Here is a 237,288-nt window from a genome sequence, read left to right on the forward strand (position 1 = left end):
GGATCGCCTTTAGATGTTGACTCGCCTGGTTCACAGGAGGTCGTGGGTTCGATCCCGACCCTGCTGCTGTATATTTGTAGTTTGCATGAAAATGTCGCCGGGTTCCCCGGTGTTTCCCTCCACATTTAAAATTCACCTGCGTTCGGTTTCTACAGGGTGACCCAAAAAAAACGGGCCCCGTGCCTATTAGAATTATTAGAGTTGGGGCCCGTTTTTTTTGGGTCACCCTGTATAAATGTCCACGTGATGATGATAAGCCACTTCGTTGAGCTATCATTAGTGATAGCCAGGTCGCTTCTGAATAAGAGCTACATAGCTGAGTTGACCTTATCTGGTAAAAAATGTTTCATAAACGCTTTCAACCGTAGCAGAGCATGGTGCTGGACAGCACTCAGCTTGACTTGCACTCACCCGGCCTTACACGTGAACGTGTACAGCCCTTTTGGCAGTCGACTGCTGGATGAGGTCCTGCCTTCACGTACCGTGCCGGTCGTACGGGTTGTTTAGCCATACTTCACCACGCCGGTCATTGCAGGTTGGTGAAGGTGGGAGGAGGCAAAGGAGTAAGGGCATAAAAGCACGAAACAACACTTCACTCCCCTCTGCTCCCCACTACGTGTAGCCCCGCAGCAGCCTATAACAACCTGTTATGCATGGTGGTTGCTCATCCGAGTACTTTCTATGCTCAGCCCTGCGTAGTTCCACGAAATTTACATCGGGTATTCATGAACTCTTGGAAGTGCTTGCACAAAGGATAGTAACATCTCATCCTGTGTTCTTGGAATCTGGGTGGTTTGGTCGTAGGCTTAACACAGATTCATATTTTTTCCTTTTTTTCTCCCCCCCCCCCCCCCCCCCCGTCTTTGATGGCCTCACAGTCTAAACTATAAAGTGTGATCACTGCTCCCTCTCGCTCTCTGATCTGAAGAAGGGCCATTTCCTGAAACGTCAGGCTACTATAGCAGTTCTCAATCGGTGTAATTGCCACTTAGAGCGCAGTCTGAGGCATGGATACCGCGCAGGATAAATTTCGAATGTCACCACAACGTGGCATCGACGTCGCGGTGACAGACCCACACTGATACGCGACACGGACACGTGATCTCTCTGTGTCTGGTGGCCTTAGCAACACTGAGGTGGGGGGGGGGGTGAAGGGCGGGGGGGGGACGCGCGAGGACGAGTCAGTCTTGATTTGGCGGCTGCCGTACGATGAAAGGTTGAGAACCACTGGGCTTTTATATTGATCCGTCATCCTCATCCTCTTATTTTTCTTCTTTCTGGAATTACCGTCCATGCACCTCACGTGAATCTGCCTTCCCGGTCCTCAGTCCATATCCACTCATTCGCGCCTTGGACTACAATCATCATCACCATCATCATCAATCTCCACATCCACAGCCCAGAGTCTGTCTCTCTCCAGTATTACCCCGCTCCGAACAACGCTGTCTAACGGTGATCTGCGCTCCCGGTGCCTCTCTACGTTTGTGACATTTCTTGGATTTCCTCTCCTCTGACGAACCAAGTGCTCGCTGTCCTGTCGACTGTTTTAAGGCAGCGTAAGTGATGCTAGTCTTGGAGTGCTATTGTTTTTTTTGTTGGTGGGGGTGTTTAATGTAAAAAAAACTGTAAAGATGCAGCCCCTGCAATCGCTTGCTCACGCCACTGCCGATGGTAGCGCCTCCACTATGAACAAATATCTCGGAGAAGGTGGGAGAGTTACCCACACTTCACCCCACCACACACGACCTCTGGTTCTTGCTCACGTATATCTGTGCTCAAACCATTACGCAGCGGCAGCATACTGTGCCTGGCGAATGTAACGTTGAAGCGTTTACTAGAGGAGTGTATCAACATTTCTCCACACCTCATGAATCACTTTGACAAGTCCTTGAACGCCTGGGAAAAAACCTCTACAATTTCAAACTTTGGAATTTAAAAGCTGTTGTTGTTAATGGTGTTGGTCTTGGTGGTGGTGTTGTTTTTTGCTTGTAGAGGGCACAGCCAATCATCTCAATCAATCAATTCATAGCACCTGGGTCTGTCCCTTGACCTCCTCCTTCGACACTTCACGTAGCCTCAAACGTGCACCTGGCCTGGCACAGACGCCGTGGTGATGTCACCGCCACTTAGTGGCGAATGGCGGCTGTTGTTGTTTGTTGCTCTTAAAAAAAAAAATCCCGTTATCGATGAAATATAAAGAAGCCTTGCCATAATTCAGTCTACGCAGTCACCTCCTCCCAACGAGGCTCACTTCCCGCCCGGCTTGTGCAGCTTGTAGAGTCTCGGAGCCCTGCAGGAAGAAGCCACAGCAGCGCTCACCATGTTGTGATGAGAACGGCTGTCACACGAGTGACCTGAGGTCATGCTCCTCTCTGTGGTTGTGCTGCTGGTTTTTTTGCTGCAATGGATGCTGGTGATCTACTGTAGCTGGTTAATAACGAAGCCGGTGCATCTTGCTGATGCTAATGCTGGTGGTGGTGATTATGACGACGATGATCTTGAGGCCGAGGCTGCTTCTGCTGCTGGTACTGATAAGTCTCTCGCTGCTTCTGCTACTGCTTCCGCTGATGATAACTGATGCCGCTGCTGCTGCTTCCCCTGCTGCTGCTGCCACCGTCACTGTCACTACTGCTGCGTTTGCTGACGTTACCACTGATGCTTCCTGTGCTTCTGCTGATGCTGCTTCTGTATGTTGAACTTCTTTCGCACCGTACGTAGCCAACCGTGCTAATCGGAGGTGCGGGTGCTTCAATTGATGCTCCCAGTGTTTCTGCTGCTGCTGCTGGTGATGTTTCCACCTCCACCGTAGCTGCCGCTAGCCCTGTGCTCCTCACACCTGGTAGTAGACGGAGGCGGCGTGCTGTCTCGCCAGGTCGGGCACGATGTACAGGGGCAGTCCGTAGTCTCCAGACACCTTCCCGTAGTGCGGGCACGGGGCTCCCGCCCCTCCACACGGGGAACCGCCGGGCGCCACCGCTCCTCCGCCACCTCCACCCCCACCGCCGCCACGCACACCCCCATCCTCCTCCGTCTCCTCCTCAGCCTCATTCTCGTCGTCCCCCCCTCCTCCTGCTCGTGCCCCAGACCTGGCCCTTCTTCTGCTGCTGCCGCTGCTGTCCTGACGGCATCCTGGCAGAGAGGAGGGAGGGCTTTTAGGGCCGGGCTGATTAATTTTTTTAAAGTATGTTTTTATTTCACCAGGAAGGCCCACTGAGCTATGTAGCTTCTTTTTGAGAAGCGACCTGAACATCACAAATAGGAGCTCAACGAGGTGGACTCATCACGTGGAAATGTACAGCAGCCATATACTCTAAACGCGTGATGTTGATTCTAAATGTGGCGGGAAAAACCGGAGGACCCGGAGAAAAATCCACATAACCGCAGGGCGAACACACAAACTCCAAATATACAGCAGGCGTCAGGGTTGGGATAAAGCCCACGACATTCTGTATACCGGGCGAGGTAGTTCAGATATCTCCACTGCTGCAGGACATTTGTACTGCCTTGGATGTGTCCTACATTGTATTTGGAGGCAGCGGTATCCTAGTGGTTTGTGCCCTTGGCTACAACCTCGGTAGCCTCGATTCGACTCATGGCCACGGTGCTATTTTTATCTGAACCCACAATGGTCTTCCTCTTGGTCGACTCAGACACAAGTTCGATCGAGTTTGTTGTTGTTTTGTATTAAACCGGGTCCAGCCATCATCAGCCATGCTCTATCCACGGTTCGATGAAGCTCTCACCAAGCCATCGCCATCTCTCGCGGTACACAGGAACGTGGAATGTCCCCTACCGCAGGTAACAGCCAGTAGTTGTGTGCGTGGGGTGACTGCGCCTCGTCTTGGGAACGTGGAATGTCCACCTCTGTGTACCTGTGCTCTGGGGCGCCCGGTGCCGGCGGAGGCGGGGCCACGTGATCGAGAGTCCAACGAATGAGATTAGCAGGACGAGGGCGGAGCCTGCAGCCAGCCAGCCAATCAGCAGCGGGCCGGGGTAGGCTGGGTGCGGGACTTGAGCCGTGCTGGTGACGTCACGCAAGTCTGTGACGACGTCACAACGGTGAGTGATGCATGCGGTGACGCTGCACGTGGGGGGGTTAATCGGCCATACTTCACCACGCTGGGCAGTGAGAGCAGATGGAGAGCATAAACATTGGAGCGTGTTACGGTACAACAATGTTTTGTGATTGCACTGCCCCCCTCGGAACAACGTAGCTCCACAGCAGCCTATAGCACCTGCTGTACGCGTGGCGGTACCGCCCATCCAAGCACAGAGCAGGCTCAAACCCGCTTAGCTTTCGAGAGCCCAGTGATTTGATTATTCTCCAATCAGGTTCATTCAGATCACAATCCTCGTCACCATCATCATCGTCATCATGTACACCCGGCCACCTCGTTTATACTGCGTGTTAATAAAATACCCGGTGATTATTTTACTCAGTCTGGGTCAGTCAGACTCTATCCACTGCTGGCCTGGTGAGAGCAGGCGACGTTGGCCACCAACCTGAAGCGTTCCAGTCACGTGACTTCCCCTGTGTCGGATCAGAAGTCATCGCCCTCCCGTGATGCCGTGTGGTTTTCCCATCTTGCCACGCTGCTCCTCCCATAATGCCTCGGGCTCGTTCCTCGTCACGTGGGTCTGACGAGGAGAAGGAAGAGGAGGAAGATAGGGAGAGAGGGTGGTGATGGCGAAGAAAATGATGGCTGATGGTGGCAATCATGATGGTAATTGATGGACCATGGTGACGATAATGGGGTGAAGATATGATGAAGATGTGATGATGATGGGGATGTGGGTGACGCGATGTTGGGTTGATATCACGAAAATAGTGTAAATGATGGTGGTGTTGCTTATGTGTTTAGTATGTTGTCCTTCCCCCGCACATCCGATTAACACAGTTGGCTACGTACGGTGCAAAAGAAGTGCAATATACAAACCTATTTTTTATTTGAGCAGGTAACGCCCACTAAACTATATGGCTTTTTTTCAGAAGCGACCTGGCCACAAATGATAGCTCAGCGAAGCGGCGTATCACGTGGAAATTTAGAGCAGCCAAATACTCTAAACGCGTGTTTCTAAATGTGGAGAGGAAAATCGGGGTACCTGGAGAAAAATCCACGCGACCACGGGAAGAGAGAACATGCAAACTCAGTACATACATGGTGTTGGTTAAGATGATGGTTGTCATGTGATGATGATGATGTGGGTGACGCAATGCTGGGTTGATGTGATGATGATAATGATGATAGTGACGATGTTGATGATGATGACGGTGGTGATGATGTTGGGTACCTAGCCCCACCCTCAGCACGAGCCTCATGCCGTGCGTGGCGCAGGCGCCTCCCACGCGCCCGGACAGTCCCTCCCATGTGCCGTCCGATGTGGCTACACACAGCAACATCAACATTATCATCATCAGCATCATCATCGGCATCATCATCGGCGTCATTAGCAGCAGCATCAACAGCAACATAGGCAGCAATATCACCATCAACAGCAGAAGCATCATCAGCATCATCATCTGCAGTATCATAAATAGTAACGTCACAAGCAGCATCATCAACATCGGTAATATCAGCAGTATCATAACTAGCTTCAGCAGCGGTAACATTAGCAATATCGTCAGCAGCAGCACCATCACCATTTATCACCAGCATCATTATCATAATCAACAGACACAACAGTAGCAGCATGACCATCAGTAACTTCATCATCAGCATCTGCACACATCATCATCACTGCGGTGTACACTCACATATGATGTGGTACTCCCTCTTCGGCGCAAACTCGAGTCCGCGGTAGTTGGGACTCACGCGCTGCACCTGGGTGGACGACACGCAGAGGCACACCTAGCACCGTATCTCATGCAGACGAGGGGGGACGCCATCCCTCCTCCCATCCAGCAGTGGAGTGATTCCGCGCCCACCCCCCGGTGCCACCGTTGCCCACCTTGAGCGTGTACTTGAGTGCGCGCGCCGGGCGGTCGCACGCGAGCACGAGGCGAGAGTTGCGAGCGCCGGGGGGCGCCTCGCAGCGCACGCTCGAGTCTCGCGAGACCAGGTAGAGGCGGTGGAACTCGGCGGGACCCGGGCCGAGACCCTGACCCGAATCGGGACCCGGGCCAGTGCCGTGACCGAGAATGGGTCGAGAACCTGGTCCAAAACCACCACCAGCAGCAGCAACAGCAGCACCCAGATCCAAGGACAGATCCAGACCCAAATCGGAACCAGGCACGTGACCCCAGTTTGGACCGGGACCAGAAGCCAGGGCTGGAATGGCACCGGGACTTGGTCCGGATCTCTGAGCAGGGCCGGTGCTCAGATCCAGATCCAGGTTTACACCCAGACCAGGACTGGGACCGAACCCCAGACCTGGACCCGTACCCAGGCCAGGACCCGAACCCACTCCCAGACCCGGTCCCGAGCCTGGACCAGGTCCCGAAGCCACGGCTGGATCCATGCCAAGGAATGGACCAGGTCCCATACCGAGATCTGGACCTGGACCTGTGCCAAAATCCGGACTCGGACCAAAACCCAGACCCAGTCCCAAACCGGACCCAGAATCCGCTACGGCCGAGTCGCTCCACTGCGGCCACTGCCTCCGTGGCAGCGATGCGGATGACTGAGAAGATGACGACGATGATGACGATGATGAGAACGGTGATGATGACATCACGGGGCAGATGAGGTCGATGCGGTCTCCCATCTGCGGGTAGAGGATCACCCCGTGGCTGCCCGGGTAGAACCTGCATGGGGTTTGGGCAGGGGTGGGGGGTAGGAGAGCGATTAACTGTGATTGTAGTTGTATGTTGAACTTATTTTGCACCGTACGTAGCCAACCGTGCTAATCGGAGGTGCAACAAACTAATCACAAAAAGCAAGTCTAAACCATTTAGTTTCAATCTATATTTGAAAGCGCATAGCGTTCCAAATGGCCGCAGAAGCGCATCTGAAAGCGCCGCGCGACGACGCGGTGGCCGTCTTTGTTCGATGGTTTAGCAAAAAGCCGCTGCTGCTGCTTGCGAGGATGAGCGGAGTTCGCGTGATGATGGTTTATGCTCCTTGACGAGATCAGCGCCGTGTTGTGGCTCATTTGTGGTCAGCACTTTGTGTGTAATTGGTGCCACCTTGTAATGCAGAAAATATCGTCACGTGTCTGGTCACGTGTGGTTGACTGTGGTTGCATGAGGTTGTGTGAAGCTTCTTCTTGGTTCTTTCGGTAAAGTCACGTAGAAGGGAAATAATAAAATAATAAGAATCAAACATAATAAAATTAAATTCTCACGACGTTTCGGCCACAACGCAAGCAGCCGTCCTCAGGTGAAGAACAGGTCTGTCGGAAAGACAGCGTCTGTGAAGCTTATCAAAGTTCAATATGTTTTGCATGCGACTGATTATGATTGTGTCGTTGTAGTTGGCCGATTGTGTGGTTGTGCGGTTGTAGTTTATTAAGGTTCCGTATTACGTAGGTAAATGCGTGCGGTTGACTGGTTGCTTGTAGTTGCGCCTGATTGCGTGCAGTTGCGTCTGGTTGCGCGTGGTTGACGATAGTTGTGTGGAGTTGCGTGCGGCTGACTAGCTCCGCAAGGTTGCGTGTGGATCACAGGTTGCCTGTAATGAAGCGTGGTTGCGTGCAGCCGCCTAGTTGCGTGCGGTTGACCGGTTGCCCGCAGTTGCGCGTGATTGCGTGCGGTTGATTGGTTGTGTGTGGTTGTTGCGCGTGGTTGTGTGTGGTAGTGGTTGCACGTGGTTGTTGCATGTGGTTGCGCGTAGTTGTTGCACGTGGTTGCGCGTAGTTGTTGCACGTGGTTGCGCGTAGTTGTTGCGCGTGGTTGTGTGTGGTTGTTGCGCGTGGTTGTGTGTGGTTGTTGCGCGTGGTTGTGTGGTTGTTGCGCGTGGTTGTGTGTGGTTGTTGCGCGTGGTTGTGTGTGGTTGTTGCGCGTGGTTGTGTGTGGTTGTTGCGCGTGGTTGTGTGTGGTTGTTGCGCGTGGTTGTGTGTGGTTGTTGCGCGTGGTTGTGTGTGGTTGTTGCGCGTGGTTGTGTGGTAGTGGTTGCGCGTAGTTGTTGCACGTGGTTGTGTGGTTGTTGCGCGTGGTTGTGTGTAGTTGTTGCACGTGGTTGTGTGTAGTTGTTGCACGTGGTTGTTGTGTATGGTAGTGGTTGTTGCGTATGGTAGTGGTAGTTGTGTATGGTAGTGGTAGTTGTGTATGGTAGTGGTAGTTGTGTATGGTAGTGGTAGTTGTGTGTGGTAGTGGTAGTTGTGTGTGGTAGTTGTGTGTGGTAGTGGTTGTTGCACGTGGTGGTTGTTGTTGTGGTGGTTGCTCACCGCGGGTCCCGCGTGCTCCAGTGAACGCGCTCGACGAGGGAGGCGCCCGCCGCCGCCGCCGCGAGGCACGTGGCGACCACCACGAGCCACAACATCCCGCAACAACCACAACAACAACCACCACTACCACAACACCACTACCACAACACTACCACCACCACAACACCACCACAAAACCACCACAACCCTACCACCACCACAACACTACCACCACAACTACAACCACCACAACTACAACCACCACAACACTACCACCACAACACCATCACCACGACAACCACAACTACCACCACACTACCACCACAACACTACCACCACAACAACCACTACAACTACACCACGACAACCACCACAACAACACCACCACAACAACCACCACCACTACAACACGAGACGAACCCGAACCGCCATCCCGCGATCACGACACAACCACCAGCAGAGGAGAGAGAACCAACAACAACAAATCTCCACGCTCAAACAACAACAACAACAACCATCTACAACCACCACCTCCGATTAACGCGGTTGGCTACGTACGGTGCGAAAGAAGTTCAAAGTACATGGGCACACACGCGTGCGACGACGAATGTTTACATGGTACAAGGCAGGAAAGCGTGTAATAGTAAACACAAAGTTACACACAGGCATAGAGTGATTGAGAAGGAGCGATCAGAGTCTTGCGACAGACGAGAGGAAGCTGCGACTCCACTTTCTCCTCAGAATTTCACATTTAAAATCAAATAAACAAAAAAATCCCGCCGACAAAGTAATAACTAACGAGAAGTGGTAGGACTGATAATAACAGATTTCTTTACGCGTGTAAAAAATAATAATACAATTTTCGTACGGTTGCTAAAAAAAGAAAAACTAGAAAATATATTTGTTAATTTTGGTGAGTTTTACAATTAGATGAAGAAAAACAAGGTAATATACAGTAGAGGATAATGAGATGCGTTGGTATTTCCTACATTTTTTACGTATTATACACATATATATTAAAATCGTTATGAATATGTTTAAGTGGAGGTGAAGCGCTCTTTTGTTTTGGCGGGAAGAAGAAGAAGAAGAAACGACCCCCGAGGCGGAGCGCGCGGAGCCGCAAGGCGCGAGACGGCGACTGAGCGCGCGCTCGCGGCTCCCGCCAACTTATCCCCCCCTCACCCCTCCCCTCATCCCCCACCCCTCCCCTCATCCCCCCCTCACACCCCCCCTCATCCCCCCCTCACCCCTCCCCTCATCCCCCACCCCTCCCCTCATCCCCCCCCTCACCCCCCCTCACCCCTCCCCTCATCCCTCCCCTCACCCGCCACCCCTCCCCTCAACCCCCCCTCAACCCCCCTCCCCCCCCTCACACCCCCCCCTCAACCCCCCTCCCCTCCCCTCATCCCCACCCCTCCCCTCATCCCCCCCCACCCCTCATTCACACCCCCCCTCATCCCCCCCCCACTATCACCACCCTCCTACCAGCAGCACCACCACCAACCACAATACCCACCCACCCACCCCACCCTTATCATCGCCCTATCACCACTCTCCTACCACCACCATCCACAACGTCCCCCACCCCAACCGTATCATTATCCTATCCCCACCTTCCTACCACAACCACCCCTAATCACCACCCTCCTACCAGCACCACCACCACCAACCACCAACCACAATACCCACCCACTCACCCCACCCTTATCATCGCCCTATCACCACTCTCCTACCACCACCCAACCACCATCCACCACGTCCCCCACCCCAACCGTATCATTATCCTATCACCACCTTCCTACCACAACCACCCCTAATCACCACCCTCCTACTAGCACCACCAACCACAACCACCAACCACAATACCCACCCACTCACCCCACCCTTATCATCGCCCTATCACCACTCTCCTACCACCACCCAACCACCATCCACAACGTCCCCCACCCCAACCGTATCATTATCCTATCACCACCTTCCTACCACAACAGCCACCAACCACAACTAGAATACCCCCCCCCCCACCTTATCAACTTAGCACCACCCTCTTCCTACCACCACCACCATCACCCCGACCATTATACCACAATCACTCTCCTTGTCATTACCACATCCACCAAACACTCCACCACCAACCCCCTCCATAATTATTTGACCACCATCTCTATCAGCCACAATCAATCACACACTCACCCCCCGATCAGTATCACATCCAGCACCACCACTGAAACCACCACCTACCACACACCACAACGACCTGACACCACGACCACGTCACACAACCACCTCTGTTACCTCACATAGTCAGTCCTCACTTGAGGAGGATTATTTTGACACGGCTCAGAAGATACATCGTTATTTTCTCATACATTCTGATGTTTCTCCCTTCTAACATATTCAGAATTTAAATTTTCCCTTCACTCCCTCTCACCCCCATCGAACCCTCCATCCACTCCACTCCCTTACCTCTTCCCTCACCTCTCTTCCCTCTCACCTGCTGCCCCATCCTCCCCCCCTCGTCATCTCCTCTCCCTCACGCCCCTCTCACCCTCATTCATCTCCGTCTCCCTCTTGTTTTACGGTCAGAGGAAACAAGAAGATGATCGGTGTAGTCGGCACTTTGCTTCGTTCATCATTTCGTTTTTTTTAATGCTCTGCTTTATGTTAACCCCCAAATCCCCCTTTTTTAAATGAAAGATTTCACAAAAGATTTCACGCTCTGCTCTCCTTACCCCCTTCCCTCTCTCTACCCCCTCTCTCTTTACCCCCTCTCTCTCTATACCCCCCTCTCTCTACCCCCTCTCTCGCTACCCCCTCTCTCTACCCCCTGTCTCTCTATACTCTCTCTCTATCCCCTCTCTCTCTACCCCCTCTTTCTACCCCCTCTCTCTCTACCCCCTCTCTCTACCCCCCTCTCTCTCTACCCACTCTCTCTACCCCCTCTTACTACCCCCTCTCTCTCTACCCCCTCTCTCTACCCCCTCTCTCTACCCCCTCTCTCTCTACCCCCTCTCTCTATCCCCCTCTCTCTCTACCCCCTGTGTCTCTCTACCCCCCTCTCTCTCTACCCCCCTCTCTCTACCCCCTCTCTCTCTACCCCCCTCTCTCCCTACTCCATGTCTTCAACCCCACGTCCCCCCACCCCCCACAGCTTCTCATTCTCCCGTCCATCTCTCGCCTCGTCTCCCGCCCCCCCACCCACCACCGTCTCCCCTCCCTCTCTCCTCCTCTCCCCCACGCTCTCTGTGAGTCTCCAGAGAGCTGTACCCCCGAGTCCCTTTGTCTCTTTGAAGAGAGAAACCGCGAGTGGCGCGTGGCGTTAGAGAGGAGGGAGAGGGGGGGAGAGCACTGTGTGTGTGAGAATACAGGGGGAACATAGACATAGCGTAGGGAGAGAGGGGGTAGAGAGAGAGAGGGGGTAGAGAGAGAGAGAGAAGGAGGAGAGCAGAGCGTGAAGTCTTTTGTGAAATCTTTCATTTTAAAAGGGGGGGCACATAAGGCAAAGCATTAAAAAAACTAAATGATGAACGAAGCAAGTGCCGACTTCACCGAGCATCTTCTTGTTTCCTCTGATCGTAGAAAAGAGAGAGATAAAGTTTGAGAGAGGCTTATATAGTAAGATGCAGAGTGAGAGGAGACAAAGCGAGGAAACAGAGAGTAAGAGAGAGGGTGTACATCAAGAGAGAGTGCTTAGAATGAGTGACCGTCAGGGGAAAGGGAGAGAAACGGGAGAGTGCTGCGTGAGAGAGGTATGGGTGAGCGCGAGAGAAAGGGAGAGATACAATATTAGAGGGAGCAGAGAGATGCAGGAGAGAGAGGAGTGAGTGAGTGTGAGAGAGGCAGGTGAGATGCATGTGAGAGCGTGACGCAGAGAGAGTGAGAGAGAGAGAGGCATGGCTGAGTGCGAGAGAAAGGGAGAGATAACGAGAGAGAGTTAGATGGAGAAGGGAGATGCAGGAGAGAGAGGAGTGAGAGGAGTGAGTGTGAGACAGCACGAAGAGATGCAGGTGAGAGCGTGACGCAGGGAGAGTGCGTGTGTGACGACGTGGACAGATTACCGTTATACAACAGTGGACATTGTTGTTACCACGGCTGTTGTTGTTGTTGTTTAGGTTTGGGGTTTTATTTGACCTCGGTTATAGGTGGAAGGTCACACACAGCTTTGATCCAATGCGATGGGTCGCTGTTTTATTCCGGTCACAGCGAGGCGGCGGATTCAACTCGATTTAGTCCTGGAACTCACTCCTCTGACATGTCAAAAACACTCATTACGTTCGCTAATAAAACTAAACAACTATTTTTTTAATGTTATTTTACCAGGCAAGGCCTCCCTGAGCTATATAGTAGCGTTCTTCAGAAGCGACCTGCCCATCACAAATGATAGCTCAACAAAGCGGCTTATCATCACGTAGAAATGTATAGCAGCCAAATACCCTGAACGCGTGATGTTCATTACTAATGTGGACCCGGAGAAAAATCCACGCGACCACAGGGGAAAAGACACCGCAAACTCCACATATACAGGCGTCAGGGTCGGGATCGAACCCACTGTGCGTGGCCGTAAAATGAAAAATAAATAACAGACAACGTTTCGGCCAATGTTCCTTCTTCATAACACAAACATATCGAGGGCCAGAGAGATCCAGGGTCTCTCTCGTTACACAATTGGTAGCTATTGAGTCACAGACAACCCCTTCGATTATAATCAGACAAAGGACCACGGTTAGATAATACACTAATTTACATGATTATAAAACAACTAATGTTGACGGCGCATTGATTTGTGGGAAGAGGTGCGTCCTGGTGAGGGAAAGGCGCAAAGCCACCTGGCAGTGCGTGCGTGCCTGGGCCCAAGTGACGTCTCACAGACGGACCAAGGACGTTCATAAGAACGTCTCCAAGCATCATGGGTGGAAAAACCCCGATTTTTCCAACGGCAGGCATCGGGTTTTTTCTTTAATACAATTAAACCCGATTTCGGTGAATTAAAACCTGGTTTAATGAATACGAAACTCTGAGCCAAGGCTTAGGCTGCTTCCTCGTCGGTGCTGCTATCGTACTCGGGGGGGGGGGGGCGTCGGGCACGGGGTCGTCGTAGAATGCGACGGGCAGGTTGGTCTTGATGAACACGAGCTTCTCCTCCACAGTCGTGGGCGCCAGTAAGTTCCTTCGCTTGGAATGGATGAAGCCCATCGCTGAGAAGTGCGGTTCTGCAACTAGAACCAATTAAACCGGATTTCTCCCAATCTCAGATGATCGGGTTTAATATAAAAAGACAATTAAACCCGATTGTAGAAAACCCGCCTGTGCCACCCTTGCCAGGCATCACCTCTGTCATGTTGACCGTGTCGCCCCTTGTTGCGTTGAACGGGAGGGAGTGTCCTCGCCAGGTAACACCCGGCAACCCAGCAGTGATGTGTCCAACACGCCCGACTCTGCCGTGTCTCTACGTACGTGTGTTGTATGTGCGTGGATGTTAAACTTCTTTCGCACCGTCCGTAGCCAAACTCGCTATTCGGATGGTGCGCGGGAAGGACCACATGCATGCACGCGATGCAGTGGCCGTCTTTGTTTGACGGCGAGCCGAACGCTGCTGTTGCTGCTGTGATGATGACCGGAGTAGCCGTGAAGATGGTTTATGTTCCCTGACGAGGGAACTTCTTTCGCACCGTACGTAGCCAACCGTGCTAATCGGGGGTGCGGGCTGAGACCCAGGAATGTGTAAACGGGTATATCCCATCTCCTAAATGACGTCACGCACCTATTGGGGGGGGGGGGTCAGACATTTGTGACGATGTGTGACGAGGGGGGGGGGGGTGAGAAATGTGACGTCACTTAAAAATGCGCAACTTTGAATAAATAACAACACTAATTGTTACAACAACACTCCTACAACATCATAGTGCAGCGCCACATTAAATACGCACTACAATGACAATAGTTCAAAGCGATTTGAAGCATGTTTTATTTTCAAAATGGAAATATGGTTTGGGGGGGCAAAGCTTTGTGACGTCATATTTGAGGGGGGGTCTGACTTTTTGTGACGCCGTGTGACGAGGGGGGGGGGGGTAAAAAATCGTCCAAAATCGTGTGACGTCATTTATGGACGGCCCCTTAAAGGCTGCTGGAAAGACAATAAATAGGCAGATGGTCTAAAACAAACTTTATTTGTAAGGTGGATTAACATCGCTCGTTATGTAAGAGGTGGCGACGGCTACGAGAAGCCTTCCTCCTGCAGTGGATTGACCATGCCTGATGATGATGAGACACAGAAATTAATTCTGGTTACGTTTGCTTTGAACCATAATGATCCACACCAATGCAGCATGAGTTTGGACGTAAGATTGCTTTTTGATGACGAACACGTTACCCACATACTCTTAGGTTTTTTCGGTAAAGTCACGCAAAAAAAAACCTAAGAGTATGAATCCTTGCAGTCACGAAAGCTTCAAATCTAGAAAACGTTACCCACAATGCAGCATTCTGCGCCTCCAATTCCGATCCCACCGCGTTCCGCCACCCCTATAGCCCCCACCACCCCTACACACCCCTCGCCATCCGACCCCCTCCCGGATCATTTGCATGTGAATGGAAATCGCCCTAGCGGAGTCAGCAGATTCTATGGCCAAGGGCGAGGGGAGGTGTTAGGGAGGGGAAAGGAGGGGGGGGTAGAGGTGAGGGTGGGAGAGGGGAGGTGGAGTAGGGGGGAGGGGGGGAGGGCGGAAAGTAGGAGGGAGAGCGTTAAGGTGAGGATGGAGGGGGAGGGTGGAGGAGGAGGAGGAGGGAGGGGTTTGTAGAGTGGGAGAGAAGGAGTGAGAGAGAGGTGTGTGGAGGGGATAGGAGAGAGGGTAGAGGAGAGGGAGTTGAGGTGAGTGGCGGGATGGTGAGGAACGGTTGCCCCTGATTCAAGAGCCAAATGGCTCACAGGGCGAAACCAAATAAATGAAACTGAAAATGAAACTGAAAGGGGAACGGGGGTCCGGGTTATGGGGGGGGTTAGAGAGTTATGGTGAAGTGGGGGGAGGGGCAGGTGTGGTGAGGTGTGGTGAGGTGTGGTGAGGGAGTGGTGTGGTGAGGAAGCCCACGGTTAAGTAAGGACTATGGGAGAGCAGCGGCAGACTAACGGGAGGGAATCGGGTGATGTGGGAGCGGGGAGTTGGCTGTGAGCGCCCCACGTGCTCCGCCTTGCGGAGAAGGCGAGGACTGACGCCGAGTGGGTCACGTGGGTCGTGTCGAGTCACGTGGGTCGTAGCGAGCACGTGGCACGCGCAGTGCTCGGGTGAGTGAGTGATGAGGAGTAAAGTTATATCAGATGCGCGGCCACCAGCGCCACAGCGATACACGCACCAATCTAAACTTGAAGTTTTCGTGACTGCAGGGATCCATACGATTTGGTTCTTTCGGTAAAGTCACGACGTTTCGATTGCAAAAACATTTTCTTGCTGTGGGTTTCCCACCTGATGATGATGATTGCTTGTGTTGCAATCGAAACGTCGTGATTTGATTTATTTTATTTTATACCTACGTGACTTTACCGAAAGAACCAAAGAGTATATACGTACCACCATCACCGCTACCAGCACCATCACCAGCACGACCACTAATTACATCACCAATAACAGCACCACCATCACCAGCACGACCACCAATCGCCTACAACAGCAGCACCACCAGCAGCAGCATCACCATTACCATCACCAGTACCACTACCTGCACTTTAACAGACTGTAGGGGCAAGGGCTGTTAGCGATCACCTACGAAAGTGGCGATGTTTCCACACCGCCACCAGGTACTCGTGTGAGGCTGAGCTGACCTCGGGGAGGCCCAGGACCGGTTCAGATAATTATCTTAATTATAATTAATCGTCACTGATGTTGACCGTGGAGGGGAATCAAACTCGGGTCGCCGCGTTCGTAGTGCAGCGCGCTAACCGCTACACAAAAGATTTGACACCAGGACCAAAGATACCACCACCATCGCCATCGCCACCATCACGAGCACCATCTTCACTATCACGCACCAGCACCGCCTCTGCTATCACCACCACCGTCATCATCACCGCGCGCGTTTAGTTTTTTTATTCGATTTCGTTTTTATTGGAAACAGATTCAGCCGCTCTCGTGATGTGCGTCACCTCAGGGGGTTCATAATGGCCACGTCGCAGCCACTTGTCCAACACCTCCGTCTTAGAAGGATGAAGGTGCCGTAGGCAGGAATTAAGAACACCTGGGATTAACAATGAACCCTACGATTAATTAATTATATAAGGGTGCCCTAGTCTGGCCCTATGAACTCACGGGTATCAATAATTGACCCGAATAATCTTTAAAAGTGCCTTAGCCTGGATCTAAGAGCCGCAGACATTTAAAATGAATCCTAATAGTCCTAAAGTATGTAAGTTTAAACCTCCCGTTGATCACGTGACTTCTGCGTGGCCACGCCCACTCTGGATCCCTCCCCTCTCGCTGCTGCCCCCTACGAAAACAGACGCCGCTCGGTGCGGCTCACCACTGCTTTTCCCTCTCATCCCTCTCCTCTCATCATCACCCTGTCATCATCATCACCCTCTCATCATCATCATCACCCTATCATCATCTTCGCCCTATCATCATTACCCTCTCATCATCACCCTCTCATCATCATCTTCACCCTCTCATCATCATCATCACCCTATCATCATTACCCTCTCGTTATCATCATCACCCTGTCATCATTACCCTATCATCATCATCACCCTATCATCATCACCCTCTCGTTGTCATCATCATCAGCCTCTCATCATCCCCCAACAACACGGCCCGATCTCATTCTCCTCCTCCCTCTCCTCTTTGCCTGCCGCTCACCTTGAGCCACGCCCTCCTCATCGTCCCTAACGGCATGCCCTTCCCTCTCCCCTTCTTCCCTCTCCCCTTCTTCCCTCTCCCCTTTCCTCTCCCCTTCCCTCTCCCCTCCCCTCTCCCCTTCCTCGCCACGCATTATATCTAGTCATACCCCGATTTACGTCACTCCCCCTTCTACGTCGTTTCGCAAACACGTCGTCACTTCAATCTGAATACCGCTGCCTCATCTGCGTCGCCTCAACCCCACACTTACGTCGCTGACGGCATCGTCCGACCTTTCTCGTTATCCGTCGCCTTTCAGCCCTCGCCTCCACCTACCCTGTACACTAACACATACATTTACCGTGCTGTAGAGCACAGTATATTATTTACGTACGGTATTTTGTTGATTTTTGTTTCTAGTTTATTGTATTTTATTGTACCCTGTAGAATTTGTATTCAAGTTTACGGCTGTACGCTGGTGTTCAGTTCAGTATTTTTTTTGTAATTTAACGTAACTTTGTGGGTACGTCTGGGACAGTGCTGCTCACTAACTTTAAGAAGGGGCACTTTCGCCAGATAAGACATCACCAGTTGTGCGAGGGCCGTCACACAATGTGAAGCCGTTGGTGGTTTTTGACATAGCTCGATGATGATGGGGGGGGGGAGGGTGTTTTCACTTGTTGTGTTTTGTCGGGATGCCGCACGTCAGGGGCCGCCAGTGGCCCAAGTGCCTCTTGCAGTGAAGGTCACCACTCTAGGATGAAGACGCGAACACACAGCGCGTCACCGTACCCTCCGCTGTCTGTGTTTAGCGCTCGTTGAACAAACATGGCTTCGATTTACGTTGATCGTCGTCGCATCTTTCTGGAACGTAACCCCCCCCCCCCCCGCTGTAAACCGGGGTATTATGCCCGTATGTATAATATCAGTGGTCGTGCGCCACAGGTACAATGGGCTGTGATGATCCATACAGCATTGAGCTACGTGACCCTACCGTACCACGTGATATAGCAGATGGGATCTACGTATGTGTGTCCTGTATATGTTGGACTTCTTTCGCACCGCACGTAGCCAACCGCGGCTAATCTTACGCGTGAAGGACTCCAACCAATCACAGACAGCAAGAACCAGGAAGCTACCGTGAAAAGAACTCGTAAAATCAGAGAACGTGTCACTAATTCCGTCCGATCACAAAACAACGCTAAGCAGGAAGCTACTTCGCATCCGTAAACGACAAGAAAACACCAACACAACTGGCCAGGGGAAAAAAACATTAAACCACACACACACACGGGTGTGTAGCGCTGCATGTGTAGAAGTTCTCAGCCTTATCCAGACCACCCGCTCTAAATAACTGAATGTGTGGCCATATTATACATTTTGGGGTTTGAACCACCGACTCAAAAAAGTGGTTGAAAATGTTGGCATCCTAACAACAGTTCAAGTTCAAAGTTCAAAGTTCATTTATTAGGTAAAGCCCTGTGAGCCATTCGGCTCTTGAATCGGGTGCAACCGCAACAACAATAGATAGATTCTGGCTTGAAGCCAAGCAGGGCCAGGGGCGGAGCTAATGACGCGTTCATTGCGTGTGACGTCAGTCGGTGCATTGTGAGGACAGCGTCATGTAATCTACGCGCCCCTCGAATCGGTTCATTGCGTGTAACGTTGGTTGCACAGCTGGACTCGGACAGAAGTAAAACAAACTGGTAGCCACCTCTTATCTTCGCACCTGATTGGTTCAAAAGTGACGACGTCACATTTATGCCTCCTCTGTCCAAGACCGAAACAGGAGGTGGATTTCTCCACAACTCTGGCTGTCACCTGATGAGGCTGGTTGTAATTACCGGCGAAACGTCACCGTACTCGAATGGTAAATGTTGTTGTGGGTTTACTCTCCAACACACAACCGGTGTGCCGAACTAGTAACGAATTGGCATGTTTTGTTTAGGTGACAAACCTTTCTAATTGGCTGTATCGGGTGTTGGTGAGTTTAACGACATATTTATATTTACGCGATCTAACCCAAAAACCTCTATTATGCAGAACGACAAAATTGCCACACTCAGTTCTTTTGAAGCTGGTGGTCTGGATAAGGCTGAGAGCCGTTGTCCATGCAATGCTGCTTCACACCACAGGAGACGCTGGTGCGAGCAGTCGCTGTTGAGAGCAGATCGAATTCTCAGTTTTGGAAAACGTCAAATCACTCGATTTGCACTCACACACGATGAGGTCCATTCAAACGACAGCCAACTCTCGATTATCCGCGATCCGATTATTTTTCCAGTTTATTGAATAATGGCTGGGTAGGGAGTCAACGGAGTATGTCTACACGCGTGAGCTGTTTAGATATTATGAGTATAAGCTGCTCCTCACTCGTCCAGGGTCCGTACGTGTGTGCGTGGCTGCACGTCGGCAAGTAAAACGGGGTCCGGTGCTTTGAGCATCAATGACAGCAGACGTCCACCAGCTTCCCCGTGTTCGCACCAGCGCCCCGTGTGGTCGTAAACACGTGGTCCTAGCCTCATTTACGTACGGTGTGAATTGTCCACGGTTATTTTTTAAATCCGGACCTCTGTCTCCCCCATGACCCCCCCCCCTCTCTCTCTCTCCCAATTACCCCGGATAACCGAGAGTCGGCTTTGCACTCGATGGTTGAAGTAGGAGATGGACACGGGTGAAGCGAAGGACGAGAGAGAGACGAGGTGCAAATAGACAGTACAATTCATTCTCTAGCATCATATTCATAATAAACGTTTTTTGGTTAGATCGCGTTATCTATAAATGTGTCGCAACCCTCCACCACCAGACATGGCCAATCAGCAAAAATGTGTCACGTCGTTCTCAAACATTGTAAATGTTGTGGTTTCACGCTTCAACACACCGGTGGGCTAAAGCAGTGAACTATTTGTCTTTTGTCAACGTGACACTTTTTTGCTGATTGGCTGTGTCGGGTGGTGGAGGGTTACGACACATTTATAAATAACGCGATCTAACCCAAAAACGGTTATTATGAATAATATTTGTCGCGGAAGCCTGCTACGTGTTAAACGAATTCTCTAGCACTCCACGCTCGCTGGCGACGGGCCGTGTGTGTGTCGCCCCATGCCCGTTCCGCACTTGTTCCGCGCTCGTTCCGTTCCCTCTGCGTTCCATTCTCGTTCTGTTCACACGAGTGGTTTGTCGTCGCGGGTCGAGTCGTCATCGCCTCCGTCCTGGAACGCGCGGCGATCGAACCTGCACACCCGGCCGGCCGGCATCCATCACATCAGTGTGATTATGAATATTATGATGATTGTGGTGATTACGATTATGATGAATGGAGTGATTATGATAGTTATGACAATTCCGCGTGTGTACCCTGCAGGAAGGCCTCATTGAGTCTCAAGACTTTTTTCAGGAGTCTACTGCCAAGTGGTTCGTAGCAGGGTGCGATGTTACTGCTGCTGCGTGAGATTCCAATTGAGTAATTTGCAACGTGATTTTTCGGAGCTGGGATGTTTAATTGGCCACGACCAGTTCAGCATTTTTTAATTTGCAATGGGAGGAAACCGGAAAATCACGGAGGAAATGCATGCAGAACAGAGAGCATACAAACTCCACTCGCTCTCTCTTACACATACACTGCAGAACAGGGGGAGAACACACACATTCCACACAGAGAAAGGCGCCCCAGTCAGGAATCGAACCGAGGTGCCTTCCTGCTGAGTGGCTTGAGTGTTATCACTTCGCTGCCACGGCCACTGCAGCCCGTGACGAGTGGCAGCACCTACTCTTGTGCACCCCACGCAGCGTCACGCAACATCAGCTTCGGACACCACCACCGTCTTGAACTGTTACAGCCTCACGTCGGTTCTCTGCTATCGCCCCCTCGGTGTGGAACTCCGTTTGCACCTCCGCAACATCAAATGCACTCTTGACCTTTAAGTTTTAAGAAACGTCTAACATCTGTTTGGGTCAGGCTTTTCGAGCAGCCCTGAAGCTTGGCTCGGCGCCTCTGAGTTATTGATGTGTCTGCAAAATTTGGCGCGTTATAAATGTCATGATTATTATTATTAGCACCACACGTTCACTCTACGCCAGTGTGCTTTGTTGCAAGGCCCGCGAGCCACTGGCGGTCCCTGGTGCCTTCTAGTGCGGCCCCTGGCGTGCAAACTCCACCCCAATCATCATCACCGTGCTGCTGTCACAAACCCCCAAGGGTTTCAAATGGTGTGGCGGCCCTCACACTGATGATGTCTTGTGATTGAAGAACACTGCTGTCTACACGCGCGCGGGCGTGTGTGCAATCATCAATGTCGAGTTCTATCTCGCATCGTATTGATTCGATGAGAACGAAGCTTGAGTATGAAGTGTCGTTGCCAATTACATAACAAACAAAAACAAACCCTGCCACATTTGTCAGAGGGCTGCCAAAAACTTGAGAAGACAAAAACAGCTCTAAAAGGACTATTTTAACAGCAACTTTCTGATGAGATATACCACGTCTGGCAGGGCTTTCGTTAGCAACAGTTGTGTTTTAGTCACATCGACGCGTAAGGAAAATATTGCGTCCTAAACCCTCCGATTTAACAGAATCGCCACACGAGCGAACGTGCGCCTGAAGCGGTACATCAAAATCCGAACACATTCGCGCACGCGGCAGCTCGACAAGTTTGTCCGCGTCGGGTGGAGGGAGGTTACACGACACAACATTGTAACGACCCGCCCGCCAAACCACCCCCTCCCCTTCCAACCCCCCCTCCCCCGGCCTCACCTGGCCCGTCTCAGCGCCGCCTGTGCGCGTCCCAGGTGAATGGCGCGCAGGCGGTGGAGAGGCGCCGTGCCCCTCGCCGCCATCCCGGCCAGCTGAGACTCCTCCGCGTGAGCCCCGATGCGCCCCAGACGCCGCGCGCCCACGGCCACCACCAGCAGAACGAGCAGCAGCGCAGAGCCGCCCGCGGCGGCTGCCAGGGGGAGCACGCGGGCCTGCAGCTCCAAGGGGACCGCGTCGTCGATCCGCGGCTGCTTCTGTTGCCGGGACTCGGGGTCGAGGCCCCTCGGCTCTGACACCGAAGCGCTGGGGGAGCGTTCGCGTGGGAGAGCACGAAGGGGGGTACCTGTGGGGGTGCGGGGTGGATCTCTGTCAGGGTGGCGCGGTGCTGCCTGGCAGCGTGGAGCTCCCGGGTTCGATTCCCGTCTCGGTGAGTATTTCTGTGTGGAGTCTCGTCCGCGTTCTCCGGGTTCCTCCCATAGCAAACACAAATATCAATCCCCCCATACCGGGTATGTCTATTGGACTTCTTGAGCATCGTACGTAGCCGACCGTGCGGCGGAAGGGCAACAAACTAAAAACAAAAATCTGATCTAAAGAAATTCGTTTTACATCTAGAAATGTAACCGGTATTGGTCTAAAAACATTTTTTGTGAAAAAATAATCAGAAATGTCAGTGCTGGGGTGAGGAGGGCAAGAGAGCCCCCCGTTCCAGATCAACCTCTCCCCCCTCGCCTCGCGTTGTGTTCCACCTGGTAACGTACGGTGCGAAAGAAGTCCAACACACACCTCCGATTAGCACGGTTGGCTATGTACGGTGCGAAAGAAGTCCAACAACAAAGATAAAGATCCCCCGTATAGCCTTAACAGACTGTAGGGGCAAGTGCTGTTAGCGAGCACCTATGAAGGCCGGAACGGTACACGAGGGGGTGGGTGGCCAGCACCACGCCCGACCGCCTTTGTCTCCCTAGCGGCGATGTTTACACACCGCACCAGGTACTCATTTGAGGCTGAGTCGACCTAGGGGAGGCCCAGAACCGGTTCAGATAATCGTCACTGGTGTTTGCCGTGAGCGGGAATCGAACCCGGGTCGCCAAGTTCGTAGTGCAGCGCGCTAACCGCTACACTACCGCTCCCCACAACAACAACAAACGCACACACACACATACACACATACACACACACACATACACACACACATACACTCCCACACACATACACACACTCACACACACACACATACACACACACATACACACACACACATACACACACACATACACACACACATACACTCCCACACACATACACACACACACATACACACATACACACACACACATACACACATACACACACACACATACACACACACACATACACACACACACATACACACACACATACACACACACATACACTCCCACACACATACACACATACACACACACATACACACATACACACACACATACACACACACACATACACACACACATACACACACACATACACACACACACATACACACACATATACACACACGCAGGTGAACTAAGATGGTTGCGGCTGTGGGGAAACGTGATTGGGCCCTGGGCAGGAGGCGTCACGTGGCCGATGGTCGAGACTCAGAGCGGAGTGGCAGCCACGGAACGGGGCCGAGAGGACCTCCACTGGGAGATGGAGCGGTGATGGAATCAGCTCATGGGGCGTAGAGCTTGGAGTGCAGGGAGCTATTTACTCTATATGGGGTGAGGGTGCTATATATGGGTGCAGAGTGCTATATATGGGAGCTATATATGGGTGCAGGGTGCTATATATGGGAGCTATATATGGGTGCAGGGTGCTATATATGGGTACTATATATGGGAGCTATATATGGGAGTTGTATATGGGTGCAGGGTGCTATATATGGGAGCTATATATGGGTGCAGGGTGCTATATATGGGAGCTATATATGGGTGCAGGGTGCTATATATGGGATCTATATATGGGTGCAGGGTGCTATATATGGGAGCTATATATGGGAGCTATATATGGGTGCAGGGTGCTATATATGGCAGCTATATATGGGTACTATATATGGGAGCTATATATGGGTGCAGGGTGCTATATATGGGAGCTATATATGGGTACTATATATGGGAGCTATATATGGGTGCAGGGTGCTCACGCGCTTCGCATCGTCGCCCAGCGAAGCCGGGAGCGCAGCGGCACACGAAGCCGCCGGCCGCGCCGGTGCAGGAGGCGCCGTTCCTGCAGGGCGCCACTCGGCAACCCGCCCCCTCCGCCTCCTCCTCCGCCTCCTCCCCCTCCTCCCCCCTTTCCTCCTTCTTCGCCTCCTTCGCCTCCCCCTCCTCCTCCGCCCCCTCCCCCTCCTCCCCCCTTTCCTCCTCCTTCGCCTCCCCCTTCTCAGCCCCCTCCTCCTTCTCCTCCTCCTCGGCGCAGTCGTGACCATGGAAACCGGGCGCGCACGCGCACACGAACAACCCCCCCCGCCGGGGGGACACGGGGGGCGGGGCTGGGGCGGTGGGGGAGGAGGAGGAGGAGGGGGAGGGAGGAGGAGCGCTCGAGGGGAGGGAGGGGGCCGGGGCGCGCGCGCGCTCTGGGGGGCTGGCTGGTGCCTGCGGATGTCGCTCCGTCTGCGCCTCCGTGTGCTCGTCCGCGTGCTCGTCCGCGTGCTCGTCCGGGTGTTGGTCCGGGTGTTGGTCCGGGTGTTGGTCCGGGTGTTGGTCCGGGTGTTGGTCCGGGCGCTGCGAGGCGGGGGGTGCCACGGACGCGTGCGGCTGTCCCTTCAGGGGCTGTGCGTCCGGGTGTAGGGGCGGAGGCTGCGCATCCTCGGTGGGGTGTGCGTCGGGGTGTACGATGGGGCGCGCCTCTGGGGTTTGTTCCGGATAGGCGGGAGGGTGTTCGTCTGGGTGTGAGGGGAGGGGCGCTGGGGGGTCTGAGGGGAGGGGCGCTGGGGGGTGTGAGGGGAGGGGCGCTGAGGGGTCTGAGGGGAGGGGCGCTGAGGGGTGTGGGGGGAGGGGCGCGGGGGGGTGCGCGCGCGAGCACGCGCCGCCGTTCCGGCACGGGTTCCGCGCGCACGGGTCTGGGTCGTCGTCGTCATGGTAACCGTTGGCCTGGTAACCGGGTACCGGGTGTGGGGGTGACATCACACACAGAGAGACACACACAGAGACACACACAGAGACACACACAGAGACACAGAGAGACACACATAGACACACAGAGACACACAACAACAACAACCGCCGTTCGCCACTAAATGGGAGTGACGTTACCACGGCGCTTGTGCCAGGCTAGGTACACATTGAGGTCACGTGAAGTATCGAGAGCTCGCCGGCAGACAGACTCAGGTGCCGTGGGTTGACTGAGACCGGCAGAAGCACCACCTGTGCACCCAACTGTGCCAACTTGCTGAGTTTTATCCACCCGGCGCTCCGCTCGTTGTTGTGAGCGTCACTCCTCCGCCTTCCGTTGCTGGAGGGCGATTTACTCCAACTGCCCAGTAGCATCCTTCACGAACCTCCCCCACGGCACTGGTACCAGTCATCGACTAGTCCACTCAGCTCCATATCCTCCCGTACCGCATCAGTCCATCTCTTCACCAGCCCATGTCGTGCCCGTTTAGCGCCCTCTATGCAGCCAAACAGAAGCTGCTTGGGCATGCGGTGGCTGGGCATGCGGGCTTCATGACCCAGCCAACGCAGCCTGGCCTGCCGGAGGAGCTCACTGATGGGGCTGTGTTCATATCTGAATGGTGCAAGGCTGCACAGGTGTCGTTAAGGGGTCCACGTTTCACAAGAATAAAGAAGACCCGGAGCTTCGCGTGGAGCGATAGGCCAGGTCGCTGCCACACAGCTTTAAACAGTTGATGTAAGTATTGTGTAATGCCGCTCGATTGATTAAATGTGAGAGCTCGGCTGGAAAAACGCTGACCTCTGAAAAAAGGTCGCCAGGCAGTTCCCTTGGGAGGTCATCTCTGTTCTGCATATGCCACTCATATGAGATGGTTAGCTACTCCCTCGAATATTTGAGGTTCTAAAATCCTAGGCGGATCATCCCCACATTGCCCCGTGATGCTGTATGGGCTGAAGGGTCCCCCCCCTCTGCCAAAACCCTCACAGACATACTCAGCAAATTTTTAACTTGCTCCTGAAGGTCGGAGATCGGATCACCACTCCACCACTTAAGGACGGCGATAGACTGTGACGCTGAAAGTTAAGTTGTTGATGGAATTAAAGAGTTATTTGGGATCACAAGCTCCTGAGCGCGAATTCTAGGGCGAAGATTAGGGCTGTTGTTTTAACACATACCCTCTTACGCATATCAGCAATGTATCTGTTTAATGCTTGCGTAACTTAATTGTAACTGTGCTGTGTCATTGCTTTTATGACCCAGGCCACTCTTGCAAATGAGATTCCATCCTGGTCTCTTGAGTTCTCACCCAGACACACAAAATACACGCGGACATCATTGCCGTCCATGCACCCCTCCCCCTCCCCTCCACATTCCCCCAATAACCCCGCCCCTCCCCCAATCACCCCACCCCTTCCCCAACCACCCCTCCCCCAATTCCCCCCTCTCCCCCAACCACCCCTCCCCTCCCGTAATCACCCCTCCCCATCTCCACTGTCACGACCGCTCCCCAACCCCAATCACCCCGACCCTCTCCTGCCTCTCCCCCGCCCCTCCCCCACCGCCCCCTCCACGTGCCCCCGCCCCCCCCGTTGCGGAAAGGCGCGCGCGCGCACCCACGTGACGCGTGGCGCGTGGGTGCGCGCGCGCGCGCGCCGCGCGCCCTTCTCAATGTCGGGCTCCGAGGAAGTTGCGATTGACCTTGAGTGAGAATTTAACCATCGTCAGCAGCAGCAGCAGCCGCATCGTGTTCATCACCACGCACATTACTCATCACATCACCGACTGGCGCGGTTGGCTACGTACGGTGTGGAAGAAGTTCGCCATACGCACATACCACCACTAGTACCACCATCATCATCATCACGATCATTGTAATCATCGGCAGCATCTTCACTAACATCGTCACACACATCACTAACATCATCGTAATCATCGGCAGCATCTTCGCCAACATCATCCCGAACATCACTAACATTCTCATCATCACTGTCAGTATCGGAATTGTCACTGAATATCGTCATCATCACTGTTAGTGTCATCATCATCATCATCAGCGTCATCACGATCATTTTCACCGACATCGTCAGGATCATCACCACTTACAATCATACCATCAGCATCATCATCATCATCGTCGTCGTGAACATATTATCCTCGTCAATATCAACAGCACCACCACCACCACTAACGCCATCATCAGCACGTGCATCTTCACGTGATATGCTGTCTCACCGTTTCAGTTGCCATGACAACCACGTGACACCCAAGGCGCCCCTCCCCCCCATCCCGTGCACTGTCACGTGATCGCATAGTCACGCCAGCCCCCCCCCCCCCCCCCCACGTGTGCACATGCAAAGACACAAGATCCCCCGTATCGGCTTAACAGTCTTCTGGGGCGAGTGCTGTTAGCGAGCGCCTATTAAGGTCGCCACGGGTTTAGCCAGCACCACGCCCGGTCCTATTTGTATCCCCAGCACTGGTGTTGAGTAACACGCGTTTAGAATATTCCGCTGCCGTGAATGTCCACATGAAGACGAGAAGCCACTTGAGCTACAATTCCTGGTCAGGTCGCTGCTGAAAAGAGCTACTTAGGTGGCTGGGCCTTACCTGGTAAAATACCAAAACATCGTCTGAAGTTTTTGTTCGTTTCAATAATTACAACGCGCACACCGAACACTTTGTTATTCACGCGAGGGTGAGTCCGCCTTCAGGAGGCTCTGGAGCAGAGGTCCAGATGTCACTCATCATTGATGTTGACGGTGGTTGCCAATCGATGTCAGGTCTGCGGGGTTCGTAACGCAGTACGCTAATCACTGCGCCACCACACCCCATACACAAATAACCCCCGTATAGCCGCAAAATACTTTTGTGGCAAGTGCCGTTAGCGAGCACCTACGAAGGCCTGAAAGGAGGGAGTCGGGGGCCAGCACCGCCTTTGTCCCTCTGTTGACGATGTTTACACATTCGCCACTCAATATCGGTGGCGTCACCACGGCGCTTGTGCCAGGCTATGTGCACTTTGAGGCTACAAAGATCCCCCATATAGCCTTAACAGACTGTAGGGGCAAGTGCTGTTAGCGAGCAGCTATGAAGGCCGGAACGGTACACGAGGGGGTGGGTGGCCAGCACCACGCCCGACCGCCTTTGTCTCCCTAGTGGCAATGCTTACACACCGCACCAGGTACTCATTTGAGGCTGAGTCGACCTAGGGGAGGCCCGGGACCGGTTCAGATAATCGTCACTGGTGTTGGCCATGAGCAGGATTCGAACCCGTGTCGCCGGGTTCATAGCGCAGCGCGCTAACTGCTACACTACCGCTCCCCACTACTTTGAGGCTACACACGCGCGCGCACACACACGCGTACAGACACGCGCGCGCGCACAAAAACATGCAGGTACTTGCACGGCGACGCGCTAAGCACTGCGCCACCGCTCCCCCCGCACACATCACACCCACCACCTGTGCGCTGACGGTGTTCAGCACCACGGACAGCAGCAGCAGCAGCAGCGCGACTTGAGCTGCCATCTCGAGCCTCGCAGAATCTCACCTCTTCATTCAACACAACAAACAACAACAACAACGACGACGATTGAGGATAGTGATGACAATGAACCGATAATAATGATCATTGTAACATTTTACGAATGGCCGTTGTTGATGTAGAGCAACAACTGTAATTTGGCATTGATGATAGTGATGTATGATCACGGTGGTGATGATGCATTACGGTGAATATATGATGGTGGCTGCATCATGTTGTTGATGTTGATGATGGTTTGATGGTGATAGCTACGTATTTATTCTGACTCCAATCAAATGGTGACTATGATGTGATTATTAATGTATGATCGTAGCCTGATGCTGTTTCGGGATGACGACGACGATGCTTATAAACATGCGTTGTTTAATGGTAATCGTGAACGTGACAGTGTTGATTTAGTTTAACTGTTATCATACCAATTAACTCGTGATTAGCATCGCCATGATGATGGATTAATACTAATTATAATTACGCAAAACCTTGAATTATGACGGCGTGACGATGGTGAATTTCTGATGACGATTAACAATTGTTTACGATCAGGGTTCGCCGATCATGTCCAAATGTTTTAAACATAATCGTCATGACGACGCGAAATGTTGACTTGTCCATGACGATGGTGGTGAATTGATGATGAGGATCAATTGCTAATGATGTTGATGATGATGATGGTGTTGTTGATGTTGAGCACCCACGTGTGTCTAATCGCGCCTCCACAATGCAGGAATTCCTCGCCGTGTTGACGACCGCCGCTCCGTGTCTGGAGCTCGGGACGCCGGTGACGAATGGATGGAATCGATTCCAGCACGCAGCCAACAGAGACGGTTTTTGGAATCGATGGGAGTTGAATCTCTTCTCTCGGCTAAAGTAATAATTAAAAAAACCCAAGTCAGGTTCGCCGCGATGTGACGATGCTTACGATGATCGTATCGCCCCGTTGTGTACAATATCGTCATATCGTGATTAAAGTTGCGCATCTAATTCGTTTTCTGAAACGTCGTTGTTAAATAACAAGAGCGCAATAATTAAACGTTTAAATAAATATCCCGGTCATCTTCTTGTATAAAATACAATTGTATTTTATTATGTTTTATTTTTATTATTTTATTATTTCCTTTCTACGTGACTTTACCGAAAGAACCAAGAAGATGAATCCCTGCAGTCACGAAAGCTTTAAATCGAAAAATATCCCGTTCTCTACTCGTTGGTTTTTTCGGTAAAGTCACGTCGGTAGAAAAAAGAATAGATCACTATTCTTAAAAATAATAGATCACTATTAAGAATATCGATCTATTATTTTTCTACCTACGTGACTTTACCGAAAGAACTAAAGAGAATGGATTCCTGCAGTCACGAAAGCTTCAAATGAAAATATCCCGTTGCCCATCCAGGTAGTACCTTTCTGTGAAATTCTTTGCGTATGCCATGTGTGTGACACGGCGGTGGTTATACGACTTCACTTTATTGTGAGCTCCATAGTACACCCAATTAATAAATGAACACGAACAATAGTGATAGGTTTTTACCCTTTCAACTGGTACAAAAACTGACACCTTTATACAAGACATCATGTTTGCAATAACCACAACACAAGCAGTCAAAATTCAAACATGATGTCTTGTATAAAGGTGTCAGTTTTTGTACCAGTTGAAAGGGTAAAAACCTATCACTATATTTTGCCACTGGTAAAGGAGATGTCTCAAAGTGAACACGAACAAATTAGCAGAGAACACGTCTCCTTAACATATCTGCCTCTAAACACATAAATAATAATAATATTATCAGAGTGTGTTTTGTGTTTGCATTTTGACCACAAGTAGTGTGGTTAGTGCACACATGAGTCCTTGTAAAACGCTTTCAGTTTTTTTGCCAGAAAAAAGGGGGGAACCCCTATTATTATATTTTGGTACTGACAAAGGAGGTCTAATTATTTAAATATAAATAACAATTTTTTTTTTCTTTTTGGTTCTGTCGGTAAAGTCACGTTATTTAATTTATTTTCTTCCTACGTGACTTTACCGAAAGAACCAAAGAGTAATTCCTGCAGTCACGAAAGCTTCAAATCAAGGTTAAGGCATATTTTTGTTACCCATCCCATCAGTCAGCCGCACGGCCTTCTGGGCCTTCGAAAGGAAGCAGTCTACCTGGGGATCGTGAGAGAGATGGCCACAGCTTTGGCAGAGCCCTCATTCAGCAGTGGATAGGTCATGGAGGAGGATGATAAACCACTCTGCACATATGCACTCCACACTAGAGTACAGTATATGGAATCATGCCAGGTTTCGGGTAATGGTCCTTGTGAAGAAAATATAAATTCGGCGATGTTTTAAGCAATAAAACTTTATTTTCTTTCAAGGTCACAGTGTTGTTAGTGCCCAGTGTGTTGAGTTTTTCGTATTGACTGCAGCTTTTGCATCACTGCCAATGCTACAGCAGCACCAGATAGTCCGTATCAATTTTTGTAATTAAACTATTAAACTTTTTATATTTATTTTACCAGTGAGCTATGTAGCTGTTTTTCAGAAGCGACCAGGCTACAAATGATAGCTCAACAAAGAGGCTTATCACGTGGAAATGTACTGTATATCAGCCATATACTCGAAACGCGTGATGTTGATTCTAAATGTGAAGAGAAAACACGGAGGTCATGGAAAAAAAATCCACGCGCCTACGGGGAGAGAGACATGCAAAGAGGGAGAACACGCAAACTCCAAGTATACAGCAGGCGTCAGGGTCGGCATCGAGCGCACGACATCCTGTATACCAGGCAAGGTAGTTAACATCTCGCCACCGTGACCCCAATATATGGGGAATATCAGAGGGTAATGAAGCACACTCCATTGATGTTCAATACATCTATGCTCTCGCGTCTATGGTGCCTTCACGGCACTGGTCAGCGTGGTGAAGTATGGGCAACCAGCCCCCCTCACCCCGATCCCGACAGCGTGGAGAAAATCTTATGCAGCAGTGGATTGACAAAGCGCTGCACGTGGATTGTGACCCCCCCCCCCCCCCGCATAGCCTACGGGCTCTCCGGGCAGCCGCTGTTAGCGAGCACCTATGAAGGTGACAGCATTCTGCGCATTGAGTGGGCGGTGTGGCTCGAGCACGGTTGACCGCCTTTGTCTTCCGGGTCGCCGGATTCGTCGCGCATTGCGCTAATTAGCCACTACACTGCCGCTCCGGCTAAACACATCCCGCCAATAGGCAACAGCACACGAGGGGGTGGATAGAGGCAGCACCACACCGGGCCGCCTTTGTCTCCCGAGAAGCGATGTTTGCACATCGTACTACAGTTATCTGATGCTGAGTTGATCTAGGGGATTCCCAGGACCCGTTAGGATAATCGTCACCGATGTTGGTGGTCGTGGGCCGGAATTGAACCCTGGTCTCGGGGTTCGTAGCGCAGCGCTCTAGACACCACGCCCCACACTCTCTCACAAAGATGCCCCCGTCAAGTCTTAATAGACCGTTGGGGCAATTGCTGTTTGCGAACACCCATGAAGGTCGGCACGGCACGCGAGGGAGAAGGTGGGTGGCCAGCATCAGGCCAGAGGCACATTCTCACACGCGCACACAGGGCATTGCGCACACACACGCGTACACACAGCATCACACGCGCGTGGGCGCGCTGTGTAACTGGCACCCATCGCCTCGTGCAAACAGCGCGCGTGCTCATTAAGGCGCCTTTAATTGCAGTCTGAGTAACGGCTCCAAAAATACAGAGAACACAGGACGTAATCACGCCCGTGTCAGCGATAATAACAGTGTCAGTGATGATGACTGTCAGTTCTACCATTTCACAGGCATACCCCCACCGCTCCCAGTGCAGCTGTGTTGACTGTTGAGTGGGCGCGTGCGTGTTAGCGAGCTCATATTAAGGCTGTCACGATGGATGTGTGAGCTCGCGGAAGTGGTGGTGGTGGTGGCAAACATCACCACAACCATCACCACCACCCAGCCGCCTTCGTCTCTTGCGATGTCAGTGGTGGTCATGACAACATCACCTACTTAGGGCGCAACGATGGCGAGATATTAACTAAGTCGCCTGGTAAACAGGAGGGCGTGGGTTCAATCACGCGCTTAGAGCATTAGGCTGCTATACATTTCCACTTGATGAGCAACTTCTTTGAGCCATCATTTGTGACAGCCCGGTCACTTCAGAAAAATAGCGACATCGCTCAGTGGGTCTTACTTGGTAAAATAAAATAAAAATAGTTCATAATTGTAGTGCTCCACGATCAGGGTACGCATTACCTAGAGGAGGGTCACGGCGTGATCACATACAGCCTGGCACTTGTGTTGTGAGTCATATTAACGACTTTACTAGCCACCATCAATCTGGATGAATGCCTCCCTCCCCACCTCTCACAACCCAGCAATGTTTGTAATCTACCCAGCACCTGCACCCGAGATGGTCTCATCGCTACATCTCCTCAATTTGGACGTCCATTCCTTTGGCTGCCACTCTGTCGTTAGTCTCGACCATAGGCCATCGTCCCTCTTGGCCGTGACGCGTCCTGCCCAGGCCCACTCACAATTGTTAATACGAGAAGGTGTGGATGATGTATCTGTTACTTGCGTACTTTCTCTAGTCCGCGTGTGCCTTTTTCCGTCTCTAGACGAAATTCCAAGCGCACATCTCTCCACGTTTCTTTTCACACTTTTCACCTTTTAAACGAATAAAACTACTTTTTTTTATTTACCAGGTAAGGCCCACTGGGCTATACAGCTGTTTTTTCAGGCGATATCTGGCCCACAAATAATAGCTCAACGAAGTGACTTATCACGTGTAAATTTATAACAGCCAAATACTCTAAACGGGTGTTTCTAAATGTGGAGGGGAACATGCAAACTCAAAATATACAAGCGCCAGGATCAGGATCGAACTCACGACCTCCTGCATAGCGGGCGAGGTAGTTAACATCTCGCCATTGTGCTGTCATTGCCTTTGACCTGAGCCATGCGTTGTGACGGGTACTGCAAGATGTAACCGTGTCCGTCCGATGCTCCCCACGCTGCATCATTGGCTTCCGGTTGCTGAATGATTACATAAGATTGCACTCATTTCACACAAAGTGCTTGCCACAAATAAACCACACGAGCGTTCTGATCTCGTCTAGGAGCATAAACCATCACGCGAACTCCGGACATCCTTGCAGCGGCAGCGGCTTTTGGCTAAAGCCATCGGACAAAGACGGTGGTCACCGCATCGCGAGGCGCTTTCAGATGCGCTTCTGCGGCCGTCTGGAAAGCTCTTCCTTGCGATATTAGGAAACGGCTAAAGCTACGCACTTTTAAATCGAGATTGATAACACATTTTTTTTAGAACTGCCTTTTGCGTTTAGCGTGTTGTCCTTCCCCGCACCTCTCATTTGCACGGTTGGCTACGTACGGCGCGAAAGAAGTTCAACATACATTACGTACATTCAGGTGGTGCGTCTGCCAGTCATCTCAGTCAATCCATTACAACTGGGTCTGTCCCGTGACCTCCTCCTCGTGCACCTAGGCTGGCACAGCAAGCAATGCATGACATCTGGTTCTGTCCCGTGACCTCCTGCTCGTGCACCTAGCCTGGCACAGCAGGCAACCTATGACACATGGGTCTGTCCCGTGACCTCCTCGTGCACCTAGCCTGGCACAGCAGTCAACCCATGACACCTGGGTCTGTCCCGTGACCTCCTCGTGCACCTAGCCTGGCACAGCAGTCAACCCATGACACCTGGGTCTGCCCCGTGACCTCTTCCTGCACCTAGCCTGGTACAGCAGTCAACCCATGACACCTGGGTCTGTCCCGTGACCTCCTCGTGCACTTAGCCTGGCACGCGAGCCCCGCGGTGACCTCATCTGCGCGCCGCTCGTTTACGTGACAACCCTTACTGGTCGTGTCGGGTGGTGGCGGGTTTTGACGACACATTTATATATTTACGCGATCGAACTCCCAAAAAAAACCCCTCCGCTGCGTAATTCTAGATTTGAAGCTTTCGTGACTGCAATGATTCATACTCTTAGTTCTTTCGGTAAAGTCACGTAGGTAAAAAATGAAATAAAAATTAATAAAAAAATAAAATAATACCCTCCGCTCCGGTTGTAAATTAACGTGGACATTATTCAAATGAGGGGGGTGCGGCCTCGCCTCATGAATATTCATGAGGGCGTGTCCCGGTGTCACGGGACCGCCGCTGTCAGCTGACTCGCGACGACTCCCGCAAGCGCCTCCGTCGATGTCGCCTCCCGCTGCTGCCGCTGCGACCATGGCCCCGTCAGCCGCGCCGCTTCGCCTCCGCCGCCGCCGCCTCCTCCTCCTCGCCGCCCTCGCGGCTCTCGTCCTTCTCGTGCAGGGTGAGAAGCGGTCGGAGTCGAGGTTCGCGTTTTAAGGGCCACACGACGAGAAGCGAGTGGGGACGGGGAGGCGAGGCCTGGTCCGCTTCGGAACTCAGGCCTCGGTCTTGCCTTGGCAGCCCCGCCGACCGGAAGTGAGGGATGGTCGGTAGGTGGGGGGCTTGTCCTGGCCGGCCTCGAGAGATATTGACGTGGGAATGGGTTTTGTTGGGTTTAAGGAGAAATGTTTATCGAAACGAGTGTTAACGATTTTATTTGTAATGAAATTGTGACGTGTTTTCGTGTGTGTATTTAGTTGGGTTGGTTCCTTATGAAGATTGGTTGGATCGTGGGTAGTGGTTGTGTGGGTTGTAATTACTTTGATGAAGGTGTTAACAGTGGTGGTGATTGTGATGGTGATCAACATCACCACAGCTACCACCATCGTTACCACAGTGCCACAAAACCATTACCTACATCACTACTATCATTTTTACCATTACCACCATTTCCATCACTACCACCATCAACCACATCGAACATCAATTACCATAATTATTATTACGACGACCACCGTCATCTCCGCTCTCAACATAATAACTCTATAACCTTCACATCAATCTAAATGTTTACGACCACTGCTACCATTCCCACCATCCTCAACACTACCACCAACCATCAGCGCAAGTGCCACAATTAATAATCTCTAGGGTAACTGTTGAAGTTGCACGTCGCATTGCAACAACAAAGTTCGATTTTGAATTAACGCTTTGGTTTGGCGATGGTGAGGTAACTGTAACTGTTCACGTTTTCTTTATTTTACCAGGCAAGGTCCACTGAGCTATTACAACTCTTTTTCAGAAGCGACCTGGCCGTCACAAATGATAGCTCAACGAAGTGGCTTATCACGTGGGAATTTATAGCAGTCAAAGTCTCTATGATGTTGATTCTAAATGTGGAGGGAAAAACCGGAGGACCTAGGATAAAAATCCACGCGACTCCGGGGAGAGAGACACGCAAGCTCCAAATATGCAGCAGGTGTCGGTCAGGATTGAACCCACGACCTCCTGTATACCAGGCGAGGTAGTTAACATCTCCTAGCCACCGTGATGATAGAGACACGAAAACTCCAAATATGTAGCAGGCGTCGGGGTCGAGATCGAACTCACGACCTCCTGTATACCAGGCAAGGTAGTTAACATCTCCTAGCCACCGTGATGATAGAGACACGAAAACTCCAAATATGTAGCAGGCGTCGGGGTCGAGATCGAACTCACGACCTCCTGTATACCAGGCGAGGTAGTTAACATCTCCTAGCCACCGTGGCGCCCCCAGGTTGCGAGCGAGTTAGCGTGGGTCGTTGCTTGCGTCTCCATTCTGGTTCACACCGGAGAATTTCTGTGCAAACTTGAGGGAGAAAAAAACACAATAAGAAACAAATTATTAGATTATACGGCACATCACGAACAACCATTAAGACGGGCACTGCATCGCGTGCTTTTAGATGCGCTTCTGCGGCCGTCTGGAACGCTCTTCCAATATTACGAAGCCACTGGAGCTTGATGGAAAAATAACTTATTTTAGAACTACAGTACATTTTGTGTTAGTTTATTGCCCTTTTGGATGGTGAGGCGAGTAATGGAGGGCACGCTGCCCTTTGTTGGTGCATGAGGGAACGCAAGGACTAAGTCTGGCGAGGTCCGGTTCCCTCTGAATGTGGCCAGTGTTTGTGGCCTGGAGTTGGGATAAAACCGGACCAGAGCTGAGTGTGGATGCTGATATCATCAACACCAAACACATTGCACATGCTGGTCCTTGTTTACAGTGCAACCCTCAATACACACGTACGTGCTGCACACATGTGAACATACTTGCATATACACACAAATATAAAGATCCCCCGTATAGCCTTAACAGACTTTTGGGGCAAGTGCTGCTAGCGAGCACCTATGAAGGCCGGAACAGTAGACGAAGGAGTGGTTGGCCAGCACCACGCCCGAGCGCCTTTGTCTCCCTAGTGGCGATGTCTACACACTGTACCAGGTACTCATTTGAGGCTGAGTCGACCTAGAGGAGGCCCAGGACCGGTTCATATAATCGTCATTGGTGTTGGCTGTAAGCGGGAATCGAACTCGGGTCGCTGCTCCCCATACATACACACAAAGATTCCTGTGTAGCCTTTTTTCGTTTTTGGGAGAGCGCTTTTCATGAGCCCATACAGTCATACCTACAATTACGTTTGTACACGTGTACACCCATGGACATGTACAGCCCCCTTTGTCAATCCACTGCTGGATGGGACTTTCCAACTCCATATTTCACCATACTAGTAAGTGCGGGTTGGTGAAGGCATGGGGCATAAACGTGGGCACATAAAAGCTCAGTACAACAGTGCATTTTGCTGCACTGCCCTGTGTGGTGACCTGGGTTCGATTCCCAGCCACGGCTAACACCGGTGGCAAGTGATACCAGATCCAGTCTTGGCCTCATCCTTCACTAATCTGACCCGTGTGGTGAAGTATGGTCAAACAACACAGAAATGGAGAGGCCTTCATCCGCCAGTAGATTAACAAAGGGCTCTACTGTACATAACCGTACATTAATACTCCATTATAAAATATTAACATATAATCACTGACGTTTTGGACTATGACCCATCTTCAGGGTACGGAGATTGTGGCTGACTTTTAGCTGGAGGTTGCACTTTTGACTGTCAATCCAATACTTCAAAAATTGTCAGCTGGTATTTTGTGAAATTACACGTAAAACCAAGTTTAATGTGACGGGGTCTTTTGTGTGTGTGCGGTCAAAGATAACCAGGTTCAGACCACCAACTCCCCTGCACTTGAGAACCTGGTTTAATCATAACTCAAGTCTTCAAGTCTCTATTTCAATCTATTGGGGGTCTGTGTAAGCCATCGGTGACCAGGCTGAGAGGCCATTCACTCTCATCATATTTGAGTACTCGGTTTATTCCTTGGCAGGGCGGCTGAATCTGGGATTTGAACCAAAGAACTTGGCAGTGCCGGCTCTGTGTGTCTGACCTCGAGGGGCACGCGGGCGGACACCGGGGTGCGATTTTGACAAAATGAGCTGACCGGGGGTGTTTTCCCCACGGAGATGGAGCGATGATAACGGCTCTCTGCTCGTGGAGCTCCACACGGATTGTTGAGTCGTGTGACCGAGAGAGGTGGCGACAGCAGTGAGTGGGTGGGGGTTGGGGGGTGGAACCCTTCATCCAGCAGTAGATACATCATGGCCGATGATGATTATGATTGTATTTCATAATTGAAGAGAACTGTACAAGGCTAAGCTACACCTGTAAATAGCAAATAAAAACACTTTGTGAATGGAGCGCGACCCATCTTACTCGCGAGCCAAATTTTCCCCTCCCAAGTTCTCCAGCTGAACGGCAGCCACGTCACGTGGGTCAAGGGTGGCCTGGCTTCCATTGCGCGCCGCACGTTAGAAAAGCAGCGGGGGCTGGTTGTTATTGGGCTGATGGTGCCATGGACGAGAAAAAAATAAAATCTCATCTTCAGGATGAAGCTTTCCACGTGCCGACAGCCGTGGGTGCTGCACCGCTTGAACGCTTCGCGTTTGGTGTGATCAGGCGCGGCAGCGGAGGCGCCGCCGCCGGCGGACGGCCTGCTGGTGCTGCGGGCGCCCGCGTACGTGTCGCTCGCCAAGGAGGAGGCCGCGCTGCCTGGGGACCGCGTCGGAGACCTCGTCTCGCTAGCCATGGGGTTCTCCGTGGAGCAGGTGGGGCCCGCTGTGGTGGGGGCCTAATAGTTGTGGTGATGGTGGGTGGTGATGGTGGGTGGTGATGGTGGGTGGTGATTGTGGTGGTGATCGTGGTGGTTTCTGTGGTGGTGATTGTGGTGGTTTCTGTGGTGGTTTCTGTGGTGGTTTCTGTGGTGGTGATTGTGGTGGTGATCGTGGTGGTTTGGGTGGTGGTGTTTGATGCCATCGATAGTGGTGATTGTTTATGGTGGTGATGGTGATAGTTTCCATGGTGGTGATATTCGTGATGGTGAGTGAATAATGACTTTGATTGACTGGTAGTGGTGTTTGTGGTGGCATCTGATGATGGTCGTGATTGTGTAAATGATGAAGACGATCGTGGCAGTAATTATCCGGTAACAGGGTGGTGGTGGTAATGGCCATGGTGGTCTTGATGGTGGCTGTAGTGTTAATGTCGATAGTGGTGATGGTGTAGTGATGATAATATTGATGATGATGTTGACGATGATATGTTGATGTGGTGATGCAGGAGCTCCCGTGGGGCGGCCTCGCAGCAGGCGACGTGTTTCTTCGTCCCCGTGCCTTCCTGCTCCTCTCCCTGCTGGGGGCAGACGAGCGACTCCTGCCCAAGGCCATCGCCTCCTACCGCGTCGCGCACGTACGCGCACATACGCGCACATACGCGCACATACGCGCACATACGCGCACATACGCGCACATACGCGCACATACGTGGACATATGCACACAGGTGCACGCATACACCTACACGCGTAAACACGCTTGCTTATACGCACACACAGGCATACACACAGATACTCGTGTTCACACACGTACACACGTATGCTTGTATGTACACACACGTGCACGCACATCAAAACATTCATGCTGCCCATGCTGTTGTTACCGCTGCTAATGTTGCCGCTGTGTACGTGTGTGTGTGTACGTGTGGAGCAGACGGTGCCGGTTGACTTGTCGTGGGTGAGCAATTCGCTGGAGTCGTCCTTCGGGGATGACTCGCTGATGCTGGAGTACTCGCCCATGCATCAGGTGAGCCCTCAAATTGGTGCTCAGTTTATCTACTCTCATCGGGTATAATGTATTGATTTGTGTGTGGGCAGTGGGTAATGCAGTGGGCATAGCACACTGCGCTACGAACCCGGCAAAAAGAGTTCGATTCTTGCTTCCAACCAATAATAGCGGCAAATATTTGAGCCTGTCCCGGACCTCTCCTATGTCGACTCACCTTTAAACGAGGACCTGGCGTGGTGGTGTGAGCACTATGGAGAGACGAAGGCGGCCGGGCGTGATGTTGGCCACCCCGCCCGGCCCACTCCCCTCGTGTGCCGTGCCGGGCTTCATAGGTGCTCGCTTAACAGCACTTGCCCCAACAGTCAGGTGAAGGCTGTGTGGGGGATCTTTGTCTCGTGTGTCTGTGTGCAGTTCATGTACGGCTTTGGGAAGGCATTTTCTCAAATCGCGCAGTGGGAAAACCTGCGACCTCGCAACCTCAACACGGCCATCGCGCCTGGGTCGTCCCTTAACGTCACCGTGCAGGTTCGTTTGTGTGTGTGTGTGTGCGCGCGCGCGTCGGTACGTGTGTGTGTGCGCGTGTCGGTACGTGTGTGTGTGTGTGCGCGCGCGTGTGCTACGGAGCTGGCCCGGGTTAGATTCCCACTCACGGCCAACACCAGCGAACCGTTCCTGGGCCTCCCGTAGGTAGGTAGACTCCACCTCAAATGAGCACCTGGTGTAGCGGTGTGCAGCAAACATCGCCACGAGGGGACGAAGGTGGCCGGGCGTGGTGTTGGCCACACACCCCCTCGTGCGCCGTGCCGGCCTTCATAGGTGCTGCTCGCTAACAGTACGTGCTCCTACAGTCTGGTAAGACTATACGGGGGGCTCTTTGTCTTTGCATTTTAGTATATGTACGTGTGCCTGTGTGTGTGGCCTCAAAGTGCACATAGCCTGGCACAGCGTGGTAGTGAGGTCATCGCCACTTCGTGGCGAATGGCGGTTGTTGTGGGTGTCAATGTGTGTGGGGGGTGGGGGGCGGTAGTGTAGAGGTTAGCGTCCTGCACTACAAACCTGGCGACCCGATTTCGATCGCCGCTCACTGCCACCAACACCAGGGACGGGTTATTTGGACCAGTCCTGGGCCTCCCCAAGGTTGACTCGGTCTCAAATGAGAAGTTGGTGTGATGTGTAAACAGCACCGGGGAGACCACACCGCCTGCTAATACACTGCACCGGCCGTAATAGGTGGCTGCCTAACAGCACTTGCCACAATAGCGAGTACGGCTCTGGGGATCTTTGTGTGTGTGTGTGTGTGTGCGCGTCTGTGGGGGTGTGTGCGTGTGTGTTTGTCTTTGCGTGCGCCTTGTCCGTGTTCCTGCGTGGATGCTGCCGGTTTCTGCCGGAGTCGTGGTTCCTCTATTGTCGCCTCCTAATTCACCGGCATGGGATTCCAACAGGGCGAGCGCGCCACCCCGTGGCGATTTATGGAAACGCCCAATATAATCCCTTTCATTTGTATGGAAAGGCAGGTTTCATGCACGTGTTTGTTTGTGGGGTGGGGGCGATACTGGGAAACGCGCGTGTCCAATTGTCCGAGTGTTCGTGTGTCTGTGTGCGTGTCTGTGTGCGTGTGTCTGTGTGCGTGGGGTGCGCAGGAGGATGCGGAGTTCCTGCTGGAGCTGCGCTTGCTGCAAGAGTTTGCGAAGGCCGTACGTCACTCTACCCTCTCCTCCCTCTCACCACCTTCTCCTCCCACTCTCTCACCTCCCCTCCCACTCTCTCACCTCTCCTCCCACTCTCTCTCACCTCTCCTCCCACTCTCTCTCACCTCTCCTCCCACTCTCTCTCACCTCTCCTCCCACTCTCTCACCTCTCCTCCCACTCTCTCACCTCTCCCCCCACTCTCTCACCTCTCCTCCCACTCTCTCTCACCTCTCCTCCCACTCTCTCACCTCCCCTCCCACTCTCTCACCTCTCCTCCCACTCTCTCACCTCTCCTCCCACTCCCTCACCTCTCCTCCCACTCTCTCTCACCTCTCCCCCCACTCTCTCACCTCCTCCCACTCTCTCTCACCTCTCCCCCCACTCTCTCACCTCCTCCCACTCTCTCCCACCTCCTCCCACTCTCTCACCTCTCCCCCCACTCTCTCACCTCCCCTCCCACTCTCTCCCACCTCCTCCCACTCTCTCACCTCTCCCCCCACTCTCTCTCACCTCTCCTCCACTCTCTCTCACCTCTCCTCCCACTCTCTCTCACCTCTCCCCCCACTCTCTCACCTCTCCCCCCACTCTCTCACCTCTCCCCCCACTCTCTCACCTCTCCTCCCACTCTCTCACCTCCCCTCCCACTCTCTCTCACCTCCCCTCCCACTCTCTCCCACCTCCTCCCACTCTCTCACCTCTCCCCCCACTCTCTCTCACCTCTCCTCCCACTCTCTCTCACCTCTCCTCCCACTCTCTCTCACCTCTCCCCCCACTCTCTCACCTCTCCCCCCCACTCTCTCACCTCTCCTCCCACTCTCTCACCTCCCCTCCCACTCTCTCACCCCCCCTCCCACTCTCTCACCTCCCCTCCCACTCTCTCACCTCTCCCCCCACTCTCTCACCTCTCCTCCCACTCTCTCACCTCTCCCCCCACTCTCTCACCTCTCCCCCCACTCTCTCACCTCTCCCCCCCACTCTCTCACCTCTCCTCCCACTCTCTCACCCTCTCCTCCACTCTCTCACCTCTCCCCCCACTCTCTCTCACCTCTCCTCCCACTCTCTCACCTCCCCTCCCACTCTCTCACCTCTCCGCCCACTCTCTCACCTCTCCCCCCACTCTCTCTCACCTCTCCTCCCACTCTCTCACCTCTCCTCCCACTCTCTCACCTCTCCCCCCACTCTCTCACCTCTCCCCCCACTCTCTCTCACCTCTCCCCCCACTCTCTCACCTCTCCCCCCACTCTCTCACCTCTCCCCCCACTCTCTCTCACCCTCCCCACTCTCTCACCTCTCCTCCCACTCTCTCACCTCTCCTCCCACTCTCACCTCTCCCCCCACTCTCTCACCTCTCCCCCACTCTCTCACCTCTCCCCCACTCTCCTCACCTCTCCCCCCCACTCTCTCACCTCTCCCCCCACTCTCTCACCTCTCCCCCCACTCTCTCACCTCTCCTCCCACTCTCTCTCACCTCTCCTCCCCCACACTCTCACCTCTCCCCCCACTCTCTCTCACCTCTCCCCCACTCTCTCTCACCTCTCCTCCCACTCTCTCACCTCTCCTCCCACACTCTCACCTCTCCTCCCACTCTCTCACCTCTCCCCCACTCTCCACCTCTCCTCCCACTCTCTCCCTCTCTCTCACCTCTCCTCCCACCTCACCTCTCCTCCCACTCTCTCTCACCTCTCCTCCCACTCTCTCTCACCTCTCCTCCCACTCTCTCACCTCTCCCCCCACTCTCTCTCACCTCTCCTCCCACTCTCTCACCTCTCCTCCCACTCTCTCACCTCTCCTCCCACTCTCTCACCTCTCCCCCCACTCTCTCACCTCTCCTCCCACACTCTCACCTCTCCTCCCACACTCCTCACCTCTCCCTCCCACTCTCTCTCACCTCTCCTCCCACTCTCTCTCACCTCTCCTCCCACTCTCTCACCTCTCCCCCCACTCTCTCACCTCTCCCCCCACTCTCTCACCTCTCCTCCCACTCTCTCACCTCTCCTCCCACACTCTCACCTCTCCTCCCACTCTCTCTCACCTCTCCTCCCACTCTCTCTCACCTCTCCTCCCACTCTCTCACCTCTCCCCCCACTCTCTCACCTCTCCTCCCACTCTCTCACCTCTCCCCCCACTCTCTCACCTCTCCTCCCACACTCTCACCTCTCCTCCCACACTCTCACCTCTCCCCCCACTCTCTCACCTCTCCTCCCACTCTCTCACCTCTCCCCCCACTCTCTCACCTCTCCTCCCACTCTCTCTCACCTCTCCTCCCACTCTCTCTCACCTCTCCCCCCACTCCTCTCACCTCTCCCCCCACTCTCTCACCTCCTCCTCCCACACTCTCACCTCTCCTCCCACTCTCTCACCTCTCCTCCCACTCTCTCTCACCTCTCCTCCCACTCTCCGTCACCTCTCTCCCCCCACTCTCTCACCTCTCCTCCCACTCTCTCACCTCTCCCCCCACTCTCTCTCACCTCTCCTCCCACTCTCTATCACCTCCCCTCCCACTCTCACCTCTCCCCCCACTCTCTCTCACCTCTCCTCCCACTCTCTCTACCTCTCCTCCCACTCTCTCTCACCTCTCCTCCCACTCTCTCTCACCTCTCCTCCCACTCTCTCACCTCTCCCCCCACTCTCTCACCTCTCCTCCCACTCTCTCACCTCTCCCCCCACTCTCTCTCACCTCTCCTCCCACTCTCCCTCTCCTCACCTCTCTCCCCCCCCACTCTCTCACCTCTCCTCCCACTCTCTCACCTCTCCCCCACTCTCTCACCTCTCCTCCCACTCTCTCTCACCTCTCCTCCCACTCTCTCTCCCCTCTCCCCCCACTCTCTCACCTCTCCCCCCACTCTCTCACCTCTCCTCCCACACTCTCACCTCTCCTCCCACTCTCTCACCTCTCCTCCCACTCTCTCTCACCTCTCCTCCCACTCTCTCACCTCTCCCCCCACTCTCTCACCTCTCCTCCCACTCTCTCACCTCTCCCCCCACTCTCTCTCACCTCTCCTCCCACTCTCTCACCTCCCTCCCACTCTCACCTCTCCCCCCACTCTCTCTCACCTCTCCTCCCACTCTCTCTCACCTCTCCTCCCACTCTCTCTCACCTCTCCTCCCACTCTCTCTCACCTCTCCTCCCACTCTCTCACCTCTCCCCCCACTCTCTCACCTCTCCTCCCACTCTCTCACCTCTCCCCCCACTCTCTCTCACCTCTCCTCCCACTCTCTCTCACCTCTCCCCCACTCTCTCACCTCTCCTCCCACTCTCTCTCACCTCTCCTCCCACTCTCTCACCTCTCTCCCACTCTCTCTCACCTCTCCTCCCACTCTCTCTCACCTCTCCTCCCACTCTCTCTCACCTCTCCTCCACTCTCTCTCACCTCTCCTCCACTCTCTCTCACCTCTCCTCCCACTCTCTCTCACCTCTCCTCCCACTCTCTCTCACCTCTCCTCCCACTCTCTCACCTCTCCCCCCACTCTCTCACCTCTCCCCCCACTCTCTCACCTCTCCCCCCACTCTCTCACCTCTCCCCCCACTCTCTCACCTCTCCTCCCACTCTCTCTCACCTCTCCTCCCACTCTCTCACCTCTCCTCTTACCTCTCCTACTCATCCCCTCTCTTCTTCCACCTCCCACTCACCTCTCAGCTAGCATCGTCATCATCTTACTACAATGAATAACTCAAAGATGTTCTGATAATCCTAGCGTTAATTTGCTCATTCAAATTTTATGCCATGCTCGTGATCAAATGTTTACAGAAAGATCATCAAGCTTTAATTTATTGCAAAATGCGTTCATCATTGCCATCGCCATTGTCATCAAACTGCCATTGCTTTTAAAGACGACTGTCCATCATTTTGATTGTAGCTTAATCACCAATGGCCACACAAGGGTGAGGAATCGACCATAACCTGGAATATCAATAATGAGTCTGTAGGTCTCGGGGTCTCAATGCGAGTCTTTGGTGACCAGGCTGAAACCGTCACATAGACCCCAGTTTTCAGCACAACTGGGGTCTATGTGAATCAATGGCTATCTATACAAGTCTATGGGGTCTGTATGAGAATAGAGACTATGTGAGTCTGTGGATGTGTGAGTGGATGCACCGATTTTTGGTGACCGGGCTGAAGCCATCAGCTCTCTTGTGTGCTTGAGACCCTGGTTCTGGTTCAACCGCTGTGGTTGTGCGTCCGACACCCGGTGCTGGCTCTGCGTCTTTGACCGCTGACCTCTGAGCCACCCGGCTGCCTCAAACCTCGCCATCGATGGGTTCGAGAGGTCAAATGTCAGAGGGCGCTGGAGCCGGCAGCGCTGAGATCCTGGGTTTGAATCCGGGTTCCCGGCAGCACAGCCTCGGTGGATGAAACCGGCTTCTCAAGTGCAGCGAAGTCGATGATGGTCTCTCCAGTGACTGCACAAACAAAAACAACAAAAAACAAATGCATCGTTTGAAAATCTTGATTGTGCACTCATTTGAGTGCAGCTCTTGAGAATTGAAACATTGGGTTGACTGCCCGTGCGACGAACGTTCTCTCCGCACCAGGCCGGGTGGGAAAGTGCTACCCCAGTAATTTTGAGGCTGTTTTGGAGGAATAGTTCTGTGATATCCGCTTCCGCGGGCCGCTCTCCAACGTAGCGGTCTGCGCTGCTCCGTGAGTGATCAGCGACCCTCATCACGTGACGCCTTGTTCGCCGGACCCACAGAACAAGGGGGGGATGAGATGGGTGAGCGTTTGGTGTGTGTGTCCCCCCACCCCCAACTCGTGTGTGTAGGTAACCTCCGCTAGCCCAGCCTCCCCGGCCGTAGTTGCCGTGGAGTTGGGGGGGCTGCTGGGAGTGGTGCGTCGTCATGGCGATGGGTCCGCTCAGGCGGAGGAGGCGAGGAGCATGCTGGGACACGCCGTTGCCCAGGTAACCTCTCGCCCCCGCCCCCCCACCCCCCCCCCACCCGCTCCTCCTCTATCCACAGGTCGACACATTTTTGTTTCGATTCGATTTTGATATTGACCCCCCCGTCTCGTTTGTATTGCTTTTCAGTCGATTCGTTCATCTCGCTGGTACGGAATCGTCCACGCCACTCGCCCAACTGTGCCGGCTGCGTGTGCATTGTGCCGCATCGTCACCCCGGGGTGGCAAGGTGTCCGTAAAGGTGACCTCGGTAACCAACCACACACACGGTAACGGCAGCCCTCCCGTGGTCACGGTCACCGTGGCGACGCTGTCCCGCTTGCTGTGCTCTAGTTTGCGGAGGACGTGGCCGGCGTGTGGGGAGGGGAGGTGGTGGTGGCGGCGCTTACGGTGGCCACCGCTCCGGAGCCGTCCCTGCGCAGGGCGCGCTCCGTGCTGCAGCTGCGGGAGACGCGGAGCAAGGTGGGGGACGGCACCACCATCAGGCGACACCACGCACCGGCACCGGCACCACCACGCGGCACTTCCACACAGCACCACCACCACACGGCACTTCCACACAGCACCACCACCACACGGCACTTCCACACAGCACCACCACACGGCACTTCCACACAGCACCACCACCACCACACAGCACACAGCACCACCACAACCACACGTCACTTCCACACAACACCAACACCACCACCACCACACAGAACCACCACCACCACACAGCACCACCACCACCACACAGCACCACCACCACCACACAGCACCACCACCACCACACAGCACCACCACCACCACACAGCACCACCACCACCACACAGCACCACCACCACCACACAGCACCACCACCACCACACAGCACCAGCACCACCACACGGCACTTCCACACAGCACCACCACCACCACCACACGGCACTTCCACACAGCACCACCACCACCACACGGCACTTCCACACAGCACCACCACCACCACACGGCACCACCACCACCACACAGCACCACCACCACCACACAGCACCACCACCACCACACAGCACCACCACCACCACACAGCACCACCACCACCACACAGCACCACCACCACCACACGGCACTTCCACACAGCACCACCACCACCACCACCACACGCACTTCCACACAGCACCACCACCACCACACGGCACTTCCACACAGCACCACCACCACCACACAGCACCACCACCACCACACAGCACCACCACCACCACACAGCACCACCACCACCACACAGCACCACCACCACCACACAGCACCAGCACCACCACACGGCACTTCCACACAGCACCACCACCACCACCACCACACGGCACTTCCACACAGCACCACCACCACCACACGGCACTTCCACACAGCACCACCACCACCACACGGCACTTCCACACAGCACCACCACCACCACACAGCACACAGCACCACCACCACCACCACACGTTACTTCCACACAGCACCACCACCACCACACAGCACCACCACCACCACCACACACCACCACCACACAGCACCACCACCACCACACAGCACCACCACCACCACACAGCACCACCACCACCACACAGCACCACCACCACCACACAGCACCACCACCACCACACAGCACCACCACCACCACCACACAGCACCACCACCACCACACAGCACCACCACCACCACACAGCACCACCACCACCACACAGCACCACCACACAGCACCACCACCACCACACAGCACCACCACCACCACCACCACGCGGCGTGCAGCTGGGAGACGAGGCCAACCGGGCGTGGTGCGACGTGTCGGCCTTCATCGGCGTACTTGCCCCAACAACAGTTTGTGTGAAGGCTACAGTGGTGAGGGGGGTAACCCTCTTTGTCCGTGTGCATCAGGTGGACTTGCAGAACCCCTACAACCTGGCGTACCGCTACAACTACAACTACGCCGTGGTCTTCAACATCGTGCTGTGGCTCATGCTGGCCATGGCTCTCGCCATCATCGCCGTCTCCTACGGGATGTGGAACATGGACCCGGGCCGCGACAGCCTCATCTACCGCATGACCAACCAAAGGCTCAAGGCCGATTAGACTCTCTCTCACCCTCTCACCCTCCCACCCCCCGCTCCACCCAGGTGTCTAGTGATGCCCCCCTTTCATAAGCACCATACCCCCCCCCCCTTCTCTTATTACCTCTGTCCCCCATCCAGTCATTCCGCTCCCATCTAGTATTGTCGCACACCTCTCATCAGAGGTCGCAAACGGGTTTTGATTCCTTACCCGTACCCGTACCCGGCCGCACCAGGGTCGCAAACGGGTACCCGTACCCGAGTATTGGGTAGGGTACGGGTATCGGGTAGGGTACGGGTATTGGGTACCCGGTTGCGACCTCTGCCTCTCATTGGTGCCACGTCCCATGTGGCTCTGCTCCATCTTGTTCCACCCCCCTGGGTACTGCCCCCCCCCCACACCTCTGCTACCACCACGCTCAGAGCCCCCCCCCCCCCTCACTGGTGCTGCCCCCTTCCTCTCCATTGGCTGACGATATCACCAACCGACCGTCCGTTCATCGGATGGGCAATCGCCGTGCATTTCGGCAACCATAGTTTTTTTTTTTCCGCGCTCTGATGTAAATTTTTATTTTTTTAATTATTTTTGCGCGGCGTCACTTCCTCTTAAGCCAATCATTGTGATGTCATATCCTGTGTCGTCGACACCCCCTCCCACCCGCCCCCTGCCTCCCCCCACCACCCACACCGAGAGATTTTGTGTTTTGCGTGAATTGCCGAGCGTCGGCCCCTTTGCCCCCCCCCCTCGATCCCTACTCTGGGTTTGTAGTTGTTGTGATTCGTGATCCGCGCACGACGTCATTTCGGTGTTTGTGTCGTCGGCCTTGTGTGGTTCCCGTCCTCTCTCTGATCTTCAGAAACACTCCGTGCTTGCCGTGGGTAGTTGTGTGTTTGCTGTAGATGCAAGTGGTGGCTGCGGCTTGTGCATTCACTCGGCTCCACACCCCCCCCCCACCTCCCCCCGCCTCCCCCAGGTGAATCGTCACCCACTTGCGGGGGTCACAATTTGATTATCGTTTCGGTTTTTACCGTCTCGGTTCCCTCTCGTTTCTAGTTTTGTTCCGTCTCGTTATTCGCCTCTCCTCTCCTCCGTTAGCATGAACGTAACAATTTACTTAGCATTTCGAGAAGGCCTCAATGCCATAGGCGAGGGTGCCACCACCACTCCTCGACGCGCGGCGACCTCCGCCGTCGAGACATCTGTGGAAAAAGCTTTATAGCTCATCAGATTACTCCGGTATAAATAAATACATATTCTGATCTGCTCTTAGGTGTCTTCCCCTCAGTCGCTGGGCCCGTGGAGACGGCCGCTCCCACGCCCGTCTTGGCAATCGGCCTTCTCCCACTCCACCCTGCACACGCGTCCCACCCAGCTAAACACAAATACATCAATCTCGTGATGAGTTCAATAAAGCGGCGTTCATGCAAACTGCGGGCTCACAATCGCTGGGTAGGAACCGCAGGCGAGCTGGAAGGCTGCCAGGTGGCGTGAGCCGACGCTACAGACAACTGCTCTGCGGTTCTATACGTGTTAAGATGGTTTCAGCCAGTTAGTGAGTGTGTGTGCATGTGGGAGGAATCCGCTGTTGCCCGATCTCATCTACAACGAGGCTCCCCATCTGTCACTCCGGCGTCGCTCATCCCGTCTTGCCACGACATTCCCAGCGTCCGTCTCGAACACGCGTCCGTCTCGAACACGCACCGGCCCGTGATGCCCCATCGGCTTGTCTTGGAGCTGCGGAGGCATACATCGTCACGGGGTTCTCGCACGCGCCATCACTCGGATTACTGGTCATTCTCGGCCTACGATTTTTTTTTTGCTGCCACGGTCACGCAAATTGTGAAATTGAAAGGAGAGAAGCCTTGGAGGTGGCTGACTGGATAGATTGAGCACTTCCTTCCAACACGTGCGGTGTCGTCATGTGCTGAAGGGCTTCACGTTGTGCACGGCTCTGCAATGGCCGTGGGGAGAATGGAGCAGTGGGCCTCAACTGGAATATGGCTGACTTTATCCACTTTGGTATAATATATCAGTTTTTACTTTATAATTCACATTTTAACAGATTTTTGTTAAATTAATATATTAAAAAATCATATAAATGTCGCCTGTTTTATGTAAATGATATGCTAATGAACCATTTCATGCGAAACGGATGCGAACAAAACTACAAAATGGGAGCTAAAAATAATCCCAGAAAACTGCAAACGAGACGAAGCAAATCACAACCCCGAATCGTCACGATCGTCCTGGTGTCATGCCCGGAGTGCGAAATCCTCTCCCGCGCGTCTCGGATGCTACTGATGGTGTGTTATTCACGTACTCGCTGAGCAAAATCATAATAATAAAGTGTTTAACCCTCGCGGGCCCGAGTGCAGTGTGTGGCACTGCTTCTGTGTCTGTGTGCTGAGCGTTGGCGCAGTGGTTCGCGTGCTGCGAGACGAACCTGGCGACCCCAGTTCGATTCATGCTTACGGGCCCCCAAGACCAAATACGATTATCGCAACCGGTCTTGCGCCTCCCCTAGGTCGACTCGGCCTTAAATGAGTACGTGGTGCGGTGTGCAAGCATCGTCACTAAGGAAATGGCGTGGTGCTGGCCACCCACCCCCTCGTGTGCCGTGCAGGTCTTCATAGGCGCTCGCTAACAGCACTTGCCGCAAAAGTATGTTAAAGCTATACGGGGGATCTATGTCATGAATGGCTCTGACTCCCAGCCACGCAGCGCGACCCAGACCTGCCCACCACCACGGCCCTGGCCGTCTACGCAGGGTCGATGGTCCCAAAATTCTAAAAGAACAACCCAAAGCTCTGGCCTCTTCTCTTGCATCGAAGGCCTTGACCCGGCCAATAAAGCAGAGATGTAGATCCTGTTAAAATAGTATGTTCTATAACGCGTGTTTTTATAACGCGAATTGGATATAACGCGATGAATGTGTTAGGGAACGCATTTTTTTCATAGCGCGGGTGCGATTTGGATATAACGTGATCGAGTGAACGGAACGACGTCGCGCGAGTAGCAATATGCGGTCGCCTCGGGACAGCGTCATCACACGAGGCAGTGGGATGCTGCTGGATGCTTCTAGATGCTACCCACGTGCCTCCGTCTTTGCTCGGCCTGCGTCTCACGCGTTATCGCGGACTGTGCTTCACCACCTATATTATACATTGTACTGGTAGGAACCTCCTGGTTACACCAGCCCACAGGGGATTATTGTGTCCGTCGTGCAGGGAGGGGCTGGGTGGGGAGGGGAGGGTGGGGAGGGGCTGAATGGGGAGGGGAGGGTGGGGAGGGGCTGGGTGGGGAGGGTGGGGCTGGGTGGGGAGGGTGGGGCTGGGTGGGGAGGGTGGGGCTGGGTGGGGGGTAGGAGGGGTGGGGCTGGGTGGGGAGGGGCTGGTCACCCCGTGGTGCCCTTATAAAACTCAACGTTTAACCTACTCACGCCGACTTGTGCCCGCCCTCACAGTCGGGCATATTTGCGGAATACACCACGCCGCCGTTGACCCTGCAGGCCATTGACCGAGCAACCCAACGTTCCTACCAGCTCCCTCCGCAGGAATGTGTTTATAACGCGATATTTCCATAACGCGGTGTTCTTCAGGAATGCAACTACCGCGTTCTATGAGAACAGACTGTACCGTACATTTGCTGACGGGACACAGAATACCAGGTGCGTGCAGAACCACCCTTGCCTGAAACCATACCAAATCTGCGATCTGGTTCAGATACAATGGGGAGGCTGATTGATGCCTCGGTGTAGTTCAGGAATTCCTGTGCTATGAACCCGGCGACACGGGTTCGATTCCCGCTCACGGTCTGGGGCCTCAGTTGGGTCGACTCAGCCTCAATGAGTACCTGGTGCGGTGTGTAAACATCGCCACTGGGGAGACAAAGGCGGTCGGGCGTGGTGCTGGCCACCCACCCCATCGTGTACCGTTCCGGCCTTCATAGGTGCTCGCTAACAGCATTTGCCCCTACAGCCTGTTAAGGCTACACGGGGGATCTTTGTCTTTGATGTCTGTATGGGGAACGGTAGCGTAGTGGTTGGTGTACGAGCCCGCTCACGACCAGCACCGGTGACGATGATCTGAACCGGTCTTGGGCCTCAGCTGGGTCGACTCAGCCTCAAATGAGTACCTTTTGCGATGTGAAAACATCGCCACCGAGGGAGACAAAGGCGGCCGTGCCGGCCTTCAAAGCCTATACGGGATGGAAATTTGTCTTTGTTTGCACGAGGAGCGGTAGTTTTGCGGTCGAGGCTGTACAAGGCATCTGTGCCTTTAGAGCGATAGGTTAGCGCGCTGCGCTACGAAATGAGTACCTGGTGAGGGGGGGGGGGTAAACATCGCCACCGGGGAGACAAAGGCGGCCGGGCGTGGTGCTGACCACCCACCCCCACATGTGCCGTGGCCGGCTGTCATAATAGGTGCTCGCTAACAGCACTTGCCCCAACAGTCTGTTACGGCTACACGGGTGATCTTTGTTGTGTCTCTGTCTGCCAGGTGTCATTCTCAAGGGCGGCTGCATGAATTTCAATGAACTCCCCCACCCCTCCTCGCCACCCCCCCCCCCCCCCCCCCCCATGGATTTATGTGAAAATGCAAAATCAGTCCCAAAATAATCCCACGCAACCCGACACCCACGCCGGACGGATTATCGTTCTGATCCCGACCTAGGAGCGTGGAATGGCGCGGCCTCCGCGGACATGCGAACTCTGAATTCTCTCAGCGTGTCTCCGTCTTGTCTCCCTGTGACCTTGTTCGCGTGTCTGACTCTCTCGTTTGCTCTCCCCGTCTCTTCCCTGTCTCTCTGCCTCATTGCCTCTCTCTCCTCATCTGTCCTTGTCTCATCCACGTTCCTCCCTCCAGCTCCTCTCTCCACCCTCTCCTCTGCTCCCACTCTCTCCCTTCACACTCTCTCTCTCTTCTTCCTTTCTCTCTCCACGCTCCTCCGCGCGCTCTCTCTCTCTTCAAGGTGATGAGTCACGTCTCAGTCACGCATCGACTCTCCCCACCTCCTCCTCCTCCCTCCTCCTCCAGTGTCTCCCTGTGTCTCTGTGTCTCTGTGTGCCTCCCCGCGTGTCTCTGTGTGTTTCCCAGTGTCTCTCTTTATCTCTGTCTGCTGCCTCCGTGTGTCTCTGTGTCTCTCTGTGCCTCACCGCGTGTCTCTGTGTGTCTCCCAGTGTCTCCCAGTGTCTCTCTTTATCTCTGTCTGCTGCCTCTGTGTGTCTCTGTGTCTCTCTGTGCCTCCTCGCGTGTCTCTGTGTATCTCACAGTGTATCTCTTTATCTTTGTCTGCCTCTGTGTGTCTCTCTGTCTCTCTATGCCTCACCACGTGTCTCTGTGTGTCTCTGTGTGTCTCCCAGTGTCTCTCTTTTTCTCTGTCTGCTGCCTCTGTGTGTCTCTGTGTCTCTCTGTGCCTCACCGCGTGTCTCTGTGTGTCTCCCAGTGTCTCTCTTTATCTCTGTCTGCCTCTGTGTGTCTCTGTGTCTCTCTGTGCCTCCCTGTGTGTCTCTGTGTGTCTCCCAGTGTCTCTCTTTATCTCTGTCTGCTGCCTCTGTGTGTATATCTGTCTCCATTTGTGTCGATGTGTGTCTCCCCATGTGTTTCTGTGTGTCTGTGCATCTCTCTTTAGCTCTAAATGTCTATCCCTGTGCTTCTCTTTGTCTCCCAGTGTCTCTCCGTGTTTCCCTGTGCCACTCTGGGTGTCTGTGTCTCTCTGTGTGTCCACGTTTGTCTCTGTGCATCTCCCGGTGTCTCCCCGTGTGTCTCAGTGTGACTGTGTCTGCTAGTGTCTCCCTGTATCCGTGTCTCCACGTGTGTCTCTCTGTGTCTTTCTGTGCATCTGTGTCTCTACGCGTGTCTAGGTGCCCATTAACAGCAGTTTCCCCAGCAGCCTATGTAGGTTACACGGGCAGTCTTTGCCTTTGTGTTGTGTGTGTGTCTTTGTCTTTGTATATGTGTCCGTGTATGGCATGTGTAGCGGTTAGTGCGCCGCGCTACAAACCTGGCACTGGTGAAGATTATCTGAACCGGTCCTGGGCCTCCCCCAGATCGACACAGCCTCAAATGAGTACCTGGTGCGTTGTGTAAAAACATCGCCACTGGGGAGACAAAGGCGGTCGGGCGTAGTGCTGGCCACCCACCTCCTCGTGTGCCGTGCCAGCCTTCATAGGTGCTCGCTAACAGCACTTGCCCCAACAGTCTGTTTTAGGCTATACGGGGGATCTTTGTCTAACTGTCAATAACACTTGTTCTGATATTGTATAAATCTACAATTATATGAATATCAACGATATCTATTCCACATCTCCGTTGAATAAAATGACGTCTCGTATCTGCAGGCTCTTACCTGTTCTTATAGACGGGGAAATCTTTGACTTAAGGGTTTGCCTGATCATGTAGATGCTGTCGATTTTAAAATCCTACATATGTGTCCTCTGCGTCATTGCAATTCAACAAACCCATAATAAAATATACAAGTATGTGCCAGCCTTCATAGGTGCTCGCTTACAGCACTTGCTTCTACAGTCTGTTAGGGATATACGGGGATCTTTGTCTTTGTATTTGTGTCTTTGTCTATGTGTCTCTCTACGAGTTTGAGTGTGTATCTTGACGCCTGCACATGTGTGTGTATGTCTTTGGGGAGCGTGTTTGTGCGTATGTATCTGTGTGTATGTGTGTATGTGTCTGTGTGTATGTGTCAGTGTGTATGTGTCAGTGTGTCTGTGCGTATGTGTCTGTGTGTATGTGTCAGTGTGTCTGTGTGTATGTGTCTGTGTGTATGTGTCTTTGGGGAGCGTGTCTGTGCGTATGTGTCTGTGTGTATGTGTCTGTGTCAGTGTGTATGTGTCAGTGTGCGGCTGTGTGTATGTGTCAGTCTGTATGTGTGTATGTATGTGTCAGTCTGTATGTGTCTGTGTGTATGTGTCAGTGTGTCTGTGTGTATGTGTATGTGTCAGTGTGTCTGTGTGTGGCTGAGGGAGTGTGGCGTTTGTGCACAGACTGCCCTATATGACATCATAACAACAGTCTGGACCACTGGACGGGTTCCGCAGGACTGGAAGGATGCCCTGGTGGTCCCCCTCTTTAAGAAGGGGGACCGCACAGACTGTAACAACTACAGGGGCATCTCACTCCTCAGTGTGCCGGGTAAGGTCCTGGCAAGGATTATTCAACATCGCCTTGCTAGGCACGCTGAGGAGGGGCTTGCGGAGCCCCAATGCGGTTTCAGGAAAGGGCGGTCCTGCACAGATGCCATATTTTCTGTCCGTCTGCTACAGCAGAGGTGTAGGGAATTCCAAAAAGACCTACATCTCTGCTTTATTGACCTGGTCAAGGCCTATGATACCATCAGTAGGACTGGACTCTGGGTTGTTCTTCGTGCTTTCGGAGTCCCTGACCCTCTGCTCACGATCATTAAGGACCTTCATGATGGTGAGCGGGCCCGGGTAAAACTACGTGGCCGGGAGTCGGAGCCTTTCCCTGTACACCTTGGGGTGCGACAGGGATGTCCTCTGGCTCCCACATTATTTAACATCTATTTTGACCGCGTAGTTCGTGAAGCCTTCAATAGCTGTACCGGGGGAATTTCCGTTTGGTACAGATATAATGGGAGGCTGATCGACGCCCGGGTGCGATCAAGAAATGGCTCCCTATTGGTCAACCACGTTATGTATGCCGATGATTTGGTAATAGCTGCTCATTCAGAAGAGGAGTTGGAGGCGCTGCTGCTGAGACTGGAGCGTGCCACTAAGAGGTGGGGCCTTACCATCAGCCCCACCAAAACCAAGCACCTGCCTGGGTATTTTGTACCATCGGACACTCCACCCCCACAACTCCCAATTGGTGATGGGGCAGTTGTGGAGAGAGTGGAGAGTTTCCCATACCTGGGCAGTATGCTTATGACCGGCTCCAGTCTATCAGCAGAGGTCTCACTCCGAATCAGTCGAGCGGCAATATCTTTTCATCGGTTGCGTAACGCTGTGTGGAAGCTACCTGGTCTGTCGCTCCGCACGAAGCTTCAGGTCTTCTCGGCCACGGTCATTCCCTCCCTTCTCTACGCTTGCGAGACGTGGACCCCCCTGGTGGAGCATCTTCGCCGGTTGGAAACATTTAGGCTGGCCTGCCTACGATCCATCCTGGGTTTAACCAGGCTGGATTGTGTGAGGAGCTCACAAATCCTTGAAAGATCTGGGCAAAGTCCCATCAGTGAGCTCCTCCGGCAGGCAAGGCTGCGTTGGCTGGGTCATGTAGCCCGCATGCCCAGCCACCGCATGCCTAAACAGCTTTTGTTCGGCCGGATCGAGGGGGCTAGACGGGCGCGGCACGGGCTGGAGAAGAGATGGAGTGATGTGGTACAGGAGGACGTGGAGCTGAGTGGACTTGCCGATGACTGGTACCAGCGGTGTCAAGATCGGCCTCAGTGGAGGAGGCTCGTGAAGGACGCTACTGGGCAGTTGGAGGCAGTCGCCCTCCAACAACAACGGAGGGCGGAGGAGCGACGCTCACAACAACGAGCGGAGCGCCGGGTGGCTAGAGCACAGCAAGTTGGCACAGTAGGGGGCACAGGTGGTGCATCAGCCAGTCATCTCGGTCATCTCGGTCAGTCGACCAGTGGCACCTGGGTCTGCCCCGTGACCTCCTGCCAGCGGGCTTTCGACACTTCACGTGGCCTCAAGGTGCACTTGGCCTGGCACAAGCATCGTGGTGACGTCACCGCCACTTAGTGGCGAATGGCGGTTGTTGTTGTTGTTGTTGTGTGTGGCTGTGTGTATGTGTCAGTGTGTATGTGTCTGTGTGTGTCTGTGTGTGGCTGTGTGTATGTGTCAGTGTGTATGTGTCTGTGTGTATGTGTCAGTGTGTGTGTGGCTGTGTGTATGTGTCAGTATGTATGTGTATGTGTCAGTGTCTCTGTGTGTATGTGTATGTGTCAGTGCGCATGTGTCTGTGTGTCTGTGTGTCTCTCCAGTGGTGATGTTTACACACCGGCGACGCTCGCTAACGGCACTTTCCCCAAAATAATGTTAAGGCTACACGGGGTTTCTTTGTCTTTGTGTATATGGTGTCGGTGTGTCTGTGTGGTTCTCTGTATGCCTGTGTTTGCATGTGTCCATGTTTCTTTGTGTCTGGGTGTCTCTCCTCCCTCCCCCCATCCCCCCTACCCAGCACCTCCCCTCCCCCACATCTCCCCCTCACCCCGCCCCCCTCCTGCTGTCTGGGACACATTGAACACGAATCGATAGCGCAGCGGTCACTGGACAGGCAATTGACCTCCCATCACAATCACCACCACCACCATCACCACCACCATCACCAAAGATCCCCCGTATAGCCTGAACAGACTGTTGGGGCAAGTGCTCATAGCGAGCATCTTATCAAGGTCGGCTCGACACACGTGGGGGTGGATGGTCAGCACTACGCCCGGCCGCCTTTGTCTCCCCTGGTGGCGATGTTTACACACCGCACCAGATACTCATTTAGAAGCTGAATCGACTCAGTCGACCACCATGATCACCACCATCACCACCACCATCGTTATCACCACCGATACCACGAAGTGACGGTGACGTCACCACGGCGTCTGTGCCAGGCTAGGTGCACGTTTGAGGCCACGTGAAGTGTCGAAGGCTCTCTGACAGGAGGTCACAGGACAGGCCCATCAACACCACCACCATCACCACCACCATCAACACCACCACCATCACCACCACCATCATCATCATCACCACCACCACCATCACCACCACCATCATCATCACCACCACCATCATCATCACCACCACCACCACCACCATCATAACCACCATCAACACCACCACCATCATCATCACCACCACCACCATCATCACCATCACCACCACCATCATCATCACCACCACCACCTCCACCATCACCACCACCATCACCACCACCATCATCATCACCACCATCACCACCACCATCATCACCACCACCACCATCATCAACACCTTCACCACCATCATCATCACCACCATCATCATCACCACCATCACCACTACCATCACCACCATCACCACCACCACCACCATCACCACCATCATCACCACCACCACCATCACCACCACCATCACCACCACCATCATCATCATCACCACCACCACCATCACCACCACCATCATCACCACCACCATCACCACCATCAACACCATCACCACCATCAACACCATCACCACCATCAACACCATCATCACCACAAATGAACACCATCATCATCATCATCACCACCACCATCATCACCACCACCACCATCACCACCATCATCACCACCACCATCACCACCATCATCACCACCACCATCACCACCACCACCATCAACACCATCATCACCACCACCACCATCATCACCACCATCATCATCACCATCACCATAATCACCACCACCATCACCACCATCACCACCACCACCATCACCACCATCATCACCACCACCACCACTCTTCCCCCTCCCTCCCTCCCCCCGTGCCCCCGTGGTTGTCGCAAGGTCATCCGTAACCGCATTGATGACGTCACCGCGCGCTGTGACGTCACCGCGCTCTCGGTCGCCGCAAGGATTCCCTTACGTCGAGTACGTCATAGCGCGCAATGTTTTACGGGGGGGGGAGGGGGGGGTCCCTCAGGCAGCCGTGAACATTCCACATTCCCATGACGGGAGGCTATTATATACTAAGGAAGACCGTTATTTCGGGCCCATTGGGATTCGCGGGAGAGAAGATGACGTCATCGCGCCCTGCGCTGTGACGTCATCGCGCGGGGGTTCCCTATTGACGATGATGTCATCGCTCTACATTGTCATCTCATCGATGTGAATAATGTGGTCGTCGACATGACCATCGTGATGACGATGACGATGTAATTAAAACAGCCATCATCACCACCATCAGCAGTAGCATCGAAATCCACACCGAACGTCGACATAATTAACATCATCATCTTCATCAGCTGTCCGTGAGCACAATGTAAATACAAATGTCACCTCATTTATTAAGAACAGTTTTTTTGTATATAGATGGTTGTCCTTCCCGTGCACGTCAACACACATCATCAATAACGCGATCAATATCATCGTCATGACCCACAGCATCAACAGAACCATAATCATCACAGTTACCATCGTTATTACCCTTAACTCAACAAACATAGTAATCCATCCATGACCGACGGCATCACCATCGGCAACACAATCATTAGCATCATAACACCACCACCATCATCATCATCAGCAACACAATCATTAGCATCATAACACCACCACCATCATCATCAGCAGCAACACAATCATTAGCATCATAACACCACCACCATCATCATCATCAGCAACACAATCATTAGCATCATAACACCACCATCACCATCAGCAACACAATCATTACCATCATAACACCACCACCATCATCACCATCAGCAACACAATCATTAGCATCATAACACCACCACTATCATCATCATCAGCAACACAATCATTAGCATCATAACACCACCACCATCATCACCATCAGCAACACAATCATTAGCATCATAACACCACCACCATCATCATCATCAGCAACACAATCATTAGCATCATAACACCATCATCATCATTATCCATTCTCATCAACAAAATCATCAGCGGCAGTAACCACAGAATTATTAGCAAAACCCAAGCAGCAACAGTAGTAGCATTCACTCATCAACACCAATCATCACCAGCATCACCATCACTCACACGAGGGGTCGTTAAAATTGTTACCGCGGTGACGTCACACGGGCGCTGTAATGGTCGTCCCTGGACGAGACTAACGCGGTCCGCATTCATTTTGGTGACATTTTACATCTATTCTTACATTGTTTTTATATTTTATTTTACCAGGTAAAGCCCACTGAGCTACAGTTTCTAGCTCGTCTTCAGCAGCGGCCTGACCCACACATGCCCGCTCAACGAAGTGGCTCACAGGGTAAATCCTAATCAATTAGACTGAAACTAAAACTGAAACGTGGACATATGAACCTCATGGCGGTACCCCGGGGTGCCACAGTACTATAAGGATCATACTTCGCAGCCAAACACTCTAAACGCGTGATGTTGATCCTAAATGTGGAGGGGAAAAAAACGGAGGAGCCGGAGAAAAATCCACGCGACCACGGAGAGAGAGACACGCAAACTGCAAATCTACAGCAGCAGGCGTCGTCAGGGGTCCAGATCGAACCCACGACCTCCTGCACACCAGGCGAGGTAGTTAACATCTCCTAGCCACCGTGATGATGATGAGAGAGAGACCCAAACTCCAAATCTACAGCAGCAGGCGTCGTCAGGGGTCAGGATCGAACCCACGACCTCCTGCACACCAGGCGAGGTAGTTAACATCTCCTAGCCACCGTGATGATGATGAGAGAGAGACGCAAACTCCAAATCTACAGCAGCAGGCGTCGTCAGGGGTCAGGATCGAACCCACGACCTCCTGTACACCAGGCGAGGTAGTTAACAGCTCGCTACCGTGGCGCCCGCATTCATTTTGGGGCCGTCCATAAATGACGTCACGAGATTTGGGACGATTTTTGACCCCCACCCCCCTTCGTCACACGGCGTCACAAAAAGTCAGACCCCCCCCTCTCAAATATGACGTCACAAAGCTCTACCCCCCCCCCCCCCAAAATAAAACATGCTTCAAATCGCTTAAAACTATTGTCATTGTAGTGCGTATTTAATGTGGCGCTGCACTCTGATGTTGTAGGAGAAAACATTTATTAAAAAGTCTATTTAATGAAGTAGAACGTGTTGTCTGTATTTATTTAAAGTTGCGCATTTTGATGTGACGTCACATTTCTCAACCCCCCCCCTCGTCACACATCGTCACAAATATCTGACCCCCCCCCCCCACGTGCGTGACGTCATTTATGGACGGCCCCTTTCTGCTTCACGCCACCACCTCTCACGAGCCTGATTAGCAGAAGCTACATAACGGACCAAGCCCCAGTTATGTAACCACATTGTTACAAACTCTCTCCTCATTAGCCATTGATTGGCCGTGCTCGCCTAATTGCAGGCTGCGTCTTACTCTCCAGGTGCGTCTTATAATCCGACACATCCAGCAACGTCCCCTCCCGCCTGCCGCGGTGTCCCCTCGGCGGGCTGGGCTAAAGAAGGATCCATGGGCTGAGGGGAGGGGCCGTGGGGGGAGGGGGGGGAGGGGGGGCGGGGGGAGCCTGCACGCACGTGGGACCTTATCTCCGTGTATCCTTCCGCGCAAGGACACAGGCGGTGTCGGAAATAAATAAATAAACCCCGCGACGCTAATGGGATTCTGAGCACACGTGTGTGTGCACGAGGCAAAGATCACCCGTGTAGCCTCAACAGGCCGTCTGAGGGCAAGTGCTGTTAGCGAGCACGTAACGAGGGCACCAGGCCCGGCCGTCTTTGTCTCTCCCCCAGTGTGACCCGGGCGTCTGTTTGGTCTGTCGCTCACAGGAGGAGGACCCAGGGTCAGCCTCAATGTACCCGCGTGGCGTGAAGTCCGTCTCGTGCTCAACGCGTCCAATAAATCGACCCCCATCATCATCATCATCACGATCATCATCGGTCAATGAGTGACCTCGCCTTCCGTGGGGGTGTGACGCGCGCGTCGAGAGAAGGCGAACACTGCACGGACGATTCCCTGGGGCTCACGGGGGGACGCGCTTTCAGCGAGCGCCTATCAAGGCGCCAATGAAGACGGCCACCGACTTGCCCGGAATGCACCCAGGGACACGCCAGGGTCTCGGAAGCGAAGCGGAGCTTGAGCCTGGAGAGTTTAGAATCGGAATATTTACACTCGACGAGGAATCCGATGAGATGTGAAGCTCGTTTATTCACAGATGTCCAGTCTGGGCGGGATAGAACGTTACAACAACAACAACACACGATACAAAACAAAAACACGGCAGGAGTGCAAAGTATAGGAAATTTAAACAAATCACTTTAAAATATACGAATACAAATCACAATTTCTTAATTCTCTAAAAAATAAATATGACCAGGCACAGCACGCTGAGTTGCTGGGCTGTGTGCCTGCGTGGTGGCTCTGACATGGACCCTGTGAGCCCCAAGAGCGGGAGGAGAGGAACACCCACGCAGAAGGGCCAGTGGATTGTGCCGAGGGACTCTGCGTGTGGTGTCCGACCTGGCCACGGTGAACCCCCTGACAGAGAGAGAGACACACACAGGGCCCTGACAGAGAGAGAGACACACACACAAGGCCCTGACAGAGAGAGACACACACACAAGGCCCTGACAGAGAGAGACACACACACAGGGCCCTGACAGAGAGACACACACACACAGGGCCCTGACAGAGAGAGAGACACACACACAGGGCCCTGAGAGAGAGACACACACACAGGGCCCTGAGAGAGAGACACACACACAGGGCCCTGAGAGAGAGACACACACACAGGGCCCTGACAGAGAGACACACACACAGGGCCCTGACAGAGAGAGAGAGACACACACACAGGGCCTTGACAGAGAGAGACACACACACAGGGCCCTGACAGAGAGAGAGACACACACACAGGGCCCTGACAGAGAGAGAGACACACACACAGGGCCCTGACAGAGAGAGAGACACACACACAGGGCCCTGACAGAGAGAGAGACACACACACAGGGCCCTGACAGAGAGAGAGACACACACACAGGGCCCTGACAGAGAGAGAGACACACACACAGGGCCCTGACAGAGAGAGAGACACACACACAGGGCCCTGACAGAGAGAGAGACACACACAGGGCCTTGACAGAGAGAGACACACACACAGGGCCCTGACAGAGAGACACACACACAGGGCCCTGACAGAGAGAGAGAGACACACACACAGGGCCTTGACAGAGAGAGACACACACACAGGGCCCTGACAGAGAGAGAGACACACACACAGGGCCCTGACAGAGAGAGAGACACACACACAGGGCCCTGACAGAGAGAGAGACACACACACAGGGCCCTGACAGAGAGAGAGACACACACACAGGGCCCTGACAGAGAGAGACACACACACAGGGCCCTGACAGAGAGAGAGACACACACACAAGGCCCTGACAGAGAGAGACACACACACAGCGCCCTGACAGAGAGAGAGAGACACAGGGCCCTGAGAGAGAGACACACACACAGGGCCCTGACAGAGAGAGAGACACACACACAGGGCCCTGACAGAGACACACGCAGGCCCCGGTCTCGCCAGATCTCGGAAACTAAGCAGAGTTTGAGCCTGGATAGTTTCTGGAATGGGTGGTGGGGGGGAGGGGGCACACACATGCATAGCAGGTGCTATAGGCTGATGCAGGGCTATGTTGGTTGAGTGCCGTGCAGCAGTATCCATTGTTGTACTGTACCACTATGCTCCAGCAACTCGCAGCGACCAGCGCGTGGTGAAGTATGGCCAACACCCCCCCCCACGGCCCCCACCATGACAAACACGGCGCGGTGTGAGATTCTCATGCAGCAGTGGATTGACAAGCAAACGACTGCCACATTATGGGGACGGGATGAGTGGGAAACAGTCTCCGTGGTTCTAGATTTGAAGCTTTCGTGACTGCAAGGATTCATATTCTTAGGCTTTTTCGGTAAAGTCACGTAGGTAAAAAATTCAATTAAAATTAATGAAAGTAAAATAAAATAAAAATAATAAAATAAAAATAAAAATCACGACGTTTCGGAGGCAACACAAGCTTCCGTCTTCAGGTGGAACCGTCACAGCACGACTGCTGTATACACCAAGCGTGCTGTGACGGTTCCACCTGTTGCCTCCGAAACGTCGTGATTTTTATTTTTATTTTATTATTTTAACTTTATTTTACTTTCATTAATTTTTATTAAAAAATGTTACCTACGTGACTTTACCGAAAAAGCCTAAGAATATAGTCTCCGTGGTGCTGGCGCGACTGCTCTGTGGGGCTCTGCCACGGCCTGCCAGCGGTCTTCCTCTGACGCCTGCCACGGCGCCGTGCGGCAGCGCCCGCACGCGTCCAGCTTCAGACGGCCACAGCGAGAGCCTCTTCTTCTGTACCAGCGTGGCGGTCACCCACCGATCATTATCGAGCTCGCGTGAGACAAACCTCGCCCTCTCTCAACGCCCTCCGACCTCGATGCTGCGTCGAACGGCTGCATCATCAGGTCGCACTCATCACACGCACAAAGTGTTTGGCCACGAGTGAAGCACGCAATACCTCGCTGATCTCGGCACGGGGACATCAACCATCACCACCACGCGGCTTTTTAGCTGAACATCGAACGAAGACGGTCCGACGCAACGCGCGTTTTTAAGATGCGTTCCTGCGGCCGTCTGGAACGCTCTCTTCCTTCCGATTGTTAGGAAGCCACTGGAGCTGAGCACTTTTAAAGCGAGATTAAAAACTGATTTTTTTAGAACTTATTTTTGTGTTTAGTTCGTTGTCCTTTCCTCGCACCTCCGATTATCACGGTTGGCTACATACGGTGCCAAGTAAGTTCAACATACATATACTATTTTTTTACTTCAATTTGTATTTTAGCAGGTGAGGCTCACTGAGCTATTTAGCTATTTTTGAGAAGCGACCTGGCCACATATAATAGCCCAACGAAGTGGCTTATCAAGTGGACATTTATAGCAGCCAAAGAATCTAAACGCGTGACGTTGATTCTAAATGTGGAGAGGAAAATCTAGACGACCCGGAGAAAAATCCACGCGACCACGGGGAGAGAGAGAGAGACATGTCAACTCCAAATACACAGCAGCAGCAGGCGTCAGCTTCAGGGTCAACCCCAGGAGGTCCTGCACACCAGGCGAGGTAGTCAACATCTCGCCACCGTGATGATGAGAGAGAGAGACATGTCAACTCCAAATACACAGCAGCAGCAGGCGTCAGCTTCAGGGTCAAACCCAGGAGTTCCTGCACACCAGGCGAGGTAGTCAACATCTCGCCACCGTGATGATGAGAGAGAGAGACATGTCAACTCCAAATACACAGCAGCAGCAGGCGTCAGCTTCAGGGTCAACCCCAAGAGGTCCTGCACACCAGGCGAGGTAGTCAACATCTCGCCACCGTGATGATGAGAGAGAGACATGTCAACTCCAAATACACAGCAGCAGGCGTCAGCTTCAGGGTCAAACCCAGGAGGTCCTGCACACCAGGCGAGGTAGTCAACATCTCGCCACCGTGATGATGATGATGAGAGAGAGACGCAAACTACAAATATACAACGTCGTGAACGTCACGCTGAACGTCGTGTGAACGTCGGGTGAACGTCGCGCTGAACGTCGTGCGAACGTCCTGTGAACGTCGCGCTGAACGTTGCGGTGAACCCACGGCTGTGCGGTGAGCCGTGGCAGCGTCATGGTTAGCAGCGCACTGCGTTACAAGCAAGTCACCTGAGTTCGATTCCCAAGCACGCCGAACAGGAATGGCGAGCGGCATCTGTGCTGGTCTACGGGCCTCCCCCAGGGCGACTCGGTCTCCAATGAGTACCTGGTGCGATGTGCAAACGTCAGCACTCGGGAGACAAAGGCGGCCGGGGGTTATTCTGTCCACACCGCTCCCTCGTGTGCCCTGCCGGGCCTTGATAGGTGCTCGCTGGTAGCACTTGCCCCTACAGCCTGTGTGGGCTACACGGGGGGGGCTTTGATTTTGTTGTTTGTAAGAGGTGATATTCGTTTTAGGCTACGTTGACCTAGGCAGAGGTCAAGGTCAGATGAATCAGGTGATGGTTGCTCACCAATACACGCACACGACGATACAGAGATAAAGATTACCCACGTAGCCTTTAATAGACTGTCATGGCAAGTGTTCTTAGCAAGCACATATTGAAGGTCGGCACGGCACACGAGGGGGTGGTGTGTGGCCAGAACCACGCCCGGCCGCCTTTGTCTCCCTCGTGTAAGGCTGAGTAAGACCTGCGTACACATGAACACGCGCACACACGCGCGCCTTCACGCGCACGCACGCAGCGAATATCTCAAACGGAACTATTTTTTCGGGTTTAGATTTTTTCCAATTTAAATTTCATTTCCTCGGAAGGGCACAAAGTGCCGTGAAGCGGTCCCGGGATCCCCCCCTTTCCCCCCTCCCCTTATCGCCCTTTTTTTCCAGCCACACCCCAGACCCCCTCCCCTCCGGCCATCCATCTCCCCCGCAGACACCCCCCACCACACCCCCCACACCCCCCACCACACCCCCCACACCCCCCCACACTCCACACCCACCTCCCGCCCTTACCTCTCTGACCCCCAGTACATCACCCCCTCCCCTCTCCCCATCGACCGGCCCCCCCCCACCTCCCCCCACCTCCCCCCACCCCCCACCTCCCCCCCACCTCCCCCCCACCTTTTTCCTCTTCCCTATCAAACCTTCCCCCACTAACACGCGCACCCGTTACCCCCCCACACCTCTCGCGACAGCCCCGCCCCTCACCAGTTGCTACCCCAGACACTCCATCACCCCTCCCCCGTTCTCCATCACCCCCCCCCCCCTTTCTCACCATTTCGACGCCACCCCTCCCCTCAATTCTCCCCCCCCCCTCCTCTCCCCGGCCGCGTTCATCACTCCCCCTGTACACCCCCCTCCCTTCAAACCCCTCCCTTCAAACCCCCCCCCCCCATCCACCCTCCCTCCCCCCCACGCGCTCCCTCGTTTAAATAGCAGAGCCGGTAGACGCGGATCCTTCTCTCCTTCTCTCCGCTCCGACCAGCTCCTCCTCCTCATCTACACGCACGCACGCTCAGGTACTCGCTACGCAATAACAGCAACAGCATCGTCAACCACAGCGTCATCATCAACAACAGCATCAGTCGGAGTATCAGTAATCACATCCTCAATAGCGCGGTTAGCAGAAGCAGTAGCAGCATCAGGTGACACTGTTGTTGCATGGTGAGTGAGTGGTATTCGTATCACCACCATCATCAGCAGCAACATCAGTCGTATGAGCAGCATCAAGTTGCAGTGTAATTAACATCAGAGGCGCCATCAGCGATCGCAGCATCATCGGCAGTAGCAGTTAGCAGCAGCAGCAGCAGTGGCATCATCATCAGCAGCAGCAGCATCGTGCCGAGCCCCCCAATATCGTCAAGGTCACCACCACCATCATCAGCGGCGAAATCATCACCTTGAGCATCATCATCATCCATCATCAGCAACAGCAGCACACACACCTGTTAACCACTCATAATTAAGACAGGAATTAATTCTCGTAAATATCGATCCGAGTTTGCGAGCGATATTGGCGTGTAAATGTGTCTTTAAAAATACAGACGTTCGACACGTAACGTATGCATATATGCGAGATCGCGTGCGTGAATTCAATGTCCACGTGGATTACGCGGGCGTGCGTTTGGCATGCATCCAGCGGTGGATTTGAGCGCGGTCGATATTCGGTTAAACGAGACGCGGATCGCAGCGGTGACGCAGCGGCTATTGGCAAACGGCGTTGCTGTTGCTGCTGCTGCTGAGAACTCCGCGGGACCTGGGTTCAATTCCCGGGCCACGGCGAACATCAGTGGCGAGTGTGAGATCTCAACCGGCCCCCGACCTTCAGCGCAACGGCAGATTCGTTGAGGACGCTGGGCTGTGAATCACGCCCGATGCTCGTTTTTGTCAACGTACAGACGAGACGCAGCGATGGCTAGGAGATGTTAACTACCTCGCCTGGTGTACAGGAGGTCGCGGGTTCGATCCCGACCCTGACGCCTGCTGCTGTAGATTTGGAGTTTGCGTCCCTCTCTCTCATCATCACGGTGGCTAGGAGATGTTAACTACCTCGCCTGGTGTACAGGAGGTCGCGGGTTCGATCCCGACCCTGACGCCTGCTGCTGTAGATTTGGAGTTTGCGTCCCTCTCTCTCATCATCACGGTGGCTAGGAGATGTTAACTACCTCGCCTGGTCTACAGGAGGTCGTGGGTTCGATCCCGACCCTGACGTCTGCTGCTGTATATTTGTAGTTTGCATGTCTCTCTCATCATCACGGTGGCTAGGAGATGTTAACTACCTCGCCTGGTGTACAGGAGGTCGTGTGTTCGATCCCGACCTTGACGCCTGTTTGCGTGTCTCTCTCCCCGTTGTCGCGTGGATTTTTCTCCGGCTCCTCCGGGTTTTCCCTCCACATTTAGAATCGTGCGTTTAGAGTATTTGGCTGCTGTACATTTCCACGTGATGATGATAATAATGATGATAAGCCAATTCGTTGAGCTATAATTTGTGATTGCCAGGTCGCTTCTGAAAAAAAAATCTATATCGCTCAGTGGGCCTTACCTGGTAAAATGATAATTTAAAAAAATAGTTTATAGTTTAAATAATTTAGTTTAATTGTGCCATCGAGGATTTCTCGCCACGCCGCGAGGGTCGTAGGCGGCTACGTGATCATACTTCACCACGTCGGTCGGTACAGACTGGTGGGGGGGACGGGGGGGAGGTCTGGAGATAAGTGGGGGGAGGGGCATGAAGACCAATCCTATTTGCTGCACTGCCCCCTGCCTGCCGACTGCTGCGAGCAGCCTCCGTCTCGTGCGCTCACATCGCCCGGCCAAAAGCGACCCGCCCCCTGGCTCCACGTGCCCCCTTATCGCTTGAGGTGCTCCTGCGAGACCGTGGCCTGTCCATCTCCCCCCCCGTTCCTCTCTCTCACTCAGATGGTTCATGGTGGCCAGGTTGGACACAATTAAAACTTCCTCGGTGGTTCAAGTCGCCTGGCCCCTGCGTGGGTGCCTCTGTCTCCCTGGCTCGGGGTTCACGGTGGCCATGTCAGAGCCATCACGGCCGGCACCCAACCCACAAATTATCCAGGCTCAAATCCCAGCTCAGCTTTTGAGATTGGGTCGCGTTCCGGCCGATTTAGTGATGGGCTGCTTCATCATCAGCAGCAGCAGCTTTTTGTAATGCTGCTGCTGCTGATTACATTGATCAGACTGAGCGCGAGGAGCGGTGGCGCAGTGGTTAACACACTGGCTCACATCATTGGCTCGTGATACCTGAACTGGCCTTCATCCAGCGGTAGATTGACAACGAACGGGGGTGGGGCTTAGCGTCGGTGAGGGAGCTGTGATTATGATGACCAAGCTGACGAGGCGCGTGCGTATGGGACGTGTTTGCACGTGTCTCAGCAAATCAAAGCGCCTTGCATCGCATCTCAGTTTCAAGCTTGTTTTTTTTAAGCCTAGGGGACACCCTGATGGCAGCTGCCCCTGTGCGGGGATGTGATTCTCCCAAGTGAGTCATTTGAAAGTCAATTTTGGCAAAATTGGACCGAGTCGCCGGCACACGATCTCCTACGTCACGGGATTTGTAACGTCCTCCGGGAAGCAGACGGTGCGCGTTTATCTTTCTTGAAAGGTGAAATAAACCGTCAGTGGTATTAACCAGGGAGGCCGACGTTAGAACCGCGAAGCTCTGCAACTACGCAACAGACTCGATACGACTGCTGTGTCGCTCCATCGCTGCGTGCTTCGTGCTGATGGTGATGCTGATGGTGATGTTGGTGATGATGGTAGTGGTGATGATGATGATGTTGGTGATGATAATGGTGAATATGGTGATGGTGGTGATGATGGTGGTGATGATGGTGATGTTCGTGATGATGATGCTGATGCTCATGATGCTGATGATGATGGTGACGATGATGATTATGGTGATGGTGGTGATGATGGTGATGCTGATGATGATGCCGATGATGACGATGCCAATGATGATGTCGATGATAATAATTCCAATGATAATGATATCCATGGGGATGCCAATGATGATGCCGATGATGCCAATAATGATAATACCGATGATCATTATGCCGATGATGATGCCGATGATGCTGGTCATGCCGATAATGATGATACCGATGACGATGCCAATGATGATGCTGCCCATAATAATTCCGATGATGATGCCGATGCTGATGATGTCGGATGATGATGCCAGTAATGATAATACCGTTGATCATGATGCTAATGATAATAATGCCGATGCTGGCGATGCCCATAATGATGGTGATGCCGGTGATGATGATGATGATGCCGATGTCATGGTGATGCTTGTGAAGAGCCCCGCCGCCGCCGCTGCTGCTGCCATGGACCCGTCAAATCGCTTCGCGGGAGAGAAGACCAGCTGGAAGGTGTTCGTGTGGAACCCCGAGACGAGGCAGTTCCTGGGCAGGACGGGCTCCAGCTGGTGTGAGTGGCAGGCTGGGGGCACACGTCTTCTCACTCACACCTCACTCCTCACTCACTCCTCACTCCTCATTCACTCACTCACTCACTCACTGCTCACTCACTCCTCACTCACTCCTCACTCACTCCTCACTCCTCATTCACTCACTCACTCACTCCGCACTCACTCCTCACTCACTCCTCACTCACTCCTCACTCACTCACTCCTCACTCACTCACTCCTCATTCACTCATCACTCACTCCTCACTCACTCCTCACTCACTCCTCACTCACTCACTCCTCATTCACTCCTCACTCACTCATCACTCACTCCTCACTCACTCCTCACTCACTCACTCCTCACTCACTCCTCATTCACTCCTCACTCACTCATCACTCACTCACTCCTCACTCCTCATTCACTCCTCACTCACTGCTCACTCACTCCTCACTCACTCACTCCTCACTCACTCACTCCTCACTCACTCACTCACTCACTCCTCACTCACTCACTCACTCCTCACTCACTCACTCCTCACTCACTCCTCATTCACTCACTCACTCCTCACTCACTCACTCCTCACTCACTCCTCATTCACTCACTCACTCCTCACTCACTCACTCCTCACTCACTCCTCACTCACTCACTCCTCACTCACTCACTCCTCACTCACTCACTCCTCACTCACTCACTCCTCACTCCTCACTCACTCCTCACTCACTCGTCACTCACTCCTCACTCACTCCTCACTCACTCCTCACTCACTGCTCACTCACTCCTCACTCACTCACTCCTCACTCACTCACTCCTCACTCACTCCTCACTCACTCCTCACTCCTCACTTACTCACTCCTCACTCACTCACTCACTCCTCACACTTCACTCACTCACTCCTCACTCACTCGCTCACTCCTCACTCCTCGCTCACTCACTCACTCGTCACTCACTCATCACTCACTCACTCCTCACTCAGTCACTCACTCCTCACTCCTCATTCACTCCTCACTCACTCGCTCACTCCTCACTCCTCGCTCACTCACTCACTCCTCACTCACTCACTCACTCCTCACTCCTCACTCACTCCTCACTCACACCTCACACCTCACTCACTCCTCACTCACTCCTCACTCCTCGCTCACTCACTCACTCCTCACTCACTCACTCCTCACTCCTCACTCACTCCTCACTCACACCTCACACCTCACTCACTCCTCACTCACTCGCTCACTCTTCACTCCTCGCTCACTCACTCACTCCTCACTCACTCATCACTCACTCACTCCTCACTCACTCCATCACTCACTCCTCACTCACTCCATCACTCACTCCCTCACTCACTCACTCCCTCACTCACTCACTCACACGTGCCTCACACCTCACTCACACACAGACACCTCACTCACTCACACTTCACTCACGAGGGGTTGATTAGGACAACCTCGCACCCGGCCGCCTTTGTCTCTCTAGTGGCGATGTTTGCACATCGCGCCAAGTACTCATTTGAGGCTGAGTCGACCTAAGGGAAAGCCCATGACTGGTTCAGATAATCGTCACTGGTGTTGGTGGCCGTGAGCGGGAATCAAACTCGGGTCACCGGGTTCGTAGCGCAGCGCGCTAACCACTGCCCCACCGCTCCCCACGACACACGTACACCCGCACTGCTACCGCATGCCCTACAAACAACAAAGATGCCCCGTGTAGTCTTCACAGACTGTTGGGGCAATTTCTGATAGCGAGCACCTACGAAGACCGACACGGCACACGAGGGGGTGGATAGCCAGCACCACGCCCACCTTGCCACTTGTTGTACCCCGCTTGTCATGATGTGTGCAACTACAGGTGCGTGTGTGTACAGGTGTGTGTGCACAGGTGTGCTTCTGGAGGAACCCCGAGGGTAAGGATTCAGTCTCCTGGCTCTGCAAAATAGGGTTTGGCCAGGAGATGTCAAAGACGCCTTTCCCACGGGGCCTCCAGCACAAGCTTAGCTCTATTTTATCCGTGGTTTTGTGGTAATTAATTGAAGGTGGAGGGTTACCAGCCTCTCGCTCCAGTCTGGAGCTCCTTTTGGCCGCTGCGGTGGCTTCAAACGCCATGAGGGGAGTAGCCAATCTAAATTGGCCCTCCCCCCATGGCGCTGTTCACCACGGCGTTACCATCCAGCACCAACGAGGAGGTAGGGGGTTGTTTTGCTGGACTGCAAAAAAAAAACACTCCGGCTCGCCACGTGGAATGTTTGAACGCTCACTTAGGAGGAGAGGCTGCCACTCCTTTGTCTGGAGCTGGACCGGTACCGCCTGGATCTCTGCAGCATTCAGAAGGTCCGGTGGACTGGCTCTGGCGTCTGCCAACATGAGGGGTGGACAGTCCTCTACTCGGGGCAGGAGACTGCCAAACAACAGGGGGTGGCTCTTCTTCTGAAGAAAAATAATTAAGGAGGCATGGGAGCGTGGCGGTGAGGTGTGGGAAGCTGTAAGCTACTTTGGGCTCGCCTTCCCACCAACCAGAGGGGAGGAGTGGTGGTCGTAGTTACTTATGCTCCCACCGAAGATGAACATCAGTAGAGGGATGCAGGCAAGGCCGATGAGTCAGATGCCTTCTATGACCTCCTGTCACAGGTGCGAACTAAAGTGGCCCGTCGGGATAGAGTCAACTTGTTAGGTGACTTTAATGCTCGAGTGGGTCATGATGTTGGCACCTGGTCTGGAGAGATGGAATGCATGGGCCAGATCAGCTCAATAACATCGGTAGGAGGCTGATAGACTTATGTACAGCCCATGGGCTTGTAATCACCAACACGCTTTTCCGGCATCGGCGCATCCACACAACATAATGGATACACGCCGGGTCCACGCAAGAACATCTTCTGGACTATGTTGTGACGGATCAGCGGATGCAGGCCCATGTCCTTGACACGAGGACCTACGGTGGAGCTGATCTGCCCACTGACCATCAACTTGTCATCTGCAAGATGCTCCTGCCACTCTTCCACTCCGGTGGTGGGTGTACATCCAGGACCTCGTTCAAACCCACAGTAGCCTCAGCTAGCTGGTGAAAGTTTCAAGCGAGAATGTCATCATCGCTTGCAACTGAGGTTGGCATCGTCTCCCACTGCTCCTGATGCCGAGGGGAAATGGGCGAGGTTTAGAAGTGTGGCTCATGCAGCTGCAATTGCTGCTTTGGGTGCACGGTCCAAACCTCCCGAGACACCCTAGCTGACAGAGGAGGTGTTCTGGCCGGCTGAAAAAAAGCTGAGGGAGGGTGGCGTTTGTGCTAGAGAACTGCCCTATATAACATCATAATAACAGTCTGGGCCACTGGACAGGTTCCACAGGATTGGAAGGATGCCCTGGTGGTCCCCCTGTTTAAGAAGGGGGACTGCACAGACTGTAACAACTACAGGGACATCTCCCTCCTCAGTGTGGGGGGAAAGGTCCTGGCATGGATTATTCAACATCACCTTGCCAGGCATGCTGAGGGGAGGCTTGTGGAGCCCCAATGTGGTTTCAGGAAAGGGCGGTCCTGTACAGATGATATTTTTTCTGTCCGTCTGCTACAGCAGAGGTGTAGGAATTCCAACAGGACCTACATTTCTGCTTTATTGACCTGGTCAAGGCCTATGATACCATCAGTAGGCCTGGGCTCTGGGTTGTTCTTCATGCTTTCGGAGTCCCCGATTATCTGCTCACAATCATTAAGGACCTTCTTGATGGTGGGCAGACCCGGCTAAAACTATGTGGCTGGGAGTCGGAGCCGTTCCCTGTTCACCTTGGGGCGCGACAAGGATGTCCTCTAACTCCCACATTATTTCACATCTATTTCAACCACGTAGTTCGTGAAGCCTTCAATGGTTGTACCAGAGGAATTTCAATTTGGTACAGATATAATGCACAGGTGCGGTCAAGGGATGGCTCCCTATTGGTCAACCATGTTACGTATGCTGATGATCTGGTGATTGCTGCTCACTCAGAGGAGGAGTTTGAGACGCTGCTGCTGAACCTGGAGCGTGCTACTAAGAGGTGGGGCCTTACCATCAGCCCCACCAAAACTAAGCACTTGCCTGGATATTTTGTAGCATCAGGCACTCCACCCCCACAACTCCCAATTGGTAATGGGGCAGTTGTGGAGAGAGTGGAGAGTTTTCCATACCTGGGCAGTGTGCTCATGACTGGCTCTGGTTTAACAGCAGAGGCCTCACTCTGAATCAGTCGAGTGGCATTATCTTTTCTTCGGCTGCATAACGCTGTGTGGAAGCGACCTGGTCTTTCGCTCCACACGAAGCGTCTTCTCGGCCACGGCCATGCCCTCCCTTGTCTATACTTGCGAAACGTGGACCTTTCTAATGGAAATATTCGCTGGTTAGAAACATTTAGGCTGGCCTACCTACGATCCATCCTGGGTTTAACCAGGCTGGATTGTGTGAGGAGCTCACAAATCCTTGAAAGATCTGGGCAAAGTCCCATCGGTGAGCTCCTCTAGCAGGCAAGGCTGCGTTGGCTGGGTCATGTAGCCCGCATGCCCAGCCACCTACATGCCTGAACAGCTTTTGTTCGGCCGAATAGAGGGGGCAAAACGGGCGCGGCTCGGGTTAGAGAAGAGATGGAGTGATGTGGTACAAGAGGATGTGGAGCTGAGTGGACTTGCCGATTATTGGTACCAGCGGTGTCAAGATTGGCCTCTGTGGAGGAGGCTCGTGAAGGACGCTACTGGGCAGTTGGCGGCAGTCGCCTTCCAACAACAACGGAGGGCGGAGGAACGACGCTCACAACAACGAGCGGAGCGCCGGGTGGCTAAAGCACAGCAATGTGGCACAGTAGGGGGCACAGGTGGTGCATCAGCCACTCATCTCAGTCAGTCGACCCGTGGCACCTGCTGGGTCTGCCCCGTGACCTCCTGCCAGCGGGCGTTCGACACTTCACGTGGCCTCAAGGTGCACATATCCTGGCATAAGCGTCGTGGTGACGTCAGCGCCACTTAGTAGCGAATGGCGGTTGTTGTTGTACAAGTGTGCATCTACAGGTGTGTGTGTGTACAGGTGTCTATGTGTGTGTGTACATCTGTGTATGTGTGTGTGTGTACAGGTGTCTATGTGTGTGTGTGTAGAGGTGTGCGTGTCTGTACATGTGTGCCGGAGTTGTGGCACAGCGGTTAACGCACTACGCTATGATCCCGGCGAGAGATATCCGAACTGGTCCTGAGCCTCTCCCAAGTCGCCTCAGCCTCAAACGAGTACCTGGTGCGGTGTGTAAACATCAGCACTGGGGAGACAACGCCGACTGAGCCAGGTTCTGTCCACAACACTCCCTCGGGCGCCGTGCAGGCCTTGATAGGTGCTCGCTAACAGCACTTGCCCCAACCGCCTGTGTAGGCTACACGGGGGCTCTTTGTCTGTATGTGGGAAGCAGTGGTTCGTGCACTGCGCTACGAACCCGGCGACCTAAGTTCGATTCCCGTTCACCGCTCACATCAGCGGCATAGGTGTGTTCATGTATTTTCATGTATTTTGCTCGTGCACGTACGTGCATGGGTAAAGATGCGTGCCTATGCATGTATCGGGGTGTCCATGTGTGTGCATGTCGGGGTATGCGTACGTGTGGGCGTGTGCGTTGTGCATGCATAGGCGTATGGATGTTTAGCTACCTGCAATCGTGTGTGTGTGCACGTACCGTATAAGGGTATTCATGTGCAAGGTTGTACGTGCATATCTATGCGTGCATGTACAAGCGTGTTTGCACGCGCATGTATCGGCGTGTGTGTGTGTGGGGGGGGGGGTGTGCGTGCGTGTATATTTACACGCGTGTGTGTGTGTGTACGAGCGGGTGTGTGCATGTCTATGCGTGCTAATATGCAACATTGTACGTGCATGTATATAGATGCGTGCATGTACGGGCGTGTGTGCCCCAACGGTCTGTTAAGGCTATACGGGGGTCTTTGTCATCGTGCGTGCGTGTACGTGCGTTAGTGCGTCGGCGTGAGACGCTATCGGTCTCCATACACAAGCAGCACAAACACACGGCACCCAGATACAATACCCACACGCTCACTCACGACGGCATTTCCACTGCTGGATGAATGCCACCTCCCTAAGTGTCGTCGTCGTCGCCGTCACGTCACGGCGTCGCGACGCGATCCGATTCCACCGCTCCATCTCCCCGGAAGGCCCCGTCCTCCCGTGGGCACGTGCATCATAGCGCGTCTCGCTCGCCTCGACACCCGCAGCGCATTTAAATCACGTGCGCGTCGACGCATTAATTCGGAAGCACACGTAGCATTATTTATCATATATTTGTTTTTTTTATATTCTCGCTCTCTCTCTCGATTTAACCACTTAAAATGCCGATAAAAAAACGGAAATATGATTTACGCTTATCGTAAATTTATTATAATTAAATACGTATATAAAAAAAACATAAATTGATAGAATTCGTTCTGGGATTGAAAAAAAAATCCTCATTTTTTTTTTAAAACTCAAATTCAATTTCTGCTGGCGATAAAGAGGGGGCTGGGGGGGCTGGGGGGAGGGGGTGGAACGTGAGATGGGCGGGGAGAGACGTGTTTGCCCTTCTGATCACGCTTCTCGCTCACCTCTCTCTCCTCTCGCTCTCCCCTCTCTCTCCCCATCGCTCTCTCTCCCCATCGCTCTCCCTCCCCTCTCCCTCCCCTCGCTCTCCCATCGCTCTCCCCTCCATTCCACGCGCTCTCCTATCTCTCCACAAATTCTCTCCCCAAATTCTCTCCCCTGTCTCGCTCTCTCGCATCCCCCTCCCTCTGTCCCCTCTCGCCGCTCCGCCCTCGTTCTATCGCTGTCTCTCTCTTTTTTTTACGATCAGTGGAAACAAGAAGATGCTCGGTGTATTCGGCACTTTGCTTCGTTCATCATTTCGTAATTTTTTTAAAAATTAAATTTAAATTTTTAAACTCTGCTTTATGTAAAGCCCCACCTCTCGCTCACTCTCGCTGTCTCTCTCTCTCGCTCTCTCGCAAAGTCTCTCTCAGCTCCCATATTCATTTCCCCTCTCTGCCATCTCCCAACCCTCGCTCTCCCTTCCACGCTCTCGCTCGCTCTCTCTTCGCTATTTATCCCTCACACCTCTCCCTCCCTCCCACTCTCTCTCTCCCCGATATATCTCTTCTCTTCCCTCCCCATCCCACTGTCTCTGCGCTAAGAATGTGCATCTTTATCAGGCCTCTCTCCCATCATTCTCCCATCACTCTCCCCGCTCTCCCAAATCCCCAAACTCTCCCTCCCACACCCTCTGCCGGCTCCCTCTTCAAGATCTCTTCAATATATCTTCAATATCTCATCAAGATCTTCTCAAGATCTTCTCGAGATCTCCCTCCCCATTGCTCTCCCCTCCCTGCCACCCATCGCGTCTCTCTTCCATCTCTCTTCCATTCCTCTTATTTTTTTACGATCAGAGGAAACAAGAAGATGTTTGGTGTAGTCGGCACTTTGCTTCGTTCATCATTTCGTTTTTTGGTTTTTCCAATGCTTTGCTTTATGTGCCTCCCCCCCTTTTTTTAAATGAAAGATTTCACGAAAGATTATCTCTCTTCTCTCTCCCCTCCCTCTCTCATCTCCCTCATCTCTCTCATCTCATCTCTCTCTGCTAGCTCTCTCCCTCCATGCGCTCTCCCCTGTACGTCGCGAGCGCACGCTCGCTTCATTCCACTCCGAATGAAATCCTCGTCGCTGCCACCCTCGCGATCCCATCTCTGCCACGATCACCTCTCCCGCCCCCTTGACGGCCGCCTCCTCCGTGGGTGACGTCGGCGCTGAAGCGCGAAGGGCGGGGAGGATGGTGATGATGGGGGAATGATGATGGGGATGATGTTCACAGGTGATGAGGATGGTGATGATGTTCACAGAGGATGGTGATGATGGGGGGTGATGATGGGGATGATGTTCACAGGTGATGAGTATGGTGATGATGTTCACAGAGGATGGTGATGATGTTCACAGGTGATGAGGATGGTGATGATGTTCACAGGTGATGAGGATGGTGATGATGGGGGGTGATGATGGGGGGTGATGTTCACAGGTGGTGGGGATGGTGATGATGGGGGGGTGATGATGGGGGGTGATGATGGTGATGATGGGGGTGATGATGGGGATGATGTTCACAGGTGATGATGGTGATGATGGGGATGATGTTCACAGGTGACGAGGATGGTGATGATGGGGGGTGATGATGAGGGGTGATGTTTACAGGTGATGGGGATGATGTTCACAGAGGATGGTGATGATGTTCACAGAGGAGGATGTTGGCGGTGATGTTTATACGGAACGACGACGATGTCCATCGGGGATGATGATGGTGATGACGATGATGTTCCAAGAGGATGATGATGATGGTGTTGATGGAGGATGATGTTTGTTTTTGCGTCGAAGTGGCGAATGGTGGTAATAGTTGTACGTGTGTATGCGCGTGTGACTTACACTCATCCAGCAGTGGACTGAATGTTCGCCAATTTAAAAACTGGTCACCACAAAAGACGTATTTAAAAAAAAATTAATCTCCTCCAGTCTCTCTATTCACGTGCTGTGAAAAAGGGCCATCGCCTGAAACGTCGCCTATTATATACTTTACATCGGGCTTTATTTGCGTGAATTTCTCACATTCACCGCGTGTTCAGCACGCGTGCGTTATCTATATGTGTGTGTGTGTGTCCATGTACAATGGGCACACGTTATGCAATTACACGTTAGATTGTGTACCTCCGTCGCCGTGGCAACGGGCCCACCGCGGTCCCCTTGGAGACGCGGGCTGTGCGCGATGACGTCACCGCGCACAGGTCCACCCGCCGCGCGGTGACGTCAACGCGTCGAGCGACGTCGTGACGTCAACGCGTCGAGCGACGTCGTGACGTCAACGCGTCGATCGGCGTCGTGACGTCAACGCGTCGATCGGCGTCGTGACGTCAACGCGTCGAGCGACGTCGTGACGTCAACGCGTCACTTATTGGCTGGAAATTTCCGCCAAAAAAAAACTGGCTTCTCGCTAAAAACAAAACCACCAACACCACCACTACCTCCAACCCTGTTTGTCAATCCACTGCTGGATGAGGGCCTGGCACGCCGTGTCCCGCCACGTGACAGTGCAGTACAACCCCCATCGTAGCCCCAAAGCAGCCTATAGCACCTGTTATGCACGGCGGGGGTGGTGTCTCCCCACCCACCATCCCAGCAGCTGCCCTCTGGCTGAGCTTACGAGACCCGAGTGGACATCTACTCGGACATTTGTGAGGGGGGGTGGGGGGGGGAAGAGCTTCATAGCTTCTCGGATTTCCCCGAGGATATGATTTGTAACAGTCTGATTGTTTTTGTCTCATCGTTGGCACACACCTCACGGCAATTCGTCGATTGTTTTTTCTTCCTATAACTACAAATCGTGACGAATCGAGGCGCGTCTCGTGAATGAGATGGTGGGGGGGGGGGTGATGGTGGGGGGTTTGGTGGGGGGGGGGGTGATGGTGGGGGATGGTGGGGGGGGGGGTGATGGTGGGGGGATGGTGGTGGGGGGGATGGTGAGGGGGGGTTTGATGGTGGGGGGATGGTGAGGGGGGTTGATGGTGGGGGGGATGGTGGGGGGGGGGGTGATGGTGGGGGGATGGTGGTGGGGGGGATGGTGAGGGGGGGTTTGATGGTGGGGGATGGTGAGGGGGGTTGATGGTGGGGGATGGTGGGGGGGGGGGGTGATGGTGGGGGGATGGTGGTGGGGAGGATGGTGAGGGGGGGTTTGATGGTGGGGGGATGGTGAGGGGGGTTGATGGTGGGGGGGATGGTGGTGGGGGGATGGTGAGGGGGGGTTTGATAGTGGGGGGTTTGATGGTGGGGGGTGGTGGGGGGGGGGGATGGTGGTGGGGGGGATGATGATGGGGGGGATGGTGAGGGGGGTTTGATGGTGGGGGGATGGTGGTGGGGGGATGGTGGTGGGGGGTTTAATGGTGGGGGGGGGGGGTGGCCCGCGTGGCGGTCACGTGAAGGTCGCGGCTCGTCCCGCACGCGGCCCGCGCCCCTCGCCGAGGGCGACGGCGTCCGCGGCAGTTCCCCAGTCCACACGCCGCGTATTGTGCTGTTGTTGTTGTTTGTTGTTGTTGTTTGTTGTTGTTGTTTGTTGTTTCTCCAATGGTGTCACTGTGAGGGTTTGGGCGGGATATAAATACATGCAAAGACGGTGACGATTTGTTTTATTTAAAGGCAGTTGTTTCAATATATATTGGCCGGTGTTTTTTTTTTTGGGGGGGGGGGGGGGGTTCAAACGTTTCTGCGCTTTCCCAGCAAACATAGAAACGTTCGCACAACGTTGGCATGTGGTTGGATCTCTTGGGCTAACGTTCACCCAACGTTGGCATGTGGTTGGAAACGTTGGACCAACGTTCGCACAACGTTCCGTCTTTACTGTGTTTTGGTGGCTCTGAATCTCACCGAGAGACGGAGCGATGGACGCTGTAAATCAAACATCATCACGGTGGCTATGAGATGTTAACTACCTCGCCTGGTGTACAGGAGGTCGTGGGTTCGATCCCGACCCTGACGCCTGCTGCTGCTGTATATTTGAAGTTTGCGTGTCTCTCTCTCACTATGGTCGCGTGGATTTTTCTCCGATCCCTCCAAATTTAAAATCAACATCTGGTGCTTGGAGTATTTGGCTGCTATACATTTCCAAATGACAAGCCACTTCGTTCAGCTGCCATTCGTGACAGCCAGGCCGCTCCTGAGAATTAGCTACGTATCTCAGTGGCTCTTTACCAACAATATATAAATAGTTGAGACAGCGAGTGCGAGATTGCTGTGGCGTCGAAGTAGAATCGTCAAGCGGCCACAGCCGCGTGCTGCCACGGGGCACAGCGCTCGCAGGCACGATGCTGCCCCAGCAATGCGGAGATGGAGCGATGGATTCGTCGCCTCGTGTGGATTCATTGTTCGTTTGCGGGACCGTGAGGGATTGTCGCTGGCTTTAGGAGGCCTTCATCCAGCAGTGGGTAGAACATGCCGTGCGATGATGATGATGATGCGTTGCTTCGCCCCTCACCGCCCCCCTCCCTCCCTCCTCTCTCCATGGTCACCTGGCCGTTGCCACGGTGACGAGCGCCAGGTGAGAGCGGCAGTGGGGGCGAGTGAATGGAAAGGACGCGGCGTCGGGCTGAGTGCGAGGGGTAGAGGGAGAGAGGGGATCAGAGAGAGAGGGGGAGGGGGGAGGGGAGGGGGTGAGTGAGAGGGGTAGAGGGAGAGAGAGGGGATCAGAGAGAGAGGGGGAGGGGGGGAGGGGAGGGGGGTGAGGGTAAGAGGTGAGTGAGAGGGGTTAGAGGGAGAGAGGGGATCAGAGAGAGAGGGGGAGGGGGGGAGGGGAGGGGGGTGAGAGTAAGAGGTGAGTGAGAGGGGTAGAGGGAGAGAGGGGATCAGAGAGAGAGGGGGAGGGGGGAGGGGAGGGGGGTGAGGGTAAGAGGTGAGTGAGAGGGGTAGAGGGAGAGAGGGGATCAGAGAGAGAGGGGGAGGGGGGAGGGGAGGGGGTGAGAGTAAGAGGTGAGTGAGAGGGGTAGAGGGAGAGAGGGGATCAGAGAGAGATGGGGAGGGGGGAGGGGAGGGGGTGAGAGTAAGAGGTGAGTGAGAGGGGTAGAGGGAGAGAGGGGATCAGAGAGAGATGGGGAGGGGGGAGGGGAGGGGGTGAGAGTAAGAGGTGAGTGAGAGGGGTAGAGGGAGAGAGGGGATCAGAGAGAGATGGGGAGGGGGGAGGGGAGGGGGTGAGAGTAAGAGGTGAGTGAGAGGGGTAGAGGGAGGAGAGGGGATCAGAGAGAGAGGGGGAGGGGGGAGGGGAGGGGGTGAGTGAGAGGGGTAGAGGGAGAGAGGGGATCAGAGAGAGAGGGGGAGGGGGGAGGGGAGGGGGTGAGTGAGAGGGGTAGAGGGAGAGAGGGGATCAGAGAGAGAGGGGGAGGGGGGAGGGGAGGGGGGTGAGGGTAAGAGGTGAGTGAGAGGGGTAGAGGGAGAGAGGGGATCAGAGAGAGAGGGGGAGGGGGGAGGGGAGGGGGTGAGAGTAAGAGGTGAGTGAGAGGGGTAGAGGGAGAGAGGGGATCAGAGAGAGAGGGGGAGGGGGGAGGGGAGGGGGGTGAGGGTAAGAGGTGAGTGAGAGGGGTAGAGGGAGAGAGGGGATCAGAGAGAGAGGGGGAGGGGGGAGGGGAGGGGGTGAGAGTAAGAGGTGAGTGAGAGGGGTAGAGGGAGAGAGGGGATCAGAGAGAGATGGGGAGGGGGGAGGGGAGGGGGGTGAGAGTAAGAGGTGAGTGAGAGGGGTAGAGGGAGAGAGGGGATCAGAGAGAGATGGGGAGGGGGGAGGGGAGGGGGTGAGAGTAAGAGGTGAGTGAGAGGGGTAGAGGGAGAGAGGGGATCAGAGAGAGAGGGGGAGGGGGGAGGGGAGGGGGGTGAGGGTAAGAGGTGAGTGAGAGGGGTCGAGGGAGAGAGGGGATCAGAGAGAGAGGGGGAGGGGGGAGGGGAGGGGGGTGAGAGTAAGAGGTGAGTGAGAGGGGTAGAGGGAGAGAGGGATCAGAGAGAGATGGGGAGGGGGGAGGGGAGGGGGTGAGAGTAAGAGGTGAGTGAGAGGGGTTAGAGGGAGAGAGGGGATCAGAGAGAGATGGGGAGGGGGGAGGGGAGGGGGTGAGAGTAAGAGGTGAGTGAGAGGGGTAGAGGGAGAGAGGGGATCAGAGAGAGAGGGGGAGGGGGGAGGGGAGGGGGGTGAGGGTAAGAGGTGAGTGAGAGGGGGTCGAGGGAGAGAGGGGATCAGAGAGAGAGGGGGAGGGGGGAGGGGAGGGGGGTGAGAGTAAGAGGTGAGTGAGAGGGGTAGAGGGAGAGAGGGGATCAGAGAGAGATGGGGAGGGGGGAGGGGAGGGGGTGAGAGTAAGAGGTGAGTGAGAGGGGTAGAGGGAGAGAGGGGATCAGAGAGAGAGGGGGAGGGGGGAGGGGAGGGGGGTGAGAGTAAGAGGTGAGTGAGAGGGGTAGAGGGAGAGAGGGGATCAGAGAGAGAGGGGGAGGGGGGAGGGGAGGGGGTGAGGGTAAGAGGTGAGTGAGAGGGGTCGAGGGAGAGAGGGGATCAGAGAGAGAGGGGGAGGGGGGAGGGGAGGGGGTGAGAGTAAGAGGTGAGTGAGAGGGGTAGAGGGAGAGAGGGGATCAGAGAGAGATGGGGAGGGGGGAGGGGAGGGGGTGAGAGTAAGAGGTGAGTGAGAGGGGTAGAGGGAGAGAGGGGATCAGAGAGAGAGGGGGAGGGGGGAGGGGAGGGGGGTGAGGGTAAGAGGTGAGTGAGAGGGGTAGAGGGAGAGAGGGGATCAGAGAGAGAGGGGGAGGGGGGAGGGGAGGGGGTGAGAGTAAGAGGTGAGTGAGAGGGGTAGAGGGAGAGGGAGGGAGGGGAGGGGGGTGAGGGTAAGAGGTGAGTGAGAGGGGTAGAGGGAGAGAGGGGATCAGAGAGAGATGGGAGGGGGAGGGAGGGGAGGGGGGTGAGGGTAAGAGGTGAGTGAGAGGGGTAGAGGGAGAATCAGAGAGAGATGGGAGGGGGAGGGAGGGGAGGGGGGTGAGGGTAAGAGGTGAGTGAGAGGGGTAGTGGGAGAATCAGAGAGAGAGGGGAGGGGGAGGGAGGGGAGGGGGGTGAGGGTAAGAGGTGAGTGAGAGGGGTAGAGGGAGAGAGGGGATCAGAGAGAGATGGGGAGGGAGGGGGGGTGAGAGGTGAGTGAGAGGGGAGAGAGGAGGATGAAATAGAGGGGTGAGTGAGAGGGGTAGAGGGAGAGAGAGGGGGAGGGAGGGAGGGGAGGGGGTGAGGGTAAGAGGTGAGTGAGAGGGGTAGAGGGAGAGAGGGGATCAGAGAGAGAGGGGAGGGGAGGGAGGGGGGTGAGAGGTGAGTGAGAGAGGAGGATGAGATAGAGGGGTGAGTGAGAGGGGTGGGGGGTGTATATTATGAGCCAGGCACCCGTCATGGCAATGTGGCATTGTCTCCAACACTGGCTCCGGGCCCAGGTTAAGAAAACGGGCGCTCCGAGGCGCGCAGAGACGCTTTGCTGATGATGGTGATGATGATAACAATTCTGCCACTGCTGATAACAATACTAATATTACTCCTCCTACTGATGCTCAAGACGATACTGCAGCTGCCGATGCTGATCATATTACTGCTGCTGCTGTTGATGTTGAAGATGCTGATGCTGATGTTGATGATGTTGATGGTTTTGATGGTTTTGATGATGTTGATGCTGATGTTGATGGTAACGTTAATGATGATGTTGATGATGTTGATGGTTTTGATGATGTTGATACTGATGTTGATGGTGACGTTAATGATGATGTTGATGATGTTGATGGTTTTCATGATGTTGATGCTGATGTTGATGGTGACGTTAATGATGATGTTGATGGTTTTGATGATGCTGATGTTGATGGTGACGTTAATGATGATGTTGATGGTGACGTTAATGGTGATGTTGATGCTGATGTTGATGGTGACGTTAATGATGATGTTGATGATGTTGATGGTGACGTCAATGCTGATGTTGATGATGTTGATGTTGATGATGACGTCGATGATGATGTCCCGTGCGCAGTTAAGATCATCCTCTTCTACATCGTCTTCTATGGCTTCTTGGCCGCCATCTTCATCGGGACGATCCAAGCGCTGCTGCTCACCATCAACAAGTACACGCCCCAGTACCAGGACCGCATCCTCCCCCCGGGTGAGCGACTCACCCACTCACCCACTCACCCTCCACCTCACCCACTCACCCTCCACGTCACCCACTCACCCACTCACCCCCCACCTCACCCACTCACCTGATCACTCAATCACTCACTCGCCCGCTCGGTCATCTGGTCACCCATTCACGCATTCTCTCTAAACTAAACTATTTTAAACATTACCCGGTAAGACCCACTGAGCTACGCAGCCCCTTTTCAGAAGCGACCCTGGCAACACATGTTATTGCAACGAAGTGGCTCATCGCGTGGAAATGTCTAGCAGCGTGATGTTGATGACAAATGTGGAGGGGAAACCCGGAGAGCCAGCAGAGAAATCCACGCGACCACGGTGAGTGAGAGGGAGAGAGACACGCAAACTCCGAGTGTACAGCAGGCACCGTGATTGGTGTCGAACCTACACCAGGCGAGGTAGTTAACATCTCCTAGCCACTCACCTGCCCCCCCTCCCCCTGCCCCCCCCCCCAGGTCTGTCGGTGCGCCCGCAGCCTTTCCGCGCCGAGATCTACTACTCCCTGTCGGAGCGCCACTCCATCGAGCTGCACAACAAGAGCATCAGCTCGCTGCTCGACTCCTACAGCAACGAGAAGCAGACGCAGCTCATAAAGTGCGGCGGTGAGCGACGGCGAGGCCATCCTCCTCTCCCCACCACCACCACCGCCACCGCCACCACCGCCACCACCACCGCCACCACCACCACCGCCTCCACCACCACCGCCGCCACCGCCACCACCACCACCGCCGCCGCCACCGCCACCACCACCACCACCGCCGCCACCACCACCGCCACCACCGCCACCACCACCACCGCCACCACCGCCGCCGCCGCCGCCACCACCACCACCACCGCCGCCACCACCACCACCGCCACCTCCACCACCGCCACCACCGCCGCCGCCGCCACCGCCACCACCACCACCACCACCGCCACCACCGCCGCCACCACCGCCACCACCACCACCGCCGCCGCCACCACCACCACCGCCACCTTCACCACCGCCACCACCGCCGCCGCCGCCGCCACCACCACCACCACCGCCGCCACCACCGCCGCCACCACCGCCACCACCGCCACCACCACCACCGCCGCCGCCGCCGGATTTCAACCCTGCGGCGAACCTCTGGCGACAGGCGGTGAAGGCACAACGGCCACAGCCACTCGCTGAGACGTTGGACAAAGCAGTTTGCATTGCCCGCGGTCCAGTTGGTTGCAGGCGATTTCGAGGGCCCGATTTTTGTTGTGGGGGAGGCTGGAGGGGTGGTGGTGGTGGATGGGGTTTGAGCAGAGGTCGCAAACGGGTTTTGATTCCTTACCCGTACCCGTACCCGGCCGCACCGGGGTCGCAAACGGGTACCCAGCCGGGTACGGGTAGCCGGGTATCGGGTAGCGTACGGGTATCGACCTCTGGGTTTGAGTGAACGCCATTCGCTGCAGATGTGGAACCCGGATAAATGTCGTAACGTGGGCTCCTTACACCCCCCCCCCCTTGCAGAGGAGCCCGGCCCTGCACGCCCCTCGGGCCCGGACCCCCACTCGGCGGAGAGCGCCTGCCGCTTCCAGCGCGAGTGGCTGGGAGACTGCTCGGGCCTCACCGACCCCGACTTCGGCTACTCGAGCGGGAACCCGTGCGTCATCATCAAACTCAACCGCGTCATCGGCTTCCTGCCAGAGGTCACACACGCGCTCGCGTTCACGACAGCGCATGGTGACACACACGCAGTGGTGACACACACATGGTGACACACACACACACAGTGGTAACACACACAGTGGTGACACACACAGTGCTGACACACACAGTGGTCGCACACGCCGTATTACCCAGCCTCGCCAGGAGAAGGCGGTACAGCAAATCGTGTGGACTCCACCTATCCCATCTGTACGGGATCGAGTGTTTCTCTCTCGCTCTCACGCGTGCGTTTTCTTTCTCCGGGCACTCCGGTTTCCTCCGGCGTGTAAGCACTCGTGCATCGGCAGGCAACACCTGCACACGTAGAGGACCGCAGAGCTTGGGAAATTGTTTGCGCCGCCTCACAGAATGGCTGCTGCCTTCCTGCTTGTCCGTGGTCCATCCTCGCTCCTCTCTCTAAACCACAACACGGCGCGGATCTCGTCAAGGAGCATAAACCATCGTCACGCGAACTCCGCTCATGCAGCAGCAGCAGCGGCAGCGGCGGCTTTTGGATAAACCATCGAACAAAGACGGCCACCGCGTCGCACGACGCTTTCAGATGCGCCTCTGCGGCCGTCTGGAACGCTCTTCCGTCCGATATTAGGAAGCCACTGGAGCTATGCGCTTTTAAATCATCATCATCATCGAGAAAGACATTTCATTAGAGCTGATTTTTGTGTTTAGTTTGGTGTCCTTCCCCCGCACCTCCAATTAGCGCAGTTGGCTACGTACGGTGCGAAAAAAAATCAACGTACACGCGAGAGTGAGCGAACACTGCGTCAGCGCTTTACACACTGTGTGTAAGATATACACAGTGTGTAAGATATATGCAGTGTGTAAGATATACAGTGTGATGATACACAGTGTGCGTGCGTGTCTACATGTGTGTTTAGGAGCGGTGGCGCAGCGGTTAGCGCGCCACGCTCCAAATCCCACCAGTGTGGCGAGCCATATCTGAACCGGCTCCTGGGCCTCCCCTAGGTCGACTCAACCTCAAACGAGTACCTGGTGCGGTGTGTAGTAAACATCGCCACTGGGGGAGACAAAGGGGGCCGGGCGTGGTGCTGGCCATCCCCCCCCCCCCCCTCGTGTGCCGTGCCGGTCATCAAAGGTGCTCGCTAACAGGACGACAGCAGCACTTGCCCCAATAGTTTATTCAGGCTACACGGGGGGCCTTTGTTTGTGTGTGTGTAGTATTAAATGGTGTGTGTCCTTGGAAAGGACATACGGATAGGAAACTGTGCACAGTAAATTGTCAGCAAATTAAACGCGTCACGGGATCCCGGGCGGGCGTGACGCTGAGTAATTGCGTGTTTGTCTGTACGCGTCTGTGTGTGTGTCTGTCTGTAGTCATTGTGTGTGTGTGTCTGTCTGTAGTCAGTGTGTGTGTGTGTGTGTCTGTATGTTTAGTCATTGTGTGTGTGTGTTTGTCTGTATGAGAGTGTGTGTATGTGTAGTCAGTGTGTGTGTGTCTGTTTGTGTCATCAGTGTGTGTGTGTGTCTGTCTGTAGTCAGTGTGTGTGTCTGTATGTGTAGTCAATGTGTGTGTGTGTGTGCCTGTGTCGTCAGTGTGTGTGTGTGTGTCTGTAGTCAGTGTGTGTGTGTGTCTGTGTCTGTCTGTACGTGTGTGTGTGTCTGTCTGTAGTCAGTGTGTGTGTGTGTCTGTATGTTTAGTCATTGTGTGTGTGTGTCTGTCTGTATGAGAGTGTGTATGTGTAGTCAGTGTGTGTGTCTGTCTTCATAAGCGCCCACTAACAGCGTTCACCCCAACAGTCTGTTAAAGACAATACAGTACAGGGCTTCTGTGTATTTCCCTCTGTGCGAGTGTGTGTCGATGTATACGTGGGTAGCTGCATGCACGAGTGTGCGTGTGTGCGTGTGTGAGTGTGCACGTGTGCGCAAGAGTCTTAGTTGCCGGTGTCTCATGAGCAACTAAAAATATCACCCGATAAGTTTTGTTCCTAAGCCTCAGCCTCACACCTCCCCTCCCTCTCATCACATGCCCACCCCACTCTCTCTCTCTCTCCCCTCGCTCTCAGCACATGTCAAGCCAACTCTCTCTGTCTCTCCCTTCGCTCTCCATTGCTGCTCTCTTCATCTCAACCCCTGCCCCCCCCATCATCCCTCCCTCCTCGCCCTCACCTCTCTCTCCTTTTTTTAGTAAGATGGAAAAAATTAACAGCAACATTTTATTCTTCTGTGCGTGCATCATGCAGTGGCATTATTTTCTACATGAACAGTGATGATCGCATCAAGGTCTGGTGACCCAGAATGGAAGTCAAGAGCACACGACATTACAATTGTCCTGCTCTCTCAAGGCCTGGCCTTCTGTCCCTTGCAGTTTCTGGATTACTTGAAGATCAAATAATAAAGGGAGTTTATTACTGTGTTCTCCAGATTCTAGACACCCTATGGGAAGAGTGTTTTATACATGGGAGGAAATCATATCACCCAGACGAAACCATACAGACAAGAAGGGGATAACACTCAAAAGGTCTTCACATATAGGTTTATAAATCCACAAGCTGTACGACTGACTTCTGGCCACCCTACAGCCAGCGGGTTTGGGTGGTCCTCTTCATCTCTCTCCTCCTCACTCTCCTCTCTCCTCTTCATCTCTCTCCTCCTCACTCTCCTCTCTCCTCTTCATCGCTCTCCTCCTCACTCTCCTCTCTCCTCTCCATCTCTCTCCTCCTCACTCTCCTCTCTCCTCTCCATCTCTCTCCTCCTCACTCTCCTCTCTCCTCTCCATCTCTCTCCTCCTCACTCTCCTCTCTCCTCTTCATCTCCCCCCCTCACTCTCCTCTCTCCAATGTCTCTTATCACACACCTCCCCTGTCGTCTCTACCCCCTCTATCCACCCCCACACCGAACTGCCCCCCCCCCCCCCCCGCCCTCTCTCTCACTCCCGAATCTCTCCTCACTTTATCCCCCTTCTCTCTCCTCACTCAGGAGGACGTCGGTGTCTGTGTTTGTAACTTCGCTTTGGTCATCACCTCACACCCCATCCTCACCCCCATCCCGCCCCCCCCCCCCCCCCCCCCGGGGGACTTATTTAGCTTTGTGTGGACTCCACTCTGCCTGTCACCGCTCGCCCGCCGGCTCGGGGTGAGGCTCAGGGCTGGGACAGGGAGTGAGGTTCAGGGCTGGGAGAGGGGGTGAGGTTCAGGGCTGGGAGAGGGGGTGAGGCTCAGGGCTGGGCAGGGAGTGAGGTTCAGGGCTGGGAGAGGGGGTGAGGTTCAGGGCTGGGAGAGGGGGTGAGGCTCAGGGCTGGGAGAGGGGGTGAGGCTCAGGGCTGGGAGAGGGGGTGAGGCTCAGGGCTGGGGCAGGGAGTGAGGCTCAGGGCTGGGAGAGGGGGTGAGGCTCAGGGCTGGGAGAGGGGGTGAGACTCAGGGCTGGGTTTGCAGCAGCCTCGGAGTCCCAAGTGCAGCTTCCCACATTCCGTTGCCACGTGGCCTCCTGCCTTGACCGTCGGCCCTGGGAGGCCGACAGTCAGTCACTTCACTTGCAGCGTTTGACTTCATCTACCGCCCCCCCCTGTTTACACTGAGTACCCCCCCCTCGTGTTTCTGCAGGTGCCAAAGAATGACACCCTGCCCATCGGGTTAAAATACCATCCCAATGTGGTGCCTGTGGCCTGCAACTTCAAGGTACGGGCGCACACGCCACATACATCACACACCACAGACACCACACACACACACCACACACACACCACACACATCACACACATCACACACCATACACACACCACACACATCACACACATCACACACACCACACACACATCACACACCACACACACCATACACACCATACACACGCCACACACATCACAAACCACACACACCACACACCACACACACCAAACACCCCACTGGCCCACCACACCGCTCACAGATGTCACAAATAGAGAAGTCGACGCCACAGTGCTGTGACCCCTTGACTTCTCACCACCACCGCCACCTGAACGGCTCTACCACCACCTCTAAAGGCAAAGATCCCCCGTGTAGCCCTTAACAGGCTGTTGGGGCAAGTGCTGTTAGCAAGTAGCACCTATGAAGGTCGGCACGGCACACGAGGGGGTGGGTGGCCAGCACAACGCCTGGCCGCCTTTGTCTCCCTAGCGGCGAAGTTTACACACCGCACCGGGTACTCATTTGAGGCTGAGTCTACCTCGGGGAGGCCCAACACCGGTTTAGATAATCGTCACCGGTGTTGGTGATCGTGAAGGGCCGTCCATAAATGACGTCACGCACCTGGTGAGGGGGGGGGGTCAGACATTTATGACGATGTGTGACGAGGGGGGGTTGAGAAATGTGACGTCACATAAAAATGCGCAACTTTAAATATAAACAACACGTTCTACTTAATTAAATATAATTGTTATAACAGCACAAATTTTGATTCATTTTCAATTAACTATTTGATTATTTAAATTTACTAAGGTCACCTTTTGTTTATTCCATGAAGGAGCATTTTGCTTCTCCATCGGAGAATTGAGAGGCATACATTTTGTTATTCAACATTTCGATTTTAATGATTCTACCAGGGCTTTTCATTCTGTGGAATGAATGTGTGATTGTTATAATTGTACTCTTCAATTTTCTTCATTCTACTACAAAGTTTCAAGTATTTTTTAATAGTTAGAATTACTTTTAATATATGATAATTATAAGATAATTTCAATAGAATATTGTGAACATCTGCAGTTTTAGTTAGACGATTAATATTTTCAAGTGAATTTTATGCTAAATTTCATCTTTCCAACGCCTCCTTTTTAATAAATGTTATCTCCTACAACATGAGAGTGCAGCGCCACATTAAATACGCACTACAATGACGATCGTTTAAAGCGATTTGAAGCATGTTTTATTTTCAAAATGGAAATATGGTCTTGGGGGGGAGGGGGGGGGCAGAGCTTTGTGACGTCATATTTGAGGGGGGGTCTGACTTTTTATGACGCCGTGTAACGAGGGGGGGGGGGGGTCAAAAATCGTCCAAAGTCGCGTGACGTCATTTATGGACGGCCCCCGAGCGGGAATCGAACTCGAGGTTCGCCACCACCACCGCCACCACCGCCACCACCGCCACCACCACCGCCACCACCGCCGTCGTGACCACCGTCACCCGCGTATCCTTCTCCGCGCAGCGCGAGGAGGACAAGGGCAGGATCAGCGCGATACGCTACTTCGGCGCGGGCGGCTACGCGGGCTTCCCGATGCACTACTACCCCTTCCTGGGGCGCGCGCGGCACGCGGGCTACGTGAACCCGCTGGTGGCCGTGCAGCTCATGAACGTGACGCGCGACGTCGAGGTGCGGCTGGAGTGCCGCATCTACGCCGAGAACGTGCCCTTGTCGGCGCGCGACCGCCTCGTGGGCCGCGTCGACCTCAAGCTGCTGGTGCGCAGCTAGCGGCCTACCCCCCGCCCTCGCCTCCAACTCCACGACCGCAGCCTCGCACGTGGGCCCACGCACCACACCGCACCGCCCCTGCACCGCACCGACACGCGCGCACGCACGCCCAGGTACGACCTCGTGCCTGCACGCGCGTGTACGCACCTACACAGGTGCGAACGAACCGTACTCACCTGTGTAGCTTTGCAATGCGGTGCAGAGCACTCACCGGTACACCTGCGCCCACACGCACCTGTACAGGGCACACATCTGCACTCGCCCGTATAGGGCTGTACACCTGCACGCACACCTCTACGAATCTGCATAGGACACTTGCCTATCTAAACCTGCACACACATCTTATCTGTCACGCGTATAGGGTGCACGTGTAGAGGTCACGCACACATGCACTCACCTGTATAGGGGACAGAGCTGTAGCCGCACACACCTGTACAGGGCGCTTACCTGTACCTGCACATGCTCATATGCAGGGCTCACACCTATAGGGACCGTATAAGGTATGCACTTGTACCTACATACACACCTGTACGCACCCGTCTAGGGCACAAGCCTGTATAAGGGGCACACACCCCTGTACACACACACACACAACTGCACATACCTGTACTGGGGGACTCACACCTGCACACATTCTCAGCTACAATCACCTGGAACACAATTACACAGGAGGTGGTGCAAACACATGCACCCACATGTATAGGGTGCCCACCCGTACCCTGCACGCACCTGTACAGTGCTCTGTGGGTTACCTGGCGAGTGTGAACACCTAGACCGCATCCATCTCCTCTTGGCATTGGCAGAAGGGGCTGAGGAAGAAGCCAACTTTGGCTACAGAAGCATCTAGCAGCCTCTTACCATTATTGTTGAGCTGATCTGGCCCATGCCTTGCAATCACTCCTGCCCAGGTGCTTGCGTCATGACCCACTCAGGTATTAAAGTGACGATCAAATTCTTGCTAACCCTCCCACGGCAGCTGGCTGAGACCAAGCTTTAAGCGTTCGAATGGGGTCTCGGGTGGAAGGCCACTACCACCACCAGCAGCAGCAGCACAGTGGAAGGAAGGCAGGCGCATCTTACAGACAATCTGGTGGTCAATGGACAGATCAGCTCCGTGGTGTCAAGGGTACGTGGGCTCACATTCACTGTCCCGCCGCTGTATAGTCCAGCAGATGTTCTTGCTTGGATATGGAAAGCACCCGAGGTGTTGTGTGGAAGAGCTGATGACGAATCAGCGTGCTGGTCATTAAAAGCCCATTTCCAGCACAGAAATCTAGCAGCCCCCCCCCATCATGATTGTTGAGACGATCAGAACCCCATTGACTGCGAGTTACTCCTACCCAGGTGCTAACTCAATGACCCACCTGAGCATTAACAGTCACCCAATCCGAGAAGGGCCACTTTAGCGGACATCTGGGAGAAGAGGTCACAACGGGAATCTGACTAATCATTTGGGGCATAGGCAGCCACCACCACCACCACTCTTCCTTGCCTCCTGTTGATGGGACACGTGAGTGGCTTCTCACCGCCACGCTCCCACAGCCCCCCTTGAATTCTTCATTCAGAAGAGCGACTCCCCATAAATCCGATTGTTATCCTGCCCCGAGTCGAGGACTGTCCATCTCTCGTGGTGACTGGGGAGTCAGAAACCGTCCACCACTCCACCGGACCTTCTGCATCCGAAAGGTGCAGGTGGTACGCTGGACAGCGGTTGGGCTCCTCTGACAAGATGAGCGTCAGCCTCTCGTCACATTCAGTCACTCCACTTGACCAGCCGCAGTGGGTGCCCATCGCTTCTGGAGGCTCCCCGCCAAACCTTGCCCGGTGGCCAAGAGGCACTGGAGACGCCTCCGCTTGCTTGGTTGCACTGGGTGTGAGCACGCCGCGAGGGTAATCGGCTGACAGGTGAGACGTTCCCCCAATGACTTTACACCACAAAGCTCCCAGCTGGCACCACAGGCAGTCGGGGAGGATGGTTTGCCAGACGCACACCGATCACAAATGATGCCCTTCCCCCGTATAGCCCACACCGGCTGCTTGGGCAAGTGCTGTTAGCGAGCACCTATGCAGCCCAGAGTACAGACACACAAGACAGCACCACCTAACAACAACAACAACATAAAGCCGCCATTCGCCACTAAGTGGTGGTGAACATCACCATGGCGCTTGTGCCAGGCTAGGTGCACCCTCCCTCCCCCCCACTCACGTACCCAGCTGTGTAAGTGTTCGTGTAGTGCCCGTGTGTAACCGTGTCCTCGTGTTTCGTGTCTTTGAAAATCGACATCTTAAACAAAAAAAAACCGATAAATTATATTACTCGAAAGATGTACAAGATTTTAGAATGAATAGCGGAAGAATATATATGAATATACTATATTACATAGAATTATATAATTAGCATATATTTAATAGGATATAGAATACATTTTATTATAATTTGACGTCTACAACTAAGTTGATGATGTCACGAACATTAATGACTTCGTTGCTAGCGGCTCGTGTCGAGCGATGACGTCACATGTCGTGTACTATAACGTTACAAATCATTGGCGATTACGTCACATGCGCACTAACGTCACCGCTCTCTGTATGTGCTGTGCGATGACATCATGGCGCAATGACGTCGTCAAACAGCACAATGACGTCACCGCAATCCAGCGATGGCGTCACAGGTTAATACATTTCGCGCGAGGAAGACGTCAGTCTCCTATTCAGCACAAACGGCGCAGTGACGTCAGCGAGGCGTGCTGGCATTGTGACGTCATCGCGCCCGCCAGCACAATTGACGTGGCTGCGCGCGGCTCCCTCTCCCGTCCACTGACGTCATCGCGTCATACGCGGGGACGTCACAGCCCTAAATCTCAGCACAAATTGCGTCATCGTGTGGCGACACTGAGCCGCCGCCGGGGTTAAAACTCCGGCATAGAGGGGGATGGTCGGTAAAGCGAATTAATGAAGTACTCGCCCGTGTGATTGGTTGCCTGGGTTCGTGTTTTACTCATTCCGTGTCACTTGAAGCTTCATATTCCGTGTTAAGCGACCGCTAAGGCGCGCCCCTCAAGCCACGTGGCCTCGCCCACCCACCCGCCACGGGGCCATGTTGAGGCCACGTGGCGATGTTGAGGCCACGTGACGATGTTGAAGCCACGTGACGATGTTGAGGCCACGTGGCGATGTTGAGGCCACGTGGCCATGTTGAGGCCACGTGACGATGTTGAGGCCACGTGGCCCCCTGGCGACACTGGGCACGCGACTGCAGCTGTGGCCGGTGACGTCACGCGCTCCCCTTGCTGGTGAACACTGCGGTAGGAGGCATTTAAACAACAAAAACGTCGAACACATTCGTCAGATAACCCGTGTGTGTGTATGACCTTAAAATATATATATAATAGGCGACGTTTTGGGCAATGCCCCTTCTTCACATATCACATCAAATGTGTTAATTGTGCTGCCAGAGCAGCAATATCACCAAATAATTATTTGTGCGAATGATTTGGTGATGCTGCTGATTCTAATCATAAGGGATCGTTGCGGAGAACATTACATAACAATAGGAGAGCAGGCAACACGTCTCCCTCGTAGATCTGTCCCTCCACGGACTTTCTTTAGTTTGGTTTTAACACATCCCATCAGCGCCGCACGGCCTCCTGGGAGTGCATCATTTCAGCGGCATTGGATCAACGCAAGCAACACTCTGCACCAGTTTCGACTCCAGTACTTCAGTGTCTCATCAGCAGGGTCGGGCCAGCTTTCACCGATGACGATGAAATGCCCGATGCTACAGGCAAGGCCCTCTCTGTTAGATTATTATGGGTCCAGCAGTGCCGGACTAAGCTAGAGCGGGGCCTGTAGCATATGTTACAAAGGGGCTCTAAACTAAAAAAACATTAAAACACACATTTTTTTACTTGCACAGTAAAGTAATTGTATGTTTTCATTAGCCAGATAATACGACAAATCGCTAACCTTAAACACCCAGTAGTTCATAAAAGTTGAAGGCAATATAGTACTATAGTAATAGAGCAAGTGCAGAATCACTGAACCGGAATTGATAACTTGAAAGCATTTAGCGCGGGGCCCTTGAAAGTACGGGGCCCGTAGCTACTACACGAGTAATAGCTACTACATGTGTAGTAGCTACTACATGTGTAGTAGCTACTACATGTGTAGTAGTAGCTACTACATGTGTAGTAGTAGCTACTACACATGTAGTAGCTACTTGTGCTACTTGAATAATCCGGCACTCGGTCCAAGTTCGAAGCCAAATTTACGCGGTCCAATGCGGTACTTCGCTGGATCGATTATTTGATTCCCATTGCGTGCTCACATTGTGGGGGGAGTGGGGTCATGACCCTGTACTGCCCTGTTCTACTTATTAGGCACAGAGCAAATCAGCCAGAATCAGAATGTTTATTTTAGAATGGCGCAATCCGATGAGCCACTGGCGATGCTATTTGACTAAACATTCGGCAGGTAGCGATGCAAACAACGATCCGTAGCTCCCTTGACGATTCTCACGTCCCAATCAAGACCCATGCATCCCGTTGTCTCGGAACACTAATGAACTACCCGACGAGTGTAATTATCCCTTCGTCCTGAGCTTCTACTGACGAGCGAGGCTTCGAGACAGCGATAACAACGCGATGGCGGTTAAACGCACCAATATGGCAACTGGGTGACGTCACGAGCCCCCTGTACTCAAGTGGAATTCCGCTTGGGATCACGTGCTGCATGCAGCCGGCTGCATTGGGACGCCCAGTGTCCCAGCCCCCCTCCCTGCCTCCTTGCCCCCACCCAATCCCCCTCCCCCCTCCCCTCGCGCCACCTTGTGAAGTGAGTCAACGACGTCGCGCGCAGTCTGTTCGGGGCAGTGACGACGCCACTCCCCCTGTTGGCGCGCGGTGACGTCACCTCCGATTGCTTATTGTGACGTCACAAAGGGGAGTTGGGGAGGGGGGTGGGACCCGTCGTCCGTTTCCGCCGCGTGCGTGCGTGCGACCCCGCTTTAAAGCTGCCGCGTTCAAGTGTCGATGTGACGGGCGACCCGCGCGCGTCCGCCCGTTCTGTTTGCGTGCCGAGTGACTCAACCCCCTCCGCCGCGTCGACGGTCATCCGCGCGTGCCGATGGGTTTCGGTCGGTCGAATTGCGTGCCGTGGATGCTCGACCGTGTGTGTGTGTGTGCCGATTGATCGATTCGCGTGCCTTGCCGTGCCGTCTGTCGCTCGTGTCGTCTGTGTCTGTGCGAGACTCGCTCCATCCTCATGAAGCAATAAAAATGTGGAGAACACAATACGGGGCGTCCCCCGCGTGTTTCTTTATCCATCGTCTGTTGGCTCACGATGACTCTGAAGTAAAGATGATCCAGGATGAGATCTGGTCTTGTGTGTGACAGCAAGGAGAGTAATACGTATGGCAGATGGATGGCTGACGTATATAACAACAAAGACAAAGACGCCCCGAATAGCCTTAACAGACTGTTGGGGCAACTTGCTGTTCGCGAGCACCTATATCGGCCTTCATAGGTGCTACTCGCTAACAGCACTTGCCCCAACAGCCTGTTGAGGCTACACGGGGGATCTGTCTTTGTTTGTGATTGTGTGAGAGTGATTTTGTGATTATATATGAGTGCGAGTGTGTGTGTATGAGCGTGATTATGCATGATTATGTGCGATTGTATGATTGTGTGTGCGATTATATGTGATTGTGTGTATGATTGTGTGTGTGTGTATGATTGTGTGTGATGAGTGGAGTTTGTATGCTCTCATCCTATTTGGCAGACCTGTGTGTGAGCAAGAGAGTTTGATTTAATGCGAGTGTGGAGTCTGTGCGTTCTCTCCCCCTGTTCTGCGTGGTTCTCCGGTTTCCTCCTCACATAGCGAACCCCATCACCACAGTGTAACTGGAAGTGATCAAACCACAGCTAAACCTATACCCACAGTGTAACTGGAAGTGATCAAACCACAGCTAAACCTATACCCACAGTGTAACTGGAAGTGATCAAACCACAGCTAAACCTACACCCACAGTGTAACTGGAAGTGATCAAACCACAGCTAAACCTATACCCACAGTGTAACTGGAAGTGATCAAACCACAGCTAAACCTACACCCACAGTGTAACTGGAAGTGATCAAACCACAGCTACACCTACACCCACAGTGTAACTGGTAGTGATCAAACCACAGCTACACCTACACCCACAGTGTAACTGGTAGTGATCAAACCACAGCTACACCTACACCCACAGTGTAACTGGAAGTGATCAAACCACAGCTACACCTACACCCACAGTGTAACTGGAAGTGATCAAACCACAGCTACACCTACACCCACAGTGTAACTGGAAGTGATCAAACCACAGCTACACCTACACCCACAGTGGAACTGGAAGTGATCAAACCACAGCTAACCCTACACCCACAGTGGAACTGGAAGTGGACAAATCGCATGGAAATGCCGAGACATCGCCCGCAATTGACTCATTTGGCATAGCTCAACGAAGTGGCATTTCATGCGGAAATTCATAGCAGCCACATACTCTAAGCGCACGTTTATTATAAATGTGGAGGGGAAAATCGGAGGACCCGGAGAATAATCCATGCGACCACGGGGAGAGAGAAAACACGCAAACTTCAAATACACAGCAGCAGGCGTCAGGGTCGAGATCGAACCCACGACCTCCTGCATACCAGGCGATGTAGTTAACATCCCCTAGCTACCGTGATGATGATGATGAGAGAGAGACACGAAAACTCCAAATACACAGCAGCAGGCGTCAGGGTCGGGATCGAATCCACGACCTCCTGCATACCAGGCGAGGTAGTTAACATCTCCTAGCCACCGTGATGATGATGATGAGAGAGAGAGAGACGCAAACTCCAAATACACAGCAGCAGGCGTCAGGGTCGGGATCGAACCCACGACCTCCTCCATACCAGGCGAGGTAGTTAACATCTCCTAGCCACCGTGATGATGATGATGATGAGAGAGAGACACGCAAACTCCAAATCTACAGCAGCAGGCGTCAGGGTCGGGATCGAACTCACGACCTCCTGCATACCAGGCGAGGTAGTTAACATCTCCTAGCCACCGTGATGATGATGATGATGAGAGAGAGACACGCAAACTCCAAATACACAGCAGCAGGCATCAGGGTCGGGATCGAACCCACGACCTCCTGCATACCAGGCGAGGTAGTTAACATCTCCTGGCTACCGTGATGATGATGATGATGAGAGAGAGACACGCAAACTCCAAATACACAGCTGCAGGCGTCAGGGTCGGGATCGAACCCACGACCTCCTGCACACCCGGCGAGGGAGTTAACATCTCCTAGCCACCGTGACGATGATGATAGAGAGACACGCAAATTCCAAATACACAGCAGCAGGCGTCAGGGTCGGGATCGAACCCACGACCTCCTGCATACCAGGCGAGGTAGTTAACATCTCCTAGCTACCGTGATGATAATGATGAGAGAGAGACACGCAAACTCCAAATACACAGCAGCAGGCGTCAGGGTCGGGATCGAACCCACGACCTCCTGCACACCAGGCGAGGGAGTTAACATCTCCTAGCTACCGCGGGGCCCACACACACACATATCAGCAGGAGCAGAAATGTCTCCGAGTGCGAAACAATCTTGAGGCTCTGTGAGGCTTTCGCAAAACTAAAACGAGCACAAGTAACGAATAAAACGTTAACAGATCGTACATTAATTAAAATAAATACATAGCGCTCAAACCCAAGACTCGCACGCTAGAAAACATCGTCACGTGACCGATCAGCTGCTCGTGAGTCACGCGCCCACGGACTCAATCATCGATCACCGCGGGTTCGGGGCGAGGAGTGTTTGAATGTGTCACACTCGACAACACTTCCCACCGAAGCGCATTGCTCTATCTTCTTGGTTCTTTCGGTAAAGTCACGTAGAATGGAAATAATAAAATAATAAAAATAAAACATAATAAAAGAATTCTCACGACGTTTCGGCCACAACGCAAGCAGCCGTCCTCAGGTGAAGAACAGGTCATTCAGACTGTCTTCTCGACAGACCTGTTTTATTTTTATTATTTCCATTCTACGTGACTTTACCGAAAGAACCGAGAAGATTAATACCTGTAGTCACGAAAGCTTTAAATCGCATTGCTCTAATTTCGAGTTAAACAACTGCCAACGCTTCGCCTGACCTGTTCATTCATCCGGATCATCGAAGTTATCGTTATCCTCCTCGTTAGTTGAGTTATTATTCTTCATATTTTATTATTATTCGTATTATTGCGTTCTCGGAACAAAGTCCGCCGCGCCGATAAGGAAAAGTAAGAACGGTTTTCGTGATTTGCTTATTTAAAAGCGAGTCCGTGGACTTTCGACTCCCGTTCACTGAGGCTGAGCGGTGCGGCGTGGAGGTCACGCGTGTCTCTGTGTGTCTCTGTGTGTCCCCCGTGTGTCTCTGTGTGTCTCTGTGTGTCCCCCGTGTGTCTCTGCGTGTCTCTCTGTGTCCCCCGTGTGTCTCTGTGTGTCCCCTGTGTGTCTCTGCGTGTCTCTCTGTGTCCCCCGTGTGTCTCTGTGTGTCCCCCGTGTGTCTCTGCGTGTCTCTGTGTGTCCCCCGTGTGTCTCTGTGTGTCCCCCGTGTGTCTCTGCGTGTCTCTCTGTGTCCCCCGCGTGTCTCTGTGTGTCCCCCCGCGTGTCTCTGTGTGTCTCTGCGTGTCTCTCTGTGTCCCCCGCGTGTCTCTGTGTGTCTCTGCGTGTCTCTGTGTGTCCCCCGTGTGTCTCTGTGTGTCCCCCGTGTGTCTCTGCGTGTCTCTGTGTGTCCCCCGTGTGTCTCTGCGTGTCTCTCTGTGTCCCCCGCGTGTCTCTGTGTGTCCCCCCGCGTGTCTCTGTGTGTCTCTGCATGTCTCTCTGTGTCCCCCGCGTGTCTCTGCGTGTCTCTGCGTGTCTCTGTGTGTCCCCCCGCGTGTCTCTGTGTGTCCCCCGTGTGTCTCTGCGTGTCCCTTGCGTGGCTCCGTGTTGTGTTGTTAGTAGGGCATTAGCTTCACGTTGTGTGCATTGTGTGTTTTGACGCAGCAAAGTAGCACTGACGTTCCAGGTACTTTCACTTTTTTCCCTGCACTGTTTCCATGCCACAGCCTGCGGCCACTCCTCCAGAAAGACTTGTGCACCCCTACGGATTAAGAACCAATGCTCTGAAATCAATAGAGTGCACCGACTCCTCTACTTACGAACACTCGAACAAACTTGTCCCGTATGTCCAGTTGGCTGTTCGGACCGAGAGTCGTAAGTTCAACCGTCGCACAATAGATGGCGGTGGTGGCATCTACATCTGCAGAACGTGATGAACAAGTGACATCTACATCTGCAGAATATGAAGAACGTGGCATCTACAGAACATGAAGAACCAGTAGCATCTACATCTGCAGAACGTGAAGAACCAGTGACATCTACAGAACATGAAGAACCAGTAGCATCTACATCTGCAGAACGTGAAGAACCAGTAGCATCTACATCTGTTTACCCCGATCGAATCGGCTGTGGGCCGCGTGGCGCTGAGCACTCAATTCCCCCGTGCCGGTGATGGGGTAGCAGCGCCCTCTGGCGGCCACAGGTGGCAACTGCGGGTGCAGACGGTAGCACAGAGATGGTAGTACACAGATGGTAGTACACAGAGTACACAGACGGCAGTACACAGAGTACACAGACGGAAGTACACAGAGTACACAAACGACAGTACACACAGTACACAGACGGCAGTACACAGAGTACACAAACGACAGTACACAGAGTACACAGACGGCAGTACACAGAGTACACAAACGACAGTACACAGAGTACACAGACAGACGACAGTACACAGAGTACACAAACGACAGTACACATAGTACACAAACGACAGTACACAGAGTACACAGACGACAGTACACAGAGTACACAAACGACAGTACACAGAGTACACAGACAGACGGCAGTACACAGAGTACACAAACGACAGTACACAGAGTACACAGACGGCAGTACACAGAGTACACAGACGACAGTACACAGAGTACACAGACGGCAGTACACAGAGTACACAAACGGCAGTACACAGACGGTAGCACATAGACGGCAGTACACACAGTACACAGACGTTAGTACACAGAGTTCACAGACGTTAGTACACACAGTACACAGACGTTAGTACACAGAGTACACAGACGTTAGTACACAGAGTACACAGACGGTAGCACACAGAGTACACAGACGGAAGTACACAGAGTACACAAACGACAGTACACACAGTACACAGACGTTAGTACACAGAGTACACAGACGGTAGCACACAGACGGCGGGGAGGAACTGGGGGGTGGGGCCAGGGGTAATTGAGGGGATCCATCTGGGAGCTCCCAGACCCCGCTAGAGAGTTGTAGAGAGAGAGAGAGGGGGGTGGGGTGGGTGGGGTGGGAGGATAAAAGGCGGTGAGGCTCGGGGCTCGGGGCTGTCCGTGGGACTCGGGGTCGTCTCGTGGTGGAAGGTCGTCGTCGTCGTCTTCGCCGCTGCTGGATCGTCGTGTCGCGCCGTCGTTGCGAGACGGCGGCGTGCAGCGTCGTGTTACGAGCCCGTGCGTTGAGATTGTGTGGAGTGCCATAAATGAATAAAGAATGTGCCGCTACAAGTGTTGTTCTTAGTTTTTTTCGGTAAAGTCACGTCGGTAAAAAAATATTTTATTTTATATTTTTTTTATTTAACTTTTTTATTTTACTTTTATTAATTAAATTGTTTTTACCTACGTGACTTTACCGAAAAAAACCTAAGAATATGAATCCTTGCAGTCACGAAAGCTTCAAATCTAGAAGAAAAAATTTAACCCGTAAAAACAAAGTTTTTCACTATAAATCCTTTATATGCGTGGCGGCTAGAGTCCTCTCGTCCTCTGGCTTGAGATGGCTGCCACCTATGGGTCAGATGATTGTCTGCCACCATTAAGCAATTGGTAATTAAATATTTAAATGTTTTCCCCTAAACAGTGTAAAATTTTGGAAAAAAAATTTACACGAAAATAAATTGTCACGCACAACGAGTCTGTGTGCAAAATGTCAGCTCGATTGGATCACGGGAAGTGGGTTAAAAAACGACCGAAAGATTTGCTCGGTCCTAAGCAAGCAAGCAAGTGAACGTAATATAAAGGATTTAAAAAAAAGCTACAGTTGTTGTCTGCGGAGTCCTTCGTTACACCAGAATGCGTGTGGGTTGACGGCTGTGAGTCATTCCCCACCATCGCCCCCGTGATCGATAATCGATAATCACGCGTCGACTCCAAACGCGCAAGGGGGCGTCCATAAATGACGTCACGCACGAGGTGGGGGGGGGGGGTTTGAGAAATGTGACGTCACATCAAAATGCGCAACTTTAAATAAATATAGACAACACGTTCTACTTAATTAAATAGACTTTGTAATAAATGTTTTCTCCTACAACATCAGAGTGGAGCGCCACATTAAATACGCACTACAATGACAATAGTTTAAAGCGATTTGAAGCATGTTTTATTTTGGGGGGGGGGGGCAGAGCTTTGTGACGTCATATTTGAGAGGGGGGGGTCAGACTTTTTGTGACGCCGTGTGACGAGGGGGGTGGGGAGTCAAAAATCGTCCAAAATCGCGTGACGTCATTTATGGACGGCCCCTTTGAGGGCGACACGGAGTGGACCTATTTTCGCGAGCCAGCGGAACGATGGCGGACGGTGGCCGCGCGGGTGCACGGACACACTCGCGGGGCGGGGCGGGAGGTGAAGCGGCCGCGCCCGGGGGGGGGGGTTGGGGGGGGACAATCACCGCGGCGGAGTCGCCGCCACCGCGCATTCATTTGCTGACGTCACGTCCGGTGACGTCACGGGCGGTGACGCGCTTCGGTCGCCATGTTGCGTAGGGAGGAAAGCGTTTGGGAATAAAAATGTTCCCCTTTGCGGCAATGAAACAGGACGTGTTTAAGATGTTCAAACACCAAACAGAGGCCTTTTGCAAGGAATCATGTCTGCATTAACCACACACGCGGTACTTGTGGTGAACATGCAAACAAATACATGCTCTGGAAATATATGCATTGTATATGCCGGTCTACTGTACAATACTGTACCGTATACGTGTATACAATAGTAACTAATACTCTTTAGTTTTTTCGGTAAAGTCACGTAGGTATAAATTAAAATAAATAAATGTAAATAAAAAACTGAATCGATTATACCTACGTGACTTTACCGAAAGAACTAAAGAGTATGGATCATTGCAGTCACGAAAACTTAAGATCTAGATTGAATGGTAACTAATCTTAACACGAGAACATCTTAACACCTGTGTTGTTGCCAGAAAAAAAGGGGAAACCCTATTTTGATATTTTGGTCCTGGCAAAGGAGGTCCCATGATGTAATCTTCACACGTTTGTCAAAAGCACTATACTGTACATATTGTACATAGCACATTATTTAAAAATGTTTAAGGCCGCACACCAGTGTTATTTTGAGAGGGAACGTGTTAAGTTGTGTTTGTGCTTATGTGCTACCACTGCGTCATGACAAGCCACTTCGTTGAGCTGCTCTAACTTGTGATTTTAAAGCGCTACGATATGGCTCAGGCTCTCGCCGGTAAATTACTTTTTATTACTTTTAGTGGTTGGGTTACCTGCCCTATACTTTGCACTCCTATCGTTGTTTGTCCTAACTTTCTGACCCCGTGTCCCTACTGCACAAATCTAAAATAAAAGAGATCGATAACTAATCGGATTCCTCCAGGACACAAAACGATTCTGACTCTAAAATACAGTACAGTGCAAAGTGTACTGTACAGTGGGCGGCTTACTGTACTCAGAGAATCGATCCACGTCGGCGTTCATTAATCGATTCGCCTAAGCCACACCCCCCCACCAACTCTCGCGAGATCTGTTTGACCGCCTGTGCCTCGCAGTTACAATCCCCTGCGTGGCTCTCGCGAGAGTTTGCGGCCCCTGCTATCGAGCCCGGGAAACCCCGCGCGCCCCCCCTTTCTCACCAGGCCTCGCCGCCGCCGCTGCGTCGCTCCTCTCCCCGCGCCCTCCGCGTCGCCACCTCGCCAGCCTCGCACGCAGCAATGCCGCCCAAGGGACCCCCACAGTCCGTCCAGGTGTTCGGGCGCAAGGTGAGAGCCGTGGAGGAAGACGGGCCCGTTTCTTTGCGGCTTTTGAGGCGAGGCGAGGCGGGGCCTAGCGATCGCGGCCTCGTGTCTCCCCCGAGCGCCCGCCTTGCCTGGCCACACTCGCCGGAGTCGTCGCGACGCGCGCGGGTTAAAGAAGCGCTCAGAGTTCTACAACAGCCTCGATCTCGCTCGGACAGACGCGCCTCGTAGAGGCTGCGTATTCACGCCGCCTCGAGAAGGCACGCTGACGAAGGCGATCCGTAAGAGAACGCGACGCGCTGTTGATTTATTTTCTTCCCACACCGAGCGATGTCGGCCCCATCGTGTCGATGCCTGAGTCCTGACGGGGCCTGTGGGGGGGGGGGTGTTGAGAGTGGTCCGTCGTGTTGAGAGTTGCCAATGGTGCTTGAGTAACGTGCCCGAGGGTGCCTGGTGTGGTGGGGGGGATGGAAGAGACGGCGCAAGCCTTGCGCCAGGCCGCTTGGCAGGAGGCAACACGTGTTCCTGTGCGTGTGGAGTCGTCTGCTGGCGGTGAAGTCGATGACCGCTTTAAATGTTAGCGACTCCCAACCAACATCATAGCGGGCCGATGCGCGCGTCTCCTCGTATAGTTGGACAATTGAAAGACGGGGGCCACGCTGGTGCGATTGTAGCCATGACACCCTCATTATGAACCGTAGTGTAAAGCGGCTGTCTTAGAATACCAAGACTACTCGGGACTAGCCTGAAGACCTCGCGTCGTGGCCAGCAGATGTCGACAATTGGCACTTACCTCGTGAACATCTGTGCTGCCATACGCAGGGATGGATTTGGTGACTTGGCAATTGTGTTCGGGCAGAAAATGGTCAGTCCCCCACCCCCCACGTGCTGTGGCTGGCTTAGGAGCTTATGATTCAGTTCCTTAAGATGCTCGCAGCATGTGGAGCAATACGTGGCACGACCCAAGAACACATCCGAGAGCTGTAGTTGTGTTAATGGAAAATTGATCGCTGTGCATGTGTCTCATTTTCTTCACCGGATCGGGCAGACGAATCATAAAGTTCCCAAGTGAGGTGCGGCCCCAGAAATGTAAACCTTTAAAAATTGGGGACCCTACGTCGGCGAAAACAACGTGAAATCTATTGCCTGCTGCTAATTCTCACACTATTGGTTCTTTCGGTAAAGTCACGTATAAAGATAAAATAATAAATTAAATAATAGCATACTACGACGTTTCGATTGCAACACAAGCAATCATCAGGTATAAAAGAAATAGCAACAAAAATCTGACCAGAAAACTATAGACAGACATTTAATTTATTATTTTATCTTTATACGTGACTTTACCGAAAGAACCAAAGAATATTTCCTGCAGTCACGAAAGCTCCAAAATTATAATTCTCATTGTTGTGCAGTTTAACCCATTGTGTGTGTGTGTGCTTAATGGTGAATTTTTGACTGAACACTGCGTTGGCATTGTCGTGCAGAAATCCGCCACGGCCGTGGCGCATTGCAAGCGCGGCAATGGCCTCATCAAGGTGAACGGGCGGCCACTGGAGATGGTGGAGCCAGCGACTCTGCAGTACAAGGTAAGGGGGGGGGAGACCCCTTGAAAAGCGTGGGAAGATAAAGTGCGATGGCCGGTTTCTGGTGGTCCAGATTACTTGATAATCTGCTTAGTCCTGTGAAAGTTAGTATCGTACGTAGCTAATCTGGAGATGCTAATTATTGTTATGTAAGAGAATTGTCCTGATAGTGGATTGCCATTTTTTACATGGCTGATACGTGCAGAATCTGATGGTAGCGTGAATTAACCTACCTGCTATTCAATTGAAATGAGATTCTAAGAGAGCGTATTACTGTGTTGGCAAATGTGTTTGTCAGTGTATGAGTGAGTGGATATTACTGTGTTGAGCTTGACTGTGCATCTGTTGATATCCAAGGCGTCCATTAAATAAATCGTCCATTAATGAAAAATTATAAGCAGATGGCAATTTGAAATGTGATTTAAACTTGGGGGTTTGGGAAATGGAAGGATGTGCCAAAAAATCAGCTAGGATGGTGATATTATACAGCACAAAACAAACATTTTTAAACCATCGCAATGTAGGCGATCATCTGGGTCTCATTGACGAATATCTGAGCTCAACGGCTAATGTCAGTGACAAATATCTGAACTGCTGCTGGGCCTTCCCTAGGTCGACTCAGCCATAAACGAGGACATGGTGCTGTGTGCAAACATTACCGCTTGTGGGAAAAGGTGTGGTATTAGCTACCCACCCACTCGTGTGCCGTGCCGGCCACCATCGGTGGGGAACCATGGTGGCGAGATGTTGACTACCTCGCCTGGTATACATGAGGTCGGGGCTTTTTTTCCACCTCCAGTTCAGTTTTCCCTCCATTTATAAACGTGTGCCTAAGAGTTTTTGGCCGCTAAAAATTTCCACGTGATATGTCACTGCGTTGAGAAGTTATTTGTCGCCAGGTCGCTCCTTCAAAAGAACTACATAGCTCAGTGGGCTTGACCTGGTATAATAAATAACAATTATAGGTGCTCGCTAACAGCAATTGCCCCAGACTGTTAAAGGCCACGGGGGGGGGGGGTGGTCTTTGTCTTTGTGTCTCACGGTGTGCTCACCTTGCCGTGTCCCTGCATGTGCAGCTGCTGGAGCCGATCTTGCTGCTGGGCAAGGAGCGGTTCTCCGCCGTCGACATTCGTGTGAGGGTGAAGGGAGGTGGCCATGTGGCGCAGATTTACGGTGAGGTTTTTATTTATACACGTGGGAACAATTACTTTTTCTGCTTATCTACGTTTCTGCCAATCTTACACTTTGAATTCGGATGTCCTAAGACATCGGTCACAGTAAACTTGATGATACCTGACCATTGTGTTTTTAACGTACAGCTAATGAAATAATAGTAACGCGAAAGTTTTGTTCTCATAAGGCTTCTGTGCATTGCTATCTTACTGCTTGCATGCCGCTGCTGTTTTATATTCGTCAATATAACGAAAGCGTTTGTCGTGTGCTCCCACAGCCATTCGCCAATCCATCTCCAAGGCACTTGTCGCCTACTACCAGAAGTGTAAGTCCTACCTTGTTTTTATACTTGTTTACCCAGCAAAGCCTCACCGAGTCTCCTCTTGACTCTTTCATGCAGGGTCCCTGCAAAGTTTTTGCCATTGGGGGCGCAGTGACAGCTATACATGTACCTATGGTGAACTTCTTTTTGCACCGTGCATATCCAATCCGTGCTAATCCAAGTTGACTAAATTGCGGGTTACACTTTTAATTTGGCCATCTTTTTTAAACCATGACGCCGGCACACGACGCTCTACTCCTTCGAATGCCGTCGCGGGATCTTTAAAATGCCCGCCGTGACAGACGGCACGTGGAATATTTATACAACGAAAACGTTCGGCAGTGAGGGGGGGGGGGGTTTGGCCGCTGGATTCGAACCGTGAGCCTCTTTGGGTGAGAACGCTGCCGCTAGGCCACGTCACCGCGCACCCCCAGCCTCTGTATAAAGCGTGTTTCCAGTGAGGTGCAAGCAGCTGCCTTCCGTGGTCTATGCTGCTCGTGTTTTAACTTGAAGGTGCCACTCGTGTGTACATCTGTCTCTACCCTTGATCTCCCTTTGGCACTCTGTTCCTGCATCTCATCGTTCCTACCCTCCTAGTATCTCCCCCCCCCCCCCCCTGTCTGCATTAATCATTTGCTTTGTTTTTTCCACTCTGGTCTCTTTCCCCCCACCCAACCCCCTCTTATACTTACCCTCATCTCCACTACCCTCCTTGCCTTTTAGATGTGGACGAAGCCTCCAAGAAGGAAATCAAGGACATCCTGACACAGTACGACCGTACTCTGCTGGTTGCCGACCCTCGCCGCTGTGAGCCCAAGAAGTTTGGTGGCCCCGGCGCTCGTGCCCGCTACCAGAAGTCCTACCGATAAACCTTCTCGGCGTCGTGGCTCCGCTGCCAAATTCGTAATAAAAGCGGATGCGTTGACAGCTTCTCCCCTTGTTTGGAGGTGTGCATTATTTGCCGAGTGTGTGCATAGTGGTGGTTGCAGCCGGTTGGGCTTGAGTAGCTAAAAACTAATTTGAGGTTGTGTTTTGGCTTGCGGAGCATGGAGAGAGATGATGATTGGTCGATTAAATTAATCGGCTAAACTGCGGTAGACTACTTTTTTTATAATTATTTTAACTTGTAATGTGCTACACGGCTTTTGCTTGCACTCAAAGAGAGGGTAACTCGGAGGCTTGGCGAGGAACCACGCAGTGGGCCTGTGCCGACAATCGCTCAAGCTCTGCGGTCCTCGGTTGTTAAGATGTTCGCCAATTAATCTGTCCCTGTGGGATGAAACTGGAGCACTGCAGAACACGAGCGCAAGGGGGAAACACTGTCCCATAAACACGGAACGTGGAGGTTATATTGTTTTGCTGTACTGCGTTCTGGCAAAGCAGCTTGATGGGCAGCTCTGCCTATGGGTAGAATTTCGTGACATTTGTGCGTTCCAACAACCCTCACCTCCACAGTGTTGGAATGTAGCCACCACCGCCCAGTCTTGATGGATAATTTAGGCCTCTTTAAAGATCGTAGTCGATCTTGTCTCCCGATAATGGGACGTGTCCCAGAGTTAAGCACGAAATGATGCTGATCACCAAGACCTGCCCACCTTCCATCCAGTTGCTGGCAAGGGAACAGGGATGGGACTTGTTTAAAGTTATTATAGTAAGTAATTGAATTGATATTCTTTTTGAGAGATTATTTGATTAGATTCCTCTGTTCTGCACGGGTGTGGTTACATTAAAGCAATTGTCCAGTTGCATGGAATTGCAAGCGAGTGAAGCTGCTCAATAATCGGGAACTACCAACCATTGCTTAAAAACAAGTGTTTTAGATTTTTTGGTAGCGACATGCGAGGCTTACCCAATGGGTCTAGGACGCGAGATTAATCACATCCCCTACGGCGATATAAGTGATTAATGTGTCCCTGATGGTGATCTGAAATGAAGTTCGTTGGAACAACGTATGTTGCAGGGAGAAGATTAAAAACAGATGGAGAGTTTGTGCTTTGAGGGATTGCATGTAAATGATAGTGCATTCATGTGCTGATAGAATGAAGAGTTTATGCAAACCTCTCCAAGCTGAACTAATTGGCAGAATATCATTTCTGTTTACGGGGGTGGGGTATATGGTCCACTAAAAATAAAAAAACTCCATATTTCTCGATTGGGATACGTGGCAGCATTGCTCCAAACTAAACACTTGGCAGAGCCATCCTAAAAATATATTTTTTATACCAGGAAAAAGCCACGCAGGTAGTTCGTTTTCAGAAGTGGCCTGACTGCACGGTAGTTCAACGAAGTGGCTTATGTGGAAATGCATAGCATCGAAATACTCTCAAACGCACGTTTCTAAAAGAAAAACCGGAGGACCCGGAGAAAAAATGGGCGTGACCACGGGGAGAACGTGCAGACCCGGTTGGGAGTTGACATTGCGGCACCCCAAAAGTATGGGGACTCAGGATTTCGCGAGTAAACGTGTAACAAGCTGAGTAATGCCCAAACACTCTAAAAAAAATTCCTCTACAAATTGCAAGTGAAATCACTTATCTACCAACGGTAGGCATTTATAAACTATGAAACAAAAAGCTGTCCCCATGACCCTCAAATCCACACTACACAACCACTTTGACACTGCCTAACAAACAAGATCAGCTGACACGACTCAACAAATCCTTACAAAGTGAATATTTAGTAGTCACTCCGCAGTGTTCGTTGCTAATTCGTCGTTTGCGGCACCAACTGCCATCACCATTGCTGGTGTGTCCTAGAGCGTGGAGCCCGTGACCTGCTACATGTCCCCAGTGCAGCCTCGCGTCGTGACATCGTCTCCCATCGCAGCCACGGGCGCATGTTTCACCGCCCTGAGTGGGTCTCAAACGGCGTGGCGACGATACTCGAAGCTGCTCGCGATGAGCGAAGGGAAATCTCTCACTCGGAGGACGCCTTCACAGCTGCCCCGAGGCACAAATCGGACTGTGGCGTTACAGCGGTTTATCATACGAACAACTTAAAATGGTATCTTCAATAGACAATGCACGTGGAAATAATAATTTAAACAAAACTATAGAAAAGTATTATTTTATGAGAAAATTGATATCTCATCTTGACGCCCCCAGTGGACGAGCCGCGCCGTGTACGGATGTGAACAATTTCGCGCTTTTCGTTCAAACAAAAAAAGGCGAAATAACGCTACGGAATTTTTTTAAAAGGCTCTGTGCATTGACAACAAAAACAATATCCAGGGAATTTGTGGAAATTTATCGACGGTTACCAATGGTGACGTAAACAGTTGTCAACCCATTATTAGTGACCTAATTACAGACCAATGCAGACCTCTTTCGGTAAAGTCACGTAAATATAAAAATACAATATTCACTTTATTATTATTTTTCTATCTACGTGACTTTATCGCAAGAACCAAAGAAAATGAATCCCTGCAGTCACGAAAGTTTAAACGGTCACCCCGTTTCCCTTATAAATTTCAACGTTAATCCTACAAAGTCCATCACGAGGGAGAAACACAAAAAATAGACAAAACTATTTTGGAACTCAATCTCCCTGTACAAGAAGCACGGGCTAACCGTATGTGGTTGACAGGCGTGCGTACACGAGGCGTGGTGAACGCCGCGATTTCCCCATGCGGAATTTGGCGATGCTGCAGATTTCTTCGGCCGTTCCGACTTGACTTGGCGCTTCCGCGGATTTCACCCACAGCGGACATTTAGCGCCTCTGCCGCGGATTTTCCTAGGGCGGATTTAAGGAGCGCTGCCGCAGTTTACCTTGATGCAGTATTTGCTGCTGCTGCGGCGGATTTTCACAGCGGCCATTTGGTACTGCCGCGGATTTTTTTGTGTGTGTTTTACATCGTGCCCCTTTTAACCGCTGTCGCGAATTTCACAGGGGACATTTGGCGCTTTCGCGGATTTTCCACGTCAATTCCACAAGGGCTGCCGCAGATTCCACATCAAATTCATGAGGGCTGCCGCGCATTTATACATCAAATCTACGACACTGCAACGGATTTCAACATAAAATCCACGAGGGTTGCCGTGGATGTCCATATGAAAGCCATGAGGGCTGCCGCGGATTTCCACACAAATTCGCGAGAGCTGCCGCGGATTTCCACACAAATCCGCGAGACCTGCCGCGGATTTCCACATCAAATCCGCGAGACCTGCCGCGGATTTCCACGTCAAATCCGCGAGTGCTGCCGCGGATTTCCACGTCAAATCCACGAGGGCAACCGCGGATTTCCACGTCAAATCCGCGAGTGCTGCCGCGGATTTCCACGTCAAATCCGCGAGTGCTGCCGCGGATTTCTTTCACCCCCGCACCTCCGCGGCGCCGAGTGTCATGGCCGCCATCTTCGCTGGCTGCGCGCTGCGGTGAAGGCGGCTCCTGCTGGGCGGCAGCAGCGGCGGAGGAGAAACTGAAAACAAATTCAACGGCGACGACATCTGACGACGTAAATTTAGAGCGGGGAGGAGGAGGAGGGGGGGGCGGAGTCGCTGAAGCGGAGGGTCAAAAAGGGGGGTCGGTCGCCACGACGGAGGCGGCGTCGTTTCTGAGGAGAGGAGCAGCAGGAGGAGAAGCGCGCCAACTCGCGAAATGCCGGCCGTGTCCAAGGGCGATGGCATGCGCGGCCTCGCCGTCTTCATCTCGGACATCCGCAACTGTGAGCGCCACCCCCCTTCGTCTTCTTCAACCACCTCGCATCCACACGAACCACCGCCTTCTCGGTCGCGCCATTTCGTTACCGCCGCTGCTGCTGCTGATGCTCGTGAGGACGTCTCTGTCGATGTCTCTGTTGGAATGACGTGGGGAGCCCCTTCCCCGCCTTAGGTGCTGGTGGTTGTTGTTGTTGTTGTGTTCTCGTCGGCCCCACTGCCCCGCAGACTCCATGCGGCTTGCGATGGTTGCACGCCGTCACTGCGGTTCGTGCCCTCCACGATGTTACCCGTCGTCGTCAATGCTCTCTGCCAGGGCTCTCTGGCCTTGCACCTTCTCTCTCTCCTCTCTCTCTCTCAATAATAATGATGATGATGATGAAGGCGAGTGTCGTGCGCCTGATGCGTGAGGCGCATCGTCGTCCGTGTCTCGAGTGTCGGGGACTGTGAATGTTCCCCTCGGAGTCGATAAGGCGACGTGGCCGCGGGGCCCCGCTCCGTTCGTCGCCCCCAGAGCCCGTGGAGCTCGCGGTGTTTTTAGGGGCACAGACCACGACGACCACCACGACCACGACCACCACCACGACCACCACGACGACCACGACGACCACCACGACCACCACCTCGTGCACGATTTGTTGTTTGTACGCCGTCAGAATCGACTTTGCCGCATTGCCACATTCACAGCTCGAAGCCAAAGGTCCCCCCCCCACCCACCACCACCCGGGATGTGTCGCCTTTAACAGACTTGTCGCCTTTAACAGACTTGTGGGGGGCAAGTGCTGTTAGCGAGTAAGCGGCACAAACCTCGTGAAGGGGGGGGGGCCGGCACTGTGGCACACACCAGGGGTTGGGTGGGTGGTCCAGAACAACCACGCCCGGCCGCCTTTATCTCCCCTAGTGGCGATGTTTATACACTGCACCGGGGATACTCATTTGAGGCTGAGTCGACCTAGGGGGGGGGTAAGCCCAGTATCGGGTTTAAGAACACATTTCTGCGGAGGGAGCTGGTAGGAACGTCGGGTTGCTCGGTCAATGGCCTGCAGGGTCAACGGCGACGTGGTGTATTCCGCAAATATGCCCGACTGTGAGGGCGGGCACAAGCCGGCGTGAGTAGGTTAAACGTTGAGTTTTATAAGGGCACCACGGGGTGACCAGCCCCTCCCTGCAGGACGGACGGACACAATAATCCTCTGTGGGCTGGTGTAACCAGGAGGTTCCTACCAGTATATAAACTGCTGGCGTTGACCCGCGAGCGGGAGCTGGAATCGAACTGAGGTCGCCGGCTTCGTGGCGCAGCGCGCGATGAAAACCAACCCCGGCATGCCACGACCGCTCCTCGCGAGCCCATCGTCTCCTCGCTGAGATAAACGGCACGGCAAGGATCGAATAATAACAATAAGTCACTGTTCGATTACAATTTGCATTGCACAGCTGTTGCAGCAACGTTGCGGACGGGGAGAGCGAGCGAGACGCGTTGTTGCACATGCAATTATAATTATTGATTGTGCCGAATTGAATGGCGTGTGACCGTGGTCATAATCATCCCCTCGGTACTAATAATTACCGAAAGAACCGGAGAGTATAATAATGATCCCCTCAAATCTCCTAATAACATCCATTTTCTGCTCCCGTGCAGTTTGAGCAGCAGTGGAGCTTGCTTGTCATGCCGCGCCTGGACCAGTTACTTGATTGAGCGACAACCTGTAATCTCACTGGCACGGCGTACTAATAACCTGCACATTTATATTCTTGGTTCTTTCGGTAAAGTCACGTAGAAGGCAAACAATAAAATAATAAAGATATTAAACAATAAAATTTTCACGACGTTTCGATCATCAAGTGTGAAAACCACAGCAAGAAAATGTGCTTGCTGTGGTTTTCACACCTGATGATGATTGCTTGTGTTGCAATCGAAACGTGATCATTTTATTGTTTTATATTTTTATTATTTTATTGTTTCCCTTCTACGTGACTTTACCGAAAGAACCAAGAATATTAATCCCTGCAGTCACGAAAGCTTTCAATCAAAACCTGCACATTATTTTCACGACACATCAGCACGTACGTAAACATATATATATATAACCCAACCGACAATGGATTACCCATTGTAATTTCTATGCATTCATTCATTCCGCCCCACCGCCACTTCACACGTGAACTGCTCACAAATCACGTCATCACATCTTTCCCTCTATTTAGGGAACGAAACAGGAGGAGGATTTCTCCACAAATTTGGCTGTCTGCCTGATGATGCTACTTGTAATTACTGGCGAAACGTCGTACTCGGATTGTAAACGTTGTGGATTTGCTGTCCAACACACCGTTGTGCTGTACTAGTGACGAATCGACATGTTGTTTTTACGTGACACTAAACCTTACTAATTGGCTGTGGCGGGTTTAACGACACATTTATATTTACGCGATTTAACAAAAAAACATATTTTGGATGATATTGATAGCGAAAGCCTACGTGTTAAACAGACTATGTTAAATCATTATTCGTAGTTAAAAGTGTGCAGTGTATTTAATTTGGGTTTTTTGTTGACCAAACCATCTCAATCCTATGCAGGACCCTTCCGAAATTTTGAGTTTTCGGGCTCATTGTGGTAGCAGCTCTGCCGGCCACGTACATCATTGTATTGGTGTTAACCTTGGCCTGCGGATTATTGAAAGATGGTGGCCGCGCATCCCAGACGATGTGGGCCGTTTCGTCAACCACCGCAGTCTGCACTCCGAAATTTGAGGGATTGGAATGCACGAGCAGAAGCTCTTGTCGGCTCCCTCTGTCTCTCTCTCTCTCTGCCGATCGGTGGACTCAAGCGGCAAACGACTGAGCAGTGGTTCCCAGGGCCCGGGTTCGCTAAGCCGTAACAAGCGGTCCCGTTGAGACTGGCGCAGTCGTCACTACGACGGTGTTGTACTTCGCTGACACCAGAAACATATTTGTGCTACCCCTTGGACAACTGTTCAGATAGTGGCCAGCGCAACCCAAACAGTGGACCGTGTAGTTAAACCCAGTGTAGCTACACGAACTCTCTCTCCCTGAAGCCCCCCTCGTCATGTCCAGCAGCAGCAGACTCTTAGAGATACAATAAAGACCAGCCACAGTAGGAGTGTGATTGTGGCAATGCAACCCAAACTATTGACCGTATAGTATAAACCCATATAGAGATACATAGTGACTCTTGGAGATACATAGAGACCCACAAAGATACATTACAGATACAAGCCACAGTAGTGTGATTGTGGCCATGCAACACAACCTATGGACCACAAAGTTAACCCACTGTGGTTGTGTTCCTTCAACGGAGGAGGAGAACAGCGACATGACACAAACTGTCTTGCTCTGCTGAAGCCCTCTAGTCGTGACCAGTAGCAGCAGCAGACCTCGACTTTGGCATTCATCTCCTGAATTACTTTGGGGCTGCTGCCATCGTGTGCAAGGATAGCCATTGAAATGAAAAGGTCTGGCATTTGTTTGTCTCTTGATATGCACAGCGAATGTGGCGAGGCTCTCTGTGTTGTTGTATGTTGAAACTTCTTTCGCACCGTACGAAGCCAACCATGCCAATCGTGTGTGCTAGCACCAATACCCGCCATTCACCACGAAGGGACGGTAACGTCACCATGGCGCCTGTGCCAGGCCAGGTGCACTTTTTGAGGCCACGTGAAGTGTTGAAGACCCAGGTGCCATTAGTTGGCTCATTGAAATGACTGGTAGATGCACCAGCTGTACCCCCTACTGTGCCAACTTGCTGCATTTTAGCCGCTCGGCGCTCCACTCATGTTGTGAGCATGCTAACAACAACAACAACCGCCATTCGCCACGAAGTGGCGGTGACGTCCCCACGGCGCTTGTGCCAAGCGATGTGCACGTTAAGGCCACGTGAAGTGTCAAACACCCGCTGGCAGGAGATCACGGGGCAGACCCAGGTGCCATGGGTCGATTTGAGATGTCTGGTCGATGCACCACCTGTGCCGCCTACTGTGCCAACTTGCTGTGTTTTAGCCGCCCGGCGCTCTGCTCGTTGTTGTCACCCGTTGCTCCTCTGCCGTTTATTGTTGCTGGAGGGCGACTGCCTCCAACTGCCCAGTAGCATCTTGACACTTGGTATCAGTCATCGGCAAGTCCACTCAGATCCACATCATTCTTGTTACAACATCACTCTATCTCTTATCTAGCCTGTGCCGCGCCCATTTAGCCTCCTCTATCTGGCCGAAAAAAAGCTGTTTCGGCATGTGGTGGCTGGGCATGCGGGCTACATGACCCAGCCAACGCACCCTTGTCTTCCAGAGGAGCTCATCGATGGGACTTTGTCCAGATATTTCAAGGATTTGTGAACTCCTCGCACAATCCAGCCAGGTTAAACCCAGGATGAATTTTAGGCAGGCCAGTGTAAACGTTTAGAACTGGCAAAGATGTTCCATTTGGGGAGTCTATGTTTCGCAAGCGTAGAGAAGGGAGGGCATAACTGTGGCTCAGCAGAAACAAAGCTTCTTGTGGAGCGAAAGACCAGGTAGCTTCCACACAGCGTTACGCAGCCGATGAAAAGATAATGCCGCTCGACTGATTCGGAGTGAGACCTCTGCTGTCAAACCAGAGCTGGTCATGAGCACACTGCCCAGGTTTGGAAAACTCTCCACTCTCTCCACAACTGCCCCATTGCCAATTGAGAGTTGTGGGGGTTGAGTGTCTGATGCTACAAAATACCCAGGCAGGTGCTTAGTTTTTGTGGGGCTGATTGTAAGGCCCCACCTCTTAGTGGCATGCTCCAGGTTCAGCAGCAGTGCCTCCAACTCCTCTGAATGAGCAGCAATCACCAGATCATCGGCATACGTAACATTGTTGACCAATACAGAGCCATCCCTTTACCGCACCAGGGCATCGATCAGCCTCCCATTGTATCTGTACCAGATGGAAATTTCTCCGGTACAGCCATCGAAGGCTTTACGAACTACGTGATCGAAATCGTTGTTAAATAATGGACATCCCTGTCGCACCCCAAGGTGAACAGGGAATGGCTCCGACTCCCGGCCACATAGTTTTACCCGGGCCTGCTCACCATCATGAATGATTGTGAGCAGAGAGTCGGGGACTCCGAAAGCACGAATAACAACCCAGAGCCCAGGCCTACTGATGGTATCATAGGCCTTGACCAGGTCAATAAAGCAGAGATGTAGGTCTTGTTGGAATCCCTACACTTCTGCTGTAGCAGACGTGCTAGCCACACAAAAAATAAAGATCCCCCATATAGCCTTAACATACTATAGGGGCAAGTGCTGTTAGCGAGCACGTGCTAGCACACACACACGGACATAGACTTCGCGTTTATATTTATACTGAGCTGCATTGACCCGCCCCAAGCCCATCGCATAGCTTCTCCTTCATCACTTGCCGTCATTGGTTCGCCTGCATTGACTGAAATGACGCGTGCCGCTCTTCCTTCTGTTGACATCCAACCAACCGTTCCAACGTGCAACCATCCCACCGCTATTTTAGCGATATAATTTATTACACCACTTGCGTATAAACTTGCATTGTAATTATAGCATGGTGCATACATTACTCAACTGTTGTAAGTTACAATACCACCTCTCTCCAGTTAATGTACTTGAAGCCCCAACGAAACGTCAGCTATTGTAATGCATGTTTAATTAACGTTCCACTAATTAATGATGTACGCTAGTGGATCACGAGGGAGGGGTGTGAGGTGGCTGAACCCCAATGCAAAATCTTAACGTTTCAAACCCTCTATCTCTTAAATGCTCAATATTAGTGAACCATGTTTCAGAATAACACGTAATCAATATCTATAACCGTGTACAGTACACGTACTGTATTTATATTTTCTTCACATCAATTTTTTCCCGCACGCGATAATGACACATTTTGCAGCAGGTCCGCTCGTTCGATGCTGCACCGCCATTTCATATTTGACGGGGGAGGGGGGGTGGGAAATCGCTGATGCTTGGCCACATTTTATCATCCAAACCTCCTGATAATAGTTTTCGGTCAGAAAATAACAAACATATATACACAGGTTATAAAGTGTAAAACTTATGATGCATAAGCATGGGTTTTCTTGCTAAAATATCAGACAATAAACCCGTAGAAATGTTTTGTTCTTTCTGAAAAATAATGGACGATAAATTATTGCCGCATAAGTATTTTTTTTCCTGGTATCATTGCTATATGTAACATACAGTATGTATATACCTGGGACTGAACATAGCATTGTCTTCTTGTAGGAGACGATAAGGCTGACGTGCAGTAGCCACATGAATGTGTGCTACACGATGACGCGCTAGTGCACCCGCTACTTAGCAACGCAGCTCTGAAGTGCATGTGCCGAGTCTCTTGGAGGTCCAAGCCCTCGGGACACGTACTATCATTGCTGACTGTGCAGACGTAAATCACTAATGTAAACACAGATGAATAGAATGAAGGTACCTTTACAACGCTGTTCTTCACTAATGTTCAGAGGGGGGTGCCACTTTCGCCGATAAGAATCATCAGTGTGAGGGCCACCACACATTTGAAGGCATTGGGGTTTGACAGCAGCACGATAATGGGGGTGGGGAGGTGTTTTCACATTTTATGTGTTTGTCGGGTGCTGCACTAAAGGCCACCAGCGCCTGTTGGCCTTGCAATCAAGAACATTACTATACATTTTTGAGGGTTCTGTTGATGCCTGTTTCGCTGAGAACTAAACTGACATCCGTAACATAAAATTGGGTTGATCGTTGTTAATTCCCAGGGATTTTTCTTCAGTGGTACATTTATATACGCTATGTAAATATATACGCTTGGTAAATATATACGCTATGTAAATATACCCGTTATCCAGAAAAGCTACCACACAGAGTCTTGAGACTACTGTTCTCATATTTACTTGTTTCGTATATGAATATTCCCATATGTATATTATGAATGCATTATAATAACTTTAGTACCTTTTCGCAGTAAACCGTGGTTATTTTTTCAGAAATCAAAAATTGCAAACATTCATTTTATATATATACTACAATCAGGGATATAAAGTTATCATGCTGATTTCTCCCGTTATCTAATTCAGGTCGGCATCTGATCCGATTTCATTTCTGGATCCTGCTGATTGTCGGCTAATATCCACAACCAATCCGGACTCGAATTTGGTTGCAATTCCATTCTTGTTTCGCACGTTCGGAGGCAGCATTTCTTATCCACACATTTTCTTGAACTCTTCATTACATTCTCTACCCCACCCCATTGATCAATGCAGGTAAGAGATGCATTTGATTTCACGAACCGTTTCGTATGTTGCTGAGCGCAAACGTCGCTGTCTGGACAAGCAGTGTTGCGGGATGCAGGACCGTAGCGTAATGTCGTGCAATCATTCCTTGCCGTTGTCGTGCGTTCACCATGTGAAAAACAGTTGGTATATTTGAAATGCTTCATTACACGGAACGCAATGTTCAAGATTTAAAACGTTGTCGACTTGGCTTCGCTTTCAAACTGTTGTGTGGAGGATGCAGTGTTACCCTAACATTTGCTTGATTAACGTGAATACAAAAAAACCCGCCGTGTCTCAAGGACTCTGTCACTGCTGACTCAGGTCGGGCATGTCAGAGTTAAGTAATGTGGCCCACCGAAATTAAGGTTTTAATCATGTTTGTCGTTTTCTCCGTGTGTGCTCCTGTGCCCTCTGTTCATTTTTTCATGCAGGCAAAAGCAAAGAAGCCGAGATCAAGAGGATTAATAAGGAGCTTGCTAATATTCGCTCCAAATTCAAAGGTGAGTTTCGTCACTTTCCTAAGACCCCCCCCTGGCGTTGCTGCTGATCTGTATAAAATGTTTACAAATTGGCGATATCTCCGAGCAATTTTGTAAGTCTCAAGTTAAATGGCGTCACCTTGATCCTCCGGTGTGTCATCGGTGAGCCAGCACAGGCAAAGGTGCTTACTAATGAGGAAAAAGGGCTTTATTTGCAAATTATTCCCAAGAAAAACCGGAGGACTTGGAGAAAAATCCATGCGACGAGGGAGCGTGAACTGTGTAAGACGTTAACTGCATCTCCTTTAATGTGTCTGCGAACTCTGCCGCCTTATCTGCTCCAAGCCTTTCAATTGTAATCGCTTAAAGACTGCTAATTCTTGATTTGAAGCTTTCGTGACTGCAGGAATCCATACTCTTTGGTTCTTTCGGTAAAGCCACGTGGGTAGAAATAAAATAAAAAAAATCACGACTTTTCGATCGCAACACAAGCGGTCGCCTGATGACGACGACGGCTTGTGTTGCGATCGAAACGTCGTGATTTGTTTTATTTTATTTTATTTCTAACTACGTGACTTTACCGAAAGAACCAAAGAGTATGGACTCTGCTAATTACAAGTCTGCCTCGTCAAATCTGTAGACAACATACAAAAAGGCCGCCGCTGATTTGTAGTCCTCACTCCACCAAAATGTTTTATTAGTCCCCACAATCATACCATCACTCATAATGTGGTGAGCATGATGTGTTCCCGCACCTCGGATGAGCACGGTTGGCTGTGCACGGTGCGAAAGAAGTTGGTCGTACATTCCTACACGCAGCATGGCCATTGGTGTTTTATGACGTGTGTACGCTGCCTACTGCATTCCCTCGGCATGTGTGAGGTTCCCGACTCGGCTCGGGTAGAGAAGCTATGAGGTTTGATTTTAGAAGTTTCCAAAGTTGTATTTCTTTAAAAATGTACGCGACTGTCGAAGTGACGTCAAACTGTTGCTTCACATCGCATCGGTAAGGTGCCATGATGCCATGACGCGCAAAGGTGTGCTGCTCGCAAACAGCAGGTAGGCGCAACTCCTGTCGTGCCTTGCGTCCATGTCACGTGCAATGCGACTCGGTCACATCGCACGAACAACACTCTTAAGCTCGTCTGCGCTCCCCTGCTCGGTAGCTTAATTTCTGTTTATTGTTGTTTAAGCCATCAACTCAAAACAACCTGGTGTTTTAAGTGTGGCCATCTTAACAGGCAGCAAGTCTTCGTTTTCTTCTTCCATATGGCTGCTGACGTAGATGCAGAGCAACAACTACTACATTTTAATATTTTTAAGTGGCCAAGCCAGATAACCGCATCAGGAGCAGCGGAATGTTATCGCAGTGATGTCCCCTTCCTATTTGTGGATTGGGCATTTTGTCGTTACATACGTTGTACGGTCTGTTCTGGATGACCACAGTCACACACTACTGGAAAGTTTTTAACTTTCCATTTGTGCATCAGGCATCTGCATCTGCCGTGCATTGGATGCAATTTAGGCTGGACCGTGAGCTTCGTGGAAGACCAAACCCAGTGATAATCTGCTCTGGGTCTTCCACAAGGTGTTTGTTTGCGAGTTCATTTGAACTCCATTCAGCTCTCCAAGCTTCATCGGGGTTGAATTCACATTTTTGAAGGTTAAGCGCATGGGTCCAAAAGGGCCTTACGTGACTTCAAGCGATGACGAGGGACGTTATTGAGGCGCTGATGAATGGGACGGGCAGCAGTGAAACGGAGACGGCTGTAGACCAGTTTCATCATCATTAGGCCTCATCAGTGGAGTCGGCTTTGTTGACTGCTGCCCTATGGCCTGCGAGCATATATATGCAGAGGGATTATCTTTACACTTTGGGGACCCCGACCCCCCCTCCCCTCCCTCAGCACAAATCCAAAGCTTTCTATAAATAAATATAAAACCCCATCACAACAGGAACGTGCGTGCGGACTGGAAACATTTAAATAACAACACATGGATGCTGACAAAACAGCAGGAAGGCACTCCCATCATGCTTTGCATGCATGTCATGTGACCACCACATTGCATGTACAATGCTGTCAGCCTTGTCTCTAAACCACCAGACTTTGATATATCGCTCGTAACGTTATTACATGCTTTTTTCTCATTTAATAAAGCTTCATGCACGCGTCTGGCAGCCTGGAACACAAAGCTTTTAACTATGTTAGTTCAAAACGATATCTAAATTATGCACTTTTTTCTGGAGACAAGTTAATAGCAAGAGAAAATGCATGCAGACCAGAAACGAATGATAATTGTTTTAACAACGAAGTGTCTTTAAACGGCAAAAATATTTTGTAATCCCAGTATATTTTGCTTATCCAAGCTGACACCACAAAATTTTTGTTGTATTCTGCACTCAGCCTTGTGACAGCCATCACCAATAGATGAGGTGGTGGCAATGGTGTTTTTCTTTATTATGTCTCTTCAGTACCTTATAGCCATAATTGCCTCGTGTTGTTATTTGTGCCCAGGGGGGTGGTGTTTATATTAGCCAGTCCTCCACTGCAGACATATTCGGCATGGCCTAAGGGGAGAGAACCTATATTAATTCGTAATTTGTTCTCGGCCTGTCAACATTTTTGGCTGCAACTTGGAAGTGTGCCTCTTCAGCGGAGATAAAAGTTCATAAAAAAACACATTGTGCTTTGCCCCCATTTTTGTAAGCTTTTACAAAGCTGAAAAACCAACAAGAAAGTATCTCGTGCACCAGTGGCAGGAAAGCATTCAGGGATTCATGTCAATTTTGTTGGTGACATCTGTTATGCTTGATACAAAACCATATTAACAATGTATTATAGCTGCCTTTGAAATATCTTTCCTGTCCTACATATCTGTTACACTCTTCGCACACGCCCTTCATAATGCCATGCGAGTACTCGGAAGCAACCTTTCTGCATGGCAGTTCACCATGCACGTCAGTTAGTTGCGAGTTTGACTCCATGCTTTCGGCGTGGCTTTTTACCGTCCCGTTAGCAGTGAGTTTCACTCGGAAGGTTCAGTTTTGGTTCAATATACCTAGGCTCGTTCAAATTCTGAGCGATTGAAATCGGATCGTGTGCCGCAGTTGGGTGGATTGTTGCGTAGTGGGACCGAACAGGATACACGACAGCCGCTTTGGGTGAGTCCTCCTCCAGCAGTGTGTCAATGGTGGCTAGTGAAGATGATGAGTGTACCATCTGCCTGCGTACTGCAGCTGTAAGGATTGAAATACTAACGGCAAAGAAATTGGAACAAAAGCTGAAAAGTTTACGTGCAAAAGCATTGAGAAATGAGCGGTCAGAATTGCACTTCTACTTCCGTACTGCTGCTGATGTTAGATGCAGAGCAACAACTACGATTTCATATTTAGGTGGTCAGGCCCAGACAACCAAAGCAGTGGAGTAGTATATCGCTGTGGTGATGTCTCCCTCGTATTTGTGGGTCGGAGCGGGGGGCCGAGCGGAGCGCATGGATTATTGGGGAACCAAATGTAAATCGGCAACGTCATTGTCAAGAGACGCACATGGGCTTTTAAAAGAGTTAAAGGTCACGGGCCACCTGATGTTTAGGTGCGCCGGGCACGGACGTCGTGAGGTGCTGCGTTCACCAAGTGGGAGTCCTGTTATTCTGGTTGTTACAGCGGCGGCCTCTTGGCGTTTGTTTATGGATTCCAGTGTGCGGAGGGGAAAACTAAACGTGTACTACTGACTGCATAGCTCTACGTCAGTATTCTGCAACCTAATTAAAACAACACCGTACAGTTTTTGGGGTTGAATCTTAAAGTTTAAGCGACGTGTTTTTTAGGTTGTTACAGTGTTCGAGACTGAAAAAACTAGTTGGGGTGTTTAAAATTATGCTTGAAGATTTGATGGGTTAATCAACAGTCCAGAGCTATTTTCATACCAACCTTGTGTGTGTATATATACACGCAAAACACATCTTGAGCAGGTGACCCAGGAGAGAAGAGAGCTCTGATTTTGGCGGCAAGGGATGCGGGTTTGCACGCTTAATGCTTTTCCTGCAAAAGCAGCAAGTTACTTGGGCTTGCGTCACAACCAGCAGCGATGTCAGCATCACTCTTCCTGCGTAATTGGGAAGTGGTGTTTTTATTGTTTTAGCCGCTCTGTGTTTTGCACGACCACGTACCAAGAAAATATGTTGCGCAATGCCCTTCAAGCTCGCTTAAAAAAAAAGTGGCCGGGTGACTCGGAAGATAGAGTGCTGAGCTGGCACCTAATATCCGGGGTTTCATTCCAGGAAACTGCCTGTAATGTTGTTTATTGTGCCCCTGATAACCAATGTCTTCACACACAAAAACCTAATAAAATGCGGTTTAGCATTGAATTCATCTAAATTCCAGCTTTTGTTAATAACAAAACAAATTCGAAGTTCTATCATGCGATGAACACTGCTCTCTGTAGCATGCTGGGTTGGATAGTGCTGCCCCCTCGTAGGTAAGAGAGCACTCGGAAGCAGTTCTGTGATACCTCCTTCCGTGGACCGTTATCTAACGCGGGGTGAGACTCTCATCCGCGAGAGTTCCCATTTGTGTTCTTCGCCTTCACGGTGCCGTTTGTTGCTGGCCGCTTGACTGTCGTCTTTGGCCCTGTGCTTGGCAACTCTTTTTAAACAAATATATATGTACACTTGACCACATAGGAAAACTGCATCCTATGTTTTTTCATGCGTGTCCATTCCTCTATATCCGTGTGCTTGTAGGTGACAAGGCGTTGGATGGATACAGCAAGAAGAAGTATGTGTGCAAGCTGCTGTTTATTTTTCTTCTGGGCCATGACATTGACTTCGGGCACATGGAGGCTGTCAATCTGCTCAGCTCCAACAAATACACTGAAAAACAGATTGTAAGTGGCATTTGCGCACACGGTAACGGCACTGCCTCAATGTCGATGGCTTCGCCATCGTGAGCGGGATTCGAACTCCAGCTTAATCATGCCCGACGGTGGCTAGGAACGTTTGTCCGCTGAAAACATTTTCGCCACTGTTTTTGGTCTTGAGCGGAAATCGAGCGCAGGTCGCCGGGTTCATAGAGCGATGCGCTACGCACTACACCCATGCTTAACACACATACACGTGGATGGGTGGGACTTCATGCCTCTGCTCAACAGCAGGTGTCAAGAGCATCATCGTCATAAAGATCATCGGCAGATACAGCGGCACCGTTAGTATCATTGCGCTGTGGTCACACGAAGCTGTTGGACGCGCAAGCAGCCGTAACTGCCCAATGTCCGTCATTTAAAAATGTCTTTCAGCGTGACTTTTCACAAATTATTGCAATTCTTCGAACATATTTTCACAGCCCAACAGTAATATGTACACACGTTAATGCGTGCACCCACACACGCGCTGTTTCTTAAACATGCGTACCAGGGTGTACACATGTACGGTAAGTTCTCGCTTAACGCGTGTTCACACACCGCGTTTTCTTGACGATGCAGTTCTTTTTAATGAGGTAACACTTTTCGCACAACGGGGAACGCGTGCCATTATAATGTGGAATTTTGCCCGTTATAACACTGTTTCTGAGCGGTCGATGACGAAGAATTTTTAAATCCTTTATATTAAGTTCACTTGCTTGCTTGCTTGCGCGCTTACGACCGTGCAAATCTTTCGGTCGTTTTTTTACCCACTTCCCGTGATCCAATCGAGCTGACATTTTGCACACAGACTCGTGCGTGACAATTTATTTTCGTGAAAATTTTTTTCCAAAATTTTCAACATTTTAGGAAAAATATATATATTTAATTACCAATTGCTTAATGGTGGCAGGCAATCATCTGACCCATAGATGGCAGCCATCTCAAGCCAAAGGAAGAGAGGACTCTAGCCGCCCGTTTCAAAGACCAATGTGGGCTGGCACGCATATAAAGGATTTATAGTGAAAAACTTTGTTTTTACGGGTTAATTTTTCTTTAGCTGCACGGCTAAACGAAATGATACAGTACGTTGAATGATAGAGTGCATGGCGGCATACCCTCATCTCGGTTCTCTGTCCCGCCATAAGATGAGTGCATGCTAATTTTATCGTGCAAACTTGGTTCATATTTTCATTGCTTTATTATTTATTCATGCCCTGTAATGTGTAAACATGCAGTAATTTCTCACTTTGCACGATTTAGCTTGACTTGGCATTTTCAGGAACGCATCTGTTGCGTCAAGCGGGGGAGTCGCCGCGTAGGCGTGCGTGTTGCAACGTGCGCTCGTGTGTACGCGTGCAAATCCTTTGGTTCGTGCTCGCGTGAGGATTTCGCATCTCTTCCTCATTTTCCTGGACAGGGCTACCTGTTCATCTCGGTGCTTGTCAACTCCAACAGCGAGCTGATCAGGCTCATCAGCAATGCCATCCGCAACGACCTGTCGAGCCGCAACCCCATCTTCATCAACCTTGCCCTGCACTGCATCGCCAATGTGGGCAGTCGGGAGATGGCCGAGGCGCTGGCGTCTGAGGTCCCGAAGCTCCTCATCGCTTCGTACGTCCCGCCCTGTTTTTTCACGCTTGCATGTGTGCGTGGCGTTTTTTCGATCGATCGATCTTTATATTACGTGCCAAAATCGCTCGCAATTTAAAATAGGCGTCGGTGCACATTGCACAGCGGAATGGTACGGGTGGGGGGGGCATATGAAACTTGTCCTGACCTCAGCGGCTAACACAGACTGAGCAAGTAGATTGCAAGCATGTGCAACGAATAGCGTAAGAAAACAAAGTTTATGAAATAAAAAGTAAAGGAGCAGTTTTTTTCTCCCTTAAATTTTTGTTTTAATGGGAAGGCAAGTCTTAAGAAGAGTTAGTTTCTATAATCTATTATTGTTATTACGCTTGCTTACACAGGAAAGCCTCGCCGAATCGCTAGACTTTATTTTCAGGAGAATTCCGCCAAGTTGTCGCAGTAGGCAGGCGATGTTTTTGCTCCTGCTGCTGCTGTATTCATCCCAATTGACTAATTTACCGGTACATTAACAGCATTGGGATGTCTTGAGAGTGCTCGCATATTATGAAACTATTTAAGCTATTTTTGTTTTACCAGGTAAGGCCCACAGAGCTACATAGCTCCTTTTCAGAAGCGACCTGGCCACTAATGATAGCCCAACGAAGTGGCTTATCACGTGGAAATTTATAGCAGCAGCCAGATACTCTGACCGTGTGATGTCGATTCTAAATGTAGAGGGAAAAACCGCAGGACCTGGAGGAAAATCCACGCGACCATGGGGATAGGACATGCAAATTACAAATATACAGGTGTCAGGGTCGGGATCAAACCTACAACCTCCTGTCTACCAGGCGAGGTAGTTAACATCTCTTCACCGTGTGGGGCCCTTGAGCTTTAAGAGTGAACAGGAGAAGCTTGAGCAATACCATGGCAGAACAAGAGGAGGACTTACAAACTTCACACGGTTTAAGGTGCCCGAGTCCGGGAATCTTCGAATCGGGCCCAGTGCCACCCTGTAGCCCACTGAATCCTGGAGGAGTGATGGTTCAGTGGTTATCGCAGTGTCCAATCCCACTGTGCCAGGATTGTGATCCTATTATATTCTTGCGCACGATGGCACCAATAAGTTCAGCAGCTGAATGCCAACATCGGGGTCTGCTAGCCACGAGGAGAGGGCTTCAGGAGAGAGTTCGTTCATCGTTTTGCAATACCTCCGTTTGCAGCGGTTGACTCTGGTTTTAAAGTTGATGGCACCGCAACTTGCACGCGTGCGTTTATTTGTTTGCACGTACGGCGGTGTGAAACAGAGACACAATGGACAGCGTGAAGCAGAGCGCCGCACTGTGCTTGCTGCGGCTTTACCGCACCTCGCCGGACGTGATCCCCGTGGGAGACTGGACATCGCGGGTTATCCACCTGTTAAACGACCAACACATGGTACTAGACCCCGGCTCGCCCTCCTTCTCACGCTGATGCACACCACGGACATTATATTTTTGTGTGCGCGTTTGAAAAATGTAATCGTTTGTGTGGATGCTGCCTGCCATGATGATGCTGATAATGTTTATGTGGTTTGGTGACTGATAAATGCGGTATGCTTGGTGGGGGGGGGGGGCTACCTTATCTAGGGTGCCATGGCGGCGAGATGTTAACTACCTTGCCTGGTATACAGGAGGTTGTGCGTTCGATCCCGACCATGACAATGCCTGTATATTTGGAGCTTGCAAGTTCTCCCCGTGGTTGCGTGGATTTTTCTCCGGGTCCTCCAGTTTTTCCCTCCACATTTAGAAACATGCCTTTTGGAATATTTATCCGCAATACATTTCCACGTGATAAGCCACTTCGTTGGGCTTTCATTTGTGGCCAGGTCGCTTATGAAAAAGAGCTACGTAGCTCAGAGGGCCTTACTTGGTAAAATGAACGCTTGTTTCTAAATGTGGAAGAAAGAGCCGGAGGACCCGGAGAAAAACCCACACGACCACAGGGAGACAGAACACGCAAACTCCAAAAATACAGCCATCGTCAGGGTCGATATCGAACCCACGATCTCCTGTATCCCAGGCGAGGTAGTTGCGTGGGCTTGACAGAGTGCGACAACTTGCTATTTGTTCAGTGCGCAACACTTTGTTAATGTGTCGTTTCTCTTCAGGGGGTGGTGACTGCAGCCACGAGTCTCATAACAGCGCTGGCCCAGAAGAACCCGGAGGAGTACAAGGGCAGCGTCTCGCTCGCCGTCTCGCGACTCAGCAGGGTGCGTGTGCACACACTTGCCCCCCTCTCCCCCTCGGCCGTTGTCCTCGCTCAAAAACACGGGCGCGGAAACAACATGTGGCTGCCCATGTGCGATTCGTGCTAAACCCCACCCATGTCTTTTGATTTAAAGCTTTCGTGACTGAAGGGATTCATATTCTTGGTTCTTTCGGTAAAGTCACATAGAAGGGAAATAATATAAATATAAAACAATAAAAATTCTCACGACGTTTCAGGAAAAAACGCCACTTTTTTCAAAATTTCTTGCTGTGGATTTCGCACCTAATGATGATTGCTTGTGTTGCAGTCGAAACGTCGTGAGAATTTTTATTGTTTTATATTTATATTATTTTATTATCTCCCTTCTACGTGACTTTACCGAAAGAACCAAGAAAATGAAACCCCACCCATGTCGTTACGATCTTGACTTGGTGCCCTCCAAAACCTTGCCCCGGGCCTCAATGTTAGTACAATGGTGTGGTTGGTTGCAAGCGAGCGTTGTTATTGGCGGGACAAAAGTGGCGAACGTGTGTCGTGCTGGCACACAGCATTGCCGCTACAATCAATAAATGCCATGTGGGTGCACCGTGGTGTAGCGATCGATGTACTTTCCTACAACGCTAATGGCAATTGGTATTTGAAATTACTATAGTCGTCTTTCCTACGTCGGCTCCACTTTAAACTCAAAATTTCTTGGTGCGGTGTCATTGTTAATAAATAATTCACAGCCCTTTGCCAGTCCGCTGATGGATGAAGGCTTCTCTGTGCTACGTTCGTTGTGGGGCTTGTTTTAGCATACTTCACCACGCAGGCCATTGCGGGTTGATGAAGGCTGGCTAGAGGTGGGGGGGGGCGGTGGGAGCGTCCCCCTCCACCGGTGGAGCGGGGAGCAGTGGGTGGTAATGAGGACCGGTTCATATACCGCTCAGCACTCGTATTAGCAGTGGGCAGGAATCGAACTCGGGTCGCCAGGTTCAGAGCACAAGTGTGATAACCTCTCTGCCTCCGTGTCGTTATTAGCACTGGGGAAAGCAGTTTTACAGGAGGAGTTGATGTGTGTTTGGTATTTGTTGTCGAGTGCTTGTTACTGTGGTTGGCTGAGTAAAGTTGGCGGTATTTGTCTGCAAGTGAGTGTTTTGCAATAATGTCGTCAGCGTGTACACCACACTACGATCTTGCAAATCCTGCGATCAGTTTCTGGTCGCGCATCCCCAATTGCCAATTGATAGATGAACCTGGCATGTATTCTGCTGTAACTTAAAATAAATAATACAGATGGTTTTGTGATGTGGTCAGGAACACGTCATTTATGCATTCAGAGGCAGCTAAACTCAACCTTTTGTTTTACCGGTCAAGGCCCACTGAGCTATTTCACACCTTTTTTCAGAAGCCACCTGGCCACAAATAATAGCTCAACGAGGTGACTTATCACGTGGAAATTTATTCCAGCTAATACTCTAAGTGCATGTTTCTGAATGTGGAGGGGAAAACCCGAGGACCCGGAGAAATATACAAGCAAACACAGTGAGAAAGAGAGACACGCAAACTCCAAATATAGAGGAAGTCAGGGCCAGGATCAAACCCACGACCAGGCGAGATAGTTAACATATTGCCACTGTGGTGGTGGTGTTATGGTTGTGTTGTGCTGTTATACATTACCACACACTTCACCTTGAATAATGACTTACTATTTATAACACTTGCTTTTATAGTCTGTCCAGAAAAGTGACGGCCTCTGTGTGTGTGTGTGGCATTGTGGGTGGAGCAGATCGTGACATCCTCTTACACAGATCTGCAGGACTACACGTACTATTTTGTGCCAGCGCCGTGGCTCTCTGTGAAGCTTCTGCGCCTGCTGCAGTGCTACCCACCACCCGGTACGTCGGTCACTTTGGATGGCTACGCCGCGATGTTGTCCACAGGTGACACGGCGCTCCCATAACACGCGTAACACGAGGGTTTTCCCCGGAGAATCGTTTGCGAAGAGCGTTTACAATCGACTAATTTGCTTGGCAATGTGTGGGGTGGTGGAGTGCCTTGATGGTACAAAGTTGGCCACATCGTTACGTGGCTTATCGCAAAAAAAATATTTATGAATGGCAGGGAGCCGTCTGCCTGTGCATCATGGTTCTCCAAATCACACATTGTCACGGTGAATATTATGTCGCAATAAGCATGTCATGCATGATGCTTTCGGTACATTACGTTTGCCTGACATGGTAATTCATTTAGTGCGGGCTGGTACGTCCCAGTGCCCCACGGTAGGACACAGCGAGACATCTCCTTATTCTTTACAGTGCCATTCTGCCTCGCTGTATTTAATCGATGCCTTCGTAGTTCATCATGAACGCTTTGGTTGTGCACTCCTATTCACGTGTACTTTTCTGTGCACGCACACACACGCACACCCACGTGTGCGCCTGCATTCTCCCCCGCGTGCCCGCCTACTGCGTGACAGAGGACCCGGCAGTGCGCGGGCGTCTGAGCGAGTGCCTGGAGAACATCCTCAACAAGGCGCAGGAGCCGCCGAAGTCGAAGAAAGTGCAGCACTCAAATGCCAAGAACGCCGTGCTCTTTGAGGCCATCAACCTCATCATTCATCACGACAGGTGTGGGGGGGGCCCCCTTCCTCCTCCCCTCTTGTCAACGTGGCCAATCGGGTGGGGCCCAGGTTTTGCTCAATTTTATGATGGAAGCGTCTTGATTGATTCGCTCCACACCCACGGGTCTCCGTGGCAAAAATGGCGTTCTATTTACGCTTCGTTGAGCTGACATTCGTGATGGCGAGGTCACTTCTGAAAATAACTAATAGCTCAATGGGCTTTACCTGGTAAAATTATAGTAGTTTTATTTAGTTTTTGTGATTTTTGTTTTGTTTTGTTTGTCATTGTAATGTTCTAATCCACCTTACTAGACATCTGTGAAAAAGAGCTTCATAGCTCATCGGATTTCTCCAGGATAAATAAATATTCTGGTTCTATTTTAACGGGTTGTTGCATTATTGCACAACATATCACATCTGCATTATTTTACGATGAGGGTGTTGTGATAATGATGACGACGACGACGATGACAGTGATGCGGCTACTGATGAGTGATTACGGTACAGTGATCACCGGTGTAATTGGTGGCATCTCTCTCCAGCGAACCAAATTTGCTGGTGCGCGCCTGCAACCAACTGGGCCAGTTCCTCCAGCACCGCGAGACGAACCTGCGCTACTTGGCCCTGGAGAGCATGTGCCTGCTGGCATCGTCGGAGTTCTCGCACGAGGCGGTCAAGAAGCACCAGGAAACCGTCATCAATGCCCTCAAGGTACGTGCTTGCTCCTCCGTCATCGTGCTGCCGTTACAAATCATCTGTGCCTTGAGTTTCCTGGCCAATAAGGGTGCCGCAGTGGTGAATGCTAACTACTTCGCCCGGTATACAGGAGATTGTGGGTTCGATCCCGACCCTGACACCTGAGGTATATTTAGAGTTAGCGTATGTCTCTCCCCGTGGGCTCGTCCGGTTCCTCTGGTTTTTCTCACCAGATGTAGAATTGACATGCTTTTAGAGCAGTGGTTCTTAAGCTGGGGTGCACGCCACCCCCTTGGGGTGCGAGATGTCCTTTGTGAGAACCAACGGGTGGTGCAGGCTGTAGTCAAGGTTATAAGCAGCACTGGTGTAGAGTATTTGACTGCTATAAATATCCATGTGATGAGCAACTTCATTGGGCTATCATTTGTGGCCAGGTCGCTTCTGAAAAAGAGCTGTATAGCTAAGTGAGTCTTATCTGGTAAAATAGAAAATAAAATTTTTAAACAATTAATAACTAATGTTAGTGACTGCTGCGGGCTGGTGCCAGCAAAACAACTCACCGGCTAACTGGCTGCACGCGTTTTCCCGTGTAACAAATAATTCAATTAGTTGCATGGCGGAAGAATTTCGGAAGACTTATAATAGCGAGCGAGACTGATGAGGAGGGAATAAATACAGAAGACTGACCACACGGTTAATAAAAAATTGCTCGAAATTTTACATTTGTGCTCCTCATGAATGTAATTGCTTCGCTAGAATATTTTAAACATTTTAGAGAATGTAAAAAAAGCGTCGCTAATGCAAATTCTCTTGTACACTGGTCCATACTTGTCTTGAAATCAATGCCGACACACAGGGTCAGTGCTGCACCTGTCAAAAACAGAAACCCTCCCCACCACTGATTTGTCTGCTCAGTTTAAGTTAAATTATCCGAAACGATAGATCGGTTTGCTGCTTAATTCCCTTAAATTAAAAGAAAAAACTGCTGACTTTGTTGTTCCGCATTAAGTAAAAAAATATTGTAACATTCTCTCGCTTCTCTGACATGTCAAAATCAAATCTCCGCAATGCCCCTTTGCTGCCCTGCGTGGTGATGGAGCAGACCGAGAGGGATGTGAGCGTCCGCCAGCGAGCCGTGGACCTGCTCTACGCCATGTGCGACCGTAGCAATGCACAGGAGATCACCTCCGAAATGCTCAACTACCTGGAGACAGCCGACTACTCGATCCGGGAGGAGATGGTGTGTAAAAACTCATTTGTGTCCGTGTACTTATCTGCTCCGTCGCTCACTCTCATATGTGGCCAGGTCGCTTCTGAAAAATATGTGAATACCTCAGTGGGCTTTACCTGTTAGGATGGGGCTGGTTTAGTTGTATTGGTGTGTGTGTATTGGGGTGATTTTGTTTACCTTTGTACTTTGCACAGCTATCGTTCTTACCCGCCCCGACTGGACATCTGTGAAAAAGAGCTTTATAGTTCAACGGATTCCTTCAGTATAAATACAGATTCTGATTTATATATTTTGGGCGGCGACAGGGCCCAGTGTTGGCGCGTCAGCTGCTCGTTGCAAATGACCGCGGTTCAAATCCAGCCGGCTGTCCTGGTTAATAGACTCGTGTAGCCTTACTAGACTGTTGGGGTAAGTGCTGTCAGCGAGTAGCACCTATGAAAGCCGGGACGGCACACTAAGGGGGTGGGTGGCCAGCACCACGCCCGGCCGCGTTTTGTCTCCCGAGTGCCAATGTTTACACATCGCACCAGGTGCTCATTTGAAGCCGAGTCGACCTAAGGGAGACCCATTAATTATTGGTTCGGATATTCGTCACGATTGTTGGCCGTGAGCAGGAATCTAACTCGGGTCTCCGGGTTTGTAACGCAGCGCGTTGACCGCCGCGCTACCGGTGACGGGGCCCAGTGTTGGCACGTTAGCTGCTCATTGCAGAGGTCCGTGGTTCAAGTCCAGCAGGCTGCCCTGGTTAATAGTACCACATGTGTTTTGACCGTAACGTAGGCGTAGTTTGGTTCACAGTGGATGTTCCGTATCCCGTGAATAGTCCATTCTTGTGCTGGCACATTGGTCTACATTTTTCCGAATTGTAACATTTTTCTCCCAAATTACTTAAATCGTCATTGATACTGCAAAACTTTACAGGACCCTCGTGAAAGACAGTTGAGATTCAGTGGGGCTTTTCTGGGTAAACAAGTGTGTAACAATATTTAAATCAGCAGAGTGTAATTTGTGTTTAAGCCAATGTGCTCAAGGCTTTATGCACGCTACTCATTATTCTCCGATGTACCATAACAAAGTGTTTTAAAGGAATTTAAATGTATTCACTTTTTCAGTGTGTAAATACATTATTGGGTAATGTAGCATTTCTGTAACAGTTATAATCCAATCACCATCAATGAGATTCGGCCATTAACCAAAGAAATCCAATCATCTGTAAATTGGATTTGGATCTGATCAGATTGAATTGTGATTGGGTCTGGTTATACCTAACCTATGCACCTTTAACATCTTATGCACTTTTTTACACGGTGCCACCAGAACTTGGACAGCATTTTCCCTCTCCTCATTTTGTAAGAAATGAGAGCCTGTATCCCGTGCATTACACCAGCATTCTAACACACCTTGCCCAACGTGAAGGGGTGCTTGCCCACACCTCAAGTGTTGTGCACACGGTGGCTCGGAGATGTTAACTACCTCGCCTGATACAGGAGGGCTGTGGGTTCGATTCCGACTCTGTCGCCTGCTGTAGATTTGGAGTTTGCATGTTCTTCTCGTGGTCGTGAGGATTTTTCTCCAGGTCCTCCGGTTTGTCCCTCCACATTTAGAAACGTGCGTTCAGAGTATTTGGCTGCGATAAATTTCCACGCGATAAGCCACTTCGTTGGGCTATCATTTGTGGCCAGGTCGCTTCTGAAAAAGAGCCACGTAGCTCAGTGGGTCTTACCTGGTAAAATAAAAAATAGTTTCGTTCATAGTTTTTTCGTAATAGATGCTGGTCGGCATATACCGATGCCAGCAGTCCCGTGTAAACTATTCGCTTTGTTTTAAGTGGTATCATCAAGGTTTTCATTAGGGCCAAGTCGGTGTAAATTAAAACTCGCCCAGTCTGACGTGTTACCCTTGTTCAGACAATGCTCGTTTGTCATTGCCTGCTTCCAGTTCAGTTGATAAATGAATGCCGCGAATATCTTTCAGGATTGTGTTAATCGATGTGCTGGCACATCGTGCTTGCACATCGATTAACTTTAACCAAGCCCAGTACAAACCCGAGTCGTACTCTACCGCGGCTGCAAGCTTGCAGGGTACGGGGCGGGCGGCGTGTATTGTCGATGGTTGCAATTGAGATAATATTCGCACTAACGATGAGAACTGTCGTGTTAATTGTAATCGTTGTAGCAGTGGCTGTTGTATTGGTCACCAGTGTGGGTGATGATGGTGGTTGTGCTGGTGTTTGAGGAGTTGAACAATCTGTGATGTAAAAAAAAATCTACACATTTATCAGTGTTAATTTTTCTTGCTTTTGCACCACTGCCAATGCAGCAGCGTCACCAAATAATTTTCCTAATGTTTGTCGTGGTGGTAACGATAATATTGGCAATACGTTAAGGGGCTTAAATGCCAATGTAGAGGTCTGCTGCCTCTGACAAGAGGGCTTCGTGGAGAGAGCTGGTGTGGCTTTGCTATTCCTGATGCTTCATTCACGATGGTGACGACAACAAAGCTGTTGCCAACGATGGGTGGCGGCTGTCGTGTGACCCCCGCCTCCCCGCGTGCAGGTGCTGAAGGTGGCGATCTTGGCGGAGCGGTACGCGGTGGATTACACGTGGTACGTGGACACCATACTCAACCTCATCCGCATCGCAGGCGACTACGTGAGCGAAGAAGTGTGGTACCGCGTCATCCAGATCGTCACGAACCGCGACGACGTGCAGGGCTACGCTGCCAAGACCGTCTTTGAGGTACGCGCTCATTTCTCAGAAGTCAGGATAACCGCGTCATCTGACTGGCGCTTTTCTTTTAAATAGGTGTCATGACCTTGCCGAAATGACCAGCGAGATTTCCACGAGATATTAACAGTCACTACAAATTATTGTTTTTTGTGTGTGTTTTAGTTTTTTTTGTTTCCCCCGCACATCCCATTAGCATGGTTGGCTACGTACGGTGCGACATAAGCTCTCCTTACATACATATTATTTTGTAATTTTATTGTAATTCATCTGGGCCAATGAGTAACATAACATGAGAGATATTGGGTTTTCATTGTGGTCCAAATAATGAATTTCCTTCAGAATGAGTTGTTGATTGGAAAATAAATTGCTATATTTATGGAGAAGCTCTTCTTGTCTACAAAGATATGGGAGAACCGATCTCGGATAAGAGAACGAAGGAATAAACTGTGTTGTGCCTTGGGCTTACTAAATCATTTATGGCCCGGGTAACCTTTAAGGCACCGTGTCCAGAAGTCATGCTGGGCATTGTCACTGGTGCCAGGGCTCTAGTCAACTGAAATATATCGAGTTATGCTTTTCTGGTTATCAGTCGGTTATACAAATAATTATTGGCAAGCCTTTTTATCGTTCGTGAGCTGAATGCAATTATATTCCAGTTTAGGGCTTTATAGTCTTTACGTGCTGTTTTTAAAAGCATTAAATTGGGCTATTTTTAAGTGTGCAGCTCTGAGCAAGTGGTGCATGTGTTGTGCACTCTGTGTGTGTGTGTACAGGCACTGCAGGCCCCAGCATGCCATGAAAACATGGTCAAGGTGGGCGGTTACATCTTGGGAGAATTCGGAAATCTCATCGCTGGAGACCCTCGCTCCAGGTGTGTGTCCTTGTGTACGCCTATTTTTTCTGGATTAGGTCTACGTGGGCTGCTCTCGTCAGGGAGCATAAACCATCGCGTGAACACCGGTCACCCTCGCAGCGGATTGTAGCGAGCCATCGTACAAAGACGGTCAACGCATCGCACGGTTTTAGATGCGCTTCTGCGGCCATCTGGAACGCTCTTCCTTCTGATATTAGGAAGCCACTGGAGCTATGCACTTTTAAATCTAGACCTAAAACTAATTTCTTTAAAACTGCTTAATGTGTTTAGTTTTTGTCCTTCCTCTGCACCTCGGATTCACGCAGTTGACGACGTATGGTGCTAAATAGGTTCTTCATACATGTTCTTACAATCGTAGCTAAAGGAGTTAATAAGCGATATTGTCTAAACCAAAACGTACCACGGGAAAGGGCTTGTGAGCAAATCGCCTCTTTTCATTTTTTCAAAGAGGTCAATAAAATCGGGAATGGAATTCTAACATCTGACTGCTCCTTGTATCGCGTGTCTGTCTCCCGCCACCACCGACCCTTGACATGTGTCACAGCCTGTCACCATGAACAACATCGCAACAACTTGTAAACGTACTCGTCTGTCTTCGCTCCTTTACCCCACCATACCCATCCCTCACTGCCTTACCCGCCCTGGCCCCCTGTACTTTACCAGCTTCATCAGTGCCTCCGTCGAACTGGTAACATCCCCACAGCTCTCAAGGCTGCTGCTATTACTCCATCCTACCAATTTATATTTTGGTCTAAATTTATTTTCTCTGATCCCTCCAAAAAAAGTCCCCCCCCCCCCCCCCCCCCCCCGTGGTCTAGATGACCCAGTACAATCTGGTTTCCGCCAAAGCCATTCTTTTCAAAATGCTCTCCAACATGCGGTAAATGACTGTATTCACCCTTCAGACAATGGGTCGCTATCAGCGCTGCTTCTCCTAGGCCTCTGCTGCGTTTGACGCTGTAGGCCACTCCATCCACTCGCTCCTCTCTTTGTGCACTTCCGTAACATTTAGAGGACTCCGTCACACTTCCCTGCTGGTTTCCCATTTATCTTCCAGAACCGCTGCTATGTTTCCATGCAGGGACCGTCTTCCTGTCAGACACACCTGTGTGTGCAGCGGTGTCTCACACAGTGCCATACTCAGCTGCTTGCTCTTCTCAATATACTCACTCTGCTGCTTGGCAATATCATACGTGAGCCATCACTTCTATGCTGAAGGCACCCAGCTATATCTCGCTATTGACTCCATAAACCCAGCTTCACTGTCCACTCATTGTTTTTTTTATATTCATCATCACTTTTAAACAACTGGATTCCATCTGTTCCTAACAGAATCTGGTCTGTTCGTCCCATAACCAGTCTGATAATCTTCAACACTCTTTAAGTGGCCTTACCAGCATTTATATTGGCGCCATGTAAGTGTGCAATGATGTTTGTTTCGATTTTTTTTTTTACATTCGTTTACTTGTATACACGGCCAAGTCTTGAGTTTGTCTCTGAACCGCATCGGACTGAACCTCGAGTGAATTAGCTCGTGTGCGTGCGTTTGTGGGTGCCTGCGTGCAGCCCCCTCGTGCAGTTCAACCTGCTGCACTCCAAGTTCCACCTGTGCAGCGTATCGACGCGCGCGCTGCTGCTCAGCACGTACATCAAGTTCGTGAACCTCTTCCCCGAGATCAAGCCCACCATCCAGGAGGTGCTGCGCTCGGGGAATCAGCTCCGCAACGCCGACGCCGAACTGCAGCAGCGAGCGGTCGAGTACCTCAAGCTGAGCACCGTCGCCACCACCGACGTGCTGGTTCGACCCCCACTCGCTGCATGCCACCGACAAAACCGCATCGCGTCGTCATCTTCACCGCCATCGCCTTCATCGCTCGACAGCAAAACACGACTGACACTTGCCACCGGCAACATAGGAAGCACACAGTTGTTAACATCCACTATGATGTAGCAGTCAAAAGTCAGTGGGTTTTTTTCTGCTCAAATGAGCATTGAGAGGGTGGTTGGTCATCTCCCGTTTTACAGCCCTGAGCCAGCGGTGGCGTGGGGTGAGCATCCAGAGGGCATCCACCGTTGGCTTTGAAAACACAGCGGTGATCTTCTATGAAGAGGCCAAACCAAATCTGCCCAATAATATTCCATGGCCTCTGTTCCTTCATTGACCTTATTGTTCAACTCCACTGACTCTCCTGAAGTCCTCTCCTGGCTAGCAGACCTCGACATTGCCTTTTTAACTCCTAACATAATGCCCTACGCCAGAATAGGAAAAAAAATTCTCGTCATCAATATATCCACCTCCATTTCTCCGTGCTCCTCCTGTGGGTGAATTCTGTCTGCGCCGCACATGCACGTATCGTTTGCCTAACCACGTTGCCTCGTTGGTCGGCCTCTGCCCGTGGTGCAAAGTGACGTGCCACCGAGATTTTCTCCCTGTCCCAATGTGCTCTTAACCGTTCCATCCCTCCGCTGTTTCCCCCACCCACCCACCCCCCGTGGTTAACAAAATCAAGGCCACGGTGCTGGAGGAGATGCCACCGTTTCCAGAGCGCGAGTCGTCCATCCTGGCCAAGCTCAAGAAGAAGAAAGGCCCGTCCACCGTCACAGACCTGGAAGACGGCAAGAAGACCGGCCCTGGTGGAGAACTCAACGGAGGATCTGAACCCATCGCACTCAAAGCCAGCGCCCTTGTACGTACATCAATACCTTCGGCACGTCGCGCTGTTTACATGTTGAACTTTGTGTTCATTTCCACCTTTTTTTTTACAAATTGGGTTCCCGGAGTCCTATTGAGACAAGTAAACTCCTATCCAAAATGACAATATTACAGGAGGAATTTCTATGTAGTTTTGCCGAAAGAAGCAGTGGGGTTTTGTTTTTGTATAATCTGTGTACGGAACTGGATAATTGATGTGCAGTGTTGTGGGATGCACTTGCATGAATGATGCTATATGAAATGAAATTATTATTATTTAATGGATCAATGGGCTGCAGCTTCTCAGTGGAAAGACCAGTCCTCTGGGACCTCTTGCAGGCTTTGTGTGTTTACCCGAGTTCCATTTAAAGATTCTGGGAAGTAATACACATTATAATAGAAGTTGGGTCAGGTACTTCAAGGTCCACGAGGGCCTAACCCACCTTAAACGCAAACAAATTAACACGTATGAAACTTTTGCTGAAAAGGATTTAAAATTGTATTATTTTAGTTGTCATGACCTCCCCTTTTCAGACAGACGGACAAAGTTAACACATTACTAACACTTTCAATTTTGGTTTGGAAAGCGTAGAAAGAGTATCCACAGATTGTAACTATCGAATAATACCACACTATTCACTGAAGTGAAATAATGTACGGTGCCTGCAAAAGCCACCCACTGTCTACGTGTGTCTTGGGTTCCACACATGCAATTGCCTACATGCTTGTGTGTGTGCGTGTGGGGAGCGGTAGTGTAGTGGTTGGTGCACTGCGCTACGAACCCAGCGACCCAGGTTCGATTCCCGTTCACGGCCAACCAGTGATAAATATCTGAACCGGTCCCGAACCTCGAATGAGTACCTGGTGCGGTGTGTAAATATCGCCACTAGGGAGACCAAGGTGGTCGGGCGTAGCGCTGGCCACCCACCCGTTCCGGTCTTCATAGTCTTCGGGCTCTACAGGGGAATCTTTGTCTTTTGTCTCGGTGCAGTCCACCCCGTCCCCGTCCGCGTCTGCTGACCTGCTGGGCCTCGGCGCCCCCACCGCGGCGGCCGCGGTGGCCGCAGTCGCGGCGGGCTCCGTGCCGTCGCCGGGAGGGCCGGGGCCCAGCGGCACGGTGGTGGGGCCGCCCGGCGGAGGTGGCGGGGGGGGAGGAGGAGGAGGGCTGCTCGTCGACGTCTTCTCCGACATTGGCACCGCCGCTGCGTTGCCTTCCATCTCCTCCGATGAATACTTTGCCAAGTGAGTTGCCAACACGCAGGATCGCTTTGAGCGCAAAAGTAAAACTGCCATGGCGGCGCTGCTGCCCTCTTGCAGTGGGTTGCTGCGTCTCCCGTGCTGCTGCTGCCACGATCTGAAACGGCCTCTTGCTTGCTGCCTGACGACTCGCTGCCTGACGACTCGTGTGTGGAACGGTTAAAAAAAAAATTGGAACGAAACCAGTGAAGAATTTTCTGAACCCATTTTGATGTTGTCACACAGCCACTAGCCAACTCGCTAACAAACGCATATGTGGGGTGGGAAGAGGCGGAGTGTGGAGGCCGTGCAACGTATGTTGTCGTTGGATGTATGGGGAAAATTTACGTTGGCGCACACACACACACACACGTTTGTGCATGCGCAAGTGTATGTATAAGTGTCGCGTATGTTTGTTTGCGTTGTATATTTCCATAAAGCGAGTGCACATGTCAGGCGTGTGCACTTGTATGTTAGTGCATTGTCATGCACACCCGCACACTGTAGCAAATGGCAGTTGTAAGATGACTGCTCGATTGCGGCAAAGCTAAGTGCCGTCCTCTATGGAACGTAAAAGAAAAACTTGTCTCGGGCTACAGAGGGTCCAGAACAAACTTGACCTGAGTCGTCACACGGTCACCAAAAGCGATCGCCTTCTCAGCTGCTCCTGAAGCCTCCGCGCTGGTTCCCGGTGCGTTACAGAACAGGCTGTTCACTGGCACTTCTTTCCGAGCTCGGCACTGTGCTGTGGCGTACATTTTAAGACCCAAGGTAGCCGTACGGAGCGTACGCCCGTCTGCTTCTCAACACGTGCCTGTGTTTGTTTCTGTGTTTTGAGGGTTCGTCTCCTGGTCTTTGTCTTTTTGCGGATTTCCTCAAATGTTCTCGGTAGGCCCGAGGCCTCGATCCAGAGTAACTCTTGAGATTTATTTTGGTGATGGCTTTTTTTCAGAACCTTTCTTGCTGCTGAAAGACGAGTGTCATTTTGGCATTTTCTCGCCAGATAAGCGGAATGCAGTTGCCAATTTCCAAAATCCCTCCGCATCATTGTTAAGGTCCTCGGCAAAGGGTGTAGCTACCTTTTTTCGAGGCTTGATGCTCGCTTAGCGAGAGCGATGTCGTCTGCTTAGACAAATATTCCAAGATGCTGCGTGTGTGGCGTGTCGTTCGTAATATTAATTTTAATAATGGTGGCGCAAGCAACGCGGGGGGGGCGAGGGGACAGGTGCCGCCTTGCATATGTCCATCATTCAGTTATTTTGGTGCTTTCCTGCTTTTGGCAGCTTTTGGCTGGCCACCGAACAAAAAAGGGTCACCGCATCACGCGCCTTCAGGTGCACTTCTGCAGCCTTCTGGAACGCTCTTCCAATATTAGGAAGCCCCTGGAGCTATGCACTTTTAAATCGTCTAGATTAACAAACTGATTTCTTTTAGAACTGACTTTTAGATTTAGATTGTCCTTCCTCCGATTTAGCACGGTCTGCTACGTACGGTGCAAAAGAGTTTCAACATGCACACGTTTACATACATCCTCGCGAAATGCTTGGAAACCGAGGTTACTCAGCATGTGACAGTCAGCGGCAGGCTGCATTCGTGGCACGGCATCTGAACGATTGGGGCTCTTTCATGAATATAAAGAGGGCCCCAACGCAAGTGTGTGCTCGCAGGCGTACACTTTGCTTTCCGTGGCGCGTGCGTGCACATGTCAGCGCGTGAACTGACGTGGATGCACGGGCACTTGGAAGTGTGTGTGCCCTTTTGCTGTTTGACCATACGTGTGTGTGCGTGCGTGCGTGTATACACATCGGGTATTGTGTGCAGCCAGCGCACTCTCTCCCCGCCCGTCTCACTCTCTGATGACAGCGCCCTGCATGGCGCCGATGAGCTCTTTAACAAGTAAGATGTCCGACCCCTAGTTCCCCTGCACCTCCCTCCGTCATGCGTCCCACCGCGCATCCAGCCAAAGTGTCAGTCTGACCGTCCGCCGTTCAGTGGAAGGGGATGCCCGATCCTGCACAGGAGTCGCGGCTGCGTGTGGGTGGTCGCTCTTCCTCCAGTTCTACTGTGGGCCACTCGGCCTGAACTGTGATGTAGTTTTATTGTTCTCTCGGTAACATTAAGGATACACCGTTTATTTTTTTACTCTATGTATTGCCCATGTGTACGCACACCGTATAAAATAATACAGGCGCACGTGTAACGTGTGCACATGTTCACACATACACAAATGCACACGGGCCCTGTTTCGTTGGATTTCACCCAGCAATTGGCACACTACCGCTCCATGGGGTGAAATTGGAAGCGCCCTTCTGTCCTTTGCAAATTGCAATGAATGCTGAGACAAAGAGCTGATTTGGGAGGGGGAGGGGGGGCTGATCTCACCGTGAATACGCCCATCACGTGACCTCGCCCCTGATAGGGGCCAGTCTTCTAATCCCAAACCCACGATGGGCACACAAAAACAAAGGTCTCCAGTAAACCCTTGAATATAATGCACAATTATATTGTGAAAACTGTATATACCTACCTTTTTTAGTGTAGTGTTAAGATTAAAATATATACTTCTATTTAGCCCTCTCCATGTTGAAAAAAATAACTTGGTCAGTGGTCAAGACAATCGCAAAGCCATATCTGGTCCATATCACACAGCATTGCAGCAATGCAATCTAAATCTTAATTGGGATAACTTAATTCTAACAATAGTCTTTCAGTTTTAACAGAAAGGTTGCTCCTATTAAGGGAACAATACGGGAATATATTTAGAAAAATATATATTTGCAACACGAGTGCGTATATGTGATGTTATCTTTGTCCCTTAGGTTTGTGTGCAAGAACAATGGGGTTTTGTTTGAAAATCAGCTGCTACAGATCGGAGTCAAGTCTGAATACAGACAGAATCTAGGTAAGTGAGTGGCGAGGGGGATTTTGTGTGTGTGTGTGTGCGTGTGTGAAACTGTTAGCGCGCTGCGCTACGAATCCGAGTTCGATTCCCTTTTCACAGCCAACACAAGTGACGATTAGCTAAACCGGTTGTGGGCCTCCCCCTAGGTCGACTCGGCCTCAAATTAATACCTGGTGTGGTGTGTAAGCATCGTCGTGATGCTGGCCACCCCCCCCCCCCCTCGTGTGTCGTTCCAGCCTTCGTAGGTGCTCTTACAGCACTTGCCCCAACAGTCTGTTCAGGCTATAGGGGGAATATTTTGTCTTTGTGTACTTAAGCGTCAAGATGTCAATGAGCACACTCCACTAACATCCTGGCAGCAGCAGCAGCAGCAAGATTTTCATTCCCGGCCACGCACACAGCTGCACGCGATGACGCTGACATGCGCTGTCAAAGCCATATTTGGGCAGTAATTAAAAAACGAGTTGCTGGCTCCCGTGTGGCAAAATCTACTCACCCGGGTAGCTGAATGTGGCAGCGCCTGCACCTTTTATTAATCCCGTCATTTAGTGGTGCCTCCACAGGGTGCATCAAGCCCTTGGCTAATGAAACAGATCCGTCCGCGGGCACCTGAGTCTGTCTCAGAGCTAACAGGAGGTGCCATGCTCGTTCTTGCGTCTGCCCCCATCACGCAGGCCGCGTCTGCCTGTTCTACGGCAACAAGACGTCCGTTCAGTTCCAGAGCTTCTCGCCCACCGTCGCGTGCCCCGGAGAGCTGAAAAACCATATCCTTGTTGCACCAGCTTCTTTTATTGCGACATAAAAAATAATGATGACAAAAATGCGATTTTTTTTTTTTATGATGTGGATTAATTTAACACGCACGCTTTCGCGATCAATATTATCCATAATAGAGGTTTTTGGGTGAGGTCGCATAAATATAGATGTTTTTTTATTTTGATTTAAAGCTTCCGTGACTGCAGGGATTCATATTCTTGGTTCTTTCGGTAAAGTCACAAAGAAGGGAAATAATAAAATAAAATAAATATAAAACAGTAAAAATTATCACGACGTTTCGACTGCAACACAAGCAATCCTCATCAGGTGTGAAATCTTGCTGTGGATTTCATTATTATGAACAGTCCATGAAAGGGTTAACAAATCGCCCAAAACACACAAATACAACATTAAAACCATCCCTGCCAGGCAAAGCCCCACCGAGATATTAACTTATTCTTTCCAAAGCGACCCTGGCCGCAAACGATAGCCTCCTTGACTGCACGGGGGTCCCTTGGCACAGCTGGCGGTGGAGGCTCGCACAGTGGAGCCGCTGATCGACGGTGGGGCCCAGGTCCAGCAGATGATCAATGTCGAGTGCTTGGACGACTTCAGCGACGCACCTCTCCTTACCATCCAGTTCCGGTGAGACCCAGACACTCCTTCTCTTCGGCCACACACACAGACGGGTCGGGTGTGAGAGGGCTTGAGCGTGTTGTTGGCCTTACAAAGCTGCTGTTCGGGTAAAGGCATCGTGGTTTAAATTAATAGGTTGTGTTTATGTTAAATGGAAAGGTTCAGGGGTAAAGGGTTTTGTAGTTAATTGTTCAAATGGTTGAGACGTTGAGATATGCTTGGGTTAAGGATTGGGGTCTGTGAGCCATTTGGGGTCAAATTCGTGTTCAAGTTTGTGTTCTGGTTTATGCTAAGAAGTTATGGATTGGTTTTTTTATTAGACGTACGATTTTAGCGTGTGGATATGTTTCATAGTTTTGAGGTTATGGCTATGGGTTTACTGTGAAGGTGGTTAGGGTCTTAGTATTATTTGGTGGTGGTAACGATTGAGCCCTATTGAGGGGCGCCTGTTAAACTCTTAGTTGTAACTTGCTGACCCATCCAAACTGGACATCTGCAAAACAGAGCTTCATAGCTCATTGGATTCCTCCAGCAGTCTCAATAAAGATTCTGGTATCCTCTCATCCTCTGGAGCACTCGCCGAGTGCCTAATCGGCGAGCCATGCGATGGCCATGAGGCTTTACGTGCAGTCCCCCCTCCCCGAAACATTGGGGCACTGCAGAAACATTGCCAATCGTATGTTTTATTTTAAAGCAGCGTTATTGACGAATGGTTGTTGGTTATTTGTGCTTGTCCACCACTGCCCGTGCAGCATCACCATGCGAGCTTGTCTTCAACTTACATACAGTAGAACCCCTCTTAACGACGACCCCTAATAACGACTAATTGCTTAACGACGGGCCTCCATAGAGCCCAATGTGTAGGAAATGGTAGTGTAGTGTATAATGTAGTGTAGTGTATCGTAGAGTAGAACCCCTTTTAACCACCTCCCCCCCCCCCCCACTGTTAATGACTAATCACTTAACGACAGGCCTCCATAGAGCCCAATATGTTCGCTTACCGACCAATCCCCTGTTAACGATGGGCTGTTGTAGGTACAGTAAATATGAATGAATGCATTGTTTAACCGTCTTTATTTTAATATTATGTGTTTATAATGTTGTTAGTATCTTTATGTATTCATATCCATTGTTTAATATTACAAAGTAAATTTTTTCGATGAAAAAGGGGTAACTTTCGTTGCTATCGGAACGAATTTAGCCCTTAACGTGCATTCCCTATACTCGCTTAATGACCAAATCACTCGACGACCGGTTTCGTGGAACCAATTACCTTCCCTAAGAGGAGGGGTTCTGCTGTGTATGTGGGCGTCAATGTGGCCGAGTGGTAGCACGTCAGCCGCTTGTTGCCGAGGTTTAAGGTTACAACCCCGTGGCCGCCCTGTTTAATCCTGCGCGGAGGGGGGTGGGTACGAACCGCAAATGTCCGCACGCCGTCTGCTTTACAGTGGACGTTGACGATGCCATTGCGCTATTCGAGAAGGAGGAGGGGACGTGGCGCTGGGGCGTTATGGTCTACATTTCTCAAATGAGAAAATTGGCTCTAGATTTGAAGCTTTCGTGACTGCAAGGATTCATATTCTTAGGTTTTTTTCCGGTAAAGTCACGTTGGCCCCGCCCCCCTCCCTCCCGATACGTTCCATTCATTGGCTACCACATTCTGATGAGCTCCCCCCTCTCCTCCCCCCTCAACTCGCTTTTAAGGGATTACATCTTGAATCATTGCCTCACTTGATGCAGCTAATCTGGCTGTGACGGTCCCACCTGATGACGGAGATTTGTGTTGCCTCCGAAACGTCGTGATCTTTATTTTATTTTATTTTTATTAATTTTGATGTTTTACCTACGTGACTTTACCGAAAAAACCTGAGAAAATTGGCCCGCAAATCTACTCGCTTGGCTAAACAAAACACTAAGAGTTGTCGCCCCCAACTTGTCAAAAACCAGAGCGGTACTCCCCTGATGAGTGTAAAACTCGGCGGGGCCTTCCTGAGTAAATCAATGCAAGTGAATGAATGTGTTTTACACGCATGTATATGTACTAACGTACGTGTGCTTATGTGTGTGCGCAGTGGGGCGCAGTAGTGTAAGGGTAAGCGCACCGCACCACCAGAGGGTGGATTCCCGCTCACGGCCATCAACATCGGTGGCGATTAACGGATCCCGGGCCTCATCTCGGTCGACTCGGCCTTAAATCACGACTTGGTGTGGCGTGTAAGCATCACCACCGGGGAGACAAAGGCGGCCGAGCACAATGCTGGCCACCCACCCCCTCGTGCGCAATAGGAGCTGCTCGCTAACGGCACTTGCCTCCCCCCCCCAACGGTCTGTTAAGACTATAAGGGGGATCTTTGTCTTTTGTGTGTGGTGCATATGGACGTGTGCACCAGCTATGGGGGCTCCATGCAAAGCATCACGATGCAGCTCCCCGTCGTTCTCAACAAGTTCTTTCAGCCGACTGAGATGGCCTCGCAGGACTTCTTCGCACGCTGGAAGCAGCTGAGCAGGTGCTGCCCGTGCCCCCCAACGCTTCGTTTCGCTGCCAGCCGAGGAGACTTGGCAGACCGCGCAGTCTGGAGAAGTAGACACGTCTGCGCGCGTGTGTGGTGGGAAGCCGGTAGTGCAGCGGCTAGCGTGCTGGCGCTACGAACACGGCGACCCGAGTTCGAATCCCGCTCACGGCCAACGCCAGTGACGATAATTTGAACTGGTCCTGGGCCTCACCTAGGTCGACTCGGCCTCAAATGAGCACCTGGTGTGGTGTGTAAGCATCGCCACTGGGGAAGCAAAAGCGGTCGGGCGTGGTGTTGGCCACCCACCCCCTCGTGTGCCGTGCTGGCCTTCATAGGTTGCACGCTAACAGCGCCTGCCCCAACAGTCTGTTAAGTCTACACGGGGGATCTTTGTCTTTTTGTGTGGTGGGGAGCGGTGGCGCAGTGGTTAGCTCACTGCGCTACAAACCCGGTGGCCCGAGGTTCAATTCCTGCTCATGACCAACACCCGTCATGATTTATATTAATATTCCTTTTTGCAAGGCCCGCGGGCCACGGGTGGCCTTTAGTGCGACCCCTGACGTGCAGCCCCCGACAATACACAAATGTGAAAACGCCCCCCATCATCGTCATGCAGCTGTCACACCCCAATGGTTTCAAATGTGTGTGGTGGCCCTCACACTGATGATGTCTTATAGGGGAAAATGGCACCCCCCTCTGAAAATTAGTGAAGAACGCTGATTTATATTAACTGATCCTGGGTCTCCTCTAGGCTGACTCAAACTCACAAGAACCTGGTGCGGTGTGTAAACATTGCCACTATGGAGACAAAGGCGGCCGGGCGTGGTGCTAGCCACCCACCCCCTCGTGTGCCGTGCCGGCAATCGTAGGTGCTCGCTAAGAGCACTAGCCCAAGCGGTGGGGCATACCCACGCCATCGTTATCGGTTGATGGCGGTGTAAAGAAAGACTAAACGTTGCTTGTTTTTCCGTGTCCGTGCGAGTGCAGCCCACAACAAGAAGCCCAGAGAATCTTCAAGGCAACGGCACCAATGGAACTAGAGGTTACCAAAGCCAAGGTGCGTGTGTACCAGCGATGGGGAGCGATGTAAAACGGAATGAATGAAGGTTTATAATTGAGGGTTTTTTTTGGGTTAGATCGCATGAATATAAATGTGTCGTTAAACCCGCTACCACCCGACACAGACGCTTAGTAAGATGTATCACGTAAACAAAACATGCCAAATAGTTACTCGTTCAGCACACCAGCGTGTTGGAGAGTAGTAAACCCATTCGAATTGTAAATGTTTTTGTCAAACACAACTATGCGCTCTCAATACAGAATTTCCTCGGTTAACGCAGGAGATGCGTTCCTGAAAAATGCCGCGTGAAGCAAAAATAATTTTCACATAAATAAGATATCACGATAAAGTTTGGCGAGCTACGAGGTACTCCTACGCGCACGCAGTAAGATGGCGGTGTCACTACCACTCGGCTGCGTAGCTCAAGAACGTGGTTCGTCGTCGAGTGCTCCAAGTCTGCGTTATAACGGAGCGCGTTCCGCGTCATGACGTTCCCCTCCCCCGTTGTGCAAAAAGTGTTCCCTCGTGAGCACTTCGCATTATGGCGAAAACGCGTTGTGTTAACACACGTGTTTTTGTATTTAGATTGTCAACCAACACTGGGTAAAACAACATGTGCATTGTCGTTCTCTTCTAGCATGTGCACCTTTAGCATGTGCACCTGTTGTTCTCTTTTAGCCCCGCCCCCCCCCCCCCCCAATACGTTCCTTTCATTGGCTACCACATTCAGATAAGCCCCTCTCCCCCTCCTCTCCCCTGAACTTGTATCTTGGAATTTTTGCCTCACTTGAGACAGTAAATCTAGCTGTGACGGTCCCACCTGATGACGGAGACTTGTGTTGCCTCCGAAATGTCGTGATTTATTATTTTATTTCTATTATTATTTCTATAATTGTTATTTTATTATTTATTTTTATCTACGTGACTTTACCGAAAAAACCTAAGAGTGTGTTAACACGCGTGTTGAAGCGAGGACTTATTGTGTGTGTGTGTGTGCGCTTGCAATCTTGTGCACACGTGTGTATCAGCTGGTTGGGTTTGGCATGGCCATGCTGGAAAGAGTCGACCCCAACCCGGACAACTATGTGGGGGCAGGAATCATCCAAACGAAGACTTTGCAGATCGGCTGCCTTCTGCGACTGGAGCCCAACCTGCAGGCGCAGGTATGAGTGCGCGCGCTCGTTGGTGGTGTTGACGACGTACGCTTCTTCTTCGTTGGCCATTTGCCTCTTTTGAGCCGGCTGGGCCGGGATTGGACAAAACTTATTGCCAAATGTTCACCCTCCAGCCAACTGGAGGGCAGCAGCTCAGACTTGAGTGGTCGTTTTTAGTGCCTTGCATGTGTTTTGTTGTGTGTGTGTGTACGGAGCGGTAAGCGTAGCGGTTAGTGCGCTGCGCTACGACTCCTGCAGGCCGAGGGTTCGATTCCCATAATCATTCATAATCAACGTTTTTTGGGTTTAGATCGCGTTATTTATAAATGTGTCGTAACCCTCCACCACCCGACACGGCCAATCAGCAAAAAAGTGTCACGTTGACAAAAGACTAATAGTTCACTGCTTTAGCCCACCGGTTCGATTCCCGCTCGTGGCCAATGCCGGTGGCGATTATCTGAGCCGTTCCTGGGCTTCCCCCCCTAGGTCGAATCCAACTCACATGAGTACCGACCATAGCGTTGTGTAGTTAACATTCTTAGGGAGATAAAGGCGGCCAGGCCTGGTGCTGGCCACCCACCCCTCGTATGCCATGCCGATCTTCATAGTTGCTCGTTAACAGCGCTTGCCCCAACAGTGTTGTCTTTGTCTTTTTTTTGGTGCGGTGTGTGTGCGGTGTGTGTGTGTGTGTGTGCGGTGTGTGTGTGTGCGTGTGCGGTGTGTGTGTGCGCGCGTGTGCGGTGTGTGTGTGCGGTGTGTGTGTGCGGCGTGTGCGGTGTGTGTGTGCGGTGGTTGTGTGCGGCGTGTGCGGTGTGTGTGTGTGCGGCGTGTGCGGTGTGTGTGCGCGTGTGCGGTGTGTGTGTGTGCGTGTGCAGATGTACCGCCTCACGCTGCGCACGAGCAAAGAGAGCGTCTCCAAAAGGCTTTGCGAGCTCCTCGCCGAACAATTCTGAACTCCGCTCGTCTCCATCCACCCCCCGCGCGTCAGTTTCTCACGCACTCAAACGCTGTCCCTCCCCTCCTCCGCCATGCCGCCTCCTTCCTCTCTCCACGTGTCGTGCCCATTGTCGTTTCCTCTCCCACGTTCTGGTAAAGGCCACCCCCCCCCACCCGCTTCGTCCGTACTTTCGATTGAAAAATCGATTTGGAGGGATTCCCTCCACCTCTTCCACCGCTCCCGCCCCCCACCCTCGTGTCGTGGATTCACGCTTCCGAGATCGTGCTGCATTGTTGCGTGCTCCTCTGCTCACTCGCTCGCGGTCTCCCGCTCTCTCGCTATCGCTTTGTCCACGTCATATGAACTCTAGAGCCGTGTATATCTGATCTCCCCTTGGCTGGAGCCTTACATCAATTGTGATTTATTCTTTCCCCCCCTCCCCATCCCATGACCCTCCCAGGCCAATTGTATAACCCTCAGCCTGGAAATCCTTTGAACACTGAACCTGACCTTAATTTCCTACCCAATCTTGTCCTTGCACCCAGCTCTTAATACATTCCACTGTTGTGATTGGTTCCCCCATGACATTGGTCGACTGAAACTAAATTTTAAACCTTCCTGATGACTAATCAGGTGTGAGCGTAGGGAATGCTTGAGGCTCAGAATTAAGCTAAAATACGCTGCGGCTGTGACAGCGATGGGAGGGGAGGGGGATTTTGGCGATTTTTTTCGTCTTGTTTGCGGGCATTCGGGGCTCGCAGAGGTGATGGGCCTTGGCCACTGATACTTGGGTTACTTGAGTAAAAGCTACGCTTCTGATTCCGAAGAAATTTCGCACGTTATATTTCCGTACACCATTTCAGACTTATTTTTCACATCCTCAAGAAAGTGGGGTTGTTTTTGCACAGCTCGAGGTCATGTTCATGTGTAGGATGTTCCCCAGAATAGTGGTGATGCGATGCTTTAAATGCACTTATAGTGTTACGTACACAAACTCGCATGCACACGTGTGACAACATTGCACGGGAGGAGTGATTGGTATTTAAAAGGCTCTTACGGGCGAGAGATTAAAAGGCAACAGGATTGGCCAAACGAGACATGTTGATGATTCGTTTCCCTGTTACATCTTTAAGAGTTTACCACTTTTCCCTCCATACCTTCTCTTCGCATTGTGTCGACGGGCATGCACAACAGTCGTGGAATTCCAAGGAAGCTATGAAAGCAATGACATTGTTGATCTCGTTAGCCGCTTAGGGAAGGGGGTTATATTTGTTTGGATCTTAATTATTCGAACTAAACTGTTACATTATCATGATGTCTTATACAAATATGCCCAGGCCGAAGGATACAAATTAAGTACGTTCTTCTTACTTGGGCTTAAAATATATATACAAATACATATGAGAAATCTCTCCGCGATTATGAAATCCACCTTGCTATAAGCAGAGGCAATACCTCCTGCTTTGGCAGTAAACTATTGGGGAAGGACTGCAAAACTGCGTCCCCACTACTGCAGTGTTAAGCTACCCCCCGGGAATAAAAATCTGCACCAATTAAAAGCGGCGGGGGGGGGGGGGGGCTGTGTTTAAAATGTAAATTATTATTTTTTTGTTATCGAGCAATTGGCGACAAGATCAAGAAAGTTGACTTACAGCATCTTGTTTTGGGCTTGTTACACACCCCCCCTCCCCCCCACGTTTTACAAGCGAAGTTTCACCCTGTAGATGTCTCTACTCGAAGTTTTTGTTTGTAATTCAAGACGGAAATGTCTAATCGAGGAGTTTCACCGCCTCCCATAGCAACAGTTTTGAATCCCATTACAGCGCCCCCACCCCACATGCTTGTCAGCCAGATCAGCAGTTTGGTGTAGCAAACGACGCGGTAAACTCTGATGGTACCAATCTCTATTTATGGTCACTGTATTCACGCGTGATTGATAACATTTTGACTTAAAAATACCATCTGTGGTTATGGACCCTTTAAAAAAAAAACCTAAATGTCCTAATATTTTTTTTGTTTTGCCTGCTTGTCAATCGCTCACTAACACGTTGCGAGTGACAAGCTGTATCAGTTGCTGCGGACAAGTTACCTTCTCCCCATGGCGTTGGCCAGCTCAGTGGGCCTTCCTGCCCCACGCACACCCCCGGGATAACCAGCACACAGAGATACAACACAACCGTTTGGTCTGGGCTGGTGCACTAATTAGTCAAAGAGTTGTTGGTCAGTGCCGCTTTGGTAACGCGTGTATTGATTGCTTACCCACGAACGTGATTTTTTTTTTAAATAAGATTCGTGATTGTATAGCGTGTGATCCTGATGTGAGCCTGTGGACTAACTTCTATCACTGTCGCTTCTCAAAAGCCAATGTGGTGAATTAAATTCTGAATGTCTCGCGCGCTTCATGGTTCCAAAAAAATGCAATCGATTTAATATATAGGACGTCTTTTTTTAAATGTTGACGTAGAGACCGATGTCGTTTCACGTACCCCCCCACCCTTCATCGCTACCTCCGCCCCATCGCGTAATGACACCAGAACTATTTCGGCAAACGAGCGGCCACAACCTCGGTCTCCCTGCCCTGCACGTGGATAATGTTACGAACTCATTCGTGCATCATTTATAAACACCGTGGGTGGGAGTGAGTTACAGGCGGTGTTCGGTGATGTGTCCAGAATCCTTTTATTAGATAAGTGCGGGACTGAGTTGGTGGGCGTGAGTGTCTTGCGGAAATTGTAAACTTTTTGGATACGTGAATCACAGACCATGTTCATCGAACTCGTCCGTGAATGAGCCGAACTTCAACCACTGCCACTTTCGAAACACGACCACACCATCATACATGCGTTGGCACATGTATGTATAAAGTACACAAGCACATGTGATATTAAAAGGTATGGCATGTAATCTATCGGAACACATGTACAATTCAGGATGTTTAATGCTTATATATTATGTGTGTACTGTATACATAAGCCTACTAATAGTATACGGTTATATGTGATGTATATTTGAGGATTGGATACATTTCCAAGCACTGCCCGTACACAAAAAAATATAAAACATGTATACTGTTAATATAATGTGCGTGTAGATGGTCATATGATGTGTAAAAGTAATTGATCACATACCTGACTGATCCGAGTGGGGCTCATCCGGTGGTGGTGGTGGTGATCCTCAGCCAGTTGTCGGGATAAGGGCATTTAACTTATGGTACAGAGCGACTTCTGATTCAAAACCACGTTCGCACTTCCGCTGGTGTGCCAAAACATTTGTTTAACATCAACGAGCGAGGCGTTTTACCGATCACGGATGGGCGAGGAGTGATTTCAGCTAGGAGGGGACTTTTTTTCTTCCAAACCTATGTGGTTTTTACGATTGAGAACCCCACAGCAGAACTCGTTTGAGATGCGCCACCTGCTCGCTTGTACAGCAGTACCCCGATTTACGGCGTCTCGCAACTACGTCGTCGCTTGATGATTCACACCACCGCTACCTGATTTGCGTCGCCTCAACCTCGCACCAAACTCGCGTCGCTGACAGCAGCAGCATCATCATCCGTCCTCTCTCCTATCCCGTCGCCTCTCAGCCTTCGCCTCCACCACCCACCTACTACACACCCTTCGATTTGACGTCGTTTCGATATCCGTCGTCGCACCTATTTCAGGAAACGCACCCCCGACGTGAACCGGGGCATTGCCGTAGGCGACATTGTTCCGGAATGCCACTCGCCCGTCTACGCACACATTCATTACGGACGCGGCGGGGTGCCGACCCAACGATGAGCGTGCCCACGCGAAATCTATCGTTGGTCTCCCGTGTGATCCAGATGGGATGTCCCCGCCAGGTCGGATCTGACTTTGTTGTTGTGTTTCATGGCCATTGTGAATCCCGTCGCGTGTGACGATGCCCCCCCCCCCTTCCACCGATTTGCTGTCCGGCTCTCGAGTTTCTGTGAAAGTGAGGATCCGTGGTGTTGAGCAACTTCAACGCTGTCGTTTATGCTGTCGTGGTTTTTCTTTGGTGGTGGAGGGGGGGTCGTGGCGGCGGTGTGAAAAACAACTCTTGGTTGATTTTTGTCTTCCCTATCCTTACAACCCAGTCCTCCCTCACCATGGTGATTAAATTATGTGATTCAAGGGTTATTACGGACTATATTTAAAGCGGCTCAACACAAGTTGCATGGTTCTGCAGGTGTGTGATATCGTGTGGTGTGGCTTCAGTCTCGTGGACGTCGTTTGTATGTCAGTGAACATGTGAAAAATGTATCCAGGTGTATACGTAATGTACGTGTGTAGTTTAATTGTACGCAGCTATGCGCATGGTTACGTGTGTGTGGGATGTGTGGTGTGTACGGGTTCCTATGCACGGATGCGCACGTGTATAGGACGGGTGTGTGCTCATGTGCGGTGGGACGGTTGCGTAGTGGTTAGCGCACTGCGCTACGACCCCGGCGTCCAGAGTTGGATTCCCGCTCACAGCCACCAACAAGCAGGTGACGATTATCTGAATTGTTGCCGGGCCCTCCCCTAAGTCGAATCCGCCTCGCGAGTACTTGGTGCGGTGTGCAGTAAACATCGCCACCGGGGAGACAAAGACGGTCGGGCGTAAGATTGTTGGCCACCCACCTCGTGTGCCGTGTCGGCCGCCTTCACTGGGACTCGCCAACAGCATTTCCCTGGGCCGTCTGTTCAAGGCTTTACGGGGTGGGTGGGGGGATATCCGTGCAAATGTCTGGTGACCCGTAATCGATAGATGTGCGCACATGTACACGCGTTTTATCAGGGTGCTGCTCAAAGGATTCTAATTGTTTTCTCAAATTCACCCCCCCCCCCTCCTGCATTCATTCATTTGCCTGTTAACCTGAAGCCACTGCGACCTTAACAATCGCTCAATATTTAACAGGTTGCTCAACGGAGTTGGACAAATGCATCGCAGTCAATGCACATAGTCCTAGTAGGCCAGTGTCCTTCACTGCAAGGTCCGCGGGCCACTGTCGGTCCCTGGTGGCCTTTAGTGCGGCCCCCGACAATACAGCAATGTCAAAACACCACCCCATCATCAGCGTGCTACTGTCAAACCAAACAATGGTTTCAAATGTGTGGCGAACCTCCTCGCACTGACGATGTCTTATCGGCGCAAGTGGCCTAAACCTCTGACAATTGTGAAGAACGCTGATTTCTATGAACTGGTCTTGGGTCGCCTCGAGGCTGACTCAAACTCACGAGAACCTGGTGCAATGTGTAAACATTGCCACGAGGGAGACAAAGGCGGTCGGGCGTGGTGCTATCCACCCACCCCCCGTGTGCCGTGCCGGCATTCACAACCTTGCAGTTGAGACACCCAGATAAGAGGAGGTGGTGGAGGTCGCGGTTATATTCGCAGATTTGGAGTTACATTTTTATCAGCTGTTGACTTTTACACCAAAGATAAGAAATTGAGAGGCGGGGAGACTAGAGGCCCAAAAAGACGGAAACTTTGCCCCATATGCTGCATACTGAGTGGCTGCATACTAAGTGGCAGCACCCTGTGTGAGTGTTTTTGCTGGCGTGTGGGTTATGTATGGTGCGTGTACACGTGACCACGCGTGGTGCACGCAGTGACTGCGCCCCCAGTAGCCAGCGCTTGGTAGCACAACGTGAAATCTATGATATCGTACAAACTAAGCAACCGTTAAACCCGCCCCCACCCAACACGGCCAATTAGTAAGGTTTGTCACGTAAACAAAATATGCCAATTCGTTACTAGTTCAGCGCGCAGGTGTGTTGGAGAGCAAACCCACAACATTTACAATTCGAGTTCGCCGTTTTGCCAGTAATTGCAACTAGCATCATCAGGCGGCATGATTTACTAATTGGCTGTGTGGGATGATGGCGGGTTTAACAATACATTTATGCGATCTAACCCAAAAAACCTCTTATGGATAACCGGGCTTTCGCGACCAATATTAAACCAACGTTTGCTTTATTGCATGCACGGCCTTGTGCAATATGAACATCTTTCGTCTGCATTGCTTTCTAGGTATCGATTTCAATGTACTGCATTGTCCCTATTTAAAACGATCCAAATCGTAGTGTTAACCGTTAACCCAATGGAAATTGCTTAAATGTGTTTCTGTTTAAAAGTGAATGTATGGTTTCACGCGGAGAACAGACGGATCGCTTGAGTTCTCTTTTAAGCGAATCGGGAATCGTCTTAGTGAAATTGGGGCTTGAAAAAATGTGCGGCTGATGATTCACAACATTTCTGGAACTACAGATATCGCACACGCACGTCATCGTTCAAATAATGCACATGAACTCGGCATTACAAAAACTGTAAAAAAAAACACAATCTTGTTATTTTCACTCTGTACTTCAACGTTGTTAGCGATGTTTACTGCATGGGTTCGGAACTAATTAAGGATTAAAAAGTTGCAGTGTTGATAATTTCCCGTGTTTATCTTTATAAACACGTGAATGTCGATCGCGTTTCATGTATGGCACACAATGCTCAATATAAGAAACCAGGTTCATCTAGTGTCTGGGTTAAACCGTAAAAACAAATTGAACCAATGTAAAGTTTCGAGAAGGAGCCTTTGACCAAACTCACTCGGAATGTGCACAGCTCTTGTCAAATCTCGGAAGCTAAGCGGAGATGACCCTGGATCGTTGTGTATCGGCTTGCAGCATGCACGACGGATTGTAGAAAGCTGGGCCCCAACAAAGGGCAGAGCAGCAGAATCCATTGTTGTACCATGTACCCGTCCCCGCCTGTTTGCTGCCCACCTTCACCAAGCTGCGTGACGTAATGGCCAAGTGACCCCCACGATCACCCGCACCACGGAGTGGCCTCGCCCAGCAGTGTTTGGAGAAGGAATGCCCTTTGTGGGATGTGCATTAAGTTCGCCCTGAGCAGTCCTCCTGGGTGAAAACTCGACCCCAAAGCTAAACAACCCCCCCCCCCCCATAGCAATACGGGCTTTCATTGGTAGATTTCAAGTAAAAAAATCACTTTTTGGACGCATGGAGATTTTACCGTACAGCAATCGGTGAAAGCCGAATACGTATGTTTACATTTATTTGAAAGGAATACGTGAAAACGAAATCTAACCTTGACGAGCCTCTCAATGAGGACGCCTTTGCAAAGTGCGAATCCGACACGTGGTCACTGTGACCGCTGCACACCAGTAGGCGGTGCACCACTGCAGCCCGGCCACGTGGCCCGTCTTCACGCTGGTGATGTCATCGTCAATCGTGAAGCCACCGCATTCCATTGGCTGCATGACCACACTGGTTAGCGGGGTGGGACGTGCTTTGTCACTGGCAGAGCCAGTGGGGGGGTGGCACGTGCCCCCCCAATGATCCGATCGAAATCCCTAATTTCGATCGGATCATTGGGGTTTATTAGTAATACATAGGCATTTGCGACCCCCACTGCCACTGTGTAGCATATTATCATGTGCCAGGGACTCGATGAGATGATAGGACAATAGTCTGAGTCCATAATTGGCAATAAGTAACGGCAAAGCGGTGAAAAGTGACTCAGAATTGTGCGCAGTTGTGTATACAGGACACGACTTCCCTGAAGGCATTCACTTTCAGCGAGTGCGATGCCGATCACACGACGCGGTTCGAATTCGACCCTCGATCGATGGCTGCGCCATCGCCGCACACGCGTCGAATAAAAAGCAAGGGACAAGTCCTTACTTACTCACAACTCTTATCATTTCTCGTTGGTGGAGGGGTTGCCCCCCCCCCTACCTGAAAATCCTGGCTCCGCCATTGTACTTTGTAGCGATAGCTTTTCGCTGGTCACCATATATACGGGGTGGTCCAAAATTAAGGCCGCAGGGTTATTAGGTTTATTTTAACACTGGCATTAAAATGTTTTAACTGTTCAATGCGTTCAATTTGCGTGCTGAGTAAATAGTATACACGCTCCCTTTTAAAAGTTGTAATTAATTTTAAAACTGTATTATCCATTCTTAAAATCGTATATTATAAATGTGTTTTTCACATATATTCCATGCAATCGTACATATGACACCCCTTTACAGACCAACGCTGCTAATTTATTATGCACACTAGCAATTGCACTGGTCATAAATAAAAAAATATATATATATTTACCTTACCTTTTCCCCCATCCAAAAGACGTCGGTGGATACAAGATATACAGTTACATGGATACCGGCCAGAGCCGTGGCCGCATTGATCCTCAGCACTGGCCAGACAGACGACAAAACGCAGGAGCTGTTCATTGTCGCATTGTGAATGCAACGACTCAATCGCAGAAGCCCATCCCATTTGGCAAATAAAGTGATGATGACAACAAATGGAGGTGGCCAGGTTGGCTCGGAGCTTTGAGCTGCCACCAGCTGCGATTCTGGGTTTTCATGTTTTTTTTCTAGCGAGTTATTGATCGGTCTTAGCTCAGGCATCAATAACTGCTTTTACCCAACTTTTACCCAACACTGACTACGATTGGCATAAAGTCTGGGGAAAGATCTCTTTGTGAAAGTAACATAACGTGCCACGTTGTAATGCGTTTAATCGGATCACCGTGCATGATTTCTGCAACGTGATCTTTCAATGTTGTACTTCAGTATCATGTAAACACGCCGTCCGTTTTTGTTAGCTCATTATGAGATGCGGGCAAGTGTAGATTATTACGGCGCACAATCATTGTCGTCTTAAACATCTTAAGCCTTTGATCGTCTTTGATTCGTACTAAAGCAGCGCACAACGCATGATGTGTTAGAAGGATTCCGATAAGCGACACACTTTTCCGAGACACCTACTTTTATTTACTTAAATATTACTTCATCGTTTTTATGATTAATAATACAATCATGTTCTGGATTCACACCCCCCCTCCCCCCACTTTATTAAAACCTCGTACCTCCCACTACATCTGAACCCAATGAGGAGGAGAGTATTCCTAACGAGTCAAGCCGCGTTGTCTTTTTTTTTTACTTTTAAAGAGCCGATCGCACACTCTTCACTTTTGTTCTGCCGTCAAAACCGCATTGGCATTTTGTTTTGACATTTAAAGAACTCGCTGTAAGGTCAAAGCATCTCAAGCGCAAAGATGATTTCTGCAACTTTGTTTTCTCCATCCTGATTACTTTTAAAATAAGTTATAGACTTTATTTTCCGAAAAGGGTGCTTAGAAGCGTTATCACTTAATCCGATTCTATAGCTTATAGTGTAACTTATCAAAGGGGATACATTTGAGGGATCTAAAATATATATATTGATTTGGTATACTGCACATGCGTTTTAAGTGACACATGCGGCAAACACTTTAACCTCTGCTCGCTCACACAACAAGAAACACATCAACTTCCAATTTCAAAGATGTGAACTTAATTTTAATAACTAAAAAGTGGCAACATTGAGCAACCCAAACTGAACGAGGGGCAACGGCTTCTCCAACATGAAATCGAACCATCGTTAGACACCGCGATTCAATCTCCCTTCGGCTCTACCAGGTTAGAATTAAGGCGGTGTCATTAAATATCTTTTATCAAATGGGACTGCATCTCATGGGGTTTTTTAAATATATAATTTCTGTAATGGAATTATTTCCCCCCCCCCCCATCCACAGTGTACAATGTCGTTATCCAGTAGCTACACGATACTCTGTAGATTGGATGTATAAAAAATAGTTGTGATCTTATTGTTATTTGGGTGTTTTTCGTGAAATCAGCCTGTATGCTAAATTACGTTGTGTATAACTACCATAAATAAATCGTTATACGTATATGTGCGTGCAATGAGCTATACATTCCGTGTCTTGTGTTAATATTGTTTGTCCAGGCGAGAGATGGTTACGATTCCTTGTCTGGGCAATTACAAAGGTCCTTCAGAGCAAACTAGAGGCAACAAACAAGTCGTGATGAGGGTGCTAAAACATTTTAATGGTCAGACAAGTCGAGTGGCATACACGTGTAATGATGACTTGACACACTTCACTTTCGATTTAAAGCTTTCGTGACTGCAGGGATTCATCTTCTCGGTTCTTTCGGTAAAGTCAAGTAGAATGGAAATAATAAAATAATAAAAATAAACCAATAAAATAATTCTCACGACGTTTCGGCCACAATGCAAGCAGCCGTCCTCAGGTGAAGAACAGGTCTGTCGAGAAGACAGTCTGAATGACACACCCCAGGCTTGGAGCGTCTTTTTAAGCTGGGATGGAGGGGGAAGAGCGCCTTGACAAAATAATTTGCATATCAAGATGAATTTAGCATATGTATGGGAAATGCAGATATGCGATTAGTACTACTTGTGAAATGCGTAGGAGGTGGGCGGGGGGTTTAAAGTCATTATGCTCGTGCATTATGCAGGATTAGCAGCATCAAAGGGAGGGGATAGGGGTAGCATTAATAAAGGGAAGGAATGTTAATAGTATGTAGCTGCAGTAACTAAACCACCACGTAAACAACTAAAGTATAAACTACATAGTATCATCAGTATACTAAATATACTTATTGGAGAGTGAAGCACCCTGTATTGTGTAGTTACGATATACCGCTCCCCATATAGCACGTGTTGCTGTTATTGCTAGCACACAGCACGTGTTACTGCTGCTACTGCTGCCACCACACAGCACGTGTTGCTACTGCTGCTATTGCTACCACACAGCACGTGTTGCTACTGCTGCTACTGCTACCACACAGCACGTGTTACTGCTGCTGCTACCACACAGCACGTGTTGCTACTGCTACTGTTGCTGCTGCTGCTACCACAGCACGTGTTGCTGCTGCTGCTACCACACAACACGTGTTACTACTGCTACTGTTGCTGCTGCTACTGCTACCACACAGCACGTGTTACTACTACTACTGTTGCTGCTGCCGCTACTACACAGCACGTGTTGCTGCTGCTGCTACCACAGCACGTGTTGCTACTGCTGCTACCACACAGCACGTGTTACTACTGCTACTGTTGCTGCTGCTGATTCTACTACACAGCACGTGTTGCTGCTGCTGCTACCACACAGCACGTGTTGCTACTGCTGCTGTTGCTGCTGCTGCTACCACACAGCACGTGTTGCTGCTGCTGCTGTTGCTGCTGCTACCACACAGCACGTGTTGCTACTGCTGCTGTTGCTGCTGCTGCTACCACACAGCACGTGTTGCTGCTGCTGCTGCTACCACACAGCACGTGTTGCTGCTGCTTGCTGCTGCTACCACACAGCACGTGTTGTTACTGCTGCTGCTACCACACAACACGTGTTACTACTGCTACTGTTGCTGCTGCTACCACACAGCACGTGTTACTACTGCTACTGTTGCTGCTGCTACCACACAACACGTGTTACTACTGCTACTGTTGCTGCTGCTACCACACAGCACGTGTTACTACTGCTACTGTTGCTGCTGCTACTGCTACCACACAGCACGTGTTGCTGCTGCTGCTACCACAGCACGTTGCCTGCTACCACAGCACGTGTTGCTACTGCTGCTACCACACAGCACGTGTTACTACTGCTACTGTTGCTGCTGCTGATTCTACTACACAGCACGTGTTGCTGCTGCTGCTACCACACAGCACGTGTTGCTACTGCTGCTGTTGCTGCTGCTGCTACCACACAGCACGTGTTGCTGCTGTTGCTGCTGCTGCTACCACACAGCACGTGTTGCTACTGCTGCTGTTGCTGCTGCTACTGCTACCACACAGCACGTGTTGCTGCTGCTGCTACCACACAGCACGTGTTGCTACTGCTGCTGTTGCTGCTGCTACTGCTACCACACAGCACGTGTTGCTGCTGCTGCTACCACACAGCACGTGTTGCTACTGCTACTGTTGCTGCTGCTGCTACCACACAGCGCGCGTTGCTGCTGCTGCTGCTGCTACACAGCACGTGTTGCTGCTACTGCTACTGTTGCTGCTGCTACTGCTACTACACAGCACGTGTTGCTACTGCTACTGTTGCTGCTGCTGCTGCTGCTACCACACAGCACGTGTTGCTGCTACTGCTACCACACAGCACGTGGACCCGGGGTTCGCTGTTCGTTTGTATGGGATCCGGTTCCTCCGTTTGACACACGGCGGGGGATCCGGTTCCCTCGGTTCTCCATCCAGAGTCTCGGGTCGCGATGGCGGCTCCGATAGAGCAGCAGCAGCAGCGCGGAGACTTGACGGAAAACAACAACAACAACAACGGCGGCGGCAACAACAACAACAGTGGCGGCGGCAGCAACGGCAGCGCGAAGGTGGCGATGGAGACGGGAGACGCGGAGAAGGAGGAGGAGACTGCGGCGGAGGCGGCCGAAGCGTCCAGGAAAGACTCGGGCGCCGCCTCCGAGGTAGGCCCGAGTGTTGTGACCGCTTTCGCGACCCGCGGCCGCGCTCGCTCCACTGCTGGACAGACGCCGCCCCCCAAACCTGCAGCCCCCCAAACCTGCAGCCCCCCACCCCCAAACCTGCAGCCCCCACCCCAAACCTGCAGCCCCCACCCCAAACCTGCAGCCCCCCAAACCTGCAGCCCCCCACCCCCAAACCTGCAGCCCCCACCCCAAACCTGCAGCCCCCCAAACCTGCAGCCTCCCACCCCAAACCTGCAGCCCCCAAACCTGCAGCCTCCCACCCCAAACCTGCAGCCCCCACCCCAAACCTGCAGCCCCCCAAACCTGTCGCCCCCAAACCTGCCCCTCGTGGTTCTCTCTATGTCCGTGTGTGTGTGTGTGTCTGTGTGTGTGTCTCTCTGTGTGTGTGTGTGGCTGTGTGTGTGTCTCTGTGTGTGTGTGGCTGTGTGTGTGTCTCTGTGTGTGTGGCTGTGTGTGTGTCTGTGTGTGTGTCTCTGTGTGTGTGTGGCTGTGTGTGTGTGTCTCTCTGTGTGTGTGGCTGTGTGTGTGTCTGTGTGTGTGTGTCTCTGTGTGTGTGTCTGTCTGTGTGTGTGTCTGTCTGTGTGTGTGTGTGTCTCTCTGTGTGTGTGGCTCTGTGTGTGTGTCTGTGTGTGTGTCTGTGTGTGTGGCTGTGTGTGTGTGTCTGTGTGTGTGTGTCTCTGTGTGTGTGTCTGTCTGTGTGTGTGTGTGTCTCTGTGTGTGTGTCTGTGTGTGTGTCTGTGTGTGTGGCTGTGTGTGTGTCTGTGTGTGTGGCTGTGTGTGTGTGTCTCTCTGTGTGTGTGGCTGTGTGTGTGTCTGTGTGTGTGTGTGGCTGTGTGTGTGTCTGTGTGTGTGTGTGGCTGTGTGTGTGTCTCTGTGTGTGTGTGGCTGTGTGTGTGTCTGTGTGTGTGCCTCGCTGTGTGTGTGTCTGTGTGTGTGTGGCTGTGTATGTCTTTGTGAGTGTCTCTGTGTGTGTGTGTCTGTGTGTGTGTTTCTGTCTGTGAGTGTCTCTGAGTGTGTGTGTGTGTCTGTGTTTCTCTCTGAGTTTATCTGTGAGTGTCTCTGAGTGTGTGTGTGTCTGTGTGTGTGCCCGTGTGTGTCTGTGCTGTATGTGGGGAGCGGTGGTGTGGCGGTTAGCGTGCTACGAACCTGGCCACCCGGGTTCGATTCCCGCTCACGGCCAACACCGGCGACGATTATCTGAACCGGTACCTGGGCCTCTTTTAGGTCGACTCGGCCTCAAATGAGAACCTGGTGCGGTGTGTAAACATCGCCGCTGGGGGAGGCAAAGGCGGTCGGGCGTGGTGCTGGCCACCCACCCCCTCGTGTACCGTTCCGGCCTTCATAGGTGCTGGCTAACAGCACTTGCCCCTACAGTCTGTTTTTAAAGGCATCCAGAGAAACCGAGTGACAGTCAACGTGCCAAAGTGCCTCAAGATGAAAGTTGATTGCATATTGTTAATTAATTAGCATATTGCCTGCTGTGACTTGGATCAGGAACGTGGACTGCGATGAAATTGACGGACGGAAATATCCACACGGGGTGGAATGATCGAACCCTTAACCGATCAACAAAAGGCGTCCAGACTATGACATATACAGCCAGCTGATCCTGTGAAGACCAAACATATTCGCGTATAGATACCACGTACATAATATTAGGCCAATGTTCAGTGTCGCAATTGTAGCATGGGAAATCGTAACACTGTACTTCGTGGATAAATGCCCGACAGGCATGTGTGAATAAAGCAGGGCCTATGGTGGATAGTGCAGTCGCCAACTCATCCACTCTATCTGTTTGGCCTCTCTATGTCCTATGAAGAAGGTTCTTTGGCCAAAACGTGGCTTATATATTTTTGTTATAAAGCCATCATTCTTGATGAATGTGTTGAGTCTTTATTTTAAGATAATAGGACATTTTATGCATTTGTAGCCGCCGGAATCACATTTTATCTTATATATGCATGTGTTTACACAAGCAGTTCAGTCTACAGCATAAAGCAACATGCCGCGGGGATCTTTGTCTTTGCCTAGGGCGAAGGAGGCGGTGGTAGCAGTGGTGGTGGTGGTGTCGTCCCACCAGCGCCACCACCACCACCGTCGTCATCTTCCTCCTCCGTGCTGGACCGCAAGGCCCTTGCGGCGGTGCTGGAGTTCCTGCAGAGGAGTGGCCTTCACGACTCGGTGGAGACGTTGCGTCGCGAGGCGTGCGTCGCGAGCGACCCTGGCCTCGTGACCCCCGGGGGGACTGCCTCCGCCGCAGCCTCCAAAGACGCAGGGGCCGCGGGCAGCAGCAGCAGCAGGGCCACGTCGGCGGACGTCAGCTCGCTCCTGTCGGCGTACAAGCAGGCGGGCGAGGCGGCACGTTACCACGACGACTACACCGGTACGGTTACCCCTGCCGCCCACGAGAGAGTGTAGTTCTCCTCTGTTGCACTCGCATTCTGGTACTCCTGCATAGATTTCAAGATCACACTCTCACCGTCTTTGATATCCCCCATGGGTGCACCCTTGCCTCCCTCTCATCTCTCATCTCTCCCCTTTCATCTCTCCCCTCTCATCTCTCATCTCTCCCCTCTCATCTCTCCCCTCTCATCTCTCATCTCTCCCCTCTCATCTCTCCCCTCTCATCTCTCCCCTCTCATCTCTCCCCTCTCATCTCTCCCCTCTCATCTCTCCCCTCTCATCTCTCCCCTCTCATCTCTCATCTCTCCTGCCCTCCACCTGCTCGTCGACTTCCTCCCTGTTATCTCACTGTGCTCGACTCGATGCATTCTTCTACGTCTCTCCTGAACCCCATTCCCTTCCCAATGATGTCCTACCTCTCCCCTCTCATTTATCTCTAATCTCCTTCCCTCCCCCACACTCTTCTGCCTCTTTCCTCTAATTTTACTCTTGAATGGGAGAATCATTCCACACGCATTGCTTTCCAATCTAGCATTTATGCTTTAGCTTTGTCCCGTCTGTAACTTGGTGGCATTATAACTCCTGAAGATGATCTAATATGAACCAAAGTAGTTAAAGGTTGTGTTGCTATTCGGGACTTACCTGATTGAAAACTAGCTAAATTGGTTGAATATTTGCCCAAAACGTGGAGACACAAACCAGTGCAAAAAGTATTTGCAAATATCATGTGAAATTGTGCTTTGACAGCTACCAATCAGCTTCCCTACCGCTCATTAAATACTCCTGAAGACAAGCACATGCTTCCATAATCCATGGATATCATGCGTGTTGCCCCTTGCACCTCGAACGTGCATCCTCGCTCCTTCAACGTGCTTCTCTGGCTCTTCGCTTGATCCCCCCACCCCGCCCGGGGGAGCAGAGATGAAGCGTTTTGTGGAGTCGAGCCTGGACTGTCACAAAGCGGAGCTGGCGGGCCTCCTGTACCCGCTCTTCCTGCACATGTACCTGGAGCTCGTTTATCACGAGCATGAGGCCGAGGCCAAGGCATTCTTCACCCTCTTCAACGGCGACCAGGAGCCCTGCTACCAGGACGACCTGAGGTGAGCATCGCCGGCACGGCACCACCGCACTGCCGCCGGCATGGCAACGCCCACCTGCGCTAAACTAACTTCACCGCGTTGCACTGCGCCAGCAACTTGAACAGCTGCGCGCACAATACACACTCAGTCGTATTGCACCGCACGACTGCACTCAACAGCACCGCACACGATACAAGCCCAGTCGCATTGCACTGAGCTACTGCACTCAACAGCACCGCACTCGAGGCAACGCGTCGTCCCGCATCGCACTGCCCCGGCAGCCGCGCTGCACTACACTGCACAACACTGCACCGCTCTCCTGCACTGAACTGCGCCGCTGACAACGCACTGAATTTCTCTGCACTGCTCGCCTGCACTGAACTGCACCACCCGCATTGAACTGCACCTGCCATTCGCTCGGCATTGCATTGAATGCATTGTATTTGTGCTGCACCATGCTGCATGGCACTATGCCAGCTGTACTTCACTGCACCATTAATCCGAGCTGAACTCCACTGCATCATTAGTTAGCACTGTGCTGCACCCGTTGCAACATATTGCACAGCACACACCATGGTCACTTGCAGCATACATCACTGCTCTTCACTACATCACGTTAGCACTGCGCTGTATCATGCATCACCACACTGCACTACAATACACCGCATTGCACTACCATACACTATGCAGCACCACACTGCATTGCGCAACGACGCTCACCCGCACCACACTGCTTTACACTGGCCACGCACACCGTACATGACCAAACTGCACAGCACAAGGCCGCACTGCACCGCACCGCTCCACCTTCACCATGCGGCCTCCCTGCACTGCACAGGGTGCTGTCCGGACTGTCGAAGAGGCAGCACTTGCTGCGTGGGGACACCAGCTCGGCGCTGCTCTCCTCGTTCCGCACCGGCAAGTTCGTGGTTCGCATGGCTCGCGACAGCTATGCCGGCCTGCGCAGACACCTGCAGGTGTGTCTGTGTGCGTGCGCATCGCCTGGCACAGGCGCCGTGGTGACGTCACCGTCACATAGTGGCGAACGGCAGTTGTTGTTGTTGCTGCGTGGATATGTGGCGCAGTGGTTAGCGTGCCGTGCTACGAACCCTACGACTCGAGTTCGATTCCCGCTCACGGTTAACACTAATGACGATTATCTGAACCGGTCCTGGGCGTCCCATAGGTCGACTCAGCCTCAAATGAGTACCTTGTGCATTGCCGCTAGGGAGACAAAGGCGGTCGGGCATGCGACAGTTGTGCGTGGCACAATGGTTTTGGCTGTTACTCCACGTCTGGTTGCTGGTGTGTGGCTTTGCGTCGGCTTGTCGTGGCTGTGCGTTTGTGAGGGCATCTCGCGGACGTGGTAGCTTTCGGGTTATGGTTGCTAACAGTTGCTGCCTCTGGTTCGCAGGAGCGCCCCACGTCGCGAGCATCGCTCATCACGCAGGAGCACGTGTACGTGGACGTGTACGACGGCGCGCCCCGCACCGCCGCGCAGGTGGCGCTCACCTCGGGCGCCATGGGGGGCGAGGCGCCGCGTCACGCCAACAAGTCCAAGGTGCTTGCACCACGACGGCCACCTGGCACCGTTTAGGGCCACGTCACATCCTCAAGGACCGTTTAGCCGATTATAATAACGCTCGGCTGATGCGTTTCAAGACATTCCCCCCCCCCCCCCCCACCTAATAAGAATAGGAAGTAATAGTATTACTCGAGCCCTGATGAAAATTCTTTATTTCAAAATCCTGCCACCTAAAGGCAGGAAACCCCCCCCCCCCTAAACTTAACTATAAACTAAACAATTTGTTTAATTTTACCAGGTAAGGCCCACCGAGCTCTGTAGCTCTTTTTCGGAAGCTACCTGGCCACGATTGATGGCTCAAAAAAGAGGCTTATCACGGTCAAATTCATAGCAGCAAAATACTAAAATCAGAGGACCCGGAGAAAAACCCACACGACCACAGGGAGAGAGAGAGACATGCAAACTCCAAATATACAGCAGGCATCGGGGTCGGGATCGAACCCACGACCTCCTGCATACCAGGCGAAGTAGTTAACATCTCGCCACCATGGCGGCCACACCCAGTGTGACAACGCCTTTTGCCGCTGACGACATCACCAAGGCCCACCCACGTCCCCCTCGCGTGGTCACGAGCCGTCCAAAATGAAGCCGTGGGCCCTATCCATCCCAAGAGACCCCCAGTCGCCCCCCCCCCTTACCCCTGCCGCAGACGGTTCAGGAGTGCGGTCACGGTGACCGGGGGCGATGCCGTGTCCGCGCTCGCAGGTTTACTACGGGCTGCTCAAGGAGCCGGAGCTAGAAGTCCCTCCGGACGACGAGGATGAGGAGGGGGCAGGGGAGGGTGAAGAGGGGCGGCCCAAGAAGAAGAAGTCGAAGAAGGAAGCGACGGCCGGGAAGAGCAAAAAACAGGACCCGAATGCCCCCCCCATCACTCGGTGAGTGTTTCGAAGACTTCCAAGTGGCAGGGAGTTGATGGGCGACGCTTACGTGGCGATGTCGACGCTGGCGAGCCAGTGGGCGGCTTCCGGAGTACAGGTTTCCCTCGCTCTACGTGGCGGCGGTGGTGGTAGTAGTAGATGCGTTCCAAGAAAGGGACCGAGCGAAACCGCACAAGGAGACAGCTGCCTGCCAAGTAGAGCACACAGTACAGACAGTACATACACACACAGTACAGACAGTACGCACAGTACACACACAGTACGCACAGTACACACACATAGTACAGACAGTACGCACAGTACACACATACAGTACGCACAGTACACACAGTACAGACATTACGCACAGTACACACACATAGTACAGACAGTACGCACAGTACACACACACAGTACAGACAGTACGCACAGTACACACACGATGGTTGTGAATGTGGCTGCGATGACAATAGTGGTGATTGTTACGACAAGAATGACGATAATTTTTACAGTAATTATGTATGCATGTTGAACTTCTATTGCACCTTACGTAGCCAACCGTGCTAATCGGAGGTGCGGGGGAAGGACAACAAACTAACACACAAAAAGCAAAGTGAGGATGATGGTGATGACGTAATCACGATGCACGTCTTTCATATCCCTTGTCTCTCCCTCCCCGCGACCACCTCAAGGATTCCGTTGCCCGAGCTGAAGGACTCGGACAAGCTGGACAAGGTGATCGCTCTCAAGGAGAGCATGAAGCGGGTACGCCTGGGCCCTGACTGCCTGCCCTCCATCTGCCTCTACACCTTCCTCAACGCCTACCAGGTGGGTTGTGTCAGTCTCGGCCATTGTCGATGGAGGCCTTCCCAAGCCTGTCGCGATCTCTCACCATCCAGCTACGCGTTTGGTTTCGTCGTCCTTCCCTCGCAACTTGCTCTGATTAGCACGATTGGCTGCGTGCGGTGCGAAAGATGTTCAACATACACACACAACATACACACACACATAACATACACACACACAACATACACACACAACATACACACACAACATACACACACACAACATACACACACACAACATACACACACACACCTACAACATACACACACACACCTACAACATACACACACATACAACATACACACACACACAACATACATACACACACACACAACATACACACACACACAACATACACACCTACAACATACACACACACAACATACACACACACAACATACACACACACGTAACAATCCGTCTCGCCTCCTTGCACAACGGCTGATTTCACCGCCGCATCTTCGTACTTGATGTCCTCTCTGTGGCGGGTTCCCTCCTCTGGCCGCCACTCTGGCGTTCATCTCGTCCACCGACCATCAGGGAGTGGTTCTCGCGACGTATGCTGCCGCAGCCCAATACTTCAGAGTCAATATTCTGTGAGCAGTTTTGCGTTTGTCGTCTAATCCGTGTGTTCCTCTTTCTGTCTCGGTGTAATTCCGCGGCTTGCATCTGCCCACCTGTGTGGACGCTTTACTATTTGGTTCCATTTTATTTGTCAATGTCAATGATTTTGCTCTATCATAGCAGATAATGTGTCGATTAAATGGTTTCTTATAAAGGCTCATTGGTTTGCTGCTTTTCATTACTAGGTTAATTTTTATTCCAAAAATACTGCAACCTTCTCTCATTTGAAAGAGCTTTAACAACATTTGTTGTTAAAGCTCACAGAGCTATAGCTCGTAAACGGTGCAGGGTGTTCTGGCGATAATTACCGACGAAAATGTTAATAAGTCTGCTCGTCATCAATGAGAATGCGGGAGGATTGTTACGCTCATTCATGTCTACACAGCCTCGTGAACTTAAGAATGGGTTATTTGGTGGTTTACATGGATTTGTATGCAAATGAAATGCTATCGTTACATTTAGGTAGATTCGATACGCATCAGAAACCCCGGGATTTCATCAGCGCTGGCTCAGTCTCCTCTTACCCCTGAGCTACGCGGCCACCGCCCGGCAGTAGCGCCTCCATCGCCCATGCCGGATTAAGGTGGTGACTTGGCCCGGCAGTAGCGCCTCCATCGCCCCTGGTGGAGGCTCTCCGTTTGAATTCAGCGGCCGCCCTGATTGATGCGGTTGTGATTGCCGTTTTAAAAACGGCGATTGTTAAAGATAGCATCACGTCACTCGCGCAAGAGTGGGCCACTATATTTGAAAATGACCTACTGAAAATTGGGGTGGTAATCCTGACCCCCCTCCCCCCCACGCCAATGCCCCAGGTCACGGAGACTCTCCTGGCCTCGTGAGTTCTCACCTGCTTAAACAAAATATCACAATCTTTATTCGTCCCGGAGGAATCCGATGCATTTGCAATAAAGTTCACTCGCACATCCGAGTGTTTTTTTTTTTTACGGTCGTGTACGCTACCGGTTTGCCAATCGTGTGCACGAGTGAGCGTCACTGGGGCCGCACTTCGTTGCCGCTCCTCCAGGGCCTGTCCTGCTGCGACATTTCTGATGACTCGAGCCTCGTCGCTGCCGGCTTTTCCGACTCCACCGTGCGGGTGTGGAGCCTCACGCCGAAGAAGCTGCGCTGCATCAAACCATCCAGCGGTAACACACGCGTGTGTCGGTGTTGGTGCGTCGTGTGTGGGGAGCGGCGGTGCAACGGTCAGCGCTACGAACCCGGCGACCGGAGTTCGATTCCCGCTCACGGCCAACATTGGTGACGAATATCTGAACCGGTCCTGGGTCTCCCCTAGGTGGACTCGGCCTCAAATAAGTACCTTGTGCGGTGTGCAAACATCGCCACTGGGGAGACAAAGGCGGCCGGGCGTGGTGCTGGCCACCCACCCCCTCGTATAACGTGCCGGCCTTTATAGGTGCTCGCTAACAGCACTTTCCCCTACAGTCTGGTAAGGCTATACGGGGTTTTTTTTGTTGATGTGCCATGCCGGTCTTCATGGGTGATTGCTAAAAACACTTGCCCCAAGGGTCTGCTTAGGGCTATATGAGAGATCTTTGTGTGCGTGTAGTGGTTGTGTAGTGGTTGGCGTGCTGCGCTACGAACCCGGTGACCCGCGATCGATTCCCGTTCACACCCAATACCAGTGACAATTATCTGAACACCTGATGCAGTGGGCTTTCATCAGCATTGGGAAGACAAAGGTGGCCAGGCACAGCACCTGCCCAACCCAACAGTCTGTTAAGGCTATACGGGGGGTTCTTTGTATATACGTGTGACTGTGTGTGTGTGCGTTTGTTGGCACAGTAGGGTGCACAGCTGGTGAATCGGCCAATCATCTCAGTCAGTCGACCCATGGCACCTGCTGAGTCTGCCCCATGACCTCATGCCAGCGGGCGTTTGACACTTCACGTTGCCTGAACGTGCTCCTACCCTGCACAAGCGCCGTGGTGACATCACCGCCACTTAGTGCGTGTGCGTGCATCTCGCAGAATTGGTCCTCATCGACAAGGAGGCAGACGACGTGATGGAGCGGATCATGGACGATCGCACGACGAGCGACTCGAAGCTGCTGCTCGGCCACGGGGGACCCGTCTTCTCCACCAGCTTCAGCCCCGAGAGGTGCGGCACGCTCACGCGCTCACTCGCTCACTCGCTCACGCGCTCACGCGCTCACTCGCTCACGCGCTCACTCGCTCACGCGCTCACGCGCTCACTCGCTCACTCGCTCACTCGCTCACTCGCTCACGACCCCCCCCAGACGTCAAACGCACCGCCGGCTCACAATGGCCAGTGTCGGATACATCGAGCCTCGGAGCTGTGCTGTTTCTCTGTGGCTGTGTGTGCATCTTTACCTGTGTGCCCGGTGTGTGTGTCTGTTACCGCCACTCCGTGGCAAATGGCGATTATTGTTGTTGTCTGAATGTGCATGTGTCTCTGTGTTGGTCTGTGTCAGTGTATGTCTGTGTGTCTGTACATCTGTTTTTTCTATGCTTGTGTGTGTGTGTGTTTGTATGTGTACATGTGTATGCAATCTACCCCCCCCCCAAAAAGAAACCTGTATTATGGATGATATTGGTCGCGAAAACCTACGTGTTAAACTGTGTAAACATCAGCATGGTATGTGTGTGCGTGCAGGGCATGGCTGTTGTCCTCCTCCGAAGACGGCACGGTGCGCGTGTGGTCGCTCCACACTTTCACGTGTCTTGTAGCGTACCGGGGACACATCTGGCCTGTCTGGCACGCCTCCTTCTCCCCGCACGGACACTACTTCGTGTCGGCCGGGCATGACCGCACCGCACGGTACGGCTAACGTCTGCCAGCCACCGTGATCGGTCGAGACTGCTAGCATGTGCTGGTGATGGTGGCGTTATTGATTTTGCAGCGTTGGAAACCTTTTTGGCGGTGTTGTTTATGGTTGTGGTGTAGGTGCGCTTCTGCGGCCGTCTGGAACGCTCTTCCGATATTAGGAAGCCACTGGAGCTGTGCACTCTTAAATCATCGTCTAGATTGAATACGATTTTATTTGAGACTACTTTTTTTGTTTAGTTCCTCACCAGCACCCCCGATGATGGCGGTTCTCTACGTACTGTGCGAAAGAAGTTCAACATATGTACATAGAGGTGGTTATAGTTATGTTTGTGACATTGACAAGACTGATAGTGATCAAGGTTGTAGTGGTGATGGTGATCCAGTCATATGTTTAGAGATGCATTACAAAATGAGAAATAAATATATTATGGTCTAAAAGGGGGGAAGTGGGGTCAGGACAGGAGAGGGAAACATGGGGGAGGAGGGAAAACAACAACACAGCACTGCCCCTGTCAGGAAGTGACCAGGATCCACCAACAACAATCCCCAGGAACAAATGTCACCAGGGCAGCAGCAGCAGCAACAAGTTCCAGGGTATGCTCAGGGGGGAGTTGTGGGGTGGTGAAGCCGGCGACACCGCTGACGCCGTTGCTCGTCGTGCCCTCCTGTTGGCGATGTGACCGCCGGCGCAGGCTGTGGGTGATGGACCACCACCAGGCGGTGCGCGTGTTCGCGGGCCACCTCAGCGACGTCACGTGCGCCTGCTTCCACCCCAACTCCAACTACGTGGCCACGGGCTCGGCGGACCGCTCGGTGCGCGTGTGGGACGTCCTGAACGGGGCCTGCGTGCGCACACTCACGGGACACAAGGTGCAGCGCGCGCGCGAGAGAGTTTGATCCTTTTGCCGTCGCGAGACGATTTCTGAGAGGGGGTTCCCGTTCACCGCCGAATCGCGGAACGTGGGAGCGGCTCTGCGTTCATTTTATTTAGGGAGGCGTAGTAGTGCCGTTGTTTTTTAAAGACGTCACCGCAGAGAACCGTAGCGACACAACCGCACTCTACGATAGCTGGCACCAAACAATGCCACACGCCCTTTTACGCACGGCCTTGTGGGAGCCTCGATACCGATAAAGTTACTTGAGTTTTTTTTTCAATTCTGAATCGCAATGAAAACTGATGATGTACACATATCATTGATAATGTTGATGTTTGTATGTTTGAACTTTTTTCCCACCGCACGAGCGAACCATGCTGATGTTTGTGATGATGGTGATGTTTATAGTGCTGGTGATTGTCACCGTTATGGCGATTATGCCTGTGATGATTTCAACTATAATTGCAATAACGACGACGGTGACGATCGTGCCGATGGTGTGCGGGATGATCATGATGACAACGATGCTGACGACGATGTCGACGATGGTGTTGCCGTGTGTGCCTCAGGGCTCCGTCCACTGTGTGGCATTTTCGCCAAACGGGCGATTCCTGGCGTCAGGTGGCGCCGACAGCCGAGTGTTGCTGTGGGACATCGCGCATGGACTCCCCATTGCCGAGCTCAAGGTTCCCCAGCGCGTTCACTTTCATCCTCCCGTCGCGTTCCTCTTACCCGCAGTGATTTAGCGTTCGCGAATCCCATTAGCTCACCCATCCGTGAATACCATTTATCAGCCACGAAGAATCTACCGCTGGGTGACGGCTTCCCCAAAGTGTCTCCGGCTGTTATGATCCTATGATGTAACAAGCCGCCCCCGAGCTCCATCACATGAGCTGATATCCGTCGTCGCATCTCCCCAGTGATTTGTTGTCTCGGGCGCCTTCCCTCCCATCATCCGCCGGCTTCTCGTGATGTGATCTCCCCAAATACACTTTTACTGGTAGGAACCCCCTGGTTCCACCAGCCCACAGGGGATTATTGTGTCCGTCCGTCGTGCATCCAAAAATGGGAGGGGTGGGGCTGGGTGGAGAGGGGCTGGGTGGGGAGGGGCTGGGTGGGGAGGGGAAGGTGGGGAGGGGCTGGGTGGGGAGGGTGGGGGGTGGGGCTGGGTGGGGAGGGGCTGGTCACCCCGTGGTGCCCTTATAAAACTCAACGTTTCACCTACTCACGCCGGCTTGTGCCCGCCCTCACAGTCGGCCATATTTGCGGAATACACCACGCCGCCATTGACCCTGCCCGTTGACCGAGCAACCCAACGTTCCTACCAGCTCCCTCCGCAGGAATGTGTTCTTAGTACTGTAGCCATAAACTTTTCCCATTATATCCTTGTTCTACGTATGTTCTGAAATCCATGTGTTCCCGTCTTTGTCTCTCGGTGTAATTCCAAGCACACATCTCTCCATGCTTCTTTGCGCACTTTCATTATTTTCTTCGTCTGTAACACGGGCTCACAATAACTCTTTCAAGATGATCCGAAGTTAAATTTAGTTCAAAATTTGTGTTGCTAATACCCTGGAGAAATTGGGACAAATTGATCAGAGGTTTGATGAAAACTTGGTGATAAAAAAAAAACTAGTGCTAAATCTATAAGTATTCCCGGCCGAGGCAATGAGGTCACCCGCCATGCGTGTGCCTCACTTCCCCCTGACGTTTGCGTGACATCATCTCACGACGTCACACATCGTGCGCCAAGTGACATCATTTTGTGCAGCTCCGGGAGGTAATGGTAATATCGCTCATTAAATACTTAACAAGGATAAGCGCACGCCCAAAAGTTGCTCCGGAAAGTACGAATCTGCGTGATCTATCTTCTCTGTTTCGTCTTTGCCTTTCAGGTCGGTGTTCCCAAACAGTTGCGCGTTTGCTATAAGGAGCGTCCTGTGCGTGTGTGTTGTTAGGGTCACACGGACACCGTGTACACGCTGAAGTTCAGCCGCGACGGGGAGGTGCTCGCTTCAGGTGAGTGGCAGTACCCTCTTGTGCATTGTATGCGTGTATTTTTTACTTCTTTTGCACCGTACATGGCCAACCGTGCTAATTGAAGCAGTTGGTTCAATGGCCACGTTCGGAGTCAACCACAGAAAGCTATTCTGGGTTCTCGTTATTGCTCGAATGATTAGTCGATTAATAAACTCAACATTTTATTAGACTTTTTGGGGGTCAATTACTCGGGCCCCTTTAAGGTTGGCAGCCACCTCGACATGGTGCCTCTGGAGGCTGAAAAACTCCTAAAAGCTCTGCCTGGCGTGCCATGGTTTATGATGTACCTGTGCATGTTGGACTTCTAATAGCACCGGACATAGCCAACCTTGCTAATCGGAGGTGCGGGGAAAGGATAACAAACTAAACACAAAAAGCAGTTCTAAGGAAAAGTTTTCAATCTAAATTTAAAAGTGAAATAGCTCCAGTGGCTTCCTAATATCGGAAGGAAGGCCGCAGAAGCGAATCTGAAAGCGTGCGATGTTGCGGTGACCACCGTCTTTGTTTGATGGCTAGCCAAAATCCGCTGCTGCTGCTGCGAGGATGAGCGGAGTTCGCGTGATGATGGTTTATGCTCCTTGACGAGATCAGCGAGGTGTTGTGGCTCATCTGTGGCAATGTCACCAAGCGCCCCCGTCACCTCTCACCTAGCAGCCACACGTGGGAACAGAGGCGATAGTTTTCAAACAGTTTTCCTGTCATCCGACCGGTCGAGTAATTGAACAGATAAAAGGAGTAATTGAATATAACCCAGCTGGAGGTCGCATGTACAGTGAGTGCAGTTTGTCATTGTAGAAATTTGGCCTTCACTGACATTGCTGATCTCAGTTCTCATCCCTGTATAATGCTATCTGTACATCTTGGGCTCTTATCCACCTGTGTTCCTTCCAAATTCTAATCTGGACACGAACATGTCGATCCCCTTTTGTCATTCTACTGCTGGATGAGGGCTTTGTATGCCAGTGGACCACGCATCACCACGCTGGTTGGTGCCGGTGGGGTAGGAGACAGTGAAGAACAATCGCACGCAATGGATGAGAGGAGCAAGTCCATCACTTCCTCTCTGACCCCGTGTGCCGACTGAACATCTATGAAAAATAGCTTGTATAGCCCGTCGGATTCCTCCAGTGTAAATAAAGATCTGACCGTGGCTGTCGTCATTGTGACCTTTTTTTTGCGGTCGCGGTCGCGCACAGGCGGAGCGGACTGCTGCGTGCGCCTGTGGGACGTGACGCGGGCCTGTCGACGAGCTGGACCCCGACGACTTCGTGTCGGCGTCGCTGCACTCGCCGCCCGCGGAGCACGCGGCCGACCTGACGCTGGGCGCGCACTTCACCAAGAGCACGCCCGTGGCGCACCTGCACTTCACGCGCCGCAACCTGCTGCTTGCGTGCGGCGCGTTCACGCCCTGAGCCGTCGCCACCGGCGGGTGGGTGGCGGGGGGGGGGCCGTAGCGATGCGGGACGCGGTACGCGTGGATTGAGCGGGCGGGCGGTACGCGCGTTCGTTCTGCAGAGCGCGTGCGGGTACGCAGGTATCGCAGTGCAAGACGTAACGTCCCGAAGATAGGTTACAGAGAGCACAGGTGGTGAACCTCACAGGGCGTGTTTATTACACAGTTTGTTGTCGTGCTCCTCCCCCACACCTCCGACTAACACGGTTGGCTACGTGCGGTGCGAAATAATTTCGGCATACGTGCAACACACGATGCGTGTGCAGTGCACAGAATCGTGCAGTGCAGGATTATCCAGGGTAATTGGGGAGAGGGGTGGCCCAGATAAATAATACCACACAATGCAAAGTATACACAAGTCAGGCGATTAAAACGTGTTTGTTGCTTACCCATGTAGAATGGTGGTGAATACGTGTAGAATGTTTCGTGTTGTTTTTTACGCTGGTTAAAGTAACCGGCATGCTTCTGGACATGTGCGCTGTCACGGTCGGCACCAAGTCACTGAGCCGCAACGGGTGAGGAGCAACCAGGAGCAGCCAGTAGCACCCAGCGCGCGCGTGTGTAAAGATTATCTTTGCAAGTTCGGTTAAACGGCAGCCCGTATAGTGGAGAGTTCACTGTCGCATACATAGGGCACTGCCAACTGCTATGTCTCTTCAACTAGCTACCTATGGGCCAGATGTGGACTGTGAATGCTCTTTGATTTGCCTGCCAAACTATGGCCCGTGGACACAAAACGATCAGAACAGATTAGTGAGCTGAAAGAGAAACAGAGATGAGTGCTCTGGACGAGCAGTACAGATTAGTGAGATGAACAACAACTGAACGAGAGAGAGAGAGAGCTGTAGACAAGAGAAATACGAGTGAGATGAAAGTTAAGATGAAAAGTTAAGATGAACACAAAAAGGAGAGATGAGAGACCTGGAGGACAGGCAGTAGAGCTTAGCAGAGATGGTCATGTCACGGTGACTGATAGAAAGTGGCCCACCAGCACAAGCTCGTGTTATTGTGACCCAAATGTAAATACAAATTGGAGAACTCTACATTGCACAAATCGGACTGCATAGCGTGCGACACGTTGCATCCAGAGGGCACGCATGTTGTATACGGGTCGCCCGGCACATGAAGTACACAGCGCACCAAACGCATTCGGTACACGCACCGCACGGCGCACCATACTCTTTGGTTCTCTCGGTAAAGTCACGTAGGTATAAAATTAAAATAAAATAAATCACGACGTTTCGGGCGCAACACAAGCGTCCGTCATCAGTTTGACATTTGGAGTTGACCATTGGATTATCACTGCCGTCCGGGAAAATTTCTGCAGGGAATTTGTCGTCCGCTGTAATGTGGACGTCGATCAAGAGAAACCCATCATTGTTGGAAAAAGAATGGCATACTGTGCTGGTGTCGTAGCTCATTTAAAAAATTAATTCCACAATTTATTTAAGTACGAAAGTGTTGTAGCGTAGCTACAGTGTCATTCTGACTTAATAAAGGTAAGTGGCTTGGGCAGGACGCGTCACTCAGACGAATGATGGCCGGTGGTAGCGTCAACTGCTGCCAAGATGGAGCGATGGAGTAGGCTCGTGGAAGGAACTAAATGGATTATTGGATAGCGAGACCACGTGAGATTTTGACGGCTTAGGGTGGTCGTCATCCCCCAGTGGATTGATTCGGGCTGATCAGTTTCTGTGTCCAGTGTCTCCTCCGTAATAGAGGTAATTGGGTGTGACCTTGCCTGGATAAAGGTGTAAAAAAATATGTTCACACCATAGGCAACATGCTATGCAAATACCCTGTCTTGTTTAGTTTTTATTTATATTTCTATAATGGTTTTTTTAATAAGACCCTCCACCCCCTTAGATATTTCCATTGTACGTATTCCCTGGCCAGTACTTGACTGTGTGAAATTTTGTACAAACTTTATTAAAAAAAACATTAGTAAAGCTGCGTGCGTTGCCTTCCTCCGTGTCTGGTGAACGAAATGATCCCTTAACCCAGCCAAACCCCTTGCTTGGTTACAAGACTTTTTTCAAGAGGGACCTGCATTTGGGTTAGTGGTTTTTTTGCCAAAGTTGTTTGCCTTCGCACGGGAGGAACCCGGAGCACTGGAGAAAACCTACCGCGCGCCTGCCAAAACGGGATGTGTAAACGTGACACTCGAACCTTCGCGCAAATCCCATTGCTGTTAGCCGCTTGTCTTGCCAACTTGCAGTGTGAGCCGTTCCCGGGCATTGTGAATATGAATGTCGCGCGGTGGTTAGCACGGTTTGATTCCAAGGCACAGATAACATTATCGAGCGTTGTGAATCGAACGGCAACGTCCCAGCGTGGTCACGTGTGGTCAAGCAAGTGGCCTGTTATCGACAACTGCGTGGATAGGGCCTTCATAATTTTTGTCAACAATGAGCTGTGAATTGTGTGACATTACCCATAACAAGTTTGGCGCACGCACCTTGATCAAGTGAGATGTTTTACCTGTAGGAAGGGTACAATGGTGTAAATATATCGGTGTGAAATTCCACACGCACACGTCAACATAACCCCGGATTGTACTTCCATGGTAAATCGCATCCATAATTGCCGAGCATAAATAGGATTCATACCTGGGAGAGCCATTGATAGTGAATCAAAATGAAGATGATGAACTACCAAAGAGATGGGGCTGCGTGGCATTCATATTTGGTTCTGCTTTTTAAATAACGATATTTTATTTTATCAAAACCTTTATTTAGAAAACCGTTTTGGGAAGTTCGGTCTTTCTTTTGAACAATACTAGCACTTGTTTACTTTGTCACGGTACTGAATGAAACGCGTTACCTCGCTTTTAGTGATACCTCGGATTTGCCCGTCGAGTATTTTGTGTTAAAGTTTTGTGTGTGAGGAAAATTGTCAAGTTAAGTTTGTCAGAAAGCAGTTTACTGTAACATAACTAACATACCTGTCAACCCTTTATCAGTGCCCTCCCTTATTACACACCAATTCAGACCTTATTACAGACCAATTCAGACCGTATTGGTCACCCCGTGCCCTTATAAATCTCAACGTTCTTCCTACAAAGTCCCATCACAAGGGAGAAACACAAATAACACATTTTTGTTGTTGCCTGTATTAAAACGGCTGTATGCCGTGTGGACCTGAAAACTCAATTCCGCTGTACAAGAATACGGGCTAAACAGTATTGGTTGAGATATTCTACTATATACTACACTGCTATACAATACACCACTACATACCTTAGTAATAGGTGTTTACCCTTTAAACTGGTACAAAAACTGACACCTTTATACAAGGCATCATGTTTGCAATAACCACAACACAAGCAGTCAAAATGCAAACAAAAAGAAACAACTCTGATAATGATATGCACTGTCCTTGAAGTTGATTGGTCCACACCCGAGACAGCTTTTCTTAGAGCCTAGTCACTACATACCTGTCAACCCCTCATCGGTGCACTATCTTAACACATTCCTGCGGAGGGAGCTGGTAGTAACGTGTGTTGCTCGGTCAATGGCCAGGGTCAACGGCGGCGTGGTGTATTCCGCAAATATGGCCGACTGTGAGGGCGGGCACAAGCCGGCGTGAGTAGGTTAAACGTGGAGTTTTATAAGGGCACCACGGGGTGACCAGCCCCTCCCCACCCAGCCCCACCCCCCCACCCAGCCCCACCACCCCCCACCCAGCCCCTCTCCACCCTCCCCACCCAGCCCCACCCTCCCCACCCAGCCCCTCCCCACCCTCCCTCCCCACCCAGCCCCTCCCCTCCCACCCCCCACCCAGCCCGACCCTCCCCACCCAGCCCCTCCCCACCCAGCCCCTCCCTGCACTACGGACGGACGGACACAATAATCCCCTGTGGGCTGGTGTAACCAGGAGGTTCCTACCAGTATTACACACCAACTCAGACCTGACTGGTCACCCCATGGCCTTATACATCTCAACGTGCACCCTACAAAGTCCCATCACAAGGCAGAAACACTAATAGACTAAACTTGTTTTGCCCGACTTGAAACGGCTGTACGCAGCGTGGACCTGGCAACTAAATGACCCGCTTTCCATCAAGGATCTCAAAGCGCTGTACAGGACACAGCAGCAGACACTCAGCATAAAAATTATATTACATTTCTAAAATCAGTTACTAAATTAACTAAAAGTTTAATATGTAACTAACGTACAGTTGTGCAGTAACAACCAAAGTTATTATTGGGGGGGCTTGTATATTTTTGCAAAAGTATTCGTTGAAAGTAACTTTGAAAAAAAAAATACTTGGCGCTTAAGGGCAATTTTTTTGAGTACTTTACCGGACTTAGACAACCTTTAACTGTTCTAAGACCGTTATGATGTCATTGCTTTAATATGTCACTCAGCAGGGCCGCGTCATCGGAAAGACGCCGCCTCATTGGCCGAGATGTTTGGCGGGACTTTTAAAACTTCCCTCGCGCCCAGCGCGTGACGTCACCAGGAGGTTTTTAAAATTATTTTGCGGGAGACGCCTCACGCCAACAACGGCAAAAAGAGGTTACGCGAACAAAATATTTCTCCTTCGGTATAATCTGTTTAGCCTCTCTCCACATACAAAGTAACACATATATCTGCCCCTTCTTACACAAAAGGCAGATTCATAGTCTGCCTCCATGTTCCAAGATTATTATAACGACGCGTATGATTATTTATTAAGGCGAACTGCGGCTACCGCCCCAAACCCCCCCTCCCTCCCCGCATTGACCAATGAGCTTGCAGGATTCCCCCGCCCCTTCTTACCAAACTCCCCCTCCCACCCCGCATTGACCAATGAGCTTGCAGAATTCCCCCGCCCCTTCTTACCAAACCCCCCTCCCTCCCTCCCTGCACTGACCAATGAGCTTTCAGAATTCCCCCTGAACCAATCCCCGCCGACCAATAGAAAGCGAAGGATTATCGAGGCGACCGTTGGGGTGCCGCCAATCAGAATCGCCCGTGGCCGACGGCGTCACAATTTGAATTTTTTACTCGCGAGGCAAAGCCGCTGAGTTTGAGGAGTTGGTGGGGAGGCTTCGTTCGGCTGTCCACCATGGCGAGAAAGAGGTGAGAAACGAGTGCTTTGAAACCCTTCGCCGTCGTCGGAATGTGGAGCACGACGAGGGAACTCGGGAGACGATCGTGACTTTCGGGCGCGGTGCCGGCGATACGGCCTAGTCACACGCCGCGATGCCTCGGGTTCGCCTGAATTCTCCGCCTGGATTGCGTTCTCTTTTCACCGCGCCCACCTACGATTCGCGTGAGGTGGGGGGGGGGGCGGAGGCGTTTTGGTATTTGTGTTATTTCTATATCATGAAATGTAACGTGTGTCATTTTGTTTAGGGGTGGTGCAATTGTCACATTACAACGGTGAAACTAAAATCACGCTATAGTTTATGCCGTGAGACACTTTGTTGAGCCATCGTTTGTGGGCCGGGTAGCATCTACATAAATAACTAAATATCTCAGCGGGACCTTGCCTGGTAAAATTACGTGACACTAACATGGGGTGGAACGGTGGCGCGAAAGTTCCCTCGCTGCCAAGCTACGAACCCGGTGGATTGATAGTTCTCGTCACGGTCACGGTGGAGGGTGGCGAGACGCACCTGTACCGGTCAATGCACCCCCATTACCTCCATGGCGTGGGGAGCCTTTCATCCAGCAGTGGATTGATCCTGAATTGTAAATTAATACTACATATTTGATATTGCTGCTTTGGCACAAGAAAGACCCATAAATGTCGGCCAATTTTTTTTTTCAGGCAGTGTTATTGACTGGACGTGAATTGTGTTTGTTGTTGTAGATTAATAAATTGCGGTACAGTGATGTATATGTGTTTTTAATATGTACACATGTTAGTACATTAGGGAACACAGGTGATGCATCTGCCAGTCTACTCTGTTAATCTCTACGCACCTCGCCTTGCACAATCGCTGTGGTGACATCACCACCGTGTGTGTGTGTGTGTATAGATGGCACAGTAGGGGGTACAGCTGGTGGTGCATCTTACTGGTCATCTGTCGGCTAACTCATGGTAGTTTCTGGGTCTGTCCCGTAACCTGCCAGCAGCGAGCCTTCAACACTTCACGTGATAGCCTCAAAGTGCACCTGGCCTGGCACAGGTGCGGTGAGGACGTCACCGTCACTTCGTGGCGAGTGGCGATGGTATAGATGGGTGTGAGTGTTGCGGAGTGGACACTTAGCGGGTTTATTGCAACTACGTTGTTAGGCCGAATTCCACTGATAGTGGCGAGTGGTTTCTGAACCAGCCCTGGGTCTCGCTCACATCGACCTGTGCCTTAAATGAGCACCTGGTGCGGTGGGCAAGCATACAAGTACCTAGAGAAACAAGAACGGACGAGCGTGGTGATGGTGTCTTTGCCACACTACCCACATTTGCGCACTTTGAAACTCAATAGGTGCCCCATTATCAAGTCAATGCTATACGGGAGACTTTTCACTGGGTGTGTCTGGACCTGTGAGAGGGGCTGATAATCCCTTAAGTCATGAGGCGATGACTCGTACAAGGTTGTCCGATTTCACTTCCCGGTCGTGGGTGACATCAGTGGCAAATGGAATCTGAATTTCTTCAGGGATTCCCCTGTTGCTGCTGGGTTGTCAACATCAGCACGAGGGAGAACAAAGCTGGCTGGAGACGATGCTGGTCAAACGATGACCGCTTCTTGCACCGTGCCACCCCTTAATCGGTGCTTCCTCACAGCACTTTCCTCTACAGTTTGCAGGGCTAAACGGGAGATCTTTGTGTGCTTCTTGTGCGCGTAGCGAGGTGCTCGCTTCGGAGTTGGTCGCCAGTCTCAACAACGCCATGGTGAACCTTCGAGACATTTGGGAGGACATAGGAATTCCCGAAGAACAGCGGCTGGAGCGGACACAAGTGGTGAAGAAGTACATGGAGGTACGGTCGGGGCACCGATTTGACACCGCTGAGATCCTCTGCGTGGTACTGTACTGATCGCCCTTCTCTACAAAATATCATCATAAAGTAAACCCCCATTTTTTTTGACCAGCGTCTTGAGATACGGTCGCATACAGACCTCCAAATTGAATTATAATTTCATTAGCGCGGTTGGCTACGTACAGTGCGAAAGAAGTTATACATAAATACATACAACTTCCATAGTGTAACAGACCCCCAACTCTGCATTTTACTTTACCATAACCGGTTCCCACTCACTGCGGTGTAAGGACCTGCCAGTTTGCTAAGAGATGAGCAGGGACTCCTTGAGGGATCCTGGATTGGTTATTGCTTAATTTATTGCCGAGTAGAAATGGGGACAGGTGCTCCAAATTCGACGGAGTATAAAATTAATGCGCATGCGGTTTACACTTGCTGTGTGTGTGTGTGCTTCTGCGCACCCCCAGAGGCTGCTGAACGAGATGATCTCGGAGGAGGAGGCCTTGAAGGATCGGTTGATGAAGAGCGTCACCACTTGCAAGACGGAACTGCAGGGGCTTTGCTCCGACCTCTCTCTCCCGGCCTTCCAGGTTTACGGTCCTTTGCCTCTCGACCTGGTTCTCAACTTGCTGTGGGTTGTTTTCAGTCTCAAGTCAGGCCTGGCCTGGAGCAATGCTCTTACAGGCTGGTGCTGGGCTTTGGCTGTGTTTGGCCCCCAATTACCATTCAGGCACAGCTCCAGGCTGGTTACTGTGTTCGGTAATTAATTCCTTTGGTGGGGGTGAGTATCAATAGGACATCCGCTCTTGGCTTACCCACAAAGTGGTATCAATTTTGTTGGTCTTGGACGAATAATGGGCTCGGTCAACCCCCCCAACGTGTACTACAACTCCTAACTTTCCAATTGCGAGTTGCTCTGTCTACCGCTGAGCCACCTGGCCAATTTATAGATCACGTCTGACGATCGTGATGATGATATTTAGGCGAAATGGAACAAACTAGACGGTGTGTGACGCATGTTTTCCTCGGCGCGTGCAGCCGGACGAGAACCTGACGCTGCTGCAGCTGGAGAAGGACACGCGCACGCGCATGGAGACGCTGGTGCGCGAGAAGCGGGAGCGCCTGCGCGAGCTGCAGAGCCTCGACGACGCCGAGGAGCGGCTGTGCGGCGTGCTGTGCGAGCGGCGCCCCCACCGGCCACCGACCTCCGGGCCCGTGCCTTCCATCGAGCAGCTCGCGCTCCTGCGACAGGCGGTGTCGACGCTCGTCGCCGAGAAGGTGCGTGCAGGGAGGGGGGAGAGATGGGGGGGCAGCGTTGGCAAGGTTTTTTTTTTTTTTTTACGAAACACGAGCCCGTTACAGTCACGTCGAGCAAGTCGCAAATCCGTGAGTTGACAGTCGCGGAGAACCGTCCCGACGCAACTGAGCCGTATATGGGGGTGGGGAGAAAGAAGGGGGAGGAGGGGGAGGTGAGCCCGATGGCCCAACTAAGTGGGGCCGTCAAGACGGGAGGGAGGTGACAATTTAAATTGGGTGAAGACAGGGGACGGGAAATATAACCAACCTAATGAGGGAATCTGGATAGCCGGAGGGTGTTGCCAACTCTTTGAACAAGGAATCAGTAGAATGTATGCCGCGTATTACACAGTCATTTGGTACAGGACGATTAATGCATACCTCGGGAATTACTCCTGAATCTGTAATTCACTCGTCCGAGATGATCGCTACTCCTGCCTTCAACTTACACCCTGAAAGTACATACTATTCACGTAGAATCAAAACTGCGGGGTAAATTACTTAAAAGACCGCAAACCTTATCTGGTGCACATGTTGTGGGTGTGTGGGTTGGTGCGACTGCACCGCGCTTTGTTTTCCTACGTCGGACTGCGCACCATACTCCTGTCGCCTCCGCGCTGCGTGCTTGCAGGACCGGCGCCAGGAGCAGTTCACGCAGACGCGGCAGCAGATCGTGATGTGCATGGCGCAGCTGGAGCGTTCGCCGGACTCGTCGTTTGAGCGCGACGTGGCGTGCGAGGACGAGGAGGAGTTCTGCCTCTCCAAGGACAACATCTTGAGCCTCCAGACGCTCCTCGCCCAGGTGAGGGCGAGGATGCAGCCACCCAACCCCTCTGCCATCTCCTCTCATCTCACTCTACTCCCCTCCACACACTCCCCACCTCCCCCTCTCATCTCACTCCTCTCCCCTCCACACACTCCCCACCTCTCTCCTCTCATCTCACTCCCCCCTCTCATCTTGCTCTATTCCCCTCCACACCTCTCCACTCTCCCCTCTCATCTCACTCTACTCCCCTCCACACCTCTCCACTCTCATCTCACTCTCCCCTCTCATCTTGCTCTATTCCCCGCCACACACACTCCCCACCTCTCCCCTCTCATCTCACTCTACTCCCCTCCACACCTCTCCACTCTCCCCGCTCATCTTGCTCTTCTCCCCACCACACACACTCCTACCTCTTCCCTCCCATCTCACTCCACTCCCCTCCATGCACACTCTCCTACCTGCCTTCCTCTAATCTCGCTCTCCTGCCCTCCACGCACTCTCTGACCTCTCCCCTCTCGTGTCACTCTCTACTCTAGCTGGAGCGCGAGTGTGCTCTGAACGACGAGGTGTGCTCCGAGCTGCGTGGCGAGGTGGGGAGGCTGTGGGACCGCCTGAACGTGGAGCAGGGCGAGCGGGACGCCTTCACTGCCTGCATTCACAACAGCAAGCCCTCCGACATGGACAAGGTGCGAGCCAAACACGCGCTTGCAAACACGGCTCTATAGCGAGCCCCCCCTGCACCCGCCACCACGGACTCTGAGGGCCGGGTTTCCCAAACGATAGCCCTCGTGCCAGTAAGTATGTATGTACGTTGAGATCATCTCGTTCAACCGTACGTAGTGGAGCGTGTGTGTGGTTAGCGCGCTCCGCTACGAACCTGCAGACCCGAGTTCGATTGCCGCTCACGGCCACCACCAGTGACGAATATGTGAACCGGTCCGGGGCCTCCCCGAGGTCGACTCGGCCTCAGTTGTGATTACCCAGTGCGATGTGTAAACATCGTCACTGGGGAGACAAAGGTGGTCGGGCGTGGCGCTGGCCACCCACCCCCCCGACTCGCGCGCCACAGTGCCGGCCTTCGTAGGCGCTACTCGCTAACAGCCCTTGCCCCATCAAGTCCGTGGAAGCTACATGGGGATCTTTGCCTTTGTCCGCGTGCAGCTTAAGCAGGAGCTGTCGCGCCTCGTGGAGCTGAAGAGGCAGAACGTGCGCACGGTGCTGGCGGGCGTGCGCACGGAGATCGCCGCACTCTGGGAGAAGTGCTACGTCAGCGAGGAGGAGCAGCGAGCGTTCACCCTCTACCACAGCGGTAATAACCACAGCGGTGGTGACGGTAGTGACGGTAATAACATTTGGCTGCTATAAATTTCCACGCGATAAGCCACTTCGTGGTGCTGTCACTTGCGGCCATGTCGCCTTACCTGGCCCGTTTTGAAAATAGTTTTAACGGTTCGGTTGCAATCGTTTGTTTCCGGGCGCAGACGACGCGACGGAGGAGCTGCTGGTTGAGCACGAGGAGGAGGCGAACCGGCTGCGGGGTCACCACGAGCAGCACCAAGCCCTCTACGACGGCGTGCGCCGCTGGGACGCCGCCTGGCAGCAGTACCTGGAGTTCGAGGTATGCACGCGCGCGCAGAGTCCAATGGCGGTCGGGCTGCGGTTAATGTTATGGAGTTTTGGGTAGGGTTATGGGGTGGGGTGTTAATCGGGGTTTGGGTTGGTGCTGGGGTGGGCAATCTGCGGAGCCGCACGCGGTGGCTCTTTATAGAACTGCCGCTTCGTGGCGAGTGATTTATTCAGGACCCACCACCGTCTCCTATGCACCGCAAGCATTGCGGTTCTGGAAATATTAAGATTTTTTTTTTTTTTTACCGAATTCGAACAAAAAATGGCTGCTCTTGTTAGCTTGGGTTAGTGTTGTCGGCTCAAATTAGGGGTGAGGGTTAAACTGTTAAGGGGGTTGGGATCAGCTTCGGGGTTAGGAGACGTGGTTCGTGTTCAGCGTTGGCATCATGGTTTATGAACAGCGTTAACCTCGGAGTTAAAGTTGGTAGTGGTGTGTTCAGCCGTGTGCATTGCGTTATTATTCGCCTTTCTCCGTACGCTGTGTAGCCGAGCCCCACGCTTGTGCTGCGGCGTGCGCTGTGCTTGCTGCACGTGTGCCGCTCGTGTGCCTCGCGTGTTTCGCGTGCCTCGCTTTTACCGCGTGCCCGTGCGAGCACGTGCTGTCATTGACGTGCCGTGTTCCCCCGTCGCGTGTGCGCAGCGGCGAGCCGCAGACCCCAACCGCTTCTCGAACCGCGGGGGCAGCCTGCTGCGCGAGGAGAAACAGAGGGCCCACCTGCAGAAGGGGCTGCCCAAGGTCGCCGCTGCCTCCCGCACCAGCGTTCGCAATCCCTTCAGCGTTCCCCACCCCTCCGGCGTTCCCAGATCTCTCCCGGCGTTCTATTTTGTTCACGAACGGCATTCGCGCCCCGCGCTTTCTGCCCGGATACGTGGAGGATAAGTATGCTTGTGAGAGGTGGATAGTGGATTCCGCTACAAAGCCGGCGACTCGAATTCGATTCCAGCTCACAGCCAATACCAGTGATGATTATCTGATTCGGTCTTGAACCTCGCCTAGGTTAACTCCGTCTCTCAAATGAGGACTTGGTGCGGTGTGTAAAACATCGCCACTGGGGAGACAAAGGTGGTCGGGCGTGGTGTTGGCTACGCATCTTCGTCAATTTATGTACACGACAGGCTTAAGTGTGTGTGCATATGTGAACACCAATGTCACTATGGTGGCGAAATGTTAATTACCACACCTGATGTGCAGGTTGTCGTGGGTTGATTGGTTCAATCTCGACCCTGAACACCTGTATATATGGAGTTTGCGGTGTCTCTCTCCCCGTGGTCGCTCGGAGTTTTCTCTGGGTCCTCCGATTTTTCCCTTCACATTTAGAACCAACATGCGTTAAGAGTGCTTGGATAGTTTCCATTTCCACGTGACCATAGGCCACTTCGTTGAGCTATTATTTATAACCAGGTAGCTTCTGAAAAAAAACTACATAGCTCAATGGGCCTTACGCGGTAAAGTAAAAATAGTTTAGTTTTGAGTTTTAATTCCACACTAAACCTCTGATTAGCACGGTTGGCTGCATAGAAGTTCAACATACATAATAACTGGAGTATTTGGCTGCGATAACTTTCCACATGATAAGCGATCATTTGTGCTAGCCAGATCGCCTCTGAAAGAGCGCTACATAGCTCAGTGAGACTTACCTGGTACAAATAAAAAGTAGGTTCTCGTTAAAGCGCATGAATATCTTTGTGAAGACCCACACCAGTTTGCGCTTGTCAGAAACCGTGCGTCGCGTGTTGCGGTGTGTGCCTGCGTGCAGCTGGAGGAGGATCTGAAGGCCCAGATTGCCGTGTGGGAGGAGCAGGCCGGGCGGCGGTTCCAGGTGGCGGGCCGGCCCCTGCTGGACTACATCGCGGCGCAGTGGGAAGCTCTCAAGCAGGAGCGCGAGCGGGAGAAGATTGAGAGGGTAACACAACCCCCCCTTCCCACCTCCCCACGTTTGGCGAGACACTGAGGGCACGCCGCCACCGCGTTACTCTGTCACTTCGCGTACCGTATCACTGCACCGCTCGGCTGTGCAGCTCACGAAAGTAGTTTGTCGCCGACTGCTCGTAAACGGCGTTATGACGGCGCACATGCCGCGTTATAACAGTGCGCGTGTTCCACGTTAGAGCGGTGCACATTCCAAGTTATAACGGTGTGCGTGCCACGTTATAGCGGTGCACATTCCACGTTATAACGGTGTGCGTGCCGCGTTATAGCGGTGCGCGTTCCACGAAGTGAATTTTTTTTTCCCAAATGGAAGAGCCACATTACAGGGAAAACGCGTCATCGTGCGAACGCGCGTCAAGCGAGGACCTGCCGTAATTTCTTTACGTATTTGCATTTTTGTACGGTAATGTGGAGCATTTCCCTCTGCATCATTTTTCGTGAGCAGCAGGTGAAGAAGGTGCGCACCCTGGAGGAGGAGATGGCGTACGGGAGCCAGCCCAAGACGCCCTCGAAGCGCCGCTTCTGTGGAACCAACACCCCCAACAAGACGCGCAGGGTACGCCCGCAGAGGCAGATGGGAGGTCCGCTAGCCCGGCTTGTCGCAGTGCGATATACAACGATGTAATGAGCCGGTCATTTTCACCGCAGCACGCAGTTGGAACGCTCTTCCGATGTTGGGAAGCCACTGGAGATAGGCACTTTAAAGTCACCGATATTTAAAACCCATTTCTTTAGAACTGCTTTTTGTGTTTAGTTTGTTGTCCTTCCCCCACACCTTCAATAAGCACGGTGGGCTACGTACGATGCGAAAGAAGTTCAACGTACATACGAAGTGACAACTGTGAACAAAGATTATTATTTAAAACTTATCTGCACTTCGCTTTGTATAACCTGGCAAAAGTATTTTAATAATTGCAACTTTACAACCTATAACACGTACAGATGATGTTTGTTGCAGCGAATATCGCTTTTATTTCCAGATGGGGGGTGATGTTTGGAAACGATGATATCCGCAAATAAGTCTGGAGTGCTACCAATGGTCAACTATGTGCAACGCTCGTTCACTTTGTGCGACAGTGATTGGTTTGTGCGCTTTTAACCCTTTGTCGTTGCGAGACATCTCCAAGTTGCGGGGCGGGGGTCCCGTTCACTGCTGAATCTCGGAACGCGCCAGCGGTTCGGCGTTACATTTTATTTACAGAGGCGTAGTAGCGCCGTTGTTTTTAAAGACGTCATTACTAACCGCGGAGAACCCTAGCGACACGACCGCCACCCTACGATAGCTGGCGCCAAACTGTGCCGCACGCCCTCCCGCATGGCCTTGTGGGAGCCTCGCTACCGTTAGAGTTATTTCATTTTAGTTTTTATTCCCGGTCCGATGACACACACGGATGACATTGGAACGGAATCGGAAACAACAACAACGGTATGGCGTGTACGTACGTCATCGGAACGGGAAAGGCTTCTTGATTTTACATTTTTCTTTTCTTTCCCACCGCAGATGAACGCCACCACCGTTGCGCCGATGGGCATCAACTCCACACTGTTCCGCTCGGCCGCAAGCGGCACCATGTGCAACTCCCCGGGAGCCGCCAACGGCAAACCCTCCACCTCGGAGCGCAAGGTACGACGGGGAGGAGCACCCACCAACGGTCTCGTGGAGATCCCCGCTCCACTTTCACACCTCCGCATGCAAAGGCACCCTCCCCAAGCCACCTCCACACCACCCCACCACCACCACCACGATTCAAGGCACCCTGACTCGCCATTCGTAAGGATTTGTCACCATTCTGAAAATTGCAAGATTCTCTTATCGTCTTATTAGTGATGTCTCCTCTGTTTGTACTGACTTTCTGTACAATCTCTTCCGTTTGGTTATTGCTCAAATAATCTCACAAAGACGGTCACCGTGTCGCGCGCTTACAGATGCGCGTCTGCGGCCGTCTGGAACGCACTCTTCCTTCCGATAATAGGAAGCCGCTGGACCTGTGCACTTTTTAATATCGATATTGAACTCATTTTTGTTTTTAGTGTGCCTATTCCCCGCACCTCAGATTAGCTACGGTCCGGTGCGAAAGATGTTCAACGTTAACACGTACATGAACTTGCTTTAGAGACTGCTTTTCTCTCCTTTGCTGTGCCTTGCTTTTTATGTATATATTTGTGTGTGTATATCACAGCTGCTGAGCACAGGGTCCAGATGCCTACGATGCAATGAGTGCAGCAATGGGAGAGAGCACCGGGAATGGGGATGGGATTCTTGTAAACCCTTTCATATCACCACCCCCCTCCCAAAGACAAAGATCCCCCGTATAGCCTGTAACAGACTGTTGGGGCAAGTGCTGTTAGCGAGCACCTATAAAGGCCGGCGTGGGCACACGAGGGGGTGGGTGGCCAGCACACCGCCCGGCCGCCTTTGTCTCCCCAGTGGTGATGTTTACACACCGCACCACTGGGTACTCATTTGAGGCTGAGTCGACCTAGGGGAGGCCCAGGACCAGTTCGGATAGTCGGCACTGGTGTTGGCCGTGAGCGGGAATCGAACTCGGGTCGCTGTGTTCGCAGCGCTAACCACTTCACTCCCCCCTTCATCAACGTCTCCTCGCCCCCCACAGACCCCTGGTCGCACGTGCGGGCGCCCCCCGCGCCCCCCACTTGCGGAGCACAACTCGAGGACCCCGAGCAGGGCGCCAACCCCCACGTCCTCGCTCAAATGCGTCGCGTCCTACTCGGAGTTCACGGTGAGGGCACACCAGGGGTGTGTGTGTGTGTGTGCCGGGTGGTTGTTGGTGTGCGTATGTGTACCGGGTGGGTGTTGGTGTCTGTGTGTGTGTGTGTGTACCTGGTGTGTATCTGTGTGTGTGTCGGGTGGGTGTTGGTGTGTGTGTGTGCCGGGTGGGTGTTGGTGTGTGTGTGTGTGCGTGCCGGGTGGGTGTTGGTGTGTGTGTGTGTGCCGGGTGGGTGTTGGTGTGTGTGTGTGCCGGGTGGGTGTTGGTGTGTGTGTGTGTGCCGGGTGGGTGTTGATGTGTGTGTGTGTGCCGGGTGGGTGTTGGTGTGTGTGTGTGCCGGGTGGGTGTTGGTGTGTGTGTGTGTGTGCCGGGTGGATGTTGGTGTGTGTGTGTGCCGGGTGGGTGTTGGTGTCTGTGTGTGTGTGCCGGGTGGGTGTTGGTGTGTGTGTGTGTGCCGGGTGGGTGTTGGTGTGTGTGTGTGCCGGGTGGGTGTTGGTGTGTGTGTGTGTGCCGGGTGGGTGTTGGTGTCTGTGTGTGTGTGCCGGGTGGGTGTTGGTGTCTGTGTGTGTGTGCCGGGTGGGTGTTGGTGTCTGTGTGTGTGTGCCGGTTGGGTGTTGGTGTTGGTGTGTGTGTCGCGTGGGTATTGGTGTGTGTGTGTATGTGCCGGGTGGGTGTTGGTGTGTGTGTGTGCTGGGTGGGTGTTGGTGTGTGTGTGTCGCGTGGGTGTTGGTGTGTGTGTCCGTATACCAGCGGTGTCAAGATCGGCCTCTGGAGGAGGTTTGTGAAGGACGCTGCTGGGGAGTTTGAGAGGCAGGCGCCCTCCAGAAACTACGGAGGGCGGATGTCCAGTAGGGTCACAGATGTCCAGCAGATGCAGCTGTGTGGGTGCGGGGGTGTGGTGTGTGTAGGCTGGGTGTGAGTGGCTGGGTGGTGGCGGTGGTGGGGGAGGGGAAGTATGTACGTATGTTGAACTTCTTTCGCACCGTACGTAGCCAACCGTGCTAATCGGAGGTGTTACTGTGGTGGGGGGGGGGGGGTTGTGTTCGTATACAGTGGTGCTGCTTGTGTTCACGTGGTGTGTGTACGGTATGTAATGGTTTAATGTGCGTGTGTGTGTGGTGGTGCTGCTGCTGTATTTTACAGAGGGACCTGTCGCAGGCTCGTGGAATCAACTTCCACGAGAATATCCTCAACTCGACAGTCACGTCGCTGGGCAAGCACTGACGGGGGTGAGCGCGCTCGCCTGCACGCACCCCACACAACAACAACAACACAGATCCCCCTGTAGCCTGAACAGACTGTTGGGGCAAGCGCTGTTTAGCGAGCACCTATGAAGGCCGGCACGGCGCACGAGGCGGTGGGTGGCCAGCACCACGCCCTTGTCGCCTTTGTCTCCCCGGTGGCGATGTCTACATAGAATACGCACAACATACGCCGTGCAAAAGAGTTGAGTTTTTTTTACCGAATAAAAAAAAAATGTCTCTCTGTTTTGTCTGCTAACCAACCCTGCCCTACAAGAACGTGTACGCGCACACACGTACCCACGCACACACGTACCCACGCACCCACGTACACATGCACCCATGCACACACGTACCCACGCACACACGTACCCCCGTACACACGTACCCACGCACCCACGTACCCACGCACACACGTACCCACGCACACACGTACCCACGCACACACGTACCCACGCACACACGTACCCACGCACCCACGTACACATGCACCCACGCACACACGTACCCACGCACCCATGCACCCACGTACCCATGCACACACGTACCCACGCACACACGTACCCACGTACACACGTACCTATGCACACACGTACCCACATGCACACACGCACACCCACGCACACACACAATGCGTCTGTCACTGTTGCCGCCATTTCACCGACTGCGTGTGCCGTGTTGCGTTGCAGTGGGGGTCACTGCCGGTGCGAGCGAGAGAGGCGTTTGGCCAAGCAGCTGCAATTGCCGCCGGCGCGCTGTTTGCGCTCGCCACGGCCTTAAACCGTTTAAAAGTCCGCTTCCACGTCACGTTCATACGCTGCCTGCACACACACCAATGAGCTTCTGTAGTTTCGATGTATATAAAACGAGCGTGCGTGCGTCACTTTCGGACCCTCGACAATTGTGTTCTGATGGGGGTTTTTTATTTTTCATTAGCGTAGTGGGGTGGTGGTAGGGGGGGTATAGGCGATAATTGTGAGAGGAACTGGGAGATACGAGTGCTGGCCTGTAATTTTATCGAGCGTCTTGTCTGTTGTTGTAAGCTAAGTGTGTGTGCGTGTTGCACGCCCATGGGGGAGCGGTGGCGTGGCGGTTAGCACCACGGCGCTGCGCTACGAACCCGGCCACCCGAGTTCTATTCCCGCTTGCGGCCAACACCGGTGACGATCATCCGAACCAGCAGCGGGCCTCCCCTAGGTCGACTCGGCCTCAAATGAGTACCTGGTGTTGCGGTGTGTAAACATCGCCACTGGGGAGACAAAGGCGGCCGGGCGTGGTGTTGGCCACCCACCCCCTCGCGTGCCACAGTGCCGGCTTTCATTAGGTGCTCGCTAACAGCACTTGCCCCAACAGTCTGTTAAGGCTACATGGTGGGGTGGGTGATCTTTAGCTTTGTTTTCATGCCCATGCATGCACGGAGGTCTATTGTATCTGAAGTCCCAGCTGCGATCAGCTGGGGGTGTGTGTGTCTCTGCCGTTTAAAGAAAAAAAGGTAATTCGCCGATGTGCGGTAGCACGGCAGCGTTTACGGCCTGCAAAGCCGTGGCTGGTGTCCAGACAAACACGGAGCCACGGTGGAGGGAGTTTGGGAAGTGACGTGTGGACAGCCACACCCGAGAATCTTGAACCTGTTGGTTGACCCCATATCCGTCCTCGGGTGCGTATTCGAGCATATTTCACGTCAGGGTCTGGCATGGCATTGAATCGTAATTAGAAATCTCTATTTATTCTGGAGGAATCTGGTGAGCTTGAAGCTCTTTAGGAGGCGGGCCAAAAACCTTGAGCTTGGGTTTTTGTTGTTGTGGAATTGAGATGGAAGGCTGCGACCACACACACACGCACCACCTGTGTCGGCTACGCTTGGATGTTGGCGTCTGTACGTGCGTGTGCTTTGCGTGCGTGTGTCCAATGGGACAGCCGGCGGAGAAGTAATATAATGTTTGAACTTGACGCCTAAAACTTAAGCTCGGTACGGACATGAGTGTTGCAAAAAAAAGGGCTCGTGTTTCACTTGACAGAAGAAGAAAAATGTATATTAAGGCACCTTGAAGATATAGTTTAAAAATGATAAATAAATAGCGCTGGCTATGTTTCTAATGAGCTTTTCCTTGGAATTAAATGACCATTAATCCGCCGATCGCAGTCGTCTGATGGATCAGTGTATCTTCGTAGCATTCCCTTAGAACATGAGACACTGCCGCACACCCGGCTTTGGCTTGATAGCCTCTCATCAACAGGCCACCGTGGGTCTTTGACGCGTGGGGTCGCGGGTCCGCAAAGGTCCGACGGACGTTGCCGGTCGCAAGCGGATTCGCGGCGCGTTTAAAAGTCCGATGTTTGAGTGCTTTAGTTGGGTCAGCGTTTTTTAACACTACGGCAATTCCTGCTTTAAGAATGTATATCCTGTGATGTTTGCAATAATTTCTCATTACGTTTTTAGTGACGGTGCATTTGTACAAACAAAAAATAAACTGGACCCTTTTTAAAGTGTCAAATATGTCACCAGGCTGTCGGGATTTCTCTTCCCACAAAAAATTGCGACGGCGATGAAATTATATTCGGTTGGGGACTTTAAATGTTACACGCATCTGACTTGAAAGATTACACACACCTCACTTGATACACTCCTGACTTGAAAGGTCACACACCTGACGGTGCAGTTGGGTGCCGTGTAAAAAGCGTCGGGACGTCACCGTTCTACGACAGCCGCCAGTCGCGAGTGTTCATTCAGGAGGAGTCTTTAACTGGAACCAAGGCCGTGACGGAAATCCATCTGGCTCGTGCACAATGTCATCCTAGCCGAGGAAGCTCAGCAGGGTGTGTGATGTATGGGGGGCCGCGGTGGCGAAATGTTAACTACCTTGCCTGGTATACAGAAGGTCGTGGGTTCGATCCCGACCTTGACGCCTGTATATTAGGAGTTTGCATGTCCCCCCCGTGTAGAGTGGATTTTTTTCTCCGGGTCCACCGGTACTTCCCTCCACATTTAGAAACATACGTTTAGAGTATTTGGCCACTATAAATGTCCACATGATAAGCACGGATTTGGCTGCCATAAATGTCCGCGTGACGGTGATAAACCAACTTGGTTGAGGCTATCACTTGTGACCAGGTCGCTTCTGAAAAAGTGCCCCTTACCTGGTAAAATAACAAGTTTAGTTTGTTGAGCATTTTTTGCATCGTACATAGGCAACCATGCTTATTCGGAGGTGCAGGGGAAGGACGACAAACTAAACACAAAGAGCAGTTCTAAAGAAATGAAGTATTCGGTCACGTGAACCAACACGGCGTGGGGTGGGGAGGCCTTTATCCAGCTGTAGGAAGTCAACTTTATTTTGCAGAAGTGGCAGCAGCGGAGGCGGCGATTGGAAGGGGGGGCGCCTTGCGGGCGCCGTGGCTGCTGAGTCTCCCAATATACGAGCCGAATTATCCTACGGTGACCCACAGCCATTACCACCATCGCCCAAACCGGACAAAACCACAAGCTCGGTTTTTTTTGCTGACTGCACCTCCCTGGGGTGGGGGTTTGTGGAGTGCTTTTTTGCGGAATTAAAACTGGAGGCTTTGGATTTTTTTTTGTCTCGGAGGCATCACGATGGTTACAGCATCAGCCGTTCAGACTCGGTGAGTTCTTTTAAACGCCTTTTAGTTAATCTCACATTTCGTTTAACCCCCCCTTAGCCAAAGGAGAGGGCGAGAGATGGACCCGAGATTTGGGCGACGGATGATCGGGGCATCGCGTGGGCGCGAAGGGTGGACGCAGAGTGCGTGGAGAAACTTCATCCAGCAGTGGGTCGACAATGGTTCATGAAGAGGTTAATGATAACACTGCATATAATAATGATCACTTAGGGCGTCATCCTTATGCCGTGGGATATCGCAAGCAATGCATTTCACAAATGCACGGGCAAAGTAGGGGGAGGGCATTGGATGCTGAAAACGTGGACACCTGAAACATCTCTGTGTAACAAGGGGGAACAATCGCGCATGTGCACGTCTTCTAGCAAAGCATCACGTCCCATCGGCCACACGTCCTGTGCAGAATTGGGCGGCGTTGAGTCTGTGCAGCAAAGTCTGGACCGGCGTTTCAACATCCAGTCGCGTCTCAGACGTCAGCCGAGTCGGGCCTGCCTGAACGCTGGTGGTCGTGCCCCATATTGTGAGTTGCGGGCTTGCACAGTGGTTAGGGGGCCGTCCATAAATGACGTCACGCACCTGGGGGGGGGGCAGACATTTGTGACGAGGGGAGGGTGAGAAATGTGACGTCACATCAAAATGCACAACTTTAAATAAATATAGACAACACGTTCTACTTAATTAAATATACTTTTTAATAAATGTTTTCTCCTACAACATCAGAGTGCAGCGCCACATTAAATACGCACTACAATGACAATAGTTTAAAGCGATTTGAAGCATGTTATTTTTTGGGGGGGCTTTGTGACGTCATATTTGAGGGAGGGTCTGACTTTTTGTGACGATGGGGGGGGGGGGTCAAAAATCGTCCAAAATCGCGTGACGTCATTTATGGAAGGCCCCTTAACATTTCCTCCGTCACAGTAAGACGCAGCGTAATCCTACGTCACAGCTCTCTGCCCACGTGTCTCTGCCCACGTGTCTCGTCGCCATCGCTCCCCTCCCGTCTCTCGGCGAATGTGAAACGAGAGCGATGGCGCCTGTTCGTGCCACGGGCGGTGCCATGCGTTCGTCACGTGACCGACCACTGACCATCACACTCCGACTACAACACGCGGTATTGTATACCTACTGCAAAGATAAAGATCCCCGTATAGACTTGTAAGTTTGGGGCAAGTGCTGTCAGCGGGCACTCATGAAGGCAGGCACGGGCACACAAGGGTGTCCAGCACCACGCCTGACCGCCTTTGTCTCCCCAATGTCGATGTTTACACACCGCACCGGGTACTAATTTGAGGCTGAGTCTACCTAGGGGAGGCCCAGGACCTGCTTGGGTAATTATCACTGGTGTTGTCCGTGAGCAGGAAGCGAACTTAAGTCGCAGGGTTTAATGCGCAGCGCGCTTACCACTGCGCGCACCGCATCATCATCATCAGCATGGAGCACGCTGCACCACACACACCACGAGTGCGAAACTCCTGCCGTGATCGCGGCTCCGTGTACGCGGGTTCACACTGGGGCCGGACGGGGCTCTTGGTACCAGAGCACTTCACGTTATCAACTCCCCCATGGCCCTGTGGATTCACGATGCTTGCGTGCTGCACAAGCCAGTTCTTCAGATATAGGATGTCCGAACACTCGCAGTCCCAGGGGTGAAGTTGTTCACGTCAATAATAGTGCAGCGTGGTGTGATTGTTATCACTGTCGGTTTGTAAGGCCATGTTGAAATATATTGTATACCACCCGTCTTTGGTATATATCATAGGGTATAATATCCAGACCCGTATACAACGCCTCTAACTTCAGTAACCCGTTTTAAGTTGCATATATCTCATTGTAAAGTGAATATATTAGACACATTTTGAGATAATGTGTAAATGCCGTTAAACTTAGATCGATGCTTATTTCATCGGGCAGCTGCATGCGAGCTCATCTCGCCGCTGCGTCTCTACGGGGGACGAGTTCCTCCTTTGGCTGCCACTCCGTCGTCAGTCTCGACCACCGCTCATCGTCCCTGCCAGTGACGCGCACTGCCCAAGCCCCCTTGCTTTTATTGCCACCCAACGTGTCCACAACTTTGCCTTCTTTTTCTCTGGTCCTTGGCTTCCTCTGTCTCTCTGTGGAATTGCGACCCTTCACTTCTTCACGCTTCTTTAGACACTTAAAGAGTTGTTCCATTCTATGTATGTAATGTCCGTGTGTCCACTCAGTCCACTCGATGATTTGTTCACCAAGGTCACTGGAAAGCGGCTGACGGACAATGTAAGAGGCCAACCAACCACGTGAGCAAGCAGGGTTTAGGAAAGGTTTCTCTACCATCGACCACGTGCAGAGCGGCACTCAGACTCTGGACAAGACTGAGGCATGCCGCATATCACGACAGCTCTCCTTAGTACACTATGAAGAGGGCTTTCCACAAACGGAGGCTTAGGTAGAAAATAGACTCTTAGCTCGCATCACCAACATATTTGGAGTTAACTCGACGCTACATTTTGTCAGTGGGAGGTTAAAGAAAAGACCAATTTAAATAAACTAAGTTTTATTCTTTTTCATCTGTTAAAGTTTTCAAGATCAGTAAAAGTGTCAAATCCAAATAAAATGAATTAAACATAGCGCACAAAGAGCATGAATGATACAATCTACCACTTCACAACGTATACATTAACAATCTATACAACATGTCCATTTAATATACAAAGTCCTGTTTACATGACTACTGATGTTTGTATATGTAGTGGTGGTATTGACGTGCGCCGGCAGTGATGGATCACGGGGCGCGGGGTTGGGCACGCGGTGTGGGCGTGGCATGGACGCGCGCGCCGGTGGTGAGGCGCGCTCACACAAGCTGGGAAAAGAGGATCGTAGCGAGTGCGCAGTGATTGGTCAGATAAGTGAGTACTCTCAGCGACGTCCGCAGGAGGGGTATAAAGGGGGACGCGCGAGAGCACTCGTGGTCAGTGTTAACCAGTTGAAGACCGAAGACGGGGTGGAGGAGGTAGGGGCCCTGTGTGGCTCGGAGCCGAGACTGGGGGGACCGTAGTCCGACGCCCGTGTGGGTCGGGACGGTGGTACCCAGAGCCGAGACGGGCACCCCGGCTGGGTGTGTCCCGGAAGGCTACAGGGCGTAAGAGCCCGTGTCAGTACAGCTGAGTGGGTGTTGGTCACCCGTGTAGCTGAGTGGGTGTTAGTCACCCGTGTAGCTGAGTGGGTGTTGGTCACCCGTGTAGCTGAGTGGGTGTTAGTCACCCGTGTAGCTGAGTGGGTGTTGGTCACCCGTGTAGCTGAGTGGGTGTTAGTCACCCGTGTAGCTGAGTGGGTGTTGGTCACCCGTGTAGCTGAGTGGGTGTTGGTCACCCGTGTAGCTAAGTGGGTGTTGGTCACCCGTGTAACGAAGTTGTAGCTGAGTGGGTGTCCGTCACCCGTGTAGCTAAGTGGGTGTTGGTCACCCGTGTAACGAAGTAGGGTGTTAGTCATCCGTGTAACTACAAGTTGGCGAAAATAAAGAGTGTGCTACCCGTGAAGTCGTCTCCTGCCGAGTTACTACTTTACAACTGGCGTCAGAAGTAAACCTGTCTTCAAGGAGAATGGACACAAGGAAGACTTCTCGTTCCCACGTGCAAGACCGGGGAGACGACGACGTACCGGTGACACCACCCTCGGGAGGAGAGGACGAGGAGTTGCCGCCGATGCAGCACTTCGCGGAAATGGCCGATGCTCCGCCCGCCTCCGACACCAGCCTGCAGGACGCACACTCCCGCCTGGCGGAGTTGCTGCTCGCCGCCGCTGCGATCTTGGCGGAGATCTCCGTTCCAGTGGCCGGTGGAACGCCTGCGGGGTTGGAAGAGGCGGCGCGACTGGAGGGTTCCCGCCATAAGGCGTTTCGCGCCAAAAGTTTGGGAGTTGGCGCCATTTTCGAGGGTCCGCCTCCGGTTGGCGGGAAACGCGGACACCACGTGGCCAGAGGTCTCCACACAGCGCAGCCCGCGTCATCGGCGAGCGCCGGAGCTCTCCATTTTGCGCCTGCAGAGGGAGCCGACATTTTCTACAACCACAGCGGCGCGCGGGAAAATCGTTCCAACGACGACGACGACGATCGAGTTCTCCAGCAACGATTGCCCGCGCTGTCGGTGTTCAAGGCGGACGGGGGCGACTGGGGAGCCTTCCAGCGACGGTTCATCGCGCATCAAGAAATGTCGGGGTAGTCCGACACCACTGCCCTGCGCGCGCTGCCAGCGATGCTCGACGACGACGCGCTTGCGGCCTTCACGTCTGCCCCGAGGTCGTCCCGCTCAACGCTCCAGGCCGCGCTGCACCTGTTGGCCAAGGTGTTCGGGCCGCCCTCGACCTGTCGCCACCAGTTCTACGATCGGCGGAAGGTGGTTGGAGAAACAACGCTCGCCTATCGCACGGCGCTGCTCGCCCTGGCGGATTCAGCTTTTCCCCGCATGGACAAGGAGGGGAAGGACGCCATGGTGACGGAGCAGCTGCTGGCGCTGGCTCACGGATTGGGAGTTCCCATTAATACGGCGGACGAGATGGACATCTGCTCCCTGGGGATTGCCACGAGTATCCACGCTTACGAGGTCCTACAGCGGAAGCCGACGGTCGTCTGCGCATCGGTGGAGAACGGGGCACCGGCCGCCACGATCATCGGACCTCAGCCTGCTGTGCCTCGGGAGGAGGCCTTCGCTGGTTCGAGGCCGGGGGAGTGGAGACCGGGAGGTCGTTCGCCCACACGCTCCTCCCGCAAGCTGGAGCAACCGAAACCTACGACGTCCCTCGTCGTCTGCTACAACTGCGGCCTTCGGGGCCACGTCGCGGCCGGGTGCCGGGCCCCGCGTCAACGCACCGCGGGACCACGTCCGGACGACGACCAGGGACTCAAGACATCCCAACTGAACCCGGCAAGTCGCGGCACCTCACACGTTCGGTCCACACGCACGGCACGTTCGGGTCGCCGCTTAGCGGTGGGGGGACCGTGTATGGGCGCCGGGGGTTCGGTTCGGCGAGAGGGGTCCGCGTACGGCCCGAAGGCAGTCGAGTGGTCCGAATTAGCCCACAGGATTGTGGCTGCGTCGGCCGGGTCGTCCGTGGTAACGGGGTACATTGACGGGGTTGAGGTCCGGGTGCTCGTGGACACGGGTGCGTCGGCCACTATTATTTCGGACCTTATTTATAATATTCTTCCCGTACAATGTCGACCACTTCTGCCGGTGGACGTACCATTTTACGCGGCAAACGGGGGATCTTTGGGAATCATCGGCCAGATTCGGGCGAATATTTGTATTGGCGACATTAAATTGGCGGGTCCTATTTTTGTATCATCATCGTTGGCCGTTCCTTGTTTACTAGGCACGGACTTTCTGTCTAAAATGCCCATAAAAATTCTCATAGACCAGGCCTGCATTGAGCTTCCGTCGGGTCGGCGGGTTGAGTTTTTGAAGAGTCCAAATAAGATACGCACGGCTTGTGCGACGGTGCAGGCGCTGGCAACCCGGACTGTACGGGTGCCCCCGGGATCGCAAATGTTGGTACCCCTTCGGTTGAGAAAACCCCTTGGGGCGGATGCGGGGGCGCAGGGAGTTCTATTGGGGCCGTCTAACAGGGCTAAAGGGGACCTCGGCTTAGCGGTGGCCCAGACCATGGTGAGGGGGGACAGTGAGCCGTTCGTTGTGGTCCTGAATACGGGGTCGCGGCCGGCCGTGATTACGCAGGGAACGGTGCTCGCTCACGCCGCGCCGCTACCCGTCGAGGAACAGCTCGTTGCTCACGCCGATTCACATGTCGATACGCATCCCCAAAGTGAGGAGGGGACGGAGTGGTTGGACGCGTTGTGTGCCGGGTCCAGTACCTTGTCCAGTGTGCAGTTGGGTGCATTGAGGGGCTTGCTGCTCGAGTTCGCTGACGTGTTTAGCAGGCACAAGTACGACATTGGCTGCACAGACCTGTTGCGCCACCACATAGAGACTGGGGACGCGGCCCCTATTCGACAGAATCCCTTCCGGCTCAGTCCAGCCGAGAAGGAGCATGTGCAGTCGGCAGTAAATGACATGTTGGCGGCCGACATCATTGCGCCCTCTTCCAGTCCGTGGGGTGCTCCTATCGTCTTGGTTAAAAAACAGGATGGATCCCTGCGGTTCTGTGTTGATTTCCGCCGCCTAAACAAAATATCAATGGCCGATGCGTATCCGCTCCCCAGGATGGATGAGTCGCTGGATGCCTTGGCAGGAGCACAGTTTTTTTCGACGCTCGATTTGCTTTCGGGATTTTGGCAATTGCCCCTCGATGACGAATCAAAACCTAAAACCGCTTTCCGGACACCGGGAGGCCTATTTGAGTTCAACCGATTGCCCATGGGTTTACATTCCGCTCCTGCCACGTTCCAGAGGCTCATGGAATTGGTTTTGTCAGGCCTTCAATGGGACACCTGTTTGATTTACCTCGATGATATCATCGTTTTCAGCCGAACTTTTGAGGAGCACCTCCAGCGACTGAGGGCAGTGTTTCTCAGGATGCGTTCCGCGAAGCTTAAATTTAAACCGGCTAAATGTTTTTTGCTTCGGGAATCGGTCAGGTATTTGGGCCATATCGTTAGCCGTTCGGGGATCTCGACGGACCCTGCTAAGACGCAATGCGTCGGCTCATGGCCAACACCGACCTCTGTTACTGAAGTCCGCAGCTTCATAGGATTTGCCTCCTATTACCGTCGTTTTGTCAAACAGTTTGCCACCATAGCCAGGCCCCTGCACGCCTTGACGGCTAAAGGGGTGCGGTTTCACTGGGGGCCGGAGGAGGAGGCCGCGTTCTGCTCCCTTCGTGACGCCTTGGTGCAGGCTCCCCCCTTGTGTTACCCCGATTTCACGCAACCGTTTGTGCTCGACACGGATGCCAGTAACACGGGTATCGGGGGAGTGCTCTCACAGGTGGTCGGGGGGGTCGAACGGGTGGTCGCCTACGGTAGCAGGGTTCTGTCCCCCGCGGAACAACGCTACTGCGTGACACGGCGTGAATTGCTGGCGATTGTGTTTTTTATACAGCAATTCAGGCCATATCTGTATGGCCGTCACTTTACGGTTCTCCAATACGCTATGCGGTTGGCGCAGCCATCCGGCCAATTGTCCCGATGGTTGGAGGTCCTTCAGGACTACCAATTCACGACGATTTACCGCAAGGGGTTGCGCCACTCGAATGCGGATGCATTGTCACGGTTGCCGACGCGTACGGAATGCGCATGTCAGTTGGGATCGGCGCGGTGTAAACCCTCTGTCGCTGTCCCCGCGGAAGTGGTGCTAGCCGCCACGGATACTACGGGGGTCGACGCCCCCACGGGGAGGGACTCGCTGTTAGCATTGCCTCTCATCGAGTGGGGCCGTCTGCAAATGGCCGACAGCTCCCTACTCGCGCTACGTCGGAAGGTTAACGTTCCCGAGGGCGGGGAAACGCGGGTCGGTTCCTGGGTGTGCAGACAGGGCCTCTTGATGAAGTGGGACTCCATGTCCCGGCGTCACATGCTTGTGGTGCCGGTTGCTGTACGGGGGAAGGTCGTCCTGGCTGCCCATGAACGACTCATGCATCTGGGGTTTCACAAAACGCTCGCCCTCATTCAGCGAGACTACTATTGGCCTGGGATGGGCAGTGACGTGGCGAACATTCTTAAGGGGTGTGTAGGGTGCGCTAAAAGAAAACCGCCACCAATAGCGGCTAATCCACCGCTTCAATCCATTCAAGTTTCGCGCACGAACGAATTGGTCGCGCTAGACATCTTGGGGCCCTTTCCCACTACACCTCGGGGAAATAAGTTCCTGCTGGTTGGCGTAGAGTACTTCACCCGCTGGCCCATGGCGTGGCCACTCGCCAACCAGTCGGCTGCGGCAGTGGCGGACGCCTTTGTCCAAGGTTATGTTTTGGACAAAGGCGCCCCCGAACGCTTGCTGACGGATCAAGGGAAAAACTTTTCGAGTTTTTTGTTGCGCGAGGTGTGCGACCTGTTGGGTACAAAGAAAGTACGTACCTCCCCGTACCACCCGCAGACTGACGGTATGGTTGAACGTCTGAACAGGACGATTACGTCTATGCTGTGCCAACAGGTATGCGACGACCAGGTGGATTGGGACTTACAGGTACCGGGGGTACTAGCGGCCTATCGGATGGCACCCCATGCGGCGACGGGGTTTTCTCCATTTTTTCTGATGTATGGGCGGGAGGCTGATCCGGCCATGGACGTCCAACTGGGGATTTCACAGCCACGTGCTAAATCAAAATTGGCAGACCACATTAAGTTTAACATTGCCAAATTGGCTGAGGCGCGAGAGGCTGCGAGATTGAATTCACGCTCTCGGCAGATCGCGAACGAGCGATTGCATGAACGGAAGGTGCATACGCACAATTGGGAACCGGGCGATAAGGCCTGGCTGCATTGTCCACACGCACCGTTGGCTACGTCCCCCAAACTGTTGAGACCATGGAGGGGACCGGTGGAAATTGTGCGGGTTGCACGACCCCAGAGTATACAGATTAAATGGGGAAAACGCCGTTGGTACGTGCACCCCTCCCGACTGAAACCCTACGCGGCGCCGCGTGACCCCGGGTTGTGCCGTGACGACCGAGCGTGTGATGTGACCGTCGACTCGGGGAGGGATGTGTCGCAGGTTGATCCTCACGTGTCTCCACCTGACCCACCCCCAGGTGTCTCGGACCTGACGGCTGTTGACCGTCGGGAACCGGAACCCCGCGGCTCGCGCGGAGCCCCGATGCCTGGCCCATGCCTTCCTGAACGGCCGGCGCCGCCGGATGGCCAACTGCGTCCTGTGCCGTACGACGGTCCGGCAAGGCGGACTCGGGCAAGGACGCAACACTTTTCATGAAAAAAAAAAGAAAAAAAAATGTTTTTCTTTTTTTGTTAAAGCCCGACTTCGTTGCCGGCTTCCCCCTCTGCCGGGGTAATGTCCCGTTCAAGGGACGCTCGGACATTGGGACGCTGCATGAGTCGGAGAGAAAAGAAGAGAAAATGATTAAAGAAATTTTTTTTATTGTTACTCTTTCCGCATACACAGTATCGTTGCCATTCGCCGGATTGTGCATGTTGTTCTTGTTGCGGGTGTGGCGGTTGCTGGGTTTTGCGGATTGCGGTGTTCATGTTGTGTTGTTAGGGTTTGTGTTATGTTACGGGGCACACATGGGGGTGAAGGGGTGTTGTAGGTTTTATTAGCAGCCGGGTCGGCTGCGAGCTATGTGGTAGGGGGTGATGTAGTGGTGGTATTGACGTGCGCCGGCAGTGATGGATCACGGGGCGCGGGGTTGGGCACGCGGTGTGGGCGTGGCATGGACGCGCGCGCCGGTGGTGAGGCGCGCTCACACAAGCTGGGAAAAGAGGATCGTAGCGAGTGCGCAGTGATTGGTCAGATAAGTGAGTACTCTCAGCGACGTCCGCAGGAGGGGTATAAAGGGGGACGCGCGAGAGCACTCGTGGTCAGTGTTAACCAGTTGAAGACCGAAGACGGGGTGGAGGAGGTAGGGGCCCTGTGTGGCTCGGAGCCGAGACTGGGGGGACCGTAGTCCGACGCCCGTGTGGGTCGGGACGGTGGTACCCAGAGCCAAGACGGGCACCCCGGCTGGGTGTGTCCCGGAAGGCTACAGGGCGTAAGAGCCCGTGTCAGTACAGCTGAGTGGGTGTTGGTCACCCGTGTAGCTGAGTGGGTGTTAGTCACCCGTGTAGCTGAGTGGGTGTTGGTCACCCGTGTAGCTGAGTGGGTGTTAGTCACCCGTGTAGCTGAGTGGGTGTTGGTCACCCGTGTAGCTGAGTGGGTGTTAGTCACCCGTGTAGCTGAGTGGGTGTTGGTCACCCGTGTAGCTGAGTGGGTGTTGGTCACCCGTGTAGCTAAGTGGGTGTTGGTCACCCGTGTAACGAAGTTGTAGCTGAGTGGGTGTCCGTCACCCGTGTAGCTAAGTGGGTGTTGGTCACCCGTGTAACGAAGTAGGGTGTTAGTCATCCGTGTAACTACAAGTTGGCGAAAATAAAGAGTGTGCTACCCGTGAAGTCGTCTCCTGCCGAGTTACTACTTTACATATACAAAGAGTCAATTACCACAGATGTGTACACTTATTAGATGGGTATACATCATCATCATCAGCATGGAGAACGCTGCACCACACGCACCACGAGTGTGAAACTCCTGCCGTGATCGCGGCTCCGTGTGCGCGGGTTCACACAGGGGCCGGACGGGGCTCTTGGTACCAGAGCACTTCACGTTATCAACTCCCCCATTGCCCCGTAGATTCACGATGCTTGCGTGCTGCACAAGCCAGTTCTTCAGATAGAGGATGTCTGAACACTCGCAGTCCCAGGGGTTAGTGCGTTTAGATGATTTAGAGCAGTGGTTCTTCACCTTCACTGCAGCAATTGGTTCTCAATCGTTTAAACATTTAGAGTGTTAATAAGTATTTAGGGTTTGATGAAACAGAGTAAGTTGTACTTAGGTGCCCGTGCTTAATTTGTTTTTCGATTATTTATCTTCTATTAAAAAAATCTGCCCATGTCTCGCACCCCTAGAAAGGGCATCTCGCGCCCCAGGGGCTGTGTGCATCCCAGGGTAAGAAGAAGAACAACCACTGGTTTACAGTATTTTGTCATTGTAATTTCTACATGATATTCCACTTTGTAAAGATGTTATTTGTGGCTTCTGATTTTTTTTTTAAAACTCAGTGGGCCTTACCTGCTAAAATAATTTCGAAAATATATTCTTTGGTTCTTTCGGTAAAGTCACGTAGGTATAAAATAAAATAAATCACGACGTTTCAGGCGCAACACAGGCGTCCGTCATCAGGTGGAAAAAGCATGGTCTGCTGCTGAAGCAGACTTTTAAAACGTTTGAAATGGATGTAGCCCAAGGGTCATAAAGAAGTGGGCGGGGCTAGTGATGTTAATGTGAGAGATTAGCATGTTAATGTGAGAGATTAGCATGTTAATGTGAGAGATTAGCATGTTAATGTGAGAGATTAGCATGTTAATGTGAGAGATTAGCATGTTAATGTGAGAGATTAGCATGTTAATGTGAGAGATTAGCATGTTAATGTGAGCGATTAGCATGTTAATGTGAGAGATTAGCATGTTAATGTGAGATATTAGCATGTTAATGTGAAATCGAAGAGTGGCGTGGCACTCAGACTCAGGACAAGACTGACGCATGCCACATATGACTACAGCTCTCCTTAGTACACTATGAAGAGGGCATTCTAAAACGGAGGCCTAAATAGAAAATAGGCTATAACATCACATCAGCAGGATATTTGGCTCAAACGAGACGAAACATTTTGGCAGTGAGAGGTTAAAGGAAAACGCGATTTAAAATAATCTGAGTTTAATTCGTTATCTCTCTGGAAGGATTTTCAAAATTGCTAATATTTGTTAATTAAAAGCATACGTTTGAAACAAAGTGTACAGTAGATACAGTATATGAATACTCTGTACCACTTTACTAGATATAGATAAACAAAATACACGACATATTCATCCCATATACGAAGTCCTGTTTACATTACTGATGTTTGTATACAAAGCGTCAATAACCACAGATGTGTACACTTATTAGATGGGTTTACATCATCATCATCAGCATGGAGCACGCTGCACCACACGCACCGCGAGTGTGAAACTCCTGCCGTGATCGCGGCTCCGTGTACGCGGGTTCACACAGGGGCCGGACGGGGCTCTTGGTACCAGAGCACTTCACGTTATCAACTCCCCCATGGCCCTGTGGATTCACGATGCTTGCGTGCTGCACAATCCAGTTCTTCAGATAGAGGATGTCCGAACACTCGCAGTCCCAGGGGTGACGTTGTTCACGTCAATAATAGTGCAGCGTGGTGTGATTGTTATCATTGTCGGTTTGTAAGGCCATATTACAATATATTTTTAAACCGCCCATCATTAGATTTTGTCATAGGGTAACCAGACTGGCATACACTGCCACTACCTTCACTAAGCCGTCTTTATTTGCATATATCTACTCGTAAAGTGAATATATTAGACACGTTTTGACACAATGAACGTGTTAATGCCGTCAAACTTAGACCGATTCTTATTTCTCTATTTGGCAGCAAGAGGAAGCCAGAGACCGCACTGATCGACAGAATCGTTGTCTCTCTCCCAAGGCCCAGGGGACGAACCGGGTTCGAGCTGTCTCGAGCCGTAATTAGTGTCGACGTCTACATCATCGTCATAAGCCATGATCAATCAACTGCTGGATGGAGGCCTCCCCCAATGCCGTCACCGTCCCACGCTGATTGGCGGTGCAACAATCCATGGGGCAGCTGCACGCGAGCTCATCTCGTCACTCCGTCTCTGCGGGGGACGAGTTCCTCCTTGGGCTGCCACTCCGTCGTCAGTCTCGACCATCGCTCATCGTCCCTGCCAGTGACGCGCACTGCCCAAGCCCCCTTGCTTTTATTACCACCCAATGTGTCTACAAATTTGCCTTCTTTTTCTCTGGTCCTTGGCTTCCTCTGTCTCTCTGTGGAATTCAAATCCTTCACTTCCTCACGCCGCTCTGCACACTTTAAACGAGTTGTTCCATTCTATGTATGTAATGTCCGTGTTTCCACTCAGTCCACTCGATGAATTGTTCACCAAGGTCACTGGGAAGCGGCTGATGGACAATGTAAGAGGCCAACCACCCACGTGAGCAGGCAAGGTTTAGGAAATGTTTCTCTACCATCGACCACGTGCAGAGCGGCACTCAGACTCTGGACAAGACTGACGGATGCCGCACATCACTACAGCTCTCGTTTGTACACTATGAAGAGGGCTTTCCACAACGGAGGCCTAAATAGAAAATAGGCTCTAACATCACATCACCAGGATATTTGGCTCAAACGAGACGAAACATTTTGGCAGAGAGAGGTTAAAGGAAAACGCGATTTAAAATAATTGAGTTTAATTCGTTATCTCTCTGGTACGATTTTCAAAATTGCTAATATTTTTTAATGAAAAGCATACGAATGAAACAAAGCATACACAGAATATATATGAATATTCTCTACCACTTTACTAGGTATGGATGAACAACCTATACAACATATTCATCCCATATACAAAGTCATGTTTACATGACTACTGATGTCTGTATGCAAAGCGACAATTACCACAGATGTGTACACTTATTAGATGGGTATACATCATCATCAGCATGGAGCACGCAGCACCACACGCACCTCGAATGTGAAACTCCTGCCGTGATCGCGGCTCCGTGTGCGCGGGTTCACACAGGGGCCGGACGGGGCTCTTGGTACCAGAGCACTTCACGTTATCAACTCCCCCATTGCCTGGATTCACGATGCTTGCGTGCTGCACAATCCAGTTCTTCAGATAGAGGATGTCCGAACACTCGCAGTCCCAGGGGTGAAGTTGTTCACGTCAATAATAGTGCAGCGTGGTGTGATTGTTATTGTGGAGAGATCAGACCTGACCCACGAAAAGTTTGGAAGGTTAATTTTAGAGTTTGCGTGTCTCTCTCCCCGTGGTCACGTGGTTTTTTCTACGGCTCCTCCGGTTTTGTCCTCCACATTTCGAATCAACAACACGCGTTAGAATAATATTTGGCTGCTATAAATATCCACGTCATAAGCCACTTCGTCGAGATATCATTTGTGGGCAGGTCGCTTCCTAAAAAAAGCTGAAATATACAGGCGTCAGGGTCAGGATCTAACCCAAGACCTCCTGTATCACAGGCGAGGGAATGCCCCTCATCCAGCAGTGGATAGACCAACGGGCTGTACACGCACAGACCTAGGGGCTAGTTACAATCAAGCGGAGATTCAGAACTCTGCGCTTGTTAAAAAAAAAATCTCCCAACGCCGCACGCCTCGCGAGGCGACGTGGAGTTGGTCCGCCACGCCGCATCTGCCGTGAATTCACGGACTGGGCTCTTGGTACCAGAGCAGACAGCCTGGCCCTGCTCTTTCCCTGCGTGCTTGGCCAGCCAGCCGCTGAGGTAGAGGATGTCTGAGCAAGCGCAGTCCCAGGGGTTAGTGCGTTTAGATTACTTAGAGCAGTGGTTCTTCACCTTTACTGCAGCAATTGGTTCTCAATCTTTTAAACATTTAGAGTGTTAATAAGGATTTAGGGTTTGATGAAACAAAGTAAGTTGTACTTAGGTGTCCGTTCTTAGTTTGGTTTTCGATTATTTACCTTTAAAAAAGATTTGGCCATTACTCGCACCCCCAGAAAGGGCATCTCGCACCCCAGGTTAAGAGCCAATACCGTGAATTCTACGTGATAAGCCACTTTGCAGCGATGTCATGTGTGGCCTGGTCGCTTCTGAAAAAAATAAAACAAGTTAAATCACTCCGTGGGCCTTACCTGGTAAAATTATTATTTAAAAAATAGTTTAGTTCGTGGAGTGTCAGAGGACCAGTTTGGAGTGGTGGACGATGGGGGCCGAGCGTGACGCGTCAGCGTGGACTGAGAGGCCTCGTGTGATGCTCTTTGCCTCCAGGGGTCGAGTTGGAGTTTGAGAATGAAACGGAACCGACTCAGAAGAAGTCTCCCCGGACATCGTTGTGTTCATGCCAACACCCGCCTGCACTCGCACACTGTCGTTGCACCATTGACATGTACAGCGATCGAACTGTACACAAGCACTGCAGTTCAGAAGTGCTACGCACACTTTACATTACCAACAGCATGTACATCCCGTATACAAAGTACCGTCCTGATGTCATAATAAATAAAAAACATTTTCATCTATGGAATCATGTTCATCATCTCTGTATCTGATACCCCAATGAAGCCCTCATATGCTACCAAAACGTAACAAATAACGCAGTCAGGAACGCATCCAAAACACGTTCCTTCGGAGTGGGCAGGTAGGAACTTGGTTGGACAGCGTATTCGTGCACGACAGACAGACAAATAATCCCTGGTGGGCAGTGTGGAACCTGTTGTTCCTACCTGTGTACAAGATAACTTGACTTTAGGTAGCCAGGCAGACAGCCAGGTCGCCAGCCCCCTTAACTATCGGCCCCTCCCCCTTGCTTAGGCACCTCCCCTTACCCCCCCTCACTTAGGCCCCTCCCCCCTTAGGCCCCTCCCCAGACCACCCCCCCATATCCTCAGGCCCCTCCCCTGACCCCCCTTCTCTTAGGCCCCTCCCCTGACCACCCCCCATATCCTTAGGCCCCTCCCCTGACCCCCCCTCCCTTAGGCCCCTCCTCTGATCCCCCCCCCTCAGGCCCCTCTCCTGACTCCCCCCTTCCTTAGGCCCCTCCCCTGTCCCTCCTCCTTTAGGCACCTCCCCTCTCCGCACCCGGCAGTAGGTCTCCACCAATCAAAGAGCTGTTTGTAAGGTCTCCACCAATCAAAGAGCTGTGTGTATTATATATTTATTTATGCACGACAGACAGACAGACAATAAATCCCTGGTGGGCAGTGTGGAACATTGTTCCTACCTGTATAAACACAACGGTACAAGGACCCCTTTTAGCGTGGATTCGATCAGCGCTCACTTCTTCAGGAACGCATCTTGGTTCGCTAAGCGAGGTCCGCCTATATACGTGACTGCTGATGTCTGTATGCAAAGAGTCAATAACCACAGGTGTGTACACTTATTAGATGGGTTTACATCATCATCAGCATGGAGCACGCTGCACCACACGCACCACGAGTGTGAAACTCCTGCCGTGATCGCGGCTCCGTGTGCGCGGGTTCACACAGGGGCCGAACGGGGCTCTTGGTACCAGAGCACTTCACGTTATCAACTCCCCCATTGCCCCATAGATTCACGATGCTTGCGTGCTGCACAAGCCAGTTCTTCAGATAGAGGATGTCCGAACACTCGCAGTCCCAGGGGTTAGTGCGTTTAGATGATTTAGAGCAGTGGTTTTTCACCTTCACTGCAGCAATTGCTTCTCAATCGTTTAAACATTTAGAGTGTTAATAAGGATTTAGGGTTTGATGAAACAAAGTAAGTTGTATATAGGTGCCTGTCCTTTATTTGTTTTTCGATTATTTACGTTCTTTAAAAAAAATCTGCCCATGTCTCGCACCACTAGAAAGGGCATCTCGCACCCCAGGGGCTGTGTGCATCCCAGGTTAAGAAGAACCACTGGTTTAGAGTATTTTGCCGCTGTAAACTCTACATGATAAGCCACTTTGTAGAGATGTAATTTGTGGCCTCGTGGCTCCTGAATTGTTTTAATAACTCAGTGGGCCTTACCTGCTAAAATAATTTTGAAAATATACTTTTTGATTCTTTCGGTAAAGTCACGTAGGTATAAAATAAAACAAATCACGACGTTTCAGGCGCAACACAAGCGTCCGTCATCAGGTGGGAAAGCGTGGTCTGCTGCTGAGGCAGACTTTTAAAAGGTTTGAAATGGATGTAGCCCAAGGGTCATAAAGAAGTGGGCGGGGCTAGTGATGTCAATGTGAGAAATTAGCATGTAACTGTAAGATAGGAGAGCGGCCTCCTCGACGAGGGCACGGAAGTGGCTATGTTGATGTGAGAGATTAGCATGTTAATGTGAGAGATCAGCATGTTAACGTGAAATCGAAGAGTGGTGCAATCCAAAGGCATGAGAGTGCAATGCATAAGAGATCTAAGAGAGAGGCATAGAGAGAGAGACACAAACAGAGAGTCGGAAATAATAGCTGACATAGGCATGTATGATGGAAACATCACAATTAGTTAGGACTTTACCTGGTTAATAACGTCCTTCAAATGACTTTTCAGTTTGTACCCATCCTCTCGGTTGAAGTTGTGTCTGTGTTTATATAGCTGGATGGCTTCATGAACAAATCTCTGAAGGTACAGTGAGGGAAAAAAGTATTTGATCCGCTGCTGATTTTGTACGTTTGCCCACTGACAAAGAAATGATCAGTCTATAATTTTAATGGTAGGTTTATTTGACCAGTGAAAGACAGAATAACAACAACAAAAATCCAGAAAAGTGCATGTCAAAAATGTTATAAATTGATTTGCATTTTAATGAGGGAAATAAGTATTTGACCCCTCTGCAAAACATGACTTAGTACTTGGTGGCAAAACCCTTGTTGACAATCACAGAGGTCAGACGTTTCTTGTAGTTGGCCACCAGGTTTGCACACATCTCAGGAGGGATTTTGTCTCACTCCTCTTTGTAGATCTTCTCCAAGTCATTAAGGTTTCGAGGCTGACGTTTGGCAACTCGAACCTTCAGCTCCCTCCACAGATTTTCTATGGGATTAAGGTCTGGAGACTGGCTAGGCCACTCCAGGACCTTAATGTGCTTCTTCTTGAGCCACTCCTTTGTTGCCTTGGCCGTGTGTTTTGAGTCATTGTCATGCTGGAATACCCATCCACGATCCATTTTCAATGCCCTGGCTGATGGAAAGAGGTTCTCACCCAAGAGTTGACGGTACATGGCCCCATCCATCGTCCCTTTGATGCGGTGAAGTTGTCCTGTCCCCTTAGCAGAAAAACACCCCCAAAGTATAATGTTTCCACCTCCATGTTTGACGGTGGAGATGGTGTTCTTGAGGTCATAGGTAGCATTCATCCTCCTCCAAACACAACGAGTCTAGTTGATGCCAAAGAGCTCCATTTTGCCGGGCCCCGCGTCAACGCACCGCGGGACCACGTCCGGACGACGACCAGGGACTCAAGACATCCCAACTGAACCCGGCAAGTCGCGGCACCTCACACGTTCGGTCCACACGCACGGCACGTTCGGGTCGCCGCTTAGCGGTGGGGGGACCGTGTATGGGCGCCGGGGGTTCGGTTCGGCGAGAGGGGTCCGCGTACGGCCCGAAGGCAGTCGAGTGGTCCGAATTGGCCCACAGGATTGTGGCTGCGTCGGCCGGGTCGTCCGTGGTAACGGGGTACATTGACGGGGTTGAGGTCCGGGTGCTCGTGGACACGGGTGCGTCGGCCACTATTATTTCGGACCTTATTTATAATATTCTTCCCGTACAATGTCGACCACTTCTGCCGGTGGACGTACCATTTTACGCGGCAAACGGGGGATCTTTGGGAATCATCGGCCAGATTCGGGCGAATATTTGTATTGGCGACATTAAATTGGCGGGTCCTATTTTTGTATCATCATCGTTGGCCGTTCCTTGTTTACTAGGCACGGACTTTCTGTCTAAAATGCCCATAAAAATTCTCATAGACCAGGCCTGCATTGAGCTTCCGTCGGGTCGGCGGGTTGAGTTTTTGAAGAGTCCAAATAAGATACGCACGGCTTGTGCGACGGTGCAGGCGCTGGCAACCCGGACTGTACGGGTGCCCCCGGGATCGCAAATGTTGGTACCCCTTCGGTTGAGAAAACCCCTTGGGGCGGATGCGGGGGCGCAGGGAGTTCTATTGGGGCCGTCTAACAGGGCTAAAGGGGACCTCGGCTTAGCGGTGGCCCAGACCATGGTGAGGGGGGACAGTGAGCCGTTCGTTGTGGTCCTGAATACGGGGTCGCGGCCGGCCGTGATTACGCAGGGAACGGTGCTCGCTCACGCCGCGCCGCTACCCGTCGAGGAACAGCTCGTTGCTCACGCCGATTCACATGTCGATACGCATCCCCAAAGTGAGGAGGGGACGGAGTGGTTGGACGCGTTGTGTGCCGGGTCCAGTACCTTGTCCAGTGTGCAGTTGGGTGCATTGAGGGGCTTGCTGCTCGAGTTCGCTGACGTGTTTAGCAGGCACAAGTACGACATTGGCTGCACAGACCTGTTGCGCCACCACATAGAGACTGGGGACGCGGCCCCTATTCGACAGAATCCCTTCCGGCTCAGTCCAGCCGAGAAGGAGCATGTGCAGTCGGCAGTAAATGACATGTTGGCGGCCGACATCATTGCGCCCTCTTCCAGTCCGTGGGGTGCTCCTATCGTCTTGGTTAAAAAACAGGATGGATCCCTGCGGTTCTGTGTTGATTTCCGCCGCCTAAACAAAATATCAATGGCCGATGCGTATCCGCTCCCCAGGATGGATGAGTCGCTGGATGCCTTGGCAGGAGCACAGTTTTTTTCGACGCTCGATTTGCTTTCGGGATTTTGGCAATTGCCCCTCGATGACGAATCAAAACCTAAAACCGCTTTCCGGACACCGGGAGGCCTATTTGAGTTCAACCGATTGCCCATGGGTTTACATTCCGCTCCTGCCACGTTCCAGAGGCTCATGGAATTGGTTTTGTCAGGCCTTCAATGGGACACCTGTTTGATTTACCTCGATGATATCATCGTTTTCAGCCGAACTTTTGAGGAGCACCTCCAGCGACTGAGGGCAGTGTTTCTCAGGATGCGTTCCGCGAAGCTTAAATTTAAACCGGCTAAATGTTTTTTGCTTCGGGAATCGGTCAGGTATTTGGGCCATATCGTTAGCCGTTCGGGGATCTCGACGGACCCTGCTAAGACGCAATGCGTCGGCTCATGGCCAACACCGACCTCTGTTACTGAAGTCCGCAGCTTCATAGGATTTGCCTCCTATTACCGTCGTTTTGTCAAACAGTTTGCCACCATAGCCAGGCCCCTGCACGCCTTGACGGCTAAAGGGGTGCGGTTTCACTGGGGGCCGGAGGAGGAGGCCGCGTTCTGCTCCCTTCGTGACGCCTTGGTGCAGGCTCCCCCCTTGTGTTACCCCGATTTCACGCAACCGTTTGTGCTCGACACGGATGCCAGTAACACGGGTATCGGGGGAGTGCTCTCACAGGTGGTCGGGGGGGTCGAACGGGTGGTCGCCTACGGTAGCAGGGTTCTGTCCCCCGCGGAACAACGCTACTGCGTGACACGGCGTGAATTGCTGGCGATTGTGTTTTTTATACAGCAATTCAGGCCATATCTGTATGGCCGTCACTTTACGGTTCTCCAATACGCTATGCGGTTGGCGCAGCCATCCGGCCAATTGTCCCGATGGTTGGAGGTCCTTCAGGACTACCAATTCACGACGATTTACCGCAAGGGGTTGCGCCACTCGAATGCGGATGCATTGTCACGGTTGCCGACGCGTACGGAATGCGCATGTCAGTTGGGATCGGCGCGGTGTAAACCCTCTGTCGCTGTCCCCGCGGAAGTGGTGCTAGCCGCCACGGATACTACGGGGGTCGACGCCCCCACGGGGAGGGACTCGCTGTTAGCATTGCCTCTCATCGAGTGGGGCCGTCTGCAAATGGCCGACAGCTCCCTACTCGCGCTACGTCGGAAGGTTAACGTTCCCGAGGGCGGGGAAACGCGGGTCGGTTCCTGGGTGTGCAGACAGGGCCTCTTGATGAAGTGGGACTCCATGTCCCGGCGTCACATGCTTGTGGTGCCGGTTGCTGTACGGGGGAAGGTCGTCCTGGCTGCCCATGAACGACTCATGCATCTGGGGTTTCACAAAACGCTCGCCCTCATTCAGCGAGACTACTATTGGCCTGGGATGGGCAGTGACGTGGCGAACATTCTTAAGGGGTGTGTAGGGTGCGCTAAAAGAAAACCGCCACCAATAGCGGCTAATCCACCGCTTCAATCCATTCAAGTTTCGCGCACGAACGAATTGGTCGCGCTAGACATCTTGGGGCCCTTTCCCACTACACCTCGGGGAAATAAGTTCCTGCTGGTTGGCGTAGAGTACTTCACCCGCTGGCCCATGGCGTGGCCACTCGCCAACCAGTCGGCTGCGGCAGTGGCGGACGCCTTTGTCCAAGGTTATGTTTTGGACAAAGGCGCCCCCGAACGCTTGCTGACGGATCAAGGGAAAAACTTTTCGAGTTTTTTGTTGCGCGAGGTGTGCGACCTGTTGGGTACAAAGAAAGTACGTACCTCCCCGTACCACCCGCAGACTGACGGTATGGTTGAACGTCTGAACAGGACGATTACGTCTATGCTGTGCCAACAGGTATGCGACGACCAGGTGGATTGGGACTTACAGGTACCGGGGGTACTAGCGGCCTATCGGATGGCACCCCATGCGGCGACGGGGTTTTCTCCATTTTTTCTGATGTATGGGCGGGAGGCTGATCCGGCCATGGACGTCCAACTGGGGATTTCACAGCCACGTGCTAAATCAAAATTGGCAGACCACATTAAGTTTAACATTGCCAAATTGGCTGAGGCGCGAGAGGCTGCGAGATTGAATTCACGCTCTCGGCAGATCGCGAACGAGCGATTGCATGAACGGAAGGTGCATACGCACAATTGGGAACCGGGCGATAAGGCCTGGCTGCATTGTCCACACGCACCGTTGGCTACGTCCCCCAAACTGTTGAGACCATGGAGGGGACCGGTGGAAATTGTGCGGGTTGCACGACCCCAGAGTATACAGATTAAATGGGGAAAACGCCGTTGGTACGTGCACCCCTCCCGACTGAAACCCTACGCGGCGCCGCGTGACCCCGGGTTGTGCCGTGACGACCGAGCGTGTGATGTGACCGTCGACTCGGGGAGGGATGTGTCGCAGGTTGATCCTCACGTGTCTCCACCTGACCCACCCCCAGGTGTCTCGGACCTGACGGCTGTTGACCGTCGGGAACCGGAACCCCGCGGCTCGCGCGGAGCCCCGATGCCTGGCCCATGCCTTCCTGAACGGCCGGCGCCGCCGGATGGCCAACTGCGTCCTGTGCCGTACGACGGTCCGGCAAGGCGGACTCGGGCAAGGACGCAACACTTTTCATGAAAAAAAAAAGAAAAAAAAATGTTTTTCTTTTTTTGTTAAAGCCCGACTTCGTTGCCGGCTTCCCCCTCTGCCGGGGTAATGTCCCGTTCAAGGGACGCTCGGACATTGGGACGCTGCATGAGTCGGAGAGAAAAGAAGAGAAAATGATTAAAGAAATTTTTTTTATTGTTACTCTTTCCGCATACACAGTATCGTTGCCATTCGCCGGATTGTGCATGTTGTTCTTGTTGCGGGTGTGGCGGTTGCTGGGTTTTGCGGATTGCGGTGTTCATGTTGTGTTGTTAGGGTTTGTGTTATGTTACGGGGCACACATGGGGGTGAAGGGGTGTTGTAGGTTTTATTAGCAGCCGGGTCGGCTGCGAGCTATGTGGTAGGGGGTGATGTAGTGGTGGTATTGACGTGCGCCGGCAGTGATGGATCACGGGGCGCGGGGTTGGGCACGCGGTGTGGGCGTGGCATGGACGCGCGCGCCGGTGGTGAGGCGCGCTCACACAAGCTGGGAAAAGAGGATCGTAGCGAGTGCGCAGTGATTGGTCAGATAAGTGAGTACTCTCAGCGACGTCCGCAGGAGGGGTATAAAGGGGGACGCGCGAGAGCACTCGTGGTCAGTGTTAACCAGTTGAAGACCGAAGACGGGGTGGAGGAGGTAGGGGCCCTGTGTGGCTCGGAGCCGAGACTGGGGGGACCGTAGTCCGACGCCCGTGTGGGTCGGGACGGTGGTACCCAGAGCCAAGACGGGCACCCCGGCTGGGTGTGTCCCGGAAGGCTACAGGGCGTAAGAGCCCGTGTCAGTACAGCTGAGTGGGTGTTGGTCACCCGTGTAGCTGAGTGGGTGTTAGTCACCCGTGTAGCTGAGTGGGTGTTGGTCACCCGTGTAGCTGAGTGGGTGTTAGTCACCCGTGTAGCTGAGTGGGTGTTGGTCACCCGTGTAGCTGAGTGGGTGTTAGTCACCCGTGTAGCTGAGTGGGTGTTGGTCACCCGTGTAGCTGAGTGGGTGTTGGTCACCCGTGTAGCTAAGTGGGTGTTGGTCACCCGTGTAACGAAGTTGTAGCTGAGTGGGTGTCCGTCACCCGTGTAGCTAAGTGGGTGTTGGTCACCCGTGTAACGAAGTAGGGTGTTAGTCATCCGTGTAACTACAAGTTGGCGAAAATAAAGAGTGTGCTACCCGTGAAGTCGTCTCCTGCCGAGTTACTACTTTACATATACAAAGAGTCAATTACCACAGATGTGTACACTTATTAGATGGGTATACATCATCATCATCAGCATGGAGAACGCTGCACCACACGCACCACGAGTGTGAAACTCCTGCCGTGATCGCGGCTCCGTGTGCGCGGGTTCACACAGGGGCCGGACGGGGCTCTTGGTACCAGAGCACTTCACGTTATCAACTCCCCCATTGCCCCGTAGATTCACGATGCTTGCGTGCTGCACAAGCCAGTTCTTCAGATAGAGGATGTCTGAACACTCGCAGTCCCAGGGGTTAGTGCGTTTAGATGATTTAGAGCAGTGGTTCTTCACCTTCACTGCAGCAATTGGTTCTCAATCGTTTAAACATTTAGAGTGTTAATAAGTATTTAGGGTTTGATGAAACAGAGTAAGTTGTACTTAGGTGCCCGTGCTTAATTTGTTTTTCGATTATTTATCTTCTATTAAAAAAATCTGCCCATGTCTCGCACCCCTAGAAAGGGCATCTCGCGCCCCAGGGGCTGTGTGCATCCCAGGGTAAGAAGAAGAACAACCACTGGTTTACAGTATTTTGTCATTGTAATTTCTACATGATATTCCACTTTGTAAAGATGTTATTTGTGGCTTCTGATTTTTTTTTTAAAACTCAGTGGGCCTTACCTGCTAAAATAATTTCGAAAATATATTCTTTGGTTCTTTCGGTAAAGTCACGTAGGTATAAAATAAAATAAATCACGACGTTTCAGGCGCAACACAGGCGTCCGTCATCAGGTGGAAAAAGCATGGTCTGCTGCTGAAGCAGACTTTTAAAACGTTTGAAATGGATGTAGCCCAAGGGTCATAAAGAAGTGGGCGGGGCTAGTGATGTTAATGTGAGAGATTAGCATGTTAATGTGAGAGATTAGCATGTTAATGTGAGAGATTAGCATGTTAATGTGAGAGATTAGCATGTTAATGTGAGAGATTAGCATGTTAATGTGAGAGATTAGCATGTTAATGTGAGAGATTAGCATGTTAATGTGAGCGATTAGCATGTTAATGTGAGAGATTAGCATGTTAATGTGAGATATTAGCATGTTAATGTGAAATCGAAGAGTGGCGTGGCACTCAGACTCAGGACAAGACTGACGCATGCCACATATGACTACAGCTCTCCTTAGTACACTATGAAGAGGGCATTCTAAAACGGAGGCCTAAATAGAAAATAGGCTATAACATCACATCAGCAGGATATTTGGCTCAAACGAGACGAAACATTTTGGCAGTGAGAGGTTAAAGGAAAACGCGATTTAAAATAATCTGAGTTTAATTCGTTATCTCTCTGGAAGGATTTTCAAAATTGCTAATATTTGTTAATTAAAAGCATACGTTTGAAACAAAGTGTACAGTAGATACAGTATATGAATACTCTGTACCACTTTACTAGATATAGATAAACAAAATACACGACATATTCATCCCATATACGAAGTCCTGTTTACATTACTGATGTTTGTATACAAAGCGTCAATAACCACAGATGTGTACACTTATTAGATGGGTTTACATCATCATCATCATCAGCATGGAGCACGCTGCACCACACGCACCGCGAGTGTGAAACTCCTGCCGTGATCGCGGCTCCGTGTACGCGGGTTCACACAGGGGCCGGACGGGGCTCTTGGTACCAGAGCACTTCACGTTATCAACTCCCCCATGGCCCTGTGGATTCACGATGCTTGCGTGCTGCACAATCCAGTTCTTCAGATAGAGGATGTCCGAACACTCGCAGTCCCAGGGGTGACGTTGTTCACGTCAATAATAGTGCAGCGTGGTGTGATTGTTATCATTGTCGGTTTGTAAGGCCATATTACAATATATTTTTAAACCGCCCATCATTAGATTTTGTCATAGGGTAACCAGACTGGCATACACTGCCACTACCTTCACTAAGCCGTCTTTATTTGCATATATCTACTCGTAAAGTGAATATATTAGACACGTTTTGACACAATGAACGTGTTAATGCCGTCAAACTTAGACCGATTCTTATTTCTCTATTTGGCAGCAAGAGGAAGCCAGAGACCGCACTGATCGACAGAATCGTTGTCTCTCTCCCAAGGCCCAGGGGACGAACCGGGTTCGAGCTGTCTCGAGCCGTAATTAGTGTCGACGTCTACATCATCGTCATAAGCCATGATCAATCAACTGCTGGATGGAGGCCTCCCCCAATGCCGTCACCGTCCCACGCTGATTGGCGGTGCAACAATCCATGGGGCAGCTGCACGCGAGCTCATCTCGTCACTCCGTCTCTGCGGGGGACGAGTTCCTCCTTGGGCTGCCACTCCGTCGTCAGTCTCGACCATCGCTCATCGTCCCTGCCAGTGACGCGCACTGCCCAAGCCCCCTTGCTTTTATTACCACCCAATGTGTCTACAAATTTGCCTTCTTTTTCTCTGGTCCTTGGCTTCCTCTGTCTCTCTGTGGAATTCAAATCCTTCACTTCCTCACGCCGCTCTGCACACTTTAAACGAGTTGTTCCATTCTATGTATGTAATGTCCGTGTTTCCACTCAGTCCACTCGATGAATTGTTCACCAAGGTCACTGGGAAGCGGCTGATGGACAATGTAAGAGGCCAACCACCCACGTGAGCAGGCAAGGTTTAGGAAATGTTTCTCTACCATCGACCACGTGCAGAGCGGCACTCAGACTCTGGACAAGACTGACGGATGCCGCACATCACTACAGCTCTCGTTTGTACACTATGAAGAGGGCTTTCCACAACGGAGGCCTAAATAGAAAATAGGCTCTAACATCACATCACCAGGATATTTGGCTCAAACGAGACGAAACATTTTGGCAGAGAGAGGTTAAAGGAAAACGCGATTTAAAATAATTGAGTTTAATTCGTTATCTCTCTGGTACGATTTTCAAAATTGCTAATATTTTTTAATGAAAAGCATACGAATGAAACAAAGCATACACAGAATATATATGAATATTCTCTACCACTTTACTAGGTATGGATGAACAACCTATACAACATATTCATCCCATATACAAAGTCATGTTTACATGACTACTGATGTCTGTATGCAAAGCGACAATTACCACAGATGTGTACACTTATTAGATGGGTATACATCATCATCAGCATGGAGCACGCAGCACCACACGCACCTCGAATGTGAAACTCCTGCCGTGATCGCGGCTCCGTGTGCGCGGGTTCACACAGGGGCCGGACGGGGCTCTTGGTACCAGAGCACTTCACGTTATCAACTCCCCCATTGCCTGGATTCACGATGCTTGCGTGCTGCACAATCCAGTTCTTCAGATAGAGGATGTCCGAACACTCGCAGTCCCAGGGGTGAAGTTGTTCACGTCAATAATAGTGCAGCGTGGTGTGATTGTTATTGTGGAGAGATCAGACCTGACCCACGAAAAGTTTGGAAGGTTAATTTTAGAGTTTGCGTGTCTCTCTCCCCGTGGTCACGTGGTTTTTTCTACGGCTCCTCCGGTTTTGTCCTCCACATTTCGAATCAACAACACGCGTTAGAATAATATTTGGCTGCTATAAATATCCACGTCATAAGCCACTTCGTCGAGATATCATTTGTGGGCAGGTCGCTTCCTAAAAAAAGCTGAAATATACAGGCGTCAGGGTCAGGATCTAACCCAAGACCTCCTGTATCACAGGCGAGGGAATGCCCCTCATCCAGCAGTGGATAGACCAACGGGCTGTACACGCACAGACCTAGGGGCTAGTTACAATCAAGCGGAGATTCAGAACTCTGCGCTTGTTAAAAAAAAAATCTCCCAACGCCGCACGCCTCGCGAGGCGACGTGGAGTTGGTCCGCCACGCCGCATCTGCCGTGAATTCACGGACTGGGCTCTTGGTACCAGAGCAGACAGCCTGGCCCTGCTCTTTCCCTGCGTGCTTGGCCAGCCAGCCGCTGAGGTAGAGGATGTCTGAGCAAGCGCAGTCCCAGGGGTTAGTGCGTTTAGATTACTTAGAGCAGTGGTTCTTCACCTTTACTGCAGCAATTGGTTCTCAATCTTTTAAACATTTAGAGTGTTAATAAGGATTTAGGGTTTGATGAAACAAAGTAAGTTGTACTTAGGTGTCCGTTCTTAGTTTGGTTTTCGATTATTTACCTTTAAAAAAGATTTGGCCATTACTCGCACCCCCAGAAAGGGCATCTCGCACCCCAGGTTAAGAGCCAATACCGTGAATTCTACGTGATAAGCCACTTTGCAGCGATGTCATGTGTGGCCTGGTCGCTTCTGAAAAAAATAAAACAAGTTAAATCACTCCGTGGGCCTTACCTGGTAAAATTATTATTTAAAAAATAGTTTAGTTCGTGGAGTGTCAGAGGACCAGTTTGGAGTGGTGGACGATGGGGGCCGAGCGTGACGCGTCAGCGTGGACTGAGAGGCCTCGTGTGATGCTCTTTGCCTCCAGGGGTCGAGTTGGAGTTTGAGAATGAAACGGAACCGACTCAGAAGAAGTCTCCCCGGACATCGTTGTGTTCATGCCAACACCCGCCTGCACTCGCACACTGTCGTTGCACCATTGACATGTACAGCGATCGAACTGTACACAAGCACTGCAGTTCAGAAGTGCTACGCACACTTTACATTACCAACAGCATGTACATCCCGTATACAAAGTACCGTCCTGATGTCATAATAAATAAAAAACATTTTCATCTATGGAATCATGTTCATCATCTCTGTATCTGATACCCCAATGAAGCCCTCATATGCTACCAAAACGTAACAAATAACGCAGTCAGGAACGCATCCAAAACACGTTCCTTCGGAGTGGGCAGGTAGGAACTTGGTTGGACAGCGTATTCGTGCACGACAGACAGACAAATAATCCCTGGTGGGCAGTGTGGAACCTGTTGTTCCTACCTGTGTACAAGATAACTTGACTTTAGGTAGCCAGGCAGACAGCCAGGTCGCCAGCCCCCTTAACTATCGGCCCCTCCCCCTTGCTTAGGCACCTCCCCTTACCCCCCCTCACTTAGGCCCCTCCCCCCTTAGGCCCCTCCCCAGACCACCCCCCCATATCCTCAGGCCCCTCCCCTGACCCCCCTTCTCTTAGGCCCCTCCCCTGACCACCCCCCATATCCTTAGGCCCCTCCCCTGACCCCCCCTCCCTTAGGCCCCTCCTCTGATCCCCCCCCCTCAGGCCCCTCTCCTGACTCCCCCCTTCCTTAGGCCCCTCCCCTGTCCCTCCTCCTTTAGGCACCTCCCCTCTCCGCACCCGGCAGTAGGTCTCCACCAATCAAAGAGCTGTTTGTAAGGTCTCCACCAATCAAAGAGCTGTGTGTATTATATATTTATTTATGCACGACAGACAGACAGACAATAAATCCCTGGTGGGCAGTGTGGAACATTGTTCCTACCTGTATAAACACAACGGTACAAGGACCCCTTTTAGCGTGGATTCGATCAGCGCTCACTTCTTCAGGAACGCATCTTGGTTCGCTAAGCGAGGTCCGCCTATATACGTGACTGCTGATGTCTGTATGCAAAGAGTCAATAACCACAGGTGTGTACACTTATTAGATGGGTTTACATCATCATCAGCATGGAGCACGCTGCACCACACGCACCACGAGTGTGAAACTCCTGCCGTGATCGCGGCTCCGTGTGCGCGGGTTCACACAGGGGCCGAACGGGGCTCTTGGTACCAGAGCACTTCACGTTATCAACTCCCCCATTGCCCCATAGATTCACGATGCTTGCGTGCTGCACAAGCCAGTTCTTCAGATAGAGGATGTCCGAACACTCGCAGTCCCAGGGGTTAGTGCGTTTAGATGATTTAGAGCAGTGGTTTTTCACCTTCACTGCAGCAATTGCTTCTCAATCGTTTAAACATTTAGAGTGTTAATAAGGATTTAGGGTTTGATGAAACAAAGTAAGTTGTATATAGGTGCCTGTCCTTTATTTGTTTTTCGATTATTTACGTTCTTAAAAAAAATCTGCCCATGTCTCGCACCACTAGAAAGGGCATCTCGCACCCCAGGGGCTGTGTGCATCCCAGGTTAAGAAGAACCACTGGTTTAGAGTATTTTGCCGCTGTAAACTCTACATGATAAGCCACTTTGTAGAGATGTAATTTGTGGCCTCGTGGCTCCTGAATTGTTTTAATAACTCAGTGGGCCTTACCTGCTAAAATAATTTTGAAAATATACTTTTTGATTCTTTCGGTAAAGTCACGTAGGTATAAAATAAAACAAATCACGACGTTTCAGGCGCAACACAAGCGTCCGTCATCAGGTGGGAAAGCGTGGTCTGCTGCTGAGGCAGACTTTTAAAAGGTTTGAAATGGATGTAGCCCAAGGGTCATAAAGAAGTGGGCGGGGCTAGTGATGTCAATGTGAGAAATTAGCATGTAACTGTAAGATAGGAGAGCGGCCTCCTCGACGAGGGCACGGAAGTGGCTATGTTGATGTGAGAGATTAGCATGTTAATGTGAGAGATCAGCATGTTAACGTGAAATCGAAGAGTGGTGCAATCCAAAGGCATGAGAGTGCAATGCATAAGAGATCTAAGAGAGAGGCATAGAGAGAGAGACACAAACAGAGAGTCGGAAATAATAGCTGACATAGGCATGTATGATGGAAACATCACAATTAGTTAGGACTTTACCTGGTTAATAACGTCCTTCAAATGACTTTTCAGTTTGTACCCATCCTCTCGGTTGAAGTTGTGTCTGTGTTTATATAGCTGGATGGCTTCATGAACAAATCTCTGAAGGTACAGTGAGGGAAAAAAGTATTTGATCCGCTGCTGATTTTGTACGTTTGCCCACTGACAAAGAAATGATCAGTCTATAATTTTAATGGTAGGTTTATTTGACCAGTGAAAGACAGAATAACAACAACAAAAATCCAGAAAAGTGCATGTCAAAAATGTTATAAATTGATTTGCATTTTAATGAGGGAAATAAGTATTTGACCCCTCTGCAAAACATGACTTAGTACTTGGTGGCAAAACCCTTGTTGACAATCACAGAGGTCAGACGTTTCTTGTAGTTGGCCACCAGGTTTGCACACATCTCAGGAGGGATTTTGTCTCACTCCTCTTTGTAGATCTTCTCCAAGTCATTAAGGTTTCGAGGCTGACGTTTGGCAACTCGAACCTTCAGCTCCCTCCACAGATTTTCTATGGGATTAAGGTCTGGAGACTGGCTAGGCCACTCCAGGACCTTAATGTGCTTCTTCTTGAGCCACTCCTTTGTTGCCTTGGCCGTGTGTTTTGAGTCATTGTCATGCTGGAATACCCATCCACGATCCATTTTCAATGCCCTGGCTGATGGAAAGAGGTTCTCACCCAAGAGTTGACGGTACATGGCCCCATCCATCGTCCCTTTGATGCGGTGAAGTTGTCCTGTCCCCTTAGCAGAAAAACACCCCCAAAGTATAATGTTTCCACCTCCATGTTTGACGGTGGAGATGGTGTTCTTGAGGTCATAGGTAGCATTCATCCTCCTCCAAACACAACGAGTCTAGTTGATGCCAAAGAGCTCCATTTTGGTCTCATCCGACCACAACACTTTCGCCCACTTGTCCTCTGAATAATTCAGATGTTCATTGGCAAACTTCAGACGGGCATGTATATGTGCTTTCTTGAGCAGGGGGACCTTGCGGGCGCTGCAGGATTTCAGTCCTTCACGGCGTAGTGTATTACCAACTGTTTTCTTGGTGACTATGGTCCCAGCTGCCTTGAGATCATTGACAAGATCCTCCCGTGTAGTTCTGGGCTGATACCTCATCGTTCTCATGATCATTGCATCTCCACGAGGTGAGATCTTGCATGGAGCCCCAGGCCGAGGGAGATTGACGGTTTTTTTGTGTTTCTTCCATTTGCGAATAATCACACCAACTGTTGTCAGTTTCTCACCAAGCTGCTTGGCGATGGTCTTGTAGCCCATTCCAGCCTTGTGTAGGTCTACAATCTTGTCCCTGACATCCTTGGAGAGCTCTTTGGTCTTGGCCATGGTGGAGAGTTTGGGATGGCAAGCTACCGTTCCTAGATATTTTGATCGAGAAGAGACCTGACGGCTCATTGGGACATTTAGTCTACAGGAAAGCGATCAAAACGTCGTGATTTTACCGAAAGAACCAAAGAGTATAATTTCAAAATGGTTTTAGCAGGTAAGGCCCACTGAGTTTTTAAAAAATTTCAGAAGCCACAAATGACATCTCTACAAAGTGGCTTATCATGTAGAGTTTACAGCGGCACAATACTCTAAACCAGTGGTTCTTCTTCTTACCCTGGGATGCACACAGCCCCTGGGGTGCGAGATGCCCTTTCAAGGGGTGCGAGACATGGGCAGATTGTTTTTTTAAGAAGGTAAATTATCGAAAAACAAATTAAGCACGGGCACCTAAGTACAACTTACTTTGTTTCATCAAACCCTAAATCCTTATTAACACTCTAAATGTTTAAACGATAGAGAACCAATTGCTGCAGTAAAGGTGAAGAACCACTGCTCTAAATCATCTAAACGCACTAACCCCTGGGACTGCGCTTGCTCAGACATCCTCTACCTCAGCGGCTGGCTGGCCCAGCACGCAGGGAAAGTGCGGGGCTATAGGGGAGTTGATGACGTGAAGTGCTCTGGTACCAAGAGCCCCGTCTGGCCCCTGTGTGAACCCGCGCACACGGAGCCGCGACAACGGCAGAAGTTTCACATTCGCGGTGCGTGTGGTGCAGCGTGCTCCATGCTGATGATGATGATGTAAACCCATCTAATAAGTGTACACATCTGTGGTAATTGACTCTTTGTATACAAATAGCAGTATAATATTTTTTAAACATTATTTATTATTTCCCTTCTACATGACTTTACCGAAAGAACCAAGATGATGAATCCCTGCAGTCACGAAAGCTTTAAATCGAAAAATATCAGTAGTCATGTAAAAAGGACTTTGTATATGGGATGAATATGTTGTATAGGTTGTTCATCCATACCTAGTAAAGTGGTACAGAGTATTGATATATGTTCTGTGTATGCTTTGTTTCATTTGTATGCTTTTCATAAAAAATATTAGCAAATTTGAAAATCCTACCAGAGAGATAACGAATTAAACTCAGATTATTTGAAATCGCGTTTTCCTTTAACCTCTCACTGCCAAAATGTTTCGCCTCGTTTGAGCCAAATATCCTGGTCATGTGATGTAAGAGTCTATTTTCTATTTAGGCCTCCGTTGTGAAAAGCCCTCTTCATAGTGTACTAAGGAGAGCTGTAGTGATATGCGGCATGCGGCAGTCTTGTCCAGAGTCTGAGTGCCGCTCTGCACGTGGTCGATGGTAGAGAAACCTTTCCTAAACCCTGCCTGCTCACGTGGTTGGTTGGCTTCTTACATTGTCCGTCAGCCGCTTTCCAGTGATCTTGGTGAACAATTCATCGAGTGGGTTGAGTAGAAACACGGACATTATATACATAGAATGGAACAACTCGTTTAAATTGTGCAGAGCAGCGTGAGGAAGTGAAGGATTTGAATTCCACAGAGAGACAGAGGAAGCCAAGGACCAGAGAAAAAGAAGGCAAATTTGTAGACACATTGGGTGGTAATAAAAGCAAGGGGGCTTGGGTAATGCGCGTTATTGGCAGGGACGATGAGCGGTGGTCGAGACTGACGACGGAGTGGCAGCCAAAGGAGGAACTCGTCCCCCGCAGAGACGCAGCGGCGAGATGAGCTCGCGTGCAGCTGCCCCATGGATTGTTGCACCGCCACTCCGCGTGGGACGGTGGCGGCATTGGGGGAGGCCTCCATCCAGCAGTTGATTGATCATGGCTGATGACGATGATGTAGACGTCGACACTAATTACGGCTCGAGACAGCTCGAACCCGGTTCGTCCCTTGGGCCTTGCGAGAGAGACAACGATTCTGTCGATCCCTGCGGTCTCTGGCTTTGGTTATCAAATAGGGAAGTAAGAATCGATCTAAGTTTGACGGCATTAACACGTTCATTGTCTCAAAACGTGTCTAATATATTCACGTTACGAGTAGATATATGCAAATAAAGACGGGTTAGTGAAGGTAGAGGCCGTTTATTATGCGCGGTTTAAAAATATATTGTAATATGGCCTTACAAACCGACAGTGATAACAATCACACCACGCTGCACTATTGAGGTGAACAACTTCACCCCTGGGACTGCGAGTGTTCGGACATCCTCTATCTGAAGAACTGGCTTGTGCAGCACGCAAGCATCGTGAATCCAGAGGGCCATGGGGGAGTTGATAACGTGAAGTGCTCTGGTACCAAGAGCCCCGTCCGGCCCCTGTGTGAACCCGCGCACATGGAGCCGCGATCACGGCAGGAGTTTCACATTCGCGGTGCGTGTGGGGCAGCGTGCTCCATGCTGATGATGATGATGTAAACCCATCTAATAAGTGTACACATCTGTGGTGATTGTCTCTTTGCATACAGACATCAGCAGTCATGTATATTGGCGGACCTCGCTTAGCGAACCAAGATGCGTTCCTGAAGAAGTGAGCGCTAATCGAATCCACGCTCAAATGGGTCCTTGTACCGTTGTGTTTATTTGGATGCGTTCCTGACTGTGTTATTGGTTACGTTTTAGCAGTATATGAGGGCTTCATTGGGGTATCAGATACGGAGATGATGAACATGATTTCATAGATAAAAATATGTTTTATTTATTTTAGCATCACTACAGTACTTTGTATACGGGATGTACATGCTGTTGGTAATGTAAAGTGTGCGTAGCACTTCTGAACTGCAGTGCTTGTGTACAGTTCGGTCGCTGTACATGTCAATGGTGTGTAGTAGGTTCGAATTAGGTGCACACACACGCAGCTTGGAGGCAACACTATTTATTAAACGGTAAGTAATATAACACTGTACATGAGGTGGTGACCACCTTCCTCAACTCACTAACACTCTGGAACACGACACAGACTGGACCAGGCAGGCAACGGCCTGCCTGGCCCAGGACGACGACCCGGGACTTGAGAACCGATGATGTCTTCACTTCGGAGTACAACAGCCTTGCTCTGCGTTCACACCACGCTTATATCTGCTTTGGCGTGACCGGCTCCGCCCAGGCGTGGCTGGCTCTCTCCAGGCCACGCCTCCCTTCCCAGGACACGCCTCACTTCCCCCACCTCTGGGAAGGTCCGGATCCCTCCAGCACGTGACCCCCCAGGCACCCCCTTGGGGCCCCCAGCCCTCGTACGGGCCAACACAGTAGTGACCGTTCTGTCACTACAGTTGCAACGACAATGTACGAGTGGAGGCGGGTGTTGGCATGAACACAACGATGGCCGGGGAGACTTCTTCTGAGTCGGTTCCGTTTCATTCTCAAACTCCAACTCGACCCCTGGAGGCAAAGAGCATCACACGAGGCCTCTCAGTCCACGTTGACGCGTCACGCTGTGCCCCCATCGTCCACCACTCCAAACTGGTCCTCTGACACTCCACGAACTAAACTATTTTTTAAATAATAATTTTACCAGGTAAGGCCCACTGAGTTATTTAACTTGTTTTATTTTTTTCAGAAGCGACCAGGCCACACATGACATCGCTGCAAAGTGGCTTATCACGTAGAATTCACAGCATTGGCTCTTAACCGGAGGTGTGAGATGCCCTTTCTGGGGGTGCGAGTCATGGCCAGATCTTTTTTAAAGGTAATTAATCGAAAACCAAATTAAGCACGGACACCTAAGTAGAACTAACTTTGTTTCATCAAACCCTACATACTTGTAGTGACTGTGAATATATCTGCGTAGTGCCGGGCTTGCGAAGCCACGGTGCATAATACAGGGTGTTTAAAAGTAATGGACCCAATTTCAAAGCAGTATTTTTCACGATGGCAACATGTTACAATTACACAAAAAGTTACAAACGGTTTAATAAGTCATCAAGTTTTACTAGCTGTTTTATAAATTCTCTAAGTGCCCTCCACCTGCTGTATGGACAACGTCGAGACGATAGTTGAATTCGTCCCAACGCCTCTCAAAACGTCTTCTTCACTGAAGTCACCGCTGCCGTGATTCTGTTGAGGTCATCCAGATTAGTCACTAACGGTGGCACAAAAACACGGTCCTTGACGTATCCCCACAAGAAAAAGTCGCAGGGTGTGGTGATGTCTGGGGATCTTGGGGGCCAAGAGTGGAGCGCCAAGTCTTGGGGTCCCGTGCGATCTATCCAACGTTGAGGCAGTGTGTCATGCGAATGACTGAGGCTAGGGGCTGTTTGTGCGCTGGGAGAGGCATTTAGCGGTAATCATTTCTAACTCTATGCTCCACCCTTTCAAGTGGTAAGAGTTTAATTAATGGGTGGTTCGTGGTTGCAGAGATATAGCGATTTCAAATCGGGTCCATATCTTTCAAACACCCTGTATGTTGTCATTATGTGCAGCCCGGTGAGTGGGCATAGTACCAGTCCTGGCGGGGCTGGGTGAGCTCTGGCAGCACGGAGGCACCACGTACGGTGTGCGGTGCGGGCTCCCGGTGAGAGAGCGAGAGGGAGTGTCAGCCAGCCAGGGTTACGCTGGGGCGCGATGCGCTGGTAGACCTGCCGACACGTGACCGGATGTTATTGGAGGGGGGCCACTGGTGGACGGGGGCCGCTGGGTGGTCACGTGGTATAGAGGAGCTCTCGGGAGCCTTCAGGAAAGAGCTCGAGAGATCTAGAAGGTGGGCGGGGCGAGGGACGGAGCCAGCCCCAGCCCAGGTCGATATAACGGGGGCCCCCGTGAGGGGCTCGGGGTTCTTTGTGTTGCTGGTGATGAAGATCCACGTCGGGTTGAAGAAGCCTCTAGCCACGCGGTCCGGGACCCAGCTCGTGGTCCAGATCGGGATAACGAACCGTGTCTAGTTCTGCCGTAGCGTGGTTAGATGGGCGTTCAACACCCCAAGTGTCGGTTACGTTACGTTGTGTGTTGAGTTGGTGTAATAAATAGTGTTGCTCCCAATACAACGTCTGCGACTCAATTGGACTCACTGCATACTTATTAACACGTTTTAACGATTGAGAACCAATTGCTGCACGAAAGGTGAAGAACCACTGCTCTAAATCATCTAAACGCACTAACCCCTGGGACTGCGCTTGCTCCGACATCCTCTACCTCAGCGGCTGGCTGGCCCAGCACGCAGGGAAAGTGCGGGACAATTGGGGAGTTGATGGCGTGACGTGCTCTGGTACCAAGAGCCCAGTCCGTCAGGGCAGATGCGGCGTGGCGGAACAACTCCACGTCGCCTCGCGAGGCGTGCGGCGTTGGGAGTTTATTTTAACAAGCGCAGAGTTCTGAATCTCCGCTTGATTGTAACTAGCCGGCAGGTTTGTGGGTGTACAGCCCTTTGGTCTATCCACTGCTGGCTGAGGGGCATTCCCTCGCCTGTGATGCAGGAGGTCTTGGGTTAGATCCTGACCATGAAGTCTGTTCATTTCAGATTTTTGTAGGAAGCGACCTGCCCACAAATGATATCTCGACGAAGTGGCTGATGATGTGGATATTTATAGCAGCCAAATATTATTCTAAACGCGTGATGGTGATTCGAAATGTGGAGGAAAAAACCGGAGGAGCCGTAGAAAAAACCACGTGACCACGGGGAGAGAGACACGCAAACTCCAAAATGAACGTTCCAAACTTTTTGTGGGTCAGGTCTGATCTCTCCATAATAACAATCACACCACGCTGCACTATTATTGACGTGAACAACTTCACCCCTGGGACTGCGAGTGTTCAGACATCCTCTATCTGAAGAACTGGCTTGTGCAGCACGCAAGCATCGTGAATCCAGGCTATGGGGGAGTTGATAACGTGAAGTGCTCTGGTACCAAGAGCCCCGTCCGGCCCCTGTGTGAACCCGCGCACACGGAGCCGCGATCACGGCAGAAGTTTCACACTCGCGGTGCGTGTGGTGCAGCGTGCTCCATGCTGATGATGATGTAAACCCATCTAATAAGTGTACACATCTGTGGTAGTCATGTATATAGGCGGACCTCTCTTAGTGTGATGGGTGAGTGAGTGGGTGAATGAGTGGCTGAGTGAGTGGGTGGGTGAGTGAGTGGGTGGGTAGATGGGTGGGTGGGTGGGTGAGTGAGTGGGTGGGTGGGTGAGTGAGTGGGTGGGTGAGTGAGTGGGTGGGTAGATGAGTGGGTGGGTGAGTTGGTGAGTGAGTGAGTGGGTGAGTCGGTAGATGAGTGGGTGGGTGAGTGAGTGGGTGGGTAGATGAGTGGGTGGGTGAGTGCGGAGTGCGGTCTGCAGGGCGAGCGGCTCGCGAGGGCCTCGGAGCGGTGCCTCCCGCGACGGCCGCGTGCACCCCCGGGACGCGTGCACCTGCACGGCGCCATTTCGTCACTCCACTGTTGGATGGGGACGTTGCGTCCCGCCCGCTGTGCGGGGTCGTGGTGGGAGAGGCGACGGGCGGCAGGGACGAGATTGGGTCCTGCTGATGATGACCACGTGGGAGCGTCAACCACGGGCGTCGTCACGCCACGTCGCGGTCATCCTACAAGCAGCAGCAGCAGCGGTGGCTCTTGGCTGGGCCATCGAACAAAGGCGGTGGTGGTCACCGAATCATCATCGTCGTCATCATCGTCGTCGTCATCATCATCGTCGTCGTCATCATCATGGTCATCAGCATCGTTATCATCATCGTCGTCATCGTCATCGTCGTCATCATCGTCGTCGTCATCATCATTGTCGTCATCATCGTCGTCATCATCATCATCGTCGTCATCATCATCGTCATCATCATCATCGTCATCATCATTGTCGTCATCATCGTCGTCATCATCATGGATCGTCGTCATCATCGTCATAATCATCGTCATTATCACGGTCATCATCATCGTCATCATCATCATCGTCGTCATCGTCGTCATTGTCGTTATCGCTCGGCGCTTTCGGATGCGCTCCTGCGGCCGTCTGGATCGCGCTCGTTCCTTCCGATATTAGGAAGCCACTGGGGGGCTGTGCACTTGTAAATCGTCTTGATTGACAAACTAATATCTTTAGAACTGCTCTTTGCGGAAGTTGTTGGTAAATTTGTGGAACTTTGGGGTAAGTTTGCGGTACTTTGTGGTAAATTTGCGGTAGTTTGTGGTAAAGTTGTGGTAGTTTGTGGTAAATTTGCGGTAGTTTGAGGTAAAGTTGTGGTAGTTTGTGGTAAATTTGCTGTAGTTTGTGGTAAATTTGCGGTAGTTTGTGGTAAAGTTGTGGTAGTTTGTGGTAAATTTGCTGTAGTTTGTGGTAAATTTGCTGTAGTTTGTGGTAAAGTTGTGGTAGTTTGTGGTAAATTTGCTGTAGTTTGTGGTAAATTTGCTGTAGTTTGTGGTAAAGTTGTGGTAGTTTGTGGTAAATTTGCTGTAGTTTGTGGTAAATTTGCGGTAGTTTGTGGTAAAGTTGTGGTAGTTTGTGGTAAATTTTCTGTAGTTTGTGGTAAATTTGCTGTAGTTTGTGGTAAATTTGCGGTAGTTTGTGGTAAATGTGCGGTAGTTTGAGGTAAAGTTGTGGTAGTTTGTGGTAAATTTGCTGTAGTTTGTGGTAAATTTGCTGTAGTTTGTGGTAAATTTGCGGTAGTTTGAGGTAAAGTTGTGGTAGTTTGTGGTAAATTTGCTGTAGTTTGTGGTAAATTTGCTGTAGTTTGTGGTAAATTTGCGGTAGTTTGAGGTAAAGTTGTGGTAGTTTGTGGTAAATTCGCTGTAGTTTGTGGTAAATTTGGGGTAGTTGTTCGTAAATTTGTGGAACTTTTGGGTAAGTTTGTTGTAGTTTGTAGTAAATTTGTGGTAGTTTGTGGTAAATTTGCGGAACTTTGGGGTCAGTTTGCGGTACTTTGGAATAAATTTGCGGAACTCTGGGATAAGTTTGCGGTA

At 51.7% G+C, this 237,288-nt stretch overlaps 8 protein-coding genes across 12 annotated transcripts; 6 read left to right on the plus strand and 2 right to left on the minus strand.

Moving 5' to 3' along the window:
- Positions 1–243: 243 nt before the first annotated feature.
- Positions 244–9,430, minus strand: LOC133340905 (uncharacterized). The gene is made up of 7 exons (XM_061549390.1): positions 8,326–9,430; positions 5,950–6,745; positions 5,756–5,822; positions 5,293–5,385; positions 4,504–4,638; positions 3,873–4,040; positions 244–3,129 (listed from the first exon to the last, which is right to left on the minus strand). Exons 1-7 carry the CDS (start codon positions 8,418–8,420, stop codon positions 2,831–2,833), a joined length of 1,653 nt encoding a protein of 550 aa, XP_061405374.1. The 5' UTR covers positions 8,421–9,430; the 3' UTR covers positions 244–2,830.
- A 4,915-nt stretch (positions 9,431–14,345) lies between these two features.
- On the minus strand, positions 14,346–29,367 carry LOC133340942 (skin secretory protein xP2-like). Of its 2 annotated transcripts, none has more exons than XM_061549476.1 (5): positions 29,258–29,367; positions 28,481–28,570; positions 24,050–24,998; positions 21,880–22,222; positions 14,346–20,360 (listed from the first exon to the last, which is right to left on the minus strand). In XM_061549476.1, the coding sequence occupies exons 2-5, from the start codon at positions 28,544–28,546 to the stop codon at positions 20,291–20,293; spliced, it is 1,428 nt and encodes a 475-aa protein (XP_061405460.1). In that variant the 5' UTR covers positions 28,547–28,570; positions 29,258–29,367; the 3' UTR covers positions 14,346–20,290. The 2 variants fall into 2 exon arrangements, with proteins under 2 accessions (XP_061405460.1, XP_061405450.1); XM_061549466.1 differs by having other exon boundaries at positions 28,478–28,570.
- Positions 29,368–34,743: 5,376 nt separating this feature from the next.
- Positions 34,744–50,654, plus strand: ATP6AP2 (ATPase H+ transporting accessory protein 2). The gene is made up of 9 exons (XM_061549591.1): positions 34,744–34,904; positions 38,497–38,645; positions 39,157–39,285; positions 39,584–39,676; positions 40,070–40,183; positions 41,299–41,352; positions 46,112–46,249; positions 46,580–46,708; positions 48,122–50,654. Exons 1-9 carry the CDS (start codon positions 34,787–34,789, stop codon positions 48,314–48,316), a joined length of 1,119 nt encoding a protein of 372 aa, XP_061405575.1. The 5' UTR covers positions 34,744–34,786; the 3' UTR covers positions 48,317–50,654.
- Positions 50,655–66,955: 16,301 nt separating this feature from the next.
- On the plus strand, positions 66,956–97,539 carry LOC133341157 (sodium/potassium-transporting ATPase subunit beta-1-like). The gene is made up of 7 exons (XM_061549612.1): positions 66,956–67,029; positions 70,330–70,459; positions 85,012–85,140; positions 85,628–85,774; positions 86,653–86,831; positions 90,408–90,482; positions 91,985–97,539. The coding sequence occupies exons 2-7, from the start codon at positions 70,357–70,359 to the stop codon at positions 92,246–92,248; spliced, it is 897 nt and encodes a 298-aa protein (XP_061405596.1). The 5' UTR covers positions 66,956–67,029; positions 70,330–70,356; the 3' UTR covers positions 92,249–97,539.
- Positions 97,540–105,234: 7,695 nt separating this feature from the next.
- On the plus strand, positions 105,235–109,383 carry LOC133341291 (small ribosomal subunit protein uS9). The gene is made up of 5 exons (XM_061549810.1): positions 105,235–105,394; positions 106,858–106,959; positions 108,033–108,129; positions 108,407–108,454; positions 109,175–109,383. Exons 1-5 carry the CDS (start codon positions 105,347–105,349, stop codon positions 109,318–109,320), a joined length of 441 nt encoding a protein of 146 aa, XP_061405794.1. The 5' UTR covers positions 105,235–105,346; the 3' UTR covers positions 109,321–109,383.
- A 3,414-nt stretch (positions 109,384–112,797) lies between these two features.
- LOC133340776 (AP-2 complex subunit alpha-2-like) lies at positions 112,798–161,370 on the plus strand. The gene is made up of 23 exons (XM_061549165.1): positions 112,798–113,115; positions 120,819–120,887; positions 125,610–125,752; positions 127,185–127,378; positions 128,644–128,773; positions 129,486–129,587; positions 131,355–131,463; positions 132,045–132,195; positions 132,731–132,899; positions 133,987–134,124; positions 136,671–136,853; positions 137,618–137,715; positions 139,285–139,516; positions 140,229–140,405; positions 141,402–141,652; positions 143,468–143,542; positions 144,466–144,548; positions 145,223–145,311; positions 145,825–145,949; positions 148,331–148,447; positions 149,441–149,510; positions 150,542–150,676; positions 151,543–161,370. The coding sequence occupies exons 1-23, from the start codon at positions 113,049–113,051 to the stop codon at positions 151,618–151,620; spliced, it is 2,985 nt and encodes a 994-aa protein (XP_061405149.1). The 5' UTR covers positions 112,798–113,048; the 3' UTR covers positions 151,621–161,370.
- Positions 161,371–163,673: 2,303 nt separating this feature from the next.
- Positions 163,674–179,706, plus strand: TAF5 (TATA-box binding protein associated factor 5). The gene is given in 15 exon segments (XM_061549210.1): positions 163,674–163,899; positions 165,952–166,303; positions 167,243–167,423; positions 168,241–168,379; positions 168,817–168,963; positions 169,693–169,862; positions 170,537–170,672; positions 172,339–172,459; positions 173,303–173,432; positions 173,949–174,113; positions 174,815–174,992; positions 175,567–175,683; positions 176,956–177,016; positions 178,234–178,277; positions 178,279–179,706. Coding segments are annotated over 15 exon segments (2,322 nt in total). The 5' UTR covers positions 163,674–163,689; the 3' UTR covers positions 178,450–179,706.
- Positions 179,707–183,444: 3,738 nt separating this feature from the next.
- On the plus strand, positions 183,445–212,685 carry LOC133340856 (protein regulator of cytokinesis 1-like). 4 transcript variants are annotated; one of them, XM_061549318.1, is made up of 15 exons: positions 183,445–183,557; positions 185,274–185,406; positions 185,874–185,996; positions 186,445–186,684; positions 187,334–187,504; positions 188,005–188,154; positions 188,630–188,777; positions 188,950–189,086; positions 189,735–189,830; positions 190,852–190,998; positions 191,470–191,580; positions 192,526–192,648; positions 193,640–193,765; positions 194,897–194,982; positions 210,781–212,685. In XM_061549318.1, the coding sequence occupies exons 1-14, from the start codon at positions 183,544–183,546 to the stop codon at positions 194,975–194,977; spliced, it is 1,800 nt and encodes a 599-aa protein (XP_061405302.1). In that variant the 5' UTR covers positions 183,445–183,543; the 3' UTR covers positions 194,978–194,982; positions 210,781–212,685. The 4 variants fall into 4 exon arrangements, with proteins under 4 accessions (XP_061405302.1, XP_061405311.1, XP_061405292.1 ...); XM_061549327.1 differs by lacking the exon at positions 210,781–212,685 and adding an exon at positions 207,316–207,400; XM_061549308.1 differs by lacking the exon at positions 210,781–212,685 and adding an exon at positions 195,684–197,496.
- Positions 212,686–237,288: the final 24,603 nt, after the last annotated feature.

The sequence above is a fragment of the Lethenteron reissneri genome, chromosome 2 (assembly GCF_015708825.2).
Source record: "Lethenteron reissneri isolate LAM-NWPU_2019-01 chromosome 2, ASM1570882v1, whole genome shotgun sequence".
NCBI lineage: Eukaryota > Metazoa > Chordata > Hyperoartia > Petromyzontiformes > Petromyzontidae > Lethenteron > Lethenteron reissneri.

Coding starts and splice junctions, on each gene's coding strand:
- LOC133340905 (XM_061549390.1), bottom strand. CDS start 8,420: ATGTTGTGGCTCGTGGTGGTCGCCACGTGCCTCGCGGCGGCGGCGGCG. Junction 6,746..8,325: donor TGGAGCACGCGGGACCCGCG/GTGAGCAACCAC, acceptor AACCCCATGCAG/GTTCTACCCGGGCAGCCACG. Junction 3,130..3,872: donor CCGGGCGCCCCAGAGCACAG/GTACACAGAGGT, acceptor CCTCTCTGCCAG/GATGCCGTCAGGACAGCAGC.
- LOC133340942 (XM_061549466.1), bottom strand. CDS start 28,546: ATGGCAGCTCAAGTCGCGCTGCTGCTGCTGCTGCTGTCCGTGGTGCTG. Junction 22,223..24,049: donor TGGGCGACGATGCGAAGCGC/GTGAGCACCCTG, acceptor GCACCCCCACAG/GTACCCCCCTTCGTGCTCTC. Junction 20,361..21,879: donor GCGGCGCTGAGACGGGCCAG/GTGAGGCCGGGG, acceptor CCGGGTGTGCAG/GTTCGATCGCCGCGCGTTCC.
- ATP6AP2 (XM_061549591.1), top strand. CDS start 34,787: ATGTCGCCTCCCGCTGCTGCCGCTGCGACCATGGCCCCGTCAGCCGCG. Junction 38,646..39,156: donor TGGGGTTCTCCGTGGAGCAG/GTGGGGCCCGCT, acceptor GTGGTGATGCAG/GAGCTCCCGTGGGGCGGCCT. Junction 41,353..46,111: donor TGCAAGAGTTTGCGAAGGCC/GTACGTCACTCT, acceptor TCGTGTGTGTAG/GTAACCTCCGCTAGCCCAGC.
- LOC133341157 (XM_061549612.1), top strand. CDS start 70,357: ATGGACCCGTCAAATCGCTTCGCGGGAGAGAAGACCAGCTGGAAGGTG. Junction 70,460..85,011: donor CAGGACGGGCTCCAGCTGGT/GTGAGTGGCAGG, acceptor TCCCGTGCGCAG/TTAAGATCATCCTCTTCTAC. Junction 90,483..91,984: donor CTGTGGCCTGCAACTTCAAG/GTACGGGCGCAC, acceptor TTCTCCGCGCAG/CGCGAGGAGGACAAGGGCAG.
- LOC133341291 (XM_061549810.1), top strand. CDS start 105,347: ATGCCGCCCAAGGGACCCCCACAGTCCGTCCAGGTGTTCGGGCGCAAG. Junction 105,395..106,857: donor TCCAGGTGTTCGGGCGCAAG/GTGAGAGCCGTG, acceptor ATTGTCGTGCAG/AAATCCGCCACGGCCGTGGC. Junction 108,455..109,174: donor TGTCGCCTACTACCAGAAGT/GTAAGTCCTACC, acceptor CTTGCCTTTTAG/ATGTGGACGAAGCCTCCAAG.
- LOC133340776 (XM_061549165.1), top strand. CDS start 113,049: ATGCCGGCCGTGTCCAAGGGCGATGGCATGCGCGGCCTCGCCGTCTTC. Junction 128,774..129,485: donor TGTTAAACGACCAACACATG/GTACTAGACCCC, acceptor GTTTCTCTTCAG/GGGGTGGTGACTGCAGCCAC. Junction 145,950..148,330: donor CTCCTTACCATCCAGTTCCG/GTGAGACCCAGA, acceptor CGTGTGCACCAG/CTATGGGGGCTCCATGCAAA.
- LOC133340856 (XM_061549318.1), top strand. Junction 185,997..186,444: donor TCTCTCTCCCGGCCTTCCAG/GTTTACGGTCCT, acceptor CGGCGCGTGCAG/CCGGACGAGAACCTGACGCT. Junction 190,999..191,469: donor AGCGGGAGAAGATTGAGAGG/GTAACACAACCC, acceptor TTTCGTGAGCAG/CAGGTGAAGAAGGTGCGCAC.